Source organism: Calonectris borealis, chromosome 7, assembly GCF_964195595.1.
Source record: "Calonectris borealis chromosome 7, bCalBor7.hap1.2, whole genome shotgun sequence".
Taxonomy (NCBI): Eukaryota; Metazoa; Chordata; class Aves; order Procellariiformes; family Procellariidae; genus Calonectris; species Calonectris borealis.
Window position 1 is genome coordinate 38,329,569 of NC_134318.1, and position 288,358 is coordinate 38,617,926.

Here is a 288,358-nt window from a genome sequence, read left to right on the forward strand (position 1 = left end):
CCAGCCTTAGGCGGGGGCAAAAGGGGGCAAAGGGCCGCCTAGAAGGGCCGTCCCAGGCCGGCGGGACCCTGGCGAGTGGCGCGGGGGGGGGGCGGGCGGGCGGGACGGGGCTGCAGCGGCTCGCCAGCGCCGCGGGGGCGGGGAGGGGAGGGGAATTCCCCAGGATCCCCCGGCCCCCGCGCGGGGAGACACCGCGTTAGTCACCGGGACCCACCCCCCGCGCCGGCGGCTCGGCTCCGCCGCGGCAGCGGCCGCGTCAGCCTGGCGGCAGCGCCGCTCCTCGCTCCCCGCACCGCCCGGCCGCGCCGCCGACGGGACGCGGCGCCTCCGTGAGGCGCGGGCAGCCGCGCAGGCTGAGGGGGGATGGAGGGGCCCGGGCTGCACCTCGCGGGGCTCTGTGCCGCGGACGCGCTCCCTCAGGGCGGCGGGGCGGGCTGCCGGCGGGCGGCGTGAGGCGGCCGAGTCGCCCCGGGTGCCCCCGCCCCGCGCGGGGAATGAGAGGCGGCGCCGCGGGGCTGCCGGAGCCCGCCGGGACCCACCATGCGGGAGCTGGCGATCGAGATCGGCATACGGGTGCTGCTCTTCGGGGTCTTCGTGTAAGTACCCGCCGGACAGCGGGAGAGGGGGGGACGGCACCGGCGGGAACCTCCGAAACTGCCTCAACTTCGCGCCGTCGCCCGGGGCCGCTCTGGCGCCCGAGTCCTTCCCCGCACCCGAGCGCGGTGTCGGATCGGCGGGCGGGGTGCGGGGTTGGCCGCCCCTCAGCGCGGGCTGACGGCGGTGAATCGCCCCGCAGCCCCTGACGGAGAGCTACCCGCCGGGGAGCTCCGGCGGCGAGGCGGGCTCCGCGGCGGGGGAGCCCCCCGGGCTGCCGCCGGCCCTCTGGAGAGCCCGGGGCCAGGGGGAGCTGCCGCCGTTCCCCCGTCCGGGGTGCGGGGCGGGGAGGGGGACAACTTCTCCCCGGGGTGGGTCGTTGCAGGAGCCGCGGGGAGCCCTCTCTGCCCTGGGATTTTGCCGAAGATCTGCGGGAAATTTTTGTCGGAGAAACTACAGTTTGTGAGAGGAGTGTGCAAAAAGAAACCAACCAAAAAAAAAAAAAACCAAACCCAAAACCTGCTGCTGCTTTCCTTTGGACGATTACGGTTTTTGCTGTAAGGTCTCATCTGCCAAGGCTGTAAATGCACCTCAACAGCTGGCTCGCAGCAGTGGGAGCCGGCAGTGAGTGAGCTCCGGGGCAGGCACCCTTAGCGGGAGAGCTACAGCGCTGGTGCCTGCGGCCGGGGAGGACCTCGGGCTGAACGTGAGGAGATGTAATGTATTGTAGCTGGGTTTGAGATGCATGGTATGTAGGACGCACGCTGGTGCGTAGGAAGGAAAGTCATGAAAATCTGGTTGCTGAAAGATGTGCAGCTATCACTGCAGGAGCACTCTTTCTTTTTGCGTTCTTTAGGAGAAAACTGTTACATATTATATTGCGCTGTAGACCAGGCAGGCTTCCCCCTTTCTTCTCAGGGCTGTATGTGTTTCTTCTTTCTGGCAGTTTGTGTTCTCCATGCATTTGAACAATGAAAAGTTACAGTCTTCATATAAGTTTGCATTTCAGTTGCTTTAATGTTTAAAGATGAGTATTCTCAATCTCCGAAGTATCACAGAAACTAGATCAGATTCTGCTACTGTTTGCTTGTTTGTCTACTTAACGATGGAACCTGTTGGTCACGGGTGCAGGCAGTATAGGGCATCTATTAAGCTGTGATACTGACTTAGAGCTTGTGATACTGGAATGCTTTGATGCAATTCCTTTCTCTCATGTTTAATGAATAACTTGCCCAATTTACTGGTGTTTGAGTTTTTCCTCAGTGCTCATTTCTCTTGAATATTGATGCAAATCTTTTGATTTGCAACATGTTTGGTAAGTGTCATCCTCTTCATTTTAGGATAAGCTTTGATACCTTCAAAAACCTGTAAGGTACCTTTGATACCTTTCAGTTCAGTTGCATCTTACTTTGAAAGTAGACCTCTTCCTTTCAGCAGAACTCTTTTCTGGAATATATGGAATTACAGGGTAAGCAAAGACCTCAGAAACTGTTGCTACATCAGAACATTTCCGTTCATTACAATTGCATGTGTAATTCATCACTTACACCATCCAGTAAGAGATCTCTTCATATAGGTTATTTCCGTATGTAAATCATGCCCCATTATAAGTAGTAATCTCTAGGTTATGCTTGTCTTCCGTCCTCATTTCCTCTCTAAAACATTGTGTAATTTTCACTATTCTTTATGCTGTGGTTCTAAAATCAACTGAGGGGTGGCTAGAGGAAATGCTTTTGTTAGAGCCACCGTAATGCCAAATCACTACACAAGCACTTTTCACATTTTCACATAGCTTAGCTTCTTCTTTCTTGGAATTCTGGGGAATAATTCTGACATTGTAAGAGGTCATTTGGAGCATTCATTGATATCTAAAAGTACCAAACATGTAGTATTCTAAATTCACATCCAGGTTGGTTAGTTTCATGAAGAACTGCACTTTGTTTGTAATGGCTGCAAAAATATAATCTCTAGCTAGACCAGCAGAATGGCTTTTATATTCAGATAATCTTAACACCAAAGTAATCTTTTGCTATTGACATAGTATTCAGTATTTCTCTCAGTTTTTCCAAAGAGGCAGTTACTCATATTTTGGAACTTTTCTGTTATAAAGGTTTAAATACTGTGTTTTCTGTGGTTTTGTAGACAGCCAGGGCAAGGATGATTATAGAATGTTGAGTTCATTAAAATATCTCTTCAAGTATGAACAATTACTGGTGAATTTGGAAGCCCTGGGGCTGGAATCCAGGCAGTAGCAATGTAAGCTCTATTGCAGAAGCTATTTCTAGGAATGAAAAGGCAGTACGGTTCCCACCTCCCTTGGAAAGGAATGCCATTAACATCAATGAGTGGAGGCTAGGTCTGAGATCATCTCTGTGAACGCCAGCTGCGACATGGATATTTGTCCGCCAGGAACTGGACTGAAGAGAATTAGTTCATTCTGAAAAGGTGTTGATGACTTTGGGTCACTACCAACCTTTGTAGTGTTAGGAATCTGACCTTGAAGATAATGGTTCCATAGTTATTTGCCAATTGTGAACCATCTGTGCTTCCCAGATGTCTTTTTAGCTTCAACCTACTGATTAATGTAACTCAGAGTCATATACTGGTATATTTTGTACCATAAAATGCAAAAGAAAAAGGTGCATATTCCGTGTTGTAGTTTTGCTTGGTGATAAATGTCATTTCAGAAAAATGGAGGTGTGAAAACTTATGTTGATGATTGCTGAAATTGAGTGTTTTGCAAATTTGAATGTATCTTACAGCAACAACAGCCGTATTTTCTATACTTAAGACTGGCAACCTTTTTTCCCCCCACTTGCCATAATTATCAACTTTAGTCATTCCCCGAAAGGCAAAAATCTATACTTGTTATTTAAGTTCTGTTGTGTCATGCAAATGTACACCATTCCAAGTAATACACATTTTTGATGGTTGTGTATTGGTTTGGATGAATTCAACAGACAATCAGAGAGAATAATGATAACAACTGACTCAGTTCTAAACATTGTGTTGTTAGCAATTGCTAAGTGTTCACTTAGCAAATAAAGATGGGTTTAGGTATTGAAATTAAGCATTTACAAAGATCTGTGCTGACGGGCATTTTAGCCCTCAGGGTTTACTACTATTGAAGGAAGGATTAGTTAGGAGAGATTTATTAGAAGAACTACAGCTGCCTGAAATTCAGAAGCAGGAATCAAACAAACAAACAAACAAAAAAACAAAACAAAAAACAAAACCAAAAAAACCGCAGAGCGAAACCAAAACCCAAACACAACTGTTTGCAGTCAAAAACATGCGTGATGCACACTTTATTGGGAAGGTAAATAGATGTTCTTTGAGTACTTTCAGTAAAATAATAGCTCTCAAGCCACAAGTTACAAACTGTAAGGAGAATAGTGATATTTCTGTTCTGCCCTACAGTTTTTCCCAGTTCCTTTACATTACCAATTTAATTTTTAGTTTTCAAAATATTTAGCCGTACACCTTTTGACTGGGCTGAACTGATCCTAATGAGCATAGATGGTTTGCTACTTACTAGGCAAGGAGAATTCTCATGCTATAATTTGACCATTACGTTGTTACTACATTATGCAATTTCAAATACTTTTCAATTAAACCTTGACTTAATCAATTCTCACTTCATATTTTTGTTTGTTTAGTTTTTTATTTATTAAGAAATACCTTTGAGTGCAGAACTGGATTTTTTTAAAGTGAAATTTTTCAAGGTCTTCGAAGTAGAAATGGTCTATTGTTTAATATAACAACTGTGAGCATGTACTTTGTTTATAGAAAATACCAAACACTAATTTGAAGAATGATTGAATTAGGGTCTTGCATCTCTGTTTTCTTCATTTTGTACTTATTCCTATGACCTGGAGCATCTTAAGATGCCTGATTAATGCTAAAACATGTTAAATATGGCCAGTCTTTCATCTGCTCCATGTGGACAGTGGCATTTGTCACTGTTGTGGTTTAACTCCAGCCGGCAACTCAGCCCCACACAGCCGCTCGCTCACTCCCCCCCGGTGGGACGGGGGAGAGAATCAGAAGAGTAAAAGCGAGAAAACTCCTGGGTTGAGATAAAGACAGTTTAAAAGGTAAAGCAAAAGCCGCGCAGACAAGCAAAGCAAAGCAAGGAATTCATTCACTGCTTCCCATCGTCAGGCAGGTGTTCAGCCATCCCCAGGAAAGCAGGGCCCCATCATGCGTAACGGTTGCTTGGGAAGACAAGTGCCATCACTCTGAACGCTCCCCTGTTCCTCCTTCTGCCCCCAGCTTTATATGCTGAGCGTGATGCCATATGGTATGGAATACCCCTTCGGTCAGTTGGGGTCAGCTGTCCCGGCCGTGTCCCCTCCCAACTCCTTGTGCACCCCCAGCCTGCTCGCTGGTGGGGTGAGAAGCAGAAAAGGCCCTGACTGTGTGTAAGCCCTGCTCAGCAGTAACGAAAACATCCCTGTGTGATCAAGGCTGTTTTCAGCACAAATCCAAAACACAGCCCCATACAGGCTACTGTGAAGAAAATTAACTCTACCCCAGCCAAAACCAGCACTGTCACTGAATGCTTGATGAAAGCAAATTGTTTTGACTGACTTGGTTTTATTCAGTTAAGGCAATTGTAAAAAGATTTGTGAGCAAGTCTGATATTTTTACACAGGAGCGATGCCCTTAAAACAATGTTCTTCATCTGTCCTAAAAAGAATTCACTGAGAAGAATTCATTGTCCTAAAAAGAATTCAGCTCAAAGCGAGCCTGTAATTGCCGGTAGGGCGTCTTAGTTTCTTAGCAAAATACCTGTTGTTCTGTTTTAGGTATCTCCTTGTCGTGGTTTAACCTGGCAGGCAGCCAAATACCACGCAGCCGCTCACTCACTCCCCCCGCCCCCCCAATGGGACGGGGAGAGAATCGGAAGGGTAAGAGTGAGAAAAACTCGTGGGTTGAGATAAAGACAGTTTAATAGAACAGAAAAGGGAGAATAATGATAATAAATAATGATAGAATATACAAAATGAGTGATGCACAATGCAATTGCTCACCACCCGCGCTGACCGATAACCAAGTAGCGATCGGTACTTCCTGGATCACGCCTACCCTTCATATACTGAGCGTGACGTCACATGGTATGGAATACCCCATTGGCCAGCTGGGCTGGCTGTCCTGATTATGTTCCCTCCCATCTTGTGTACCTAGCTCAGTCAGTAGGCACGGGAGCTGTCCTTGGACTAGGAGGGCACTTAGCAACAACTGAAAACATCAGTGTGTTATCAACATTCTCCTTGTACTAAATCCAAAACACAGCACTAGGAAGAAATTTAACCCTATCCCAGCCGAAACCAGGACACTCCTACAAGGAAAATTTTTCATCTGTTTTAGAAGACCACATCATTGTCTTGGTAGGAAGATAGAAGAATTTACATGTGTTGTAGTATATTTAGCCCAATGACTTGTCAACAGCTTTATCGCTGATGTTTCTAGAGCTGTCTAATTGATTAAAAAGACAGTCTTTCAAGAATTGCTTCATCAAACCTTGAGCTCTTCAGTGAGTGTGATGTGATTAAAATATAAATGTCATTCAGAGTAATTGGATATCTTCCCTACAGCATAGTCTCATTAGCAGCCTCTCTTGGGAATAAATGTTTATCTGCAAGGCTAATATACATATATATTACACACATGTGAGTGTACAGTATTGACTAATGCTGACACCTTTCGTGTGTGTGTGCCATGTTCAGACTCTGGTTTAAGTCAATAAAAGCTGATTCTGTGAATGTTTGGTTTCTTATAAGTTTACAATATTAAGATTTTAATCAAGTTATGAATATGTATGAAATGATTTAGGCTGAAAAGCTCTTTCAAGCAGCTTGCTTTGTCATAGGTGGTGGTCTTCTAGATATTCTGCATGTATTGCCTTCATAAATGATACTATGTATTATCTTGTTAACACAGATAGAAAATCAATTAGCTGAGGCAATTCCACAATGCTGCAGTTCTGCTTTACTCTTTTCTCATAGTTTGTGCTTGCCTTTTCTCTGTCATATCTGCTGGATTTTTGGAGGATAGACTGAGCTGAGAATCATGAGCAGTCGGAGATCTGTAGGTAATATAAGCAAAATGGTATTGAGAAATCACCAGTCTGAGACATTAAGATTTATTTCCTCATGCTGACACAAACGCTGCCAAATTACACAAATCAGTAGGACCAAGATTTCAAAGCACCTTTTAAGCTTAGGCTTTATAGCTGAATGTTTCAAAGTGAAGTAGATACTTGGCCAGATGAGCTTCTTAGTCTTTTTGAGTCCTATGTTCTCAATTTGAGTATCCCATAATTCTGACTTTGTTTGGAACCTGATTTTTGGCTTGTGATCTTAAAAGTCTTGGACTTCATTTCTCTGTACCCTAATTTTTCATCAAGAAAGGGAGAGTAATACTTCGTTTTCTCACCCTTTGTTCATTTAGTTGATAATTCTTTGTCGCGAGGCATGTGGACAGTAGCCAAACCCATTGAACATTGAATATGCTTGGAACTTTTTCAGTGTTAGTTTGACAGATGTTAGTAATGATAATAAGAAGCAAGAACATCAGCATGTTTGATTACTAACCTGTTTAAAAATAGGTGCTGTATTGTAAACCATAATTTCGATGATACTGAAATGAGGGAAAGATTTAGTTTTGTGGCCCAGGTTGAAGTCTAGTTCACTGAATAGGGTTAATGAACAGTTAAGGGAAAGACCTGCGATAAAAAAGACCGTAGCCTCTCTGATGCTTAGGATCTGAGAACATATATCAAAGGTTGCATATTGAGCTCCAGTGGCAAGCAACAGACTTGTTCCTGTGCTCAGCAGAGTCTGTTATACCTTTGAAGCGATGGAAGAATTAGAATGCCATGAAGCTTCTGTAACTCGCTGAATGCACCTGATATATCACAAAGTAACCCGAATTTTAACTTTGCTCAACTCTGGGTCCTTGAGAGGTTACTGTAAAAACAAAAGGCCGTAAATACCTATTATACCTAGTGTAATATGAAGCACGCAACAAAATGACCGTGTGCCTGTCCTAATATCCATGAAATATCACCAAGCTAACAGAAACACTTGGTACTTGGCATTCCACTGAGCTGAAGCTTCTGTTTCCATTGTTTTTTAATTTATTTATTGAAACCAGGGTAGGATTTACTGACTTTGATAACCGCTATTCAGGAGAAAGTGTACCTGTCTTTTTTGCGCAGACTTTGGTCTGTGCAAAAGATAGACTGTTTTACAGACTTGTGTCAACACATTTAGATCGTAGAACTAAGTTTATTTCATTTGTCTTCTCTGAGTCCCAGGGTGGAAAAAAAAGGGGGATTTAATGGCAGGAATTCTAATTGTCCTGTTGATAGGATGGGATTTACAGTTGATGTCTATGGCTAAACTCGCAGCTAAATACATGCTAAAAAAGAATGTTATTGTAAATGCCAGAGCAACTGTTCCAGATTTTTGAGGAGTAAATGGTGACTTTGTGTCTCTTTTTGTTGAATCCTGTTTACTTTGACTTTGACTTTGGCACTTTGTATTTATTTGCTCCCAGCCCTGACTGAGGATGTATTATAGTGAGAATGTTACTAAGACTGACAGGGTTTCTGTAAAGGAAATTTTTCTTTAAAAAGTTGATTTTTATACTTTGATCTAAGCACAGTCAAGCTGTTGCACAACTGCGTTTCTGATGGCAAAGACTTTAATAAAAAGTAGTCTTATTGCTGAGAGTGCACTCGTACCTGGCACAGTAGACCAAGATCTTTATAGTCTCGCAATTTGTTGGTGATTTTGAAAAGTGAGTACTTGGAAATAGTTGGCGGAATTATTGACACTGTAAGTGGATTAAGGATTACGTTTAGTGTGTCTCGTAACTTTTTTTTCTGTAGTGAGCACTGCACTGATACTGAACAGGGGACATTCGAGTGCTGCATCTGTATTGGCGAGGATTGGTGGACAGAGAGAGAAAGCTAAAGCCAATGCATGTGTCCCTTGATGAAGTATTGGTCGTGATCCACTAATGAACATCAGGGGCTTACCCTTGAATGATTAAGGAAAGTTTCACTGGTTTCTGAATCAGAATAACTGCTTTACAGATGATCCAATTAGATTGTCTTCATAGAAGAGACAAAGTTGTCATCAGATGTGGTGCTTGAAATAAGCTTTTCATAACTGCATGGATTTTAAGGTATTTTCCCTTCATGTTTTTCCCTTGCCTTGTAAATGGTACATTTGTGATCATTGCACGACAAGTCATCGCTATGCAAGAAACTGTTACTGATCTATATGATTCTGCAGAAAACTAGATTAGGAATATTTCTTTATTGTGAATCAGACTGCTACGGTCACTGTGTATCATATTTGTTTATTTCTCTGCATTACAAAACATTTTTAGCTTTTACTATGCAAGTGGCTAAATATTTTCCTTGTTAAAATACCACTGAATTTCAATTAAAATTGCATATAGATGAAATGCAGTAAGTGTGAATTATTTTACCGTAGGCTAAAGTAACAGGGTTTACAACTGGTGTTTTCATAGTGGCTGTTTAAGATTACTTATGCAGGTGAATTTCAGAGAATTGAGGAGGATTGAGAAAGATGGTAAGAGGGGTATAGAAAACACCTTTTCTGAGAAAAGACAGAAATAATTGAGCTGTTTAATCTAGAAATCTGAGGAGACGTGGCAGTAATCTTCACATGTAAGCAGCTGCCTTAAAGGTGTATGAAGAAGGCAAACTGCTTTTCACATCCTTTGGGAATTGTACAGAAAGGGAAGATTTTTAAACTTGTAGCAAGGGGAACTTAGGCTGAGTGTGGGGAAATACAACCTAATTGTAAGGACTTTTGAGCGCTGAGGTAGATTGCCTGAGGCATATGTAGAATCTCCACCAATGGAAATTTTAAAAAGCAAGTTACAGTAAAGTATCTTGGGAGTATTTTACATAAAGTTTTGCTTTGCTGCATGGCTGCGAGGAGACAGACTATGTGGCCTTGTAAGCTGGAATAAATCAACTTAGTAGACTGAGGTTTATATTGCCTGAGAGTGTCTTAGTGTATGGGGGAAAGTTGAAAGACATTAAAGCAAAATTTCTTGTAAGAGATTTTAGGCTCATGTTGATGGGCAGAAAAGGAAATGGTATTGCCAATTCAAAGTTATTTGGAGAATATTTTAACAAAGGCTGAGCAGAAGCTGATGATGCCTTCTGGCTGGAGGGCATTGCCATGCCAGATACCATATTTAAATATTCTGCATTGACGAGATTGTGGGGAAAATGAAATCCTAAATTAGGTGAAATGTTTCACTCTGCAATCTTGCAGTTCAACGTTTTACTCTATTTTGAGTGAAAAGTTTTACTACTTCTTTAGAATTTATAATGGAGGTGTAAATATCAGCTCAGAAATATTTCAACTTTGAAGGATTTGTGGCACCCTGCCAAGTGTTGTGAAGCCTTGCAAATCGAAAACAACAGAGAAGAGTATCATTTGATATAAAGTGTTATATTTTCATTAGGTGCCAATTTTCACTAATGGGAGAACAGCTCTAATAGCCTGACTGTACTCTCATAGCCCGCAGAGAGGCCATCAATAATTTCATTCATCTAGTGTCCAAGGTGCTTTACAGGAGTGTAACTATTGCTATTGGACTTTAGTGAGTGCTACAAAATGCTAAAAGTGGTGTTCCTATTCCCCATTACTGTATCTTTACATCTTTTTTTTTTTTTTAAATCATTATTAATGCTCTGGAACATGTAGTTATTCACACAAGTGGTTTTGGATTGAGTGATTTTTAACATATTTGGATTTGATTGTGAATATCATTAGGCAGGTCTCTTTTTTTCCCCCCAAAGAATAATGAAGTCATTGCATACAGCAACTGTGAAGGAAAAACTGTAACAAAATAACTTGTAAATTTGTATTAGATTTAGTAAATAACTTGGCCAAAAAAGTGTCTCTTTTTTAATGCTGAAGTGTTTAATTTTAAAATTTGCATTTTAAAACACATTTTTATTAAAAGTTTAATGGATGCCGAAAGTATTTCATTTCAGTTTGGGTTAAAATGATATGTTCTTGCTTGACCTAAAATTAATGTTTTAATTTCACATAAAGAAACTCTTGATCGAGCCTTCTAGTTTGAGCCACAGTATTTCTCCTCTCTCTTGCTTCCTTACCAGCTCCTGAGTTTTTGGTCCGAAAAAGCGGTCTGAGAAAGTGTTTTGGCACTTAGCTCTATTTGTTTGATACTATTTAATCCTCACTTTTATTCAGCCTATACCCCTCAGGTGCAGCATTATGTGGGGGTAGGCTTCACTGCCGTACAGGTCGTCTTCCAAGGTTACGTCTCTGTCTATCCATCATATGTTTAAAGGGAACAGTGGCGCATAGCGAATGGGACACAAATCATAAATGTTCATATAATAAACATATTCTAGATTAAAAATAACTGGGCAGCAAATTATCAAGTCGTGTTCATATTATTAAGATTCAGGTTCTGGCAAAAAGCTGGGTGAGTGAGAAAAAAAATTGCTTGTGTCGAAGTGGTGGTAGGTTTTTGATGTGGGGCTTTTGAAGAGACTGGGTAGGGGGGCAGTGGCTGAGCGGAGACGAGATCCTGCAGCACAGAGGAACGTATTAGCGTGTTTCAGAGATTGCTCCTGAATAAGCTGCCAGGGCCAAGCTGTCACTTCCAACTGAGTAAACCTTGTTCCAAGGAAGATCTTAAAGAGCTATCGCAGGAGGGACAGGAGTGAGAAGCATCGAAGTAACAGTGACCTACAAAGGGAATTTTGGAAAAGGAGTGATGGAGGGACAGAAATGACTGAGAGGGAAATCTCTGGTCACTAAGAGAAACTCAGCATCTTTGTGAGTTTAAGTAGTCAATAGGAGTGTGGCACGCAGGTATGGAAGCAGACGAAACTTTATCAGGCTACTCAGCTCTATCAAATTGCTACGAAGCTAGGATAGTTGTCCAATATATAAATGTTTTGGCTGAAAACAGTTTAAGATGTAATAAAAACAAGCATAAAAAACATCAAAAGCAAGATTTTGACTGTCTGTAGTGTGTTTTGCTTCATTATTCAGATATGTGCTTAGGTGATTTAAGCCTGTAATATGAATTCTGTTTTTTACTTTAGAATAATGTACAATTGCCAGCTTTGAAACTTCTAATGGCTACATCAATGTTCATATACTGATGATTTCTTTTCTTTCTACTCCCTCCTCCCCAAACACATGCACATCAAAGTGGCTTTTGTGAAATAGCTTACATCATAGGGTATATTTAATAAAAATAGAGCATAGAGGCAACAATTAATACCATAAATCATGCTTTTTATTAACAAAAATGAGAGAGAATGCAATGAAAACTGTAGCCAATGGTTTTCACTTCATTGGTATCTGTTATTTCTGTAAGACTGCCACTGTTGATTGTCTCTGTTACAGTAGTGCAGCTGTACTGGATTGCCTTAAGTATTGTACATTGACATAATAAGTAGCAGCTCTGACCTGCTTACCTTGTGCTTGAAGTGCTATGCCACTGCTCCATGTGAGCAGGGATCACAACTGAACTGCTTTTTCACCTCAGGAGCAGCTAAATTCCAAAACAAATACATTTTTTTTCAGAATGTTTTTTTTTGTATTCTGCTGACCAGAAAGGAAAAGATGCAAAGATCACTTTCAGTATTAGGTCAAAGAAAGTTAAAAAATAGAAAACAAGCCGAAACAGGCCAATGAGTCAATTTGACTCATTTTGCAGTGTTTTTTTTCCTGTTTCAGTATAGCCACTCTTGTCTCCTGCTCTTCTCTTCAAAGCTGCAATGCAGCATGACCAACTGTTCCCTTTTTCTTCCTTTCACTTTGCTCATCTCCAAATATTCTGCTTCTCTAAGGAAGAAATGATGGTGAAAATGTTGTATCTAAGCTAGTTAGGTAGTTTAATGCCTGGATACCCATTTTTATTCCCATTGAATGGGAGTTTTCTAGATTCAGTCACTTCATACTGGCAGTAATGATACTCAGCAATATTTAGTGCTACTTGCATTCAAAGTCCGCAGTCCACAAGCAAGGAGAATGTATGTGAAGATTGGAAGTTCTTGGGTTCTTTCAGGCGCACAAGAACAACTGGCTGGCTGTGTTAATTGGTTGTTCTTGAGCTGTTTGTGCATGCTCGGATAATCCTTTCCCTTTCCTCTTAGGTTTAGGGTGACTGAAATAATATCACAGGAAGGAAATCGTTTATCCAGAGAGAGTTCAAATGCCAGGGATTGAGAAAGCAGTAGAGGTATAATTAAGGTACTAAGGGAATTAACATTAGGTTCTAAAACTCCAGGCTATTCTCTTTTTTTTTCAGCATTGTGAAAAGATTGCTGGGTCACTATTTCATGTTAGTTCTTATTCTAAGAACATTTACATATCATTTATATATTGTTTCATAAGCTGCAGGACTCCTGTTGTGAATCTGTATTGTTGTTAGTTCAAGATCTGAGCTGTTAACTGAACCCAGACTCCCCAGCTGTTGCCTCCTTGCTGATTCATTTAATTCATATTGTTTCTTGAATTTGGACCAAGCAAGGAAGAGAAAATTTGAGCAGAGGGGTTGGGTCTGGCTTTAACCTGTTTCTGTCTGTATATTCGGTATGGGTATGTGGCTCAAGTCACGTGCTGAAGCAGGCTTGAGCCTAATCTTAGGCACAGCCTTTATAAGTACAGCCCCAGAGGCTGTATCGGAGAAGGGTCCAGTGGCTTAATAATTATTCAGAGATACTGACTGGCACAGACTCCATCATCTAGTTAGGCACATTCTGGTTGAAGAACCTGTCTCGCATCATGGTTGGTTTTGTTGGCCCAGTAATAGTACAGCTCACCCTGACTGGGGTGCAATGCTAGCTGCGAGGAGGAGAGTGAAGAGGGTGGCCATTCCTCTTTGGAAGAAGTCACACCTAGATATGTATCTGTTCAATCAGTGGATATATGAAGCAACTCTAGGAAACCTGCTAGTAAGACTGAAGAAAAATACGGGAAACTCTCCTCTTTCAGCACATCTGGGAAATATGACAACCATGGTAATATGTGTATTTAAAACTGCATCAGGATTTATTTTCAATCCCTTCTTAATCAAAATGATTTCTCATATATCTGAAGGGCTAATGTGGGCATATGTGCTAATTAAATGTAAAACTGCAGTTGCTAGCTGATTTAAAATATTCAGAAATCTTTTACATCAAGTGATACTGACTCATCTGAAGCCAAACCTACCCTTGAGAACCAGTTCTCGACTTGCCAGTGACATTAAATTAAAAAAAATCCGAAAAGATTGCCCCTGCCCCTTGTCCTTATCAGTCCCAGGATTTAATTCCATTGACTTTTGGCTCCTCCTTACATAAAAGTGCACCCACAGAATTAAAAGTGGAAAAAGCTGTATACATTCAGATTAGAATATCAAATGTTATCAGGAAGTGGTATGAAGGCTTTGTTTCTAGCTTCTCAAAAATACAGAAATTGAAAAAATGCTATCAACTTGCACTATTCCCAGAGCTGGGCACTGAATAGGGACTGAAAGAAAGAAGCCTCTTGCAACATTTTTCTTACCATTTACTTTCTGCCAGTACTCCTCTCAGTCTTCGTAAATACTTGCCTACAAACGGGTTACTGCAAATTAAGAGAGGCATCAATAGCAATAAAACCAGATTCTAAATTATCTTTGTAGGGTGTTCCTGGTGAATATTAACTACCCTGTATCCTGCAGGACAATTAAACCCAATAAAGCTCCGTATTAGGATTATAGATTGTTAATCAGAAGTGGTAGGTGTATACACTGCATGGCATTGTATTGGGAAATAAAAGTTTTTAGCTGTTAAAAAGGTAGAGATAATTTATTGATACAGCTGCTTCTTTTAGTGTGAATGTAAATTAATTAATTAATTGGGTTTAGTGCGGTTACAAGATGATGGGTATAACACATTTCCATCAAAGCCTATGAAGAACCAATAAAACATTCATTTCTGTTCTCATGTACCTGCTTCTTATGCAATCAATATCTACTGCAATAAAAATTCTAATATATTTTGGAATTTAACTTTCTACTTTTGATTTGTATGGAGAAGTTGAAGCTGTTGCTTTCCTACTTGAATGCTTGTCAGCAGTGCATACTTGGCATATGTGAGTATAAAGAAACTTTATCAATCTCTTGATAAAAAGCCTTAACTATAGGGAAAGTTTCTTTTTCTATCAAAACTAGAGTTTATATTATTGAAGTTATATTTTTATATATGTCAGCTTCTTCCTTGGTGAAATTGCAGTTCATCATTAATCATAGAATCATAGAATCATACAGGTTGGAAAAGACCTCTAAGATCATCGTGTCCAACCGTCAACCCAACACCACCATGCCCACTACACCATGTCCCTAAGGGCCTCATCTACACGTCTTTTAAATACCTCCAGGGATGGTGACTCCACCACTTCCCTGGGCAGCCTGTTCCAAGGCCTGACCACTCTTTCAGTAAAGAAATTTTTCCTAATGTTCAATCTAAACCTCCCTTGGCGCAACTTGAGGCCATTTCGTCTTGTCCTATCGCTTGTTACTTGGGAGAAGAGACCAACACCCACCTCACTACAACCTCCTTTCGGGTAGTTGTAGAGCGCGATGAGGTCTCCCCTCAGCCTCCTCTTCTCCAGGCTAAACAACCCCAGTTCCCTCAGCCGCTCCTCATAAGACTTGTGCTCCAGGCCCTTCACCAGCTTCGTTGCCCTCCTCTGGACGCGCTCCAGCACCTCCATGTCCTTCTTGTAGTGAGGGGCCCAAAACTGAACACAGTATTCGAGGTGCGGCCTCACCAGTGCCGAGTACAGGGGCACGATCACCTCCCTGCTCCTGCTGGCCACACTAGTTCTGATACAGGCCAGGATGCCGTTGGCCTTCTTGGCCACCTGAGCACACTGCCGGCTCATGTTCAGCCGGCTGTCAACCAGCACCCCCGGGTCCTTTTCCTCTGGGCAGCTTTCCAGCCACTCTTCCCCAAGCCTGTAGCGTTGCCTGGGGTTGTTGTGGCCGAAGTGCAGGACCCGGCACTTGGCCTTGTTGAATCTCATACAGTTGGCCTTGGCCCATCGATCCAGCCTGTCCAGGTCCCTCTGCAGAGCCTTCCTACCCTCCAGCAGATCAACATTCCCACCCAGCTTGGTGTCGTCTGCACCAATAAAATAATGGTATAACTCACAAAATATGGTATAACTGGTATAACTTATGTAGTGCTGGAAAAAAATGGTATAACTCACAAAATAATTGGGCCTTGGTCATATTTTTTGTACCCCAATACATAATTCTCTTCTTGATGGCCGAGGAACTGTGGATTTCCTAAATTACTATAGAAATTAAATGGCTCAGATCTCTTCCTTTACGCTGGCCTCTGAGCTAACACAAAGCTATCTCATCACGATCATATGCATTTCAGAAACTGAACTCCTCCAACATTCATGTGGTCAGCAGAATGACGGTGATAAACTACAGGCATTGTTTCTTATCTCGCCTCATCACTATCCTCTCTGCTTCAGTTCTGCTAATTTTGCATTCCAGCCACAGACAATTTCAAGCTTTTCATATTTTGTCTGTTTTTGCAGGAGTTCCTAAAATAACCACTAACAAGTTATATTTTTTTCCTTAATATTACCTATAGGGAATAAACAAGACTAGCTTTTCTCATGACGTGACAATGAGTTATTCTCTCCAGATATATCAAATAACATGACTTGAATGCTTTTCCCACTATTAGTATGCTTCAGAATGGGTAAGTTGAAGTCTTGGATTCAAATGTGAGCAAAGGCGACGTGAATAAGCAGTGTTCAATGCAATGTACCCAGCCAACATAAACACCGGGCTTTTTCTGTTTAGCCTAGGTCACTTGCTGGAAACCCCTAAAGCAAATTTTGTCTTTCAGAATATAATTTTCTTATCTCCACAGCTGTTGTGCTCTTTCATATGTTCTACTTTATTGCTCTTCATTCAAAATGTTGGGGCTGCGAATCAGTTGTATGAGAATCTCCTACTGAGTTATGTCTTGTATTATTATGTATACCCCGTAATTAGGCCAACCTCAGCTTCGCTGGTGCTGCTCATGACTATGCAGTTTTAGCGTCAGGACAACTGATTGCACAATTTAACATGGCAGGTACACTATAAAAGCCTTTACTACTAGATTCGAGACCTGTTTTGGGGAATACTCAAGGAAATATCCATGTAAGAAAGTGCAGAATGGGGTTCCAATAGCACAGTCACAGCTAATCTGTTTCTGTGGGAGAGGCAGCGGTGAGTTCGCTCATGCAGTCTGGGAATGGTAGTCAGAGCCAAACTTTTTTTTTCTCAAGCCCTCAGAAGTGATTTATAAATGATTTATGAACACCTGTGGCTTTGCAGCGATCTCTTCATTACTTGCTCAAATGAGGAGTTGCATACAAAACCATTTTAGGATCGGATCTGCTTATCAACACATGATGCTTAGAAAAGAGGAGGGGTGGTCATTATGTATCTGGTATGAAAGACTGAGTATCACAATCACAAGTTCATGTTCATTCTCTTCTGATGCTTTGTCATGCCATATGTACTTCTCTGTCCTCTCCTTTTGTAGTTATTGTCACTTGTTACTTGGGACAACCCTTACCTGCATCTATGACGAAGAGAAATTCTTCAGAGACAAAGCAGAAGGCAAAAAACCCAACCTTCCCAAAAAAAAAAAAAAACAAACCCCTTGTACATCATTTCATTGATGCTCAAAACCAGGAATCAATCTCTAACCCTCCAGTGTGCTACGAACACTTCTCATGGGGCAGATATCTAGGGCCCCAAGATTGCCGGGACGAAAGCCCCTGTGTCTTCTCCTGTGTGATTTCATATTGGTCCTCTGCAAATGGAGCTGTTGGCCAGCAGCAGTCCTTGTAACGCTAGTAGGTGCTTCTAAGGTGAAGGCTAGTCATGATTTCCTTGCTGGTAGTTTGTATCTTACGCTCACAGGACACAACAATACAATCCTAATGTTGGGCCCATCTATCCTGTTCTTGTAGATTGGGAACATAACTTTTCTACTCTAACATTTAAAGGCCTCTACCTTACCAACTTTGCCAACGCAGTACTGCTTATTGCTCCTTCTCTGATCTTGGCAACTTCCAAATGTCATTGCTTCTTGATTTCATGCTGCTGAATGCCAGGGAATGGTGGATGCTGTAAGCAGCGTTTGAAACAAGAAGGTGAGGTGCTAAACAATACCCTGCTGTTAATTGTGGAAGATGAAGACCATGGTGGAAGCACAGTTCAAAGACTCCGTGAGAATATTTATGCAGTGTTTGATTCATTCACTACCAGTGAATGGTTTCATAAAAAACCATTATTAGTCCATATTATTGCAAAAGTACGGTGTACTTTTACCTTGATCAGTCTGTGATGTGGTGCTTGCATGGAAATGATCTTAAAGGGCTACATGCTGTTAAATGGTAATGAAGTTAATGTAACCTGGAAGTGCTTGTGTCCTCAGACAAGAACAACATTCTTATTCAGTGTAGTGTTGTAGGCAGTAATGTTGGGATGTCCAGAGCAACCTCAGACACTTGGGCACCTGTTCCTCGCTGACGTTTTTAATGGATTTAGGGCTCCTGTTTCCCTTAGGTTGCTTTGAAAGTCACAGTTAAAGGCTCTTGAAGTTAACGCAAGTCCTTTTATGCTATGTTATCAGGCTGAAGTGTTCAAAATCTTGCTTGTTAAACTGTTAAAAATGTTGGATGAATATGTAAATATGGAGAAAGTAAGGCCAAAAAGCTAATACTAAAATTTCATGTACTAATACGAAGTAAGCTTCCTAAGTTGCCCGCCTGCTACCAGGGGACGTTATATGATTGAGCTTGTATTTTCAGCCATAATAGAAAACCAGTTTTCTTTATCCAAGGACTACATTCATTTCTAATAACATCTAGTCATTTAAACAAGCTTGTGCTGGCTTATGAATAGTAATAGACTCTACTTTTGGTTAGGACAAAGGAACATAAATCACTGTCAGGCAGCTTAGAAACCAGTATGTCCTCATGGTTGTTTAATAGAGTACGAAGGGAATTGCCTTCAAGTGAGTGAAATCTCGTATCAGTCACCCATCGGTGATGCTTCAAAAAAAGAAGAGAATTGTTCTCTTATGAGTCTTGGCATAAAAATTTAATTAGCAGCTGAGCTTTTTCTGAAGATAAAAAAAAGTGATTTCTTTTTATATAGTCACTTTCCCTTAACTGTTTACTTTGTATTTCTGTATTGTTCACACAGACAAGATCTGACACCTTCTACATCTATTTTTTTTCCTCCTTCAGTAGTGATTTTGAAATTATTTTACCCAATTTCAGCAATTTTTTTTTTTTTTGCATTATGTTTCAGTATATTTGAACACTGTTCTTGGAAGACATTCAGAACACAAGTCAGAGAAAGAAATGGATACGTAATCAAATTTAATATGTAGTGGATACAAAACTGCTGTTATTAAATAAAATAATAATTATAATAATTATTGCTGTCATTGATAGATTTTTTTGAAATGAATCTTTCTTTAGAAGAGTTCAAAGATAGTGAGTATATACTAATCAGAAAGTCAGTCCTCAATTGGAATCAGATACTATTTGTTATTTATTATAGTTTCATCTCTTTAGCACATGTGTTATTTTGCTCTTAAAGGAATTAAATCTTATGACTTAGCATGTATTTGCAGTGTCATAGTATGATTCCTGTGAGAACTATGAATTTGATTTTTGTTTAATTTCTCAGATTTAAACAACTATGCTTTAATCTTAGTTTTCTTACATAACAAGGAGACAGGAAACAAAAGGAGAAGAAGAGCCCCAAACCTTTAACTCTGTTGGTATTTGCCTCATAATGTCAAATGTCTTAATGTCAAATTAATTAAATCTCTGGTCTAATGTGACACATTTTCCAAAAGTGCACTTGTGCATGGGTACACTGTGGTGACCTTGAAGCATAAATGTTTGTGTATTTGTTTTTTGCAGTTAGTAGAAATGCTTCAAGGCCTAGATATGTCGAAGAACGTGTCTGTGCTTCAAGGCATTCCCTGGCGTATCCATCAGTCCCAGCGCTTTGAGAACTGCCTCCAAACAGTCATCAGACCAGCAGATACCTGAGGCAGTATGGTATGAAAAGGCAGAAAAGATGCGACTGGCTGAAAGATGTAGTCATCGAAACTCAGCTGGCTGCTTTCATTTCTCGTATGCCCAGACATGCATGTGCTTACCTATTTATTTATGTTTGGATGAGAGCAGTGAAGTACCTCCTGGCCACGGATCCTCTATTACATCTTCATAACAAATATTAAGTCCTGGCTAGTATAGCTGGGAACTTTGCTATTCAGCTCTCCCGGGTGGCACGTGTTGGATGTCATACCCAGGCCTGGGACTTGACTTGGCAACAGAACCCTTTCAGCAGTTACTTGCTTCTAGCTGCTGTCAGTATCTTTAAAGACTGAAAGTAAAAATAATATACTTTAGGACTCTCAGTTGACATTTGGAAACAAAGTCGCTTGCATTGTCTAGAAATCAACCTTTATTTTTCTAGCTGAAGGGAAAAATTGTAAAATGAATTTTTCATATATGAGGTGTTTTATTTCCTGGAAATGGTTGTCTTTAGAAATGTTTCCCTCTTTCATGTCTTGCAACAAGCCATTGTTTTTTAACCTGAAAAAAGATTTAAGTTTTCATTTTAAAAACTGAAACAAAATGTTTTGACACTTCTGAAATTCACCTTGCACTTTCTTTGGAGAGCAGGGTCAGACTCTGGATTTGAAGAAGCTGAGTATAATAGTAAATATTCTTCTTGCAATACTAGACTCCCTAAGTTTCCAGAAGAATCTAGTTGTCCATGTAGGTCAGTAAGGGAAACACAACTGTAGGTACAAGTGACAAGACTGTTTGACTTGTTTGGTCCTCAGGTTTTGTTGTTTTCCTTTAGGAAGAAGAGAGTTTGGTACCTTCTATCTGGTGGGAATCTGAGTGTGCTCAGGTGAAGGGAGTCAGTAGTAGTGTGTGCTGGGGACATGGGAGGCTGTAGCTAATGCAGAGATCTTAGACTACAGTGAGAAAACAAAGAACAGCTGGTCAATCCTCAGAAGGGATGAAAAGAAGGATTTCCTAAGACCTGGAAGACTGGATAAGGCTTGCTGTTGTTTAGGAAATTGCTGACATGGCTAGGTTTGCGGACTCATCTTCACAGGGGGGAGTTGCATACGTACGGTTTAATTTTGCTCTGCTTTACAAATTGCTTTGAACTTTTTCTATTTACAAAGTCAATTGTTGTAGCTGTTACTTGTATAAAACCTGGTTTGGGAGGGGTTTAAAGCCCTTGGCTTTGGGAAATTTACAATAAAAAAAGCTTTGGGCCACTACACCTTTGTGTTCTGACTCCATGGGCTTATTGGGTAGGACCAATCTGCATAAAACTGGTCCCTGTGTCTTCTCGCAGCAGCCATTCTTTCAGTCCTGGTAAACTAGCCCTGAAATGAGTAACGTAAAGTAAAGGCAGAAGTTCCCAGATAGTCTGATATGACTTCAAAGCTAAGAAGAGTTAAAGAACAGTGAAGGACTTTGTGGAAAAAGGAGTATGGTTTAAATGAAGAGAGACAACTTATGTAGTGCTGGAAAGCTTTTGAAACTTCTGACTACAGTCAAAGATCCCAATTTCTGCTTCCTCTTTCAGTGCTGGACAAAAGATACCCGCACAAATAATTTACTTTCTGTATAACAATGTAACCTCAACAATTTATTTTGATGGTCTTCATTTCAAAATAACATAATTGCAAAACTGTGGGGTTTTTTTGGTTGGTTGGTTGGTTTTGTTTGGTTGGTTTTTTTAAGAGAGCTAAATGACATGAGAATGAAATTAAAACAGTCAGTTTTGGTGAATGAGACATTTCTGATAGAGCTAGATTCTTCTTAAGTTTGACAGCCAAATTGAAATACTGGGAATCTGAAAAAATTAAAAATGTGTTTCTATGAGCCCATCCTGTTTTAGCAGTAAGTCTCTTGGAGATATTCTCTAAAGTTACCTGTTCTTTCTATCAGTAGAAGGAACTTTCTGGGCTGCTTCTTTCTCCCTGCTTTGTGGTCCTGCAAATACAACTGTCATACTTCAAAGTCTGGATCTTGACATTTGAAAGACACATTTTATATTCGATATCTGGTATATTATTTCTTCAGCATAAAACATCTGCTACGTGTGATTTTTCTAATACCACAATATTCTTTGCACACTTTTCCCACAAAAAATAAAATGACAATTTATTCTCCACAGCACAGTTTATGGAACTTATATAAAGTTGTAGAATATAGACTTTTAAAAATCATTTTCCTAAGTGTATATTTATGAAGGTTGTATTACTAAAACGCAGTGAGGTAGGAAAGCAACGTATTATAAGGATAATTCATGCATGCTATATCATAATTAACTTTGGGGGAAGTTTTAAATCAGCAGGACTCTTCTGGGATTTTTGGTCATCATTTGAAATTGTGAAAAAAAAAAATCTTTAATTGTTATTTTCAGTTTTACAGAATTTTTGGATCCATTCCAGCGGGTTATCCAGCCAGAAGAGATCTGGCTGTATAAAAATCCTTTGGTGCAATCAGACAACATACCTACGCGTCTTATGTTTGTAAGTACTAAAGGTTTATTGGTCATTTGATGGCTGTAAACTAAGTACACTTTCATTTGATAAGCAGTAGGAAACCTTTCAGAAGTATAGGATGTTTCTTTTATTCTAACAACAATTGTTTTCCAAACCAGGAATGTCCAAAATGGGAAAATGTAGGTAATAGTGGGGAGTTTCTAAAAAGCAGCGTTACCAGGTGACTGAATTTAGGAATGTTGATATTACAGATTTAAGCAAGTGTTAAATTAGAGGGATGCTAGAGAAATGATTAGAGAAGCTTTTTGAATTAGCTGGTTGGATGACCTAACAAAACCTTTCCATGCTCTTACTAGGTTAAGTGCTTAAATTTTGAAATCCGATTAGTTTTAGGCATGTTAGGCACTGAGATATCTGCCTCCAAATACTTTTTGGTGTGGGTGTTTTTTTTTTTTCATGTAGACAAAACCTTTGTTTCAACTTCTGCCAAGAATCCTGAGGTCATCAGGAGCATACTTAATATATCATAGAGCTGCTCTGCTGTCACCGTTATTCTGGCTTTCCCCAGCACAGCTCATGTTGACATGCAGACTGGCTGTCTGTTTTTGATGGTTTGTCTGGTTGTCAAAATTCATCGTTTTTATAACCTTCACTAGCAATGATTAACAATCATAATAATCTACACATATAACTACAAGATTACCATAAGGTAGACCACTACAGAAATGCTAAGAAATTACAGGTGTAGTTCAGGCTATTAAAACAAGTAGGTCAGTCTTCGCAAAAGCTTCATCAGTCAAAGTGGAGATTTTGCAGGAATGGGCATGGCAGGTGAGGTCAAATCCTAGTACCCTTACATCAAAGCATCTTCTCCTGTGTCTTCAGTGAAGCCAGGGTTTTACTTTTCAGATTAAGAGCTTGAATTCAGAATAAGTGCAGATCAGTTATGTAAATTGTCTTCAATATTTTTTTTGAAGGCTCAGCTCTTCAGTTAGGGAAACTTTTTAATTGAGTAAGGAAAAACTTGAGGGTACTTCCTATTTACTTTCTATTTACAAGGTGACAATATATCCCCCCTTCTAAGACAGAGGCTGAGGACCTGGTTTTAAATTCACCAACATACTGTTTTTATTGCATTAAGAAGAAGCTCTATTAAGTACTTTTTCAGGCTGGATGGGTGAAAATGTGTGTTTTTCCTGCTATGGAAGACAGCTGTGTAAAAATGAAAAAAAACCCAAACCAAACATTACATTGTTGTGCTAGGAAAAACTCTGAGTTTAATTCTGCCATTTTTCCTTATGCTGAGCATTACCTTACTACACGGGTTGTCTGATCTGTGTTTACAACTGAAGAGTTCAAAGACCCATAGTGAATCATTGCACAGGGGTTTGCTGCAGTGGTGAAACTATTTTTGAAACCGGTTGGGACAATCTTTAGTCCTTCCTCTGTTCTCTAGGCAGTAGCCCCTGGGAAGCACAGTTCTGGGATATAAGTGTAGTACATTTCCCTGTTAACCACTTCCCACAGAGCCAGCTTTTGGTATACTTGATGGCAGGTGGAACTTCCAGGCAGCTCTGAGTCAGTAACGTTTCTATAGTTTGCGTTCTGTTTCTGTCTCAGACCACGACATCTCAGTAACTCAGTGAACAGCTTCTTAAATTAAGAAACGTGGATAATTTCTAAATGTTTTTTTTTATTTCTTTAATTAAAAAGAAGAAAAATTCAACTCAAGCATTGATCACAAGCTTTCATTATGTAAAGAATTTCTTGCGACTAGTGTTGTACTCTGATGTTGAGACGTATGGCTATGGCTTACCAGAAAGCAATCTCTAAGAGTTTATGAACTGCTGGATTATTTTATATGCTGAGAGCTTTGAATTCAAGAGAAATGTTGTGAATACTCCAAATCCAGATCCAAACCAGACAAAGCTGACCTCTGCATGGACAGCAAGCAAGCCACAAAGGATGGAAAGTCCTGAGCCTTGTTCTGTGTCTCTGCCAGTAGATATTCCTTGTCTTGGAAAGCGTAAGGTACTGTCAGCTTCTCTTGAATGCATTGGAAGTATGTGGGAGTCCCTGTAACTTTAGCATATCTCTGGCTTGCCAGGATGAATAATGAATGAGAGAGATTTTGTCCATGTTTCACAAAAGCAAAGCAATGTTGGATTATTTCACTGATGAAAAAGAAAACATTACTGAGATGCATCTGAGGGAGAGTATTGCTCATTAGACTGTTGCCAAATCTGTTATGGATATGAGCCATACAGAGTCTTTTTGCAAAATAAAGAAAAAGGTGTCTTTAGCAAGCCAAACTTTCTTCATATGTGCATTTTGCTGCAGAATAAAAAAAACACCTTCCAGCTAATGCTTTTGTGTAAGGAACAACAATGTACTGCAAACATGAATGGTTCTTCATCTCTCTCAAAAATCCATATGCTTGTGAAATATGAGGAAATCTGCAGTTTTACCAGATTTCTGAAGATTGATTGTGAAGTGGTTTGGAACAAGCTGCCACTTGAATTCTATTCTTTGTTGATATTTTCTGCTGCTCCTGCTTGTTCAAAAGATTTCTAACTCCATTAAACCACCACTATAAGCCTGTCAGCCTGGCTATATTTCTACATGTTCTTCAACAATGGAATGCAGATATCTATCTTCTTTTTTTTTTCCTGGTGGCATTCCTTACTTTTCAGAATGAAACTAATAATTCTAGGTTTTGCTTTAACCATTTTTATTTCACCTTTGTCTCTGAAAGCAGAAATTAAACTATTGCTGAGGATAGAGAGAAGTGAACATTTCTGGAGCAGTAACGTGGCACTGGCATCCTAACTTAAAACTCCCTTCTGTCTACAGTGTTTGTGAGATTCAAGTGGAAATGGTGCACTTTTTGCACAAGACCTGGTGCCTGCCTTTCTAAATGTAAAAAAGGGGAGTGCAGTCCAGGCTGTGTTTTAATCTGCATGGTTTACTGAGATAGTATTTTGCAGATGCAGGTGAGGGGAATCTGGTCCAAGATGCGCTACCACAATAAGAAAGTGCATTTTCATGTTGTTCCCTACTCAGATATTCTAAAAGCATAAAATGAGGACTGAGATTAATCTGTATTATAAAAAGAAGAGTCACATGTCTTTTGTTACACCATTTCTGTCCTGAATCAGTGTCTCTGTTTCTTATCTCAGTGTGGCTGTTTAAGAAGTAAGGCACTGTTCAGCCTCAGTAAAGATAGCATAATCTTACTTAAGCCCTGGTGCCCCTTGTGCCATATACAGCTTAATTTTTGCCTCGTTTAAAAAAACAGTCATTTTCACTTTTCTTCAAGAGAATAAATGCTTTTGAAAGAAAATGCTTTTAATTTGTTTTTGAACAAATGTGATTGTGAAGAGGTTTGTAGATTCCAGAAAGGAATTAACTTAGACTGGAACCAGCAAAAAGCATAAACGGACTACCTTGCCTACAAGTTGCCTTTTACCTCAGCAGTTGAAGGTCTGAGACAGAAGGGATGATGGAAGGACCAGTTGGGAACAAAAATCATAGTTTCCATGGCAAGCTACTAATGAAAAACTCCCTGGTATTGCACTTGGGGGAAACAAATATGTCTCTCTGGAGAAAGGCAATCAATACCTGCTCTTGGAGGACAGACTGCACGAAGTATGATGCTTTTTGGGTAACTGGCACGTTTACAGTGAATCATCAACCGTAGTCCAAATTGCTCTGTGATAATGGAGATGCTGTTCGTGGAAATGAGGTGTGTGCATTGATGTGCAGATGCCATTTCAGGTTCCTTGTAGGAGGAATCCTGTCCTATAGCACTGACAATAAAAGAATATGGTTCTGCTTAACCAACGAGTATACTTGTAGATGTTCAGGTGGTGGTTTTCTGTTTTTGAACAAAATCGAGCAGTTGGCTCCACATCCAAACACTTGTAAACGGAAGAATCATAAAGACCTTATCTTTTCAATGCATTCAAGAATGAGAGTTAAAAAGAAAACAAAAAGTAAAATAAAGAGCATTTTAAAATGTCAGGAAGTTGGTGCTGGAGCCTGTTATGTTGAATAGGGTTTTACTGAGAGCACAGCCTGGACTGCCTGCCTTCTGGAGCAATGCTTAGTGCGGAAAAAATGTACAAGATCTGTATGGATCAGTGTATGAATTTTGTGGACTTTATAGACTGCTGCTTTTTCATTCATGAAGCTGACATTTTAAATGCAGCTCCAGGCAATTACAAATCAATTATAACCCACAGTTATATTACAATTTTAATGTGTAGTTGCAAAGACAAATCATCCCACTTTGCTTAAGGTCAGGAGTTTGATAAAGATCATTCAGCCTTCCAGTTTAAATGGAGCTAACTGGAACTAATTATTAATCAGTTGGTCTGAAAAGGAATTGATGCTCTCACACATGATATTTGTTATCTCTTACAGGCAATTTCATTCCTTACGCCACTAGCAGTCATTTTTGTGGTGAAAATAATCCGGCGAACAGACAAGACTGAAATTAAAGAGGCTTTCTTAGGTAATGTATGTCATACTTCAAGATGGGAAATGTGTGATAGCTCTCAGAGATTGATTCCAGTTGTAGTCTAAGCCTTGAAGAAAACCTGTCTCCGCTACAGTCCATTACGGTAGTTTTCAGTGCAGTTATAGTTGCAAGCCATCTCACAAAAGCCTTTGTTTTTATGTATGTTTCTAAATGTACAAATTCTGTGCCTTAATTCCACAATCTAGCTAGCAAGGGCCAGAATTTGATCAGCAAAGTCAAGACCATCTGAGAGACTGTTCAGATGTATATTTTTCTGTCACAGCCAATCTATTACTTATCTCTTATTTACACTTGCAGCTATTCTAAATTAAGGATTTGACTGGAAAGTCCTGCGAGACTCAGCTGCTTAGTGTAGGAAATTACTTCTCTCATTATTTTCTCTGACCTTCTCCTGGAGTTTACTGTTCCCCATTGCAAAATCCGTGCTCATGGCTCAGCCTTTCTATTCACAAACTGATGTTTCATCTTAAACTGCCAGTGGAGTTGGATGTGCACTTAATCCTGGACTGTGAACGGCTATGGCTGTGTTACGGATGAGGTCTAATTACAGTTGTAGGCAGCAACTTTGAGCAGGGAGGCAGGTAGACTATGGGGATGGTAAGTCTTAAACTGTTCCAGCTAATTCTGTCTGCGCCTGTCTTTTGAAATCTTTTAGTGATATATGCCCGGATCCTTCTTACATAGATACTGCCAGAGACCAAAATTGACTAAAGCACTGCCGCTGGCAGAGGATACTTTGAAGCACTAAGAACTGCAAATGTTTTTGTTGGCACCATGTTTGAAATATGCCTAATTCTGGAATTCTGTTTACAGGCTAATTTACACTTTAATTTATTAGCCCTTAGATTGTAAGGCCAAACTGATACTCAGCCTTGCCTTAGCTAGATAGGATGTAAATGGCATTATGTATCTGCCTTTGAAAAAATTTTTTAGACAAGGCTGTGTTCCCATAGCTTGTTCTCTCTCCAGTTGCTCTAACACAAGTGTGAAGAGATCCTAGTTTTGTTTTGGCTGCTGCCAGTCAGTTGTAGTAAGTTCTGAAATGCCTTACAGTGATATTTTACTGACAAGTGCATTCAGCAGAAATAACTCGGATTCATAAAATGCATCCAGTCACAGTGCTGAGTTTCACTTTCCGTTAAGAAGGAAAGGAGCTTTGGATTAGTTTCTCCATCACTTATTCTCACCTTTTTGTTCTAAAGGACATTCATTTTTTTCTGCTGTTATTGCCTTCTGTTATGATTCCCTCTATAATGTCCAGGAAAAAACTTGCCAGCTTCCCCAGTGTTCTCCTTGCTACCCAGACTTTAAGGAAAATCCAGCCTTGATGTTCTGTTCTGTAGGGTATCCCTGTTCAGTATGTGCCATAAGCGTGGAACTTCTTGTGGCTTAATTATGTTCAAGTGTACTGTACATCAATATGATTCAGTATGTTAATGTATCTGGTGATGTGAAGCTGATGTGAAGATTCATTAACTGTGGTGGAGCTTTGTTGATTTGCTGAGATCTGGCACGTAATGTTCGTAACGAATCATCAGGAAGTCCCCCAAAAGGTGAATTTCTTTAGACATCGTACGTAGAAGAGATCACAGGTTAAAAGGATGTGAAACTGCTTTGTCCCTCCTAGAGCCATTAATATAAAGAAGGTGGTTCAGTGCATCTAGGGTAAGGAGTAGTTAGCTTCCTAATGTAGGTGCCCTGAATCCTTCTCCTGAAAGTGCCTACCTCTCTCTACTCACTGGATTATATGACTTTTGGTGGGCGGTATGAAACTTTCCTACAGGGAACAAAATGAGAGCAAATGCAATTTGTTTACCAGCCTACATTCACACTGTCATTTGATACTTGGATTGCCGTTGTAAGGAATATGCAACAGTTCAGTCAGGTATGCAATGAACAATCAAGACAAAGCTCAATGAAAAGCGTAAACTTTACCATATGTCTTAGAAAGCAGATATCTCTACATCTCCCATTTTTTAAAAAGGAGAATGTAGTGCTGTGACACTGCTGGTCACAAGCATTCGACTTAGTGGAAAATGTCAGTTCACCGTGCAACCACCATAAATAACTAAGAGAAAACAATTGAGAGGAAAAAGAGAGCATGGGATTGAGTGGTCACTGTGAACATAGGTGTTGAAAGTGGAAGGCTTTTTTGAACAATACCGGTGTCTCTAGGATTGACGTGTTCCTTTATTTTTGCTGGCAGCTATTGCTATAGTCTGAGAAAACCCTTGTTTTTGCTTTGATGGAGGACCTCCTTTTTTTTTTTTTTAACTTAAAGAAAAATAGATCCTATACACACACATTTTTATGATCTATAATATCCTCAGGCAAAGATTTTATGGAGACAGGATGAGTGCTGCTGAAGGACAGCATCTGGGGCAGCAGTTGAATGAGAAAATAGCTCGCGTAGCTGTCATAATCAAAAGTTATATTAATGTAACTGTTCTGCTGGAAATCACAGATTTGCCTGATAGGTTTTTTTTTTTGATGGAAAATAAAATTCAGTGGCTCTTGTGTTGTAACAGGGAGCTATGGTGTGGACTGCAACATTAAATCAATTTTGATCTACAAGGAGTATATGCACTGAAGTGCCACTGAAATCAAGACAGAGATCTCCACAGGCTTTAGATGAGGTTCTTCGGAAAGTCTAGGGACTCAGCATGCAAGTTCAAATAAAGAAGATGATTCTGTCATACCTAGTCTGACAGTTCCTGTTTATTACTCCAATTTTATTAGGAAAATTGGTTAATCCTGGGAGTAAATGTAAGGGAAAATGTCAAGATTTTTAGTCAAAACATCCACATCCTTTTGAAAGAAAAATTTAAAAATCATCCTATTCTAATTCTAGCCAAAAGGCAATTCTTTAGCCTGAAAGTGGACTGCTTAATTGGGTCACACATAAACATATATATACATACATAAACACACACACATATGTGTATATATCTCTTATGTATCGGTCTATACAGGAATTCTCCTTGACCCAAAGAGTGTAAGGTTTTCATCTAGTAATTTGCAAAACTGATAAACACAGGGCTTGATTCTCTAATAATTGTTTCCATCTGATGATTTATGCCTGTGCAAATGGCATGATACGAAAACTGGCTTTGCATAAGGAAATAAGATTTCTCAACAATAAAAGCAGAACAAAGTCAGTTATGTGATTATTATCATGGTCTGGGGTCTCTCCTTAGTCTGGGTAATAAGAAAAACAGTGGACTGCAAAGATCATTCAGTTTTCAGTCCAGTAAAGGATTCAGTCTGTAAATCAAAGGCTGTAATGCTGCAATTTATAGTTTGGTATTTAGGTTATTATTGTTCTGTTTGTTTATTCTGTTTTGTAGCTGTTTCCTTGGCTCTAGCTCTGAACGGCGTCTGCACAAATACTATTAAATTAATAGTGGGAAGGTAAGTCTTGTCATGTTATAAATGATGGCTTAAGAGAAATGAAGACGGAGCTGACAAATACAATACATCTTAATAAAAAGATAGCTGCTGCTCCAAAGCACGTTGAATTGGAAAGGACCCCTGTGAAGCTGTCCTTTCCCTGGTGCAGGTGGTGTACAACTTCATTATGTGACATCCAACTGTGGTAGGAATCTATGCCCTTGTGTTTTGTTATTTGTTTGACCTGCTGGCAGATCCAGACAAACGAGGAGTTTGAAAGGAAAGGTGTGAGCAGAAACCAGTTCATTAAATTGGCAACACAGAAGGGAAGAGTCTCAGCATGTGGGAGTTTAGATGCCAGTGCCACTAGTCTGATTAAATAGGAATCAATTGAGTCTCTATATAACCCAGTGCCTGCATTTTGTGTGAAGCATATTACTGAATGGTATTTCCAGGTAACATCAAGATCCATGGCAGAACAAACCTTGGAGCCATGCAATAGGTGGACTTAGGTCCACTACTAGGTAGGCCATTTTTTAGGGAAGCATAAATTTGAATGAAGGGCTCAGAAAAATACTAGCAAACAAAACTCTCTGGAAAATAATTTTTTTAAGATTTTTTTGGCTCTTTATCAAAAATTTGACTAATTTCAGCTGAAAAATATATGTTTGACTTGAATTCGTACAGCGTTTACAGTCCAATGCCACATTCGTTGCTCACCTGTTTTGCAGCATTGAGGAAGCAGTATTTGTGCTTGGTTTCTGATGAACCCTCTCTGCTACATGGTGCAGTACCTGGCAATAACGGTACTTGGCACTTTTATTTTAAGAGTGCTTTTGAAATATAATTAAGAATGTCTGCACCATCTTCTTCAGGCAGACACAAGCTCATTTTGCCTGCACTCCAAGCCAACTAGTTGCTCTGTCAGGTTGTCTCTGAATCTGTGGTCATTCGCCTTGCTTCTCTACCTGGCTTATTAGCTCAGGATCCCTGTGACACCAGTCAAACCTACGTGCCGTCGTTCAGCTCAGAGCAGCGTCAAAAGAAACTCGGAGGTTTGTTCAATGCAGTTAGAGACTCAGCCTCAAGGCTGGCATTAGAATTTGGTGGTGGTTTTGGTGCCAATCTTGTAGCCAAAGTTGTAGTGCTGTTCTCAGCTAGATGTATTGGCAAGATTTGTGCAACTTTTGGGTTGCTATGCCACTTTGTCACTGGAAGTGCTGTGCAAGATTGATTGCTGTAGGCAAGAGTAGCCCTGCGTGTTCGTTTCCAAAGACAGCTAACTCCCACTTCCATGCGGCACTGGAAGCTTCCCTGAGAGAGCCTGCCTGTAAAAAAAGTGACCTATTCAAGGAGAACGAAGCATTTCTGTTGCTGTGTTAAGGCAGGAGGGAATGAATTCTGTATGTAATAAGCAGTAAATGTAATAATCACTTTGAGGTTTATTTGTTACTACAGCTTTTATATTTTTAATATCCATGGTGTTTTTTGTAGACCGCGTCCCGATTTCTTTTACCGCTGCTTTCCAGATGGAGTAATGAACTCTGAAATGCACTGCACAGGTGATCCAGATCTGGTGTCTGAAGGCAGAAAAAGCTTCCCAAGTATCCACTCTTCCTGTAAGTTCATTTAAATGCAGTGCCTTTTTTGTAAAAAGCTGTCCTATCTATGTTTTGGAATTGCTCTTTTTTTGTTAGGTCATTAACTTGATTTTTGCTGGAGGGGCCTGCACTTCTGTCTTAGGTCACCATTGCCAGAAATTTCCTTCTGGAAATAAAGTTGTGAGCCTGTGACCCTTCCTTATTTTGAGAACCACCTGACTTCGCTGAGAGCTGTAGCAGGACTATCAGTAGAGTGAAGCACTACTCAAGATTAAAGAAAGCAGTGTGGTTCTGAGGGTGTATCTGTACCCTAATGCAGACCTCTGTATGCAACGTTTGTCTATATAATAAATAATTATTTTGTTATATTCCATTGAAAAATGAAATGTGACAGGGCATGTTTGGCCAGCATAGTTTTGACAAGATTTAGTTAATGTCTTTCGAATACTAGGTCTATTAAACCAAAGTTCAAGTCACAAAGACAGTTCAACTGCTTTTATCTTTAAGATTTCATTTAAAAAAAAAAAATCCATTACTAAGGTGCTTTTCTTCATGGGAAGTTGTATCCTTGAAGGTGGAAAGGATAGAAAGGAATGCACGGAGATCATGTTGCGTTATTTTGGTGCTATTCATCCTAATAAACTGGGTACAAAGTCAGGTTCAAGAAGTCCCTATAGCACTAGAAGCTATCATAATGTGCCAGTAGAAGGGTGATTATTTCATTCCCTGTTTTCTTACGCTTTTGACAGTATCCACTGCTGGCTGTGGCTAAAGAAGTGATCCTTGTCTGTGTGGACCTTTATTTTGAGGGGTTCCTATACTTCCATGTTCAGATGTCTACTGCCGCTGGACTGCTTTGCCCAGGCACGGACAGGAGTAGGTGGTAGCTCTGTTCCCAGCTCAAGCAAGCAGAGCAAAATAGGCAGAATGTCCTGACTTTTCTGTCAGCGTGACAGCACAGAGGTACCATGTTACAGGGTAACAAGGTTATCAATAGTATCTTATTTAGAGGAGCAGGGGGGCAGGAAACAGAAGTAAATTGGGCACAGTTTGGAGTTTCTGTGGTTTCTTGTCTGCTCCTTGGACAGCATAGTCACTTGTCGCTCCATTTGGCTTTGACGTGGTCCTCAATCTAGGTCTGATGGTTTGATCAGTTACTCCTAGCTAATGCTGTATCCTGACAGACGTTTAGGTGGCTTTATGAAAACTCATATGTCTGATTTAATTAGTTGTATTAACTCAGATGTTTACAAAGGTTCCTTTCTCTGTCTTGAGGAGCTGACTTCTAGAGTGTTTTATGTCAGGTGTTTAATAAAACTTCTTTTCATCTGCAAAATAACTTGATTACTATGAGCTTTTTTGGGTTTTTTGGCCAGTATTGTTTGTTGCCGTGTGTTGTTCTGTTTCCAAGAACTGCCAATTGAGTACCAGTAGGTCATATCTCTGGAATTTGTTTTTCTGATCTTTTTTTAAAGTAATAACTTCAAATTGTCTGATTGTGCAGAATTTGTATATTGCAAACAAGTTGGGTAATGAGATAAATGAAATTCTGAGCTGATCTTGCTCCCTTTTTCTTGTTTGAGTCCCAGAAACAGAAAAGGGAGTAGTAGATGGATATGTTGTAAACTTTATAGTCCTAAACAATAAACCACCTTAGCTGGTTTTTTGTTTATAAGCTTTGATTACATTAAAGAGACAATAGCAGAATATATCGTATGCCATTTAGAACACATGGTATTTATTGCTATTTGTAGTCTGGCATCAGTTGTGGTTGTCACACTTCGTTGCAATCCTCTTAAGTATTACGGTTAAGTATTTCGTCAATGTATATAACAACAAAGGCTTAAAACAAGTACATGTATACACTGATGTACTAGAATTTACAGTTTACAACACTAGCCCTCAGCAAGTGTTATTATATTGGTCATTTTCCTTTACTAAAATGCAACAGTTTACTCCAGGGCTGCAAAGTGTGGGTTGCAGAAGACATGCAATGTGCTTTTGTTTTTGCACAGACTAGAATCGCTTTATCTGTGGTATGCTCTGCTTAGCTCTGGCACACATCCTAGTTCTCTTACCAAGACCGCTTGTCACACAGCGAAGTGCTTTGTCCCTGTGCCAGTGGGGCAGCCATAGAATGCATACTGGGGTTTTACTTTTAACTGGTATTGGTTTTATAAGCACTGAGTTGCGTTACTGCAGCTCACACAAAATTCAATTGGAGCAGAATGATGGCCCCATGTATTTAGATCAAAATTATGAGAACAGCTTTCTCCCTCACTGACTAATATAATATTAGCATGGGGTTGAGTTGACTGTATTTCCCACCACAAAGCCTTTTATTATAATGTGATAAGAATGAAAAGATATTATATATGCAGTAATTTTTATCTGTTGGTAAGTGTATGCTAGAGTGAGGCAATTCTGCAGCTGCTTGAAGTACTTAGCTGTTTGAAGCCTGATGTTACAATATCTAAGTCTCTGACAAGACTCTGTGTTTTGAAGCCTTAAAATCCATGCACATTTTAGTCTCATAATGGAAAAGGCAACCATTTTAATTCTGTAATCTTACAATGCTAACCTCTGCTCCTTCTTTGTAGCAAAATTATTTACATAACCAGGATTGTCAGTATTATTTTATCAAGAATAATTTATAGTTGTGATAATAAATTTATTTTCTTGCTGTTACTTCATCCCCCACTAGATTGAAGAGTGAAAAGCAAAAAATTTTATGGGAAACACACCTTCCTGGACCTATGAAGCAATGAGGATGTTGAGGATATAATAATTCATGTTCAGAAATTTTGCTATAATTTTACATTTTCAGTATTTTGTTCTGTGTAATGTATGAACTATACCTCCTCTACCTCCCACTCCCTGTGAAAAATTATTCTCTTATCTCAGTTTTAAAAAGCTGTCTTTCCTGCCTTCTTAACATGTAGGTAGTCACAAACTTTCCTTCCATAAACTCAGTCCAAGATTTTTTCTTGGCTCCTTTCTCCCTTCCTTCAGCATAAGATTGCTACTAAGTAAAATGAAGGAGTTCCATTCTTCAGATTTCTGTCATCCTTTCTCTGTTTGTTTTGGAATTCGTGAAGCAGCACCAAAAAAGGTTTTTTGTTTCTGTTACTGTTTGTGGTTTTTTTTTCTGTTTTCATGGCTGCAGAAATGTAAGTGAGGAGGATGAGAGTTGACATAAACTATAGTACCTCTCTTGGAATGATAGTTACAAGTAGCCCACTACAGTTTGGTATTTTCTACTTCACTTGAACACATGAAGAAAATAAATCACAAGTAAAAGCTGCCAGGCAGCTCATAAAGAGAGGTTAGAAGCTTCAGTCAAGAGCCATTTTCAGCTTCAAAACAGTTTTTCTTAGAGCATTCCTTGGACAGGCTGTCAATCAAAAGCTTTGTTATACCAGGATCTAAAACCTCATCCATGCAAAATGAGGCCTTTAACAAGAAAGTCTGTGGTGCTGTGAATGTTGTGCTATAGGAATGTAGTGCAGGGATGTATAGCAAGAGTGACAGTACTGACACCCCCAGATGGCCTGACCTGACCTTGCGTACCCAATAAAAATGTTGTGAACTACCTGTCTTCCACTTTGAGAGTCAACTTGTGTCCTGAAGGAGATGGTGTTCTCCTTATAAGAGCACAGATTATTATCTTGGCTTAAATTACTGTGTCTTTCATCTCCCTGTGCCAAGGAGTGGATGTGATACAAATAATGTGTGGAGCACAAACTGTTTTGTAAAGCCAAAGAGTGGCTTGCAGATAGATGCAAGCTATAGTTGCCTGAAACAATTGAGGCATTTTGTACCAAATCAGAACAGGAGGTTGACCAACATGAAGACATGGTGGTGTTACTACCTTCTCTGAACGAGGAGCAGAACTGCTGTGGCTGCTGAAAATGTGCTTTAAGCTGGCATATCTCATTCAAGACTGCTGTCTCCTAGCTATGTCTGTTGCTGTCCTTTTCTGGAAAGACTATTGAAGTTAGGTGACTCCTTCTCTTGATAACTTTTTATAACAGCAACTTGAGTTTAGAATCTACACAAGCACACGCCAACATTCAATGACTCCATTGAAATTCACCCAGTAGTGCATGTTCTACTGGATCAAAGTCGTCCCTGGACCTTCTGGATTGTTTGGAGCATATTTTGCCTCTTTTCCAGTTGAACTGCCAGTATATCTTGTTTGAGGGAACCAACATTTGGGAGTAGGGAGCCAAGACTCCTGCCTGGGACCAGTAGCTCAGAGGTGTTCCTGAGTCCCAGGTTTATATGTAGCTATTCTGACTAAAATACTTCCAAAATGTAGGTTTGTTTTTCCATATTTAGTATTTCCATGGCTTTTTTATGCTATTTAAAGCTACTGCCTGTGAAGATACCATGCAGCTTGTCTATGTCCATACTTCATTGAAAGAATTATGTCTGTGAAGACCACAAACGCAGCATTTCTTCCTCCTGCCTGTGTCCTTCCTGTGTCTTCTATAGAGTTATCTTGCAGAGAGCCTTTAGGCAGCCTGCCTTGGAGATACCTCATGGCATCCTAACCTCTCAAGATACATGGAGTAAGCACACATACTCTTCAGGGTTTGTTCTGGCTGTATTTTGCAAACTTGTTATCCAAATAATAAGCAAATCTATCTCAAACATGGCCGCGAGAATAGCAGCATGTCTGAAACGTTACTGAATGTCTGAAAGCCAGTTACACCATCTGAAAGTGCTGACCATAGTAAGGAGTGGAGGAAGTCAGCCATCCCTGTGGTGAGCTTCTGAAGACACTTTTTCTTGTGTTTGGTGAAGTATGATGGGAACTGCCCTTTGTATTATTATTATTTTTTTTTGGCATAGTGTTTCCCCATTTCAACCTCCTGATGTGCAGCGGAAGTGAGAATATATTGTTTCCTCAGGTCACTCCTTGCAGTGCTGGAAAGTACGTAATCCAACTGCTGATGGACTGATACAAGACCCTTCACCATTTTTGTTTCCTTGCAGCAAGATTCAAACAGCAGCAGCAAGCACAGGTAGAAAATGAAAGGATGGGCATACAGGCAGAACGATTTGGTGTCTTTAATGAAACAAACAGAGCAAATTATGCCAAAATCAGTATAAAGCTTTTATTGTCTGGTATTAATAAGTGTAATGATTACCCAGCATACCAATTGGTGAAAAATGCAGTGTATGAATAAAGAGTATTTAACTGAATGCAACATATAGAAACTGATTGATAAGAGGAAAAATATGGTGAATGAGCACAGAATGGTTAATTGGATAAGCCACATGCATAGCTGGTAGCTGAAAAGATCACTGAATTTGCAGGCATACATTATAGCAATGGGATGGACAGAAAGCTTTTGGTAATTGATTTCTTCCTTTTTGTCTTAAGACTGATGTCTTTTTGACGTTTGCATCAGGCTGACAAGATCTTTCCAAAACAAAATGTGAACCTAGAGTCCTCTAGTGTTATTTATCTGAAAATCAATAATATCTAACTCTTAATATTTGTTGTTGAAAAGTTACCATCATGCAGAAGCCTCTTTTTAAGTTTAATTATTGCCCAATATGTTGTTATGTGCATGGGAAATAAATGCTTATAATACCAGGTTTAGATCCTGTGGAGCAATTCCAGGTAGACCAGATATTCAGTGATTAAAAACTGAAAAATAAATCAGAAGGGTTCTTTTCAATATCTATTGTTTGTTAGTTTAAGTGGCTTTATGCATTTACTAGTTCGAAGAAGATTTCACACTATGCCATTCTTTATATAGGCTACAAGCAGGAAGTATTTGATTGACTGGTATTTATGTGGACAGAGAGGTCTGAGTTTATTTTGCTGACAAAATTTGGAATTTTTATGATTACCATAGGATCCTGAGGAAGAAAGTCCTTGTTTTAGTCTTAAATTACCATTGCTATAATTGGGCAAATATCTTTGTTTAGAGAATATATCTAAATTTCTTCAGGGAAGGTGTTCAGCCTACAACCCATTGGGGTTTTTTCATATGCTAGGAAGACTGATTCTACTTGTGAATAAAAGACTATATGTTACGTACGTGTTTAATTAAGGTGACAGAAATACCGAGCATGTTTTTGATATGAGAGCTCACGTTTCTGTAAAGCCCAGAAGTAAAGTTCATGAGTTGCAGCTTACATTTGCTGCAAAGGACGAAGGGAGAAGAATGCCTTGGGAACTCTAAAGAGTTCTGGGAGAGGTGCAAACAGTGACAACAGATGTAGCCGTTCTCCCTAAATCAATGTCATACGTTATAACTTTAAGAGATGCTGACAAGTCCAGATTTCAGTTGCACACCGGTCAGAATTCGGTTCTTTTCCTAAGCACAGGGAAATGTTTTAAAATACATGAAGTCATTAACTGCCCATTCCTTCATTATATAGGAGATTAAATCTTTGTTTTCCAGGAGTGGGAGATATAAAAAGTTACGTTTTTTGTTGTCTATCTCTGGTTAGATAGTAAACTGCCTTCCAGATCCCTGGCAGGTGTCTATCACAAGGGTGCTGGGGTGGACAGAAGATGCACGGCAAGTCACCCATTGCAGTTGGTTAGAACTTCCATTCACAAAGAACGATGACTTGTTTGAACCACACTAGCGCTTTGTCAGCTGATGCCGACTTTGGTTTTAAACCCCTCGGTGTTCTTACTCTGTTAATTGAAGGAGCAAAAGATGGATGTTCAAATCCAGCAGTTTTGCAAGCGGAACAAATGAACTGCAGGAGATCTGTAGCTGATACACTACGATATGCTGCTAGAGCAAGTGCTGACAGAGAGGCAGAGGAGGAGAAAAGAGTATGACCAGTAAGGTACCTGTGATGTCGCCATATCACCAGTCAGGTGGCTGTAAGTAGGGGGAGAACTAAAGGGGCAAATTCTCTTTTCACTTTATGGTCCTGGTAATGTCACAAATATAAACTAGTTCTATCAAATATTGCGGGTTTGGGGTTTTTTTTTCCCCACTGTTTTGAACAGTAGAGCTCAGTTAAACTCATGAACACTTAATATGCAAAAAGTGTTCAGAGTTTGCATATGGAGTTTGGGAGTATCTGCTATCCTCTTATCTGTTTTTGGAAGATTTGGGCTGGAAGCCATGTACGCTGAAATCGTACAGAATTCAGTCTGGAAACAGACTTCGTCTTTCAGGTCCACACATAGATTCATAGACACTGAAGATGGAAGAACCTTCTTGTATCATCAGTTCGTTGCTATATACAGATGATTCCTGATGAATTAAAATATTCTTTTCTTATATTAATTTTAAGCATCTTACATAGTAGGATTTTCCTGCAGCTTAAAATCAGGCTGGTTATTATACGGTTTGTGAGTTCACTCTAGGATAAATACCTCTCTCTGATCTAATCTTGAGCCACCTAATTGGACATTTCTTTTCGGAGCTTGGTGCCTCATTTCAAATTGCTCTGAATTCATCATGTCGGTATGATTCTCCTCTATTAAGCTACTGTTTAATATTACAGTTTACTATGTGTTCCAATAATTTGCTGCATAATTTGGTTTTTTGCTGTCATGTTAACTTCATTTTCTGTACTTAGGTATATCATTGGTAGCACATTTCCTTGTTTTTCTCACTAAGTATGCTAATAAGGAGTTCAGGAGATACTTCTTTGGGCTCCTGCACTGTGGAACTCTCCAGGTATCGAAAACATTGGAAAACATCTGATCATGTCTGAAAGAATTACGTGGTAGAACTAGGTATGAGGAGGAGGAGGAGGGAGGGATGCACGGTGTGCTGGAATGAGCAGCAGTAGGTGAGAAGTTCCAGTTTCCCTTGGTTCTTACACTATTTGTGGAGACCGGTGCAAAGAGAGCTGACTGCCAGCTAATTCAAGGAGCTCTTTTAAAGCCTGTTTATGCGTTTCTTGGCAAGTGATACAAAGCGATCGTCAGCGCATGTTGTAATTGTACATGCTGTAAGATGCCTGTGTAAGGGTAACCTTGGATGTGGGGTTCCTGTCAGATAGTATCACTTGTGGAATGTGAGTAAGTGTTTGAAGACAAATAGATGCCCTGTAAAATAGATGCTATCACAATATATGCTCTGGTCTTCTGAAAATCCCATAAGGCCCTCTGTAATACAAAGCAAGGAAATTAATTTCCAGATGCATTTAAAATCTAGCAATTTTAGAAGCAGAGCAAGTGAACTGAAGAAGATTTCCATTCCCTAGCTCTGAAATCTTTGAAAGCTGACCTTAATATCCGGTAGAGTTTTACTTTTTCTGATTTATGTAACAAAAGAAACTGTCAGTTACACATAGTTTAATTACTACTGCCAGAAAATAATTTTATGTAGGAACCTTTGAAGGATCTTTATGGAAAAAGCTATAGTTTTGCAGTGAACGGATGGAATCTTTGACCAAGAATGAACACTTATCTACCTTACTGGGTATTGTTAGACTATTTGTATGCAGACTGGTAATTGGCTTAAAGCACCATTTACCAGGACTGCAGGTAGATTTCTGCAGGTGGAGGAGGAGTTGAGCATACTTTGTGTGTATGATAAAGGAAGACTGGTGGGCAGTTTAGGGAATGAAGAGGTGGAAACTGAGGGATACTACAAAAGATAGGAAAAACAGCTATCAAGGAAAGCATGTTTTAGAAGCACAAATTTATAGAATTCCAACTCTTGTTCCATTTGCTGTCTGAAAATAATTTCCCTAAGCTTTTAGCTGTGAAGATTTTGGCTTAAAATATGAATCCAGATCATCTTCCCAAGTTGGTGATACCAAGTTTTGGGTACAGGGCTCTAAATCAGAGGGAGAAAGACCTGACCCATGGCATTTTAACTGACTCTTTGACCCAGAATTCATCTGTATAAAGAGGATAGGCCGCCAACAGCAAGCAAAAAAGTGCTGCAAAAGTATTATGTGTTTATGTTAATATAGTTTAATGAGTGAGTCTTGACCCGCTGCCAAAACCAGGTTAACTTCCCGATTACATCTGACCTTAAATGTTTGCTTATGTTCATATGCTACTTACCAGAGCAGTAAGTAGATAAACAATGTAAAGGAACAGGACAGCACCGAGCTGGCGGTCAGAAATATCGCTGTACTGCGTCCAGCCCCAGAACAGTCTTGTGTTCCTCTGTCTGGTTATGAATGTTGTGAACGGTGATGCTAGAGAGGGTTGAGGGGAGCACACCATAGTGATCTCAGAGTGTGGGGCTCTTACTGTCATAACCTGCCTTCTCTTTCACATTTGTTGACTGTTTATTGGGTAGTGATAAGAAAATACTTTTTTTTTTTTAATTATTATTAAACTGCTAAAGGAATGTCCAAAACCATATCGTGTACAGAGAAGGGGTGTGCCCAGAGACCTATTTCATATCTCAGCTCAACAAGCAATAGACTGTTGTGATGTAAATACAGCTTTGCAACAGCAGCAAAACCCGTAGTATTGTATTCTGATCTGCTTTCCAGGTAAATGATTTCTGAATGGATTATCTCCTGAAGCTTTCTTAGAAAAAAGTAGCAACTCTGCAATATGGACTTGCTTCAAATGCTCAGGAAAATAGGTTAAGTTAAAAAAAAATCCTAGACAGTCAGATATCTTATATGCTGATGTGACACTAGTAATGAAGTCCTTGTATGAGCAAGTATGGGTAAACAATAGTAACACAACACATTTTATTTAGAAACACCAAAAATCCTGTGTGAATGAAATGCCAAATTCTTGACCCTGTTTGCTTTCTTAGAGGAAGTGATTAATTCGTCATGATATAGCTCCCTTTAGGCTCTTATTCTACTCAAAACATTTGCAAGCAGATTGCAATTCTGAGAGTTTTGGTCTCAGCTTTATTTAGTGACTGTTTTAAAATGTGTTAATTCTGAATTGGTTAGAACTATTTAAGCTGTATTTTTCAGGGATTGCTGTCATAGATTTGAAGATGTTGTATGAAACTGGTGTTGATACCTTTGTGCTGAAGAAACAAAGAATGGCTTGGTGAGAGTTTAATTTAACTTCCTTGTTAACCTCCTTGGAGCCTGTATCGGTAGTGAGTGGCAGATCGAGCCCATGATTGTCATGAATACCCATATATGCAGCTTGAAATTGATGTGTCTGCTATGAATAAATGAATAATCACTTGCTAGTCTGGTTTGTGTCAGCTTATAGTTTGATTCACAGAATTGTTTGGTTGAAGGTACCTCTGGAAATCATCAAAGCAGGGTCAGTGAGGGTAGGCTCCTCAGCACTGTGTCCCGTTGAGTTTTGCATGTCTCTGAATATGGAGATTCCACAACCTTTCTCATAGGGAAACCTAGTTTGTTCTGTCACAGTGAGAATGTTTTATCTTAGGTTTAAATGTTAAATGAAATTTCCTGTACTTCAGTTCATCCCCATTGTCTCGTCTCCTTTTACTGGTACCACTGAGAAGAGTCTGGCGTTACTTCCCCTAGAACAGGACTTTGCACTTCCCTGTGTTGAACTTCAGGAGATTCATGTTGGTCATTGATCTCAGAAAGGTCCAAATTGTTGCTAGTGGATTTCACATCAACTGACTGAGAGACAAACTTGATAAAAATTAAAATCAGCTGAATAACACAGTGGCTGCAGAGATAATTAAACTTAAAATTTCATGTTGGGTTGGATAGATTCATGGGAATAAAATCAATAAAAAAAAAATAATTTTCTGTATAAAAGTGCTGTACTAGCAGCAAAAGAAATAAAATACGTGATTTTATTTTTGTAGCTGCAACTTAAATTAGTTTGAAAAGTTGACTTTTGGCTAAATTGTGCCATTGATTTTTTTTTTTTTTAATAGAAATCTTTATTGATTCCAGAGGTTCCTTTTTGCAAGGAAAAATCAAGGTTTGAAGAAATTACTTTGTGGTAACATCTCAATTTGATTTGTACAGCTTCCAGAGTGAATGTTAACATAGTGCTGTACAAAAGCTCTTATTTCTTGTGTGCGGTTTGTTTTCTTTTTTTCTTCTTCTTTGTAGTATATTGGCTGAAAGAGAATTGTAGCGATTACTGTTGAATACAGCTGAAGAAATCAGAGAATTTATTCAGAAATCTGAAATGAAGCATGTAATCAGAGTATTTGGTTGTAGGGACAATAACAGCCACTGTTATGTCATATGTTGTTTATTTACCTTCTTGATGATTGAAGGGGTCTTGACATGTTTGAGAGAATAATGGCCTCTTAGAAATGGAGAACAAAATTATTTTCTCTGCCTTTAAAGTTATAGTTTACACTTACCTCACTGTCTTCGTAGACAAGGTGGCAAATTACATGTAAACACTCAACTTTTATGTATTGATTGACCCCATTTTTATAAGGAATTCATGTTCTTAAAAGAAACAGTTCTTTTCACTGTATATTTTTAGTAATTTGCACTTTTTATACAAATAAGACATAGGTAGTAGTATGTCAGTATTAATGTAACTAATGTTAGCAGTGGCCAGACTTGCAAGGTTGTAACCCGTTGTAACGTGATGGAGAATGATTTTTCACAGTCTCATTATTGAGGATGAGCCTTTGCAGGTATGAAAGGTAAGCTTCCATTTCCAACACAGGGCATAATCTTGCTCTGATCAAAATCAATTCCAGAACTGAATTGCCTGGAGAATTCTAATCTATTAATAGTCATCATTACTGCATCAAAGAAGTAATCAGCAAACAGGATTAATGGGAGCAGTGACCAAGGAATTAGGATCTTGATACCTACTGTGCACTTCAATACAGCTTTAAGAAAACATTGCCAGTGGAATATGTTACACGTTATAGGTTCTGTTTATATTAAAAGTAGGATATGCACATTACAAGAGTACTGGATATGAGGTCATCTGTGCTTATTTGTTGGGAGAAAGAACAGGATCTCCAAGAAAGGAAGTACAGACAGCAATAGGAAAAAAGTAATTGGTTACTCTTTTCTGCTGGCATAATAAATGAGATTACATCTTCAGACCAGTCCTGAATAGTAATTTCCTACTTTACGTAGCCAGATTCTATTATGAATGACAACAGTAATTGCTCAATTTGTTGTAACAAGCTTAAGAATATATAAGAAAAATTCTTCTGCAGAGGTTCCCAAGCCCTATCTTCGAATAAGAAAAGAGGAATCCCAGCTGACTTTTTTCACCGCATTACCATTTCTTCCTTTGTGAGCAAGGTCAACCCCCCCATCCTACAGATATTAGGAGTATGCATGTCTTTCCCTCCAGCATTGACATATTTCCCAGAAGTGGAGCTCTTGTGTTAGCTTCTTGAGACTGCTCTTTAGTAAGTCTCCTAAAGAGCAGAATGAAAGGGACTATACTGGAAAGTTAATATAATTTGCCTTTGATGATTGTCATTGAATGCAGGTGGCAGTAGGGGAGGTGACCATGTGCATCACCAACCTCGTGCCTTACAGAGCATCCATCTTGCCCAGCAATGGCAGTATACACAACTTCAGGGGCAGTGCTCAGGAGATAGTTCCCTTATCCAGAACAGAGAAGGTGAATGCTGAAGTTCTATGCTCCCGACTTTTTCTAGGAAGAATCAACAGTTAATTTCCACAAGCTATCAAGAGTTTGAGTATAAACTGGCTCAGGTGCCAGTTTATTAAACAGCTATAATGCGTATTATTGGGATAAACGAGGTGGCTATTTACCCGCCTATTTTCTTTATGAAAAGATATAGCCACGCATGTATGCTGTTCATCTTTGTCAATGCTTACCATTTATCTGTCTGAGAATATACCGAATCTTGAGGTGAAAGGACATATCCTTATCTTTCCAGCAGTTTCTCTGCAAACAGTAGGCTTGCTTCTAAGCTGTGTAAGAGCTCTTTGCTTCTCACCAGCACCCAGCCTTTTTCATTAAAATGACTAAAAGAAGCAAAGCATGAGGTGTTGTATCTCTCTGCTACCTAGCAAAATTCAGCAGATCTTCTTGAAGAAAAGCTGAAAGTAATGTGCTGCTTCACAGTAACATGTTATTTAGCAATACCAAGGACTGCATGAAAAATCAGAAATTGTACCAGGTGAGCCTGTTGCTTTCTTGATCTCAGGACTGTGATTTGCTAACTTGCAGTCCACTGTAATTTGTGATTCACATAGGATACCAAAGAGGTGTGTGTGTGTGTGGCTTTTTATTTGTTTTTGCTTTTCCTTATCTAAAGACCAGATCATGCAGGGAACTCAAGAGTAGAGTGAAACTTCAGAGGAGAATAAGAAAAACATGGAATCATCTTGAATCCTGGGTCATTAATGAGGAATAGAATGAATGATGCTGTGAGTCAACACGGTTCTTCCTCAAGTGCTGGAGAGCTGAAGTTAAAAAGTGAGCTGGAAGTATGAATAAATCTCTGAGCTTAACTCGATAAACCAGTTTTCCCAGCAGCTATTGCTGTTTCTTGGTTATTATAGTTGCTCAGTTTGCTTTCATCTGTGTAGGGAAGAAGCTTAATTACCTTTCAGTCTAATTCTCCCTTTTCTCTTGCCTAACTTTGACTTTTCAGGTAAAATTAGTAAGCTAAGGTTAAGGTATATGCTTGATTTAACAGCCTGCAGAAGACTTTGTTGTGATATTCTAGACTTTAGCTGTATGTAAAGCTAAGACCAGTTCTGACTGACCTTTTCAGTTAAAAGGACTTTGAGTTACACTAGAGATCTAAAGATCAATTTTCATCTGTGAACTGTAGTGACAGCTCTTCTCTGGAGCAAAACAGGTCAGAAAGCTCAAGACTAATTTGAAAATGGATGGCTATCAACTCAACTCAGACAGAGGAGGCTGGCACATCTTTAAGAAAGAAGTCTCATTACACCCCTGGCAAATATTGAGATTCCTTGAAATTGCAATTGCAGCATAGCACTGACATCACGCTCTGAAATCCATTCGGTATGGTTTTGTGTAGCATTTCTGTGTAAGAACAAATCAAATGTAGAGATGTTTCTAAAACAGGTGTGTTGTTAGCTCTTCCTTAGTAATATATCTTTCAGTGTGGAGTTTTCTTTAAGGTAGGTAAGCTCAACAGTGGGCTGTTTTAGGCAGCACTTGGGAGGTAAGAGAAGCTTGGCTACTGCACTGTACATGAGAAGCAAAACCATGGCTTGGTTGCATGTTCATTGTATTCACCGCATAAACATGTTTCTTTGCTCTCTTCTAACTTTAATTTCAGGTCAAACCCTGGCCTCGTGAAGGATATCCCTTCATCCTCCTCTGCAAAGAGGAAAATAGAGAATCATAGGTCTAGTCAGAATTCCTGTTTTGAGAACTAGAAGCTGATATTTGTGTGTGAATTTGCCCCAGACCCATCAGCTGTGAAACACTTTGATCAGGTTCGATCAGGAATGACTGCTAGAAGCAGTCCTTGCTCTTAATCTTGATAGGGTAATTTTCTATGTCTGTAGAGACTAAGGGTAAGACTTTGTGTGGCAGCATTTTCATGCTGATCAGGCGTACACTGTTGAAGACGGTGTAATGACAATCCCTCTTGTAGCACTGTGTTTCACATCACGATGTGGTCTTGGAGCCCATGATAAGAATAAACCAGAATATGTATGAGAGCGTTCTACCTAGATGAGAGCTACTTGCAAGTAAAACCAACCACTCCGTTTCCATGGGGACTTTAGGTGATCACCTTCATGAGTTGGGGTGTGTGTTTTCCAGTCTACAAGAGCTAGTTGTGATCAAATGCTACTGGTTGACTCAAAACCCTTTTGAGCAGCAAGAGTGATAGAGCTGACTCACATAAATACGTGTTCTTGTAATACAAATAACCCTGAGTCAATCCAGAATTACTTCAATAAAAACAAGAGTATCAACTACAATTCTGTTGTAAGCAAAAGAAAAATAAATCAATAAAAACCTTGAAATTGAATTATAAAGTTAAAATGCTAGGCACCTTTCTTCAGAGGTGGCTGGCTGATTTATCAAATTGCAGAAACCTCAGGCGTAAAGATTTCTGAAAACATTAATTTACGTCTTTTGAAAACAAGAGGATATTAAAAGTCTCTTGAGATAAAAGCTATGAGATAAATGCAGGAAATCAAGCATATTATTTATGCCAGAAAGAGAAAAGTACAGAACATCTTCAGAAAGCCTTGTTTGGATTTTGTTATTACTGTCCGTTCCACATAGAAAGCACCAGCTACTACAGATAAGGAAGTAGGTAATTTTTTTTTCTCTCCCTTCTGCAGGGGACTGAGCAAACAACGAAGTCAGTGTTTTAACTAACAAAACCTACACAAAAAAGTTTATGCAAAATGTTTTTAAAACTAATACTGCTTTGTTGCAATCAACTGATTTCTCTGGTGATTTTCTCTTGAGACTTTTAGTTTTTGCTTGTTTCAGTCTGAACTAAGACAATGGTTTTAGAAGTGTCTTTTTCTGGGATTCCTACATTCTGTTTAAAAAACCAGAAACTTTTGGAAAATGGTTATGTTGGAAGTTTCTGATCATGTTGGAAGGCAATGTAGGTTGGACTCATGGATGAAACTGCCAGTGGATAATAGCATAGGAGGTCGTTTTAAAAAAATTCTCTTGTAGGGGAGGAGGGAGGAAGGAAAAATTTTTGGATGATTTTACTGAGGGAATTAATCAGAGAATAGAAATCAGAATGGTTGACCAGCTGTTTTTGATATCATAGCATTTCCACAAACACTCAGGACTAAATATATAACTGGTGAGAGGTGCTCAGTGATGCAAGTTCTCTATCATATGATTAGCCATTTTATTCTTCATTGTATTTGGCCAGTCTTCTTTGCTGATCTCTTTTCCCTGGTATCCAGTGATAAGACCTGTGGGAATGGTTCAAAGCTGCACCAGGGGAGGTTTAGACTGGACATTAGGAAGCATTTATTTACTGAGAGGGTGGTCAAACACTGGAACAGGCTTCCTAGAGAGGCGGTCAATGCCCCATGCCTGTCAGTGTTTAAGAGGCATTTGGACAATGCCTGTAATAATTTGCTTTAACTTTTGGTCAGCCCTGAAGTGGACTAGATAATTGTAGGTCCCTTCCAACTGAAAATATTCCGTTCCATTCCGTTCCATTCCATTCCGTTCCATTCCATTCCATTCTCTGTCTTCTCTGCTGTGGCTGTCTTCCTTCGTTACTTCCTTGAAATCAGTAAGTTTGTGTGGGTGAACCCAGCAAGATCCTGTCTAGAAAAATGGAACTAGTAGTTGCTGTAAATAACAACAAAGTCTAAAGGCAAGGGTTAAAATATATTTATGTTATCAAGCCATAGAATAGTATATCACTTTCTGGTATTGTTTAGTATGGCAAGGAGGCTAGAGTCTGAATGAAAGAGAGTATCACTGTATCCAGAGAATGCCTCTTTCAGTAGGGTAGGTAATGGGTAGGAGTTAAATATGAAGAGCAGGATTATATTTTGGATGTGCCTATTCATGGGTCTGGCCTTGATTCCGTTACTAAAAAATATATGGCATACCTTGGAAATGCCTATTTATCTCTAGCAATTATAGTCTCAATAACTGGTTCACATACCAGTGTCTGCATTTGTTTGGATGTGTCCCATTCCTCCTAACTAAACTCTGCTTATTTGGGCAGAAAGCGTCCTCAAGATTACTCCTAAATTAGTTTTCTGTCCAGTCCACTCCTTGGTTTTGGGGGAAGGAGAGAGAAATCTCTTGGTTTTTTTCCTTCTCTAAAACAGTTATAATGTCTCTGACAGTCAGACTAGGAGTCTCCTTGGTGTGAGTTGTCATCTTAGACAGGTAAGGACTACTACAACAGTTCTTAAAAGAAATAACACCCTTGCTGTTGACTGGCTGATTGCTTAATATTTTATTTTCTCTTTATCTCCACAGTTAACTGTTCCACTCAGTGTTGTTTGTCACTGTATAGTGCATTACTGTTGTGTTAACCCGGAGGAGTTGCCTTCTCTGATGATATCAAAGCTGATTATGCAGTTCATGCTTGCACCAGATTTGCTTGATGAAGCACTAATTAAATGAATGTAGTATTTGTGGTGTGTCTTGCTGTGTCACTAAAAAGAAAAAAGGATAATATTATGTCTTTAGAGTGAAAGGACAGCTAGCTCCTCCTCCTCTTTTTCACTAAATAATTGAAATTAGTCAGTTGTAAAAATGAAAAGATTTTTACATTTTAAAAGCCATTCATTTGTTTGAAAAATTAAAATGATTTATGTGCTTCAGAGTGAAGAAATTATTGAATTTCAATAGAATTGTTTGCTATCCTGTGATAATTTATATAAAATATTACTGCAGTACATGTAATTATAGTTGGGTATCTAAATTTGAACTGTTAATTATCTTTAGCTAGCAATTTCATGGAGGATAGTCATATTTCCTTCAGTTGAAAGTGAACATTTTAAGTAACAGATGAGCTACAAGCCACAGGTTTTTGGCAGTAATTGCTGCTACTCCCCTATTTTCAAGATAAATCTCTTAATTAACAGCTGTATGGCAGTGTCTCACTGAAATATTTCATCCTCTTAAAGAAGAATCCAGGGAAATAAGGAATGGATTTCTTAGATATGCAAGGGGAAAAAAAAAAAACCTCCTGTGGGGTTTATTGGTTTCTTAATGCAAACTGTAAGTATACTCAGGAATGGTTATGTTTAACGCTTTTATGTCTTCTCTGACATATTTACCTCTCAGTACTCAATAACAGAGGCTGTTTGAATTAATGAGGGGCTTGTGAAATGAACTCTTTAAAGTTTAGTTTTCCAGCTCTAATAATAAATCAAATCCCGCTAGTCTGTTTGAGGTTCAGATTATGTATATGTCTCAAGCATACCTCCAAAAGATGTTCCATTTTTCCTGAATTTAAAAAAAATGTGGGTTTTTAATACATGATACCATAACAGTGTAAAACAGTGGTTCCTCATTGGTATTTATCCTACCTAGCAAACATGTTCTATGCATTGTCTTTTACACTGTAGCATTTAACACAATAACTTTTTTTTTTTTAACGGTAATATATTTTCTCCTTTTCTATGCATGATTAAAGAGATTAATCCCAGTTCTACTGCATGGACAGCAATTTTAGTTTTGCTATCTTCAGAGGATCTAGACTGAATTGGAAATGAAGATACCCACTTTCCAGTCCCTGTTTCTCTCAAGAGAGTTATTTAAAAGTTTCTCTAAAAGAGTTATTTACAAGCCTGGAGCCCAGCATTGGATTCAGTGATGGTATAATGTAGCTGTGCAGCCACTCTCCTCTGGGCATCCTCGTTCACTTTGCTACTTAAAGTGTGGTTGAAGAAGGCTTCAGATCGCTTGCCTTTTTTTCCCCCAAACTCCTCTTTTTTACATAAAACCCCCAATGATAAGTTCCTCTTGCAAATGGTGGATAGATCAGGCTTCATCACTCTGCAGTGTAGCAGGAATAAATAACATTTTCCTATTCCTGCTGGGTCTCACAGCAGGAAAAGAGAAGCAGAGATCTTCTCTATAACCCTTACTGCTGTAGCTGTGCATAGTCTTGGGGTTTCCCAAGTATTTAGGGGGATTATTTGCAGGCAGTACTAACACTGGTGTAATCCAGCAAACTCCTTGACACTGCCTACCATGCTGCATCTTGTGTTTGACAGAAGCAGTCCGATCCTCTGCTGTAAAAAGATTCTGTCCATCAAGGTACTCTTCAAAATGTCTTTTAACTGTATTTTACATGCTAATCTGTATGCTTGAACCAATTCGCTTCAAATTTTAAATTAAATGCACATCCCCAAAAGATTGATACAAATACTTGGCATGGTAAATGCGAGGACAAATAGTTGAGCAGGATGTGATCCGTTATCAAGGATACTGCCGATGGCACATGTATGGCAAAGCAGGAAGCAAGAAGTTCCCCTGATCCAATGTGTGGGACTTGGTATGTTCCAGTGTTGAACTGGAAAGAAAAAAATTGCTCTTGACAAGGATTATTTGTAGTTAGATACCTCATAAATCCCCCAGTGACAATAATTTGTATTAGAGTTGGAGAGCTGATGATCTAAAGCTTGTGGCTAGATACTTTATTTATGCTAAGAGAAATTTATTCTCTGGTTATTGATAATTCACAGGGTAGTAGCTGTTTAATTAGTACTGACTTGTTTGAATTAACCTGGCAACTCTTATCTCAGTTGTAACAATTTTTTCTCAAGAACCTAGAGATATAGTATCAGGACTTTATTTCATAAAGGGATGCACATGTGATCTTACAAAAAAAATTCAGTCAACACTTGATATTCTTGATGCCTGTAAGGAGAAGAGTGCGTTAGCCAGGGACCACGCTAGAGCAGCACCATCGTGGGTGTGTTCAAGGACCAGCTGCATCCTGATGTCATTCTGTCCTACGTTTAAATCTGATAGAAGTTCATTGGTTGGACCTAATTCCACCAAGTGTAATTGAGAAGCATGGCGGTCTTGGCAGTAAGTAAAGAATAAAAAACATACCTTGCAGAGAAAGATGTCTTTCTAGTCTGATACAGTTGTATGATTAGGGCTGAGTTTACAAGAAAGTCTCTTGTAGCTGATATTTATGCTAAGGCTGCTTTGATTAGTGCATGAGTGCTGATCCCTTCTCTTCAAATTAATTTCAGGATCTGAGCCCTTTTAGGCTTGTCTTTACTGTATTCTCAGAGAAAGGGGATTTGTTCAAGGTTTCTGTCAACAGAAATGGCAAAGCATGCTATGGAACAGGTTCACTTTTAGGACTTTTTGTAAATAGCATCATTAAATGAACAAATCAGAACTTAGTTCTCATCTTTTGGTAGCAGTGAGATGCACCCTGAGACCACTTTAGGTATTTCAGGTGTAATGAGGTATCTTGAAAGGTGCATGAAAATAAAATATGTCAGAAAAAATCAAAAAAAGTTCATGAGAATTCACTGTGACAGTCCTGCAAAAACAACCTAGTGATTAATACTCTAGTTACTTGCTTTTCAGATAATACAGGTCTATTTTTGTTCTAACATGCCTCTATCTCCAATATCTCCTTTTTGTTTCCCAAGTCCCTGCATACATTTGTATTTTATGATGTGCTTTTCATGTTGCTTCTGCTGAACTGTCTTTCTTTGTGAAAATAAATTAATAAAGCTAAGCCAAAGGGAAGGTGATTGACTGTCCCACTTGGAAAAAAAAAATATATTTTGCGTGTGATAATAAGCTCAAAACGTTCTCTGGGAATTGTACTTATATAAAATCCTCTTCGAATTGAATTTCAGCATTAAAATTTATGCAGCTATTTGGTATCATACTTTTTCCTTCAGGAAAGATAAATATTTCAGTCTTTGAACAGTGTGAAACTGAAAACATTCACCAGTAGCCCCAGCTAAAATTGCAGTAGGTTGCTGTGCAATTCTGGTGATGAATAGTATACAGTAATCACTGCAAGTATAAAGCATCACAGACAAAGAGATGGATCATTTTCTCTGATTGTTATATAGGCCATTTGAATGGTTGTTTTGCAGTTTCATAATTTGTTGCCACTTAAATAAATTGAGGATTTTTTCTTCAGCTCAAAAACTGCTCAGTGTAAGGAAGACATGTGTTGCGTGCTTAGCAAAGCATCCATTTAAACTTCAGAAGCTGAAGATCTTCACTGGGTAGTTTAATTTCCAGAAAACGCTCACAAAAGCAATGATGTTTTTAATCAATAATTTATTTGGGGTGCTTTAGATCAGATTCATGTTCACAGTTTCTCACTTTATGCATTTCAACTTGGTCATCGGTTTGGTTCATACAGATAGTTTTTTAAACCCAACTAGATCTCCTGTCTGGAGGAATCAGATGTCAGAATAGGATCTGCTGTGTCTCTAGATGCTATTGTTCTCTTTTTTTCTTCTGTGAACTTTTTTTTTTTTGAAGAAGGTGATAGAAACAAACTGAAAGATTCAGTCTAACGTAGTTTTATGTATTCCAATAATGATAATGCCCAAGAAGAAGATGTTTTTGACATGCTTCAAGTACCATTACGGTATAGTTTTAAAATGTGCCTTCCAATAGCAGTTCTAGATACCCCACCTACACAAAATAAGGTAAAAGGCACTCTCTTAAGTTGGTAATTCCTAAATCATTAGGATGTAAAGATCAAAACAATACTTTCTTGTCTTCACACAGAAGTCTACAGCTATCCAGTTAGTTCTAAAAACCTATCCAGCTGGGTTTGTTTTGACTCTTCCATTTTCTACCCTCTACTGGTTGCTCATTCATCAGATCTACAAGGCTTGGACCTGGTACTTTACAGAATGCCATTATCCCCTTCGAGGTTTTCCATGGTGGCAAGGTCCTGTGCCTTTGGAACCAATTGCAGGATGAGAACTTAGTACATGAACTCCTTGGGCAGAAGGCATGCCAGGTTTTCGGTTTTTTCTATGAAGTATTTTGGTCGTGTCATTGCTGTAACAGTAAATAAACACACTCAGCTACTTCCCTTCGCTTATACCTCAATAGGTGCTTGTAGCAGTGTTTGCACCAATTCTGCATGTACTTAATTATTATGAAGCGGGAGCAGCACTTCTTGTAGGAAGGCTGTTGGAGAGCCTTACTGTTTTTTTTGCCTATGTAGCAGTGTTTATATTTCTCTTCCTGTTTTAAGTGTTTTACTGAATCAGGTCCTCAGATGAAGATGGCCCATGATGATGGTGGTTTACAATTTGATCGTGGTTTTGTCAGTAAGAACTTCACCAAGTGGTTGGTGTTACAAGTCCTCTTGCATCCAAGATAATTCTCCTCCTCTATCTTCAGATTATTTCTCTGAAAATTATACTTTATCCAAACTCACGTTCTGGTGCTAACTAGATCACAGAATCATAGAATCACAGAATCATTAAGGTTGGAAAAGACCTGTAAGATCATCAAGTCCAACTGTCAACCCAACACCACCATGCCCACTAAACCATGTCCCGAAGCGCCTCATCCACACATCTTTTAAATACTTCCAGGGATGGTGACTCAACCACTTCCCTGGGCAGCCTGTTCCAAGGCTTATGGTATGATATACGGGAGGTCAGATGAAAGGATCAGCTGGTCCCTTCTTCTGGCTGCCAACTCTGTGAACTTTTGAACAGTCCTTATTCAGCAAGCAAAATAAGCAGAGAAAAACCTCAGTACGCTTTGTGCGCTGGACCGACTTAAAGTGGTGACTTCAAGTTGCCGGATCCCATGTATATCTGGTATTCAAAAGTCTCATTCTGAGAATGGGAATAGGGAATTCATTTTGATGAGCAGAGAGGGACAACGTGCTTGCTCTCTACTGCTCTGCTGGCTTGAATCGTATGACAGAACTTGCAGTACTGTCTCTGAATGGTTTATAGCCATGTTGCAAACAAAATCATAGACACCTTTGACTGGCAGGTCTACATAACCAGTAGGTCTGCATTATGAAGAAGCAAAACAGCTGGAACAGGTGTAAAAAGGAATGGAAATTGATTTAATTTTTCACAAACTGCTGTTTATTCATGAGTGAGGGACTATCTAGGTACCATGAATATTATCTGGAGAACGCATATGCATTATTAAAGATTCTTTGTAGATAATAGTTTGAAATAAAACCATATAAATACAGCAAAAACATAATACGTGTGAATTCCAGTGTTTCCAGTGATTACTTTAAAGAAAGCATGCATAACATGCACTGTGAATCTCAACTCCCTTCAGAATCTGTCCAGAAAGGTACAAAGACTTGCAAATCCATGATTTTTACTGGTGTTTAAATAGCCCCCACTAAACCGATTATCTGATGCTATCAGCAAATCCAGGAAATGGAAGTAAACAATAAGGGGACAAATCAAATATTGCTTAATGTGTTTTCCTCTCATTTCAAGTTAGCCCCTTTAAGTTAGCTCATAGCACCTATTCCTGTAAGACTTAAATTTTCCCTTTTCCTTCCAAAATTCCCTCCATCTCCGCTAATTTCTTAAGAAACCATAGCTGCCTTATTTCAAGAGAACAGTTCAATAACAACTTGCAGAAGGCAGAGGGAGAGCAATGAGGCAGCACAAGCCTCTAGCTAGGGCACAGACCCTGGCTCTCCAGGAGCCAGGTTTCATCCTTGACTGAGCAAATCCCTTCCTCTCTCTGCACTTCACCTTCCCTCCTTTGCCTTTGTGTCTTTAGTTGCTTTTGTGGGACAGTGTCCTCTCTGTGTGTTTGCATAACAGTTAGAATAAAGGTAACTTTGTCTCAGCTGAGACCTCTCAGAGCTGCTACAGTGCAAACATTCCATTTTCTGTCTTTCAATACGTTCACAAAATCTCCAGTGTTTTATCAAGCCTTGAGAGAACACATGGCTTCTGTCGAGAGAGGTTTTCCTGTGTTCAACAACTTGTAGCGTCAGACTTTGATTTGAGTTAAACCAATTGTTTAAAATATCTCATTTCTTTCTACTGTGTGTTTGATTCATTCCTTTTTCCTCTTCCAACACTTAAAATCTATTAAATATTTCCGTCTGGAATTTGCATCAACGTCTGTTTTGAGTTAACATTGTTTTAACCTAACAGACTGATTTTCTTATTTTCATTTTTGCCAATGTCTCCAAAGAGGGCTGATTGGTATTTTATGTTGCTCTTGCCTTTATATAAACAGAGTATTAATTTCTTATGATCTGGGAAGAAACCAACTTAGCAGGTGTATTTGTGTAGATGAGGAACATTGCTTTGCTGATTCTTTGGAATCTGTCTTATGCAGAATGATAGCTTTTATTACAATGTTAGGCAGTATGTAATATATTAGGGCATGTGACGTGTGTATGCATGTGTTTGCATTTTCTCTGTGATACAGTGAGGTATTGACTCTAGCTGGTGCAGAAAAAAATTTGCTCAAATACGTTTGTCCTGGTTTCTGCTGGGATAGAGTTAATTTTCTTCCTAGTAGCTAGTATAGTGCTGTGTTTTAGATTTAGTATGAGAATAATGTTGATAACACACTGATGTTTTAGTTGTTGCTAAGTAGTGCTTACACTAAATCAAGGACTTTTCAGCTTCTCATGCTCTACCAACTGAGAAGGCTGGAGATGCACAAGAAGCTGGGAGGAGGTACAGCCAGGGCAGCTGACCCAAACTGGCCCAAGGGATATTCCATACCATATGACGTCATGCTCAGTATATAAACTAGGGGAAAGCTGGGGTTGGGGCCGCTGCTTGGGGACTGGCTGGGCATCAGTCGGTGGGGGGTGAGCCATTGCATCATGCATCACTCGCTTTGTATATTCTTTTATCATCATTATTATTATTGTTGTTATTATTATTACTATTTAATTTTATTTCAATTATTAAACTGTTCTTATCTCAACCCATGAGTTTTCTCACTTTTACTCTTCCGATTCTCTCCCCCATGCCACCAGGGGGGGAGTGAGTGAGCAGCTTTGGGGTGCTTAGTTGCTGGCTGGGATTAAACCACGGCAGTCCTTTTTGGCGCCCAACGTGGGGCTCAACGGGTTGAGATAACAATAAATGTGACCAGAGCACGTTAGAACAAATTTGTTACAAATATTCATTATATTAGTTTGATAGTCACTGGTCACAGTGTTGATTAATTTGCTCTCAAAGTTGTCGTGCTTGTCCTCAGGGTTGTGTTATCTAATACCTTACTTGCAGTATATATTCCCTGTTGTGCTGTTTATCACCACTGGGAGCTGGGTCAAGGTTATCGTTTTGCTGTACTTTGTAACACTGGCTTATGATATGCTAAAATGGCTGGTTGTGAGACTAATCTGGTATTTGTACTCAGCATTGCCATTATCTCTGTACTTCGGGAGCCATCTCTCGGAAACTATTAATAATTATACTTTGTACCTTTTCTCCTTGGAGAGCCGATTTACGCGGGAGTCGCCTTCCCTGATACATCAGTGTGTTATCAACATTATTCTCGTACTAAATCGAAAACACAGCACTATACCAGCTACTAGGAAGAAAATTAACTCTATCCCAGCCAAAGCCAGGACAATGTTCTACTGATCGACTAATTCTTCTGTGTGAATATCACCTATAGTCCCCGGTTTCTTGAAGAGTGATTTGGTTTTCTTAATGTTATTGACTGACAACATCTTCAAAATATAGCCATCAAGCAAAGAAGTTGCCTACCTGGAGTGCACAGCAATCGAGTTTTCTTGGAATATATAGTTAGGTTTATAATGGATACTCCCACATCCCAGAGTGTTTAGCTGTTAATTCCATGTTCTTTACTGCTGACTCTGCACACACCAGGACTATTGGGTCAAGCAGCTCTTTCTGGATGTGCACGCTGAGGGTAAGGGAAGTTAATCTTACAATATTGCAATGTAAAGCTGCTCCGCAGAATATTAGTTTCATAGCCACAAGCTAGAGCATCTTTATATTACTTTTCCACCTTACATTAGGCATAAGTTCCCCTGGAGGAGTGTTTGTGAGTCTCCTTCCTTCCTGACCTTCAGTTTAGAGGAGCACATCAACCATCTAAGGCAAAATCTGCCTTTGTGTCTAGTGCAAGTATAGATCCTGCTGAACTTCCATATTCATTCATGAGCACCTCCTTCTGGAAATGTGGCAGATCCCGAAAAAAACAGGTTCTGGGGAAATAATTTTTCAAAAATATCACAAGGTTTGCTCTAAAGCCCATTTAGCTAAATCTGCTGCTGCTGTCCACCACACTGACAATTGCTAGTAAAATTGCCTGGCAAATGCTAGTAATCCTGAATATGAGTCGCTGTGAACTGAACACCTACGCTATAGTTTGGGCAGTATTTCTTTAAGCCCTCTAAATTGCTAGGCATTGTAGATTGCCTGAAAATGAAGCCACAAAACACTTTGATGCTTCTACCTGGGAATACTGTCTTCAGATTTCAGTTCATCTTCTTCTAAAGATCTAAAAAATAATAACCTGGGATGGAAAATGGAAATACGAAAATAAAACTAATTTTTGAGAGGAAGTATTTGAAAGTATTCATTCCAGGATTGCACTTGATATTGGATATCCAAGACAGATTTAGTTTTTCTCACTCCAGTTACTCAACTGGAAGATGCAATGGTGCAGATGAATCCTGTCCTTGCAGTCTCAGATAAGTTTATACATGTTTCTAGTTCCAAAGGTCTGCAGAATGGAAAACCCTATGTCTGCTCACACAGATGCGAATGTGTGTTGTTAGCCATCAGAAAAATCCCCTATAATGAGCTGCAGATCTTTGCTACAAAAGACAATGCCACAAAAATGATCTAGTGCAACAGGAGGAGCACAAAAGAGCAGCGTTGTCTTTTGTCATATTCCAGTGGCTAATCTAGCAAACGTGAGAGGCGCAAGAGAACGTCTACACTGGGAAGTCTACACTTTTTGGTTTAAGTGTGTCAGTCTAACACTGGGTACTAAGAGTTGGAGAGGACGTTTGAAAAGGAAGGGGGGCGTTCCAGTTTTCTGAGATATGTTGTCAGGATCAAACCGATTTTTCTCCATGGTGGCTATAGCCTGGTGCTCTGACTATGCATCCCACAGCCTGTTTCTGTGTAAGACATGCTACTCTTAGGAAAATACATTCATTTCAAGAATACCATGACATAGAAATGTCAGAAGAAAGGGTTTCTTCTTGTATGATAGATAGTCTGAAAGGCAAAGCAAGTTTATATGACTCTCAAAGGTCTGTACACAAGAAGGTAACCCAGTCTGCAAGAAATCTTTTATTTATTCAGGATTGTTTGTTATATTTTAAAGTTTGCCTCCCACTGTCTTCTGACAAGTATGGAATCAGCACTGCTTGAAAAAGCTTCTAGGAAACAATATATTTGATATACTGGTTTGATGACTAATCAGCATTCTGTCTTGCTCCGCCATATCCAGTCTAAAGAAGTGATTTATTTATGTGTTTGAAGATGAAATGCAAATCTTCGGTAATTGCATTCAGACAGCTGTGTAGTATAAACTTATGAAATCACTCCATTGTACTGTCAGCTAAAATTGACCATCCCATAGATTTATCAGCAGAACACAAAGTAATTACTTTGTCAAATCTAGTGTTTAGGAACATGAGGCGGAGGGCGTTTGAAAAGCCCTAGCAGGAGATTAGAAAAAAGATGCATGTCTGACCCAGCACTGATGGTGATTTTACCATTAAATTCACTGATAGCAGAATTAGAACAGAGTTTTGTATTTTGAATGTGACCTATTACCTCTTATACAGGTGCTTAGCTATCGCAAAGTTTAAAAAAAAAAAAGTTTAAAGGTAGTCAGAAAAAGGATTTCAAAGGTTTGGATAAATACTTATAGTTTTGCTATCTGTGCTTTATATGCTTATATTCTATTTTGATCTCTGCAGTCAGGAGCAAAATTGAGTATGACATTTGTGGAAAAAATAGAAGATATGTTTCACAGAGCTACCTGCTCAGCCGCAGCTCTAATTTTCCTACAGCAAAAAAAATGTTTAAATGTTGTTTTTTTTAAAATTTAAAAATGCATATTTAAAAAAAAAATCCATCCAGCATCTCTCAGGAAGGTGAACAGCTGCAAGAGGAAACAAGTTCAGTGGTGCCTGAGTTCTGCCGTCACTGCCAGTTGAGCATGTTCTATAGAAACAGGTTAATGGAACCTAAAAATCTCATTTAAATATAATTCAATTGCGGTACAAACCGACTGAATCCTTTTCTGCTTTGAACCTTAACTTTTTAGAATAAGTCTAAAATTAGGAAAGACGTGCTGAAGGTTAAGAATGAAAGAGCTTTTGTGACTCAAGTTAAAAATTTGCCTAAATGTTTAATTTAATGTGCAAATAAAATCAGAGATTCTTTCCACAGCCGATGGCTCCCCAAGAGGAAAAAGGTAAATTGCTAAAGGAAAAAAAATTCAATTGCTATTGGATAGATGAATGCCTGGAGGTACCACAGTATTTGCAGACATGTCAGATTTTGTGGAAGCTGAGTATCTCTGAGAAGGAAGTGGATTTGCTTTGCAGTGTTTGCTTGCCTGATTGCTTGCATTGCTACGTAGATAACAGCGCTGCTGTGGAGAACATATGTACATCATGGGAGACTACCTGTTCCCATTCAGCCCCCAAAGAACTGTGTTTTTTTAAAGTTTGTAAGGTCATGATTGCTTTATTAAAAAAAAAAAAGGGAAAACAAAAAACTCTCTACCTAGGCAATTTGCCTTTGAAATGCTAAGTTATAACAACATCATTTATATGATTACATAGGAATCACCATTCAAATTATGATTTTTGCAGATGGGTCTTCTCAACTTACCTTAGCTCCTAATATCATCCTAGAAAGTCCAAGACTTCTCTGCAGTAGAAGGATCTTGCTGTCAGATCCTAAAGGATCTTAAGGGATAGTATGGTACAGTGTTAATGACAAAATACTGTAATTCTGTGTTTTTCTTTATCAGTTGCATTTTCAGGCCTTGGCTTTACCACCTTCTACTTAGCTGGAAAGTTACACTGCTTCACGGAAAATGGCCGGGGGAAGAGCTGGCGGCTTTGTGCAGCAATTCTCCCGCTCTACTGTGCCATGATGATTGCCCTGTCACGTATGTGTGATTACAAACATCACTGGCAAGGTGAGCCATGGAAATACTGTTTTTCTACTTTTATTTTATTAGCCTTGTATTTCTTTGATTTTTTTTTTTTTTCCCCATTAAATCACATGAGTTACAACGTGGTAGTATGCTATAGATTTTCCTTGCTCCTGGATTGATGCCTAGGGTTTCAACGTCTAAAAATACTGCAGGGGCCCTTTACCGTTCTATATTTTATATACACAATGTACACCATCGTATTTATACATAAATCTACATCAGTGGTTTTTTTATATCATCATTTTTTACAAATGTACATCAGTGCCATAGCCACCTTGGATGGATCCAGCTGTAGGCTGGATCTGGCCCATCAGAGTAGCTCTGTCCTGTGGCCTCGTCCTTGCCTACCGCTTTTCCAGGTACCTGCTGGGTACCTGTTGGGTACATGGGTGGTTGCTAATATGTGGTTGCATATGCATTAGACTAGACTGAAGCATCTGCGTGTAGCTAGTCATTGCAAAGATGCACTCAGTCATTTGTCTACATTCTGGTCATTTGGTGCACATGATGTAATACGCTGTTTTTCATTCAAATCAAAGTATATTGGGCATAAGATGGGTTCATGGCCCCTCCTTGAGAAGTATAGAAACATTGCATACCGAACTACATAGCACAGGTTGTAACAGATTCTGCCCACACTGAAAACCTTGCTGCAAAGTTTGGTGTTTTCTGTTCTCTTAATTTTTTTGGCTAAGGTTGTAATTGCTCCCACAGTGTCAATTCCACACTTTCCAAAGTCAGGTCCTACTTAAGGAAGAGAAATGTTTCATCTTCTTCTTATATCCTGTTAAAAATGATTTTCCATAGCTTTGGGCCGCAAATATTTCAAGGTTGATATTTTGTTATACTGACTGGATGTTAGTGTGATGGATTCGGTATGTGGTACCTATGCATATTCATTAACTTATAACTGCAAATAAATGCTGAATGTATTCAGTATGGATGAGTGGGTCACTGAAGCAGCATGCTGTGTCTTTTTTGATTGTAAAGTATATCCACAAAGCTAAAGAAACCTGCCACACAATCTTAAACCTTACCTTTGTGAGGGAATGACAGTTATTGACAGAATGGGAGATGGCTCGTTAGGACTAACAGCAGCATTTGATATGTGGGTGAGTTGTATACAATGTCTGCTCTTGGATGAACCTGCATCCTTAAAAGTCTACATACAATGAACAACAAGGGATATTCTTAAGTGAAGCATCAGCAGTCTGAAGGATGCTTAATCCTAATCTCTTTGTCATTTACTTCTTATTGTTTCTAGCAGAAACTTTGGATCTTCATATGATGTGAGCATTCTCATGTAAATGAGGCATTGTTATAATACAATGTAACTAGAGCAGATACCTTTCAGGAGGTTTCTTAGTGAAGCTGAATTAACTAGCGCTGACCTTCGTAGCTTCAGGGCTATGCCGCAGCATCCTCTCTTCCATTACGGTAGGCACTGCTGGAGTGCGACACCAGTCAGACCAGCTGCGTCTGTCACAGGAAGACTGTTGTCTCAGAGTCCTTTAAAATTCAGGTGTGAGGTGTAACTGATATAGAAGGTTATGCTATTTATTAATTACACACTTACGTTACTAAGTTACAATTCTATGATTTCATTGTATTAAGTCAGAATTACACCATGCCTTACCCTCCCACACTGAGTCTTTCAGACATGGACCTGGTAGAGAGGCTGGCAGGTTGTCCACATGGCTTCCCTCCAGCGTCCACAGGTCAGATTACTACTGTCTGTCAGCATCTACACTTTCACCGTCAGAAAATCCTACCATCTATTATTTCTTTTACCATTTTTTGACCTCTTTTTCGCTGCCTTTGTACCTGCCTTTCTCGACTCATGTCTCCTCCTAAGTAAACCAGCCTGTAACTACTTTTTCCCTATTTATCCCCATATTCCTATCAGAAATAATCAGAAATAATGCTGTTATGTAGGTCATCTTGGCTTTATGTGTATTGCTGGTATGGTACTGCTGGCCTTGCAAATTATACTCTCCTCAAGGTCCTGCGTGCCCCTTTCAATTATCTGCTTCATACTGGTTGCATATTGTTTACCTGTTTTCTAAGACGTATCATTCTGTTGGTTCCTCTACATAGTTTCAATTAAGTCCAGCATATCTCTGTCCCACTGAGCATTTCTTATCTCACACCGCAGTCAGCATACTAGAGCAAGACTCATCCATGCTTTTTCTTGCTCCGTTTTTTGTGTTCGTACAGCATCCTGTTCTCCCATAGCTGCTTAATCACCAACCATTAGCCTTGACATGTTCTTTAAGGAGCCTCCTGGTTTCCTGCAGAGGCCTTGTCTTGTTACAGGGCTCATTACTCTTCTTTGCTCACCGACACTCGGAGTCGGAGCGAGCCTCCAGCACAAAGCTGCTGAACGCGAGGTGCCCGCCTCGCCAGGACGGAGGGCAGAGTTAGGATCTCATGCTTGATGTGTGACGCTTGGCAGGTTTGAACTCTCCGTTAGAGAGAGAGAGGAGTGTGAATGAATGTGAATGGGAGCGTGCAGGTTTACTCGCAAGTTTTGAACGCGTTTGCAGTTTGTACTATCTCTTGCCAAGAGTGAGAATTATTTATGTACTGAAACATGTACTATGAGGCAGATTATGATGGTGTATTTTATATATGATAGAAAAAAAACTACACCCAAGGGGTTGTGACTGTGTCCATTACAGCCGCTCATATTTTTGTCTTTGAAGCTTAAGGAGATGGAGCTGACAACTCAGCTCTTCCCAAGCTAAGAACAGGGCTGGCAGACATTATCCTGCAGGTGACCTATGCTTTTACCTGAAAGAACTGCTTTCTCAAGGGAGAGACTAGTTTACTCTCTAATGTACAGCACAGAAGCTCAGGCCTCATCTTTTACGCTCAGCAGAGTCAACCGATTGTGTAAAATTACTTCTGGTGGCTTTGTGATAGAGTCTTAACTATGCTGTGGGGAGTGAACAAGGACCATCAATATAATGTCCAAGACTTAGCATACTGTACGTGAAAGATGGAGTGGCGTATCCTTACATTAAAAAGCCATTGAGTGGTCCCAGAACGTTAATATTATAAGTACTTTATGAGCTCCCTTCAGTTTGGCTGGAAAATGTAGTACTCAAGATCTTAGTGTTGGTTTTGGTGAATATTAGGATGTTTCATTATGAATCGTGAATGTATGGACTGCTCTTAATCCCTAGATCTCTGTATAGGTTTATAACTCTGAAAATGTTAATTTACTTGTGAGATAAGTGGACATTTTGTATGAAAAAAAGTAAAGATAAATACTGAGCTTGAAAGAATATTCTTTTTCCTTTATGGGCAAAGGAAAAAAAAGGAAAAAAAAGGAAGCTAGGGCTACCATGAGCTCAAACAAAACACAAAATTGTTGTCTTCAAAAACAGGAGTCAAAATAGCTGCCTGTGTGTTTGCTCCGTACCCCCAGTCAAGGTCAGTAAGTGAGAAATCTTTGGCATAAGTCATGTAGTGAATTTGTATTACTGTGGTGCCCAAACTGAGGCCCAGAGTTGCATAATTTGCATGTAAGTATTTTGAAAGAAATTATCTAGGCAAATTTTCAGCAAGTCTTGAGATACCGAGGAACTTATAGAGGACTGGCAGAAATCTGGTGTTTCTCCATAATTAAAAAAAGTAAGCATAGGCTTGACCTCATTGTTAAGCAAAATAAAAAAGCAGCTGGAACAGGATTCAATCAACCACAGTTAAAGGAGGGTAATCTGAGAATTGCAACCAACGCAGGTTTATAGAAAATAAGTCTTGTCACAATAACTAAATATTTTACAAGTTGTTCGATACTGTAATAGTATACTATAGTGAAAATACTTGCCCTTGGTACCTTTTGTACCATGCCAGTTTGACAGGGACAGTCCAAATGGTGCAAAATCAGTCAGCTACCAGAATGGGTAGGATAAGCTTCCGTCTGCTTGCAAATGCTGTGTACACACAATCACCTTTTAAAATCTTACTTGAGTCTCTATCTTAGAAGAGATCTCCTAGGTCATTCAGTCTAGTCCTCTTCCTCAACAGACAAATGTGACTTATAACCACATTTCTTAAATTTATCCATCTCAATCTTAAATTTTTCAGGTTTTCTTGCCCTAGCTATTCCTGTTAAAAGGCTCTTCAGAATCTCGCTCCTCTGATGATTACACACCATTTACTACCCACTAAAAATTGAACAACATGCCCTTTGTCCTAATATATACTAGACTGACAAACTAGGGCATTTAATCCTTATTTGACTATTTTAGACAAAAATAATTTGTATTGATTAACCCTTCTTTGTCATTAAACTCAATGATTCGCTATTTTTATTACACTGTGGTTTCTTCGTAACTGAAAATAAAATACAGAAACACAGGTATACACAGATGATACGGTGCTTAGTAAGCCTTATTTAAATAAAACATGGTGTCAAGTCATATTCTAGCCGGTGCCTTTTGCCTCACTTTCATTATTGTTTGTGTTCAAATCTGAGGTTTTCAAAGTCAGTGTGTATTCTCAGTGAAGTTTTGCTCTGGTTGCTTGAAAATGAAACAGGCGAGTATATTAGCAAGAAGCAAGGAAAACCTGACAACAGAACAAATCCTCTTACCCTTTAGGTGCTATGCGGTTCCCATGGAAAACTTAAAATTGCCCCTATGTGAGAGCTGCAAATATCTCATTCGATGGCCTTATTTTATTTTAACTTATTTTATTTTCTGATAGGAGCATGGGATAGTAAATAGCATCAAAGAAAGATATTCAAAAGGTGTTAAATCAGTTAACAGGCATGCTTAGTCTTTGACCTTTCAGGTGCTGTTAGGAAGAATTCACCCAGCTTGAAATTGTTCTTGACAGCTGTCTTTTTCAGGGGCCTTTCAGGAGCTGCAAGTGAAAGGAATTGTTGTAGCTACAGTGACCCACTTCTTGAAGGAAGATAATTCTTCCTTCAATAATGCTCCCTGTCTGCATTGGAGAGAATGCCTTCTGGAATACAAACCAGTCAAAAGTAGATCTGGCATTTTCGCTGCCATCTTTCCTGGGGGCACTTAGGCAGAGACAAGGAGCAGACTGTAGTCAATGCAATAGTTTGAGGTGTACCTGTCAGCGGGAGAGCTCTGGGTGCTGTAAACAGCATCGTTCAGCTGTATCGTTCATAAATAGAAAACCTGGTGGTGGTCATTGTAAATCATGGCAAACTGAAAGAAGACACGTGGGTTGCCTACCCTTAGAGGCTGGTCAACGGTGAGCTGGAACATCGTGAATTTTTAATGCCCCACGGAAACCGTTCTATTTCCCTTGTTCATCTCCTGAAACATAGCCAACCATCTATATTTTGGGTATTCAAAATGTTGGAGATGTCCCCCCAAAAATACTGATGTCATGTGTTCTACGTGATTGTGGCATTCAGCTCCAAATTCTTTATCAAAATTTGTTCATATATATGAAAAGTCCATATTTTCTGGATTAAACACTTCCAGGTCAACCAAAGGTCTTTTATTTACAGTTATCACTACTGGCTGTCCTTTCCATGGTAACGTTACTTCTGGTTTTGTTGCTTTTCTTATCTAGATGCTTTCGTTGGAGGGATCATTGGCCTCATTTTTGCTTATATTTGCTACAGACAACACTACCCTCCTTTGGGTAATACAGCTTGTCATAAATCTTACGTCAGCCTGCTAGATCAGAACTCTGTGAAGAAAGAAGAGAGACCTACAGCAGATAATGCTACTGGCCTGCCTCTAGAGGGAATAACTGAAGGTCCTGTATGACTTTAAGAAATGTGCAGAATGAACTTTTAGCCTTCTCACATTTCCTCCAAACTAGTCTCTTAACATGGTGTTTCTTACTGTACATGTTTTTTCTTCTGTTTCTTTCCTTTTTATAATGAAAAATGAAATATTTTATTTTTAATGCCATAATATCATCATACTTTTAAAGTTCAATTTTCAGTTCATATTGACTTACTGAATTATCTGTTTTCAGTCTACTGCAAACAGATAGACTACTTGAGGGAAGGGGAAAGAACATTAATAAAAACAATCCCATGTGGAGAATGGTTAAGAGAGTAATTTTAAGAAGATGTGGTTGAGGATATAGTAGATCTGGAAACAGATTTTCTGAAGTACTGATTGTCTCCTAGAAAGTTCTGGTCATCCTCAGCACTCATTGATTTTGATGGGTGATGAGTACACACAGCACTTTTCATCAGATGTTCAGCATCTGTTGTGGCCAGCCATTTCTTTATATAATTTGATAAGTTGGGCATCGTCCTTATGTTTATCTTGTTACCTTCTAACATAAAAATCTCCACATGCTGGTAGAACTTCGTATTAATTGTCAAGTTTTGACAAGGTCATTCTGAGCTACTAATGATCAAGCAACCGAAAGGAATGAATGGTTAAGTGTTTGTAAGAGCCAAGCCTTGTGCATTAGTAGTTCCACAGGACGATGCTGACATTCAAGAAATCCCACACTGTTAAAATTGTCAGCTTGCAATAACATATATGTTCGTAGGATGGATTAGTAATTGGTATTACATCATTAGCAATTTTTTGAGAGCTCTTGCAGTAATTACCGTCAAAACAAAATGAAAGAAAAGAACACCCATGACATTCAACAAGCTGAAGTCTTTAAAACAAATTTTAAAAAGTCCTAAAACTGTGAGGATAAAGAAACACAATGTTTTCTGTGAATCTCGGTATGCCATGTTCATTCTTGTGTAGTGACTCACTGCAGCGTTGGTGATCTAAAGAAATGCAAAGATTTTCATTTGTGACTTTGGGCGCACAACCATGAATGCTTGTGGTGGTCTCCAGCACTGTAACATATCCAGAGGAATGCTGGAGACAGTTTTCCACTAGACCCATTCCACATTTTCAGCTCATCATGTTCTTGAGCATGGTGTTTGCGAAGGTTGGCTTGGTACCTGAATTGAAACTCACCTTGAATCAAACCACTGTTGGTATGGAGAAGATTACTAAGTGTATGACCTTAGTTAATTTATTATTGGTAGGATCCTGTTTTGTTATGTATGCACTATGCAGTGTACATCACATTCCTGTGAAATGATGGCAGAATGTCAGATTCCAGAATTTTTTTTCTTAGATATCCTGTGAAAATGCAGGCAAATGTTCCAGACCACATCTTGGCAGTTGAACATTTCTTAGCCGGAGCTGCTGATTAAAGCGATCAAGATAGCGTTGATCAACGACCATTATTACGGTGCTTTAGACTGGAGGAGACTGCTGCCATAATTATAATTTCTGTGTTCCTGTTGGAATATGTGTTGGCCTTGTAGGCATTTTGTGATTCAAACAGCTCAATGTCTTTATGTAAGGCTTGTCATTTACTTTTCTCAAAGGTAAGCTTTGTAGATTTTTTGAGATGAGCTACGTCCTGATTGGCAACACTTGAATTCTTATAGAAAGCAAGTAAATTAGAATCCCTTTAAAAATAAATGTAATAATTGTGTACAAGAGGATGCAACCATACTATATAAAAACTTATATGATATTTGGAAATAACTATAAATAGGAAACAACATTAAGAAACAGAATGTAGTAGGCATGAACCCAGGAGGGTTCTGTAGAAATTAGGTGTGATCTGCTTGTAAAACTGATACCTGTTTGACTGCGTCAGTTAGAGGTAGGATTTTTTACTGACAGTTACATTATTCTGAGCTCTCGAATAGAGACAGTTACCCAAACATAACTGTGTTTTTGCTGGTGTGTATATGCTAGTTCACAAAACTAGCATCAGCAAAGCAAAATTATTCTGGCATTGCATTTGCACGGGATTTGACAGAACACATCTCTAGTGTAACTGAAGTCTTACTCTAAAATCCACACAGTTTAGTGGAGGTTTAATCTTTCTATAAAGTTTTGAAACCATCCTACAGAATTCTGTAACAGGGATATCATTTTCTATTACTTCATATGGGAGGATTAATGAAAGCCCTAGAGTAAGGGTATCATGTCTTTACATTGTATAGGGCTTAGCCTTTAGCTTTTTCTTTCAGCAGGAACCCTAGTCTTCCAGGTTATATGCAAATATTAAAAAAAATCTTAAATCAAAATCAGAAGTTTAATACTGATGCATAGAGCATTTTGCATGTTTTTATATAGATCTGGCTTATTCTCAAAAATGAGTGGGGCCTCCTAACTGTGCTGTACACATTCCCAGTATTTTAATGGCTTTTGATACAAACAAGCTATCTTCTTTGGGATGGGGAAAGCTTATACAGCCCTCAAATGAGTAGTGGCTGTTAAAAGATTGGACTATGAAGTGTAATGCAGCATAAATACTTACATTGCAAGAGTAATTGGTGAACTTTGCAAAGCAGTAAAGAATAACATATTTTAATGGGAATAATTAAATTGAAAGTCATAAAATAGACAATGTAAAAGCTTTGATTAAAATGTAATTAAAATTATGAAAGACTTAATGAAGTGAAACTTGTGGAGGGATCTGTAGGCGCTGTAATTACCAGTGCAAAGTCACTGTAGGGAAGGCATTTTTGTGGATCGATGTATTTTAATCTCATGCTTTCTCAATGTGAAGGAAATGTAATGTTGTAATGCACCAATAAAACAACACATGAATGTGGGTTTGTACATCTGTGTGTTATCATTTTTTTAAGAAGAAAAGTTACCAGGTTAGTTTCATTAATAAACCACATGGAGCATTGCAAAAAAACAAGCCCTAACGTGACTGCATATTGATCAACAACAACAATTCCAAAAGTCGTTACTGATACCACTAAAATGGAACAGCCTTCCTCCTTTAACCAAAGTACGCTATCCAGCTTTCATCCAAGAAAATGTACAGTGTAAGTCTGCAAGGCTGAAATTTTGAAATATTCAACCAGGTAAACTGCAACAGGTCCCTTTCATCTGTCAAGTTCCGTATCTCAAATAATACTAGGAGTGCCACAATAACAAATGTGATTAGACTAGAAAAGAATTAAAAAATCTAATAGAACATAGCAGAAATATCCTGAAACCAATAGAAGTATGAGATTGCAAACCAGTCCGCAAAATGTCCCTGTCGTGAATGCATATCTCGGGCAATGTGTTAGGAATAGAGCGGGAGCATTTATGCTGATTCATTCTCAGATTTTGTTGTGTGCAATTTAGTCTGATTTGGCCCTCTATTCTTTCCCCGGGCATACAGCAAGTTCTTTATATTTAATGTGAAAAAAAAAGAACCTCATTTTCCTTCTTTTTTTCCATAACTAAAATATACTGTATTATGGATTAAAAAAAAAAAAAATTTAAAAAAGCTTTATTTTTGTTTTATGGTACTAAAATTCCATTGACTTCAGTGAAACGGCTCTGGATCACTAAGCACATCACAGAGTTTTTGCTCACACTCTTACATTTCTAGGAGTCTAATAAGCAAAATACTGCAACTAATTTGTCTGCAATTGTGTTTTCTTGTGATAACATATATCTCTCCCGAGTTAGAAAACTGTCGGGTTGCTCTGACCTAACGGAAAGGGAAAAGTCATGAACACAGCAGCATCAAGATGATGGAAGTGAAAAGGTTAGACCCGTGTTTCTGTTGCTTTTGATGTTCAGAATGTGTTCAGAATTGCCACAGGCAATAGGTAACAATGATTATAAAATTTCTGTATTACCTGCTCACCAGTGCTACTGCTTACAGCAATGCTGTGCCGGCTGGGACAAATACAGTACGGGTCCTGTATTGAAGAGTTACACTACGTTTACATTAATTCACGGGAAGAAAACAGAAATTCTGCTCTTCATTACACCAGTGTAAACACCGCTGTATTACATGCAGTCACTTCACAATAATACTCTTCTTATCAAAGCAGAATTGGAGATTTTGGTCTTCTGTCACTGTCATTTGCTTCCAGTAAACTCTCATCAACTTAAAACGTGAAAAGGAGAGCCTGTGGTTCCCCTCCAGACATATATGTTATATTGCCGCAGTCATCCTGGTGTGGGTGTGCTCTGAACAAAGTTTCAGGGCTCGTGTGCCTAAACGTTTGTCTTGGGAAGGACGGTCTGGAGAGTCACAGTTGCCATTTCAGTAGGGCAGGAGAAAATCGACCACACTGAAATATCATTGCTTCACCTTCAGGGTCCATCCGTGTAATGGAGAACAGAGAGGTTTAAAAGCTGCATGAATGTCCGTTCTTGAACCTATACACCCTCATAACAGATCATTTCTTTCTTGCAAGAGAAAATGCTAAACACTTGTTATTTTTCTCCAGAATTCTCATTGGCCAAAGAGTCTAAGCATCCTCTCCAGTGGTTTTCCCTGATTTTTTTCTCAATTCTCTTAGAAAGGCAATTGTACATATAGGCAGCTCCCTTTATTAAGAACACCTTGAAAAATTCAGAACAGTATAAATGAAATTAAAAAATTAAGCATATAAATCAAAATTAACAAAATTTGCAAAATTCAGTTTTACGCAGGGAGAGCAAAAGTATCGCATGTTGATCAAATGTTATTTGTAATTATGCATTCGGTGGGATTGTAATCTTTAGGTAATGCTGTGAAATAAAATTCAAGGCTGTGCTAATATGCTTTAAGTCCAAAAAGAACAAAATTATATAAATAAACAGGATAGCTAGTGGATTAGACACAATGTAAAGATCAGTTAGAAATAGTTCCAAATCAGTTAATTAAATTGACTCTATTTTAAATACAAAATTAAAGCATCTACCAGGGTTTTATTCCCACGATTCAAAGTGTATCTTAAAATTGCTAAGCAGGACCATATTGTTGAACAGTTAGGATTAACACCCACAGGCATAACCTGTAGGCTTTTTCCGTATTGCTCTTTTCCATCTTTACAAGATATATGATCTCATCTACTATCTTAGAGTACATTCCGTATTCATCTGGTAAGCAGAATTTCTATGTTGCTCTCCTAAGAGGCTAAAACTAAATTAGAAGTTTCCGGTAGAATACACCCAGTTTCATACAGTTTATTATATAGAGAGCTCTACAGGTGTGCAAATCATTCCCTGCTCAGGAACATGCTCTGAACAGAGAGAAAACATCATCATTTTGCCACTAAGGTGAAACTTGCTCAACATGTATAAAATGTATAAAATTAAAAGGACAAGACTGGGCAGATAATTCCTGGTACACTGAATTGAACTGAGGTTCCTTTTACAGATGCCTGGCACATTGGCTGAGATCTACAAGATTTTTGCTTAAACTTGCAGAGATAGCCAAGAAATCATAATTCAGACCATTCAGGCCAGACTTGGATCACGTTTAAAGCCAGGTAACTATACTAAAGGCAACTGAGCTGCAGTAGGTGGACGCTGAAGTTACAGAAGTAAAGATCTGCCTGTTACTATTTTGCTGCCAGCTTCTGAGAAAACTTTCCAAAGGGAAAACGAAGAGGCATTTGGGGGTAGCCTGCATTACACAATCTGTGTAACACGGTATGAATGGGGCATGAAATAGAAAATCCTCGCTCAGTGCTTTGACTTGATAAAAACAACACAGCGATGCATTCGACCAGTTCATGAGTAGTGCAGAATGTCAAGCATGAAACACAATTCATCCAGCTCTGTAAACCTTCAACCTTTGGACTGAGTTTCTCTGTTAGTTCGCCAAAAAAAGCTCTTAATTTCACTGGCAACTTCACAGCTGTCATCTGTTATTCTGTCGACTTACTAGAATTTAACACTTGATATGAAGTCTCAGTTCACACTGTCTGAAAGATGTTTATTTCCAGGAGTAGCTGGGGCTGGGCACAAGGAGGCTCTGATTTTTATTCCAGTGTTTATATACGGTTTGCTTTTATTGTATAACTGTGCTTTTTAATTATCCCCCATGTCCTCTGAGTTCCTTCAGGTCCCTTGTTGTTCTTTTCATCTCCAGAGCAGCTACTCTACTGATGAAGGGAATGGGAAGAGAAGTGTTTGCTGACATCTACAGATACCTTCTCCTGGATGGTGTCTGTCTCCCTCCTCTCCCTCTTCCATCCTCTCTAGGTTAGAGGACTTTAAAGTGGTCTTCTCTGTTGTTTTACTCTCTATTCTCTTGTTCCTGTTTGAAAACTGCCTTTTTCTGAAGTCACAGCTTTAGTCAGCTTGATATACACCACAGACACCCCTTCTTTGGGTCACTGATTTAATTCATAGGCTGGAATGGTTTGACCTACCATTTGCAATTCTGTTATTTCCACACTCAGGAAAAGCAGCCAGCAGGTACTTTAGGATCAACTGTTTGGCTTAACGTTCACTCTTGGATGTAAATGAAATAACTAGGCTGACACCAAGGGATCTGCACGTGTAGGTCCATGCCAGTGAAGGAGCTCACAGGATCACAAACACGGCAACTTGAAAGAGTCTGCCCTGCACTCCCTGCCCCTCCCGGGTTAAGCAATGCCATGCTGTTCTCCAGGCACCCAGCATGCAGAACAGAAATATCTGCCCAGGCTGCATGAAACCCGTTCCAGACCTGCTCTGTGAGTAGGAAAACAAAGTCCCTCTCCCGCACCAGCCCCTGCTGCCGCTGCCCTAAGCAAGCCCGTGTAGATCTGCACATTGGCAAATCTCAGGAATGGAAAAATCTGGAATGCTTGCACGTCATGTGAATAACAAATGGAGAAACTGAGGCCTCTGAGCCCCAGTAGTCATACTGGGGCTAAACATAAATTAATAACGGGAAACCACTGAAATAAAATAGCTTGGAATATTAAGAATTAAATATGTATGTATAATAACCTGTCCCAGCTTAAGCCCTTACACGGACATTTATCCCAGAGTGAGAGCTTTTGTATTTGGGGTTAACAGAAGCATCGATATCTATAAGCTTCCAAGTCTAATTAATGCACTTATATATTTTAAACAATATTTACCCACAGAATACAACTCTTAAGGGACTAGATATGATTACAGAATTGCCCAACTGAATCAGAACAAGTTCCAACAGGAGGACTCAGGTTGCCACAGAAAACCTCTCACCCTTAAGCCACAGGGCACTTCCAAGAAGTGGCTTTTACAGTTCTTAGTATTGCAGCGAGGAAGGGTAGTAAGTAAAGAGAAGTGTCCAAATGCACTTTTGCTCTCAAGTTCAAGGGAATCCTCATCCTGATCCGCAGCTGGAGCAGAAACAGATTCCTGCTCTTCACATTTTTGACACTATAAGTTGAGCAAACTCACATCTGGTCTGTGAGATGCCATGAGTGGCTGGCGAGTGCACTTTTACGAGTGTGGTTCAGAGACCGTGATTCAGGAAAATCCCCACTTCCTCCGTGATGCCTTCAGAAGGCAGCCTACCGACACGTTACACTCACAGCAGGCTAATGTTTCACTTTTAAGAACCTTCTGAGATACAAAAAGCTTAGTCTATCCTGCCATCAAACATCCTCACCCTGGCACAAGTATCACTTTATCACCCATTTAAGACAGCATGAATCCTGATGTGGCTACTTCAAGAGGAGACGGAGCATACCTAGTAAAGCTGCTCTTCTTCAGACCGCTGTCTAATGAAACTACGTTGTTAGCATTATTCTGTGAAATACAAAAGCTTTTTAAAAAAATTTGTTCCAATTCTCCTTACTCCACATTTCCAGCACTGTGACGTTACCGCCGTTAGAAGCCTATTTCTATCCTCCAGCTTTCTGACGTGTGGTCACTGCAGCAGAATGGAAAGAATCTGTGAAATAAAGACGACACTAATCTGCCGTCATGGGAACCATTGGTATGAGAACCATAGCTAAGGCCAATTTTGCCACTATTCTGTTTAGCATCGCTCCCTCAAGGTGACTTTCTGACACCAGGAGGCAGAAGATTAAGAGTGAAGAGATGCTAATTAAGATACATGCCCATTACATGATTCCTGGAAGAGATCTAAACAAGGGAATGTTTGATTTATTAGTCCCAACAGCCTTGCCCATTGCCCCTTGCTGGACACACAGGGTAGGTGACCCTCACTGAAGGCTCCCAGGAGTCATATTATTGTCAAAATTCGCCTTGAGCTTTGCATTCAATTCCTTGTATCAGGGTCATTAGGAGAAAGGAGTCCCCACTTTATTTAGGGCAATATTTACAAATGATTTATTGTTACTCAACAGACTGTTGAATAACTATCTCCTTTACCAGACAGGCTGAATATACAATACCATTGTATTAGTCTGTATTCTGTGCACATCATTTCTTATCAGCATCACAGAGCATTTCTGTACACAAAACTGCATTTCGTCTTCATTTCCAGTCCAATGAATTGAAGCCACAATAAAAGATTCAGATGCGAGTTCTTATTGAAACCGATATAACACTGTAAAAAAGGAAGGGGAAAAGAACATTACGGCAATGTCACAATGTCACTCTAATCTAAGAGGTGTAAGCCTGTCTGCGGAGTGAATGTGCTGTAATTCACATCTGCAGCGTTGTCTGACAAAGATAAAGCAACTTAAAACATCCTCTCTATCAGTGAGTGTGAAAAAGGCTGGAGCTGGCCTCTTCAAATAAATCATTTCATGAAACAAAAGGCTAGAAATCACATTTCCAAGGCTTGTTTGGAAAAGAGGGATTCCATTTCACAAGCATGTGAGGGGTTAGAAGAGAGTTTTAATTCCATATGTTAATAAAACTCAGGATTTTAGGAGTATTTTAATGGAAAAAGCTTACGATCTCTCCATACAGCTCAGTGTATAAAACCCTCTGCCAGCATATGGAGAGAATGATTTCCACCCTTGCTCTTTCGAGGCTTCCAACCCACTCATGTCAAGCAAATGCCCATAGTAACAGGGTTATTCTCAAGTAGGCGATTTGTTCATAATTTGACCATAAATTCTATCCTGGGCTGAGAAACCTCCTCCAAAATGTGCAACTATTCTGTTTCTGTGAATTGTTTTGATGGGAAATAGTTCCATTTTAATTTTTGACCAATTTATTTTTAGCATCAGCTAGGGTCCCCTCTTTTTTAATACTAAAAAAAAACCCCTGTGCTACTAACCCCCAGAGAGACGAGCACAGCTGATCTGAGTATTCAGTTCAGGCTAATGGAGAACAAGCACAATCACAGACAAACCCAGCCTCCTGCAGCAACATTTTAAGAGCTGGCAAGGATGGGGCACTGGCCTGTGGTGCAAGAAGAGGTGCTACAGGAACTTGTGACTAGTAAGTGGATTTATGTTTTTCTATGAAGAGATGAAAACAGCCTCTGTTCTATTTGGGAATTCCCAAGGTAAATAGAAATAAATTAGTTGTGAGTGCATTTCAGCTGGGAATTTGCAAAGTTTAAACACTGCATGGTTTAATGCAGTGGAATTGTAGAACAGCTTCTTGTTATGTGTAAAGGGGGGCAGAAGGATTGACCTTGTTTCTTGATGGCCCTTAGTTCTGGAAGGTTTCTGCAGCAGGGAGAGTTGGAGCCGATCCAATGAATGGAGTGAACTTTTCCAGATTCATATTGTTTTCCTAGCTCTTAATAAATGCAGAAGCACCAGGGTTTGTGTTCTTAAGTGTATTCCTGTCTGCCATTAAATAAAGCCTGGCTTCTAACTTGAAGTGGGCTGGTTTATAACCAGTTAAGACTATTAATCTCTTCCAGCTTTACTTTTATGGAATGATTATCCTGAAGAAGTCAACTAGTTTTCTGAACCTGTATCTATTTAATGCTTATAGTAGTTTCTAAGGAGTTACACAGACCTGTTAGGCAAGTAAGTACATGTTTTGCCATTATGTCCTCACTAAAAATAAGAGGGAAACTTATATTACTTCTACTACTATCTTCTGGTAAAACTATAGTCATGACAGGATGGTTTATTGAGTCTAATGGCACTGGTAATGGCTATACAATAAGAAGCATTTATAATGTGGTGAAGGCAGCTATGAAGTAAGGTGCTTGTAAGTTAAATCACAGAAAGACTGCCTCGTTGTGTTGTGATAATCCACTAAGTAACTAGAGTCACGGCCATAATTAGGACTAATGTTCAAAATCGTACGTGAGGTGCAACATCCTCGGAACCTGGTGAAGTAAATCGTACATTAAGGACTGTAAGCTTGCTTTTCCTCTGCTAAATCTTTGCTGGTAGCATTGCTGATGACATTCACCTAGATACATCGAGATTGTGAAGAATTTGTTTAAACACCAGAACTAACAGGCACAATACGATCTAAACCAATCCTGTGACCTGAATTTCAATGGCTTTGCTAGGAGAGACTGGGACAAAAATACATCTTGTTGTCAGCTGAACTCGACTAAAAGCTTTTCTGTCACTTCCCCATCACGCTGAATTTTCACTTGGTTTCAAAGGAGGGCAAGAGGTATAATTTACTCTTCTCAGTGTGTTAAAGGAATAAAGGTTAGGTTCAAAGGGGGACGCTAATCATACAATGTTCAGGTAAGTAGAGAAAGATTCTTTTATCTTATTCTTTGTCTTACAGATACTTTTCTCCCCCTGCCCTCGGTGTAGCACCGCAACTGATATTTTATGGTCCAGTAATGTGCTTTCATAAAACACACCACGTCTATCTTCAGGCTAAATTGCGTGTTTATGTTTTGGGTCATTTCTAAATGCTTACATTAGTGTTCCCACTAACTTTTGTAAGCTAATACTTCTATACAGGAAAAAAAGGTCTAGAAGCTGAGTTTTTAGGTGTGGGGTTTTTTAAATGGGCTCTTGGTATCTTTTGTGTGCTGCGATTGCTCACTATTATTAAACAGTGATTCCCAAAGGTGATTATTTAAGAAACTGAGATTCTTCTGCAAAACACTGGCTCTTAGTATTTTAGTTAAATGGCGGTTTCTTTTTTGCTTTCAGCAGTGCTGGATACAGCTGAGCAGTTCAGACTTTATTCAGAGAAGCTGGAACTGGCTCATACAAGTGGGCTCTGAGCCAGACTCCACTGAACAGTGGGTCCTTAAATGAGGCTTACTGGCTCTGGGCTTTCTCTGTAGTCAACAGACCATTCGGTACTTAGACTGCTCTAGAGGAGGTTTTAAACCTCCAACTGCACGTGAATCCCTGCCTCTGTTTAGGACGAATACAGACATCTGTCTGTGCACTTGATAAGGAAAAGTTTATACCAAGATTAATGTCATTACTGGTCATTAAGCAATAGAACTTCCTTTGATCACTGCTGAAATCAATGGAAGCCAAATATAGTTGGGGAATTCTAGCATTATACTGTACATTATTTCCTATAGATTTGTCCATGATAAGGTGAGCTGGCAGGCATGCTTATGCTCTTAAACAAGTCATCATAAACTCAAATTAGTTCTTTACATGAGTTCTTTACTTCCCTGAAAGTGGGTCAGTCAAACTGTTCCATTTCACCAAATCTTAATATCAGTTATTCACACTGATACTCGAGCTCTGATACAATATTTCACTCTTTCCTGCTACACAGCAAATGCAGACAGTGGGATGGATAGTTGTCTGGGGTAGACATGGGCTCAATCACTTCTGATCACCAATAAAGGTTGGGTTTTTTTATTCATGATAACATCCAGTGAAGGACATGAAAGGGCTTAAGGGATAAAAGTAGCTCTCATCTTGCCTTTTGCTCTTCTCCCTGTAAACTCCACTAGGCAGGAGCTGTTTTCCCCTTCTTCCTTTGTTCAGTGCTTGTCACAACGAAGGTCTTTGATGCTACAGAAGCAAGTTGCCCTCTTGCTACTCAGAGGTCCCCCATGGCTCTGTAGTATCTGAGCCTCAACTCTTCATCTGCAGCAGAAGCAACAGAATCTCAGCAGTTAACCCTTTCCAGATGTCAGAATGCTCACTAGAAATTTAATATTACAAGTTATTGACTTGCGGGTTTTGTTCAATGAAACATGAACCCGATTTGATATGAGAGGGTTCGTGGTTTTAGACAACAATTCTTTTTAGAGGCCACACTTACTATCAACAAACTAAAGTTTGTTCACTGCTTAAGTCTGGCAGAAATAATTTCTCTTGTTTAGGGCTGTTCATCCCCACAGAAGTGGTGTCCTAGGAGGAAGTGAATAGATGACACTTTTGTCCTATTTCTTTAGGGTTAAATGAGTCCAGTGAAAGTGCCATCTTCCTTCACATGGTGTGTTCCTAAGGAAAACGTGCATGTCATACTGGATGCACGGCAATATTTCAGGCAATATTTCGAGTTACATCAATACCATCAACTTAAAGAAGAGCCACTGAATCTTGGCACTGAGCATAATAGCACCCTATTATTCTACAGCAAAAGCCTGAAAGAGCAGCACTCTGACTTGCCTCCCTTCCAGAGGTACCACTTTGATGTCCAGTGTTTCTTGCCAGAGGGCCATTCACTGTGTTGTCTTATGCATATCCCTTCCCATACGCTGAATATAACACTTGGTATATGACCATCTTTTCTAAGAATACGTAGTTCTGCCACCCTTTTCCTGAAGCTTCGGCATGGATTTGATGCTGCTGGTACTGACAGCTGTTAACTCAAAAAACAAGAAAAACCACCCCACTTCTCAAGCCTGTAGCTGCTGTCCATGGTCAAACTTGCTTCCAGCATGGGAGAATGTGGTTGAAGTGTCCCTTCCACAACTTCCCCAGGATGGGTTTTGGTGCGTCTTCCTTGTAGCCAAGCTAGTAACCGCTTGAACAGGGCAAATGAATGTGAAGAATTAACTGAACTTAAAGACATTCTAACTCCACAACAACAATCAAAATTACACTGCAGCCTTTGAAAGCTGTGAAGCTTGTATGAGCCCTGTATTCATATAGGCTAGAAGTCCAGAATATTTCAAGTCATTAAATATTAATGCCTAGTTCTAGTTAGAATCATTCAAATTTTTATTAAGTGCTAGGTATTAAAATAAACCTTTATTCCACGTACTTAAAATCAAACAGGTTAATTATTGATCATTCATATTATTATGCTTTTCTCTTCCTTAGGTTTTGTGTAAGTGAAAATCCTGATTAGAATTTGGACATAAAAGATAGGGTTACTCCCTGTTTTGTTTGGTGGATTGTTTTATTCATGGGCTGTGGTTATTTCCCCTTTTCTTATTATTTTATTGGACAACTGAGAGCTTTTCATTGTTAGATGACTGTGTGCTGTCACCCTACTCTTACCCAAGTGTGCCTGGCTCCAGGGTCACTTCTTCTTTGATTGAAATGGGATGACAACAGAGGATTGAGCTAGAGGAACAAAGTCAGCAGCTGACTGAGATGCTTTGAGCTGAGCATTTTGCTTTTGTGCAGGCAGAAAGCAGTGGCTGCCTTCATTTTGACTGCCTTATTTTCATTGCTAAGCAGAAAAGGGAAATTCAGGCGATCTTTCAAGGCAAAGGCTTTATCTTTTTGAAAGTTTGAGCTGGGGAATGGCTGAGGTGAGCCCCAGAGGCTGCCTCAATGAAGGGCTGTTTCATCCCTTGTGCAAGGGCACACTCCAACAGCCTCTCCCTGAAGCAGATGGAGATTAACACCGTTCACCTGCCAGGGCATAGACAATTTATTCTGGATACAGCTAGGAACGTAGTAGAAATAGGTTGCCTCAACTCTTTTGTTCATTCCAATTCTTGTGACTCATGAGACTGTAATGTGGAAGGAGGTCTGGTCTTCCTTCTAAATCTCAGTGACCATATTTCACTTGCCAAGTCGTTATGTGTCAGAGACACTTTATGGTTATATGCAGTCCCTCACTTCTGCACCAGTCCCTCATTTCTATTTTAATGAGGGAAGCCACGGAGAATGGAAAAGAGCTATATGCTGTGCACTATAAACCTTGAGCCTGGGACTACAAAACAGATGTTCCCTCTCAGGAGAGAAAGAAACAAAGGCAACTTTCACTTCAGCAGGCATGCTATACTGGAAATAACTGGAAACATTTCTCTTTCCTCCACAGCAATCACTAATGACCTTCTGCATTTCTGTACGGTCCAAATTAATGTCAGCTAATTGTTTTACAACTTAGCAAGTTAGGAAATTCGTTACCTGTGAACGAAGGAGAAGATTGATTTGCCATGAGACCACAATGAACTCCAGAGGCGACTTGCTGGGATTTGTCAGTTCCATAGGCTGTGTTTTAAATGTAAGTCTAAATTAAATTGTTCCATCTAGCATTGCAAATTACCTGTGAAACCCACAGAAATGTGGCTTTGTGCACAAAGAAGAAATGTTGCAAGCATTAGCGACCCATATAAGAGATTACCAGTGCCTCCGCTGGGGTGGCATCCCCTGGGCAGGTATCCATGGAGTGCACGTTCATCGCATGGGTGAAGGACATCGCATGGGTGAAGGACAGCAGTGACAACATGATTAGCCACCAGCATTATTAAACAAAGTCCTGCTGTGAATGGAAGCCTGTGAGACAATGTGTTATCAACACGGTGTGTGAGACTGGGAAGCAGGCGTCTTCCCTAGGATACTAGCTGGGCATTCAGGAAGGTATCCCTCTTCCCACGGGAAAACTTCTATAATTTTCTTTACATGTAATAGTGATTAAAGACCCACTCTACCTTGATATAAGCAGGAAGGACTGCAGTGATATTTTTCCCTGCCTCTGGCCTTGATCCAAATTAATTCATTAATTTAAGTCACTTTTGGAGAACATCTTTAATTTTTCAGGCTTCGTGCCTCCTAGTAGGAAAATGTCTCAAAACTGTTTTATTGATATATTTGGGATCTTCTCTTTTGTGTATGTTCCAGGACAAGAACATCTGGAAAGTTGCAGGCAATGACATTAATAAATTATCCTGGAAACTTTTTCAAACCCTCAAACCATGCAGCCTGAATTTGGATCACTCATTTACAAATGAGCCTGTCCATCCTTGGTTAGATAGATGTACTGTAATGACTCCCTGGCACCTAGCTGCAGGCCATTTAGGATATGGTCAAGCTGGCTTCTTTTTGTGTCTCTAGCTGTTGGCCAAAATTAAAATCGGAGCAGCGTGTAAAGTGCAGTAGTGTTATACAATGTGACTGCAGCAAGAGATCAGACCGTGGACCTTGAAAATATTTGGCAAAGTCTGAAATGGAGATAAAATACAAAAGCAGGGCAGGGCAGTGGGGGCTACCTGTCAGAGTATATCTGCACTAGAAAAGTGGTGGTTTCCTTTGAAACCCCAGTCTAATTTTCTAGAAATAGCCTTAAATGTACATGTTCTACTCACGTCAAATTAAAAACATATACAGGGAAAAAAAAAGCAGTGGGGATTACTTCCATCATGCATGACACGAAAGACAATATTTCAGGGACTTCCACTAAATACAGTTGGTAATTTTCAGCAGAATGAAGATGAACATGTGGGATTAGTTATATTTATTCTGAGCAGAACTTTAAGATCATAAAGAATCACTGTAGAATATTTTATTTCTGAAACGGTAGGCCAAATTCATCACTATTGTATGACCTTTTGATTCCTAAACAAGATAGCTTTTTTACCCTCAAATAGTTGTCTATAGTATTGCTTTCTACCTGGGGACTCTTTCTATCTGTCCCATTCCTGGGAAACTGCACGCCCTTTCTAATGCTCTTTCTTGAAGTGAGCGTGGAGGGTAATGGTGATGTTCAGCTTAACCTTTCACTACAAAATCAAAACTCAGCTCCAGTTTACCCACACCCCAAAAGGGTTTTGGAGGATGACTTCGAGCAACCTACCACTTATGGTGGTAGAGATGGTTGCTTTTGAATAATCCATATTCTGAAGATGTGCTTAAGGCCAGGGTTTCAGGCAACAACAGTCCTCGAATCCAGAGCTTTGCTTCAGGTTAGTACAAGCTCTTAAACAACCAGGGACCAGAAGTTTTGCAAGGAGCCCAGCTCATTTTTTGTGCCTTGCTACAGCCAAGTAAATAAGTTCTTTTTAGTCCTGTATCCAAAGACTCAAAACAATGTTCGGGGCATTCAGAAGATGCCCTTGCACATCTTGAAGCCAAAAAGGGTCCACTGCTATTTAGCAGCGAATTCGCCGTCCTTAGGGGACCATCCAATTTGCTACTAATTTATTCCGGGAAGTCATCTATCACTCTGACCTTTCTATGATGGTTATCTATAATAATCCTATATATGTATTATTATCCTACATCTATATCCTATTATGTCCTGTTAAAAATTACATAAATCCATATTTCTGCATGATAGAAAACACTGCATAAATGATGTAATTTCTCCAACTTAAACCACTGTTTACCTTGTGTTTAAGGGGGCGAAGCTATTGCCAATACATAAGCAAATAACTATTTGCATAAGCAAATAACTATTAAAGGTGAGAACACTTATCAGCTAATATTAATCACAAAATAGGGATTGGATTTCCTGGAAAGAAGCTTCCAGCTCAGTCAGTTTTATGCCTTTGATATTCTACTCAGGAAACTTTTCTATTTTTTATTAGCATAGCTACTTTTATAAAGATCCACTGTTTGTAACTTATGCATCTCTAATTTATTTTTAGCTTGTATATTAAATTTCATAGAACATAGCATGTTCCATTTCTCTGGTTAACCCTCCCAGCTAACATCAACAGTACTGTGCACACGTCCATCAGAACAGCATATGTTAAAGAGAATGTTGCTTCGCACGAACAAAATTCGTTGTTCAACGACAGACATTCACGTGGCAGCAAATTTTGGAGCTTGCTTATGTAAGTTCTAATATTCAGTGAAAGCCTTCATGATGCTATTAAAATAGATCATTCCTATGTCTCTGGAGAAGGAAGACTTTGCAGAACTGAAGACCCCCCCAAGAGCAGCATCGCCTGCACCCCCAGCACTCCGCGGTGCAGACTGGCTGCAAAGTCCTCTGCTTGCAAGGATTCTGCCTCTCGATCAGCAAATAGCATCAGACAAGTTCTGGCACGAGCTCTAAATTTTGGCTTCCTGAATGGTACTCCATACCTCTTGAGGTTTTAACAACAGTTTATGTATGAACAGCTTTTATTTCCTCTACATTAATTTGTCATGAATTATCCATTATAAATGTTATATTTAATTTTAAATCCACCAAGGGATAAGTCTGGAAATACCCAAGAAAGGCTATGCATGAATTACATGGAAAGTTGGCTAAATAACCTACATTTATCTTTACTAATGAATTTTAATGACCGATGGCATACCAATCACTATAATGGTGCAGCTCTTACATTCCAGAGCAGGTGAAGCAACAGCTCAGCTGCAGTTACGTACCTGTGCAGAAAGCTGGCAGGAAAAGCTTTCCTACCAGGGATAGCACACTTTTGGCAGACCGCACATTGACACCCACCTCAGTGTTGTGATGGACTTAACGTGTTGTGATGTCCTCAGTGATGGACTTACGTGGCCAGAGGCTTTAAAAAAAAAAAAAAGAAAAAAAAGAGGTCAGGTCCAATATTTCACCCCCTGCTGAAGGTCCTACAACCCGTTATTGCACTGAAGGTACGATCTCTAAAGTGAAAATCAAAGCTTGGAACAAGAAAGTCTGAGACAGAAATAATGAAACTGGAAATAAGATACCACTTTCTTACGTGAAGAGATCTATTCCCAATGCGTTCTGATTGTTAATTATAAGTAGTAGTAATAACTACAATCACTATTTGAAGACCATACATCAGGTCTGTGTGTCTTTCTAAAAGATATTCTCTAATTAAATCTCAGGTTAATGGGAAGTCAGGCTAAAGAAAAATCATCATATCTTTTCTTGTTTAAAATCCATTAATCTATATAAGTGGATGATTAAACTTGCAACCAGGAAACAATCTCTGGCTTTAGAAGTTGGACTCTGGCTGTGACAGTTAAAAAGGTCCAAAGGAAAAATTTCAGAGAAGTTCCTTAGGTTGAAATTATTTCCTTTTCATCAGTTTGCAAGGGAAGGTAGGTTAGGTCTTCAGGATTTACTGGAAGAACAAGGATGCTAAATACATATAATTGATCTATTTTAGCAGTTTTTAACTTTTTTTCACCCCTTTCCTCCCCCTCACCCCACAATCTTTTTTGACTGACAAATACATATTTAATTTTCCAAACATCTATTGCCAAAGCTATCAGGAAGAATTTTTACTTTATTTTTTTTCCTACATATTTTTATCTGCTAGGACATAATGGGTTTTGGGGTCTTTTTCACTTTACAATTCAGCAGTATTAACCTGGTAACGCACAGAAGGAAATAGGCATATATTTTACGCAATAATTTTGCCAGCAAAAAGAAATGAAGTGGGTTTTGGCTCTGGATGCATGAGCTCCTGATGGAGATCTGCCCACTGCACTGAAGACTTAACATGCTGAGTGTAACTTTTCTCCATAACTTATCTCTGAGCCTATCTCCAAATTGTGGAGCAAGAATGAACCAAATTTTTAGATTTATATTCATTTAGACTTGATACTAATAAAAATACCTCACCACCTGGCATCGTTAAGGTTCTCATTACAATTTTCTGATTAAACAAAGTCTGTAAATTTTTAACCTCCCAAAAAGCAGGGATTTGCAGTAGTGAGGCGTCTGTTTGGGTAAGGATATTCATGTATCCTAAGCTTCTGCTGGATTGCAGCTAGATAAGGTATTCTCAGTCATGCGCCGTCCCGGTAGCTCGCTGTGTTCTTGGAAAGGATGATACATCTCCCACCGGGGACGGTGGTTATCAGCAATTCCTGTGCTGATATGGATGCTTTTGCAGGAGGCAACGCATACCAAATACCTAAAGACTTGCATATTCTGCCATATATTTATACTCCTACTTATACTTTCAATCATATTTACACCTTGGGTTGGTGGAGAATTAGGCAAATCCTCCACATAAATAGGAGAACGTGAGGGCTAACAATGATGGACATGGGTGGATTTAGGCTTAGATCTTCAGCCTGGTTACCTGGGTAATACCCTACACAGCATTATTCTGTGCGGTTTTCTTTGTGAGAGTATACTGTTAGGAACATAACAAGTCTTAATGTTCTGGGTAAATAATGAATAATATATTTAAAACGTCAGTTCAAACTATACATGGGAAATCTGGAGGAAGCCTTGTTTCAGGTATAGTTCAGCTATGGTTTCTAGGGCAAGAAAACCCATTCCAATGTGGGATGTGTCCTTGTCCTGTCAGTTCTCTGGCACTGAAGACTTTCTAAAGTTTTGGGTAGCTCTTAAGCTGATCAGCAGCCACTTGGTAAATGCAGCGTGCAAGTTGTCACTGATCGGTTTCCCAGCAAGAATCCCTCTAGGAGATGTCAGCCATCCTTCATCTGGCTCAGGGCGCAATTCTTTAAGAAGGTACGGTCCCCTTTATCTTCCTTTTCAGGCAAAATACAGCAGTAACCTTCACCAAACCCAACACTCATGAAATATAGAAAGTTGATGCTTATCAGTATTTGCTGATATTACCTTATTTTGTACTGAGCTGTGGTTTTTGTTAGCAACACTGTAGTTGGGTAACAAACTCCATTAGTTTGACTGCAGTGCAGCTGTCCCCTGCTTCTTGAAGTTCGTGTTTCTCAGACTTAGTAGAAAAACCCAATTTAGCATCTTCTACATCCACCTCGGAGACTGCAGGTGACCTCGCTTACTATACTATACATTTGTTTGGAGAAACAACTTCATATAGCCATCAGACAACTTCGAATCACCTATCCTACTGCCACTCATGAGCACAGACACTGATTTTTGATGCATCCAGTGTTGCAGTGGTGGAGTTGTGATCCCCAAACCAAGCTGGGCTTTGCATCCTCCCTCTGCCAGCTCTCATTGCTCCCAGCATTGGTTTTGTAACAGCCCTTCCAGGTCCCAGGACCTCTCCCAGCCCAGCCAGTGCCTGAAGGACAGTGCTGGTGGCTCAGCCCATGTCTCCTGCAGGGCTCACCCTCCCCAGAGCTGCGGGGAGAGCTCTGCTGCTGGGGGACTCCCCAGACAACTGGCTGAATTAGGTGGATGTGACAGTTGCATCTACTGTTGCTGTTTCTGTGTATTTAGGTCGGTGAGAGCGAGCTATTCGCACAAATACCCAGCTTATCATCAAAGCATTGAGACTGGTATCAGCTATGATAAGATGCTGCAGTGCTGTTTTAAAAGCATTTTGACAACTGTCAAGAAAGTTTTCCATTGCTGCTTTAGCTTAACAGCTCAGGCTTTTCCCAAGGCTGCTCTTCCCAACCTTAACGTTACTGGCATATTTGTCTCCTCCCTACGGTTACACTACTTGCCATGCTTCTTTCTGGAGTGTCTGGGGTGCCAAGCGTAGCTCAAATAGCTACTACAAATCTGATATTTTTAAAAAATTATTTTTAGGGATACCATTCGTAACCCCAGTGATATTTTAATTCTCAGTCAGAATTTTTGCCTTTGTAGGCAGCAGGATGGGTTCCTCTGTATCTGTTTATCAGGAACTGCTGGGTCTATAAGTAAAGGATTAGGTCCTCTTTCCTTATGACCAGCTAACACATCACAGCAGGAGAGCTGAGGGATATATGGTTCATGGACCACATAGGTCCTTTCAGCTCTGATCTCTGCCTGCTCTAGGAATCCATCCTTACTCTCTGTATGGGATGTTTTATTCCCCTGCTTTTCTAATGAACTCGCTCTTTTCATCCACATAGCAGCCAACATATTTTACTAAACATCCCCCCCATATGCATTTAGGTCCCAAGTTTTAGTGAGAGCTCGCTCTCCATGCTCCGGCTCTTTGCTTTATTGCCTGAGGCATCTGGCACATGTACCAGCATCCAACACCATCACACAGACAGGACACGGCAATTCTCCAACTGATAATCACTTGTATGAACAGTTTGCCTGCTTTTCACCAAAAATATCACACTCATTATAGAGCAGTATCTGTTTTACTGGTTTCCTCTAAAATAGGTGCCCCCAATCTCACTTTCTACAATTTAGCTGACTATTGCTCTATCTGCTGCTTTACAACATACTACAGCAGATGCTTTTTGCCTTACAGCTTTGCAAAAGCTGGTGGAAGAAGTTAGTATTTTCATTAACCCTTTTGAAAGTCAGCTGTGCAGCATTTTTTCTCTTTTGGGGATTTGTGCTTTGTTTGACTCTCGTCGAGTTCTTGGATTTCTACACTTCTAGTGCTGTCACTTGCTGTGTTGTTTGTTGTTGTTCCTTCTGCTGTTATTAATGAGCTCTTTCCCCTGTGTGCCTGTTCCGTTTAGACCACTGAGTAATTTTGATTTTTCTACTGCATTTATAGTCCCCAATCTGCTGAGACTGCCTGGGTCCCTTTGCCTTGCAGGTGCTAATTGCCTTGTCAGGGGCTAATTCTGGGCTGACTGCGTTGCTGTGTGGCTTTTCTCATTTCTCGTACCAGTCGTGGTAAGGTCCCAGAAAGGCCTCGCTTAGCCAAAGTTGTAAGATTTTTTTTTTTCCATTCGGTCTAATTGGTAAAACTGAAGAAAATATCAGTGCTTTTTTGGCTCCTTTTAAAGCACATATTTTGTATGCTTCATGTGAGTGCATGGCTCCTCAAACTCCTGGAACAGAATTGCATTATTTAAACTCATCTTCCTGAGTTAACTAAATACCATTAAAACAGCAAGTGCCTTAAAAACAGATATCATCAGAAACAAGTTGTCTTCTGACTAGATTTATTAGTATCTGTAGCTCACAGGTGCGGGGTACTTACATCTTCTGCTATTTACATCCTCTTTCCTTCCATTCTTCTGAGGCTTTAACTACCATCCTGCTACTTCTACTATCTTCTACTCAAGGTGTTTTTGTTAATTTGCTTTGCTTCTGCTAGCTGTTATTTGGGAATCACCAAAGGGCACTGACAGAGGTTTCCATGTTAAAAACCTGAATTCCAGCTGCTGGGCTGGGTTGAGGCGAATAAGGTGCTTTGCATAAGGCACTTGTGCTTTGCATAAGGCAGGCAGCCAAACACCACACAGCTGCTCATTCACTTCCCCCCTCCCCCCCAGTGGGATGGGGGAGAGAATTGGGAAGAAGAAGTAAAATTTGTGGATTGAGATAAAGACAGTTCAATAGAACAGAAAAGGAAGGGAAAACAATAATAATAATAACAACGGTAGGATATACAAAATGAGTGATGCACAATGCAATTGCTCACCACCTGCTGAATGATGCCCATCCCATCCCCAAGCAGTGATTGCTGCTTCTGGGACCACGCCTCCTAGTTTATATACTGAGCATGACATCATATGGTATGGAATACCCCATTGGCCAGTTTGGGTCAGCTGTCCTGGCTGTGCCCCCTCCCAGCTTCTTGTGCACCTGGCAGAGCATGGGAAGCTGAAAAGTCCTTGACAAGCGTAAACACGACTTAGCAACAACTAAAACATCAGTGTGTTATCAACATTCTTCTTGTACTAAACCCAAAACACAGCACTATACCAGCTGCTGGGAAGAAAAATAATTGTATCCCAGCCAAAACCAGGACAGGCACTTGCCATTTCTAACTCTTGCTTGTCAAGGTGGTTCTTCAGAGCAACCAGGATTTTTACCCTGAGGATTGACTGACTTATCTCATTATCAATAGAAAGATAAAGGGTTAGATGAATCCCTACAAAACAATCCTTATGTGGGCATCATACCTCAGAGAACTCTGCTCCAGCAAGGGATAATTTGGTCCTTTGTTGGAGTCCTATTTCGTTCTGATTAACACCAACTAGAGGTTCCTAATTGTCTCAGAAAATATATGTACTGCAGCGACAGTGTGCCTGGCCTTTCAGACTGCATCCGACTGCAAGAATATGTTTGTATTACCTGCCGGTTGAGTGAAGTTTAATAGATATCATTACTGCGACAGTCAATAAAGAAATGAGCAGAAACGCTTACTGTGAATCGTGTGTTTGAGGAGAGTCAACTCATTAATTATCTACAAGCTCTCTAAAAATGTCTTATTGACTGTGGCTGTCGAAGCATTAACTCAAATATAAGGAATTGCTCAGCACTGAGCTGACGAACCCCCCCCCCCCCCCCTCCAGGCAGTGCAGCCCTGTTGCAAATTCTCATTGCTAACCAGCGTTGAGCAAAGGGGACGTGCTGCCCCTTGCTGCTCTGTGCGTGAACAGAGCAGCAGCTCACAGTAATGTGTTTCTGAGGCAGATGATGAAGGATATAACTGAGGAAAGAAAGCATCCACCCCAAAGGAAAGTTATCTTGGTTTAACAGTCTGTATGCAAAATGTTTGCTGATATTGCTGGCCTAATACAGTCAATTGTGAAGCCCACGCTGACTATCAAGCATTGTGTGTGTGGCTTTATCTCACAAAAATATAAAATACTAGGTAAGAAAGAAAATATATGGGATTTATTCTGCTTCATAGTGATAAAACTTGAATGGGGCAATTTTAAGCCCATAAAACTACAAAGTTGTCCGTGTACCAGGCTCCCCCCCCAGTTTGTGTTGTCCTTTTTGGAGGAGTAACAGTGTCTCTCAGGGCAGGGAAGTGACCTTGACTCTAAGGATGAAGCCTGGAGAAGCTCCTCAGCCAAAGCAGACACCAGCCAAGATTTTATTTCAATCAGCCTAAGCCCTGGGGCTGCTTTGAGCATGATAAAAATGCACGACAATTTTGGCTCTAGGTCCATGCATAGCTGAGGAAGAGTGAGCACAAACCCCAGTGGGAGGTGTGTCGGGTTTACTGGCAGACGGTCTGATTGCTCAGCACTCGGGAGGTTCCTTTAAAGCAAGTTTTGCTGATGTTTTCAGTGCCAGTAGGGCTCAATAAAGAGTTACCACAGAACAGACCAACAAAGCAGTAGCCCATGTGAAAATATGGACTTTCAGTATTGGGATTTAAAAGTAACCCCAAGAAGGATGGATGTTTCTTTCTTCTAGAGAAGAAAGAACACACAAAAGGTTATTAGCTTACTGGGAACTTTATAAAAGGAACTAAACACAGATGAACATGAAATTAAAATTTTATATAAATGCACTGGATAATTAGTTTTATACTGGCTTAATTAGAACAAATCCTTTCCCCTTGCCAAGAATGGTAATTATAAAGATCTTGATGCTTTAATAAATACACTTGATAAGGAGAAGTTGGACTTAAGGAATATTGAACTATTACCATAAAATGAGGAAACAGTTGTGTGGGGAAAATGGTCTTAGGAAGAGCCCTAAACCATCATAACGTAGATCATAGAAGTGGTATCAAGTGAGCTATGATGATTTGCTCAGCAAGTCCAAGAGTATCGCAAGCTAATACGCTTAGCCCAAAATAAACACAGACATCTTTAATATTCTACAAGAACATATTTAAAATCAGAAAAGGGAAATGACAAGGTGCTGAAAGCCAGTTTCTTAATGGAGCTTTAAAAATGCACCTGAAGTTCTTGTGAGTGCATTATTTAGGCCCTTGTAACCCTCTGCTTGCGTGTTCTAAATGAATAATTTTGCTTCTAAGGACATGCTTATACTCAAACAGACAGTTAAATCTTCCTCAGCTCTTTTGGACTTGCAGATAGGGACTCCAGTACAAAACAAACAGATGAACCTTCAATTTTCAGGCTATTGAAAATTTGAATTTAAAGTAATACTTTTTAACCTCTTATTTCTTACAGTTTGTAAAAGGTCTGCATTAAATAGTTAACTTTGTCCATCCTGCTAACAAAACAACGACTCTACTATTTTCCTTGGGAAAGTTTTCCAATCTGAGAGATATCAGAATTAGGAATATTTTCTAATATTTTATTTGAAATTTACTTTTTTTTTTTAACTTCTCCAGGTTTTATGTAGTAACTTGTTTATTTCAGATCTCAGTTCTCATTTTCTTGCTGTCTTGGATATATAGAAATTTAAAAATGTTCTGTTCTCTCTTTCATCATTATCTAAGACAGGTGTGGCTCTTGTATAGTTAAATCTAACATTTTTTTTATTTTAAATCCATCATTTAGGAAGGCAAAACCATTTCATGTCATCAGTTGTGTGATGTGAATTACTGTAGTTGGATGTAAACAGTTTTAACAGCTTCCACAGTTTATCTCCTATGGCCTTATCCTAAAAACCTGTGTAGTACAGGGCTATGCACATTAAACTTTTTACTACCTTTTTAATAAGGATCTGACTAATGTGGCTCAAAGCTTTGCACCTACAAGTTTCTTTTGAAAGAAATGATGAGGAACAGCCAAATCCTGAAACTTCCATTGATGTTGATAGGAAATTTGGAGTGGCTCAGAATATCTGGGTGGGCTTTGGATTTGTGTTGCAAATGCAGATTTGGTCCTCATTTGTGTTGAAAGACTGAACCAGTTTTACCTTCTGTTATCTCAAAATAAGCTGTAGCTTTGTATCAGGTAATTTGATTAAAAATTTAAAACCCATGAGATGGACAAAAGGTTACTTGCAAAACCAAGTGTGGTGGTATGAATAGTATATCCATCAGCACATTTGAAATGAAATGAGATCTCAGGAATTTACTCAAATACTTCAGTAAGTCCACAAATGGGAGTATCAGTCTGATTTTTCCAACCTGCAGAGGCTGTGCTATTTCTGTGCAAGGGAGACAAGGGGAACTCGCAGAGCATTAATCCAGACACCAATGCTGTCCCCAGAATCAAATCAGACTTTGTCTTTTTTCCATATTTTTGCACCTTCTTGAAGTATAAAAGGTTGTGGGCATGAGCAGCTGCAGTGGAGTCGGAGCGTAGCTCTTCAAGTGATTTTCAAGGACACGCGTGCCGTGGTCCAAACACTGCAATTAGATCTCCGTGTGCTGCCAGATCCATTGCTAAAGGCCGTGAGGCTTGATGCCTACTGGAGTTTTTAATTTGCAAGATCTGGACTGTCCTAAAAGACAGACCATAACGAGAAGTCTGAGATCAGAACCTAATCTTCTATTGGGCTTATCCCCAAACTACCCTAAGCTTTTCAAAGATATTTGGGCTTGTCGTGTTTCCATCCAGCCCATGGCAGTTGCTACAGGTCTAGCAACAGCATTCTTCACCAGCTCCAACATGGACTCGCTTGGTAAACATGTTACGTGTAACTAGGAAAAAAGGAGTTGTCGGTAGTTAACACACCAAATTCAAGCAGGAGACTGAGGACGGTCATAGCTGGCTACCACAGCATTGACCACAGGTTCAGTTTTGGCATCCCAGCAAGGTTGATGGGAACATCCCGGTCCTGGTCCTTCTGCCAGGGTTAAATTTCTGCAGCAAATGTCCCCGCACAAACACTTCCTAACACTGAAAGACACTCGGGCACATAGCATGCTTGTCTGGATACTAGTACGTCTTTCCGAAAGAAGTAATCTGGGTATAATCTCTTTCCAAGCGATTGGAAAAGGGTGCATTTCTGTCTCACCAGTAAATCACACAGAGTGACTTAGCAATAGTTTTGTATCACAGAAGGTTAATGAAAGGGAAAATGGAAAGCATTCAGATAATAGCACCACATCTTTTTGCTCTGAAAGCGCTTCTGTTTATAGTGTCATTATCTTGGTCTTTAAACAGACTAAGAAAAAAACCCAATATTAAAACAAGTTTATGGAGTAGGAAGCTAACTAGTGAATGGGAAACAGTTATTATGAATATTTAATGAAGACCACATGCCAGAAAGGGCTTCATTGATTTAGAATGGGGAGGGGAGAGAAGGGCCTTTTGTTAATAATTTACTAATCTGACAAGATGAAGGCTGAAATTTAGGTATAGAAAAGTGGACAGACTCACCTGAGGCCAAGTATATCACTGTATCCTTAAAATCTGTGTATCAGTGAATTTCAGGCGTTATTTAAATATACGACTAGTAGCAGCAGTTCTGTAATTACAGTCTAGCTTCGAGTGACCTGACAGAAGTAGGTAGACATCTCAGGTAAGTAAGAACTAAATTTTGTTCTCTTTACAGGTAGGGAGAGGTGGCCATGGTCTCAGCGTGCTTTGCTGAGAGCCCTTCTTCATATGGTCTCTCCAGGTGGTGAGCAATGTAGTCTCCGAGAGCACAAAGTTGGAATTTAGTTAATGAATCCCAAGTCCTGTCTGGTTGCCAGCTGTACTGATTTTATTTGCCCACAGAACAGGGGCTACCTCAGTGGGCTGTCTGTCAATGCACCCTTCTGATTCAGTCTTGCATGGCAATCTATCTATGCCAATGGCTTTTCACAAGTTACGTTGGTTTTGCACAGTGTTTTACTTTGCTTGGCTTCAGCAATTAATTAAATTGGTTGATTTCATTTTGATATTAGCAAAGTACTCCTGGGTTTTGAGAGTTTCCGTCTCTAGGGGGATTATCTCAAACTTCTCTGCTATGCATGCCAGTCAAAAAAAGCCTGCAAATAAATTTCCATCAGAATGGCTTTTGAACAAAAAGATTTTTCAACCAAAATATTTCAATTTTCATTAAAATATTCACAAGGGTTTATAGATAAAAAGCTATAAATTTAAAAAATTAACATATTTTTGGTCTTGGTTATATTGTTCATAGGAGAAACACAATTCTCAGCAATGATGCACAGATCAAAAATACTCTTTCACTTGAATTTAAAAGCCTCAAAGCACCAAAATATTACATGACCAAAACTCCGGGTCTAATTTGTCTTACCAAGTCTCTTTTCAGTGAAATCTTGGGACTATTTATAACTTACATAATTAACAGAACAGTTCTAATACCTTTGGATTTACCACCTGCTCAGCACATCTTATGACAATGGAGACTTACACCGTGTCTATTCTTCCTTCCCGTTGAATGTCGTTGCTCTCTCTGATGGCTAATTAATGAACTTTTTGGTAAATGGCAATATAGGAGAGTGTCCTTTTCTATATTTTTTTTTTTTTAAAACATGTAGTGATATATACTGTGTTGTTCTGTGCTTTTGTTGTTGAATGCTCCATGCATTTTTTAAAAAGTTTCTCAGCATATTCTGTCCTCGTATGGCAAACATTCCTGAACTTTTATTAAATATAGGTGGTTCTTCTGATATGCACAGTTAAATGCTGAAAGTGAAGGCTTACATGAGCTGATGAGAAGGGAATTGCTGCTTTGATTTAACAGATGCTGATTAGTCTAAAAATATTCACTTAGGATAAAACTAAAAGTAAATGGGAGGAAAATTGGGTAATCATGATCTCATAATACTGCAGGATGTGAATAGATTAAATAACAAGCCTGGCAGTCTCTGCAAGTACGTAGAAAAATTGACGCTGGGGTTACTCAGTGAATGGTTGTTAATTAATAATTAGGTTTGATAATATGTTTATGCTGTACAGTACAGAAAATGGAGACACAATATATTTCCAGAGGTTATGGCGAAAATACATAATTTTTATTAAATCATTATTTGTGAAGAGTCTGATTTCCCTTGTGTGTTTCTATGTTTTTTAAAAAAAAATTTCTTTAGCTATTTCCTATCTCAAACAGTAACTCCCAGAATAGTTGGACACAAACACTTCGAATAGGCTATTTGAAAAGATAAAAAGTATTTTACAAGTGAAAAGAGGGACATAAGTGAAAGGGAGGGAGAAAGTTGTTTTACAGTCCAATAACATAATCATGATACCAAAGATGTGTAGATCAGAGAGAGGCATCAAAAGCAAAAGTATTTCTATAGTGATCTGTATTCTATAATAAAAACAGTACACTTCTACCTATTTTGTTAAAGTTTAATTTTCTTTCCTTCCTTGGAAGATACCCATGTTTGCTAAGAATGAAAATTCATCTTATTCTCAACAGCTTTTATATTAAGCAAGGTGTGTATGGGTACAATTCCTGATTTTTCACGTGGATTTGAACTTGACATTCTGCTAACAAGCAGGATTCTGGGGTGATTAGCTAGGCAGTGCTGCATGCTAAGCTGCCTCATGTCTTACAATGAAGACTAGCTTACTTTTAAATACTGAAAATAAGAGGCTTTCTTGTTGGAAAAGCTGTTCAAGATCCATAATCTTGGCATTTAACCTTATATAACTCCTTCTGTTATTCCCAATTTCTGATAGATCTATTCTGAACACTCCTCTCCTTTACTCCTTTCTAGAAAAAAGCACAACTAAAGCAAAAGGAGGATTCTTCCTCAGTTCATCCTTACAGTCTCTCACCCTGCACTTTAAAAGCACGTATAACCAACTGCTGGACCCACACTGTTTCCTTCAGGCTGGGTGGAATCCCTTCAGTTTGTGGGTAGGGCTGTGAGGGTCTGCAAGGGTGTAATGAAGCCCAGGTAGGAACTGGAGAGTATCATATATGTATTAATTAATGTATGCAAAATCCTGAGAGTGGCAAATTAATGATGTAGAGAGACCTTCATTGCACAGAGGGAGCTGGTAACTAGTATTCCTATTTGCTTTTTGTTTCTGAAGAAGAGAAAGGAGTGGGGAAACTGCTGACAAATGTTAAAAGCAGAACAAGATGGAGAGGACGTGCTAGCAAGATTTGGGTGTGCTTATTTTACTATCGCTTTCATAGCTGTCTCTCCTACATCCCGCGGCCTCCTGGTATGCCACTAGATAGGGGAGGGCTGTGACTTACTGAAACAGAGGAGACCTGGGGTACGCTCTGTCCCTTGACCTTACCCCAAGCCTGAATGCCATTTTCACAATGACATGCTTTCATTTCATCTTTGTCCTTCTTGTTTTTCTCCCTGAAGGCTGCTCTGCAATCTCCACCCCTTCCCCTGAATCAGATCACAATTGCGTTGAGCTCCCAGAGTTCAAGTGATTACTTTTAGAGGTTGCTTCTCTAGGCTGCCATAGCTGTCCATCAATTCTTCTTTTTCTTCCATTCTGGTCCTATCATCCTGTTCATCAGCTCATCAGTGTTTTTCCTTTCATCTGCCTTTATCTTCTCTTTAAAAGTTAAAGCTAAAAGCTTTGATAAATCCCCGATTACTCTTGCAAAGACTCCCCATAGCACAGTTAGCTCTTTAAGACATCCTTTTTACTTAGAAAAGCAGAAGTTAGTCTCTTTATATTGCTGCTGTTTCTTTTCTATTTTTATTTTTTTTTTAACAAGTTAATTCTGGGCCTATCAGTCTTCGTGCTAATTACAGTCCCTTTCTGGCAAAGTATTCATGGTAGTTTCTTCCTCCCAGTCAGGATCTGGTTGCCACAGAGGAAAAGTATGTATGCTTTTGTGCCTTAAATTTAAAGACAGTATATGTAAAGTACGTATAAGCTAGTGACGTGTAAATATGAGACAAATCCATGGCTGACTTGAGCATCCACATATGTGAAATGACTTGTGGAATCCATGGGCACTTTCAAAGGTGGAACCATTTCTTGTCAGAACTTAGATGCAAAGCTTTCACCCTAACTGAACTGAAGGGTGTGTAGACATCTGCATGGACTGTCGTGCCAAAAAGGTACAGCGAAGGGGGCTATCCAAATAGGTCACTGTGGAGTGGCAATCCTCAAGGTGCGCAGGAAGCCCATTGTGTAAGGGTCAACGATGCAGGGTTTAAGATTAAAAATGACAAATTTCAAATTAGTCTTACATACCCTCCCTCTTTGCAGAAGACACTTAGTTGGCACACATAGTTGACACGCGTATGGCAAAAGAACATTTTCTGCATGATAGTTAACTAATATGAAACAAAACTCCATTAATCTCCCTAGACACACAGATAACTGTATTAACTCTGCTTTTCTTTTAAGTACAATAAAACTTGCTTTCTCTTATCCCTGAATTATAGCCTGGTCTCTGGGTTAAATCTACTTTGATTAAGTGGTTTTGTGGTTGTTGAAGTCAAAAAAGTAAATTTGATGCATGAGAAAATAGATCACTACCATTACATGAGCCATACGTTCAAGAAAAGATACTGCAAAAGAAGCAATTTACTTCCCGGGGCTCACTTATTAATCTTTGGTGATTGAATAAAAAGTGTAACCACCAGGTGCATTGAGCCATCTCACATATGCTCATGAAGCCTTTTCAGGAGTTAGCTCCCATAAGATAAGTCCATGAAATCAAGCGCTGTTTTGACTGAAGCTGTCGAGGAAGTGCAGTGCTTTGAAGGTACACCCATTTTTTTGATTGCAGTGTAGTACATTAGGTGTACTTGCACCCTGAAGTTTAAAAGCATTCCATTGAGGGTGAAGGTGTTTATTGCTGTTGGGGGAGAGGGTGAAATATCTTTTGGTTATGAAAAGTCACTGCAATGGATTATCACGAAAACATAGAATGAATTGACTTTGGTGTATAAACACTGAATTGTACTTGGGAATTATAGGTTAGGTCATGCCCGGAACACAAGAAGGAAGTGACAGTGGGATCCCAAAATAGAGTAGGAAGCACTCTATAAGAAATGCCACGAAATCGAATCTTTGTAAAACCCTACCTGAACATCCTCGATTACCCTCATAGCTGTTCATTATCTCTTCAGTATGTGTCTTCTGCAGCGATCAACACACATATTTTCAATACGAAGGTCTTAACCTGCAGGTGATGGCTGTAACGGTGGCGGTGTTGTGGCATCACTTCTGCCCTCTATTAATAGACTGAAAAGCCAGACTTGCTCTGGGTTAGAGCAGATCTGTCACATCCTCAGCATAGAGGATGCTAAAAGTATTGGTCCAACTTGGCCACCCGGTTGTTCTGGCAGTCTTTGAAACGCTGGATAGGAAATACTGCGTTGCTCAATTTGATCTGTTTGATTTGTATCTGAAAAACATTAGGCCTTTGTACTTGTCAGTTTTAATCATTTCTGCTTTATAGCACCTGATTCCATGACAGGGTTTTAATTCATGCAAAGACAGCTGAGAAACGGGGTAGCCTTGAGTGATTTCAGGCCATACTTGGCAAGTGAGCTGGTGTTATACTTCTGTTTGGATAACCGAATGATGAGCCAAAGACCACGGGAAAACCTATCGGATCCTACTTCAATTTCAAAAAGAAGATACTTAGCAGTCTAGTTGAGTTTCTCTGCACCTTGGATACGTTGATACGTTGATGTCTGTTGATTTATGCATGACAATTACTCCTTCAAGGAAGGTTTGTGTCACTGTGTGCAGATTTGTTTTATATAAAGCCTTTCATGCATACTTCAACTCAGAACACGTGATAGAATTCAACAATATAGTTGAAGAGCAATAACAATTGCTTTTTTCTTTCTGGTATTTTTGTGCATATACAAGAAAGAGATGGCAATTTACATCTGTGGGTTAAAAAAAAAAACAAACAAACAAAAAAAGGGAAAACAAGTGAGTTGAAGAGATTCTAGAGGGATTCCCTGGAGTCCAACCTTACTAAAACTTTTCTTCCAACTGCAGGGGCTGCTGGCTACGGAAGGCAATGGTAAATGAGCAGGCTGGGTGCTGCCCTGGGCTAGAGGGAGAAGAAATTTCAAAGATGGAGGGGTAAATTCCAGAAATGGCTTGTAAGAAGTGCACTTGCAAATGGTTTTCCTTGCTAGCAGTGCCCTTTCTAGCCACAGAAAGCTGGCTTCTGGTGCTTTCATAAAATCCTAATCACATTGATATGTAACTTCCAGGAGCCTAGAAAAGTGTGAAAATTCAGTGGCAAAATTCTAATTTATATCTTACTATTATATTTTAAGATAAACTTCTTTCCTTTAAGCAAACTAACCGAGTTAGCCTCATTTTTTTTATAAATCACTTTGAACTCTACTGGTGCAAAACATTGCATAAAAACTAGGTATTATCATTATTCATGAAAGCAAAATTCTGTATTAAGGACTCAGGCACAATATATTACAGAGTAGTGATACGGTTTAGAGGTAGCACTGTTTATTTCTGAACTACCAGTTATTGGCCTTCTCGCATCCTGCTTAAAGATGGAGAAAATGAAGCATTGAAGGATTAAAGCCAAAGGAGCCAAACCGTTCTTAGTGCAGACTCCATGGAGCTGGATTTATGGTAACAATAGCAGAATATTTGCTTTCTATGCTAGTTATCCTTTACTAATAACAGCTGTATTCTTTAGAAAGATGGTGCTGAAACTTCAGAAGACGGATGCAGAGTTAAGAGTAGACCTTCTGCTTAGGAAACAGGGGCAATGCTTCACAACAAATTAAACACAGAGGATGGAGGGAATGCAGAGAAACATCTGAAACCAGGCAGTTCTGCATTTTGAGACAGATAAGGCATAGGAATAAAGAAAACTCAACTCTGTGTCACCAGGTGCATTGGAGACAGGTTTCCATTTATATAGCAGGGAAACCCAGGACTACAAACACCACTGTTAAAAATGATCCATGACAATATAATGCTAAGGATCTGGATAGATTCTAGAGGGAAAAGGGACACAACGGAGACAGAAGATGCAAAGTATTAAGCTGCTTATTAGAGGTCTGTAAGGAATACAACTATAGGTAGTCTGGGAGGGAGTTATGCTCAATGCACAGTTCATTTAGGTGGCTGGCCAAAGGACTTCCTCTGGAATATTTTTTTAGTGAAATTTTTCTTTTACTACAGTAGTATTTGGATTAATTATTTCTGAGGGAGAAAAAAAAATCTGCTCTTCATGGAAATTTAGACTTTTCATTCCACAAATGGTGAGATCCTGTCCAAAACTGGAGAGACAGGTGCTTTTAATGGTTGCTACAGGGTCTCTAAGAATTGTTTAGTTGACTTATGTCTCCCTTTTTTTCTGTTCTGTGCTCTATTATGGATATATTCTTGTAGTTCACTCATCACCATAGTGTCTATAGGTCAGATGTATCCAGTGAGGACTTCCAGTAATAGCCCCCTGGTCCCTAACACACTGCAGCTCATTCTGGGAAAGGGACTCTGGTGTGGAAGGTCCTGGGCAATCCGTGGAGGTAGAAAGCATGGGAGTCTTGGAGTGTGCCACACTGAAGGTTATTTTAGACCTCTGTTTAACCTTGAAGTGCTTCTGCGTTCCACTTCTCTGTCTGTAAATGCGTTCAGCTATTTGTCTGTTTGGATTGTAAGATCTTCAAAGTGTTACTTGCTTTTACCTAAGGCAAAAGGGCTGAACTTTCCTGTGTTTTAATCCAATAATAAATAATCTTTCATTGGCTGTCCTTGAGTGACACAAAAAAGACCCAATTTTGCTGTCTTCTCTTAATTGATTTTGAGAAAGAAAGATATGTGAAACCTCGTTGGGCTCACAGAGGACACTATTATTTTTATTTATTATCTTAACGTCTGAGGAATGGAGGAGGAAAAAGATAAAATTATGCAAACTAAGTGGGAAAATGTATGAATTATTACAAAAGAATGTCAGCAAATTTGATTTGTTTTTCCATTGTATTATCTCTAGGTAACAGCGTATTTCTTACAGCCCCCCTCCCCAGTGTTGACTAATAAAATACCTAATGATTTGCTATGTCTAAACAAAGTTCAAATATTCTTGGTAAACATTACATGAAAAGGGATTAATCTAAGCAGAAGTATTTTCTGATACAGAATTAATTTGCTGTTTCATACTGTGACCCAATATATCAACCAAGGATGCATTAATGCCTCCTTCAAATACCTTCAAAAGTGTCTGGGAAATAGATTTTATTTTTCCTATTCCTCTGGAAATGTCTGCAGGCTTCTTTTCTATGAAACCGTAACATAATTTTAATGTCTGGATGCTTCGACTGCTTGTGGAAAATGATGGAACTGGTACAAACTACAGAATAGAGGAGTTTGTTAGGACTAAACCATTTTCTAATGCTGGTCTGGGAGACAGAATTTGAGATTTCCAGTCCATAATGTGTCAAGGGAAGTCATGGAACAGTTTTCCTCTTCCTTTCCCTGTCATCTGAGGAGAGATGTAATTTGCTTCTCCTTCATCCCAGCTGTTTGGCAAGGGAAAGGAATGAGTCAGTGAAGAGCATCTGCTCCTTTGCTTCAGGACCCAAAATGAGCTGGGGGTGGAGGAACAAGGACAGAGGTGTCATTTTTCCAGCCTTTCCTTCCCTTTGTGATATGTAATCCATTGCCCGAGTCGTTCTATAAGTCCCTGATCCTCCCTGTGTACAAATCAGGAGGCAGAAATACAGTAACGTAGGTTGGAAAAAAGTGATTATAAAGTCTGACGTGTGTAGGAGAGAAAGTGCAATCTGTGCCTTTGTAACGCTGTGGATGAAGCATCATTCTTAGGACAACCTGGAGAAGGGAAATCTAATGTTGATGAAGCTGAGAAGGGTTGTTTGGGGTTTTTAACCTCAAGCTTTGGAAAGCCATTCTTGTAAGAGTGTCTATGTATTATGGATTTATAATCCAACTGATCCAAGGTTACAAGTGACTGTTCTCCAGATCAGACAAAAGTAAATTCCTGAAGCTTCCTATCTGAAAGTTTTAACCTTTTGTTCATGGGGTGCTGGGGGAAAAAGTGAGGTCGGTAATGCTTTCCTCTGGTCATAATATCCCCTGGGAGGAGGGGTACTCCAGAGTTTACTATTTCAGGGGCAGCTTAGACCTCAGCTTGGTTGACTTGGACGAATCCCTGCTCAAAGTGTTGGCTCTGCAATCCCTAGCAGCTAAATTTTGTCAGGGCACTGTAAACCGAGGTCAAAGTGTCTAATTTAGAACTACAGATTGCTCTGTAGCAGGTACTAAAAATTAGGGTTTGCAGTACTTGATGAGGTAAAGCCTGCATGTCCCTTGAGAGTTTAGGATTTAAAGTGTTTCTATACGTTACAGTGGAAGTAAACTTGAGCTTTGATCTACCTGTGCTACCAGCAGACATGAGTAAGCTGTGATACGAAGCTGTGTTTCTGCTTTAGCAGTGCTAAGCCTGGCCTTAGTGCCTGACTAACTCATACCAGATTTAGCGGGCTTTGAGTGCAGGTGGAGCAAGTTCATATCTTTCCGCGAATAAACCACGTAGATGTATCCTGTATCTCAGTTCTCTATTAACAAGTTGTTTATTATCATGAGCCTGATCGTAGGGGGAATGTGAAGAACCATGCAATGAAATATTGAGGAAAGGCTGATATACCACATTAATGAGGTCAGACACACAGTCTACTTCACAGGAGAGAAATAACCAGATATATGGTATTTTGGGTAAGCTTTTTTAGTTTACTTGGTGCTTCAGAACAACAGACTGTTGGAAAAGTAGCTAAGGTTCATCCTTAGAATGCACAGGTAACTTGTTATTTATTCTTCATTAAAAATAAGGAGAAATACTTATTTCCTCTGCAATGGCTCAGAATGCCTGATAATTGATAGCAACTGATAAGAGGTACAATTTGTCTAACTGGTAATTAAATAAATAATTAATAAATTAACAGCACAAAGGAGCATTATATAGCCTTAATTATTGATAGAACCTCACATGGGCTCAGCCACTGAGCTTAGCCAGAGACAAGTGTGAAAGGCCTAGATCTGTCTGTCCGTATTTGGGAAAATAGCTCTTATCCCTGTTCCTGTACTGTATTAGTACTAACCCCCCCCGGTGATGACTATCCTGCAGAAAGAATTGCAGGACAGGCCCTAATGCAAAAACCCTACACTTACAGATGGGATTCAGATAAATGGTCAAGCTACTGAAGCTTAAATTCTCTCTCATCATTTGAGATACGTTAACTGTGTAGGTGTGAAGTTTTGTAGCCTGTGATAAGTGACTCAGCTGAGCTTTCATCTGCTTCTGGACAATTATCACAGCTCACATGATATATATATATAACTTGCTAAACTTCGGCTGGTTGCATGTGCCCAAGACCTCCAAACAATTTTGGTACTAGGTGAGTTAAATTCTCTTGTGGGTGTCTGAGTGTCAAGAATCTAAAAAACCATATTTTACACAATAATACAACTAGCTTGAAATCAGAATAAAAAGTTTCTGACTGTACTGGCAGTGCCGATACAGATACTTCTAAGCAAGTTTCTTGCTTACACTCCTTTTGAAATAATGAATTCTGCTTCCTTTTACAGGGAGTCATGAACTATTACAGGATGGGGATACTAGTTTATGAACACTTTCCAAATCATTAAAAATACATATATTGGGCTACCCAGTGCTATAAAACATAGATCAATGAGTCACCGTGCAGCTCATGAAAATACTTCTGAAGGCTATAAAAAGTACCACTTTTTACAGTTTAATTTGTTTCTTTTGTGCTTAAGTGGCTATTACAATGAGAAGGTGGCAAGTACATTTTTTTGCATGCAGGCAGAATGTAACATAGAGCATTAATAAGATAGAGGCTATTCCCTAACTGAAGAGACTTTATTCTGTGTTACAGAAGTCTCTTTAAGCTATCTGTATGCTTATTGTGGTGGTGCATTTTCCCCGCCTTCCTCTGGGCTACGATATAATCTCAGGAACTTCTGTTAAGCTTTAGCCATTGTGTACGAGTTGGGCGGTTGAGCGTCCCTGGACCGTACCGGGCACTCTTGCATGGCTAAGGTGGGGAGCGACACTGATCGTACCAGGGACACTAGCTTACATGATCAAGGTAGGGAACAAAAACAAGAGATAATTCGTCATCTCTGACAGCCCTGAAGCATTCCCTACCTGGATCATAGCTCAAGTGGAATGATACCATTGTTACCGTGAAACAGTACCATAATTACTACACTGAACCACCTTGGATAGTAGCCAAAATGGAAATTAACTAATGACTAAAGCCAATCATCTTGCAAACCTATAAACAGCGGTCCCGAGCGAGACCCTTTTGAGCTCTCCTGGACCGCAGCGGGCTGCATCCAGAATCTCGCTCTGAGCGGGACGCCTCTCAGAGTCCGCAAACTCTCGAATTTGCGATACTCGGAGGATCACCGAGATTCGGGCTGGAACACTCCTCAGGGCTCAACCCTTCGCTCATTGAAAAATGCCAAAACATTTAATGTGAGTATTTCATGAGACTTGAGGGGAATTTTTAACAGGTATACCTTTATAAATTTAGCTAGCTTTAGGCTTTTATAAACTCATTTAGCTTTGGTACCATATTCATATGCATACATATATACGTACTGATTGATCTAGATCTTTTTGCGCATTTATCTGTACAATTACCAACAAGTATAATCTGTAGTTAAGTTGCTTCAGTATTTGTAGTAACTTGACTAACTCCTTGTATAGCTGTCCAATTGATTAATGTTTAGGCACTGCTGAACCCGCTTGCTGCTAAACACCCTTAACCCTTTAGTCATAAACCGTTGCCCAGGTCTGAGACTAAGGGTAGATCCAGCCGCACCTAGGCTCCTCTCTGAGAAGGAGTTTAGAAAGCAAGGGGGTCTACTCATGAACCTCATGACTCAACGGGAGGGTCTTCTTATCCCTTTTGTATTAGACACAAGCCGTTGTCCAAGTCTGAGACTAAGATTGGATCCAGTAGGATCTTCTCTGAACCTCGTGACTCAATGGGAGGGTCCTCCCTTACCCTTTTATCCTCAATCTCTGTATAAATCACTCCAACACAATTCCAATACGATTTTTCCCTGTGTATACTTAATCCATGTAATGAGTAATAGAGTGAACCTTGCCATCGAATTCTAAGTCATGTTTCTATAAATTTCTATTAAAATCACCCTTTGCCAATACCTTTGCCAGTGATTCTTTATGCAGCCTTAAAACCACTCATTCGTGACACTTATACAAAACAAACTCACTCGTAAGCCTCCATTGTTAAAGGTGAAATGTAAATTAAAACATAAAGACAACTTTAACTGGTTGTTAGAGGCCCAAGTAAAATTGTTTTCTGAAGAAAAATTGTAAGACTCTCTTCTCTTCCTCATCGTGTCACAAAAGAAGGAAAGATAAATTACTGCAATTCTCACAGCAGAATATCTCAGTTGCAGATCCACAAACACAGACATAATCATGAGAAGAATACAGAATTAACATCCAAGGTAAAAGAAACTAATAAAAATAGTGATGGCAAAATGCTGTCGTGTATCACTTGTTTTGATATATTTGAGTACAATCTATTATTTTAAAGCTCAGATGGATATTATATCCACTCCTACACTTAAGTAGTTTATTGAAAAAGTGTTTCTAAGACAAGTAAAAAAATTAAACACTGCTTAAGAGTTTAATGGCTCTTTTAATTACAAACGAACTGTCTATATCTGGCCAGCCAGGCTAACCAAATTATCTGGTGTGCATCTGATAAATATTCTTTCTGAATAAATGTAATGTAAACAGAAATAAGAATAATCCATCTCAGTATTTGGTAGATGATAACATTCCTCTAGGATGTCAGAGGACTTGGGACCTAGCGCGTTAATTTTGCAAACAATTTTGGTTGACCTGAACATGCAGTATTGTAAGAAAATAAAAACTTGTCCCAGAATACTTGGGCCAAGTCCGATCATAAGCAGTGAGGTGTGACTCTACAGAGTGCTTAACAACTCCTGTGCCTGCTGCCTCTACCTCGCTGCCTGGATTTTGGAAGCAAGGACTTAGTGATTCTGGTGTTATTTTCTAGTTCTAACTTCCTCCACACTGTTTATGCCACCTTTTGTCTCTCCCTTAGAATATAATGTTTGGTTTAGTTTTTGCAGGAAATGTTCTTGTTAGAATGTCAAAGATTAAGAGCTGATGGGGTTTCCTGAGGACTTCTGCATGCACCAGTAAATATTAAGCATCTATTGGTAAATATTATCTCCCTAGTAAATGTTTGCCTGGACATTTCTGAGCACTACAAAATTGTATTGCCAAATTATTTAGAGAGGCCAATTAACTTTGCTTCAAGCATTTACTGAGGAAAATAACTAGATTATAACCCTCCAGGTTATTTTAAATTTAATGTACTCACAAGGATTTCCTTTTCACAACATATCCCATATGGTGATTTTTATATCTCCACTCAAGCTTTCCATTCAACAGATTCAGCATGGGTCAGATGCTCTGGGTTACAGCCCCGCTGGTGACAGAATGGAGGGCAGCAGATTTGGTCCATTATCAAAAGTTCACTACATTGAAAGTGTATGATGAAGAGGAGGTAAATTAGGTTCTTTCTGGTATTAGTCAGTAAAGGCAAAAAATATGCAGTGAAAGGAAGTGGGTGCAGTATTACCTGTTACAAGCCTTGGGATACTGGGAATTATTGGTATATTGTTCAGGCACATCTCCCTTTCTCAAGGGTTGTGTGGTTACCCCAGATGAGATGGCCCGGACTGTGGAGAGATCTGTATCCTTGCCCAGTGACAACAAATCAGCTTCTAGCAAAGCTGGGCTCTGTACTTTAGCAGAAGATGCAGTTGAGCTCAGACTTGGCACTTGGCATCCTTTGCAATTATTGGCCAACAGATGCAACGTGCTAATGCCTTGGTCCTGAGCAGTTTATTAAAAAGCATTGGGAAATAAATGACAATCAATCAGAGTAGCTGGCAGGGGAACCTGTTCAAAGAGTGGCTAAACAGGCATCCAGTTACTCCTGCATAGCTCCAAGTATGTGGCAAATAGAAGGTATAGCTAGGAGCTTTGTTAACATGTGGATAGCATACATGGCTACATACATTTCTAAAGCATCTGCATTTCTTCCTAATACTACACACCTAGTCATTCTGTTCTTGAGAGGAGGGGAGCTGGAATATAGGATGTTTGACCTTGAATTTTGGTAAATTTAAGGAAAGTCTCTCACTTAATTGTTTTTGAAATTTTTCCTTTCCAATACTCAGTGGCAAGCAAAAAGTTATGCGTATGCATGGACTGAAATTCAAGCTCCCTATATGCACAAACGCATTCATGATGGGGTCTGAAGACCCCATGTTTCATGCTTTGATCACTGTATGTGAGCTCCTGTGCCTTTGTAATGGCCTTGCATCAAATTTCCACATTCAAACGCTGTAACCTCTGCTAGGTTGATGTGCCTCAGGAACCCCACTGAACACTCACAAAACCCCATTTATTTTAAATAATCAACTACAGATGAATCAGTATGAGACCTATGAGCCCTCTGTATGTAGCTATGATACTATGCTATCTTTCACATTATATGCATTTTAAAGAATCATGTCTTTGGATTATGATAAGCAATGTCTGAAGACATACCCTGCTCGCTCTTTGCTGAAGACTGCGTTTCCTCAGCCTTATCTCCATGCACACCATGGCCAGTTCTTACGTGCTTGCGTAATATTAATACTATAATTAGGTGATACATTCGTTCCATCTGTTAATTTCCTGGTATATTCACTGAAAGCTGGAAAAAAGATGTAGGGAGCAAGTATTTTCCATGGAGACAACCCCTTGAGAAGCGTGTGTGACAGTTGACAGGTGTCAACTTGCTTCTAGATTGTGGTGAGGTCCCCTGCCTTGGTAAAAAGCCAGGAGAGCAGTTGGCCCCGTCTCCAGCCTCGGCTGAAGCATCAGGAGCAGCAGAGACACATCTGAAGAGGAATCGCATAATAAGAGACCCTGTAAGACAGAAAAGTTTCATGCCAGTTGAGAATATCAGAATATCAGTCCGATGGAAATTCCACAGTGTTGCTTTTCTTTCCTAAATGCTTATTATAGAAGCACGGCTAAGAGGAGCTCTTTAAGAAAGAAAAACATCTACACAAACATATTTGGAAAAAAAATTTAAAATTGTTGGATTGTTTTTCTAAAAAATGAAAAAAATACGGGCTGACATCCTTACTTATCCCTCTGCAAACTTCATTTAACTTAATACTGACACAGGCAAATGGCTAAAATGTTTAAAATCAGAGAAAGAAATTGATTTGGGGAGAAATTCCTTCCATTTTGCTTGTTTTACTCTTACTGATGCTAGTGAGAAGATCTGGGCAAGATGTTGGCATCAGTGGAGCTGCTTTTTGTTATACTTTTTTCCAGAAAGTCACTCTTATGCAATGGTGAGGGAGGATGTACCAGTAAATAAAATCTGGTCCTTGAAATCAGTGCCTAAGAGAGGTGTACACACCCTCCTAACTTTTTTTAACTCTGCCTGGCCTTTTAGTCTCAATATGAACATTTTATTCAGCTCTAACTTTAACTTCTTTCCTTTTTAATGTTTCTGAGAGAAGCTCTTTAAAATACATCTCTGGAGGTTCTTTCCCCCGTGACATAATTCCATTTTGTTCTTCACAGAAATCAGGTTATATCCTTCCTAATTAGATTTTGGTTACTTTTTTTTTTTTCTTTTTTCTTTTTTCTTTTCATGAATATAAAATTTTGAAAGGTTAGACTTTTACTAAAAGCCTATTTTGAGAAACAGTCCCTCTGAAGCCTTGTACAACTTAATCTCTCAGTTTGTTGTCTTTCTGGCTCCGTTGTCCTCCTTTTCCTCACCATGTTATCAATCCATCTGGGTACCATATAAAAAACGTAAAAATTTTCTACATATCCCACTGTTTAAAGAAATCAACTGAAAAAACAGAATTCTAGGATTGTTTTCTTGACTCTTTTGTAATTCTTGAGCATTTTAGAAAGGCATGCATGGGAAATTTAGGTCTAAGTACTTTGCTTGATAGAAGTGAAGTAAATTTTGGGTATACTGATATACAGAACTAACTCTAATGTCCAGAAAACCTACTGCGATCTTGCCGTTCATTAGAAAGAAGAGAAAACCACTTTTTTTTTCTGGTTTCTCTTTATATTTCTCTTAGGATGGTTTTTAGTAACTAAGTACATCATTGAGTTGCAATAGTAATATAACCATAGAAAAATTACAATGAGTGGAAATGTAAGTGTAAAAGAATCATCTGTATCATGAAGAATGAAATTGTTAGCCAATTCCATGTTAGGAAGTGCTAGAAGTTGTCTTGTAAATAGATAAAATTAATATATCATTCTTCTGAGCTTTCCTAGAGCTGATGTTTCTTGTCCTAGTTTTGTCAGATGTTGTTGAAAGTACACGGAGTCATAGGCAGAAACTTGGATGGGTGATAAATGTTTCTGCTTTAGCAGTAAAAGGTTCTATAACCCCATGGTTGAGGCTCTGGTGAAGACCATCGCTTTTATATTAATGAATGACTTGACAGAAATGAACTTTTGGGAAAAGTTCAGTTAGGTCCTATCTATTCTTGATCTAATCTGAAGGTTGAAGGGAGGTAGCCCTTCAGGCACAAGTGGCATTGCTTTAGTACAGGCAGACTTGCCACACGAGCAGACATGTCCCCAGCCTGTGTTTCCATTTGGAAATGTGATGCCTGTGACTGATGACTGTTCTGAATCTCCTTTTCTTTAATGAATCCTCACTTGACTTGTACCAATCTTACACTAACCTGGAAGAGACTCAATGGTAGGGAAAATAAAGATATATTGCATATCTGGAACTCTCAAAGAAGCTCAAAGCCTGGTGATAAATAATTTCAAATAATTCTTTCTAAAAAGATCAGAAATTTAAAAATCTGAAAGGATTGAAATGTAGCAATATGAAAGCTTAAGCTAGCTGCTGGACTGCTGAAATGCACTTCAAAGCATTGAGACCTTGTATAGGTCAATATGTTTAAGAATTTTATTGACTCTGCCAGCATCTCAAGCCATCAGAGTCACTGAGGTACATCTGGATATTGGCTTCTGGGCACAGCCCTTCCTTTTAAAGTCTTTGATCAGAAAGGTGGTGGTTCTGGTTATTTCCAGCCTTCTTGTTATATAAATCAGGAAATTAATATGGGAGCAGGTTCTTAATTACACTTATTTGTCTGTGGCATCCATGTGAACTCAATGTTCTTTCTAACTGCTGGGTAAGTGCCTGGCAGATGACCACAAAATTGCAACTCAGCTCCATGTTGAGTTGTATCTGAAAACATCATCTTTACTTGAAAGCATTTCCTTTATATTATTGTTTAATTCTGGAATTGTCAAAAGACAAATACATTGAAGTCGTCTGAGATTTAATGAGATTTAGGCTCCTGTTTGAAAATCTCAGCTTAAGCGTTACGTTACTCACTTCTGCACAGAAATTTTATCTTTTGGTGGGATGAAAAAGCATTAGATAAGTGAAACAGTAAAGTCGTACATGGATTTAACGTTTCCTCTGAGGTGAGAAATTGAACTGGTTTGTATTGTCTCCTCTCAGCAACAAATACAAAGCTAAGAACCCACCAAAAGTCATTCTGATTCAACATTTGAATACAAGTGAATACATGCAGACATCTTAACAAACAACAAAAAAAAACCCCATACCTCCAGCTTTCCAAAATTCTCTCCAAGATGAATGCAGTGACCACAGCTCGGGGAAGCCACTAGGCTGAGAGCCTAGTTAATGAAAAAGTCTTTGGACATTATAATCACTTATAGCAAGAATGGGAAATAGAATTTATAAAACGAGCAGCAGTGGGGAAGTATACGGTTCTAACAGAACTATAATCACCTTCCGTTTTATGTAGTTTTTTGTTTAGCTGGTGCACAAATAGCAAATAAAATGGCATATATGAGCACTATCAGGAATTGTAGATGCTTTGAGTTTAAATGACATGGGCTGTAATTTTCCACAATATCATTAATCCAGATGTTATAAAGAAAGTAACAAAACAAAAAAAGTAAAACCAGCTTATATCAATGGCACTTACAATTATACAAATTTGATTACTCTTTATGGGAGCTGGGCTTTCCCAATGCTCAGACTAGAAGACATATTACTTATGTTAATTGCATTTGCTGAAATTACATGACTGACCAAACAAATTATTCCATCTTGGATAGGAAAGTTGTTTTAGCCATGGGCAAGGATAGTATTCGGTGTATTTACCAAAGGGGTGTATTTACTCTGATGAATAACCCAGAGCTAGCAATATAGAGAAAGAAAGAATATGAACCCTTCAAAATTCTTTTCATTTTTGTCAGATTTATCTATCACCTGCCACAGAGGAACTGTACTTGCTGCCTTCATCGTTGTGTGATTCATGGGGTCATTTTACTACTTGACTAACTCTGAACTGGCCAGCTTGTGTACAGCAGATTTCAAGGGAAAAGTCTAGATTTTCTGGTGGGGAACTTTTCTGGGAGAAAGCAATATTACTTATTTCAAAGGCATTCTGCAAGCCTGGCCTGCCTAGTGCAGTATTTATTCATAAAATTGAAGAAGGTAAGAGACAGTCCACATAAGAAATATACTGCCGTAATGTAAAATAATGTCAAAAATATCTGAATATTTTTATTCCATAATATTAGTCACTTTTTGAACCTTTTTGGTATAGTATTTCTGCAAACACTGTACTGCATGACTTTTACTTATAAAAATGCACTGGACAAAATCTTAAAAATATTAAAGTTGCCCAAAAGAACAAGATTAAATGACCACTTTCTTCATAAGATTCAGAAGCCTTAATACAGTATGATGCAAATTAAGAAAAAGCTATTGTCAAGGTGTGCTTGACAATATTTATTAGATGTACTACCTTTATTACATGTCTTATGATCTCCCCTACTCCTTCATCTTTCTACCCCTCATCTTAAGGTGGGTTTTTAAAAAGTGATATGCATTTGAGCTCAGCTACCCTGTTTATGTCCCTGCCACTGGAATGAGCAGAAGTAGAGGTAAGTCAATAAAAATGCTTTCAAAAATTCTTTCCATTTCTATTTAGAGAAAGATCTTGGGTCTCATCCGGTGGAGATGAGTTCCAACTATACAGCCCAAACCATGGGCAAGGTCCAGATTATGGCTGTATTGTCTGCACCTCTGCTCAGTCTTTCTCTCAGCTGTCCTTCCTTCTCAGCTGCTTCATTAATTCTTGGAGAGAACAGATATTTCTGTCATGGACAGAAATGATTTTGATACAAGTTTTCTCTTAAAATAACTTGTAACTTTAAAGTAAATAATGTGCAAATTTAGAGATGTACAACATGTTTTGTTTAACACATATGGCACTTTTTTTTTTTAAGAGTGTTAGTGTGAACGCTTATGAGGATTTTATTCCACTGTTCTGATTATCTTCATTTATCCCACCATTGTGAAACGCTGTGTGAGCTTTCCATCATCAGTGAAGCCAATTGGATTTTAGGGATATTAATGCAGCATGTCTGGTGCTTAAAGTATAGATTCTCACTAAAAAGTTGTCATGTTACAGCCAATACCATATCTCAGCCTAGCTTTGAGTTGCTTCCTTCCTCTTCAGCTTTCATGTCTGTACAGTTCAAGCAGCAACTGGCTTTGTCGTTAGACAGCCCTTGTACTCAGTTCTTCAAAACATCTAGACGCATCCCCCAGTTTCCATGCAGCAATTTCAGATGTGTATCACAGAATCATAGAAAAATTTAAGTTGGAATGAACATCCAGAGGACATCTGCTCCAGACCCCCCAACCCAGGGCAGAGCCAACTCTGAAGTTAGATCCATTTTCAAGCTTGATCTGGTAACTCAGGTCCTTGCCCAGCCAAGTTTTCAGTATTTCAAAGGCTGGAGATTTCACAGCCTCTCTGGGCTCTGTTCCAATGCTAAACCACTCACGTTGTGCAGAATTTTATCCCAATGTCTGAAGCAATTTCCCTTGCTTCAACACGTGCCCGTTGACTCCAGCCATTTTACTGTAACCTCTGAGAACAGTGTGGCTCTGTTTCCCCACACAAATTTCCTCTTGGCCTCCTCTCTTTTCAGGCTTTGGTCTCCTTCCCCCACAGACCTTGTTTAAGGCACTCCTTATTACTTTAGCAGCCATGTTGGCAAAGATGGTTTTGCCCCACTTTGTCAGATCTTTTGTTCTTTATCTAGTTATTTACAATTAAATACAATTAAAATGTCTCCCTCCTCTTCCTAGGAAATACCTGAACACCATTTTCCAATTTTGCTTCCATTAGGGAGGAGAGGAACAGATTGATTCCTCCTCCTCTCACGCAATGGGGTCTGCAGGGGAACAAAAACTGTTCTCCAGTTGCACTGGTGAAACCTGGAATGAGCCTAGGACCTAATTTCTCAGTTCAGTGTAGGCTGACTCCTCTTTCTACATCCTACCACGTTGTGCCTACCATCACCTGTATACAGGCACAGAGCAGTCAGGCATTCTTATTACGCAGACTTTGCACAGGCAGAAGAGAATTTTAAAGAGTAGCAGAATTTTTTTCTAGAGCACAGTTATTCCTTGTGTATTGGTAGAGTAATAAAACATAATTAATCATGGGTCCTTATTAACAAAATATTTGTTGTTAACGTTCAGAGACACCACACATCTATTTTAGTCGGTTGTTTTCCCTCATGTCTCTTCTGTGTTTTAATAATCTGTACTGTTTTTATTTGTCCTGAACAACTAGTCTCAGACTAAATTAAACAAACGACTAGGACCTTAATTTGCCAAGCATTACCTAGGGTTTTTTGTTTAATTAAAAATACTTGCAAGATTCTAACTAAAAAGGCCAGAGAATATTAATCAAAGAAAATGCTATCTAAAAAAGTAATTGCTCATTTGATATGGGCAGCTCAGGTTAAATACCTTAAAGAAACAGCCACGTTTTGAAATTTTGAAATTTCAGTTAAAGGAAGAAGGATTTTTCGGTAATTGGATTCAGTAAGATCTAAATGTATTATGCATGTGGCTTTACCTGAGGTGCCATTACCACACTACCTTTTTTTCTTCACACAAGCTGTTACCTAAGTATGCTTTAAGCCAAAGACTGCATACAAATGTTTCCAGATTTATTTTTTTCGGTTATGAATTTAGTCTGCTGATAATTAAAAATTATATTTAAGGGCTAGTCAGAAAATATTCTGAATGTGTAGTTTATAGAGTGGCAATCAAGCAAAATGGTTTATATCTACATCTATATATCAAATCTTCTCTCAGAAGTTTCCAAAATACTTAAGAAAATATTTAAGTGTGTGTATAAGGACTTTGTGTATGTGCATATTGTATAACATTTACTACAGCTCTTAATAAAATATGACCATCTTTGGTATTGAATAAGTTGTCTCTTTAACAAGGCATATAGCACCTTGCTGCAGTTTAGGATGGAAAGGAGACTGTCAGTTCATCTGAAACTTCAGGGAAATGTAGGAAGAAGAGATGTCATTATCTGAACAGAAATCAAAAGCAAGATGAGTCCATTGCCATGGATATTTTTGCAAAGAAAGTTCTGTGATTCCAAAGGGTCTGCCTTCTTCCATTATTCTTAACCTCTTTCAAAACAAGATCATCTTGCTAACTTAAAGGCTTTAAGTTATGGTGACATCAGAGCTATTTAGCAGGGAATCAAAGGGATGAACTGTCAACAACCGAAGTTAAAAGTCTGTATGTCTTGTGAACAGTATGTCATATATATCCTCAAAAAAGCAAACTTTTACTAAGTGCTCCAGATCTGTTACCTAATACTCAGTCTTTTATCTCTTTTATCGTCTCTCATGTTCACAGACTTAATTACAACCTATTACTTTTTAAAATGCCACTCGTGATAGTTAACAGGGAATAGTATTCCCTGCATAAACTGGCATTCCCATGGCCTTATGGTTTTGCCTATATGGACCTTTTATAGTAAGAAACGTGAGCATACAGTTGGACTCATTGATCTTAAAGGTCTTTTCCAACCTAAATGATTCTGTGATTCTGTAACAAATAGCATAAAAACATTCAGGTCATCACCCCATGCCCTGACCCTACTGACCCAGATCAAATACAGAGACTACTGGCGAAGGTAGCGCTTGCTCCTAATCCAGAGGATGACAGGATAGCCATTCCAAGAGTGCACAGACTCAAATGCAGACTTTATTTGTATTTTGAAGTAGGCAGCGATTATTTCAGAACCAGCAGATAAATCGCGTGACATCCATTCTGTGAAGGTTTGCCTGTAGGATCAGCAAACACACAGATACCGTTACAAGGAAGAAATGAAGTCCATGTAGGTGATAAGATCAGTTTTCAATAGGGAATGTTTCTGCTTTATTTACTTCCAAAACGCTTACCTCTTAACTGAGCTATTAACAATTGTGCGAGAAGCAACACTACAGTGGTGAAAAGTCAAGGATCCACAGCAAATGACGTGAACAATTTCCAAAGCAGAGAGTTTAGCTGTAACACGGCCTGCTCAAAAATGATGCTTTTAGAAACAAAAGATACTTTCAGAGTAGCTAAATACCTTAATTATATAATTGGTTATCCATTCACCATGGTATATATTACTGTGCCTGACTAGAGGCCCTAGCTTGCATAAATTATCCTGGTAACCAAATTGTAAGCTATGTAGAACTGGGCAAAAGTTGTCCTTTATATAAGTAACTTTTGCAATTGTAACGTTATTCAAAAGTACAGTTTTAATGAAGTTATTACAGTTACAAATGTGGGATGATTTGGGTGAATTAATTGTGGACAAGAATGGAAAATTCAGAATGTTTTATCGTTCAATTTTATTTTAGTGTCTGTTTACGTTCAGCCATCTCTGTTTTTCCTGTATATGAAAAAATTAACAATCCCCTTGGTGCTGTTTCCCTTTTCACCTGATCTATCTTCAGACTGTTTTGAAACAGAAGAAAGTTTGCTGATCGTGAGCAATTGATCTGGAGAAATTCTATTCTGTAATTTGATCAGAGGTATCAATATGTACCAATACATATTAATTTCTAAAGCAATAGTAAGTTTTACCGGATAGTAGGTTTAACTGGATTTATATGGGATCATTCCTTGAAAATGAGATATGGATTTGCAGATCAGTTGTGCTTGCTCACCCGAGGTTTGTGGGTCATGACACAATTCCTAAGTAACTGGTATTTGTATACGTCTCACTTTTAAATACCCAACCTTAGACATGAAGAAGCAGCATGATATTCATAAAATGCTAGGCATGATTTCCCTAATGAGGTGCTCGGAGTCTGTAATCACTTCTGAAAATGCTGGTCCATGTTTAATCAATTTTACCAAATATTGTAAGATGTCAGGACTTACTACTACCAGTTTTATTTCCTTAGAATGGGACTTTAAATCATTATCTCTTGATTTATAACCCGTCAGATATAACTTCATTTTTAATGACAAACAAATTTAATAAAAATCAATTTTAGCTGCAGACATGAAAACTGATACAAATAAGTACAAAGAAATATGATGTGATGTATAATTAGTTACCATTTGCTTTCTCAATTTTATGGAAAACCCACAGGAGGATTATAGTTTCTTATAACTTCTTAAGAGATTCTGACCTTATTATTTGCACTCGTATTTAGGATTGGAAAATTTTTCCAGCTGATGGTGATTGCAGTATGAGATAAATTGTGAAATTCCACATGCTACTGCTCCTATGTGGTGCAGACCGTAGCTGCCTTCAGCAATTACTCATTGTGCTCACAGGATTGGTAGCATTTTTGCAAACATCATGTCAGCCACCCCAGATAAGACCACGCCAGATTAGGACACGGTACAGAACCGTGGCTCCATGGATGTCAGGGAATCCAGGAGGTGGCCTGGGTGAGTAGCTCAGTGATGCTGCGGTAATGATGGGAGCTACCAGGGGTTTCAGTGCTGGTCCACGTGGCAACACTGAATCTCCTCTGAAGTATCTTGTCTTCAGTCCTTAAAATGGGAGCCACGTTAACTTTACTACAGTCACAGCAGATGTTCATCTAAAAGGTGCTGGCCCAGATCTTCCATCGCGAGACAGAATTGACTCTTATGTAAACCTTTCCTGACAGACCACCATCTTCTTGGAAACCCTCAGTGACAAAGACAGCATAGCCACTTCTGGTGATCTCTTCCCATGCTTCACCATTATTAGTCTTTTCCTTTTACCCTACCTTGAACTTCCTCATCACAATTTAAAGCTACTGCTTCTTGTCTTGTAGGGTGCTTAGAGAGAATCACCTCTTCTTCTTTCAATAATGTTTTATAGTATATATAAAAATCTATCATGTTTACCCTCACTGAACTAAAAAAATGAAAAGTAATTCCAGTTTGACAGCCAGAGAGTAAGAACATATGATGCAATCAGTTAATGGAGACTTCAGAGGAAAATGACCCATAACTGAGAATGTGAACACCTCTGACTTTTATAGACAATTATGCCAGGTTCAAATTCCCATATGGAACTCTTGAATTACTTTCTGCAGAAACCTTAAGCACATCCAAATCTGATATCAATTCAACAGTCTAGAGTATAGTTTAGAAATAATGCAAGCTTTCTGTGATATTTCTAGAGCTTTTCCTTCAGTTTCACAAGCACAGTGCCATGATATCTCAGTCCATAGTCCTGATACTAAGGGAAACTAGAGAATACTTGACCAAACCTCAGGAAGTGTAGGGTTTACATTTGGGAACAAGTGGAGCCCTTTCATCCATTGCTTGGCCACACTAGTTTGGTCTTACTTATTACTGGATCTGACATAATCACATGTTGCTATGAGAAGGGATCTTTTTTTGCACTTTCCTACTTCCACGTGTCCATTAAAGCCAAAGTTTTTGACAGCTTCCTGGCGGGTCAATATAACACACTGCAATGTAACACACTCCACATAAGGTTAAAGTAAGGATCTCAAAACAGGACTATCAGCTCTGTGTGTTAGTCTTCACAATAGTCATACCTCCATCTGACAGACTTTAAAAGTCAAAGATAAACAATTATCGAGTGGGAACAGAAAACAGCTCAAATGTGATATTACCTTAGCTGTGCACAGCGCTAAGCTCTATCGAAAACTGCCACGCAATTGCATCTGTTGAACAAACTGGGACCGAGGAACATTTTGTTTGGCAAAGTAAATGAGAAAAAGATAAACTACAGAGAAGATTATTCCCCCTGTAGATTCGGTTTGATAAGTAATAGTGTATTTAAGTAGGATAAAAGAAACAAAACTTCAATTGTAGGAAGTGAATGGAGGAATCCAGCTTTGCCATCTCTATCTCCTCTGATCCATTTCTACCCCAGCCCCCTCGGCGAGCAGGTGATCTCTCCGCAAACAGTGCAGGATTGCTTCTCAGCGATGGTAGGGGACTGACTCGGGGGCCTCGTTGCTTCTGATTGTGCCTTCTCACACTACCAGACTTACAATACCATATACATTTAATGAAAAAGAATAACAGCAGAGAAAGGAGACTGCACAACCCCAGGTGAGTCAGGGTGACCGTGAACACTTTTTTATCAGCGTGTCCTAGCTGTTAACCTGGAATAACAGGTTAACGCTACCATTCTGGCAGTGATGAAAGGTGCAGGCTTATTTATTAGACACTGAGAGCAGTGATTCATTTTACCTAGTCTTCAAACAGATGTCAAAGAGTTTAGGTCGGTAAAGGTATATCTAGCAGTGATGTATGATGCTGTGTATAAATACCAATTACTTGAGCTGTCAGGTTCACAGAGAGGGAGAAAGATCAGGAAAAGGGCCTGCAGGGAAAGCTGAGGAGTAGGGGTAAAAGAGGAAAAAGGAGGAAATTATACTAAAACACAACCAGCCCCAGGCTGGTGACACCCTGGAAGAGCAGTTCTGCCCCTCGGTGGGGACAGAGATCAAGGTCCCTGAACTCCCCTTCCCCACAGGCGCTTCTGCACCGCTACCTCCGTGCTTCCTTCTGCAGCCTCTGCTCACTCAGCTCCCTTAAAAGTCTGGCAATTCCCCATATCGATAGACCTAGATAAGAAGAACTAGTCTGTGACTCTGTAAGTATTTACCGTGTTAAAAAATAATTAGACTGTGTGATTAATGCTCCTTGATTTTTCTTGTTCCTTGTCAGTGCCTTTTAAACAATTATCATATTAATAAAGAATCAATGATATGTCAGTGACTAAAATAGTGTTTGAAGAAATGAGGGCAACGTACTAATCAGAACTCCATTACATTGACACGGAAAAATTATGACCAGATATAGGCCTTGAACACTTGACTTTTTCTTCTTCTGGTTTGCTTTAATTGGAAATTTAAAAAAATGGTTTTGCCGTTAGATAACATTGCTTAGATTCTTTTCAGCATTGCTTGGCGTGCCAGATTATTATTTTTTTTAATTCCTAAGAGTCAAAAGCTACAGATGGGAAACAGTATAAAAATCTGGGACAACAGACAGAATACATATAAACCAGAAAAAAACCCCTCACGCTTCTCGGAGCTACTAACTTTTCTCAAAGAAGCATCTCCTAAAGACTTATTCTCTTCTGTTAATACTGTGTTATCCCAAAATCATCGACAAAGGTCATGCACTATTATTCAAAGGATTAGATATTTTTTCTAATTTATAGTTAAAGTTGTCTGCAAATAGTCACTTTTTAAAAATACCCTTGAACAGCATCATCTTGAACATGGCAGAGGCTGATGGTTTACAAGGCAGTTGAGTAGCAGTGATAGGTGTTCCATGAAATGCTTCTGGCTAGGAAACTAGACGCGGTATCATGGTGAGCCTGATTTTCTATTATTTGGGTCCCTCTCATTTTTTTTTATTGTGTAATGGATCACCAGGCAATTATGCTTGTTACCTCTGCTACTTATTTCTCAGGAATGTTGTTTAGGAAAGTTGATCTTATTTCTTGACATGTAGCAACTACCACTCCTTATGAAAATACTCATATGCCATGACATACATGGAGAGAAAAGGCCACCAGCATCTTTAAGAAGTACTCCTTTAACCAATATATACAAGAATTTGGTACTTGTGAGTGTGACTGTTGTGCAAAGAGGAGCACACAGAGGGAAGCAGAGACTCCTATTGCCTTCTGAAATGTGGTTGGTGTGCTGTCTGACACATCATTTAAAAATAGATAGAAGGGATCCGAAGGGGTCATCCAATTTATCTTCCTGTCTTCTTCTATCTAAACTACCCAACCATTTTTTGATTCATCTTCTCTGAGCAACTTTCAACAACCCAGATCCTGCCTTCATTTATTTTGCCCTTTTTATTTCCACCACCCTCCCCACCCCGCCGTCCCAGGCAATGCATTTTATAACCTCACCTTTGGCATCCCAGGGAATTGAAGGCTGAAAGAGGACCTTAAGGTCACCTCGGCTGATCTCCTTGCACATCATACATTGCACATTACAGCATCGGTTTACTCTGCATCTGTGCAAAAAATCTGGGCCTGAAAAGACCAAACCATACCTGATCCCATTACAAACCTGAGGGGAAAGATAACGTTCTTTTTGGCAGCTGGACACTAACTTTCACAAAATGCATTAAAATGTAGCGCAGTCATTGCTTTTATTTCTCTGTAGAGCATTTAACCTTTTAAATATGCTAAAGTGCTGTTGTAAAGAAAACATTCAGAACCTATATTCTTTAAGCACTAGCAATATAGCTTTCAAGTATGGTCTGTGAGTTGGCATATTGCCCAGGAGAACAGATTATAGCTGCTCTCACAATGAGTTTTGTTCACAAAGTAAATTAGTCTTTATGCATGTTTTCAGGAGATGTCCAGGGTGAGTATAGGCAGCCCAAGTAAATAATTTCTGATTAATCACAGTTCCCTCACTCCATTCCTTGCCTCTCTCCCTGAACTCTTTCCTTGGCATTTCAGTGTTTACTTCATCAGTGGAGTTGATAGGATGCAGTCTGTATTTCTAACTTGAACCTATTAAGCAGAAGTGCTTAACAGTAGCAATAACTTACAAGACAGACAGGAAGGCAGAGAGTGGTGACAAGACTTTCTGAGCAAGTGCAATATTAAACCAAGCAAAGGTTTCGCCTAGAGAAAAATGTACCACAGCTCCAAGCTGACGCAGACATGTGCGTCGTTTCAGGTCAACATCATTTTTTTTTCAGCAGAGTCATATGCAGTATGTAATTTATCTTGGACAACTTGGGCTTGTTCTTGGTGATGATTTTCTTTTTAGACCATATAGCGTTATTCCCATTGCAAGCATATGGTTGCTTTTTGTATACGGGGAAAATACCACACACCTCGTCTATATCCAATGAGGTCAAACAAGGCTCATTTAAATTGTGAATTAATACTATGCAAAGGTGAAATTTATTTGCGTGTTTAAATTAATAGTCCAATAGCCAAATGTGCAACTCAGAGTGTTATCAAACACATGTTAATGACTCAGTCACTCAACTGCCTATTTTAGATCACATGGTAAAGGTTCCTGTTGAACTTTATCCTTGCAAAACCTAAATGTTTATGCAAAGATAAGCTTGCTTTTTTCCTCGTCCTGTATAGCTTTGAAATAAGTTCTTATTACAGCATGTTTGATGAACAATAGGTAAAATGGTAGCACCATCTACGATACTGTCTGCAAAGATGGCAATTAGGAAAAAAAGCCACCAAAAACAAACCCAAGAATTTTTGCATCAAAAGCTGAAGAAATCCAACTTACAAACAAATGCATTAAAAAAAAAAAAATCTCTGCTTTTTTACACTTACTCATTAGAATGTAACTTCCAATATCTTTATATGGTGGCTATTATGTATGCTTTTAAAATTTCAGCAACTTTTATACAATATCATTTTTACAGCCGAGGTGCTCCTCTTGATATTTGATTTGACAGAAATGTGTCAGGCAGACTGGAACGATTGACAGGTGCCACTTCAGAGCTCTAGTTTGCCAAAAACTTGATGGGGAGTACTTGTTTGGAAGGAAATGAGCACTTCGTTTTTAGCCACTTGGTACTCAAAACCACTTGTTAATTGCTGATTTTGTAACGTCCCCTGTTATTCCATATAACTGAGGATCCAGGAATTTGCTGAAAATCATGCATTTATAAGAGCTGAGCATCACTTTTCTTCATATTTGGTAAATTGCTTGTGCAATTCTCAGGTTTACTTTTTATTAGTGATATCTGGAGGCTGTTTTTTAGCAAGATGTGAAACTACTAGGTTGAGGTTTGTTAACAAGTAAATCAGATACGCTGGTTGAATTCATTCAACAGAATTAACTTTCAAATCTACTGCAATGCACCCACCAAAATAAGGATTGTCACCAGAGCTGCTGCGTTCTTCCATCCTACGTGTTTTCCTTCTTGCTCAGTCCTTGTCTATGTCTGATGGTAACAGTGGGTTGGAAGCCGCTTCTCTAGGACAAGATGTGTGCGAAAGGGATTTTGAGAACGTCTTACCTGACCTCTGATATGGCCTGGGAGCAAAGGACTCCCTGGTTTTTTGGAAGCAAGGAAGAATCTTTCTCACTCTCAAATTGAATTCTTTAAGAATGACTCTTGTTCTTTCTCAGTATAAGGAATGAATTCTTTCTCTAGGTCTTTGCATGGCTGGTATGGCACTAATTGAAGAGTAAATCAGCCACTGATCTGTAGCCACCCTCCCTCCCCTCATCTTTGTGGTCCAACGTTTTGATATGCCTCCCGCATCGGTGCGGTACAGCTGCGTCACTGCGTACTTAGCAATGCCAGTGCCTCAGCCAGGCTGGTAAGACTGTGAGAGATGCCTCATCCTGCTTCCAAAATTTTGACAAGCAAGAAATGGTTATGAGGAATCTGGAACTTCTCTTCATCACAGATGAAAGCAGGTCCTGGATTTGCTACTCCCACAGCTACAAAAATGATGGGTTTAGTGAGGGGTTTTTGCTTAGTCCACAACTAAGGAGTAGAGAACAATTTTGCAGCTGGGTTGGCTGAGTTAGAATAGATTTGTTAAAGATCCCTGAGCACTCAGAGAATTTGATAGACTTCCCTGCGGCTATTGCTTATGTGGAATAAAGGCATGTCCTTTCTCCAACATCTAAAACTGGAATAAGTAAAGTAAAACTCAAACTCATTTGCATACAGAGATTCGTTCATTTGTGAATCCCCTAAACTCCATCTCTCATAAAACCCAGTCATGTGTCTGTGTGCAGATACCAGCAAAAAAACCCGAAGTTGCAAGAGGGGGTCAGACCAGGATTTGAAATTTTGCAACACAATCATGCATAATTTTTCCTCAATTGATTGAAGCAGCTGATTAGCATTGAATAAAACCATTTCCCCGTTTGAACTTATACTCTGCTTATATTATTGTCTATTTGTGCTGTTGGCCATGCCATATTGTAATTGTTCACCCCAATTAGATGTGGCTTTGTTTTCTCCTTTATGCTATCGCCTCACTGCAGCCTTACAATGAGGTAGTCCGGGGTGCTCTCAGAGTTCTTGTTTCTGCTTCACATCTTGGAAAAGTAAACAGATGAAATCTGTCCCTGTAAACCCCTCAAGGCTGACAAGCAAGCTGAGTATGAAATTTGTTGCATCCTAGCCGTTGTGCTGTCTAGTGATGAGGAATGCTCTCTGTCAGCTTTTCTTTGCAGCTGGTTTCTTAAAAATCATCCCCGTGCTGCCAGGAGGAGGTATGGAAGCTTTAATGAATAAAAAGCAAAAAGTCTATGTCGTCTGGAAAATATGCTGCCATTCCTGCTTTTGTTCTCTTTCACCTGTGAAAAAATAAAAGCACCCCAACTCTGAAAGAAGTGGGGGAAAAACATGAGCGGGCATCAAATCTGCCCCATGCTACTAAGATCATCGCATTTCTTCTCTTTGTGTGCTTTATTGAAGCACTTAAAAACCATAGCATCTCCTGAAACTACAAAGAAGTTTCACTGACAAGTGTAATAAAGCAATTTTCAGCAGACTCTGGCTTCTCTTTATCTGTTTCTGCTTAGGACAAGAACAGAGCAGCATAATCTGACCCTTCTTCAGCCTTTTCCATACCCTTAGTTATCTTTGGGTAAGTTTGCGGTACAGCATTGATTTAAAAATTAACTTTAATCACAGTATTTGCAACCCATGGGAACAGTTATTGAGAAGCTAAAAATGGGGATGAGCTTCCAAGCGTGCATCTCTTCTTGGCAGACATCAGTGAAACGTCCCAGTGACCTATGGGCAGCCCATTACTGGAATGGCCCATAGCCGGGGGCAGAAGGCAAGTCCTGATCACACGGAGGCACGTGGATCCTGGCCTTACAGCAAACTCTTGCTCCCAGATTTACGGTAACTGTCTCTGGCTTCTTCACAAAATGCAGCATTTTTTCTACCAGAAAATTTAGTGCACAATGCTTTTGCTTGCCGAGGTAGATTTCACAGTGAATATAAAGCCTCCAGCAAGGTAGAAAAAAAATTATGTATAAGATAATGGGAATAGGTTAGTAAAGTCCAGGAATTGTAACACAAAAAATTCCTTTTGCATGAGAAATAAAAAGCAAACAGAAAATGGTAATATGCATTTTGACCTTAGGAAACCCCTGCATAAATTTCTAAAATAGAAGAGCTCCTCACTATATTCATAGTTTTCTTACTCAAAGTGGTTCTTTGGGCAAGGAGTGCTTTTCAATAATTAGATGAGGGTACGGAGGACACAGGGGCTCCAGAGAATTTTGTCTCTTCACCCTTATGCAAGATGTTTTTCCGTTATGGGTGTTTGCTGTTATCATGGGATACCTGGTTTAAACGCAGATTAGTGAGGCTGTACTGCGCTCGGCTAAAGCACCTCATGGAACACTGTTTTCCAGATCAAAGCGACCCGCCAGGTCATTCTCATCACTTCCCCATCTCTTCACCTCGTCCCATCATTTATGCTACCCCCTGCATGCTACCTTTTCTTCCCGTGTTGAAAACAAATGGGATGTGATAGGCACCCCTCCTTTAGTCCCCATCCACCTTTGTATGTGCATTATTTTTGGACCTCACTGGAGAGTCTTGAATTTATTCAGTTAGGCTGCCACTTACCCTTTTCCCTCGTTGACTGATGAGCTTCCATTATATGTGCAATCTCTGTTTTCATTACCAAACTGTGGTATTTTACATGGTCACATTTGGAGTGATCATACGTCTTGACTATGCGCTTTCCTGATAACAAGCTTCTCTAGTGAAGAGCTCCATCAGCACCTTGATTTTCTTTCTGATTTTTAGTAACCGTCTCAAAATCTTAGCACTTTACTGGGTTTTTGTTAGCAGTGAACTTGATCTTGAGATGGTATTCAGATAGAAGCTTAGAGTTTCTTTTCGGTATACATCAATCGCTCAGTAGTCTACATTTTCCACTAGTAGAAAATAAAATACCTCAGCTGAAGTCAAAGGAAGAAACTACAATGCAGACAGAATTTTTAAAACCTGAATTCAAAAGTGTTTTTCACTGTTAATTCAGTCTTTCCTGATTTCAGCCCCTGGAGGAAGACTGCTGCTAATTAGAGTCTGACTCCAGAACTGCACATCTTATTTTTAATCTGTTCCCAATGCAGGTCGTGTAGATACAGCCTGCCTTACGGGGTGCCAGTTTGGAACAGTCTGGACTCAAGCAAGTCCATACCAGCTGGCCGATAAATCCAAATACATTAATGTTGCAGAAAAGATCCAGGTTGAGGAGGGGAGACTCTGCATCTTAAGAAGACACCGAGATCCCAGGGATTGTGATATATTTCTCATTGGGCTGTGAGAGCCTGTTTAGGTCTTAGTGTCCTCATGGAGTCATTTCCCAGCACTCCCTTGACAAGGGGCAGCCTAAATCCAGGGAATAAAACACACAGAGCAAAGTCATTTTACTAAATAGATTATTGTTGGAGAATATGATTTCAGAGTGACAGGTATTTGTTGCAAATTCAGGTCTAGTGCAGATAATAGCTTCAGCAAAAGATGAAAATGGAAATATCCTTTACAAGTTAAGATACTTCCACTTTTAATCTTAAAGCCAGAAATTTAACAAAAAAAGTTAAGAGGGTTAAAACAGTTGCTTTAAACCAAAGCAACATGTTTTTGCTCAGCTTTTGTACCATGTAATGGTCTTTCAGACCATCTTTCAGACGCAGGACAAGGAACAGTTGGCATTTTTCATTTCTTGGGTAATTGAAGTAGGTGTGCTTATAGATTTTTGCATTGACTTCTGGCAGTCCCAGCATAGAAATTCTCTAATCCATTTCAAGCACGGAATTATTCTGAGGAACCTACTGAGGCTAGAAATGGAAAAACCTAAGGTATGGAGGACCTGCTGGGCTGACATTACACGCCCAGCACGGGACCAGCGTCAGGGAGACCGCAGCATTGTGGCCAGCAAGAGAGCCCCGTGGCTGCTGGCTGGAGCCCACACATGTACATCGGGAAAGGAACAGCTGCTGCTCAGAGAAGAAAATGATTTTGAGGGCTGCCTTACACGGTGTCAGCTTATAAAGTTCATGTTTTTTCAGCCCTGCTTGTAAAGTCCGTGCTGGTTGTACTGGCTGTGATGGGAAATGAATGAGTACTGGCAAGGAAAGCCTTGATCGCGGGATATGACAGTGTTAAATTAAGCGATAAGTATTAATTTTATTCTTGGTAAATGTCCTGCTCTTCTCCGAGCATTGGGAATGACTTTGGGAGGTGGGCTTTCTAAAACTTTCTTCTCAAAAACTTGTAATACAATCAGTTAAAAAAAACAACAGTAGTGAAAATAACTTTAAAAATCCTTCCTCTTTTTTGTAATGATATTTGCACTTCCTTGTATTATCGCTCACAAACAGCTTCTATTCTGTTTCCCATGGATTTATAAATGCATATGTTATCCATAGGCAAAGGCAAAGATCCGATGTTTACTTATGGAAGAAACTGGATCATCAATTTATATCGCTATATCCTCCTATATCCTCCCAGTCCCTCCTAGCATTAGAGGGACTTCCTTGGAGGTCAGATGGTGTTTCCCTGTGGCATTATGCACTGCCCCAATAGATACACTCCACCATCCACAGCCGCCCTCCTTCCCCACTCAGCTGAACCACTTTAAACTAGATCTCATAATGCATGGTAGCAGCTGGGGATAACTGGAAGAGGACTTATAAGCCCACCTTTCAAATGGTCTCGTCCCAATGAGGCAAAGGCCATGCTATGTGAACGCTGAAGGAAAAACATGAGGCTGTGGGATTCCTTCTTCCCATGTCTGCAGTTGTCCAAGATCTCAACATCTTGAATTTTAATTATCAGATTACCAAGGACACTTCAAGATGTGTTTTCTCCTTGTTGTTCAACTGATGAAGAAACCTGCATGTATCCAGCCATGTAAAGTGTAAAGGTGAGGAGATCCTCATGTCTTATGGCAGGCAGCGGTGAGGCCTCGTTTGGAGTTCTCTGAGCAAATCTGGGCACACAAATGGGCAAAGGACGATGAATGTGGGTTGGAACAGGAGCAGGAATAAGGAGCTTGGTTTATGTGGGAAGCCTAAAAGAGTTTTCCCTTTTGAGCATAACAAAATTATTTTTGCGAGGGAAACCAGCTCCTCACTCTAAGCATCCCTAGGTAGGATGAAACCAGTACAGAAAGCACGGGACCAGCACATTAACACCAGGGCACAAGAACAGGTAGAAGCCACCGTGCCTGAAGCTGAAGGACTGCAAGACCACTGATGTTTTCATCCAGCCTTTCCAGCAGGGACCATGACTTGTGCAGGTAAAGGGGGAACCTGGCACAGAGGCAGCTGGTGTTGGAACCTGCTTCTCCAGGGATGGGACTTGGCAGCTCCATCTTATCATAGCCCGCGCTGCTGAGAGGCACTGGCTGTAGCCTTGAGCAGGGATCTGGAGGGTTAGTCAGGATTTTTTCATTCATAAGCCATGGCTCCAGAGAACTGAAATTTAGAAGCGCTGGTGATAAACGTGTTGAACCTCCCAGCTGCAGATTTTTGTTAGACAAGAGCCAAGAAAAAGGGGATGAGAGAGATCATAAGCCAGGGAATCCTGTTGTGAGAAGAAAGATGCTGTCATATCCCATTTACTGTAACATGCCTATTCCTGTTAATGTGTTTCCATTGCCTTCAGAGATCAAAGAATCGTTACAGGGACTGGAGCAGAAAAACACTTAGCAAGACCTCATCTATATGCTACCGTTACGGCCGTGCTTGTGTGGCAAAGTCATGTCTGCACACAAATGCCTTTTTAGCTATGTATTTTGGGAAAATCTAGGTAGCTTTCCTATATTGCTTCAGTGAGAAAGTGAGAAAGAAAATTGTGTGTATCCAGAGAACGAGCGAACGGAGCAGCAGCACCCAGGGGGTCCCTGCGACGGGCTCCCAGCCAGTTTTGTGGAAGCGTTATGGGCTATTTGAAAGTGAAAAGTCTCAGCCAACCATGTTACATTTCAGAGACCCCTGCTAGGCTACAGAGAAGCACGTTACCACTTAGCTCAGCAGAGAGCATCCAAGCTAGGCAGGATGATTTGTGATGAGCTGCCGTATCTACTCGTATAAACCATGTTGTGCATGAGCTTAAACTGTCTAGGTGCTACTCTCTCAATCAGGCAAACCAGGGGCCTTATTGTTTGTGGATAAGCAGACGGACATCTGTCAGTCAACTTCAGCTTTTACAATTCACAGCCCTGTCCTAATATTTGAGTCTTCTTCAGTGAACAAAAGCTCTTCTTCTGGAGGGAGAGGGCCAGCAGACATTTTGTCAGGTTAATTAAATCTAACAGTGCTGCCAATGTTGCAGCTGTCAGAAATTACAAAAGAACCAGACTTGTGCAAGCCTAGGGAATCAGTGAAGTATTTTATGGCTTATACAAACCCTTGTAAGTTTTAAAAAAAAAAAAAAAAATCAAAGCAGGGGGCCAAAAAGTTTAAATCTGGCTGAATCTTTCTAACATCTTGGATGTGAACCTGATGGATATTCTCGCCGGCAAAGTCGTACTGAATGTAATGAAATAACTTACACTACTTAGGAGCAGACTGAGGAAACTTCACAGAAAACCATTTGAAAATCCACAGTCTCTTTGATGAGATGATGCTTAATATACTTAATGATGCTAGTGTTAAGTAGCAAAATCCTTTACTGTCCTGATGCCAAAGTTGCTTTAATAAAGGAAAGAGAAGAGGCAAAAGACGTTGAGCCATGCCTCTCCTGTCAGCCTATTTAATTAACATTGAATATTAACTAAAATGTTAAGTAATCATCTCCAGTAAGGGATATGGAAATGACTATGCTTCAGCTAGACAAAACTCATTGACATACATTAATATATTCATATTACATGGTAATGCTCTAGTGGGTCCATGTTTTCAGGCTTCTTTCCTTTCTTTTTTCTATTCATACTGACAAAACCCTATTCCTGAACATTAAGTCTGGCTTCATCGTTATAATAGCTCTAAGCCCAGTAAGTGTCACCCTATGTTAGAGATAGGGGTTTTTTTTATAAATTCTTTTTCTTTTATTGAGCTTTCCCTTTGTCAGATATATTACTTATTTTGTATTAAAAAAATCATCTTGAGCAATATTTTGAAAATATATCTTTGTTGGTTTCAACCTAAAATCTCAGATCACAGGTGTTCTATATTTCGAGTTGTATCTAAACGTTCCAATCATGAATAATATTTATACACTTTTGTAAGGCATGGAGACAAACGCCTACAAAACGTTTCTTAGACTTTTGGCATACATGAAAAAGTGTCAATATTTTATTTGTGGTTAAATACATTTGTACTTAATTTTCCTGCTCTCTTAGAAACAAATGAATTTAATTCACAAAATTTCATTTCTTGGCTAAACACTCAGAAGTAATCTGTAATGACTTATTGTTTAGAGTTGTGGAGCTGAAGCTGGACCTTCCTCAATTTATCCAGTGCCTGTTTCTATATCTTAACTGCCAAATCCTATTAAACTTTGTCCATTCAATGATATTGGGCCATTTTGGAGGGAGAGTGGTGTGATTTTCTTTTAGTTTGCATTAAAAAACAGTGGGCATATTAACCCGAGATGAATTGCTAATGTCTATATTCATCCGTGCTTTAATGTCCATGACCAGAGACAAGGAATTTGCAAGTCTGCTTGGTGTTGATGTGACTTGCATCTTCTCAGAAGTGCTTGAGAGGAGGAGACTGTTCCAGAGAATATTCGTGTTATCCCTTTTCTCTGATTTTTTGTGTTTGTAGAAGAAACACGAATACCATTTTTGTAGGCTAGACATAGGGATTCAAAAAGTCTTAATGTCTATATTTATTATCAATGGCATTTCTGTCCAATTATTCCTGGCGACTTCAGGGAGGATGTTACAAGGGGAAGCACTGGAAATCCCTCAGAATGACAAAATGATGAAAGCTAGATGTAGTATGGGGCTACCTTTATGTTTTCTATTGTGGAATTTCACAGCAAAAGGCAAAGAGAGAAGTGACTGCAGTTACAACAGCGAAGAGAGAGATGCTGAGCATGGAAAATCCAAGCTCTTTTTCAGCTGAATATAGGAAAATAATAGAAAAGATAAGTGAAACCTTTAAAGATCATAGGCATAACAATGTGTTCTTCAAATAGGAATGATTTAACCAGAATCTTCTGGAAGATTCCTAGCCAAATGGGGAGAAAATTTTTACAGCTATTCCATACAAGGTGCAGGTGTGGTAATGTTTTATTGTCCTGCCTTATACCTACCCTTTCTCCATTCAGAACCCTGTGGTAACGGACTCACCATATAGGCGAAAAAGAGATATTTAAACATACATAGATATTTGAAATCCAGATGGCTGGAAATCACTTGCATCCATGGTCATAGCATCTACAGTCCTGTATTACATTTTCAGCATAAATACAGTAGTTCCAGTGGAGAAGTTAACTCACTGTATGTATGTGTCTTTCAGAACGATCAGCAATAAATGCCCAGCTAATAGGTCAAAAAAAGCATTTGACACTGCAGTGGTACAGCCATGCCTTTGACCAAATTGAGCTCTCTTCAGTTGGGTGTGTATGTTGCCAGCAGGCTCCTGAAGAAGTTTCAAGTGCCTTTATCTCTCTGTCAGTTCAGCAAGAAATAAAAAAGTGCTCAGACCTTTGCAAGATCAACCCTTCACAGACCAATTAAATTAACTCTCTGCCTGGATGCAAGTATTACAGGATATTGAAAATGTTTGCTGCAATTTCTTTTTATTGCATAAAAATTGATGAATTTTCAAAAGTCATTATCTTCACCAAAAACAACCTGTTCTAATTAGACATACTTCACTTCAAGAATAGTTGATGTTCATTTGTTTCTGGTGCCATCTGCTTTTACTGCTACAATAGACATTTCTGGGAAATTGAATATGGTAATGCCCTTTTTTTACCTCTTGGGTAACACGAACTTATTTTAACATGTCTGTATCTGAAAAGCAGACCAAAATAAAGGAGAAAACAAACATGCAGAAAAATTTACCTAGCTTTCACTGATAACCGGCTACTCTAAGAAGTTTGAACTTGTTTTGTACTTTATTTCCCAAATATCTTGTAGCAGTCAAAGGTCTATGAAAAATGTCAAGTTATCAATTTTTACTACTTCTAGAGGGTAAAGGCTCTACTGCCTGTGTACACTGTCAGGTTTCCTCTTTAGACTGATGAGGATCAAATGATTCTTTATAAGAATGCATTTAAGAGTGAAACTCTTCTCGTCTGCTTCCACTTGAATGCATATTCAAGCTGTTTCAACTGAACACCACAAATTTTATTGTAAACTTTCATTTGGGTTATTAAATGGGGAATCTGTATTCATCCTTTTTATTTAAGGGTATCATAACGAAGTGGCACAGCCTATTCAGTACAGCTGAACTGTACTGACTTCCTGTAGCCAAGTTCGTCAGAAGAATAATCTAACCCTTAAATGTTATCATTTTTCTTTTGCTCTCTGCGTAGATTTTGTGCTGTCTTCTCAAATGAGAGTGAGCTGTTTTGAATCTTCACAGCCAGACTATTTTCCATGTTTTTATCATCATTCTCTTTCTTGTGCCAAAAAGAAAACTGAACAAGGGCAAAATGTCATTGGCTTAATACACTGTAGTGTCAAAAGTTATGATCAGCAATAGAAAAGAGGGAAGACTGATTATTTTGGAAACAGTTTCCTCTATTCTAATGGGCAAGGTGAATAATGCAAACTAAATAACTGCCTATGAAAGCCCTGTCTCGCTTTCTGTCTGTGGCATGGCAAAATGATTATATCTGAAAAGTAGCTTAGTTTTAAGATAGGACTCAGTTGGCAGACACTATGTCAAGCTAGACTACAGCTTAGTTCAGCCAAGGCTCAAGGACTTGGAAAAATAGCTTCTCAATCCTTCAGGTCAATGGGTGCAGAAGATATCTCCACATGGTGATTGTTGACTAACAGCCCAGTCTGACGTCCTCTCAAGTCAAAGATAGCCCACATAGCCAGTCAGGGTACATATGTACCTGTTTGGAAATTACCTTACTGCAGTTCATAGGAGCTGCGTGCTTCTATTACAATAGTCACATTTACTTTTAGAGCTAGCATTAGGTGCCAAAAGACTGAAAGTCACAGACAAATAAACTAGTCCTTCATTCTCTCATGAATGGTCTACATCAAGATGATCTAATCAATGGGGTTGATGACTTGGTGTCTATTTTACCCTGCTGAAGATAGATGGAGGATACCACTACACAGAGTCACTGAACTCCCAGCTAGCATCAGGTATTCGTCAGCAATTCCATAAACTTCTAAAAATATTATACTTCTGTTAACCTTATGTCTGATAATGAACATTTAAATATACATAGCTCAAAACCTGATGACTACAGAATGAAAATAACATGAAAGGACCATCTTTTTTTCCCCTTTGTAACAGAAAAAAAAAAAAATTTTGAAAAGGTGAAAATATACACAGCAGTGCCAAACATCGGGTTCTTTCTTTGCTCTAAGACCCATTAAAGTTCAGGGTATGATAGTAACTTTACTACATTAATGAATTCCTTTGAGGAATGTACTTTTATCTCTCATAATAAATGCAGTCATTTAAGTCTTTGAGTTTAGGGGGTTTTTTATTCATCATGGTATATTTATAAAAAAGATCTTGGGATCTTCTGTAGAATTAGAGTTTTAGCTTTATTAGGTTCTTAAAAATGGAAGCCAAAATTGCCCACCAGTTTTTTTCAAATACCACATAGACTTTGAAATCCACGCTCAGACACATAAATGGCTTGGTTTCAAAGACGATTCCAGTAGACATCTGTGGCACCATGTTTTAGTATTTAATCACTTTTTATTAGATTACCAAAAATGCAATTAGCAGTCTTGCCTACAGATTAATTTTGGAAACATTACCCAAGCTGGTTAAAGAGCTTTGCCTGCAGTATGCATACGACTATGACTGATTTCTTCAGATCACTTTCTTTATTTTGTCTTATTTTTCCCTAAGCCACCCCATGATTTAAAATAATCAGAGCCAGACTCTCACTTCTCAATTTTACATTTAGAACCTGAAATTGTATAGGTTTTGAAATCTCTGCGACTTCTGCCTCTAATTTTTGAGAGCCAGAACCAAGGTTCAGAGCAGCTGTGTTCTGTTCTGAAGGATTCACTGTGATTTGTACTTCTGCTTTATTTTGCAAAGAAATAAATTTTCTATGGTTTTGGTGCAAACTTTCCTTCTGTCTATAAGGAAGTGACGTGCAGAGTCTTTGATGTTCAGGTAAATTCTGGTTTTAGCTTGAATTCATCTAACTTTAAATCTAGCCATAGAGCATTTCAATTTAGACAGATTTTTCAAGCCAATTTAGACTGCCCCACCTAGAAGTCAGTCCCCAATCCTGTACTGATACCTCCATGAGTACTGGAGACTAACTTTAAACCAAATCCGTTCTTTGAAAGTTTTAGGCAAATCTTTAAAGTATTTTTTTCCACAAGTCCTACACAATTTTGTCTTCTTTATGCCCTCTACGGGATGTCAGTGCTCTTGTCCAGATGGCTGGTCCTGGGGCTGAATCCAATGACAGGTACTCAGCTGCTCTCTGCTCCAGGGTTAGGATCCTCTCCTCCCTCATTCCCCCGTGCCGTTGCATCTTCTTTTGAGAAAGCACAACCTTTCCATCTCTCACTCCTCCTCACCACGGGAGCAGAGTTGGGTTTTTTTAAGCAAATAGTGACAAGACAATTTTGTTCTTCTGGTTGGTAGAACAAGGTTTAGCAAGCTCAGGTTGCAAATGAATTCCTCTTGCTGTCAACTGCTGCCAAATCTTTTTATCTTTCAAACACTATGTAGCAACTCGGGATGTACAGTCAGTTATATCCCATTTCTGACTCGCTCTATACTTCATCTTTTCTCTCTGGTAGTCAAGTTTGGCAGTGACAGGATTTACTAAAGCAGAGGAACACGCTTTGCACTCTTTTCCTAGAGTGTCTGACGTTTTAGTGCAAATATTAACAACATCCTGAAATCCTCCCTGTCTCTTCCATCAATTTCAACTTCTGACACAGATATCTATTAAAAGTAATTACGTTAGTGCATAGAGAAGAAGGGTGTATTAAATATATGCACGTGATCAAGAATTACATGTCTTCATCCAAGGAAGATCTTGTTACCGAGGGATTTAATTGTTTTAGAGGAATTTAAATTAATTTTTCCATACCTCAGTTTCACAGCTGCAAAATGGGAATGCAATATCAAATCCTTGCTTTGTCTAAGCCGCTGTGTGTCTGGTATTATATGTTTGTATATCTAGATGCCATCTTCATACCAATTATTTTCCTGAACCTAGAACAATATATCAGCATTTCCATGTTCTTTTGATGTTGAGCTTTATAAACGGAAAACCAAATATATGATTGGATATTCTGGAGTCATTCAAAATAGAATCTCTGCCACTGAAAGAAAAAATATAAGTCCATAAAGCCAGAGTCTTTCAGCTGAATTACAATCATTAATAAAATGCCAAAGTGCATCCTTTTATTTCAGGAAATAGAGGTTCTCGATAGTCATCCTTTTAGCCGCTCATACTTTTCATGAAATTCAGAGCTAATTATTACAAATCATAAGGTTTTGTCCAGGTTCTGGGCTGCCTCAGGAGGAGAAGAAGCTGAATGGGTAGCTAAAGGACATCTTGTGTTAGTATTAATACGGATGATGTACTGTGCTAAAACCTAAGAATCCCAGTCACGGATCAGGTCACATTTGCACTCAGTAATCTCAAAAAATTGAAAGGTAACAAGTTAGATGAGTACCACAGCTGCAAAATGCACAGGCAATATCCATTGCTTGCTTTGTCTAAGCTGCCGTGACTCTGTTATTATGTATCTGTATAATTAGATGCTGCTTTCATACAACACAAAACCAACAGGAAAGGCAACAAGGTAGATCTTCCGCAAGTTAGACTCCGTTTCCTGCAAGCAGCTCTTGAACTCAGGGCACAGATTTGTCTGTAACAGTTTATGAGGGCAGTAGAATAGATGAAGTATATTAAACACGGTATTAAAGTCACTACATCATACTACCTCCTCCAGTAAAAGTCCTTTTTGCTTTACTAGCTGCATTACAATGTTTTCTTCACTCGATTTTGTTTATTTGAGAAAACCAGTTCAGTCAGGGCAGTTCTGCAGCAACTGATAATCTTGCACCTTTATAGTTAATGAAATGTTCTGGGCTTTGCTTCAGCATCAGTTTTCACCAACAGTGAGGAAGAAAGCCAACTCCATTACACCACCACCTCCCCCAAAGGAAAACAACCCAACAACCATCTCCTGTGGATTGAACCTGTTACGTGGATGCGTTTGTGTTTCTGAGCTGTTTTACGAAAGGCCACCCCGAACACCTCGAGGGTGCTGGAGTTTGTCAAGGTGCAATGAAGCTTCAGCATGAGCTCCCAGAGCCGTGCTGAACCTCTCGGGAAGCGCTCGGTGATTCAGGGCACGCAGGAGCCTGTGATGATGATATTTGGGCAGAGTACAACCAGCATTGTTAATTACTGCCTGGCAAGGCAGCGCTGCTAGAACAAGCCAAGGGAGGTTTCTGGCCTGGACTACTGATTTGAATTTGGCATTGGATGATATTAACCTGCTGAAGTTTGCAAGTAGGGTTTTTTTGTTCGGTTTTGGGTTTTTTTTCTTTTTTTTTCTTTCTCCCCTCTGCCCCCTTTCATACCTAAAACTTTACTTTCGTCTCCATGTTAATTTAACTGCTAGCAGTTTCCTGCATCAGGAGTGTTTTTAATCTTCTCAAAAGTGATGCATAATTTGTGAGACTTTGCAAAAGACCATGTTATTTTTAATAGCTTCTGTTGAACACAGAGGGCAACACTACCATAATTTTGCTCACCTTAAAGTAAAACATTACAATAAAAATTCATTGGCATAAATTTGTTATTACCTAGTGAGGAATCCACCAGTCAGATTGACTGTCTGTAACACACGTTGGTGGTAGTTTTACTTTCAGGTTAGGTTTTTTATTCAAAGGTGAGTGGATGCTTCTAATATCTGTAGGCACCTGAGGAAATCATGATTCAAATTAAGAATAAACACAGTCTGATTTCCTAGCAAAAAAAAAAATCAAAGAGGTTTTGGGATCAGACCACGAAGGAGACAGGCGTTCATTTAACTGTTTACTGTTCAGCTCCACTGCCATCTCTCCGCATCGATTTTCTTTCACAATAACATACTCCTCGTCATTGACGAGTCCGTTCCAAATAGCAAATCCTCCTTTCCAAGTGCAGCCCATGTTTCTCTTGGGCTTCAGAAATGCCTGGTCTGGTTTAATATGTGGAACTCACAGTTTCTCCCTGACAGACCGGTCTGATTTGCTGATTATCTGGGATGCTTTCTCAATCACCCAGAGAAAAATTAACTCCCCATTTTGACCTAATACCTGATGAAATAAATGTGGGCTAAAATTGAACGAATTAGCTCTAAGCTTTCCCATTTCAAGGGCAATCATGAAAATACTGTTTTTCCTGCACTGCCAATAACAGTGTAAGTCCTTCCAACTTTTTTAGGCTAGGTTTTTCAATTCCATATCCAAACAAAATGACAAAAATACAAAAAAAAAAAAATGTGCAGTTTATGTCAGGTGGGAAATTTTAAAATACTTTTTTCTGAAAATCTCTCCCGAACCTGGAATATTAAAATCATAATATCCAAATTTTGGAATTGGAGGAGGTTTTGCTTTTAAACTTATTTCTATTTAAATAGGATTGTTGGCAAACAAACTATGTGTTTCTGGGGATCATTTTTACTCCCGAGTTTTTCATATAAATGTGGCTCCAGTTCAGGAAATCTCTAAAGCATGGCTTTACCGGATCCGAGTTCGATACAATAGCTGCAATGGATTTTAAGACAACTATTTAACTTCAGCATCTGCTTAGATGTGGAATCGTTTCATTTTCTTGACCTGCAGCTCCTGTTTGCCATCTCAAGGCTAGCTCAGTGTAGAGCCACATCTGAGCCACCAGTGTCTGAAACAGATGTGGATTTCTGAATAACTCACTCCCACCCTAGCACACCTGTTTTTAGGACATAAAGCTTCCAAATTTGAAGCATAAAGATGGTGTTTTGTTTAAATAAGGACTCCAGATTGGGTCCTTAAGGTGTATTTTGTGACTAGTGAGTCATATTTCCCCCGGTGTATTCAGGACTATCCCCAGATTAAATCACCATGTGGCTTCGGATGGGCATACAGCAGAAGGATGGGTAGGGAACAAGAGCGTAAGACTGCCCAGATACCCCTTTTTTAATCAAAAGTTGTGGTTTCTCATAGTATGAAAAAGCAGTGTGGTGCTTCTCTCGGCAAATCTGTAGGAGAGAGCCTTCTCATGAACACACTCTTTCCTTTTTTAATACAGTGAGAGCTTCTCTTCCCATTCCCTTCTGTTTTACCCTTTAAACTCAGAGAGGCTGTTCTTAGCATTATGGGGGAAAACCAGTAAGAAACAGTTGGGGGCTGGGAGCAGAGCCATCCACTTCCCACACCATTCAACTGGGGTGCTGTCAGGGGCTTTCAGAAGTGCAACGCTAACCCTGGTAGGGTGGTCACTGACCGTAACAGGCATTTTCTTTCCACTCGACAAACTGCGGTCTTCAGTGGCTAGGACAATTTGGGTAATTGTTTCCACATCCCGCATATTTAAGTTGGATTTTCCTTGTTAGAAAGTGACTGTCACACTGAAAGCCCTTGATGACTGTCATTAGGGGATTGTTGAATGAAAAGACCATCTCAGACCTAAGCCTTGTTAAAGGCTGGAAATGCCAAGCACTCTTTCCAGTTCAGGAGAAAGAGCAATCAAGGCCCATTCTGTAGGAAAAACAGCTGTGGATTGCAAGCATGGGTCAGAGTTAAACGCTGGATCTTCACAAACCAAACTTGCGTTGTTCAAAATGGGCAAGAAGCAATCATGCAGGGCCTGACCAACTAAACTGCATAGCGACTAGTGTCAGAGTGTCATGGCTGCTATTTTCCTTCCCCAACATAGTTGCAATCATAAGATGTGTGAGAACGCCCTGTGGCGTTCATCCGAGAGATCAAGCGGTGAGCGTGGTGGGCTGGAAGCTGGTAGAGCACTTGGTGATGCAGCCGGGAGCATGGACGGCAAGTGGGAGGATGGGTCCCCTGGTACCAAACATACCGGAGCGCCTCAGGGTTTTTAAGATAGGATTTTTGTTCCTACCGTGTTCGAGGTCAGAGGTCTTTGTGAAAGGGAGAGAATTCCTTAAACTTACATGGCATTGACTCTCAATTTAGATAGAAAAATGCCACAATACTATATGTGTTTTGAGAACTTAAAAATTATTAGTACAACTGTACAATGGGAAAGAATCTTAATTTTCCTGAAGACGACAGTGCCTTAAAAGCAGGAATTAATTTTTAAATACATTTAGGTTTAAGGAACTTCACCCCAAGCAAACAAGCAGGACTAAGATATTCTGGCAATGATTTATGGCCACCGAACACTTGTCTTTGGTTAAAATCAGGAAAAAGGTAGAGTTTCTCAATTCTCTATAGCAGTTACAGGAAGATGTGACTTGCTCATTTGTCATGATTTGGCCCTGACTAATGGAGAAAACCATGGCACTGCAGAGATTTACACGAGAAATGTTAAAATTGGTCTGGACAAAAAGTATGCGTTCGTGTACGAGAGCTCCAGAAGAAACAATAGGGTGGGTTTCAAAGATTGGTCTGTATTGATAAACCCTGCTGTCTGTGTCACATACCAGTGACCCTGGCCAGACAATTTTGATGCACACGTTTCGGTGCTTGTGAATACATGCATCCAAGAGGAGTGTGACAACTGTGTTTGAATTAAACTAAATATTACCTTCACTTTTGTAAGGTTTTGCAGCGAATTTTGTTACATCAGTTTCCTACAGCACATAATGCATTAGTAAGTTGTGGTTTAAAACAAAGTAGGTGTTTTGCTCCTATTTATTAGGGGGGGTTTGTGTGTTAACAGTTAAATTCCTGTTTGACCAGGAATCAATAATATTGACTTTTCTGAGGTCAGATTGTTTTAGCTTTTTCTTTCACCTTCCTATAAACTCCATCCTGGATCTGGAAAATCTTAATGACAAAAGTTTTATCAAAATTGGTTTAATCTCCAGAAAACTGTTCTGGCCGGCTCTACTGCAAAATGTGACAAAATCAAAAACTACTTCTCGCTGCTTAGCTTTTCCAAATAGAAATCATTCATCTGTGCCAGTGAAAAAGATTTCTGATGGCAATCTGGAGCTGTCTGAAGCAGCAAAACAGAAGACACGATGTTCAAAACCGTCGTGGCTGGAGACGTCCGAGAAGCCAACTTTCACCTCAGGTAGCCCCGTGGAGCCAGCGGCAATGTGACTCCCCTGGGAGCATCTGCCAAAGGTTTATCATCGCTAAAAGCAAAGGCGATAGCCCTGAGTATATTCCCCATGCATCCGTATTTATTTCAGAAGAAATGGGGATTCGCTGCCTTAAGCTCTGAAAGATTGAAAGGGAGTTGCACTGGAGCAAGCAGCGTTAATTTGTCACTGCTGTAGGAGTAAAGAAATTTGGTGAGACCAGGTTGTTTAATTCCCTGCCTCCTGCAACTCGGAGGAAAACGTGGCACAATATTTTCTTGAATATGCTACAGGAGCTTAGGAGAATCAGTTAACATAAATGAAACACAATAGTACAACTTTGGAAGTGTCTGCTGTGGGCATAAGCAGGAACAAATAGATATTAAAGAATTGCTGGCATGACTTAAGATCTGCTAGTGAGCTGGCTGATGGGGATCAGGCTGCACCAGCGGGGGAAAAAACCTGAATATTCTCGAAGCGTTGACGGAGTCAGTAATGAAATAAGCATTAACAACCAAATAGTATTGCCAGCAGGTGACTTTCATTTCAAAGAGAAAGACTGGAAGCAAACAAATATGATGGGAACACAATCCTTTCAGAAGCCATTTTTCCCTCCCAATTAATCTTTTTCAAACTACCACTGATATGAAAATATCTGTGTGTATGGTGGAAGTGGGAGGAAGCACTTTTAGCCTAGAACGGCAGCTCGCAGCAATATTTGACTCTAACAGAGCAGGGGAATGGCAGGAAAAGCTGAGAAAGCTGTTGCAAACTCTTCTTACCTGGCAGAGCACTGAGGAAAGCGGATCTGTCAAAGCACATATTCCTTCTGCTGGGTTATGAGGGAATCACAGACCCTAAATGAGCGGAAGGACTCTATGAATATGAGCGAAGTACTCTGGATATTTAAAGATCTGGCAGAGCTGATGAAACGAAATGTCACAAGCGAAAGCTGAATGCCTTTCCTCTTCGGCCCTAAAGGTTTATGGCACACAAAGGTATGGGCTGTAGCTCTCCGTGATGAGCGGTCGTGTGCTGAAAGACAAAAACCACATCCTGGAAAATTAAAAAGTGCCAAAGGCAGACAGTCAAAAGAATATTGAATCAGATAGCAGTGGCTGAGAGGGGATATTTGTTAAATACAAAAACCTTCCAGAGATACTGACTGTGCCCTGGAGGAGTAGCCATACGTGTGTTAAGCACATGAGCTATACACATGACAACTGGCCAGTGACTTTTTTTTTATGGTGATGAAAATTTTACTGCGTTCAGTGGAAGGTCCTCCGGACAATTAGCTTCAAAATCAATTTTAATTAATCATAGACTTGGTTCTTTCTAGAGAAACTTGTGAACTAACCCACATATTTCCATCAGTAAACACCAGCCAATGTTGGCGTGTCATTAAATAAATAGCCACAAAAATTGCGGTAAGAGCACTACACCTTTACGCTAGCCTTGATAGCAAATATTTACTAAACCAAATCGAGTCTAAGTAAAAAGTGAACTCCCTGTGACCCAGACGCATGTCGGAGAACTCCAGAAGACCTACTAATCCACATCTAAAGCTATCTGGCTTTGCCAGATTTCTTTTTTAAAAAATTGTAATACTGTCTCTCGTTCTCCTAACACATCCAAACTGAGCGCTTCCGGTTCCTTCGGAAAAGCAGGAAGCACAGAGATAACTTATACCCATATTTATGCAAGCTGGAAAGTTTACTGTACTAGGGCCAGGGCTTCTGGGTTCTGGCTACGCAGCGCAGCGAGGGCATAGAAAGCGACATTTAGGATTTCATCTTTTTTCCCCTCGTAATTTCTTACCAATACCTCTGTATTTACTGTAAACAAATATTTTCTCGCTAGAGTACCTAATCCTGAAATAGGAGGACCTTTGGCAGGGGTCTTCATGCCACTGTTTTGAGGACCAGATCAAAAGGAACTTGCTCCCTGCTGCAGCAAAAGCAGAATTTCAGCCTCAGAACCGCTGCGGACCATAGACTCTGCAACGCTTAAGGTCAATGTCTGATTTAAACCCCACCTGCAGCGAGTTACTGTTAATGCTTTGCCACAGAGTGTTTCTGTAGGGTGTCTGGTCCCCTCCCCTCTTCCCACCCAGACCCCTTAGCATGGATATTTGCCTTACACTGCTCTCCACGGCTGATCTCATAAGCTCATAAACTCTGGGGAAGGAGGGATAAACCCCCCCGAAGCAGAGGCACCCATGCAACGCAGAGTGCAGGAAACAGCTGCTGTAAAAAGGGGCAGCTGAAGTCAATAGGAACCCACCTGTGCCAAAGAGCACGGAGAACAGGGCTATAAAGAGCTCTTCAGCAGGTATTGCTCTCCCTTTGAAGACATGGTTTACACAGAACAAGTTCTTAGCTGTATTTATTTGTCTATTTGGTTTTTTTTGGTTTGGTTTTATTTTGCGTTTTTGTGTGTGTGGTTTTTTTCTTCTAATTAGTACACTTTAGGGTTGGTTTGTGTTTTGGTTTTTTTTTTTTTTTAAATATGTTCTTTTGAATAGCTCTAGCACTATTGCTTATTATGAAACCAGCACAATAGTACACCCTCCTGCTTCCTTTAAGACTGTGTCTAACACCACAACTGCAACAGTAGTACAAAAAATTTTGTAAGTCCATTTTAATTCCATATATACATAATCTGAAAGCAACAGGGATGGTATTTGTTTTTCTACAGAGCTTTGCATGTGTTAAAAAAATCACTTTTTTCCTATATTAAAAAAGAAAAAAAAATCTCAGCGGTTTTAATATTGTGTATGTTGATGCTAGCTTAAAAAAATACTGTTCTGCAACTCCTTTTACAGAATCCTGTGAAGAAGAAGTAGTTCTGTCAGGAGCAAAGGGAATTAAATTTTATAAGCTAGTTATTAATTTTTAAATGTTATACTCGTGACTTGTGTAAGAACTGAACAGAAAAAAGGAAATTTTTCTTTTTTTCTTTATATTAATTCTATGGACTTGTAAAGAAATAAGCTCATGCTGTTTTTCCCCATACTCTTCACCTCAACACTTCTATCCCCCACACCCACTGTGTTTCTGTTTTCTTCAAATCAAGAAATTCTGACTTACCCTGTAACTTTTGGTTTGCTCATTGTGCGTACTGGTGTCAGGAGATACTGAGCAGGATTTAAGTCAGCAGCACTTGCAACTGATAAGATCGGAAGCTGTGGAGCAAAACGGGAAAAAGCTAAAATGAAAACCCGAGCTTGCTCAATGATGAATGAAGCTTTTCTAAGTATCTTAAGGAATGGAAAACCGTGGAAAATTTAATTTTCTACTTGGAAAACTAGCCCTAGTTAAGTTTTTTTTTTTTTAATTGTTTTTGTTTCTCTGCATATATTTTCCTTGGAGTAAAGTTAATATGTGGTTGCAGATGCTTCACATTTCCAGGGTTTCAAGGGTTTGAAACTGTTAACTGTTTCTGTGTGTATGTGGATGTTTAAAGTTCTTGAGATGTAACATCTGTGGAACTGTTACTATTTAATGTGTTCTTAAAATCTTAGTTTCCACCGAGTATGATGAGAATATTGGAAATTTGTGAGCTCAGTTGGTGACAGATTTGTCTGAGATTTAATATAACCAGGAAATATTGTGCTGGGTTGCACATCTTTTCATGAGTGGGCTTGGCAATCTCTTTTAGAAATAGGCAAAGATGTGTATGATTTGGTTGGAGAATATTTGTTCTGGTTATAAAATGGAAAAAAAAAAAAAACAACCTTCTTAGAAAAGAAACCATTGGCAATCCCAAATCTTTGGTCATATTGGTACGTGTACCTATGAAGAGATTCTTTCTGAAATACATGCTGTGTCGAGCAATTTATCATTGTTTAGGTATGGATTGCCTGTGTGCACCCACCCTTGAAAGTGTGCCTTAGCCACAGGAATGTTCTTAGTGTCAGGGGTGACTGGACTGGACATCTCTTCTCATAAGATATTGTGAAATTCCCTCCACCGACATACAGACAGGAGATTTATGCTTTATTCTGTGGCCTCTGCGTTGGGCGTGTGAGTGAGATCCCACCAGTGTTGTGTCCTGAGCCACCTCCTCTGTACGTCTCGCTAGCCTGCTCTCGCCCACAAACTCTGGGAGGTTGGGAGACTATACCTGCTTGCTTCTGTATTCGCTGAACGCTCCGGAGGAGTTGGATGCTTCCCAATGCTTGTTCTGGGTTGCTGCATCCTCTTTCTGAAAAATAATCTGGTCCTTCCCCTCTATGGCAGAGCACCCCTGAGCAGAGTGCGTAGTGACATCTGCACACAGCTGAGACCAGGGCTTGGAGCTTCTTGTTTCTGAGTGATAAACCACATTCGTTTAATCAATGTTTGCTGGCAATGGGTAGCGAGACTATTGAATACGGCTGAGGTCTGCTGTGGCGTGTTAAATAAGAGATTGGAAAGCAAAGTAAATATTTTTAATTAGTAGTTGATGACTGAGAGCTGCAGCAGCCCGAGCGAGTTTGTGTACAATGAAAGAGCTGGTGAGTGCCTGGTGAAAACAGTGTCACCGATGCTATGAGCTGCCTCAAATCTCTTATTTCTAATGTCAGGGGATTATTCTGAACAGTAAAATGCTGTGTTTATTGGTCCTAGATGTCTTCGTAATGCCTCAGAGCTCAGAGAGACTATTGGGGACTTAGAGTCAAAGTTCTACCCCATGGTTGTTGTTGTTTTGGTTTTTGTTGTTGCGTTTGTGTGGGTTTGGGGGTGGGGTTTTTGGCTTCTGTTTTTGTGGGTTTTTTATTCCTGAACATATGCTTTCTGCGATTTCTTTGCCACTGCACTTTTTACTGTATTGGGATGGGGAGAAACAGTCATAGCTAATTCATTCATCAGCCTTCACTCACCCTGGGCTTTCTGTAGCTTAAAAACTGTTCAGGGAAAAAACCAAACCACTACAAGACTCATGATGGACATACCCGTGGCTGGACGCAGCGTGGGCAGAGCTTCATCGCTTTTTCTTACATGGAGGTAGAGGGAGACTGCTGCCTGTCCCTGTGGGAGGACTCTGCTCCTGTCCCTTTGGATCCCTCCCCGTTAGGAGGGGGACCAGTGTCCGGGAGGATATCTGGGGATATCCACGCTGTCCTTGACAGAGGCCGCTCAGCCTCAGCGAGGCAAATAAATACCTGGTCTTCAGCTGCTACGCTCAGTGGTATGTGCCCAAGAGCGTGTGTGTTTCCTTTGGATGTATCAGTTGGTGTAATAAAAGTTATTGCATTTTCCTACAAACTGCTTTGCTTCAGTATTCTAAGGACATCTGAAGAGGAAAATAATAATAAAAAAAAGTTGGCTTCTTATGTCTTTAATTAACACACATCTTCAGACACTATACCAAGAAATCCAGCTTCCTCTTGCTTTATTCTTGATACGCCTGTTTGAATAGAAGTTAGTGTAATTAACTCCAGATTTCAAAATATCAACATGTGGAAGTGTTTGTGTACCCTCTAAATGAGCATTGCTGGAAGAACACAGGCGTCACAGGATGCTGAGATAATTCCCATTCACTAGGCAAAAGAAAATATTAAGGAACTGAAAATAAATGGAAAACTAGATCTGCAACATTATCTTAAATGGGGGAAATCTTAAAGTAAAATGAAAGCATTATACTGAAATAGAAACAATTCAGCTTCATGGAGACAGCCTTATCTGATTAAAAAAACAAGCCAAGCCCTATTATTCATTATTGCATATGCTATTGTGGTAGCAGTGAGTGTATTTACCTTGAGTGCAGGCAAAGGAATGGAGCTGAGAAACCGTCCAGGTCTAAAGGATTGCTGTGTTCACCTCGATAGAAATATGTGATTTTATAGCTGCTGTAGATTTGGATATGAAGAATCAGTATGTAGCTGAACAGTGCTCTGGCAGTGGGAATAGGCAGAGATCCCAACCTCTTGCAAAGCCATCAGCCAGCTCAGGCTGGTCAGAAAGAGGTTCATGGTTAATGGCTTCAATTTGCTTTGTCTCTTCTTTCTCTTTTCTTCACGCTTTCTGCAATTTTCTTCTAGGACCCTTAACAGTGACCCTGTGATTTCACGCCCTATTAGCTGGGCCCAGCTCTTCAGTGTCTCTTACCTTATATAAAACTGTAGGCTTAGGGGCTTATACAGAAATTAAACCATCTGATTAAACCATCTTGAACACCAAAATCCTGAATCCTGGCTGTGGCAGTCAGGAATAATTAGAGTAGAAATGTAATAATAGCTATTACATAGTTGTTCTGATTCTAATCAAAATATTAGCACGGATAACAGATGAAATGAAAAAAAAAAAAAGAAGGAGAAATAGTGGGCTGAGAGAACACAGAGTTGGCTTCCATCATTGGACTTAAAGACTAACATATTTTGTTAGAAACAAAATAAAGTTAAAGCTGTCTGATATTATGTGTGCTACTCATGATTGGGCATAAGGATTCCTCTGGTGTAAGTCCAAGTATCAGCTAGAGGAGCATGCAGTCAGCTCTGCTGTTAATGGTCTGGCTAGAGTCACTGGCACGGAGAGAGCTGGGGAGCTCCGTACCTGAAAGGCAACAGATGATGGCTGGATTAGCCATTACTTGGAAGGAAAATAAAATAACACAACTGAGCTACAAAAAGGATCCAGTCTCTTTTCACTTTGCATTCCCATTTGGAAGGGTAAAACTCACTGCGTTGATGTCCTGGGTTTGACTTTAGAAAATTTTTAAAAATAACTTTTTAGAAGGGAGTTTACAAATGTAAAAGTAACACTGGCTATCGCACCAAGCTTTTTATTGTGACTTACAGAGCTGTTTTATCAACAGAAGTATCTGAAATCTTTGTAATGGCAAGTAGACCAGTTTAGATAAAATACTGGAATGAAGGATGGGAAACAAACACTCCATGCCCTCATGGATCTGCTTCCCATGGTCTACTTTTGAGCCTGCCTACTGATTCAGCAGACATTCTCACCAGTTTCCTTCTCGTGCTGATTTTCAGTACTATCCTACCAGACATTTCCGTTTCCTTTCTCATTGGAAAGTTTCTCTCCTTCCTGTGCATGCTGACTATTTAATCCAGCAATCTGCCAGGTTAATTAAGAGGAGTGCAATGCCAGGCTGAGGCCACCTGATCTCATGGTGTAGTGCCTCAGATGGGAACCAGTTTATCAACTGAGCCACCGCTGGCAGCTACCTAATTCTCATCAGTCACCTCTGAGATGAGTATACAGGACATCAACACTTAAAGAGGAGATTTGGGATGCCATATAAGGGAATTACACAATTTATCTTGCTTCAGTTGTAGTGGACAGCACGTGGCTGCAATGCCTGCACTGCCTTGCACGGAAAGTTCAACCTGTGTGCCTTTTCTGTTGAGAATTGTCTAACGTAACGATGGTGGAACCCAAGGGCCACCTGGGTCCAAGGAGCAGGAAAACTGCATGTCTGTGTGATGTGGGATGGAGTCACCCGATTGTCCGGCCAGCGTCTTTCGGGCACATCAGAGAGACCTGGGAATGCAATACAGGAATTGCTCTGCCACTGGAATGCCATGGCACCTGAACCACTTGCTGCTTCTGCTGGACACAGAAAATAGAGCCACCTTCATAATACTGTAATGGGTTAAAAGTGTAAGTGATATGGAGGACTTTGCTATATCACTTCAGCCTCTAAGCTGAATAAACTGAAAACCTGTGAGAACCTAGGTTGCACTTTGACATCTTCATAAATAATGGGCTCAGTTGCTTTTTCTTAACAAAAAACAAACATAAGGGCAAAGCAAAGTGGCTTATGTTTTATGTTAGGGAGAAAGATCTGACAGATAGGCCGCAGTGTTTCAGTCCTCCTGTGAAAATGGTGAGAAAGAATTTGCTAAAGAAATCCTCAGCCACACTGAAGGATCACAGAAATGTGATGTTACAGCTCAGTGTCGCTGTCTGAAGCACACATGAGAAAGAATAACCAAGATATTTCTTTAATTGATAGTATTAAGCACACAAGAGAATAAGTACATTTACTGCATGAGAAACTTTATATCTTTACAAGAAATAAACAGAAAAGCTTTACTGTTCCATATTCCTTTTGCAGCAGCTATTGCTTGTCACTAGGGCGGGTTGAAGCAGCACTGGCTGTGACTCGTGTCAGATTCCCACAAATTCTCCAGGAACCTTTGCACAGAGCGAGTCATGGCACCTCTGCAAACCTTGCTCCCAAGCTGAGAACCAACACAATGAGGAGCGGACAGTGAAAATGTGTGTATGATGTGCCTAGCTTAACCTGGGAGCTCTGTAGCAGAAGTGCTTGGTGGAATATGAAAATGGAACATGTAAGGGGGGGGGGCGGGGGGGAACCAAAACAGTTCTTCGTGACTTATTTAAACCTTTTGGGCAGTGTTTGTTATGTAAAGTGACTCTGAATGCAGAGGGGAAAATATTGTTCTTCTAGCCATGTCAGAGATTAAGTTTTAGGGCATGAAAATGCAGACCAAACACTTCTAGTCTCTTAAATGAAGCTGTGCTAACACGATTTTTTGGAGACTAAGGGTTTGTGTACCATCTGCCAAGCCATTATCAACAGCAAGTGTTCTACATGTATCAAGAAAGAACTGAGTATTAAAGAATGAGATTTAGGCTGGGTAATCCTTTTTGAACTTCTTTTGAAGTTTTATTGCTCAATTCACATGCATAAGTTTAGGAAAACTTCAGGGTTTTAACATCCACACAAACTAAAACAATCCTGAAAAAGAAAAATGCCGAGTTTGTTTGTTTATGGCTCTACATCTAATCTTCTTAATTAACAGGTAGCTCAGAAAAGTAGATTTCTTCAGTGGTTTTCTGGGTCTAATGAGTTTCCTTTTCCTTGCTACAAGTGTCTCTATTGCTGTAGACGTTGCGGCTGCTCAATAGAGCATCTAAAAGTCATCGTCTAATTAGGACAATTGCATTTGAAGATGTTGGCACAAGAGGCTGGCTCAAGGGCACATAAAAAGCTCGCGGCAGAAGAGGGAAATGAGCACAGATTTCCAAGCCCTTTGCTTCCTGCTTTTGGGATAGATAATCCTTCCCTTCTTGAAATAAAAATGAATGGTTTGTACCCAAACTATTCATATCCATTCTGTTGCCAGCCAAGTTTTGCTCAATGTTTTTCACCAGCTATTTTTTATCTAAACCATTTTACCCTACCTTATTCTTCTCCATTTTAATGTCAAATCTTTCTTCCATCCTTTTTCACCATGCCAAAAAACCTTCTTTAGCTTTCAGCCAAGCACTTTGTCTGCTTTTGTCTCATACCCATCTCTATAGTTTAAACACTGGACTCTTCTGTTATCCAAGTTCTCCAATTGCTGTTCCGATCTTTTCTTCTTCCACACCAGCTCTTCTCTAATTTTCTAAATATCTGGTATTTGTCACTAGAGCTCTAAAAGGACAACCTTTCATTCCAACTGCTGCTGCGTTCCTCAATTAAATTTCATTTTGAGTGATGAAGAGGAAAGATGCCAAGTTTTATGGTAATTCATGTCAACTACTCATTTGAACCTGTCAGTATAGCACCATGTGTTGACATAGATGTACTCCTGGGAAAATCTTTGTCTGCTTATGTACAGAAGACAAAAGATGACAAACAATAACGAAATATATACTGTTGTCAAGAGCAGTCATGGAAGATCATCTGTTAATTGTTTCCTTCCAGTACCTTCTGGAGAGCATTTTATTTTTCACCAGACAAACCAACTAATTCTAATTGGCTGCTGGATGGAAACAACATCTTGATATCTGTACAGAAAGACCCTGATTAGAAAATTTAATATTTAGATATCCATATATTAAGGACAACCATGTGAATGGAAAGTGCAATGAAGTATTAAAAAAAAAAAAGCAAGATTGTTTTCTATTCTGTTTTTTGACATCTTCAACTGGCTGAAAATGTTATTTTCCAATAACGTTGCCTAAGATAGCCATGAGCTGTGGCGGGAGACATAGGCAGGTGAGACAAAAGAAGGGAATGTCTTTTCTTCACTGCTAAAGTGCTTCTCCTGCACTATAATGGCAATCGGGAGCTGTGGGAGTCAGTCCAGCAAACATGAATGTTCAGAGCAGCTATAGAGAAAAAGCTATAAAATACCTGACTGTACCAAGGGCTGCAACAAAGGTTTCCTTTTCAATCAAAATAATTAATAGCAAAAGAAAAGCCCCAAACCGTTGCAGCACGAAGTTTTTCATCCGCCTTAATTACTTTCCATAGGGAAGACATTAAAAATCCAAATGGTCCTTGTCAGAGGGTTACAAAGCGATGGCACAAGAGCCCCAGGCAGCGATATGTGAATGGTTATTCAAACAAACACAGACTGAGACAATGAGATGGGGCTTTTTGCCTCAAGCATTTTTCTTTTGCTGTAGATAGGTGTGTGCTGTTGGATTTCATCCATGCACAGCCTCAGCAATTGCTTTCTGTGACAGGCAGGTTGTAATGGATTGCGTTGGTACCTAAGAACTGAAACTCTCACTTTGTTTAAGGTGAAAGCCCATCATCGTTAACAAAAGCTAGATCTCGGAGAAAATGAACCATAGAAATACATATTCTGATGAGGAGCAATCAAACAATATTCTGAAAATCTCCAAGGTGGTTATGAGCGCTGTGTATGAAATGTTGAATTTGGCTTGTTCGGTGCTGTTCAAAAAGGGAAAAGCTCTTTGTCAGTGATTCCCAGTAATCCAGATGAATGTGCCTTTTTCTGAAAAGCATATTTCACTGCATAATGACAAGGAGCATGTAGATGCATTAATTAGCCATTGGAATGGTTTCACTGCCACAGTCAGAGTGCATTGGAAGGGAAATATTCCAAATGCAATTAAAATATCAAAGTTACTTAGAGTGAGTTTATAGTTTTCCAGACCCAAATAACTCGGGGACAGCAGGGATGGGATATGATTAAACTTTGCTGTGTTGCATTTAAATTGGGGAACTGCAGCTGTTTGAAGCAGCGGAGGGTAGCGGAGAGTGCAGGCTAGTAAGACACTGGTAGCTAAATCAGAGAAAATAGTTTTACACGAACTTTGAAAAATGTCTGTCACGGCTTTCTTCTCACGGCGCTACCTTAGAGTGAAGCAAAGGCCAGAGGCAACCCTTGTGCTCCCACCCCCAATATTTCAATGGGGCACTGATACCCAAAAGTCAGGGAAGGGATATTTACTAAGCCGTTCTGTCTCCCTGGAAGAGTGGGGTTGTAGTACAGAGGAAACGCCGCTTCTTATCTATTTTAAATTGTAGAAGTAGTTAAGGTTACAGAACCATGCACTGCTAAAATCACTTTACCATTGAACTCCTTCTCATGTCCCCCGTCATGAGCTATGAACATTGGGTTGGAATCTCTGAAGTCCAGAAGAGAATTCTCCCAAAGTAAATGAGCCATCACAGGAAAATCTGTGATATCTAGAGAATAAATAAATCAGAGCCCGAATCACACATCTTAAAAGATGATTTTAAAAAAACGGATGCCTGCAGGAGATTCAGGAGAGACTGAAAGCTTTAACTCTGCCATTAAACCCTACTATGACCGCCCTTCTTCTATTTATTTTTTCTTGATGAAGAATCAAGTAAATCATATTTCCTGTGAACAATGCGTTAGACACATCCATCAGTTTATTGGCTTTGATGGATTTAAACCAAGTTTAAAACAAAACAAACAACAAAAACCAACCAACCAACCAAAAAACCAGAAACCCTATTCATAATGAGCCTATAACCATCTGTGGGTTATTTTTGTGTCTGTTGCTAATGATTCTATTTATCTAGTAGTCCAAAATATCTCCTTGCAGAGGTGTGGGTATGTGTCTGAAGACTGTGAAGATGGCAAACAACTTCGTTGAGACAGGATGTTATGCAAGCTTGAACATAAAATACGGCTGTGGTTTATGTCACTTGTCGGATCCATTGTGTGTTGCAGCTATAAAGTAGCTCATGCATTCTTTTGCTATCAATTTTAACAAGTAAATGAGTTATGAAATAATTAGTTCTGAATCTACGTACACCAGATTATAAAATCCCTCATCAGAGCACTCCTATACCTGCTTGTGTCAATTTTGGCTTCCAGCAGACTTTAGCATGTTTAAATTCAAGATATGCTGAAAATCTTCTCTAGTTCAGGAATACAATTGTTAAACCGATAATGACCAATGATTGCTAATTAAAACACAGCTTCTTCCTTGTCTTGGTACTTTTATGACTCTCCTACTATTTGATCACCTCATGTTTAACATCTCTGCACATTGTTGCTCTGTTTTTTTTTTTTTAAAAAAACCAGATTGCTGGTTTTATTTTCTTGAAGAATAGAAGTAAATAGTAAAAAGAATATTTGAAATAAGCAAAGGTATTCCTTTAAAAAATAAATAAAGTACCTTTTTAAACCTGAAGGCAAATTATTTTCCTATGTCCTTGGCACTGTGTGTGGTAGTCAAGAACAAATTGTATGTGATTTTTGCTTTCATTTACTATCTGATATTGGAATAAAACCACTGCAGCTACACCTGATTTTTATTAGCACCAGTGAAGGCTGAAACTTGGGGGGGGGGTATTTTATTTATTGCTTAATTACAGTGACTCCACACATTAATTTGAAAAATAAAATCATGCATACACTTTAATGCTTAAAGGGCAGAAACCTAATTGAAGGTAGTAAAGTGAGATTTGCAGCAAGTGGTGCTGGGCGTCAGGGAAGAGATGGATGTTTTGCTAACAACGCTATTTGGGTCAACGCTATTTTATCTTCGCTGTTGCCCACAAAGGCAGACGCTGTGAGCAGGAGCTGGTGTTAGGAGGTCAGCTGCTTCGGGATTCAGTGAGCCGGTTTTACGGTAATGGAGAGGGGCAACAGCTGATAACAGTAAAACGAATAGGAGAAATTACATGCTTGTAAAACAGGAGTCCACGATCAGGCTCCAGGAAACTGTATTGAGTTTAGTTTAAATCTTTTCAGACTAAGAAAGTGGTAAACCTTGAAAGTAAAGTATGCTCCATCCTGTCATAAAATATAGTACAACACAGTCGGTTGTCCCCGTCCGTGTTTTTGATCTTTTTTTCTCTGCTTGAACACTTTCTGTTGTTTTACTTCCCAATTCTCCTTTTCAGTCTAATTTCCCCCTCAGGCTATTTTTGGTCTTATGTACATTCTGTTATTTCATCATCTTTTTTCACCTTTCAAGTACATATGATTTCTCTTGTGATTTTCATCTCCTTTCAGCGGCTATTTTTCCTTTCAAGTATTTCCTTTTCCTTCTTTAATGAGATTTTTTTAGTAGTTATTTTTAGTCTTCCAGTCTAGATCCCCTCCCTTTTCCTCTCTGCGCTCTACTAAGCATGCTTTTGTCCTTGTAACTTATATTTCTCTCACCCCCTAATTCTAGCATCTCCCATTTGTCCTTTTCTTCTCCCCCCCCCACCATGTGATTATTTTTGTTTTGTCTACACCTAATTTATCTCCTTTCGCTGCCCTCAGGCAACTCCCATGTTCTTTCATTACGCATCATGGTCATCTCAGATAGAAATTGCATTCAACAACCTAAAAATTATGTTGAATTCCACCTCCTTTTTCTACCCTCTGTCCTTATGTTTATCCTATGCTATGATTAACAAGGAAGATAACTATTTTCTAGCTAAAGGAAACTTCGGTATCCTTATCATCTAAAGCAAGCTTCATCTCTGTCTCTCTCAGCCTCAAAGCCAACTATGGAGAGGAACTTGTGTGGCACCTAGTTCAAGCCATTCATGAGATTAAGGTTTTTGAGACTCTAAATTATCCTGGAGGGAGGGACAAAAAAGGGAAAAACAAATTGTGGAAACTGTAGACAAATGCCAGTTGTCTTGTCTTTTGTAAAGCAGTAAGAATTGGTTAGCCAACAGCCTGAAGCGTAATGTTGCAGGAGCAGAGTGTGGGAGAAGAAATCTATTGCATTCAGTACGTTAGCCTTAATTGTAAAAAGAACAGCGTGTCTTACTTAGAGCTGGATCCAGGTTTCTCCTGGCTGCTGTAAAACAGGGCTGATGAATGAGGGTGGTTTGATATGTGACAAAGGATCCAGATGCAGACTCGATACCCTAAAATCAAAGAAACAGTTTTGGTCTGATCTCTAAGAAGCGATGACATGATTATTTTGGTTTTCGTTCACTGTATCAAAATCTGACCAAAGTTCTGATCTTGGCTTTACTGAAAACAATGGAAAAGTGTCTCCGAGCGAGTTTCCAAGATGGAGCATCTCAGGATTGGTTCCTTGTGATACGGCATGAGTCAGTGATGTGAATACATGGCATCTAGTAGATGCCAGGGCTCATATCAAACCAAGAAATTTTGTGGTGTGTGGTGGTTTTTTTGTTTGGGTTTTTTTTGTTCGTTTTTGTTTTGGTTTTTTTTTCTCTGAAAATGTCGTGATCAGGCTCTTCCTTTAGAGCACTCTACCTGCTTTATAAATGTCGCCTTAGGCTTTGAGATCAATTTACCTTGTGTGAATATTCCTATGTGATGAGAAAAGCCATTCCACCTTGTTCTTTCTTTTTAATAGATGTAATTTGGGCATCAGCCTGTCCTTCACCGTGTTATTTGAAATGTGACATGGTTGTGTCTTTACTGATGTGGCCAGACTGTGGTCTTTGACAAGCTGCCACAGATATTCCCTGCTTTGCCCACAGGTGAACCCAGGTCTTAAACCTACAGAGATTGATGCGACCCTAAGCTTATGGCTATCTGCATGACAATCTTTATCCTTGAGCATCTTGACACCTTCGGCACTGGAAGTTCAAATTAAGCCACGCTATCACAAGCATCATCAGGTTGTGTTTTCTGTGGGGACCTCTCGTGACAAAAAAAATACCTCTTTCAAGTGTATTCCTCAGGAACGTTTTCATGATCAAAGGAAAAATGATGGTAAATTGGCTATGCTGCTCCCTACTCAATGACCATCCATAGGCTGTCCATATGGAAAGTACCACCCTTTCTGAAAGGTTTGAGGCCGGGGGAGTGCTGTAACAGAACCAGCTCCAACTTTTTTTACATGGGAAGGGCAACACCCACACTTTTGACTTTAATTATCAGTAAAGGAAGAAGGATTCTTATCTGCTGGCAGACAGGCAATCTGTGTTGGTTTGTTGTGCACTGCACAGGACCAGGATATTTGTCAAGGAGGGCAAATACAGCAGTTCTCATCACCACATAGTCGGAGTACAAGATTCTTGATTTTAGTCAGAGCTGAACAATGCAGTGTGGTACTTCCCACTAGGAGGTTCCATCAATGTCAGATTGAATGTAATGGGGCTGAAATGAGGATTGAGAATATTTTTTGCATAAAAGTCCATTTACAATCAAGTAAACATGAAGATGCTCTATTGTGCCTTTTTTTTTTTTTTTTTTTTACTACTTCAGTGAAAATTACTGGAAACATCTTCAAACACAACATTTACAACATTTGGGGATTTAACTTGCAGGAACTTTAAAATTGCCTGGTTCTGTCAATGAAATGTACTGGGATCGGGATGTCCTCCATCCTAATCAGCTCTGTGAAGATCTTCTGAACAGCAATTTCTTCTTTGATTATTCTTTGCTATATAGCAAGCATTTCAGCACTTTTGGTACTTACTCTTCTGTGTCAATGGTGGAAATGTAGCTTTTACATTATCTCGTGATTCTTCTTTAATATTCATATCCCAACGATATCTGCTTGTCAAGGCTTTTAGCAGAAAGCTAAGGCTGTAGCTGGATAAGTATTATTACCACGTTCTTAAAAGGAGAGAAAATAAAGATACAGTCAGTGCTGCTTTCTCCAAGGTCAGGGAGAAAGTGAGCATATGGGGTGTGGGGAAGTACTTCAGAAATTTAAATTAAGAAAAAAAAAAAATCACTACAGCTGGAGTTAGATTGTCCTGTTAAAACTATGAGCATTGCTCATGTCATTCAGATGCTATGAAAAAGGCCACCAACGGTATCACTCACTGAAAGCTGACAGTTACCCTTTGAGGATGACCTTTTGTTAAACCATTTCTCCCTGACTCAGATTGTAATGCATCAACATTTCCCATTTCAGAGAGTTTGATGTAGAGTAAATAGTCCAGAAAATTAGTAACAGTGGAAGAATCTCCGCCAGCAAAAGGGAAACTTCCTATAGTTGCTGCTCATTTTTTTTCTATAGGCAGGTCAACATTATCATTTTAGTCCAGGTCAGGAGTGAGTTTTTGGAGCGACTCAGACTTATCCCCGCTCACCACTTCTGTGTTTGTGTTGTGCAGTGGTCTTGGAGAAAACAGTCAAATCCTTTTTGAAGAAACTAAATCAGAAGATGCATTCCCACCACTAATGGGCATCCAGTCTATCGAACCGGTCCAAAACACAGAGCAAAGTACGTAGAGTGAGTACATCAGATCTTCAGACCAAATGTTCTGCTCTGGTGATTGTCTCCCACTTTGCGATACTACTCGCTAATGAAAATACAGGCTCTGTGCAAAAAGAAAGCACCCGACATGAATCAGGTATTGAGTTTACAAATGAATGGTGTTCTTCAGGCTTCCTGGTTTGGTCTGATCTGAATTTGAACATGACCAATGTCTTACAGAGCTTCTTGGGCTGCATGGACACTCATGTAAAGAGCAGCTTCCAGCAGAAGCTATTTTCTGTACAAAATGGTGGCTGAAAACATTTATAGGTTGGGCTTGAAGTCTCCATACTGTGTTAAGAAGAAGTCAGCTCAGGTTATCTGTTAGGCACAAGGCTTCATGCCTGTTCTTCATCTGGCCTGTCCGGTTGCGTGAAAGAGTGTGGAGCTGCCCCAAGAGACTTCAGACACTTCCCTTCTAGAAAGCTCGCGGGCTCAAGCAGTCTGTCCTGTGCACTTGCTATATCTGATGTGGGTAATAAGTAGTATTTGGCTCAGGAAAGGGCTCAAACTTCCATTCCAATGATTGCAGGCATTCTCTTATCAAAGACTCTCCAGTGAAGCCATTAACTAAAGTTGGAATGCAAGAAATATTTCGATCCAAAGAATACAAAAATAGAGGAGCCTGCAAGTATGATTTTGACACTTCTATAAATCAGTATTTGTCCCTTGGGCTGTATCTTTGAAAAACTAATCTGACGTATCTCCAGGAGTTAGGCGAGAAGGACTGGTGGGGCCATCTGCTTGCCCTTCCACAGCAAACTACGACAAACCTCCCCACTGGGCCTCTTCTGTCCCCGAACCCTGCTGCCAGGAAGGTCGGCTGGCCCTTGGGCATCAGCCAGAGCTCTGACTGAAATGACAACACGTACAGGACACTGATGTTGTGGATGGGTTGGTACCTTTAACTTCTCATCACAGCAGTTCTGGAGTTTTAAGAGTTGTTATCTGAAAACGCCATTCTACCTGGAAATTGCTTTAGAGCCACATGATCCCTGTAATTCAGGGAATCGTATTATAAAAATACTAGATTTCACAATGGTATGATGAAATAGGAAGCTCAAGTAATAAACTCCTGTGGGTAACCTGTTTTACATTCAGTACTTCAAAGCACAGCATGTTAACAAATATGCTGTGTGCTATTGGGAACTGCATAAATAATAACAATAATAGGGATTAAAGGAAACTACAGTAGTAAAGGTCACGTGTGTCTGAAATCACAAGGTAATACATCAGCCTGTAGAGCAAGACAATGTTTTAAGGTTTAAAGAATACATTGTTTTAAGCAAATTTCCCTGGAGGAAATGACAAAAATACATAATTTATGAATAACTGGTGGTATTTATAATAAATCTTATATGTAAGAGAGCTGTAGCATTTTAAAATACTGTAACAATCACAGTGTTTGGATCTGGCTTGAGACTGATGGAGTAAGGATGCTTGTAGCCAGCGTTCTGTTGTGTGGGTCCTGATTTCTGGATGCAGATGCTTATTTTTAATTTTTTTCCTTTTTACTAAATAAGGATTTCTCAGCTCTTCTATGTATAATTACAAGCTGATCTAAAGCGCTCTAGAGTCAATGGAAGCATTCAGTAGGCATCAGATGAGAGTCACTTGAGATGGGTCCTCAGCTGGTATCTTTTGGGGATGAAAGTCTAATACTTTGGGGTGTTTGATTCTTAGTGGGGCTTACTCTGCAAGCCAGATTCGGGAAACCAGCCTCATTTAAAACGCTAGCTGCTAAACTCTCAACTGAGACTTGGAAGTCCAACACTGTATGCTTGCATTGCTCGCGGAGGGCAGCCACAAGGCCAGCTTTGCTGTCCGACTCCAGGCACGGCCGCTGGCTGCTCTCACAGATATTATGGGCTCCCAAGTGCTCACACATCAGCAGCTTAAGAGGCTTTTAGAAATTGGGCACAACTGTAGCTACTGCTAGTTTGCCGGTGTTGTCAAAGCCGTGTAAAAAACCAGCTCTGCAGTCGGGAAGCAGATGAACTGCAGAGCACCCTGTGCTTTATGAGCACTTTTAAGCCCACTCATGAGCGTAGTATTAGTTACATCCACAACCCGGCAGACGTGAAAGCACTTTTGTGAAAAGGTATAGCTGCAAGGACAAGGTTAATTGTCTCAGTTAAGCATCATGCTAACAGATATTACATTAGACTGAGGAGGGGTGGAAGTGTATGTGTTTTCTCCCTTTCTGCTACATAATTCCATATTCAATTTCTGCCACTTCTCAGATGTCGTTTGTTCAGTCCTTGCTGTCTGTAGCAATCCTGAATGCAAACTTTTTTAATGGGGATGTCTTCAAAGTTCGATTCTGTTGCAAGCGTCAGAGAGCCTTCCCTCTCTGGGGGAAAAGAAATGTGTTGGTCAGTGTTTACCTCTGCAGTGAATATATATTCAATATTTCTGTTAAGCAGAATTCCACTAAAGATATTATTGGCATGAGCTTTGTTAATTAGAAAATGCATTGAATGTTGACCTGGCTGACAAATGATATCGACTTCTAATGTGGTTGGAAGCAAGAAATTTCATTAAGTACTAACAGTTAATGATTTGAATAATTGGCCTGAGAGAGGAAAAGAGACCAGTGTTGAAACACAGAGAATTGTGCCGGTGCTAATCCTGTAAAAATGACAGCAAATAAAGCAAGTCTTGGAGAAAAAGTCTGATCTAGGAAGGCTATGGGGAAGGTTCTTAGGTAACGGAAGATGTCCCTGTCTGCTTGTAACATGAAAATATTTTGGAATATTCTGAACACTTTACTTTTAAATTTCAAATTTTGTCCAAACAGACAGGTCTGGGAATAATGTCAGGAAATCCCAGCACTGTCATGGATGTTCTCTTCCTTTTCTTTAAGTAGCTGTGGCTGTAACTCATATCACAAAGTCTTTAAATTTGAACTAAAACTATGTGAAAAAATAAATGAGTAGAAGCGAAGGTTCCCATAAACTACCATAAAAATAGTTCTGCCCCAGTATCATGGTTTTATCCCTGCAGGTTTTGTCCTGCTGTAAAATTGAAGTTGTGCAGATCCATCCGGCTCACACGTAGGTTTGTCCATGGCATGACCTGCACTCGCTTGGTCTTCATTCTCCTGCAGAATTTCCCAAAGATGCCTCGTGCCACAGTGTGGTCCTCACGCCAGAAAGGCCACCACACCGCAGGCCATCCTTGGCCTCCAAGCTCTAAAGAGAAACTGAGGGGTGAGCATGGAAGTATCCAGTCCAGAGCAAGATGCTGTGCAAGGGGACAGCTTCAGGGTCAGTGAGCTTCCAGAGAGATTCCTGCTTGTTTGTGGAGCGTCACATCTGGTTATGAACTGGGAAATGTTACTGGTGGGAAAGCACAGATCGCTAGCTGAGGTTATACCTACCATTTCATCAAAACCTGCCACAGACCACGTCTAACCTTCACCAAGTTCAACGTAGCAAAATTAATGATACCACTGTTATATGGATAAAGCAAGGCAGACCTTTCGTGGGCTTGAGCGGTGCTAGCTAACGAGTGCTTAGCTTCCGACCCTTCATTATTACGCACATGCACAGACACAGATAAAATAGATCAGCAGCACTCTGGAGCGATCACCACAGAGAACCCAGGACTGGAAGCAGAATTACTTGCTCATTTTACATAGTCCCTTTACATGACAGCTGAGGTGTATCAGGGGAAAAATGGGATGGATTTCATTATTATAGTAGCTGTTTTGTCTTGTCTTATGGCTAGCAAACTCTTACTTCCAAAACTCACAGTCCAGTGCCTTTTTTTAGTGATACCTCTGTGTAGTTACTTGTTGATACAAGAGACGTTCTGGAGAACTGAGATCCGTAACTCTGAGATCCGAATCTCTGAGTAATTTCCTGCGTGAATGACTTTGTGTAATTTATTATAGTCGCATGGATATTGCTAAGAACTGGTTAGGATATTCACAAGCTTTACTTCTCCATATTAAACACTTGCATACTGAGCATTAAGGATTGATTTTGCTCTAACATCTTATTTTAGGGTGTTCATCATATTACAAAATGTAATACTATGCTTATCAGAATCCCTTAACCTATATTTTTCACTGTCTTTGTCTAGTTTATCATTCTTTTTGATGTTTTTATATTACTGTTTCGCAGTCCATGCATATTCAGAAATATACATCTGAAGAACACTTATATTCTTTTAATCTGCCAAGCATAAAAAGTTGATTAAAAATATATTGTTTATTACAGCCCAAAAAGTCTTATCAATTATTAAATCTTTCCAAATCTCTCTGCTTTACAATGAGATCAACAGAGTTCAAGTTATGCTTTTATTACTGTATTCAATTGGAGGCTATAATTCTTGTGAAAAAAGTTATTAACTAAGGCAATTTATTATGGAGTCTAAGACGTAACCAACTTCTCTGTGAGTAGCTATAAATATAGATTTTCAGACTGTATAAAAAGACAGCCAGTTTGGAAACATTCAGAAAACCGGGGAGCGAAGGGCTCAGATCAAGAGGTGCCCAGGCGCTCATGTAGGCACCAGTTCAGCTTCGCCGTGCTGTTCCGCAGTGGGTTTCTCTCTGTGCATGGCTTTCCTTCTGCACAGAGGAAGGAAAAAGGACACCCAGCCTGGTGTTTCTGAAAAAGGTGAGAGGACAGACTAACAAGGCATGCAGATATGCATAGGGATTTTCCACTAAAATAGGGAACAAAGCTCATTAGCTTCCTCTTTTCCAAAAGCCGTCTCAATTTTTCTTCATGCTCTTCACTGTCCTTCTCAGATCATACTGCAGGAAAGCTTCCACCTTCTTCCCACATCTCCAAACACCTCTCCCTGCTCCCTGACATCCCCAGTTCCCTCCCTTCTCTGAGACCAGCTTGCTTGGCTGGTTTAGAGCTGCATCTTTGCCCAAGTGCCTCCCTGCCTCTTGGGACAGATGAGGGCTGAGCTCCACCTTCCTCATCCCCGCGGGGCTCTAGTAAGGTCTCTGTTCTCCCCAGCTGCTGGATTTTCTGACATTTGTCCTGTCACCTATTTAGAATTCCCTGCCCCTCTGTCGCAAGCAACAGGAAAGACAACTGAGCAAGAGTATATCAGCCGGTCTGGATGCCTCAGCTTTTTGTGCACAGAGAGATATTAGAAGGGCCTGAAGATGCAGAAAATTTATCCTCTGAAAATCAGGCCTTTTTAAGTGACTTCAGGCTGGATAATCAGAAATGTCGTTAGCAATTTGGAAAGCTTGGGTATAGCCCATGCCCTGGGTCCTCACAATAATAAATGAACAGATCTGGCTTTTTCTGGGCTGGAAAAGGAAAAGCAGTACTGCCTCTACGCCTCACAGACGTGTCAGTCTTCTGCGCTTTACCGGCCCTCCAACTCTTCTCCTGTAGCTGCTGTTGCTCCAGGGGGATCTCCAAGTCTTTCTGCAACTCTTCTGTATGTCTTTTACTTGTAGTACTTCACTTCCTCCATTCCTCTTCTCTTGACTTTGTTATTTGTCATCTGTAGAAACGAAGAGGAAAACCATTGATGAAGAGCGATTGATTGTCTCCTGATCAATAACAAGGAGCACATAACTTTCCATTAACTGGATCGCACTTCCAACAGCATTTACGTTTCCAATGTCAAAGTCACCAGCTCCCAGGGCAGACTTTGAATCATATGACAAACTGCAATTAACTTAAAAAACCTCCTCGTCAAGCAAAGTTCTTTCTTAGCACCTTTTATTGCCTATACAGATATTGATCTTTAAGATGCATTTTTGTTGAGAGAGATTTAAGGACTCAGCTTCCTCTCATAGCTGGATACCATTGCAGAGGGGCTATCTAGAAAAAAACATCCAGGCAGCGAGGGCTCATGTTTAGTGTGGCTGACAGCAGAGAAAACCCAGTGTTGAGAATAATGTGTGATTTCAGCCACTTAGGTTATTTTCTGTTGTCCTGTTCTGCAGTGTATTTTTGTTTGGTTGAGATATTTTATTTTATATTCCAGCATGATCACAGCTAACAATACACACCTTTTATTCCATGCTGTCCTTTGCAGTTTCAGCTTTAATTCTGAAAATTTGGCTTATAAGCTTCAAGACAGCTAAAGAAAAGGGTCCCCAAGATCAAAGAGGTGGTAGCAGATGAAAGAAAACTGGAGAATGCCTTTAGGGATTAACAAGGAGTCTTGAGGAAAAGGCACCAAAGATCCAGTCAGTCACCACCAAACTGTGGAGAAAAATCTTCTCTGTGAAAAAAGCAGAATTGTGTAAGGAAGGATGATTGCTGTTATTTAGGCAAAATTTGAATTTCTGATGCTGGAGTGTGAGAGAGAGAATACATAGGAAGAAAGATGGTTTTTCCCATCATCCTAGAGTGAAAAACAGAAACAGCAGTGACCCTATGTTAGAGGATTCATTATTTATAACTCTCTTGAGACAAAATGTAAAATAGTTCATGTTCTTCATTCACCCCTGTGATTTGAAGCATAGGGAATGAGCTTCCTCTTCTGATATGTTCAGGCTCTGCTAAGAAAAGTTAACGTTTCTGTAAGATATCAGAGGAGTTGCATGATCATATGTTTCACTTAAGTATGGCAAGTCACAAATCATGCTGCAAATACATAAGAATAAGCAAATGCTGACCTGCAATAAGTCATCTTTCCAAGCAGTACATTTAGATAACGAGCATATGAAAATCCTAATATGGAGCCTATTACTTAAAGGATATTCTTCCTGCTGAATTTAGTTAGCTTTAGAACACGCTATGGAAGAGGAATAAATATCTGCTACTAAATTCTAGGTCATTATTGCGTCTTTCTCTGACATATAATTAGAGAAACTACCCACAGGAGTCAATGGCAATAACCTGTTCTGCTTTGCTGGAAATGTGGAGACTAACAACTTTGCCATGCGGCAGCTGAGAGCATCCTTTGGCTCACTGAACACGCGGAGTCAATTAAAGCTGAGTAAGAGCTACAGTTGGCTTATATTGCATGAGTGACTTTGACTGTCTTAAACCGTTTATGTTTATGTTTGTTCTCTCCTTGAACCATCCCAGAATTTTCACGCCTGGATTACTCAGTTATTTTTTAAAATATAAGTTAGTTCATGCAATTAAGGTCTCTTTTCAAACAGTGAATGCATTCAAAGTACTCAGCCTACCTAAAAAAATGCAGCTACTATTTTTAAGTGTTCTTAATTATTTGCCATGTTCAGTGTCCTGTGGCCCTTGTGAAGGGTATATGAACAATTCATATGCCTTGAATCATGGAAAATATTTTACTTGTTTTATTCTATCTAGCTCTGATAATTAGCTCTGTTATCTACAGCTCGCAGTCAGGACATCCAAGGCAGGGAGCTTTACCTAAGTCCGTAAGTGAAGTGTTTTATAGAAAACTGCCGACACAAGCCGAGCCTGCAGCTCAAGTCAAACTTGGGTATGCAAAAAGCTTCAGCCTGGGCCAGACTGTTCTGCTAAGTGGGCAGCTAGTGGGATGGGAAAATGACGGGAGGGAGCTATAGGGACACTGTCTGTCTAACATTTTATTTATTTTGATAAGGAAGAGACAGGCGGAGGACTGTTGGATTAGGAAGATCAGAAAAGCTTAAAGAAAGCATTGGCAGAGAGTATGAAGAGGTTGGTAGTTGGGAGACTCGCAGACACTGAAGATGAGGTCGGTTACTCCTTGACCATCTATAGGCTTGGTGGAGACCTGGGGAAGTTGCCCTGTCTCAGTCCCTGCGGCTCAGGTCGCTTCGCTCCTTGGCTCTCCTCTATTTCAGAGGGAGTCAGGAAAGACTGAGGCTCAGCATCAGTGGGGCACGTACAGACTCTGGAAGGGCTGAGGAAAGCTAAGGATTATGGTGGAGTGAATTTCTCATGTTTCTGGAGTGCACTAGGATTTTTCCATACTTACCCATGGTCTCAGGATGCTGTAAAAGCCTCGTGTCACCCTGTATGTGTCTCTAAACACTCAGGAAACTGCTGACACTCAGCATCTCACAGGGTCCAGTTCTACTGCAGCTTGTAAAGTCCACACGTAACTGGCGTGGGAAGGTCCCTTCAAGCCTCAGGCTTTGGAAAAATGGACGAGGTTTACTACCATAAATGCCATCACAACCAGCTATTTATCAAAGCACAGTACCTTGCACACTGAAAAAGCAACATGCTATGGTATTTGCTTTCACTGGACATTCTGGGGGAAGAAAATGGCCTAGCAAAAATCAAAGAGTTTTAGAAATTATTTAAAGGAAATAAAAAGTGATCCAAAATATACTCTTCTTAGGTTATTAAATTACAGTAAAAACATTAGTCCTGCACAGGCCATTATTTTATCATTAGCTTAATGCCGTCAGTTAATGAAGACTTTCAACAAACATTCATGCAGCTATCATGTATGGTTTGTTAGGCTACACACACCCACAGATAATGGACACAATTAAAATGCTGCCAAAATAATAATCTTTGAAACAAAGCTTTGCCAGTGTCTGTCAGTGCTCCAACAGCATATGTTTTTATGGTGGTGGAAAATAGTTTTAATTTTACCCATACAGATGTTTGTTTCCCACTAACCCTAACTTTGCCCATAGCATGAAGCTAGGAAATTTTCTGTCATAAATGATTTACTGTTGCAGTTCCACCCCCCACCCGACCCCAACCTCCTTCCACATTTCAGGAAGGTGTATGTTTGACATAGGTCACCGATAAGGAGGAAACAAAGTGGTTAGAAAAGGAATAAGCATCTAAATGACGATAGCCCTCTAGCAAAATTATCATGCTAATGTTTCTGGGGGTTTTTTTCCACTTTGTAACCCCTTGGGACTACAATTCATTTCAATAGCAGCTGTATCACTTCTGCAAAATAAAGATTTAGCATCTTTCTACCAATACTATATGTTTTAGCAAAGAATTAAGGCATAGTTTAATCTTATTACATTTTATTATAGGGAGGTTAAGACTCAGTGGAAAAGATACGAATTAATTAAGTAGAGCTGTCTGTATTCACTCCTTGGGACTGCTTCAGTAGATATAAAAGAGCTCCTTTCATTATTTAAAGAAAGGCTAATCCCAATGAACTAGTTAGCATTTTCTCTACTTGTTAATAGCACAGTATGGCACTGCTACAGCGTACCTGGAAAATACTGTACATTAGCTGCAGCTTCTGCACGTCTGATACCATTTCAGGCACCGTGAAGTCCCCCGAGGCAGACATAAAGAAATGCTAGCTGTAGTAAATCCCCCTTGCCACCCCTGCTTCCCGCCCACCCCAGCAATTCCTGCCTAGCAAGTAGAATAAAAAAATGCTTAAGCATGAAAAAGTCGCAACTCAGTTTGAATCTGAATTGTTTCAGAAATCTAAATCTGCTGTTTGGTTTTCCAAATGGACTTTCTCTTGAACATTCAGATTGAGATGCAATTACATTGGATACAAATTCAAGATAGCTGTACACCCATGGCTTTTAGCCAGTATTTTGAATGATATTTTCACCTGTTAATCTTTTTCCTGATATTGTCCCTTCTGCAAAAAAGTTCATGATTTTGCATTCATGTTTATGGATGATGTCCTACAAATAGGTCATTCTGCCTTTTAAAAGCATTTGCAAATGTTTTCAGAAAATACAATTCCTTGAGACCACTTAAGACTTGCTGGACATCATGGAATGAAATTAGAAGTTTTAAATTCATACTCTTTGTATGTAAATTATTCTGAGTCACCTTTTCAAAACTGAATCCTTGATGATTGTTTAGCAAAAAAATAGCACTACACACTCTGAGTACGTGTTGTCTTCTGCTTGTTGAGATGAAAAACAAGACTCTTCTCCCCTCTCTACCAGTGCTTCCAGCACTAAGCTGGACAGAACAGAGCAGAGAAGCTCACAAGGTCACTGGCCGGATTGTCAATGCGGTATCCTTCAGAAGGAATAGATTGATTTTTCAAAACTTCAACCAAGCAATTTAATAAAGAAGCCTGTGCGGCTCGGGGATGGGCAACTGTTCTTCTGCTGAAAGGTTATGAAGCATTTCTAGAGAACTTAAAGATTTATTTGCACATTGTTGCTGATGTGTTATAAAACAAAATGCTGGGTGTTTGGAGTTGTCAGTTTAGAGAGCTGTTCCTTGAACAACTATTGAACAACTTGAACAACTGTTCCTTGAGCTGCCATCTATTTGCAGGAGAGGAAACAGAGAGAGATGGGGGCTTCATACGCCCACCCCGACGTAGGGTGCGCGTTACTGTTCACAGAGAACTTATCACCATCATCTTGTCCTCCTACGTCCCCTCTTGGCACAGACCTCGAGTAAGAGAAACAGTAGGCTATCACCGTTAGCTGTGCCGTTGCCTTCTCGGTATTTCCTGCCCTCGGCGCAGGAGTGGGGTCCTGGAGAGTGAGGCCGCTGATTGCTTCGATCATCCGAAACGGCAGAAGACAAACTGCGGAGGCAGCCAGCCTAGAGGGGTCGTCGTTCATCCCACCTCCTGGCTGGGAATCTGCGGTCTGCTGGGGACAGAGAGAGGAAATCTTAGCCAGCTCACCTGAATTACACCCTGTGTCTCGCAAATGATGTCCTGAGACCTTCAGCAGCTCATCTCAGAAAGAAAAAGAGAGGATTTTTCTTGAAATCCTTGTTATAATCAAATAACTCTTTTTCTAATGTTCTTCCTAATTTAAATTGTTGGATTTTGTCTTTAATGCCACGTGCGCCACATGGCCAGGAGTACAGAATTGTGCTCTCAAGATTGGCAGATGCTTCTCATAATTAACCCAGTTTTCAGCCGAAGAAGGAAGCCAACATTTTTCAGACTTGTGCACTGAAGACCTATAAATACACACCGTCTCAGGATGGTCTGTTTTCCAAAGGCGCTAAGCAACCTCAGTATCTTTTAATGTGTGGGAAAATCAGGTCGTTTGAACTCAGGAATCAGGTGTGGATTCTTAACTAGGTAAACCTGCCTGAACAGCCGCTGTTTCAGTTGGTAGCAAAGGACAGAGGAAAAGATAAAAGAGGAACAAAAGCACCTGGGTGCACGCTGCAGCAGCACGGGGGTCAGCGGGAACGTGGTCATCCTGACTTGCAAGGTTTGTTCGTGCTGTCATCAGTGGCAGGGCTGACAGTTCCTGAGCTGCGCAAAATTACGAAGGGCTTACAGGAGGCCTTTGTTGAAATGAAAAGCGACAGTTCTGAAGACAGTTTCTTCACCCAAATTTTAAGTTCAGCAAATTACATGGACTAGAAACTAATATGCTATTATAAAATTTATGCTTGATTTTGTTTGAAAATCACAACAAAAATTCATGAATTTCTATTAGCATATTAAAACAAAGACAATGAGCTATAGCAATATATTCTGATTTAGGTCAACTTATTTTCTTAACCAAAATTCTATATTCTACCAACAATGTCTCCAAGTGGATTTTTATTGGTGGATTGCAACTGGGGAGCAACTACTCCTCAGGAATAGTAATAAATGCAAACGCAGTGCAAAACATCTCCAAAAATCTTGGAATTATTTAGTTTTCCGAGATGATGAAAATCTGCAGTAGGAATTCTGTTTTTATTTATTGTTCTGGAGGAATTTCAGATCTTCATCTGTAAGAGAAGGAGCTTGCAAGGTTTTGGTGCTGGCTCTTGGCAGGTCTTAGCGCTTTCTATAATTTATTCCCCACTGCAATACAGTTTCAGCAGTCTGAGAGAACTGGGTTCTTGGAAGGAAACTGGGATGTTTCAACTGAATTTGCCAGACAGACATGTTCAGTTATTTTTCAGCTCTGTGGTGAAAGTTAAAATATTTTGCACAACATAAATGAAGGTAACGGCAGTGTTTGCACTGGTGAACATACTTGTACACCTTAAGAGAGCCAGTAAGGAACAACGTTTTAATGAACTATTCTGTAACTGCATACAGATGTATACATATCCATATGTAATCCAGTTGATGTCTATCCTCATTGCAGGTGTTTAAGGACTGACAAATACAAACATGAGTGTACAGACTGCCATTTCACAGGGGATTCTTTAAGGCAAATAAGGAACACTTGGAAAGCAAAAGGAAAATTTACTTCTGTTCCAGTCAAGGGGTGAATGGTACAACACACAGTGGGAAAATCTCACAACAGTGGGAAATTCAGGTTTTTCCCTAAAGGGGGTTAGAGGCTGTAGTCCCCATTAGCACTGTGAGCTCTGCCTGCAGAGGAGAAGAGGATGCAGGCAGAGAGGATGTCTCACTGAGCAAATGTCCTTGAAAGGGATTTGCTTTCTAGGCAAAAAAAAAAAAAACAAAAACAGTGGTTTTAAAGATATCCTGAGCTTCCTAAGCTTCTATTTCTTACAGCTCTCCAGTAGTGCCTAGTGGTCCCTAACCGAGAAGGCTATAAACACTCCTACTTAAAGACGGTCTCAACCCCAAAAGTCCTATTTGCCTGGCAGAGTGAGGCGTTTGCAGCCACTTTCTGAAGTGAGAATGTGATGGGTGACTTCTGGGGAAATATACTGTAATTAATACGGGGTCAGGTCTGGGGCAGCACCCTTCACTCTCCTTCCCACTCCGAGAGAATGATTTAACATGCTTTAGCGAGTGTCTTCATTTGTGCGAGGCATCAGTCAAGTTCAGGAGGGGCTGTGGTTAAGAAAGATTGGTTTTCGCTTTTTGCACATGCTGGAATGTTAAACTTAGCATCCCTCAAATCTGAGCAATTTCTGTCTGCCCAAAATGCCACTGTTGTTCCTCTTTTCCCACTTTTTCAATAATCAGCTAATTTATACAACACGTGTGACTCAGCATAGCTGCATTCATTTCAGTAGACGAGCATCATTTTACACTATGTAAGCATCAGTTCATCAAATTCTCTCTGGCTGAAAAGACTTATTATAGACATTATTATTACAACAGTAATATTAATAAAGAAATCGCAGGGTACCGTTACAGTGAGCTGCAGGTTGTTTCCCCTGCCTGATCATTTTGGTGAGAAGACAGTCATTTCTTCCTACAATTTAATTTCTTGCACCCTTCAGGGTCTGTAGAATTAAGGTACTTTCTTTTACTGACAGTAAGAATAAGTATGTTCTGTATTTTTTTCATAATAGATAGTATTATACTAAGTAATATATTTTCCTCACTCTCCTTAAAAAATGATAGGTTTTATTAGTCCAAACTGACAGAGAACCAAACTACCCAGAAAACCTCCGGAATTACAATACATTACTATATAACCTGTCTACGATCTGAAAGACTGATTGCCCTTTGATTGCTTAATCCTATCGATTGTAGCTTTATACTGTTGATCGGTTTAGATGCATGTGTCATCCCCGCAGCAGTATTGATTCATTCCTTCTCACAAGCTGCTTATGGAAATACTATCCCAGTATTAGGCAATAGCAGGATATATATGAATGGGTCAACAAATGAATGCACATTTGCTGCACTATGGATCGGGAGCCTGAGCTCCTCTGTCCCTGAAGTCCATACAGACACTTGAGAACTGCCAGAGACCCACCACTACCTAATGGTAATGATTACATTCCACTAGAAAGAGTAGGTCACGTTTTGGTTATTATCTTTCATGCATCCCAGTAAATATATGAAATCACGCTAAGCCAAAAAGAACATAAAGTCATGCTTCATGCTGATTGCATCCTTCTTTTACAGCTAGACTAGAATTTGTTATTAAACCTAGTGCTTTTACATATATCTCAAATACAAAGTTAATTGTCCGAAGTTTGAAATTACTGGCATAATTTCTGACTTTTGGGGAACTTATGATAATGATAGGTGTTAATCTAAATGTTCTATTTTTCAGTGTAATGAAATAGAGAAATTGGTTAAAATTAATCAAAGATGCCCTTTAATCCAGAGGGGAGCCTTTACCATTAGTGCTTTGGGCAATATTAGAATGAGACTTTCTTTCATGCCCTGAAGGCTATCCTGGCTACTTTTCCATCATTTCAAAGAAAACTCTCTTCTGAGATGCTAAGAAGAGAGATGTTTAGTTTGCATTCAAAACAAAAGTCTAGCGTCTCCATCGTTCTGACTTGTGACTTTATCCAGTCTCTAGCCTTAGGACTAAGAAGTCTCGTGGCTTGAGAGTGTGACGAAGCAGATCCCCTCGTCCCTCATGGGCCTCAAACACGGCTAGAAACAGAAGAAATTCAGGGAATCTGCTACTTGCACTTTAAAAAAGCAACTCTTTCAAAGAGTGAGTTAAAAGGGACATTACTAAAAAAGTTATCTATGGAACACAGAAAATGAATTAAAAATCATGAATACAAAATTAACAATGCAATATGCGTTACAAAATATATATGCAGAATATATCTTTAAACTCAAAAAAGAAGGGACTTCTACTATCCAAACTTTTTAATTCTAAGGTATTAAGAAAAAGTAACAGATGGCTAGTCCACAAAACAGGACTGTTACCCAAATGATTTACACTGATTACACAGAAAAATAGCCAGCCACTTGCTGACTGTATGGGTAAAATATAGCAGGGGAAAACAACAGACATATTTGACCTAGCTTTTTGGAAACCTTTGATTTATCGCTACTAGATGTGACTGAACTCCCATTCTCCCATCCTTTCTCTGTTCTTTTTCTTTCCATTTCTACTTTGCACTCCATTTCTGGTCCTTTTTTTTCCCTATTCTTTGACTTTTGGAAAAGACTTACTACATAAAAACACAAGAGCAATAAAGCATAACAAAAACCAAGTCAAACTCATTTCTAAATCTTTTTTTTCTCATCCATGAACTTGTGGGGATACGTTTTTAATATACTCAGAGCCATTTGTTAATTAGAAGATGTCATTGCCTTTGAGGACTCCAGGTGGTACAATCAAAATTCCAAAAGTCTTTACATACTTCTAGACAGCTTTGAAAACATATCCCTACAGTGACCAATTGCATCAAAATCTGTAAGAACAGAAAAGCTACAAGGGGGTTTAATTGTTTAATCAAAGAGATGGATAGGAATTGCAAATGTATGTGCAATTGCCTTTGGGAAAGGCTACAGTAAATTTGGCAGAGTATTGCATGAAAATACACTGACAAAATCCACTTTCCTGTAAGTGAGTTGAAGAGACAGGGCATCTCACCGGGGCAATCCGTTACCTTTACAAAGGCTGTAGGCTTGGGTTTTTTTATATTGTTCTTTTCCAAAATTAAATCTACATTTTAAATCTTAACTCATGCCATCTTAGTAATTAGTTCCAGCAGTAATTAGTGCCAGTCACTGCCACCGTAATTTTTGTTAATTAAAACCAGTCACGGCAAGGGAAAATTAAAAATGTAAATGCCTCAAGTTTCATACCAGTTGCTGTTGTGGAAATTTGGAAGCTTTGTTGAAAACGCAAAATTTTTCACTGAAACAATTAATTTGCTACTGTTGTACTTTTTCAGCAGAATACCAAGGCTGAGGTTACTTAATATGATAAATATTAACACGTAGGCTGCATTTCGATAGGCCATGAGCAAATGAATCAAATGCTGGTTCCAGGCAGCATCCCTTTCGTCGAGAGAGCGATTGGCCAAACGTGCATGGCAAGAGCGTTCACATCCCAGTCTGCGCCCAGCATCGGCTCCACTTCCACGGTATGTGCAAAAAACCAGAAGAGCTAGAACAGCTTGTTTGCTTTCACGTGTCTTTTGCAACTATTTCTTCTCATTGCACCTGCTTTCTTCGTTGCTGGTAAGGGAGAAAAGAACGGATCAAATTCATCCTTGCAGTACATCCACTGACGTGAGCTCACATTAGAAAACTTCATTCTTTTCAAAGGCAAAATTATCACAAGCAGTGAGAAGGGGTTTTGTGTCACATTAAGGCTTTGTAAAAGAGCCAGACTTCACATACTTTATTAATGAGGATTTTCTTTTGACAGATGTGCTTTGTATCCCAGTAGCGGCAAGTGGTTTCAGTGTTACAAAGACTTTTATGGGAAACGCCTGGGTTGGTTACAGCTAAACAGTGATTTTCAAAGAAGAGTTGATACGAAATCCACAATGCATCAGTTAATGAGGAGTTTTTGCTATGCAGCCTCCTGCTGTTCGTGAATCTTTTTATTTGAGGGAACACGGATAGGGCATCAGACTGGGGTGTGAGAGTCTCACATTTTTCCTAGCTGTGCCACCGGTTTGTTGGCTGACCTGGATGAGCCTCTTCATCTTCCTGCGAGACAGTTTTTCCTACAGCAAAATAAGCATCATGGTAATTTTTTCCTTTAGAAGGTGTGCCGTGAGGAATGTTAAGTGCGCTACAACACATAAGTATGCTTATTTCAATTACCAGAAGATAACCTTTTCTTTTGAAAGCAGATGTCCATTGTTGATCCCTTCCTGTGAATGCCTTTGCCAGGCCACCAACGCCGATGGACACCAGCAGCAAGCACTTAACAGGACTAATTGCCACTGCGGTTACCACTTCGTATCGTGTGAGGAATCACAATTAACCAAAGGCAAACTTTTTGGTATCTAGGGTACTGCTGAGTTTTAACCAGTAAAGGCTTCCTTTACTGGAAAACAGGGTGTTTGGGTAGCACAGTTTTTCTATTCCTGCTTCCGAGCTACTTACAAACAAACCCATCATTTCCCCACCCCCCCCATATTTACCAGTATTTTATGACCTATCTGCAATCTGACGGTGTTGCCTATTCCTAAATCTTGTTGTACACTACGGTTTCTCAGACAGTGACTCACTCAAGTGAACAGAAGAGATATTGAAAAATTGCAAATCAGATTGCTTTCAACCTAATCAAAGATGCAAGAACTCATTTTGCCCAGTAGCCCTTCTGAGGACTGAGGAGATCAACATGCAAATTGGAAAAAGAAGGTGGCTGACTGTTAAGAATAATGCAATTGTTCTTTTCATTGAACTTTGTAATGAAATGAGGAATGCACTTAATTATATGATCCCAACGGTATTATCTGAAATAATCAGGTTTCTATTTGATTGTCTTCTTATTCCTCCCCGCCACCATTCTTGTATAATTTCTAATCTTGCTAAAATAATTGTTAAATTACTGTCCGATGTTTAATGTATAAATAAGGATATGAAGAGGGATAGAACAGTGTAAATATTCACAGTGCCAGCATAATTAGTCTCATCTGTTGCAAAAATACTTTCTTGAGTCGCATAACTAGTCCTTCCAAGTTTTAAAAACATGGAAAATAAAGCAAAAATTGAAGAAATGTGATATCATTTAGAGGGAAAAAATGGCTAAGGTTTTTTGTGGTTTTTTTTTTTTTTCTCTGTAAATGAGCAATTATCCCTTAGTAAATTGTAGCACAATGGATTAGACATGCTTGTCGATACCATATAAGAATCCAGCCTTGGAGATTACTTGTGTTCAAATTACTTTACAAAGATTATGTTTCAAAACTGGCTTTCTTCCTTAAAATTGTGCAAGAAATCATGACTGTTGGCCATGCAAATCATCTGCATCTTTCCAATTTCTTGACTTTTACATGCCAATCGGCATTTCTACACCCTGGAAAGTCAGTGGACTTAAAATCTTCCAGAATTTAAGACTTCATACTTAAAACAATTTACAAAACCTTACGGATCTATGTCTGCCTAATTTCTAAAGCACGCTTTGTGTGCTCAACAATACTGCCTGTACAGCATACACGAAAAGTTGTTATATTCAGGCCAAATAAGAGGAGGATTAACTTGTGGTGGTACGTTCTCTCTGTCTGGAAGGTTTCTCCTCCTTTCCTGGAGATGAAAGGCAACGCACCTTGGCTGCCTTTCCTCTTGCAGAGAGAAAGCAACTCTTGTTCTGCTGAAGAGGTAACGGAGCGAACGGTCTTCGCACCTGAGCCCTCCGAAGCAGAAACCTCAGCACCCGCGGGTGGGCAAGTAAGCATTGAGAGGTTGATTGCCAGGGACAGGAGGATTGTGGCTCCCACCAGGCTGAAAATGACCCTGCAAGGACTATCAGTATTCTATCTGATAAAACAAAAAAGGCTTATTATTAGAAAGCCTTAAAAAGTCAGAGTACTAATATTTATGAAGCAAAAAGGAACTTAAATGTAACATGTGCTTTTAAGCTGTCCAAATGCAAGTCAGAAGTTTTGAGCGGTACGTATTAAAATTTCAGACATACATTCTACAAAAAGTTAGAAAGTTAGATATAAGAACTTGTGGTTTTATTTGAGAAATTACTTGTTAACAAGTTAAACAATTTTTGGTACGAAAATCAAGAATGCTTTGTAAAAATCACCACTCTGACTTCAAATCTCCTTTGGTTTCAATATTGTGTAACTCATGCTAAATAATTAATTTTTTTTTATATTTTCTTCTCTGAAGCTTGCATGTGTGGGATGTGATTCAGATGGATCATTCTGTCTTCAATCAGGGATATTTTGTTTAAACTTCTGTGGAGAATAGGGAGCTAGAGAACTGTTTTATCATGGAAAACTCTTCTACAATAATCCACTATATGAAAAACATCTGTATTCCCCAGTACGTGCAAAATGTAGCAGAGAGACAAAATGAAGGAACATGAAAACACGAGGATGAAGATGGACAGAATTAAGCAGGGAAAAGGTGCTTTGGGCTTACAGTTTTAGATCTGTTGACCTTGTCAGTGAAAAAGTGGCTGTATAATTTGTATTAAAACTCAGTATCAGATCTTTTCTCCTCATAGCAGAATTTCCAAAATTGCTGGAAGAAACAGTTTTCAGGCAAATAAAATGAAGAAAGCCTTTCCAGAGTAGCTGAAGACTTAGCCTGTGAAAATTGTTTACCACAGACTCATGTTTCCCCTGGTTTGGTAGCAGCCGAGCTCCTAGTCATGTTGATCAGCATCGCTTCGTTGCCTTCTTGCAGTCCTTCATCTTTTGAATTTCCCTGCTGCCTCTTGTCTGATACTTCAGTAACTTCTTAGGAGCTTGGGTTGTGGAGCTTAGCTTCTCAAGCTCCAAGTGCAAAGTTCTAACCATGGACCACGACATCAGTCTCTTTTGGTGATGAAATGATGATCGAAGGGAAATGCTAGGCTATTGGGAACTAGCTCCCTATTGAAACGAGAACGATAGCTTTCTCGGCAGAGAGAGCATGAGCATTTCTCCAGACTAGGGAATCATATCCTTACTCTGATACTGCAATAATCTGCTTTTTACTTTGTCAAAAAATTCATACAACTGATCTTTGCTTAAAACAGGGTTGACGCCATTTGTTTGGCCAGGAGTACATTCAGAGAGAAATGCAGACCATTGACTTTGAAGAGTTGAATCCATGAATCCCAAACGACATCATGTGAAGAAACATCATCCCAGGAGTGAAGAGAACTCATCATCTTCCCACAGTATGCAGGAGGCTCTAGCATTCTGATATGCATGTCATTTATTTTAATTTATCAAATACTTTTTAGATAGTTGATAATAGATAACAGAATGTGTGATAAAATATGAACATTTTTTTTTTTCGTTTAAAATGCTCTGCAGATTGGTGCTTCGCAAATCCATGGAGCTCCCTTTCTTTCATGCTTTGTACACATTGTCAAAGAGGAGAAGGATTGAAGTAGTCTCTGCTTCTTAAAAGTATGTGAGAAATGCTTTGTGTGCTAAGCCTTGCATCACAGGCAGCACGCAGAAACGTAATTCTCTCCATTGCTACCACCAGCAGCCACCTGTTATTTACATCTGCTGCACATTAAAGTTTTGAAGATGGGAGCTTTGATGACATCAGGTACTGTGCTTTTAGTACAGACAAGTAAGCCTTGAAACTCGCTGGCTTTTCCCAAAGTGCGTTCAAGAAATATTCTTCTTCCAACAACTGTTGAGCACAACAGTCTTAGAAAAGTCATTTCTCCCATATTGAAACCCTCAAGTATACTGATGCCACATGGTCATCAATACATCTACTTATCAAATGATATCCATTAAGAATTAAGGAATAGATAGTCCTTAAACTATACTAATTTTGGCAGTAGTTATTTTCAATTACTTCCTTCTGAAGGGAAGATGAATATATGTCATAACCCTAGTACAAGAATATTCTTGCTTCCTATATTGCAGATACTGTGAAAATCCCATTATAAAGGATCTGGGGAGTTTTGGCATAATGAAGTATCAAAATATTTTATCTAAATTTGCCAGGTCTGGTAAAGTTTGCAGACAAATGCATCACAAAGTGAGATGAAAACTGACATAAGTGAACTGTGTATTTGTTGAACTAGGGAATTCAACTTACTCCATAGAGGAAGATAAACAGTTTTGCTTTGTCTTCAACTTACTGTCAGCACTTTCATAATTTAGAAAAACCAACTGGAAGCTGGATGGGCAGGCTCCAGTGGTAGGGATCTCGGGAGTGGGATGCTGCTTTGTGCCAGCCCAAGCATGCAGCACAAAAAGTACTTTCTCTAAGATGTAGATGCAGAAATTATCGATACAGAAGCAAAAGTTCAGCTGTAATTTTAATGGAAAGAAGTACATCCATTATCACTCAGCACTGACAGAATTGAAGATTTGGCTTAGAGCGAAATTTTTTTTATTGTTGTATAGGGAAAAAAAAAAGAAATAGTTACATATAACAATATTTGGCAATACAGGTTTCTTACTCTCACAATTCATGTCCCATTAAGAATGCCAGTTATCAAGTATATCCTTGTAAATATGGCCTGAAAGAACTGGCTTCAAACTGAACATATGCCTGCCTTCCTGATCTCACAGGAGTCCTACTCTGGAGAGGAGAAACAACAGAAAACTGAAATCATCCCCAGTATTTGCAGTACAAGAATACAGCAACTCCTTTATTGCCTATGTTTCAAGGCAACAGTCTGAAAATGTTTTGCAATAAAGAGCTAGAGGTACATTTTCACAAGTAACAAAATCCCACTTAATGCCATAGATTTTAAATTCCCCAGCGACATTCCACTCTGGAAAAATCTGACTTCTTAAATTACCTTATGCAGTGTTGCTTTTAAAGGTTGTTTCCACATAAGTTTGTCTTGAAAAAGCAGTTGTCAGATGCTTCCAAATATTACTTGTGTCAAAAAATCACTACATATTTGTGCATTTCTGTATAAATTGCCCTGTAAATTTAAGTTCCCACATGCATTTCTTATAGCTCTGCTCTATTACTGTACAACGAATGAAGTTAAAAAAAAAAAAAAGTAAATTCTCAAGTAGTTTATCTTCTCTGAACTTTTTCAACACTGATTGGGTCATTTCAGGCAAGCTTAATGAGGCGTGGAAGAACACTGTGTATCCTTGTGGAAGCCCTAGATTTCAGACATTTCTTAGTCCTGCATTTCATCATAATTCCCACTTGAACAGAGATCATACTTCTGAGGGATGAGATGTCTTTAACTGATAAAACTCCTAAAAAGAATTTCTCTGAAGGCCTGGGGTTTTTTTGTTCTTTTTTTTTTTGTGTGTGTGTGTGTGTGGTTTTTTGTGGGTTTGTTTTTTTTTTTTTTAATCTGCCTTTGTTTTTCTTTTGTGCTGAAGAGAGAAAATTCAAAAATGGGAAGGTAAATAAAATCAAGTATGGGAATATTGCCACAGTATGGAGGGCCTTAAAGTCAATTTATCACATGGCTGAAGCCAGTCAAACTGTCTCTTGCATATATGAGAATGAACTAAACCAACAGCTATTATTATTTCTCTGGCATCGACTGCATGTTGGGAGAACGATTTTACATTTCAAAGAATCTTCTTTAAAGAAGAGGATGTGAACATTTTAGAAAATCACCAATAAAGCAAAGACACAACTTTCTCTCCTAATTTCACCGAAGGGGAAAAATAGATGAATACTGCTGATGCCGCAGAATATAAACCAACACATAGAGCTCAAACAGGACTGTGAAGGAATACATTTTATTCATAGCTGGTGAGGCAGGGGTCTGATCTCTACTACAATGTCAGTATTTTTTTTTAAATGGACTCTTCAGAGAATGATTTTCATATATACGAATTCATGGTATTTGTCGATTAATAGAGACGATATTTCAGCCATTTCCTACCTTGCAGACATTTCTAAGAACAGGAGACTTTATATGTCAAATGTGATGGGTCTTGTGAGGATTTTTACCTCTACATTACCTTTATCAGTGATCATAAAACTTGCTTTTTCAGCACTATTTCAAAGTCAGATCAAATAATTACTGTACTTCTGGGAAACATTTACATCAGCTTCTTAAAATCTGAAATCTGAACATAACACACCACATAGGAAAAGTACTAAGAATCACTTGATTTCTTTCAGTAACTTGATGCCACATGAGAAAGCAGTTTAAAGCGTGAGAAACAGCCACCGCAGGAGTCAGCCTTGTTGAAGGAAAAGCCCTTGTGACCTGCCTTCACCCCACTGACCACATAGTTCTCCCTTTCCCATGGTTCCCAGAGTCTAATCTAAACTAATTGCTACTCTAATCTAAACTAATTGCTATCGACTTCCACTTCTTTCCACTTCTCACACCTGTGATGCTTCTGCAGAGCTACCTTCTACCTGCTCTGGCCGCTCTGCCCCCAGACGGACGCGTTCCCCTCTGATGAGGAGAAGGCCACCCACACCGCACAGCTTCTGTCCTGTTCTCCATGCTGGTTTGGTTTCAGAGCCTTTCCCAGAGTATTCTTTCAGCCTTTAAGCAAACCTCAAAGCTATTCCTTCCTCCAGGATGCACCAGTGTCCTTCCCCCGCATGCCCAAGAGCCACAACCCGTGAAGTAGCCTGTAAAGCATCACCAGTGAGCCAACTTCAGAAGCTGATTTTTTAAACGTGTTTGTTTAATATTTGGATTCCAGCAGCTGTGTAGAATTACTGTCTCTCTGACTGTCACAAATCTGGATATTTTGTTCTGCTACCAATACACAAATTGCACAGTTTATCATTTTGTTCTGCCAGACTGCTGCATGATTTTCTGATTCTTACAGACTGGTTCCTAGGTGATCATTCTTTGCTTTATTTAAACTGGAAAAGTGACAAATCCCAAATCAAGTTGACCAGGAACTCTGGTGCACTTACAGCTTGTGTTCCAAAACCTGCATGTTTTTTTCCTGCCTGTGATCAATTTATAATTACTCCAGAGGAAAACGAAATCATGGCACAGCTAGAGACAAGTCACAGGTCATCACTGTGCCGAGTAGAAGCAAAGCAAGCTTTGGGCACTGTATTTCCAGAATTTTCCTGGACCTTCTATTTTTTGCTTCTGTTTACCTGCAAGGCTTTTGTCCTCCACCTAGTATTTTCAGTATATCAAAGAGATCAGAGCATTCTCCAGGACGCTTTTCAAAAAAGAGCAGTAAGGTTCACCAAAGAACCCTGCTCCCATCGCAAAACATTGTGTAACACTCTTAAAAGTTATTTTATTAGAAAAATATGAGCAATTACAAAGCTGCTACTGAGATTGAGTATGTAATGCCTTATCAGAAACTACTGCCTAAAGCCGCTGGTACCTCTCAGAAGAACTGGTGGGAATACATCCACAGCCTGTGATAGTGGTGGTCATTCATAGTATCAACCCATAGCTGAGTAACTGCCCTGAGGACTGGAGGCCCATCATATGTGGTGAACAAAATCTTACTTTAAATAATGTCACTCTCCGCTTGCTAGTGCTGTTTGTGTTTAAACAGGGACTTTATCTTTCACAGGCCATCTTAGCCTTTTATTTGATTCTTTATACTGTGTTATCTTACCAAGCTTTAACATCCTTAGCCTCCCTTGAGTTTACAGGAGGTTCAGAGGCTCAAAGCTCCACACTATCGCTTCGTCATAAACCAGTCCAGACCACGGAATTCGCACCCCATTTTGTGGAGGAGAGACACGGGTGAAGGAATCGTCATGGTTCCAGTGGCTGATATGCTAGGCTGTTTGTTTCCCCACCACGTGCAGATTGCACTGCCACAGATATTGAATTATAGACAGTTATTTTGCACCATATCGAGATTTTCCATGGATGTCTTCCATCTAAACCCTTGAAGCAGGGCCATACTTCGACATCAACTGCCAAACTTCACTGGACATTGGAATCAGACAAGTCCTAATATATAGTTTTCCGAAGAATGTGAAAAACATTTAATGAAAATGTTATACATTGTGAAATAACTGAAGGTTAATGCTCTCATAAGAATAATTCATGGGCTGTATCCAACCTAAATATTGGTGTGTAGGATATATTACGTGCAGCAATTAATAACACTTTACTGGATATACATGGTTACCTTGGTTTCTGGACATCTGAATTTTTGAATTGAGTTTAAAAAAACCGCACAACCCAAAACATTAATAACATGGATTAAAACTTTTTCCATCCATTTAATATGCAGTATACACGAGGACACTTTTATTTCTCAATAACAATTGAGAATATCAAATTTAATAAATTACTATGTTCACATTTTCATTAGCTGTAGTCATGGAATTGCAGATGGCTCTTAAAATCAGCCTTTACTTCATTTTCATGATTTTTTCATGAAGCATGTCTTCTTAGAGATTTCTTCTTCTAACACATTTATGTCATGGAACATCGGATTGTCAGGAACACTGATTGATTTATCAGTCTTGAGTATACTGCATTGTTTCACAACTTCACATCATTGTTACTCTTACCCTATATCTGAGAGTAAAATGCACTGATGCTGACAAATTGCTTATTAGCTAGAAAAAATATTACTTTATGTACATACCTAATAAAATAGTAAACAAATGCTTTCTCAGATTGCTAGGACATTTCCAAAGTTCTGAAATACTCCGAGCTTCTGTCCTTTTACCCATTCGCTGGATCATTTAGTGGCATGGATATTGTACAGTGCCTGGCATCCCAGGCACAAAACTCCCACGCTTACCTAGAGCAGATATGTGTCCACAAGAGCCATGCGTGCACAAGACTATTGCAAGAGTCTAAACTTTAGCAATAGGCACGACTAAAAAAGCTCAGGGTTATGTTAGTGGAAATTTTGATTTCCCTTCTTAGGAAAAAAACTGATTTTTGAAGTCCAAATCAATCAAATGGGCATTGGATGTGGCTATCCTGGGATTAGCATTCTCATTCCCTCTTTGTGTCTGTGAGTGATTACACCCATATTTCAGATCTATGTCTGTTTATCTGATGTATTTCTCATGAGATTTTTCACATTGTCAGTGTAGAGGATATGACAGGATTGATGGGTACACTGTTATTCTTTTGCCTTACTGTTTTCCTGTAGGGCCTCTAGGTTGCAATTTAACTCAGAACTTCCATGAGTTCTGAGCACGAGACGCTGTACAAATGCCGAGTAACAGACAAACCCTCTCTCAAGACCTCATAAACTGAACAGAAAAGAGAAAAGTGGGAGAAAAAAAGTGCTTCCTTATCTTGCACTGGGTGGGAAATGAGACAAAGAGATGGAGATTCTGATAAACTCGCTCTCCCTGGGTACTGTTTAATGCACAGGACTGCATCAGTCAGCATCAGATGAGGTGGCATGATTTAAAGATTGGCAAGTTTGTGGAAGAACTAGACTGAGCTCTCTGTCCTATTCAATAGCCCTCTCTTTGTTTTATTTCTGACTTCTCTGATGTTGTGTTTCAAAGTATTTAACAAACTATTATGACAGTCAAGTTGATGCAGCAGTCATTTACCTGACCAAGATTATTCCAGTTAATTATTTCATGGCACCAATACTTGGAAGAGATGTTGCCTGGGTAACAGAATAATCCTCTCTTCTTTTTACAAAAGCCTTAAATCTTTTATGATTCATTTCATCCCTCATTCAGAGGATTAAGCCACCCCAACATTGTGGTCCAGCATCATTACACTGTATGGTTCCAACTCCTAAATAGCTTTTAAGTCTCCCTTCACAAAAGTCTACCAAAGCCAGACAGAAGAGGAAAATACACATGTCCACATTTAAAAGAGATAGAGGACACAATTTGTTGCTCTTACGCACAGGATCTCCAGCAACCACAGGCAGCGTGAGTCCCACTAAACCACCAGCAATACAGCAGTAGGAAGCTCACCCTGTCCTCTGCTCTTCTCATGTTGACCAGATGCCTGCTCTCGTTCCAGGTCTCCTCAGACACATACTGAGCTGCACACTAAGAACGGACACCAGTGGGGTGCGATTTCTGCCCCCAAAAAGGGCTAAAAGAAGCCTTGACAGAGGCTGCCAGCATCACCCTTGCCAGACACAAGAGGAGCACCGCTGGTCAGAGGACTGTTCTCTTAACAGCTGTCCCTGAATGAGATTTCCTGAAATCACACCTGAAACCCAAGCAGTTAAATTTAATAAAAATTCTCTTTAACAATGGCAGATTGCAAATCTACCCCAGCTGTGAACTCAGTTATAGCAATATATTTCAGGGAGGTGGATGAATGTTCATCAGCCAAAGTATTCAAAGAAAGGACACACAAGGGCCGGAGCCCCTGTGATGGGGTTAGAGCAGTCACAGATACTTGAGGCTTGGATGAAATCAGAAAGAAATGGAACAAAACTGGCACCATAGAAATTAAGTTTCATTTGTGAATAAAAGAATCATTTGTTCTACATTTCATCATCTTTGTGGACCCTTAGAAAAAGAGAAATGCTTAAGGCTAAGGAAAATATTTTTGGGGAAAAAGAGCTGATCGCTTGATAAGTTTTTCCTTTGATGACATTTAGTCAAAACAGAGTGAGACTGCAGGCAGTCATTAGAGCTCTCTTCATAGTTTGCTCCACTACCTTTGAAAGTTTACATTTATATGTCCAGCAAGTTCAGTGGAACTTGGTTAGATCACACGTGCTCACTTGGAGGAGAATTTCTGGATAATTTTTGAGCTTTTGAGCTGAAAGCATTTGCGAAGGGAGACAAGTGTTTGAGCCTTTGTCAAAAACATCTGGTCTTGCATAAAGCTGATAGGGTTCTCGGTGCCAAATATTTCAACTCTGAAATTCATGTATTGGTTTTATTTTTATGTTAATTTTAGCAGAATTCTGAAGTCCCAGAAATAGAATCTCTTTCAGCAATACTTTTTATTTCACCTTTTTTCTGAAAATACAAAGTGAAATACAAAGATCCCTGTTAGGGTTACAGATGCATTCCCTTTGCAAAAACAAAAAAAAATTTGCTTGATTTTAAATAACAAAGTTATCCACACTAACACTCAAAGCAAGGGAGGGCATATTGAATTCCATCAATATTCAGGGATGCCTTGAGATGTTTCCATCCCCTTTCTTTAGAGCAGCTTTAGAAATACCTGAAGTGTTTTGTTGCACAGCATGCTTTGCTCAATAAGGATGCGATTGCTCACGCTTCTTTGTTGGAGAGGAGCGCGTTGCTGAAAGAGGACCTAATTCTCTGCTGATTCTGAACGCAGACCTCTCAGCTGTATTCTTGAGAAAAGACAGGGTCATGTCAGGCCAAGTGATGGGGAACATGCCTTCTCAAGGGAACTACCTTCCTGTATCGCTTCCTTGAACACAGCCTGTGATGCGACATGGCTGTACCATATCTGCCTTTACATTCGGTGATCTCAAGCTGCAGGTGACAGCAGGACAGCTTGTTTCAGATGAGCTGTCTGCCATTTGAGGAGGTTCCAGTCGTGGGGGCAGAGGACACGGCACGGAGCTGGGGCTGTGTAAGGTATACACATAGCTGTGAGGCTGTACAAGGCAAAGGACAACTGCGCAAGTCTCATGCTCTGTGCACGAACCCCGACAGACAGAATGGCATCAGTTCTGGACATAGTTTTCACTGTCGGCCCCTGTTCAACAAGGGACACTTAACTAGGAGAGAACTTAAGAAGCCTTAAATGCATGGAGTAGAACTGGTAACATTAAGGCAATAACAACATAATTTGTAAGGTAAATATAACTCTGCCCAATAGCATATATGAATTAGTTACATAACCTGATTTCAAACTGGGTTTTCTATAATGGAATGCAACAGCACACATTCTTGAATTGTGGTGTTCACTGGTGGATCCCAGGAGCTCCTGGAGCTCTACCTTAAGGCCATGGAAATTAAAGAAGTCCCAGAAGCTTTCACAGGATTATTCCTGCGGTAATTATTATATAAAAGAGAAACCTAAAAGAGGGAGATTGTGCACATATCTCTACCTTGGTCCCACTTTTTCTTGTTCAAACTCACAGAAAACTTATTTAGAACCATGAGCTATGTAAAACCATGGTTCTCATTATTTATTTAATCTGAAGTTTTTTGCTGTATTGTTTTTTATGATCACCTACAACCTCATTCTCCATATGTACTTTGTGAGGACAATTGGAGCTCCAGCTGTTCGGAATGAAGTCTCTTCCACTGAGTATCATATCTTGGACATTTGCTAGTCCCAGATGTTTTAGTGGGTCTAACAGAATTACTGACTATGCAATTGAACAGTTTAAAGTTTGATATTTATTGTTTGTGTAGCAATCAAAAGTGTATCTTGTATTTACAGATGAATGAGAAGACTAAATGTCTTGATGCAAGTATTTTGCATTCTTGTTTAGGAATGATTTAAATAAAAAATAAGATATAAAAGAGTGCACACTGTTAACCACCTCAAAGGCAAAGTTAGCATCTCTGGTTTTAGTTCACATCCATTTGCTGTGTGTCAGCCTCTGTGTTGGTGAGTAGCTACGGACGGACCCCAGCAATCACACGTAGTTCATCCGGTGCACAGCTCTTCTTCCCCTCTGACATCTCACAACATTCCTATTCCTTTCAGCTCTTCCAGTGATCCTTATCATTGCTCACAAACCTCTTCCTCGTCTCCTCTCCATCCCTGTGACAAATCTTCAGTACGTATTCGTTCCGCTGATGCACCCTGATTTTTCACCCCACTATCTGACCCTGAAAACCACTCTTAGATTCTTAATTTTTCAACCTATCATTTGGTGACACAGCCCTCATTTCCTCCCTTTTTTCCCTTCTTCTGGTACCTTTGTCCTTATCTTCAACTACCTTGAAGTATCTATTTCTTTTAAGCATTTCATTTATCCCTTGGTTTTCTGATGTCAAGAAAATGGATGGAAAATTGTCAAGAAAAGCCTCCATCTCTGCTGTGCAAAAAAAGTTCCAAAGCACCCTTTCCACAAAACCCCAATCCAACTGCACAACCAACCAAAGCCCTCTGAAAACATGAGTAGCAGCACGGTGTCCAAGAACACAGAGGAAAAAAAAAAGAATTAGCAAAAAATAACTAAAATTAATGAGGTTAGTGGCTGCTCAGGCTCCTGTAAAATTGATGTCTGGAGGTGTAGATCATGTTGTCCTCAAAAGGTAGCAAAGAAAAAGGAACAAAAAATTCCTCTACTTCTCAAAAAAATTGTTTTTTCAGCTTTTAAGGCTAAAGAGAGAGATTTTGAGAGAAGGAGGTTTTGAGAAATACGTTCCAATATTAAAGTGACCTGAAAATGGTATTGAGCAATGTACTATGTTTCAAGAGCAGATTTCTTTACAAGAGAGTTGGAAAAGACATCAGCTGCAGGTTGTTTCTTGAGTTCCCACTTGCACAAATTCAACCGTGATTAAAAAGAAAAGAAAAGAAAAAGAAAAAGAAGCGGAACAGCACTTATTGCATCTTCTGTGACAAAGTGACACTGCGGCAATGCAAAAACGTGTGGCTGCCATTACGATCTTGCCAACTCTGGCCATCTAGTGGCATCTTTTTCACTACGAAATATAACAAACAATCGCTAGCCATCTCTATGTTGAAGAGAAGGAACGCCCCAAACAGCGCATGTATGTCAAGTAACGTGCCTGGAGCTACGTGATTCTGGCCATCTTATTAATGCTGTGGCACATTAAAAAAAAAACTTTGGATGTTTCAAAGCTCTGCAGCCTGGTGTGCCCCAGTGCAAACGCACAGCGTTCTTGCACGCGGACGTGTCAGGCCGGGTGGCTTTGCCGAGCACGAGTGACAGCTTGGGGGCAGGCTGGAGGACAGGTTGCATTAGGTAGGACTTGGTGCCCGATGGCGCAAGCTAAGTGCTTTATGCTGGTGTCGAGGGATGGAGCAGCAACGCGGTGGTTACCCCAAGAGGGCCGTCGCTGTTGCATTTTGCCATTGAAGAGGTAACTTTGGAGCAGAAATAACGACGGTGAAATAAATGAGGTGGATCTAGTAGCGGCTCCTGCAGCACCCACGCACCCGGAGATCTGACAGGGAGCCCTTTGCGTGCTGAGGTGACTTCAGGTGTCAACAAGCACAAGTCTCCCGGAGCTGTTCAGCCGAGGCGGACGGGCCTCCGGCACCCCCACGGCGTGTTCTCCGGCCAGGCCGTGGGAGCCAAAGCCAGCCAAGGCAGAACTCGTGTCCCCAGGCCCGGGTGGCTCTTCTGGGGCTGCCCGGAGGCACCACGGTGCGGGCTGGAAACCAGACACCCCGGACGGTGCCTGAGATGGCGGGAGGCGGGCAGCGGCCGCGCTGAGGGGCCCGGCCCGGGGCGGGGCAGCCGCCGCGGCCCAGCGCCGGCCCTCCGAGCGGCGGCGGGCGTGGCCGATCCCGGAACTGCCGTTCCCGAGCCGCGGGGCCCCGGCGGACCCCGGCGGCACGGACCGGCGGCACCGCCGAGGCGGCGCTTCCTGCGCGGCGGCGGCGGCGCTGGGCAGGGCCGCGGCACGCTCGGCCAGCGGCTGCCCGGGGTCGGGCCGCCCCGCCGGGCCCGGCGCTCCCCGGCCTCGCCATGCAGCGCTTCACGGTGAACATCAAGCTGCCGGCGCGGACCCTGACGGGCGCCCTCAGCGCGCCGAACAGGGGGGCGGCGGACTGGTGAGGGGCCGGGCCGCGGGAGAGCGGGGACGGTCAGCCGGGCTCGGGGAGGGGAGAGGGGCGGCTGAGGTATCCCGGGCCTCTCCCCGCGGCGTCCCCCGGGCCGCCCCGTGGCTCCTTCGCCTCTCCCCAGCCGCGGGTTGAGCTTCGCGGCTCGGTGCCTGGTGAAGGCGGCGGCCCCTGCGCCCCGCTGCCGGCCCCGAGTCTGCCTCCTCCCGCTCTCCCCGAGCCAGGGGGGCCCGCGCTGTTGATACAGCCACACGTCCAGGGGCCGAGGCTCAACCAGCGCCGGCAGCTGCCGGGCGTGCAGCAGAGCGGTGGTGGCGATCCCTCTGGAGAGCTGGCTGTGCCCGCCTGCGAGGGAATCGTTACCAGCCGTCTTGGTCAAGGTGGTCACCGCAAATACTCGGGTCCGTTTTTGTTACTGGAAATGGGCGTGCTGTGCTGTTGTGTCCAAGGCAAGCCTCCTTCTGCAAGCTCCTGACATGCCCATCCTCTCCCTTTTCCTAGCTGGAGGGGCTGGCAGGGCGCAGGCAGGGAGTCCTGGGGAGTTGCTGCTGTCCAGCTCTCAAGCAAGAGCAAAGCCATGGTCATAGAAGAGCATGGGCCACCCCTTCTGGCAATGACATTTGCTTTTCTGGGCAGAGGTCTTGTTGGTGCAACAAACTGTAGAGATCAGAGCAGCTTCTCCTGGTTTCTATTTCTGTTATTCTTTGAGAGTTGATGTACAAAGCCAGTACACATATTGGGTTTTCTACTCATTTTTCTGAGCAGTGACTTCACCTAGCTATGCTGAAAAGCATCAACCTAATACTGCTGAATCTTAGGGAGAGAAAATAAAACAAAGTAGCTGAACCAAGTAATTTTTGAAAACTGTGGCCTTTACGTTTGTCAGCTTGCAAAGCAGTGAACAGTGAAGTTCTCTGAAATTCTTAGTTTGAAACTTTGTTTTTTCTCTTTGATGTTCCCACTTGCTTTGCGTTCACCATAGCTTTATAGTTGTCATCGGTGTCTGCATTAACCTCTCCTGAAGTCAGACCGCCTCAGCAGATTTTCACTATTACTGTAATCATTGTTCACATGCTCCTTTTTTGGTCTCAAAAGAAAAAAAAAAAAAGATGCAATTAATTATATAATTGCAAATATATTGCTTACCTGTGTGCTTATATATAAAATTTGGGAATGCTCTTAATGAATTCCTATGTGATATCTTAAATTTACAGGATTTTTATAGATGGACACAAAGAGGTGCTTTCTAGTGGCTTAGGGTTCCATCAGCAAATGGTTCAGCAGATGGTGCAGCAATGGCTTCTGAGTTTTATGTTATTAAATAATTTTTTGCTGTTTGATGTTTGTGTCTAGTAGCATGCATTCAACTTACAAAAAAAAAGCCTTATTCTTGATGTGAAGTGCTTTTTGTTCTTTTTTGCTTGTTTGATGATGATATATATTTTTCTAGGGGCTGGCAAGGTTTGATTGCATATGGATGTCATTCCCTTGTGCTGATAGTTGACGCCAATACTGCTCAGACTTTACAGGTTTTGGAAAGACACAAAGCTAGTGTTGTCAAGGTGAGATGCCCATGTTTTAAGGTATATTACTTGATTCTGGTGTATATATTATTTTTCTAAATCACTGTAAATACTTGACATATTGCACTTGATTTTCACATAAAATCTGTTGTAAAATACTCATATTTTACATGATCTCTTTTACAGCTAAATCAAACCATACGTGCTGAAATTTGAACTGAGATTGATGGTATAGCATATATAGAAGGTATAGAATATATAGAAGGTATAGAATATATAGAAACATTTGGTAGTGTTATAGAACACAGACAGAAATGTTTCTAAGAAAGGTCTTAACATGACAGAATTTCAAATGAACATTACAAAATATCAGATGAATCTCTTTGTTGATGCCCTGCTGATCTTTCCTATTGTGGGGGTAACCAGTGCACTATTCGACTAGAAAGTTACTTTTGCATTTTTACTTCTGTTCTTACCCATAGAAAAGGAACAATAGCAGACAAAACTGAACATTTATTTTAGCGATAAAAAATGGCTAAAATTTAATCTTAAGTGTAGGGTACCTGTACTTTCCTTTGAAGGTCCTTGACTTGAAATTGCAGAGAGTTGGACTTTGGGTCGAATGTGGGACAGGATGTATTTCTTTGATACATCATTTCTTTGACTGTGGAGAATGACAGATTCAGTCAGGGTTTAGAGGAATGTTTGGCTGGCAGATGTGATGTTTGATAGTCCTTAGCTCAAATGCTATATTAGAAGGCAGTCAGTAATTTATGAAGAAAAACAGACGTTTAGATAGGGAGATCTTGGTGGGTTTTGCACTAAAAGAAAATGTTTGAATGTGCCTTCTGGAAATTGCACGCTGTTTTTTTTCCATGTGTAATTTTCTTTAAATAGACCATCTTCATATAGATATACTAATAGTATATCAGATATGGCCACTCTGGTATTTTAAAATTAAATACAATTATTTTGTCTTTGGGTTTGATAATTTACTGACTTCTGAGCCATCATGTTCTGATGACGTCTTTCTGCACACTGAAGAGCTTCAATTTTTTAGTGAGTGGTTTTGAAATTCCAGTATATTCAGTGGTTACACAGGTGGCGGTGTTTATGTATCTTTCTATAGCATAATGTATTTCTCTGCTACAGAGTCCAATTAAGTGCGCTTTTTCTATAATAATAAACTGTTCAAATTCTGGGTGAAAATTGGGTAGGGCAAAACTGATACAGATCCATACAAGATCTCGGCCAGGAGTCATACAGATAATGACATTGTGGCTTTTAAAAATGGTTATAAAGTTTAGGAATTAGTTTTGCTTGATTAGAGAGAATTTTGAAACTGACTGGAAAAAAGGAAGGTGGAAGGGTTAGGTTTCAAGATAGATACTTTACGTCGTTTTTTGAGACTTGTGTGCTGTGACATGTTTAAAAATAATGCTAAAAGGTCACAAAGGACCAAAAACTGCTTTCTTCCAGCATGTTTGTATACTCGCCCAAATGTTTCAGTGAATTCTGAGGATTCTCAGGGTTGCCCAAACATTGCTGTTAACTTAGAGCTTGTGCCGCTGTTACGAATAGTCTCTCTGGTGACAAATGTGAGGCAAATTACCTGACTCAGTAAGGAGAGGTTATTTCTCAGTTATCTCAGAGCAAAGGTGTGTACACGACAGCAACCACAGAGTAAGCAGCACTCTGTGAATACCTTTGCTTGCCGTTTGGCAACTTGTTTGGGTAAGCATACGCTTAGCCTCAGTTGTCTTCAAGCTATCCTTTAAAGCGAACAAATCAATTCCAATGTCTGTAATTGTGCAAAAAATAGAAAATGTCAGTGGTATGGAGGTAGCAGCTATAATGATGACTCTGCTTTAAAATTTCCACTTAGCTTAGATAATAAGTTGTAACAAAATTAGTTTTTGATCCATGTGATGATGGCATTTTAATGTGCTTCAGTTACATTCGCTAGCTTTGAGAAGTAACGTTATTTCATTAGGAAACCAAATGCTGAAGTCCAAATAGTTTTTATATAATTTATAAGATAATTTTTCAAAACCACTATCTGGTGCTTTATTAACAGAAATAGATTGTAAGAAAATTACTAATTTATGAGGAGGAAGAATGAAGAGAAATTCTGTTCTGCTTTAAGAAGTAGACATTATATGAGAAATTATTATGAGGCCATGATCATTGCAGATACCTTTATGTGCATTTGTAAGAAATTTTCTTCAATTTCTAACTGACTTTTTTTTTGTTTGTAAATGCTAAGAGCGTAAATAGCTGGAGAGGATCTGTAAGAAGTCTGCTCTGTATGTCTGACTTAAACTCTTTGTACTAAAGATTCAGACCAGCAAACTCAACCTACAGGGGATCTTCTCCCCCAAAACCCATGCTTCAGATTTGAAAAATTTCAAAACACACCGCTATCTGCAATAAAAAAGCAAAAAGAAAAGGGATTGCTTCATAATCCTTCTGCAGTCTGTTTAACTATTTTTCTTCAAATACTTCCTGGCCTTTGGCTGTCATAACTGTGTCTGGAATAGGTAATGGTTTCAGTGAAAATGGATCCATGTTAGTTGTCCGTATGTGCATATGGTGTTTGTGGGATACTGATAACTTTGTAAGGAGTGGATTACATCTGATTTTTTCTTTTTTTGTACCTGTACAAAGAGTACTTGAAAGAGTACTTTTACAAAAGAAAATGTAATTACAGGAACAATTCTTTTGATTGAGGATTGAAATTTCATTTGTGTCTGTTCTGATATGTTAATGAAGAGTGATAGTAAGATTCTTTAAATCAGGTGAGATAGATTGTGAAAATTAAAAAAAACTTCACTTCTGGTTCCTGTTTCTGACCAATGCTGCTGTATTTTGAAGTCAGGGTAAAGAGCCAGTGACCAGCACAGTAAGAAAATAATTTCTTTCAGCAGAGGGATCAGGTCATGTGTGGAGACTTTGTTGGAGCAGTGCGACTACAGTGAGAAAAGAGGGCTTACGATGTTAAAGAGCAGCATGAGTTCTGGTTGAGACTGATTGCATTAAAGGTCTCCTTTTTGTTGTTCATAACTTGGTGACAGCTCCTCCCTTGGGAAATGATGTTTTCCAGACTTGGAATTTGCTTCAAAGCAGTATATATTTAACTGAGGAAGAAACAGCTTTGCAGGTTTCTATAATTAGTTTTTTTAATAGCTACATAGCTACATGCAGGTATCCTCATGGCTAATTTTTTTTGAACAGCAGGGAATCAGGAATTGCAAAACTGGAATTTGCAGGTAGAGGAGACTCTCCTAAGAATTCTTTGTTATTCTGGTAGAAACCCACTTTGGGTTTATAGCTAGAGCTCTTTGAAGATTGCTTGCTGTGCATGTGTAATGTTTGTTTAATTTATTCAGCTAGGCTTTTGAGATACATCCTGGTTACATCTCTGAGAGGGGTAGCATAAAGGTGGCTACAGTGCTCTGAATGCCATTACAACTCTAATTCATGTTGCAAAGTTAGTGGTGCCTAATGATAATTTTATTTTTATTTTTTTAATGTCATGCTTTCAATATCTGCAAAAAGTGTTGTGTTTGCCCTCGCCCTTTCTCTGTCAGGTACTGTGACAGCACAAGCTAGCTAGCTGGAGCGTCATTTTCCTAGTAGGTAAACTCCCATTAGCTTAGCACTAAGATTTCTTTATTCTGTTAGTGTCTTCAGTCTCTCTTAGGGGCAGAAGTGCGCATTTAAAGCAGGTAGCAAAACAAGTCCATATTGAATAGATAAGGAAGGAGTCAGTGTTATCTCCTTATAACCTTGGGAGACTTGTAGACAGAATGTTTCAGATTTCAAGACACATAGTTTTCATAAGTATTGCCAACTTGCAAGCCCGTGCAGCTTGAAATCCCAAACCGGAAAGTGGTATGTGGAAATCGGTGGTGGCAGCGTGCTGAAAAGGACCAAAAAGATAGCAAATGTCAGCAATAGCTTGACATGAGATGACACATAGATGAAAAACTAACCTTCCTTCCTCCCCAATACCATAATATACCTATATTTGACAGATTAGGAAAATGACATGTTTTAGGGTGTGTATAAAAGTTGGATGGTAAATTTTCAACTTTCATTTGTTTGGAAATCAGCGCGTATAAAACCTTAAACATTGCCGTTTAGTTTCTTCTAAATATTTGAGTAAACTTCTTATATATATAGCATATATTTATGGATTGTTGTAGTTACCTTCAGGAACAAGGATTGTTGATTTATGTAATTTGAAAATACCAACCATGCAGTCATGCAGCACAGTTGCAACATACCTTAAATTTGCACAACTGCTGGTAGCTTAAAGGTACGCTTACACAGATGCTATTAACGTTAACTATTACTATGCTTTTTTGTTGAGTTGTTTAGTATTTGTTTATCCATCTGAAAAATATGAAGTATGGTGTCTCTGTTATATATGCTTGCCTCTTCTGACCAATTTTCATCTGTATCTTCAGGTTAAGTGGGCTAAAGAAAATTACCATCACAATATCGGCTCTCCATATTCTTTACGTTTAGCTTCTGCTGATGTTACTGGAAAAATAATTGTATGGGATGTGGCAACAGGAACAGCTCGTTGTGAAATACAAGAACATGCGAAACCAATTCAAGGTAATGATAGTGCATGATGTTTCTATGGAAGTTATTTCAAGGAGCATTGTGTACAAATCCATCACCTAGGTTTTGCAAACTATGCTCAGTTCTGCCATTGAATTTTACTGTTGGGATTACTAGCCTTCTCTATGTTTGTCTACTCATTTTCTGTGTAAATGTAAGACTTACTGTGTCCCAGAGGGATGCTGTGAGATTTAATTCATTATGGTAATATTTTCCAAGATCTTCTGCAAAAAAAGTTACAATCTATTAATGTTATTGATTGAAATAATAATATTTACGCTGTCAAGTACATCTTCCTGCTTTTGAATTGGGGATGTAGTGCAGTTTGCATTGCACCTGAATGTTAATGTCATCTAAAGTGGTGTGGTACTTTAACATTGCTGTAAGTTAAGAGTTTTGATTGTGCACATATACTTTGACAATTATTTGGATAGTTCATTATATAGCTACTTCTGATCAAATATACTAGCACGATAACACACATTTGCAATGTAACTAGAGAGAGAAGGTTTTTTTGAGCATCTATGCAGTTGTCTGATTCATAGGAGCAGGGAGGCTTTTCTATGCATAGATAGCAATACTAAGATGTGAAAAGTGAAATGGAGAAAGGACAAGGTGTTATGTAGATTTTAGCATAGAAGACAGTTGAAAATAAGGTAGGTTTCGCATATAGTTGAAGTTAGCGGTAGGAAGTCTTGAAACCGAGCATGCCACATTTGAATTAGATTTCAGGTGTAATTAAGTGGACATAAGTGGTAAGGATTAACACAAACAATCAAGAGAAAGAGGAAATTTCAAGATGGTAAAAAACCCCTGGTTTGGGATTTCATTTGAGAAGACAGTTTAGCGGTGGTATTTGCTGCTTTTGATTCAGTTGTGTAGGTGATAGCCCAGTGCAGCTGGGAAGGTCTGAAAAATACCCAGTAAACTCTACCCAAACAGTTCTGGGCAGCTGGATGTTTGAAGATTCTTTATCTTATTACCAAAAAAAAATCATGACCTTGTTCAGGGATTTCACAAGTCTCTGGGGGACGTAAAAAACAGAAGCAAAAACCAACCAACCAAACAAAATCCCACCAAAAAACCCAAACAAACAAACAAAAGCCTGGAGAAAGGAGATATGCATTTATGATGTTGTAAGCTATAGAAGATTCATGTTTGCTTGTGCTAGAGGCAGAAATGCCTAGAAGCCTGGCATAGAGGCCAGTACTATCTTAATTGGTCTGATGAAGGCTAGAGAACAGAAAGTGTAGCCACTGGCCAGGTATAACACAATTAAGAGAATATATTGGAAAGGAATAATTAAGTGTCTTTTTCCTTGCTTCTTTTTGTGCTCATCTATTAGTAAGGTGTCATCCATCAAACTCTCCCTTTCATTAGTTAGCATCTTGTACTTCATCAATTAAAAAGTTAAGGTAGTGTTTAGAACTCAGAAAAGGGAATCAAAAGATCTAGACTTCATTCCTTGTTGCATCACACACTCGATATCATTTTTACTATTGCTTTAATTGGTGCAGTTTGTAATTGATAGTATTACTCTCCTACTATTGTAAAACTTGGTTTTTTGGTTCTAATTACTTGTGGAATTTCTGTCTATTGGAACCGCTCCTGACAGAGCTGACCAGGAGCTGGCTGGAGCACTGGAATCCAGTTAGCTTTGTGGCTGCGCTACTGTGGCTGGTCTGCTTCCAGTACCTGAGCTGATGCTGCGAGTGGACTGCTTCCAGCACCAGGCTGGCTCTTTCAGAATTAGCAAGTACAGCTGCATCTACATGCTCTGCTGCATGTTCTGGATTTCTGTTCATTGCTATTGCTGTCCACACTAGCAATATGTCTACAAATTATTTCTGAAATAAAATTTAGAACACTTCCCCCCCCGCCCCACCCCAAGAAACTACCATACTGAGTTTCTAAGAATAATTTATAGTTTATTTGGACTATTTTAAAAACTTATGATGAGGCTTGTGAGGCTGGTTTTTATTTTGAATTCTATTATACGAAAGCCCACTTACGAAATTAGGTTGTTTAGTTTTTGTTGTTATTCTGTTTTTATAAATCCTGTGAAAGTAGACACAATATCGTTAAGTCTGTAAGTCTGGGAGTGGGACACTGAAAATTTATTCTATTGACTGCAGTTAATTTCATTAGTGTTATTTCTTTTTTTTGTGTGTGTTATAAATTGCGTTTTATTTACTGCTGACACCGATTTGCTGAATGTTTGGTGGAGTTTTGACTATGCCATTTGAAGATTTCTCCAGGTTTTCAGACCCAATGAAGGCTTTCCAATGTGGTGGGCAAGAAAAAACATTAATAAGCAACGGAATTAAAATTTTGTTCCATCCTCAGTCCCTGATTTGATTCAGCAATAACCTCTAACAGAAGGAGCTTCTTTTCCTTTCGATCTGTTTCTGAGACCTCTGGCTGTTTTTTACAAGCCTGTAGAAAATGGTGCAAATACAGAGATCGAGCCCCAGAGTGATCTGCTGGTTCTCTGTGTGTTATCTGTAAGAGCTTTGTAGGATAACAGCTGGAGCCTTACTGTTTCAGTGAGGAGGAAAGTGGCGCTTCAGTGTAAGGCACTCTTCTTTGTTTGATCCAAACTCTGCGTTCACCTGGGAAGGAGTTAACCATTTGTTAACTTACAGCGTAACTCATTAGGACACACATGGCTGCATTTTTTTTCTCTGAAACCCAGTGGAAAGCACTTATCAGCTCTGAAAAAACTGAATTGATAAAACAGAAGAATGGCAGAGGAAGGAAGTTTTTCCAACATCTTAATATATAAGAACATATTGTAGAGAAGCTGTGACGTGGTGAGGTCATGCAGTGAGCGGTAGGAGCTGGACTGAGGGGACTTCATTGCCTGCCTGACCCATTCTGTGGTCTAAAACACTGCCCCATGGAGCGTGTAGGTAGTTCTAATGTAGCTCCTTTCTAGTAACTGAGGTGGCACTCTGTTCTTATTGACAGAAAACATAGTCTTTTGTGTCCATTTCTCTTGAATGTTTAAATGATGCCCAGCTGTGATGATTGGCAACCGTACCTCTTCACACTGACCTTAGCATTTAAGTACTGTACTGTATTCTTGATTGTGTGTTACAGTCAGTTTCATTTTACTCTTAAACTTAAGACTCCCTGTTAAAAAGCATTTGAAGCGAGAAGACATTTGTTTCCAGGTCCAATACTGATACCATCTCAAATATTAATTTGGGATGGTGTATGGTTCATGGTGTCATCCCAAATATTAATTGGGATGTTGTATGGTTCTTTTGATTTTGGCCCTGCACTGGTTCTGTACAATACAGTATGTTGTTTCAGGTAGGAATTCACTGGATGAAAAGATCTGACTTTTTCAGATCGGATGTGGGTTGTGTGCATGTGTAACCCAGTGTATTGCTGCTTGTTAAAAACATAAATTCAGGCTGTAAAAGGAACTTATTTTTTGCAATTGTGAAACAGAGGCATCTTGTTACTAACAAGTCACTATTCTTTTCTTTAAAGACGTGGTATTACAGAAGAAAAATAGTTTTAAAATAGAACAAAGTTTTTTTAAAAAATTAACTTCACTGTTTGTTCCTTCTTTCTTTTGACAGACATGCAGTGGTTGTGGAATCAAGATGCTTCTAGAGATTTACTGCTTGCTGTTCATCCACCTAACTATATTGTGCTGTGGAATGCAGACACAGGCACCAAACTTTGGAAGAAAAGTTATGCTGAAAATATTCTGTCTTTTTCATTTGACCCCTTTGATCCATCACACTTAGCTTGTAAGTTTGCATGTATAAAATAGTGTGATGTGAATATGGGTGACCAGAAAAAATGTTAAACCAAAATGTTAATATTAAGGTTAAAGTAATGGATTGGAGAGAATAATGTCATTAATGCCAAGAAGTCTCAAAACAAAGACTGGGAGGTCTTTGGTCAGTGTGGAATCTTCTAAAATAAGATGCCATTGTGTGATGGGAGGGGAAAACGAGGCATGAGTAGAGAAGTTAAAGATCTGAAAATAAATGTTTGAGACTATAAAGAAGGCGGAAAGCATGTAAATAGGGAGCTGGAGGAAGCCAAGTATAGAGAGCCCTGTTAAACTGACATTAAAAGCTATAAAAGGATGGATGCTGAAGGAGAATCCAGTGAGATGAGTAGACCAAGAATAAAAGGTATTTTCAACTGAAAGGATTTTTTTTTTAAAAGCAGTAGAGTGTGAGCATCAGTTTTGGAAGCAATTCAAAGGTGAAGGGGAAATCAGTGCAGATTTATTGACGTTTTAGCAGAAAGAAACTAAGAGAAATAAGAGAGTCACCATTTTATTCTTTAATTTGGTTTGATTACTCCTGATCTGTAATGAGACAGTGCAGGCTTTCCAGGCTTTGTGGTTGTCTTTTTTTTTTTATCTGCCATACCATTCAACCTAAGAAAAGAACTTTTTTTTGTATAAACACATAGTAAAATCTTAGCTACATCTTTACAGCTTAGCTGAATCTTTATGCTGCCACATAAATAATATGAGTTAATGATTCTTTGAGCCATACTCTGCATGAGAACAAAAAATGTGGACAAGCCTGGCTTCTATTCGCATTGTGAAGCTTAAAGAAAAATAGTTGATGAGAGAGAATGACTGTGCTGAAGAAACAAGAGGTTTCTGCTAGTAATCCCCACCGTATAATTTTGAAGAATCAAGTTTTGTGGATATAATTAATTGTAATGGACCATCTGCAGCTCTTTCAGTAGAAGATGCCTGTTGTCTAGAATTATGAGTTTTCTACTTAATACAGTATTATTAAAGTTATTAGCATTTCTCCCCACCAAAATGTCATTAAATGGAACACCACAATCAAATTGCAGATTGTATTTTACTATAATAACGATTGTTTTTCTTGGTACAGTGCTCACCAGTGAAGGAATAGTGTTCATCTCCGACTTCTCTCATTCCAAAGCTCCTGCCAGCTCAGGGAAGAAAGTTTACATCTCTAGTCCCCATTCCAGTCCTTCTCACAACAAGCTGGCTGCTGCTACGGGAGCCAAAAAGGCCCTTGATAAAGTAAAGATATTAATCAGTAATGAAAAACCAAGGTAGGTTGCAAATATTTCTTCTCAGATAATGTTTTATATACCTATATATTTTATAGATACAATTAGATTAAAGTCTAAAAGATAATTAGTTTTAAAAAAGAAAATTCTTTGGGGTAGGCAGGTGGCTGGATGTCCTATACGAGGACATTATGTAAGGATATAATATGGACAGTCAGTCATCCAGTTCTGTTCATAAAAACAGCCATTTCATCCCAGCATGTTTTACATAAGTTAATGACATAATATTCTCCCTTCAGTAGCAGATTTTCATGCAGGTGTAAATTCAGAAACATCTTTCTTGGGCGGGGGGGAGATGAAAATGGGCTAATGTAATTCATTTCAATAGTGGAATGAGAAGGGATATAATAAGAGAATAAAAATTCTGCAAGTACTGATACCTGAGAAGATTTGTCATTCTGATGTTACGCATGATACTGCAGTAGGAGGCATTTTTTAAGTTAATAGGTAGAAATAAAATTAGAATTTATACATTTGTCTATTTTCTGACCTTTTAAAACTAAAGTTGTTGCATTTTGAGATTTTTTTTTTGTTAGAAATTCTCTAGACCACTTTCTGTTGTGTGGTGTAATTCTTTTTTTCCTTTTGTACTTTCTATTTGAGTAATAGAGGTATTTCTCCAGCGCCTAGCGAATTTGAGAACAAACTAATCAGACTGTATTATCAGTTAGCACTTGACACCAAAATTTAGTGCAGGTACGAAATTTATAGAATCATAGAATCATAGAATCATACAGGTTGGAAAAGACCTCTAAGATCATCGTGTCCAACCGTCAACCCAACACCACCATGCCCACTACACCATGTCCCTAAGGGCCTCATCTACACGTCTTTTAAATACGTCCAGGGATGGTGACTCCACCACTTCCCTGGGCAGCCTGTTCCAAGGCCTAACCACTCTTTCAGTAAAGAAATTTTTCCTAATGTCCAATCTAAACCTCCCTTGGCGCAACTTGAAGCCATTTCCTCTTGTCCTATCGCTAGTTAATTGGGAGAAGAGACCAACACCCACCTCGCTACAACCTCCTTTCAGGTAGTTGTAGAGCGCGATGAGGTCTCCCCTCAGCCTCCTCTTCTCCAGACTAAACAACCCCAGTTCCCTCAGCCGCTCCCCATCAGACTTGTGCTCCAGGCCCTTCACCAGCTTCGTTGCCCTCCTCTGGACGCGCTCCAGCACCTCCATGTCTTTCTTGTAGTGAGGGGCCCAAAACTGAACACAGTATTCGAGGTGCGGCCTCACCAGTGCCGAGTACAGGGGGACGATCACCTCCCTGCTCCTGCTGGCCACACTATTTCTGATACAGGCCAGGATGCCGTTGGCCTTCTTGGCCACCTGGGCACACTGCCGGCTCATGTTCAGCCGGCTGTCAACCAGTACCCCCAGGTCCTTTTCCTCTGGGCAGCTTTCCAGCCACTCTTCCCCAAGCCTGTAGCGGTGCCTGGGGTTGTTGCGGCCGAAGTGCAGGACCCGGCACTTGGCCTTGTTGAATCTCATACAGTTGGCCTCGGCCCATCGATCCAGCCTGTCCAGGTCCCTCTGCAGAGCCTTCCTACCCTCCAGCAGATCAACACTCCCACCCAACTTGGTGTCGTCTGCAAACTTACTGAGGGAGCACTCGATCCCCTCGTCCAGATCATTGATGAAGATATTGAACAGGACCGGCCCCAGTACTGAGCCCTGGGGAACACCGCTCGTGACCGGCCGCCAACTGGATTTAACTCCGTTGACCACAACTCTCTGGGCTCGGCCGTCCAGCCAGTTTTTTACCCAGCGAAGAGTGCACCTGTCTAGGCCGTGAGCCGCCAGCTTCTCTAGGAGAATGCTGTGGGAGACAGTGTCAAAGGCCTTACTGAAGTCCAAGTAGACCACATCCACTGCCTTTCCCTCATCCACGAGGCGGGTCACCTGGTCATAGAAGGAGATCAGGTTGGTCAAGCAGGACCTGCCTTCCATGAACCCGTGCTGGCTGGGCCTGATCCCCTGGTTGTCCCGGACATGACTCGTGAGCGCCCTCAAAACCAACCGCTCCATGATCTTCCCCGGCACCGAGGTCAGGCTGACCGGCCTGTAGTTCCCCGGATCCTCCTTCCGGCCCTTCTTGTAGATGGGAGTCACATTGGCGAGCCTCCAGTCGTCCGGGACCTCCCCAGTTAACCAGGACTGCTGGTAAATGATGGAGAGCGGCTCGGCAAGCTCCTCCGCCAGCTCCCTCAGAACCCTCGGGTGGATCCCATCCGGCCCCATAGACTTGTGAACGTCCAGGTGGCATAGCAGGTCATGAACTTCATCCTCTTGAATTATGGGGGGTTTATCCTGCTCGTCGTCCCTGTCTTCCAGCTCAGGGGGCTGAGTACCCTGAGGATAACCATTCTGACTACTAAAGACTGAGGCAAAGAAGGCGTTGAGTACCTCAGCCTTTTCCTCGTCCTCGGTGGCAACGTTCCCCCCCGCATCCAATAGAGGATGGAGATTCTCCTTGGCTCTCCTTTTGTCATTAACATACTTATAAAAGCATTTTTTGTTGTCTCTCACGACAGTGGCCAGGTTGAGTTCTAGCCGGGCTTTTGCCTTTCTAATTTCCTCTCTGCAATACTCTGTTTTAATATGGTGTTTAAATTGCAAACTGGAGAGAGGACTTGATGATACTTCCTCTGGTAATCATTTAAGAAATTGTGACTTTTTTTGTATGAAGTTAAAGGGCATGATCTTGTCATTCTGTGTTCTGTAATGCCTAATTTGTGCTGCACCGGACAGAACACTGATTTGCAAATACCGAGACAGTACATATGCTGCTGCAGCCTTATGTACGCTCTGTAATAACAGTAAATCAGCAAAGATACCATTTTCCTGCATTCTCCTGATTGCATTTTGTGTATGAATATTCCTAAGGGTATGATAGTCTTCTCTTTTCTCCCTCCTTTTCCATCCAGAACACCCGAAAAGACTAGAATGGGAAAACGGGAAGAAAAAATTGTAGCAGCAATGGTTTGTCTGGATTTATATTAAGTTTAGGGAAACTTTGAGGAAAGAGGAGCAGGAGATTGTCAGGAAAGTGATTGCAGAGAAAAGTTGAATAATACTCCTGAAGCAAGGAATGGGGTGCAAGAAGAGTGTAAGGGGATTTAGCGTGTGGTAGAACGAAGAGATTAAAATCAAACAAAACCCCTCAAGGAGGTGATACATGAAATCAGTTAAGCAACCTTCAAACCTGAGCACAGTACGAGAATGATTTTCTTCAATGCGACTTAAATACAGGTCACTGGATTACATGTACCTAATGAACCTCTTTACTTTGCAGCTTATCTCCATCAACAAAATGACGAACATTCCTGCTCTTTGCTACTTTCTCTGAGTTTGAAGAGTAGTATTCTAGATAGGCTAGTTCTGTTCATTTCAAAATAAAGTAATATGCATAATCATATAAAAATCGAAGGAAGCAGTATGTTTAAGGGTAATTTCCCATGAATATCAGAAAATGTCATGGCAGCTAGCACTGTTCATAATTGAATTGCTTTGTGTTTGAGATGTGCAAGAATTACACTTGTTCTGTTTGAATTACCTATTGTTTTAAAAATTGCTCTATAATCTTATTTAGACAAAAGTCAACAGAGTGTGTGTCTTTTGAAGGTCAGTGATGCTTTGCACTGCTGTGCCAATTAAATGGAAATCTGCAGTTCCCTAGTGATCAAAATAGGGAGTACTTGAAAAAATGCAGCTGCAGGAAAATTTATACTGTTCATTTTAGTTTGAACTTGAAGTATTTGTTGATACTGAACTTGATTAAAGTTTATATCTGATGTTTTACAGTGCTGAATCTGTAACACTCAACGACTGTCTTCAGTTGTCATATTTGCCTTCCAAAAGAAATTACATGCTGTTATTGTATCCCAGAGAAATTTTAATTCTTGACTTGGAAGTGAATCAGACGGTGAGTGTGATTGCAATTGAAAGAACAGGAGTGCCTTTCCTACAGGTAATGAAAATTTGATTGGTTTCTATCATTCTAATAGTTTATTAAGATCATATGTAAGTTCATGACTCAGTGATAGCTGCGTTTTGATTAGTTCTCGAGGATAAAAAGAAGTTAGCTCACCACAGGGAAGAATGTCCTCTGAACCAAGCATTGTTTAATTTTCTGAGGTCTGCGGCAAACCCACTTCATTTTGTGGTGTTACAAAAGTTACCAGTGTGGAAACAGTGCTGTGGAAAAAGGACATTTCATTCTCTGGTGGTTAAGCTATTTATAGAGAAGTTAGTACTAGTTCTCAGCATCTGCCTTTGCTTAACTAGACAGCTAAGTCTAGTCCGAGGTCTTACTGAAGCATCTTTTTTCTCCTGGAATCATGAATTCTGATACCAAAAAAGGAAGGGGTTTTTGTTTGTTTGTTTTTAAAAAAGTGATAGCTAAAAAGAATCTTTATGAGTATGTCAGTGTTTAAAAAAAAACCCTAAAGTAGCAACCAGTTCAAACAGAAACATTCAATGAATTTCTCAAATCAATTGACTTCCTTACTTACAAGGACTGTAGCTAAAGAAATTCATTGAAGTGTTGCATTATTGGTAATATTTTTAGTGACTTGGTTATACATGAGAAATTGTATGTTCATTTGCAAGTGTACTTTGCAAAGGATAAAATTTTGATAACCCAGTATAATGTGGTATCTCTTTACCTAGGTAATTCCTTGTTTTCAGCGTGATGGGTTATTTTGCCTGCATGAAAATGGTTGTATAACTTTAAGAGTTCGCAGATCTAACTGTGGTATAACTGGAACTCCAAATGAAGAGCCAGGTAAGCTTTGCATCAAAAATGTCCAGAATTGAACTTTGAGGCATTTTAATTAATACTTTAACACCAGTATTAACCATCATGTCTCATATGGGATGGTGAATTACAGCCCTTTTAGTGTTTTTCCTATCTTATACATTAAATTTAAATTAAAATTCATGCTGCATTCTCCCCAAATTTGACTTCCTGATATTTAGTGCAAAATAAGATACTAATATCCTGAAAATCCTTTTATCACTAAATAATATTTTAATTATGAAATGGCGTAACAGTCACATATACAAGAAAGTTTTAGATAAAAGATGACTAGTTTGTTCTTTTTATCTTTAAGAAAAAACATATTTTTCAGGCAAACATAAGGTTTTGTAAGTCATCTGGTCAATTGGAAGAATTGATTTTGGAACTAAGACATGGGCTTAAATTTACATTAAAATCTAAATTATTAAACCTTTGATTCTTGTGAAACGTTACTAAGAATGGCTTTTTAAATACAATGGAGGAGACCGGAACAAAAGAAGGGAAAACATGGTTCTGTAAATGTAAATAAGTGATTTTTTTGTTTTTTGTTAGATTTTCTTGTTTGTTTGTTTTGGTTTTGGCAGTTTGGTAATTTCTAGTGAGCCTACAACATTACTTGCTTCCAGGTTTACCAATAAACAAAATGAGTTTTGGATTGTGGAGAGCAGATGTACTTTTTCCCCAGATATGAGACAGTAATTCTTTAGATTTCGCAAGATTCAAGTGTAATAAGATATTTTAAAGACAAAGTTACATTTTGGAGAGCTTTTCAGAGCTGTGTTGTATACAGCAAGATCAATGGTATATAGTTTTTGATTATTTTTCCTAATTGTTGCACAGGAAGCATGTGGATTTCAACCAAAGAGCTCAGTCATTCTGCAAATTTACCTCTGTTGATTGATCACATCGTATGTTTTCCGTTCTAATTGTTTGTCCGCTGTGGGACATTGATTTTACAGATCCAGAACCAGTTCAGGAGCTGATCTATGATTTAAGAAGTCAGTGTGACGCAATCAGGGTAACAAAAACAGTTCGACCCTTCAGTATGGTGTGTTGCCCAGTGAATGAGAATTCTGCAGCTCTCATAGTCAGTGATGGCAGGGTAATGATCTGGGAATTAAAATCCAGTATTTCTGGCAGAAATGTGCGTAACAGGTAATGGGATTTATTTTTCTTATCAAAGCTTCCATCTCTTACATTTACAAGTGGCATGTAGTGTTTAATTATATTCTATTCTAAAAGCAACAGCGATGACCTTGTATGTATGGTAGTGTGACGTGCTATACATGTGTATGAATGAAAGAAAGAGGAACAAAATATATCATCCGCATAGATTAGTTCCCTTGCTTTGGGAAAGTGAAGAAACTGTATTTACTCTCCTTTCTTTAAAAAATAATTGCATACTAAGTAGTTGGAATAAGGAAACAAAAGATAGGAATGAATATTCACATTATTTTGGGGGAACATTTTCTTCTCGTTTGGCTTTCTGCAGACTATATAATTTTCTTCAGGAATGAAACCCTCACTTTCAATCACATGAAAGGACTGCAAAATGAGTCTGGAAAGGAATACATTTTTAGTAGGGGAAAGGTTTTCTGCTAGATTTGTGTGAATTTGACACAGAGCAATATAAGTCTTCACAGCAGGTGGCTGGAATACGATGGTATAAACAATATTTTTATAAACAAAGCCTTTAGAGTTTTAGATTTTGAGCAGTCTCTAAAAATACGATATGAAGTAGTATAGTTCTTTGAACATTCAGTGTATTAAGGTCATTCTGCTGCAATAAACCTTTGAAGTACTATTGAATAAAATAAATAACGTACCACCGTAAAAGAAATACAGAATTCTTAGTACAAGTTTAAATGTCGGAAGTACCAGATTTTCAACATAGATCCTTTTGTTGCGCATCTGTGATTTAATGTTTTTATTCTTGGTGTTCTCAAAAATACTGTTAGATGGATTCTTTGTGATACATATCCAAGAGAACTGTTTAGGATCCATATGTTGCTGGGTTTTACTTCTTGGATTCTTAGGCTCATTTCTACAACATTGATTTTTGTCATGATTGTATAACCAGGAAAAATGTAATAATAATATAAGAACCACTGAGCCTAGAGGATTCTGGATGTGGTTGGATTGTACTGAAAAGTGAAGCATATTTCTAGTTGGCATAGAGTCTTTAATGGATTTTGAAGGACTCTTCCTCCATTAGTTCTTGATCTTGCTGGATTTGATGGACTTAATTAAAATTTGAACTCAAAGTATGTTAAAGTGAGATTTTAAAGAAAAAGACTTTGTACATGCCTTAAACTGCATTTTTGCGTACAGCTCGGTGCAGTCAGTAGTCTTTGGTCTTTGCTTATGACATAGACCGGTCCTCAGCCCAGCAAGATATGATTGCCAAGGCTGCAAGGGCTGTTTGAGTGCCTTTTAGATGGAGATTGCGCTGGAACCCAGTCACAGTTGTTGAGGAAAAAAAAACCCACAAAAACCTGATGCGTAGATACTCACAAGACTGTAAACATAGGTATTACTGTAAGTTTCTGTTGTAGCTTTGCATATGCAGAGGCAATCCTGATTCATATGTTGAGGTGAAAGGCATTGCTTCAGTTACGGGTTTTGTCATCTGGAACCTATATAAGAAGTTTATATGGGTTAACAAAAACTGTTCCCGAAGTTTGGGAATCTGTTCTTAAATGTCGAAATCTTTATGATTGTTCCTTAAGTGTATTCATTAACATAGCTCTACATATTAATACACAATATATTTAAAAGCTTCCATTCAATGCTCAGGTACACTTCAGAACAAGGGATACATATGTCTGTTTTTCTGTTACTTATAAATATCTCTGTAAGGAAGGTGAAAGTTATTTTAAATTTTGTACATTTTTGTGTGCATTATCTCCTGGTACAGTTGTTCATGGAAGTTGATGTTGGGAATAATCTTCTCAAAATATTCTGCAAGTGATAAGTAGTAGGAATACTGAAAGAACAACCTGGGGAAAAAGCAAAATTGAGGACCTAAGTCAACAGGCGATCCAGTTTGTATTAGGAACTTGTTTTCATTTCTTTTACAGCAGTTCAAGTGCATCACCTTTGTATTCCCCAGTCTCATTCTGTGGAATTCCTGTAGGAACATTCCAAAATAAACTTCCAGACCTCTCATTAGACAACATGATTGGTAAGAATTTCTTTCACTAATATTTCTGCTACTCATTTCTAGAATTTTTTGAATCATTGTACATCTTAGCTTAATTGAGAACTATGTATGTTAGAATTATTTTCTATGCCATTTAAATAGTAATTCTGAAAGAAGACAATTCCTGTTTGCTAAGAAATTATCAAATTAATCTTTTTGAGGATTTTATGTTGAGGACCAATGTTCAAAGTTCATTGTCACTGAGAAAAAAAAAATTAAAATGGAATTTGGCCAAAACTCCTTCATTTTTTAGAAGTAATCTTAAACAGATGTAGACAATTTAAACTACCTTTGAATGCTGGAAGAAGACTGAAATGGTTGCACGCACTTTTTTTCCCTCTCTTCCTTCCTTTACTACCCCCCCCGCCCCCTCCTTGTTAGTGTTAGGAAAGAAAGCTAGTATTGGAGAAATTACCTGGTGTGCAGTCTTCTAAAAAGTTTTATCATACAGAGTTCAACAGGAAGGAATGCCTCTTTAAATAAACTAACATATATATTAGCAATGTTTATTTGTGATTTTTATTTTATAAGCTCGTGTGTCTGATAACTTTCCATAACATCTCAGGTTAAAATGTAATACTAACAAGAGCTTTAATTTTTAAGCAGGGCAAGGCACAGTTGCTGGAGAAGAACAATTAAAAAGTTCTTTTCTGCAAGAAGTGCATCTCAAATTTCTGCTGACTGGACTTCTTTCAGGACTTCCTTTGCCTCCGTTTGCTATCCGCATGTGCCCACCTCTTACGACAAAAAATATTAAACAGTATGAGCCAATGCTTGCGGTTGGTAAGTATCTTGAATAGTTTATTGGTTGCTCAGAAAATAACATATTCTAGAAAAAATTTAATTTTTTGATCCTGTGTAACTAATCACAAATAGCGACCCTTGTATTAGTTTGCATCCATGATAGTCTTCGGATTCTTTTTTTCATGCCTTGCATTTAAGTAATGCTACCTGAAAAATTGCAATATATTAGCATGTTTGTATTTATCCTTTCATTTACTATGGTATTGGTCCATTGATACACCCAGCGTTTTACACGCTGCTCTCACTTCATTCTAAATAAATATGGACTTCTGCAGCACTGTGTTCCTAGAATAAGTAAATGAACTTAACAGAGACTGTACTTCTGTTCTGATGATACCTAAAAATACACTTAAAGCATGTTATTTTTTCTGAATGAGTCTATTCTGTCTTATTACAAATGTAAACTCATCTAGATATTAGAATAGTTGCCAGTGAGCACCTGATTTATTAACTCTGAGTTCTCCCTATTTAAATCTGATTTTTCTGGCATGCTCTTTCAGACCACATCAGGGATTTCACAGTATCCATACAGGCTGCTGTCTTTCTCTGCAGTCAGCAGACTGGAACGGTAGACACAGAGATGCTGTAATTTAAAGATTGTAGTAATTTGTAAAATTAGACCTCTGGATTTGGCCTGTTCAAATGTGCTCTTGATATACCTAAGATATCAGTTGATTCTGGGCTGCCCTGTCAAGGCTGTGCCTGTTGCAAGTCAGACTTGGGAGATTTTTTATATTCTTAAGGTTGCCTGTGCTTTGGAGCCTTCTTAGGTTTTCAGACGGGGCTGCGGGGTATTGCGAAGGTGAATGTTACAGAGGAGCTTACAAAGAGGATCTCACTCTAGTAATGAAAACACCATGATAATGCATGTATGTATGTGTGCAGTTCTCGTAATACTTCTGTTATTACTGAGCTAAAAGTACCATCAATAGTTGTGCTCTAAAATGTAGGCAAGCTGCCATTACATGATGGGATGCTACTAAAACGTAACTTTTGATTTTGTGTAAGCTGTAGCTGTTAAAACAGGTGAAATACAAAGATTAGGAAACTAATAGGTAGGTATAAAGTGCATTTACAGCAAGGTCTACAGCATTCTAGACTTAAGTACCTGAATGGCTCTTTAGGTATTCATTGTTGTATTTAATAAAGTTGATATGAGTATAAAGAAAAAAGAGAACAACAAGTCAGTCTTCCCAGTGTCTTAATAGAAAATTGTAACTTTCAGTGTTTCAGAAGGTTTTTGATCTAATTGAAGCTAATAGCTACTAAGTTATTGATTTGTAATTTGAAAGAGGTTCAGGGATGAGAAAGCAAAATTGCTTTAATGATTTGGTAAAATCTACCCGTGATTCTTCCCTGGGATTATTAGTGGATAACAGTTAATACTCTGAGGCATTTACTCGTTTGAGTAATCAAAACAAAAAGAAACATTCCTTTCTCCTGCAACTGGGTATGTTGTGGAAACACAAGAAGAATGAACAGATTTTCTGCAGGCTCAACAAATAGTTTCAGGAAAATGTCTTGATCCAAATGGATTTCGCTGGCTGCAGAGAACCTTGGAGGGTTTAATATTTGGGATTTAAGCACTAGAAATCAAAATACCTTTTCTAAAATTGTAAAATATAATAGTTACAGGTGGGAAAAAAAAAAAAGAAAGAGAGAAATAGCTGTAAATCCTGCATTTTCACTAAAGTATGGAAGAGAAGAATAAAACTGGTCTATATATTTTTTTAAATCACTTTTTATAGGTACAAGTAATGGCTCCGTCCTGGTGTTTCATCTTACAAGTGGACTCTTACACAAAGAGTTAAGCATCCATTCCTGTGAAGTCAAGTAAGATTTTAATTTTAGTTCCTACTATAATTCTTCTGGGAGACAAATACTAAAACACCTAACTAACATTGTACCAGCAATGTGGGTATCTTGATTCATTGTTAATGATGCTCAAGAAAATTGCCTGTTGAGTAATCTACCCTAACGGTATCTTTGCTATGTATAAGCAGTAACACACTGACAAAATTAGAGTGAACATTACATTGAACTAAATATTTGAATTGTATCTGTGCCTGCTGATCTAGGATGCCTATTAGCTACTTCCAGTTTCTTTAGTATATTGTAGCAAAAAGAAGTCTTTTTAGCACAAGAAACTATTACAGTGTCTTATTTATATAACTGTCATGACTCACAGATTGTGTCCTTTGAAATAATTCTGTTTTGTATGCCAAGGTTTATTTCCTCTGCTCCCTTGGAGCTGAAATTGCTATTGAGACAGTTCTAGCCCTAACTGAAGTAAAAATTTTTAATTTTATCTTTAAAATATTTTAAAGACCGAATACAGGTCCCGGTATTTATCCATCCTAAGTAAGGAACAGAGTAAGTTTTAAAGCTGTTACTGTGTGTTTGTGTGTACACAGTGGCATATCTTTTTGGATAACTAATGGCAAAGATATTCAAGATGGTGCTTGCTGGATACGTAGTTCCAGACAAATGGAAAATAAAGCATGGAAAATAAAACATTTATTTTTAGCAGTAATAGTAGTGAAAATTTGTATCAGAGTTGTGGCGTGAAGGCTTCATCAGGCTAAGGTCTTCATTTTACTGATCATTCTACAGAAAGGTAAGAAAAGTACAGGTGTTTGAGAATAGATAGCTCTAAGAATTCATTATGTAAACCTGCTTTGAATCTACCACCAAAATCACGTAAGTATATTTATGTTTGTGGTGTGATTAGTATGCACTGTAAGAATAGTATTTCCCTTTCTGTTTTAACCATTTGCGTTTTTTGTTTCATGCCATTAACTACTTACAAAATTATTTTCATTTTATGTTCTGTTATGCAGCACAAGAGAATACTGCTTTTCTTCTCATTAAGGTGATTATAGAATTCATAATTAAAACCACTACTAACATTTCACAGATTAAAGAAACAAAAAAAAAAGATGATGGGAACACAGGAGGAAATATGCTTTTGAAAAAATATTTCTCTATCTTTTATTTAGGCTTCATGTATATTGTTAGTTTGGGCTTTTCACTTTGCAAAGGTTTTACAACTTTTTAAAAACTTTGAGAATACGTTGTCTTTCTAGGAACTGTCCTTGCACAAATGGTATTTTTAGAACAAAACTAAAATGATTGTGAATTTTGTTTAGTCATAAGCAGTTATGTAGGTAAGTCTTCTAAGTATTTGTTTTAATTTCGTCAATCCCACTCTTAATGGTCTAAGTGACTGATAATTTTTACAAGTTCAAGGGAATGCTTTAAGCAATGTAAAATAAGGCACAGGGATTTTTTTTTTTTTTTAATAAATATTCATGGAGTGCAACAATTTTTCTTTCAGTGGGAATTCTTACTTTACCTCTAACATGCAGGTAGATTGGATAATGCCTCTATTTCAGTTTTATCTGAAAATACACCTTCAGGGAACACCATTATTTATGTATGTAATTGAGAATACCCTGAAATTGTAATTCAAGGCCAGCAGAGTTTTCAGTGCCTTGTAGTTTAAGAAGAGAATGTAATAAAACTAAGGTCTTTGGAATGGCAACTGTCTTTTACATATCAACTGTGCTAAAATAATGGCCACTGAGGTGTCTAGGTGTCTAGCATTTTTTTTTGAGATTAAAGTGGTGTTTTTTAGAAGCTACGTATGTAGTCACATGCTGATTTGTTTTTTTAAATTGTTTTTAATTTGCAATTCTGTATTGTGATTAGGAGTAGGGTGAATTGTTTTACTGTGCTCCATTTAAGATAGTTCATACTCGTGAGTAACCTTGAATATTCATTTTGTCTGTGATTATTACTTAGCTATTTCACTATTTGTTTAGAATTATGTGAGGAAATACTTTTCCTTTGAGTTTAATTTGGTTTTTATTAGGAGACTGAGACAAGAAGCAGTAGAAGTGCTTCCGAGCACACAGAGAGGAAAAGTCAATCAGGCTACTGCTAGGAGCATAAGTGAGGGACAAAACAGAGGGAGACTATAGCATGTGTGCTGGCTGAAAGGAGCTGTAAGCAGGAGGTCAGTCTTTCTTCCTTCAGTATACAGAGAAATGCAATTAATTCTTATTACTAAGAGGAATTAGAAGAACCATGAAATAACTAAGTCTGATACCTGTTCTGTCTTCTAAGTGGAGCAATCTAAGCTATTGTGGTAAGGTAGGAGATGATAATACATCTTCAATGCAGAGGAGAATATATTCGAGACATTAAATAAAATGCCTGCGATGTAGCTTCTAGTTCAGTGAAAGTGGTGCTTTTGCAATGCCTCTCCCTGCTACTTTTACTTATTCTGATAGATAGATAACTATGACTAGAGCAGCGCTTCTCGTTCTTTTTCGCTAAAGTTTAGCAAGTTCAAGGTTGCAACAGCTTTAATTTTTAAAATTAAAATCTCACTGACTGTAACAACAGTGTGTATGGCCTGCAGGCAAAACTTGGAAATTACTGCATGACATCCAAGTTTTAGTGGTTGAATTTAAGCTGGCTTCCCTTTGGGAGACTGCTTTGCAAACATTCATCACATCCTTAAAAAAACTTCCCTCGCGTAGAGAAAGATGAATGAAAAATACCTACCACTTCTGTCATATAGGTGTTGGTGTGCTAGATATTATTTCTGTGGATTAGTAAATATGCGTTGCCTGACAAGTATAAGCAGTGTTGCAATGAAATCCTGTGTATTCAGAAGTGAATTCTGAAGTCTCCATTACAGGATGTACAATTATCTCGGATGTACCACGTTCAGCACTTAATTGTAATTTCTTTTTCTTAACCTTCCTCTTCTTAAAAAGGAAAAACTGGTTGCATTGCTGGCGTTCACTTTTGGACATGTAGACCATAGAAATACTTTTGAAGTACAAGGAAAATTCTTGTTAAATAATAAAATTTGAGGCTGAGAGTATTTTCTGATAATATGATTGAGATTTTAATACAGTTTTCTTTAAGATACGGTTTTATTTCCAATTTTACCTTTCTCCTTTTCTTATAATTCTTATAATTAATTTGAGTAGCAGCTGCCTTGTCATAAAGTCACAACAATCCATTCCCAACTAGAAAAGCCATTTGTGTTTTTATCCGCTTCAGTACACTCTCTAATTTGTTTGCATTGGAAACATTAATCAAAACGACTGAATCTTACCCGTGAAGTAACTGAGACAAGTTGAATGTATAGAATCTCTGAATTTCATATTTTAAAAGAGTGGATCTAGTCTGAGTAATAGTTTACAGCTGAATGTAACCCTTAATTCTAGTAGACAAAGATGTCTTTTATTAGGAAATTTTGCAAATGGAGATATTTCAATAGGGAAGGCATTACTTGTTTCCTTCATTAAAACTTGAACCACTGTCTTCAGATTCTCAATTTACATGTATGACAATAACAAAAATTATACTGTTTCAGGTGCAAGCAGTAAGCTAAGCTAAGGTTTCCTTTTGATTATGAGTGTCTTGGGTTTCTGTAGATTTTTATTGGTATTGACAGATAGCCAGCTGGCAGCAAAGAGAAAGGACTTTGTTAAATCTGAACTGTGAAAGAAGTATAGAAAATGCTTCAGGGCTTTGAACGAGAATGGTGAATAACTACTGGCAATAACAACGCCTTACGTGTATTCTGTGCTTTTTCCAAAAAACATAGTAGAATAATAGATAAAAATTAGAAAGGTGTCAGAATTCATATTTCTTCCATTTCAGAAAGCTCCCTCTATTTACGACCCTTCGGAGACTTGCAATGTCACATGTTATTGCAATTGTAGACTCCTATTCAATCATTCCTGTAATGTTTCCATTAATAATTGAATACTATTCATTTTGATTTGAAATTATTGGTTGAACTTTCATAGGTCCTAGTGGGAAAAGGACTGGGTCCTAAATTTTTAACTTTAGTTGAGGACTTAGGAATAAAGCTTCCCATTTTTTTAAAGCTTGAACTAAAAAAATAGCTAAATATGGCTGTAGCGTGTATGTGCAAAATATTATGGGGGTGCTTTTTGCTTTCACCCAAATAAGGAACTTCCACTTAATACAAAGTGAGTTGGATTTACTGACAGTGGATCATAAATGCTGATATTTATCTTTCTCATATTTCACATATATCCTTGCAAAACAGACCGTGATTTTATAATTGATGTAACAGAAGACTTAGTTGTCCTGGAAATAGTTGTTAAGTAATCTGTGTTTGAAGGATTTGAGGAAAACCTGAATCCTTTTATCTGTGTTAAAATGTAGTTGGGCATATGTATGTATTAGAACAGTCTCAATTTTCTTTTAGATTAGTTCCTTGATCTATTTCACAGATAAAGCACTCAACTATTTATGCTGGCACAAAGTGTGTGTGGGGACTGGGGATGGGAGGACTACCTCGTTTTGAACATTACCACCTAGTGCCGCTTTCTATCCTTTTGTGGCCTGTGGTATATCTCAAGAATTTGCCTAGAATCGGTACGTGCTGACAATATGTGTTACAATATATACAGTGTAACTTTACATCCTTGCAAGACTTCAAGGTAATTTGGTTTGTGGCTGTCTTGGCACGATATAAAAGAGCAAAAAAAAAAAAAAAATTCAGGTTTTCAGTTCTTTTGTGATAGCCTTTGAAATCTCTACAGGGCCTCTCTTATTCTATGATCTTTGTTTCTCCTCTCTCTGGACTGAAGGAATCACGTCTCCCCACCCTGCTGTCCATATGAATATTTTTCTCTTTCTGAGTGCTGGCAAATTTGAGTTGCTTGATAGTTCCTCCCATCTGGTAAATCGCTGATGTAATGAGAGCAGTGATTTTAGTCCACTCTAGTGCATACATATCTGTGAGGGATTTTCGCAAAAGTTACGAGTGTTTCTAACTGAAATTTTTGTTTTAACCAAACAAAAACCAGTGTAGTCTGAAAAAAAGCTCTTCTTTAATTTAATTTGGTAACTTTATATTTACATCATAGTTGTAAATGTGTAGCTTCTTTTTATGCTTAAATATAGTGTTTCCATAAAATGTAGAAAATGATTTCTGTGCTGTTCTCAAATTGAAGAATATGCATGAAAAAAAACTATTGTACTTCAGTCCAGGCTATTTTCTAGCCGTTTGAATATTTTGGCTAATATGCTCCATGTACTCTCTTCTGATGACAGGGGAATTGAGTGGATAAGCTTGACTGGGTTTATTTCCTTTGCCACATCAACACCTAACAATCTGGGGCTAGTAAGGAATGAGCTGCAGCTGGTGGACCTACCAACAGGTTAGTATTTCCTGAGAAATCCATACAAGAGGCTAACGGATTTGCTGGGGAGTGACAAACAGAAGTTCTTACTGCTTTTCCCCTCCCACCCCCTTCTGTTGTCACAACAAAATAAAATAATAAAGAAGATTTTTAACTGGTTCTGCTCTTTTGTCCTTGTGAAGCCACGTAATGTGTTCCATATGATGCTCTACAGACAGACTTGAAACAACACCTTTGCAAAGATGTCTGTGGCTTGGACTTATTAAAAGAATGAGGATGTGTCAGCAGGAGGTTTAGAAGCCTTCACACAGCATGGGTATTAGAGGTGTATTTTGTTCACAAAAAGCGTGTATTTCCAAATGTGTTTTGTCACAGTCTATTTTTCAAGGTAGGCCAGACACGTGGCCGGAATTTGAGTGTGTGTATGAACATAAAATGGATATTTTAATAATGAAATTGGATACTTCTATAAAGAATTGGAAGGGTTAAAAAGTAAAAAAAACTTTTTAAAAGATACAGTTGATAGCAAAGCTAACAGTCAGACTATGTGTATTTTTCAACTACTCCGGCCTTATAACAGATATTTGCACAATACTAGGAGGTATAATTTGGAAGATTAGACAGCCCAAAATGGGAAGCGCGTCAATAATTTTAAATTATTTTTGAATGGGAAAACCTGGAGCCATTTAATTTCTAATTGAAGAACCTGAATCTTGTAACACATGGCTAACTCTGAATTGCTTTATGTAGCATGAAATGATTTTTTAAATTTTTTTTAAGCTTATGGAAGAGACTCAATTTTTGTATTTAGAGGGTGCTGCACAAAGAGGCTATTCTTTTAACCTAATAATATTGTAATTTTTTTCCTGATAATGTCTTATGTTCATTTGTTTAAAATGAAAACAGAAAAGATACGTACTTTGTAAAATTCATTTCATGTAAAATGGGATTTTGATTTTTCACTCAGCCTGTAAATCAGTATTGAAACGTTTATAAATATAAGGGATAAAAGGCTCAGTATTTCTGCAGGCAACCAAGTTCCAAGTAAATGTGAATACCTGACACCTTAGCATATGTTTTGCTTAAAAAATGTTACTTTTCCTCTTTTAAAACTTATAAGAAAGGCATAGCTACTTAACTGCTTGATCGTTGGGTCTTCCATCACTTATTAGCCCAACTTTCTATTTTAGTTCTAGGAAAGCTGTACTGATTTGTATTTACTTCATGAACACTTTGACAAAATTCGCATTTAAGTTTCTGAACAACAATAAGGAAGAAAGTTCCTAGGGTGTTTGATCACTAATGAAGAAAGTAGAGCTGTAAGGTTTCCTGTAGCTGGCTTTTGACATGAGAGCTCTAACTAGCATTCTTGATAACTAGATTTATTCACATAATTGGCATAAGATAACTAATTTAGCTACGAGCAGCCACAAGAGTGGCTAAAATTTGAAAACTTCAATTTTCCTTGAAAGCCAAGGAGAATGAAACTTGGATAGGAGGTGCTGTGATACCCTGGTGTTTATAGGTGATTATTTATTTTAGTGATACATATAACACACTTAATTCTGCAACACTTTGTACAGGTGTGTGAAAATTTTGTTGGGGATGAGATTATAAATTCTTTGGGTTTATTCTTATAGCTGGAAAGAAAGAGAGAATGGTTCTGCTAAGTGTAGAATGAGTTACTTCACCAAGGAAGTACTTTCAGACTTAGTTTATGGCAGAGTTAATTTCTCTTATAAAACTTGAAATCTACTCATGGATTTCCTCCTTGGGGAATTGAGAGTATATCTCATTGGCTTTAAGTGGAAAATAATAACTCTTTGAACTTTCTCTCTATATTTATGTAATGCTGATGATGCATCAATTTCAGTAGTTGTGCTGTGGAAGCAAGTCAGGTATTATATTAGACAGTAGAGTTTACGTTATATTTAGTCCTTTGAAACACAGTAAAACTTCGACAATGACAAGATTAATGTAAGATAGGGCAGGTTACTTGGAGATGTGCTAGTTTAGTTTGTAAACTATTTCTGTTTACAAACAGAACAGTTTATAAACTGTTTCATTAGTTTAGTAGCTATTTCTGTTTTTCCCCATGTCGATTTTGTGTTCCAGGCAGGAGCACTGCATTTCGTGGGGAGCGAGGCAATGACGAGCCAGCTATTGAAATGATAAAGGTGTCGCATTTGAAGTAAGTAGATTAGCCTTGTGAAGTTTATGAATTTTACTGTACCGCATGAAGATCCTCATGACTTAATAGAAATAATAGAAATTCCAGGAAAAAACACTCCAGAGAGTATAGAAAAATGTGCAACAGCATCAAGAGAAAAATACTTTAGAATATTAGTTCAAAGTGCAAAAGCCGTGAATGTTTCTGTGGTTGACTTTGTCACTTCAGGATCCAATCATATTGCAAGATCAGTCATTAATATTTTAGTTCTTTTAAGAATTGTGTTCACTGAACGGGCACTTTGATAATATTAGGGAGAATAAAAGTGCTGAACAATTTTTGTCAACTTGGATTATGTTATGAGTTAATTCCCTTTTCTATAACTTAAGCCTTACTTAAATCTAGAAGATTGGCATTAAAGGTGGGATGATTTTTCACGTGTTTATTAATTTTTCTAAGTATGTATTTCACACCTTTATAATAATTGTCTACTGGAAAACCAGATGTGAGGTATAGCTATCTGAGAAGTCAGCTGACAAACGACCACATTGTTTACCATCAAATCCTGCTTATTTTGAGATCAGGCCTGTGACAGGAGGCCCTGGTCTTCATAGTATCAGAAATAGTAACGGTGGTACTCTGTGCAATTACTTTCCTTTCCTGTAATGAAATTAAAGTAGTGTTGAATTTAATAAGGCATTGTTTTTTTCTTTACAGTGGAGGAAAAAAATTAATATCCTCTAGCTTGCATAGGAATATTTTTGGAAGTATATATGTGTTCCAGAGAATTTGGAAGAGTTCAACCGTATAAGGGTCTTATTAATACATTAAAAATTAAGAACAGCCATGGGCTTAGATGAAGAGACTAGAATGTTAAGTGAGAACAAGAAAGAATAGTTCATTTGAATAGAGATTAATGCAGTTGAGAAGAGTACATATAGCTGCAGAGCCTCTCTGTATTTTCAAATTACATGTGAAAAGTGGTAGATTGAAGGTGTTTTACTCATGTGGCTCCACAGATGAAAGGTCTGAAGACATGACTGACAAGTGGTTTAGTGTAAGAGGATTTTGTGTTCATTTATCACTGGATTAGGGAAGTGGCATGTGTCTAGACTAGAGAAAAAAATCTGTCCAACCTACAGTCTTGGTATGTCTTTCTGGTATCTTGTGCAGTCATCAACTCGGGCTGAATATGTCTAAATTAGAGATGATGCTGCTTTCTCTGAATTACTTCCCTTGTCTCCTTTACAGTAATTGAGCAGTACCACCTGACAGAAATTTTTAATTCTTTTAGCTTTGAAGGAGGCTCTTTTTGAATCACTCTTTTGCACCTCAGTAACTCCAGGAAATCACAAGCTTCAGAGTGGGACTTGAGCCAAATCAATTTACTCTGCTTCCTCTTAGTTTTTGAGGGCTTCCAGAGTGCTGATATGAACAACATGTGTGAAGTAAAATGCTGAAATTAAAATGGCATGATTGCTTTTGATGCAGTAAATTCTTATTTGTTTTAGGCAGTATCTAGCTGTAGTATTTAAAGACAAACCACTGGAGATCTGGGATGTCAGAACATGCACTCTGCTCAGAGAAATGTCTAAAAACTTCCCTACAGCGACCGCTTTGGTAAGGAATAAAAACTATTACTTACTGTTTGTTAAATGTAATATGTTGAGATAGTATAAAAATCTACGAACAATTTTGCAGCAATATGTTACTGTATCTGTAACGTACAGTAAGTGCTTTCACTGTTCTGTTTTCATCAAATAGAGGCAAGAAGAAAGGAGGTAGTGGTGGAAAAATCTGGTTTTCTCCTTGGGTAGTGGGGGGAGGTATCATAGAGAGCAATCTTCATTGAAATCATTACAATTAACAGAAAAATCCCCAGTAAATTCAGGGAGTGAACATTTGTCTTTTCCATTTTTCCTGGACAATTTTTCACAGGAGTGGTCACCTTCTCATAACTTAAAAAGCCTGAGGAAGAAGCAGTTAGCAGCCCGTGAGGCCATGGCCCGACAGACAGTTGCATCAGATACTGAAGTTAGTAGCGTAGAATCTTCTGTTATCAGGTATTTCTGATTCTGATTTAATGCTACTCGGCATCAGTTGTTTTTCCACCAAGTACCATTGTTCTATAGAACAGAATATTTTGGAACTGATTCTTGATACATACCAGGCAAACAACTTTATGGACCTCCCTTTAGCTTTTAGATGTCAAAGTTTGCTGCTGAATGCTCTCAGATGTGTGTGTAGCAGTCCATTAGTTACCTCGTTCTTGAAGTAAAACTCTTACTTGCCCTCTGAACATTGCTGCGAGTGTGTAAATGAGTTAACTGTTGCTTCTGGTAAATTGTTTTGAAGGAAACATGTATTTTTGAGCTGCTTCTGTGTATTAGTTAGGGAGAAATTGCCTTGCAATTCTAATTTCAAGAAAGAAATACTTGTGTCTCATTGTGTTCTCTTTAAAGCTTGTTACAGGAAGCGGAAAGTAAATCGGAGCTGAGCCAGAACATTTCTGCCAGAGAGCACTTTGTGTTCACAGGTGCCGATGGGCAGGTTTATCATCTGACAGTAGAAGGAAACTCAGTAAAAGACAGTGCAAGAATTCCTCCAGATGTGAGTTCCAACTTTTATATCACTAATGCTTTAATTTTTTTCTTAGCTATGATTGCCAGAAAAAAAATCAGGGATATGCATTGTAGTGTCAAGTGGTCATTAATGCAGTAGTTTGAAATATGAAATAAAAGTTCCAACTTCAAAAATGGTAGCAATTATCTTTTACATTCTTATAGTTTTTCTACTGAAAACAATGTTGAAATAAATGATTTTTTTTTTTACAAGTTAGAATCTTCATGGGCCCTGACTTGCTTTCTGAATAAATCACATGACATGTTTTTAAGAATTTTAGTAAAACATATACAAAAAGCTTGACTAACAAAGAGTGGTTATTGAAACATGTTTATGTGCTGTTAATGGATTTTATCGTACATCATAAGGAGGACTTGAGTGTGCCAGAGCACTCTCTTGTGAATTTTAAGTTTGTTTTTTTTCCAGTTACTCTGAAGAACAATCTTTCTTGTTTTGAGTTTTCTTGAAGGGTTTGATAAATTAAACTTACAAATAGGAATTCTTTTATTTTTGTTTCATACTTTAGTATGTGCTAGTATTGTGTTTACTGATGTCTGTCGTGTTGGTGTTTGCTTGCAACAAGAGACAGAGAAGTGATTTCCATTGCTTTAAACCTGAAATTTCTTACAAGGAAATATCTTTTGAAGCATATTGAGGCGAATATGACTGACTTGATAAATGCTTATATTCAGTAGAATTGTTTCTGTTTTAACTGAGTGGAATTTCGACTATCATGTCATATAATATTTAAAAAAAAAAGAAATTCTAATGTTGAAATGTTTGTTCTTATGTTTGGCTCATTAATCACAAGATTTTATTCTGCTTCTTAAATATTTCCAGGGAAGTATGGGTAGCATTACATGTATTGCCTGGAAAGGGGATATCCTTGTTCTTGGAGATGTTGATGGAAACTTAAACTTCTGGGATTTGAAAGCTAGAGTATCCAGGTATGAATGCGAATTAAGTCTGATAAACATGAGATAATGACTGTTACAATGTTTTTTTCCCCCTTCATTTTTGTTCTTCACTGTAGCAGATCATCTGTGGTGTTTGAGGGGTAAAATGCAAGTATTTTGAAATAAAATTTCAGAAATTGCCTACTATGTTACAGTTCTCTACATTTCATCTTTTATGTTTTCAAATGGAGTAACATTTTATCCAAGTTTTTAAAACAGCTAGATATCTTTCTTATGTTAAATCTGCAGTTTTAGATTTAACATAAGAATAATGTTAAAACGTTAAGTATTGTAGTATTTATTTCAAGCATTTAATCTTTTTAGTTTTCATGATAATTTGGATAGCCGTTGTGTGTGTATATATATGTGTGTGTGTGTATATATGTGTAGTTCTCCTTCTCAATTTGTACGATATGATCTGCAATGTTCATGGAAAAGATTTAATTACCCACAATATTAGGTATAGAATGATGATACTAATCTTGTCCTTTTCTTTTCTTAGAGGGATTCCTACACACCGAAGCTGGGTGAAAAAGATACGTTTTGCCCCAGGGAAAGGAAATCAGAAACTTCTTGCAATGTACAACGATGGAGCAGAAATTTGGGATTCAAAAGAGGTAAGTGTCTGTTGTTTGATATGTGCTTCTTTGCAAAATACACATATTACTTCTGCAGATCAGGATGAGTCAGGCAATTAGTCATGATTTCTTGTTGACAGTTGTATAATAAAGCTGTATGGCTTTTCTCAGAAGACTTTTAATTCCTATAAAGCATTTTTAAGCTGTCATCAATGAAAAGTGTCTTTCACTCGTAAAGCTGACAATGTCTCTGAGATACTCTTTGTCATTCTCTTGTAATGTTTTTGAGGCAGACGTTGAAAGTTTAGGGGGGAGTCCTCAATCTTAGAATTTAGTCTGTGAACAAGGGAGTATTTCTGCTACAGGTTTCACAACTTTTGAGCATAGTCAAGAGTATGTGTTTTTCAGTGCATGGATTTAATTTGTTAGGGAATACCAGAAAGCTAGACACTTGTTAATTAACATTGTCTAGCTTCTCATCTTATTCAAAAGTTTTGTAGTAATGTTCAGAAATCTTCTGGGGTTTGCTTCATAGGTCTTTCAGGGGATTATGGGGACCATGGGGAAGGAAAGATAATTGTACTGTTTTAACTCAGCCCCCCAGAGCAAGTTCGTTATGAGGGTATGAAACAGGAATTTTAATTTTTTTCTGTTCACTTTGTAGTGAGCACCAGGTCAGACACTTAATTTGAGCAATATGAAACTCTCCGCTGATGATAGCAGTTGGACAGCAAATATGACCAACTGTGAATTGTGTAGGCAGAGTAGAATATTATCCCATGAGTCTCTCCTTGAAGAACATTTGAATATTTTTGATGCCGTGGGATACTCCTCCTGTAGCTGTTCCCTCTCTTTTTCTGGGACAAGGGAAAGAGTTTCCTGCATGAAAGCATTTAAAATTAATTCACATTTTCAGCTGAAAATCTTTCTGAATATCTTTTATAGCCTCAGTCCTATTATTCATATAATCCTCTCCTTAGAACTTCACCTTTGCCTACAACCATTTATTTGATATTTCCACATTTTTCTCTAATTCTTTCAGTGCTAAGAGTAATCATGCTCTAGAGCTGTTGTAGCTTGCATCTAACTCCATGTTTTGCTCTAGAACAAGTGAAAGGAGACAGTAGAATGTTGATTTGAGTGGAGGCTTTGTTAATATTTCCTTATATTAACAATTGTAATATTCTGTGATGCTACAGAAGGGTTACAAAATGTCTAACTACTGACCTGTGGTTAAAAGTGCAGTTCAGAAGGTTTTGTTTATCTGTGTTTTGTTTGTGGATGATAAATCATCCTATTCCCATAATGTTATGTTAATAGTATGTCTAAATGTATTTCTAGACAAGTTCAGTATTTATCAAGAAAGTATATGTTTATGAAGAGCAAGAGTTAATGAGAACTTCACTTCTGCCTTGCTGCACCTATGCTACATCAGGGATTGGAATTAAAGAGGGGATGTAAATTGCCACCAGTTTACCATGGAAATTTTATGTCAGAAAAGATAACAAAAAGGCAGCTGTGCTCAAAAGGATGTTTTCTCACCTCTCAGTTGGGAAAAAGTATTGTTTCAGGGCAACCATGTGCCATACTCTAAGGTTTCTAAATTCCCTAATCTCCCAAAGAGACCATCATTAAAATGATTTATGACTAACTTCACCTTTCATTGCAAATTTTCTGGTATGCCTCTTGGGCGTGTGACAGAGTCTTACACTGTGTGATGGAGAGCCTACTAAAAATGAAAAATAACTCAACTTTTCAAGGTACAAATGGTGAGCAGTTTAAGAAGTGGAAGAAATGTTAATTTCCGAATTCTGGATGTGGACTGGTGCACGTCAGACAAAGTGGTCTTGGCGTCAGATGATGGGTGCATTAGAGTTCTAGACTTGTCCATGAAACCATCGTGTTTTAGAATGGATGAACAGGACTTAATAGGTATGTTGATTTCTTTTTTGCTATTGGCTGCTAGATATTCCTTTTTGAAAGTGGACCATAAAAATGTTCAGCACTTCTGTTAGAACAGAGAATTGTCATATGTAGAGGATTAGGTGTCCCTATAGTGGTTTTCATAGATGCAGATAAATTTTTTAGGCTTAGGGCATATGGATGTTGTTTTCGTACAAGTTTAATCTCTGTTGTGGTTTAACCTGGCAGGCAGCCAAATACCACGCAGCCGCTCGCTCATTCCCCCCCCACACAGGGGACGGGGAGAGAATTGGAAGGGTAAGAGTGAGAAAAACTTGTGGGTTGAGATAAAGACAGTTTAATAGAACAGAAAAGGGAAAATAATAATAATGATGATAGAATATACAAAATGAGTGATGCACAATGCAATTGCTCACCACCCGCGCTGACCGATAACCAAGTAGCGATCGCTACTTCCTGCATCACGCCTACCATTTATATACTGAACATGACGTCACATGGTATGGAATACCCCGTTGGTCAGCTGGGCCAGCTGTCCTGGCTGTGTTCCCTCCCATCTTGTGCACCTGGCAGGGCATGGGAGCTGTCCTTGACTAGGAGGGTACTTAGCAACAACTGAAAACATCAGTGAGTTATCAACATTCTTCTTATACTAACTCCAAAACACAGCACTAGGAAGAAGTTTAACCCTATCCCAGCAGAAACCAGGACAATCTCCTAAATAAACTATAGTTTTTAATATCTTAATTGGAATATAAATTAACAAAGTAAGAGCTTTTTGTACAGATGTCTAGCAAGTTGACCTAAAAACCATCGGTACATCAATTGGGTATCAGTACCTACATCACTGCTATTCATTACATAATTTTGAAACATTTGGTAATGTGTCAAAATGTCTTTTCTGATATTTCCGGATATAAAAGGCAGTTTGTAGACTGAGTCATTGCTTTTCAAAGTAGATTTTCCCACTGAACTCTAAAATAGCAATATTAGTGCCGTTTGACTTTTTTTGCTATATGTTTAAGAAGGGAATTTAAATATTTAATTATTTAAATAGTTAAATAAGCTACATTTTCCTATTTTTTATGACTGGTGTTCCAGATAACTGCTTTTGTTTTGGTCTTTTTGGTCAATCCTGCCTTTACTCATATGCTTTCCTTAAAACATGTGAATTCTGACTAACACATATGTAATAAACAAAACTGTAATGTGGGGAGATGTGTGGGATGTTTGAGGAAACACATAATTTATCACAGCTATTTTTACTATCAAATGAACATTCTGTAATATTAAGCTGTAAAAATGAATGTTCTAAAACCAAGTGCACTGAAATTGGGATACGCCAGGGTTAAGGTTGCCTGTGATTTAGCTATCCTCCTGCCTCTACACTGTGATAATCTTGTCATTACAAAATCACATTTATAAGATTCCTACATCATTCAGTGCATATGAAGTATAGGGAATTGCTGAATATTTAATAATGTGGCTGGTTGGTACTTGTTTTACTCCTGAGTCACTGGGTGGCATTTACTGCGTATCATCCAAACCTTGTACGGAATACAGACTTATTGACTTCCAAATTTGTATGACAACAGATAGTACTGTAATTTTCATCTTATTTCTTTGCTAATGTAGACATGCATTAAACTTCACAATATCCTTTTGAGATGATGGGTATTAATCCTTGTATTACACTGTAGAAACTACGATTGCAAAGTAAAACTAAAACATGCATTATGGTACATTTTGGTATACTGTACTTATTTTCCAGCATGTCCTTGTAGTAGCAATAATCATCATGTACAGCTCTACTTAATGCCGGTATAACGTATTCCAGGAGTCTATGGCTAAATTCAAAATGAATGTCCCGAAATTCTCATTTGAGCATGGTTGATAACTCTGTACCTTCCAGGAAATGTTTCTGCTTGAGTGTAAAGATAAGCTTTCCTGTCTAGTAACCCATGCTGTGTATATGAAAAGCCTGTGATTTACAATTTTCTTCTGGTGCTTGCAAACAAGGTGGTACATTGTATGGTTACCAAACACAATGTTACTGTATATTCAACAATGAATCTTTTCCTTTTGTTTCAGAACCTGCATGGTGTCCCTATCTGCTTGTTCCAAGGGCTTCATTAGCTTTAAAAGCATTCTTGTTGCATCAGCCGTGGAATGAGAAATATTCTCTAGATATTATAAACATGTAAGGAGAAATATATATCTATATATAATTTTTTTTTTAATTATGTATCTTTTATTAGTCTTTCTGTGCAAATAATTGTTAGACATGTAAGTTTCCTCACTCTTTGGGACAGTCAAAAAGAGAATAGCTTTACTATTTATTACTAAAAGTAATAAACAGGAAAGGCTTTAAGGTCAAGTATTTTGTTTCTTTTGACTTTCAGTAGCCCTTGGCTATTGAAAACTGCTGTCTACTTCAAGATACTGGCAATACTTTGATGTCATTTACAGGTTATATTTACAGGTTGTATTACTTCAGAGGACAACTGTGTGCTCTCTTTGTTCAAGAAGTTAATGTAAGAATAGTCAGAGTTGGTTCCTAAAGTGTAATTGAAAGTGATATTCTAACTGACAGTCTAACAGGCATGTCTATTTTTAGTGAGCCATCCTTCACATCATAATAGGAGCACCTTTCTTTATCCTTTATTGTGTTTGTGAACTATTGGTGGTCACATAATAATGGGCTAGGCATTGTCATTTTTGTTAATTTCAAGGTTAATAAATAAAGAAAATAAATAAGGAAAAGAAAGATTGGTGGCACTGACTCTGAGGTTGACAGAAGGCAAAACAATCTTTCATTACTATTTTGGAACTAGTAACTAGACAAAGAATCTTGCATGAATCGCTTACCATAAGAATATGAAAGATTGTTTCCACATATATTCTTGTGTTTTTCAACCACCAGTAACACTCTTCCATTTCAGATAATTCTGTTGTTTTGGTAATATAGGAAACATTTTGCCTGTTTTTTTTTTTCTTCTTTTTTTTTTATCCAGTGATTATCCAGAGAACGAAAATATTAAAAACCTTCTTCAAGAGCAGTTGAATTCATTGTCCAAGTAAGAATTTTTCTATTAATATTTGAGTAAGCTAGTGAATTCAGAGAAGGCAAAAAAAAAAGACATTTGTGGCAATTCACAACTCAATGAAGAAAGAATGTTTTTTGCCTCTCTAAAGATAAGCTTGAGTAATGACAGATTTATTTTAAACACAGTTAATTTTTTTTAATGTAACTCCTAAAGGTGGTGCTTTATTCATTTTATTGAAGATTCTAATTTTTTATTTCTATTTTTTCTAAATAAAAATAAACCATAATACAATCTCAAAAATATTTTTTTTTAAATAAGCAAACTGTCTCAAAGTAGTTAGTTAAATACTGACTCAACATTCAAAATGTACTGTTCTGAATACATAAAGTGTGATGGAAGTCAGTAGTGAATTTTTAACATTGACTTATCATAGTAGTGGCTGACAACAAAAGTTTTGAAGATACTGATTGGGGTTAGTATATAATGTGTAATAGACCAATTAATAGACCAATTAGCATTTGTGATTTTTTAGGCAATACTTCTCGGTGATGTATAGTTCTTTGATGTCGGTCCAGACTGTATTGGACACTGCTACTTAAATACTCCAATATTTGTTAAGATATTTAAGCTCTGAGGAAGAAAAGACAAACAACTCTTAAAAATTTTTTATCGAAGATAGGCCTCCAGAGTAATGTTCATGCACATTGCTCTGCTTACACAGAAAACAGGTTTTGGCATTCGATTTAAACTACGAAAATAGTATTTGAAGCTAGTAAACAGAAGTTTTTCTCTTTTCCTTTCGTCCTTTCACTTAGTAGGATGGAAGAGATAACTTAGCATATTTTTATCCAGTCTGAAACATATGTAGAAAACCTAAATTCATGCATGTGAATCCCTTATGCTATGGCACTGCATAGTTGTGAAATTATTTGTAATTAAATTAATCTTGTAATTTGTAGAAGCACTGCAGCTTATTTATAGCTTTTGTATACACCCTTGTGGTTGTTCCCTTTATTACAAGAATAAGGGGTTCCTGACAGACTCTACGTGTATTTAAACTGGTAGAGTGACTTGCACCTTGAGATCAATTATATTTCAAATTATGTATGTAATTGTTTTGATAGATGCATTTTTTCAGTTCAGAAAAGAAATTGTGTATTTTTTGTTTTGATTTTTTTTTCCAATTTGTAGGTGATAATTTGTGTTCAAAAACAAACAAACAAACAAACTTGCACAGCATTTTACACATTATTTATGGCTTTCTCTTTTTGCAGTGACATAAAGAAACTTTTGCTTGATCCGGATTTTACTCTCTTGCAAAGGTGTCTCCTAGTTGCCAGGTAGTAGAGATTCAGATAACTATATCAAATGTTTCCTAATAAAATCGTGATCCTATTACTGCATATGAATGTGCTGAAGTTTAAGTACACAACTAATTCTCCTTTAACTCAGTGCAATTCCTAAAGACTTTGTTACCCACATATTAGAGTGTTTTCAGGACTGAGAAGGGAAATGATACTTTACTGAAACACTTAGTTGTATTTGCTTGCTGGATGTAGAGAACTTCCTTCAGTCTTGCTGGTACTTTCATAAATGCAGTTCTGCTAACTACATTGCATTTAGTTGTACAATGCCCAAAAATGTAATTCAGAATTTCACAACACACAATAGATGATATGCAAACAGGGGAAGGCCTGGTTTTTATTTCACATGTATTTGTTCTGTGGTGGTGTTCTATCTAAACTGTAGCTAATTTTAGTCTGTCTATATTCAGAGATGTTTTTCAAACTTGTAACTTTCTTATAGTTGAAAGAGGATATTGGTGATTAAATGTAAAATAATAATAAAATATCGATTTCCACATATTTATATGCTGGACCCTCACTGAGTTTAATTGCTATTGTAACAGTCTTCTGGCCAACCTCTTGCTTATCTAGCTTGCTGAATGTCATTCCTTAATCTTTTCTTGTAGTTTGTTCCATTGATAATGCAAAGTACTTGTGGTGCCCACAATAATGCATGGTCTTTGTAAAAGGATATTTTAAATATGTAATATTTTTATGTGACATATGAAAAAATACAAATGTATTTCACATCCTGATTTGTGTCTTCTCAGACTGTATGGGGATGAATCTGAACTGCATTTCTGGACTATTGCTGCCCACTATTTGCACAGCTTATCCCAGGAGAAGCCTGCAAAACCAACAGACACAGCTATCCTTCGAGAACAGTTGGTTAATCCATTGGATATATGCTATGACATACTGTGTGAAAATCATTACTTCCAGGTATTTCAAGGAGTTCAAAAATACGTTTAGTAAGAATGTGATCAGAACATTAAAAGCTCAGCACTGTAACCTTATTATTATCTTAGAGCTTTTCACCATACATATTTCACTTTACTAATAACATGCAACTCTGGATTAAATGACTCCCTATTACTTAAAAATAGGGAGATTTTTGGAACTCCCAAAATACTTCCATATTTTTTTAAATGCTTATTTTTATTTCTCATTGTAGTCTTACGTTTACAATATTTTTCCTTCTTCCTGCAGAAATTCCAGCTTGAAAGGGTAAATCTCCAGGAGGTGAAGAGATCGACCTATGATCATACCAGGAAATGTGCTGATCAGCTTCTTCTCTTGGGCCAGGTTTGTGGGTAATATTTTAATTTTTTGTTCTTCTTCCTTGTCCACTTTATGTACTTATCCTATTCAATTAAAGGTTTGTCTAACTCATATATGTTGTTTCATACGTTTATTCACCTAGTGGATAGTTTTTGCTGTCTTAATATGTTATTACACTGCAGACTCAGTGTAATGACATGGTATATGGTAATGTTTGGTATTACTTGCTTCAGAATGTATAATTTTTCTGGGAACGCTATAAAAATCTTTCTTTCCATACGGTGACTAGAAAAGAAAAACTACATTTTGAGTTTCCCAGAAAGAACTTAAAAACATCATCTTTGGAATAACTCAGTCTGCACGTAGTACTCTCGTTTTAGGCAACAAAAGGCATGTCTAAGCTTTTGGCAGATCTGTACTGAGCAGTGTAACACTGTACAGAGCTGCCCACTGACACCCTGATAAGAGTATTGTTGCATTTGTACAGTATATATCATAACCTGTTCCCCACTGACGCAGTTGTGCTGCATCTGTTTCTAAAAATAGCTTTGGTGTTACTAGCTTGAACTTAAATGATTTCTATGCCACTGTCCATTTGAGCATGTCAACAAATATTACCAGTAAAAGATGCGAGAAATATTTAGTCCGTAGGCAGTCTGTTTAAAATGCCAGTTTATGTAAGTTTAAAAATACCGGTTTATTGAGTCACTGTATTTTAATATGTATTTAATGTGGCTTTTCATTATTTCTGTAATTATCTAAGCTATCAGCTTGACTGACCTCACTGAATTGACCTCTCTAAAAGTTAGGCATCTCATTTTAATAACAGATAGAGATGACGTCTGCAGTAATTAATCTGATTCAGAGACAGGTGTCTGCAGCCAGTGTAATGAGCCTCACTGGTTAGGTGCTCAGCTGTAGCTAACGTTTTAAAGGGATGAATTCTATGTTTGTTTTAAAATATCAGTCCTTGAGATCCTGGCCAGTTTCTGCATCTTTACAGTTTTATTTCTTCTCTGCTTATTTTAAATGCTTCTCTTCCTTTTATAACTCTGCAAAACAAGGAAATAAATGTTCTGAATTAAACTTTTCTTTGGCTTCTAGAAATTTTAGGCTGTAATTAAACATTATATTCATGATGGATGCTTAAACGCTATCCTTACTAAGGATAGTTTACTGAAATAGAACCTTAATTATTACTATGCTGGTAGATATTTTTGTAGTCCGTTTTAGAATAACTTTCATTGTTACTTGTTCCATGTTTAAAAAGGGTAAAAATATCAAGACTTTTGTTTAAAAGTAAATATGTTGTGGTCAAATTTGTATTTTTTTTCTCTTGCCAGACTGACAGAGCAGTACAACTGTTGTTAGAAACAAGTTCAGAGAATGCACATTATTACTGCGATTCACTCAAAGCTTGCTTGGTCACGACTGTCACCTCCTCAGGTCCATCTCAAAGTACCATTAAACTGGTAGCAACCAACATGATAGCCAATGGAAAGCTCTCAGGTAAAATGTGACTTTAGTTTTACGTTTGCTTATAAACTAGTAATTCTGATCTTACTAAGGCTGCTGATGGAGATGGGAGAGCAGAAAATTGTAATAGATCTTATATGTTGCATATGTTATAGTATGCACTATCTACAGTAGTTAACAAAAATGATCAGTAACTCAATTATAAAGCTCAACTTGTTTTGATTCATTTTCATTGGAAAATGTATTTCTGGACTACTTCTCTTAGCAGTTGTTTGCACTAAAAGAGGCTGAGCACATATAGCTACATATTTTCCACTTTCCTAATTAAAGAATTAATTTTAAAGTGGTTTCTTATTACTGAAGTTGAAATATGGACTTAGTTTCCTTTCCAGTTCAGAACTTGTTTCAAAAAGTGTGCTTTCTTACCATGTACAGGTTAATTTTGCTTAATGCAAGAGATGTTCACAATATGATGATTGACTGAAATATTCAGACACTTGCAGAGAAAGTACAAATGTCTGTACTTGCCTGGAAAAAATACTTTCCACTCTGTGGACAACTAACATGTCACTGTTAATAATTACACTACAGACAACATTAAATTAAAATAAAGGATTATTTATGAAATCTATTTAGTTGACTTAGACAGATCATTATCTCTTTATGATGAGAAGTCCAGCAAACTCCTTGTCATTTGTATTTAGGCCAAAGTTAAACGAGAGCTTTGTGAGGTCCTTTTGAGCTCTGTAGCCCAGGAAAAAGTTATGGTAACTGACACCCAGGTTATATGGAGAGCCAGGTGGTAGAAATCAGGGTTTTTCAACATCTTCGTATGCTAAGAAAGATATAAGAGAGATCCTTTTTCTGGGGATGCATGATCTGCTCACACTTATATAGCAACTGTTTTTTCCCTTAACTTTTTATTTTCCAGAGGGTGTACAGTTACTGTGTCTGATCAATAAGGCTGCTGATGCCTGTCGCTACTTGCAAACTTATGGCGAATGGAATCGTGCAGCATGGCTTGCAAAGGTAGGAAATTTCTCAATTTTCGGTTAGCTAACATAAATGACCTACTTAGTGTATATAGGTATGAAGGCTGATGAGGGTGCTAAAGTTGTCCAAAGTTAAAAAACTGAAACATGAATTTGAAATATCATCATCAGTTCTTTCCATGTGTTAAGCTATAACAAGCCAGTCCATTCAATCAGTGTTGACAGGTGGTTCTTCAGCCTTTTGACTATAAAGATCTGTCCTGGTCGTCCAAATGACAGGATTGGGGCCTAGAAGTGGTTAGAATACTCAATTGCCTAGTTTTTGAGCAGTGATGTGTGAAGTTGCATATAGCTGCAGCAGTACGCAGTTCATAATAAACTACAAAAGAACACACCTGGAAGTGGATAAGTAATTAGGCGATTAAGTGACTTTGTGCTGAGCTCCATGTAGCTTGTGTGCTGGTTTTAAAGTTAGCACCAACCACATAAATTTGCACCGACTTCTGTTTTGGTATGCAGACGTTACAGTAAAAGTACCTAGACACAGCATTAATTCTCCATATTATAACGGGCAGTAGTCAGTAAGGATGATCTTTCAGTGTCTCCGAGTAAAGCTTCTGTTATGTTTCCTGCAGAAAGTATAGAAATATACTCGGATTTTTTAAATGGATGAATCCCACTCTTCAGAAAAATAAAGATGTTTTGTCCTTAAGTTTTCAGCAAAGGATAAAGATTTCTAACTTCTTGATACTTGGGGTTTTACTAAAGCCTTGTGGTAAAAGTAATGTTAATCGCATGTAACTGTGGAGTGACCAGAGTGGAGGTTTTTTATTTCTATGTATTACTTCTTTTTCTTTATATTGTATTTGTTCAAGGGATTAGTGTACTTTTTATAGAAAAATTGGTCATTTCAGATGCTTTTACTTCTGCCCAAAGTTTCTCATTAAAAAAAAAGAAGCAGAAGCAGAATGCTCTCTTTAGTTAGCAGCTGAGAATCCATAACTGGCTTTCCCATCTCTTAAAGGTTCGTTTGAACTCAGAGGAGTGTGCTGATGTGTTAAAGCGTTGGGTAGATCACCTTTGCTCTCCGCAAGTCAACCAGAAGTCCAAAGCCATTCTTGTCCTCTTGTCACTTGGATGCTTTACAAAAGTTGCGGAGATGTTGCACAGGTAAAGCTGAAACAGCACAATCTGTATTTTGTCTTGTCCAAAATTGTTATTTAAACATTTGTGACTCAGAAGACAAGGGGGAGGGAGGAGGTCTGCAGTTTGATTTCTGACATTTGTTTCTATTTTAGCATGTTTTTCTTTAATTAACTTTAGCCTCAGTAGTGCATCATTTCTGTGTGCTGGAACTGATGTTTTTGTTGCAATTTCAAGAAATATACTGGTGTTTAAATTTACTGCAGGCTTTAAGATTGCTAGCACCCATTGACCAAGCAGTAACAATTTATAGTAGCTACGATTATTTCCGAGTAAGTTGAGCCTTGATCTTGCAAAAATTTTGCATCAAATGTCAGTTCCTTGAGTGCAGGGAGGAAGGGGGGATGTAGGAAGCTTGGGGAGAGGGCAGTGCCAGACCGACGGTGCAAGAGGAGCACGAGGCGGTACGTGGGAACAGCATGACCTGTTCCTACACACTGCCTGGGAGCAGGGCAGCAGCATTCACTGCCGCGAGGAGGGCACTCAGCGCTGTCGTGATGAAGTGAACGCGCTAGGCCTGCAAAGCATGAAGGCACAGAGAGCAAGGTAGAGCAACACTGGAAACCGAGAGCAGTGTGTGATGTGAGAGTGTGAATACATGCCATAGTGGCAGCTAAAGGGTGATACTGTTTAACCCTCGCGATGTTCGGAAACCTTGTTCAGCCCTCAGTGCAGAAGAGATTTGCCACTCCAGACCTAGGTACAAAATTTTAGGAAGCCTGTGTGTAAGCGTTTTGCTGCAATGTCCTGGAATACTTTTCTGTTTTCCTGTCCTAACAAATTATTCTCTTTTTTTTTTTTTTTTTTCATTTAACAGTATGAGGTATTTCGATAGAGCGGCTTTATTTGTTGAAGCTTGTCTGAAGTATGGGGCATTTGAAGTTAATGATGATACAAATATCCTTTTTCTGAAATCCTGTTTTTGCATCTCTGTACTCATACACAGTGAGTATGCATGAGCCAATGTTAGATGAACTTGTCTGCACAGGAATAGGAATTCCTATTTTTATTTTCCAGGTTGTGTAGTTTGAAGGAAGTATGAGGAAACAAGTGAAAAGGAGTCATTTGCATAAATCCATAACATTACCTCCTCCTGATGCTCTGTGAGGCCAGTGGAACTGGAAAACAAACTAAAAGTGAAAAAAATAAGCATAGTAGAGAAAAGAACAGATGATAAAATGTTCTTTGCAGAACTTGGAAATTATTACTGCAGACTGTGTAGTGAAATCGGTGGTTCAGTTATCTTTTAAACACTGTATCTCAGGGAAAAAAAATCCTGCATTGAGCCCCTCTATACAAAAGCATACTGCTTTAGCGATTGAAGTCCTTTATGAAGGAGTCAGTTTTGAGACAGTGAAAACAAAGAAAATTAAAGGTCAAGATCAGATGAGCTGAAAATGTAGTATGTATTTTAAAAGGTATCTAAAGTATTGCTCAGTACAGTCTGCACATCCAGCCTGGTGTTCTGGAAACTCTGAACAGTTGCTCTAACTTTTGTATTAGATGCAATAAATAATAATGCATATGTAAATAATACCTGATTGTGTTTTATGGAGTCATCACTGATGTCAGCTTGTAAATAAAAAAAGCCACCAATAAGTCATGTAGGTAACTTCAGATCTAATTAACGAACAAATCTTGTAGTATGACCTTACAATTTCTTAATTTCTTTTCCAAGTTATGACATGGTATTATGGTAGGTATTTATGTGTATCTGAAATGTATCTGTTTTAGTTTATAGCACTCTGCATATTGCCTGATAAATGCTAATAAGCATTCCATAGTAGAATTTAAAACAAATTTTTTGTCTTTATTTGTGCTGAAAAATATTGGATTAGCACAATTGGCAGCAATGTATAGCATTTTCAGCTTGGGAGAGCTAAGGAATGAGGAGAAAGAAAAAAAGATTCTGAGTTTTTTTCATTTTGCTATTCACTTGTGTTTTCCTTAATGCTTCATTTACATAAATTGATCCATGCTGTATATGCAGATTATGCCAGAAACTTGAAGCTCCTGGGCTTTAAACAGGGAGCTATTCTCTTTGCCTCAAAAGCAGGGGAAACTGGTAAAGAATTACTGATGGAGCTCAAACAGCCTAAAGAGGAAGTGACACAAGAGTAAGAACTTCATGAGGAGATTTGGGTTGTCTACCAGACTGAGATTCCACTGTGTGAAAATACATTTTGCTCTTGAATAACTGTAATAGCTGATCTGTGTGATTTGAGCAAATATTGTTAAATGTGTGTGGAGGCAAGATTAAGAACTGTTTTGTGTTTATGTTAAAATTGTCTTCACTTTCACAAGAGGCGAAATTATAGAGGAATATTTCCAACTTTTTCAACTGCAGCAGAAATCAAATTTAAAAACGTGCTGCAAGAGTTCTACACCTGTGTAAAAGTCTACTCCATTTACTTCTAAAAATCAAATCTTTATAGTTCTTCACTGCTGTTGTATTTATATGTATAAATGATTCAATCTGTACTATAAAAATATAAATATATTTAAAGAATAAATATAGATCATGAAACACACAGTTCTTTCCTGGAACATTGTGTTTTCTCAATCCAATTTTTCTGTTTAAAATTACTGTTACTTTAAATCAGTTCACTGTTTTGTCATTTTCATAACTGTCAGGAATGGAATCTTTGACAGGTTTACTTATGAAAGTCTCCTAACATTCCAAAAATCCATGAAACGTCCTTTTTTTCAATTAAGATATTGTTATATTCCATGTTATTCTTAAGTGTGCACTCCCTGCACGCCTTAGGGACTAAATTCTGCCTTGTGTTGACTGGTTCATGGAATCAAAGGATGGGAGAAGATCCTACCTCAAAAGCAGCAAGGTAGGCTCCTGCAGAATATTCAGGAGGCTGCTAACGCTGTCTCCCCAGTTATTGTTTTGTTTGTTATTTGAATGTGTGATTAACGATAGGTAGAAAAAGCATTGTGCAAAACCAAAATGTTGGCTTTTTAATTAGATACTTTTTATGCTAACACATCTTATGGTCCAGATACTTAAGGATGCCACCAATAAAATCTTTTCTCATTTTTGTGCCAGTATTTCAGTATTTAAGTAATTGTTTTCATTATTGTTTCTTATGTCAGATATATCTTTTCTATTTATTACTGATTGACTGAGAAATTTTACAGCTGAGGAGTGGATGCTGATGTTAAATTGCCCTTGCAAATTGAAGACTGTGGCATGTGAAAATTAGTCTTGGCTAAAAAATAAAATTATTCTTTTTACCAAGTTGTTGGAGCTACTGAAGTTTAGTACACGGTAGTGAAAAGAATCGTATCATGTAAAAGGTCTCTCATTTGAATGTAATTCATGGCTTGTGTACTTAAAGTAGTAGTGCATTGGATTCTTCTTATATTTGAGTACTTGTGGGTATGTATTCTACACTCCTTCCTAGAGGAGCACCAGCTTCGGGACATTTCGTTAGCTCCATAAACCTTCACATTCAAATCTAAAATAGTGTTTCTGATAAAATTTGAAAGGTTAGGCTTTTCAATAATGATGGTTTTCTACAAATTGAAAATGTGAGTTTTGTTGCTCTAAATAGAAAAGTAAATGTTTTAACTGCAAGGTATCTTATTTCTTCTCGTCGCATCTTACATACACCATAAAATACTTTGTTTGATGTATTACGAACAACGCTTATATAGTTACTTTAGCGTGGGAAAATAATATGCCTTAAGCTTTAACCGGTGGGAACAGAGTTGAGCAAAATTAACTGTCGTTAACAATGGGCTAAATTCTGGCCCACATTGACTACTACAACACTCCTCAATTCCTACTCTTGTTTTTAGTAGCAGTACTCATGGACAAGGTTACTACAGAGTTAATGTAAGCACACAAAAACTTGTTCTTTGACAGATCCGTAGATTTGGACCCGTTTGTCAATGGGTTTCTAGACAAAAAATCTGCTTTAATATACACTTGGATTTATAAATCTAATGTTTTTGAAAGAAACACCTTGCAAAGGCCTTTTAATACTGAATATTTCTATATACTTTTAAGTGTGAAGGTTGCAGAATACTGTGTGGCATTCCCTATTGAAACCTTTATGATGAAGATAGAGTGTAGAAGTGATTGAAGAGTTTATTTAGATAATAATGTAGTCATATTACAATAATAAAAACAAACTTTTAAAATCTCTGTGTGTCTTTATTTAATGCAAAAGTGTCATCTATTGCATGGGGATTGAACACTGATTGTGTAATTGTTGTCTTTTTTATTATTTTCCAGGACTGGCAAAATGCTCAAAGCTGCTTTTAGTAGAGGAAGTGATTATCCTTTGTACATATTAGCCACATTTTCCATATTAGTACTAATTGAAATGTTGGGTTTGAGTAGTATTAATTCCCAGCCTTTACTAGCAAACATAAAATTTGTACAGGTTAAATTAGAGCAGGGCATTGCCTGCGCTTTCTGATTTTTAAAAGCACAGAAATAAGTGATGAAAGAAAAACACATCCTTTCTGTTTTCATGCTACCCCGCAGACAATAATACAAGACTTTTCCTTGCTTCTCAGCTGATGCCAGCGAGCATTGCGCATCTTGGTTTTATCGAGGAGACAGGTACACTTACATCAATGTAGATAATCCCCACCTCAAAAATAAGAAATACATTCAGCAATGCTGAGATCTGTGTCAGTGAATCTTGTTTTTCTCCTTCCTAATTCACATTAGGAATCCTCTTGGCTCTTAGGATGCTTTTGTCACTTTGGCTTAGAAGTTGTTTAAAAAAAAAAAAACAGATAAACATCTGATGTGTAATTGGCTTGTACAGAATGAAATGTGAGAAGCTTCTCATTTGTGTGTTTGAAGGACAAGCCTGAGAGCTCGGAACATACAAAGAAAGTGAACTGAATGAATTTTGAAAAGTTTCCAATAAATATGATTTTAACTCCTTTAAATCCCTTTGAGAATTCCTTCCTCAAACCACTGTGAATAGTTCAAGTAGCAGCTGAAGTTTATAATCTGTATTTGCCAGGTTTTGCATTTTGAAGCCTCTGTCAACAGCGAAGTCTGTAACGCAGCCATAATTCTGGAACCTGTGTTTGACAATTCTTGGCAACGAAGTAGCGGTAGAAGGAATTGGGTTTGCAAGGCAATGTATAGCGATTCTTTACTCATCTGTCTTTGAACATGAGTCTTATATTAATTATGCATGACGTTTGATTATCAGAGCAGATTATTCGGTAGCTATTTTAAGATTCAGTTGCAAAAGGCCGGGACCTTTGTCCATGAGTAAGGAGGTTTTTGGACATTTGGGTTGTCTAGATGGAGAACTTCTAGATGGAGAACATCTTCGAGCAGCTATAATTAGTGATGGTTACCCCTTTCATTATATTATATGAATCATTTTGGACTTGTATGAACAACAAAAAACCATGCATACGATTGAGCCTACAGGGATGTGTAAGTTGTCTTCATTTCAGTGAAGCGTTCTGAAATTTGTTCGTCTGCTGTGTGAAGCTCATTCAGTCCTGCAGACATTTTCTTTCTAGATCTGTGTGCTCACACTCAACTAGTGGTTTTACAACCCGAGAGAAGCTTATGGTAAATATTATCATGGGACCGTTGTGGTAGTACTTAATTATAAAAGTGGGGTTATTTTTTTCAATTCCTGATGTGATTCTTAAAGTAAGTCCAGATTATTTCAGTTTTATGATAATGGATGTGCTTTTTCTAGCTATAAATAAAAAGTCTAGAAAGTAGTCTAGCAGCTTAGTTCCAGTATAAGCAAGCCCTAATTAGAGTTTTAATTTGAGCATGGTGTGCCTCACAATAAAGGCAGTCTCTGTAAGTTAATCATATTGATTAACAGTGTCTAAATTGCCTAGCTTGGATCACTTTCTGAAGTACTTCTCCAAAAATTTAGTTATATATTGTGTGTGTATATATATACACATACATATAGGTATATTTGATTCAGGGGGAATAATCTATGGAAAATGACAAAATGAATTATTTTATTGCAGTGTAAAAATGATTAGTACTATATTGCAAATTATTTATAATTTACTTTCATTAAAATGCAAACAGTCTGCCAATTTAGAGACTTTGCAGCCAGATAGAGGCATATATTATGCATCAAGGAAACCTGGTCCAGAATGTTGATGAGTTCAGTGTTTGAGTAAATAATCCAAGAGATGATGTTTTGCAGCAGTTGACCCTAGAGACAGAAAACAAGGATGATCACAGATTCTTTAATGGGAAATGGGTTTGGTTTGGGTGATCAGTAGCTGCCCAAAATTGTATTCTAAAAGCTCAACTAAAATTTTAATTGCTGGTGAGCAGTAAAATAGTAACAGTTTGGCAAAGAGTAAGGGCTTTTTTTTTTTTTTAATAATTATTTTATTTATTACTTTCTGAGAAGAATTTCATACAGCATTATTCATAAAGAGATTCAGTGGAACTGTGTGCTCACCTCTCCAAAGGTTGTGGTACTAAAAAATGAAATAGCAAAGTCAGTACGTGTTCATTTCCCAAAAAGAAGCTACAACAATAATGCAGAGTCTTTTCCAACTTCGTACCTACTTGCATGAGTTGCTGGCATGTCGTATGTTGCTTTGTGTAGGCGGGAACTCGAAGAAATAGGAAGTTACTCCGCAGGCAAAATGTATTTTGTCCACACCTGTTGATTCAAAGGGAGAAGGGGGACCTTAAATAAGATCTGAAATTAATTTTCTTTAAAGCAGACTGGTGGATTTGGACACACTGAAGTTATTTTCCGTGGAATCTGTGTACGCGCTTTTTTTGCAGCTCTGAAACCTAGCTCCCCTAAAGATGTTGGCGGATGTTGGCAATACGTACAGTTAAACTTTGCTGTCCATGTGCAAAGTATTGTATTTTTCTCCTTTCATCAAAAGACAAGGTCTACCTTTTTAAAAATGCCTTGCTCTGACAAGTATCTGTAACGTGTAGTGAATTATGAGATCCTACGAAAGTACGTGCTGACAGTTTAAATGGAAGATACTAATTTACTTCCTGCAAATTTTAACAATAACAAACAATTAAGAGAGACTGGAAATGCATAGATACAGCCTGTTTTAAAGAATCAACTACCGGAAGGCTTCCAACCTCCTGTAGTAGAGAACATTGACCTTTTCAGAGCTCTCTGTTATTTTGCTGTCTCCTCAGTCCATCTGAACAAATTAGGTTGTAATGAGTTGGGAATGGAATGACCAGACAGCTAAAATGTGAAATGCTGAAAAGGGGAAAATGTCGCATATTGGCGTAGGTTGTAGGTACACCTTACGAGGGATTATCTGATTCCATCTGCTCTGGCAGAATAACGATAGAAAACATGTAAATATACCTGAATTAGAGCATCTAGATTCTTTTTTTTTTTTAATTCTTTGAACATTCTAGATTTATTTATGTTTAACTTGCTATCAGTTTTTTTGTTTGTGTTAGATGGCTTGCCAGCTTGGACACAGTAATTCTGGAAGAAAAGGAAAAACATATTTACCCAGAGAAGGGCCCCAATTAACATACTCAAAATGCAATTAGAGCAGGTGAGCGGTGCCCCCCGATGCCTGCTGGAGGGAAGGAAGTTGGAGTTTGATTTCAGGCTTGAAAACCTGAGGTAATCAGACGATACTAGATTTCCATGGCATTCACTGAAACTGTTGGTCCCCTTTCAGAGGTTAAACTTCCCCCTTCACTTTCCTATTTTCTCCTCCTTGCCTACTATGCAGCAGCAGAAGGGGGAACCGTGGGCGATAGGAGGGGATCGCAGTCCCCCGCGCTGCGGAACGGCGCGTGAGCAGCGCGGCAGATGCTGGAGGTGAAGCGAGGGTTGTCTGTTAGACTCCAAACTCGGCAGGTGGTAAAGGCACGAGCATGTAAATCCTTCTTCAGAGTGACTTCACTGGCCCAGCTTAATGGTTTTCTTTCGATTTATGGACCTGAATCCCAGAAAATACTTTTTTTTCCACGTCATTGTCACCACTACTTCATTTGGCAAATAATGAGTGTAGTTCAGTGTGGTTCCCACTGACAAACTCCATTTCAGTGACTGCTTTCCACAGGGCTATTGACTGATAGCATTATATATTGTTCAAGCCAGACACCAACAGGTGCTTTAAAAAAAAAAAGGCAGTGTTTTCATTACTTTTCACCTTACAGTAGCAGGAGATAACAGAGTTATATTAGACTTGTCTGGCTCCTATTGCTGTAACTAATAAAAAGCTACAGGCGACATATTTCAGTTGCAAAAAGAAGTTGTCTTTGTGCTTTTTTTTTTTTTTTGAGTGGTCTTTTTTTTCCAACACTTGTTTCATAGTTATGGCCCTAGTGAGTCAATCGTTCATCACCGAGAGGCCTGCTTTTTGAATCCAACCATAGTCTCACGAATAATATTATTTTGATGTCCCTCTGAAAATATTTTTTCCAGCGTTGTTTGTGAATGAAATTTTACAGTAGCCCATGACAAGCAGTCACAGGTCTTGATTCAAAGAATTGTGCACGGTGTATGTCTTCACGGATCACTGTTCCTTGGTAGTATAATGTATAACGTTCATAACCCCCTCTTGGTGAAACTGCTAGCCTTTTCGCAGCGATGCTCCCTCGTCGCTGATGATTGCAGGATCGAGAGGTCACGGAGATAAAGGCGAAGGTTACCGTGTTTCTACGTACCTGTCCCTTCTGAGTATGTTTTTCAGTTGTTGTCTTCAAGGTTGTTCCAGTACACCGGGCTACTAAGACTTTCGGATTCTCTTCTTCCTGCTGCTATGGCATCCCAAATAGCAGTCTGGACCGAAGGCGTGAGCGCTCTCTCCAGCACGTCGACTGGATCTCTTGGAGAATCTGTGTAACGTGGTTGCTGCATCATCTGGGATGTTTCAAACATACATTCGCTGCAAAGTGCAGTACAACACGTGCAGGTTTGGAGGCATAATACTTAAATAGAAATAAAATATTAACTTATTTCAGCACATTTCCAAATACTCAGGGTATTCTACTGCTGAGACAGATTGATTTTTTTTTTTTTTTAATATGCCAGATAACAGTGATTGTCAAGTACCTGTGTTCTCTTTCTGAGTTTCTACATCTGCCACTTATTTAGACACATCTCGTTTTACCCCTTTTGCTTTCTGTCTCTTTATATAAGCAGGAAATTAATCTGGCAATTTATATTACTTGCAGGACTAGCATCTAGTCTTTATATCTAAGCTATGTCAGAAAGTTTTGTTGATGGTTTCCATATAATGCATCTTCTCCAGGCTCTGTGTCTCTTGTCTGGATTTACTGTGTAATTCTTTTCTCTTGCTTCAGTCCTAGCATTATCTTGTGTTATGGAAAACCAGCAAGATTGCTGCTGCAGGTGTCATCTTCCAAGACCACAGCTTTGATCACATCACTGTGCTCTTGTACTCCACCATGTCAAAAAGTTGGTCTTACCTTCCAGTCTCAGGTCCCAGTCTCAGTTCCCTAAACACTTGTTTTGATTTTTGTGGGTTTTGATGTTGCGTTGTTTTGTTTTGGAGAAAGTATTTTTTTCTTTTTTATTTCTTTTTTTTTTTTTCCTTTTATTTACAAAGAAGCTGTTTTTCAGATGAAGAGCAAAGTACGAAGTTATGGACAGATGAATGGCAGCAAAAAGACCCTGGGAACAGGCTGTTCTGTCTTAGCTCTGCCTCTGAGCTACCCTCCCGTTTTTGCTTTCTTTCGTACTACTAAGCCGTGATACAGAAGCACAGAAATGTCAGCAGTAAATGAAACAAAGCAACCACCTCCTAAGCCAAGTTGGAGCTATGGCATGGTGCTATGACAATAAAAGCTCCAGTCTTATGCTGCAGAAATGAAGGGGGAGAGGAGGAGGAGGAGGAGGAGATGCAAACCTGGCTCTGCCCAGGAGCACCACCGGCTTCTTTGTCTTCCTCCCCACCTCGCATGCTCTGTTTCTGCTGAGGAAGCTGCTCTGCCATTATCGCAGTGTTTCATTTTGTACATGCAAGAGAGGGTGGTTCAGGACTTGTAACCTCCAGCTATAAGATACAAGACTTCTTAAAGCACGTTGACTTACTCCATCAGTCAAGTTCCACACTGTCCATTGCACTGTAGATCTGCAAGTTTTCATAAAACTCATCATCTGGGCTAAAAGCACTCTTTTCATCCTTTTTTTTGTCAGAACAGATTTTATGCAATCTTGATCAATTTTTTTCTCCTGTTGTCCCTGGATGAACTTTTTCCTTGTGTACCTCTTGGTGGTTTGGTAACCAGCCACCTTTCTGTTGCAGAAGAAAATGGCCCTGGGAACAAGAGGACATGTATTAAAGCAATGGACCTAATGTTTGGAGAACAACTGGGGATCTTTAGGGGTGGAAAATACGGTTTATTAAATAATAAGTTATTTGTCCACTTTAACAGAATTCCATCTGCCTGAGAAAATACTTGCAAAGAAGCTGTTTCAAATTAATTTCTGGGTGATGAAGGCATCCTGGGCGCTGGTACGCAGCTATGAATACAGCAGCTTTATACTCCTTTTTGCACAGGATTTCCACTCCTTGTCCTGCCAGAGGAAGTATCTTTGAAAGAGATACAGAGAATTCTGCGTGTCGAGAGTCATATGAATGTACATTCATATTTTAAGAATAACTTGATCTTTCCTCATAATTAGAAGCACCCTTACAACTTCTGAATTATTTTTGGCCTTTGCCGACTGAAAACAAAATCAGAAAGTCTTCTCTTGGCCTCTCAGGATGACAAAACAGGGTTTTTCTAATTAAAGAGGTCAGTGGCTTTTGATGCTTTTCTTGCTACGTATCTGTTGCTCTGCTCCCTATTTTGGGGCTGAAGACAAAGAGGGCTGAGCTGTGAGCTGTGCTGTTAGCACATGCTTTTTGGCTGGAGAGAGGAGACTTGGCAGAACCGCCCCGGTTGGAAGGGTTTCAACGTAAAGCCAAAGCCACGTGCTGAAGAAAGGTTTCTCTGAACATCCACATCTCCGCTGAGCCAAGAACACCCCGTCATTACTCTGCAGTTTCTCCTGAACAAGTTGAGATAAGCCGGTTCGCTTGAATATAAATAGTATTAATTAGTCTTTTTCCCTTGACTGATAAGAGAATTCCCCCAAATGCCTTTTCTGTTCCCTTCTTAATTCTTTGAATAATCTGGCATACCTTTACAGCACTTTGGCTATATCCAGTGTCTTTTTCAGGAATAAAGGAGCGTGCACGGCCCATCCTCTCGGCTAGGAGCTGCGTAGTCCCACAAGCAGAGGGCTGAGTCAGACCCGGTGAGCTGGCTCAGTACTCGTGTGCTCTCGTGCCCACGTTCACGTCCCTCGCACCCACACTCCTCCGCGTGTTCTCGCTCACTTTGTGCTGGTGCTTATGTGGCAGAGTCACGAGAGAAGTCTGGAAGCTGAACCGGCTGGAAAATAATGGGGTTTGTTTGTTTTAAGGTCTTTGTGGGTTTTTTAGATTAATATTTTGCTGGATCAGCTCCCTGGCCTGGATCACCCTCTGCTTACAAAGGCACAGAGAGGCCAAGGTGGACGTGAGGGTTCGGAGTTGGGGTAGTCTGGCTTCAGGTTGCCTGTGCAGACGTGAAACCGCACTCTTGATTTGAAACCTCTGGGGAGAGAGAAATATGTGAGGGGTTTCTTTTTTATTTTTTGACTTGCGACATCTGTATTTGAAGTTACCAACGCAATCATTTGCACTGGAGGTAGCACACATCAGATGTTCATGGTGTGTACCATCAGGAGCTGGAAATCATTAACAGGGGAAAAAACCAAAACACAAACAAACAAAAGGTAGAAAGTTGCAAATATCTGAGTCTTTTCTACCTTGCCGTGTTCTTATTTCAGTAATTTCTTGCATGTGAAATTTTAACTGGTATCTACAATAACTGAAGTATTGTATCTTGACTTCTGGTTGCTTGCATACAATCCCTCTCCAGCACATAGAACACCTGATTAATTTAGAGTACTTGTTTGCTTGGTTTTTAATGCCTGACAACCCAAAAGTTCTATTTCCACAATCCTAGCTGAGTGTTTTGCAAATTATCAACATGGTTTTATTTGCTTTTTGTATGTTACACAACTACAGAGGAGCAGCCGCATGCAAAACACTGTACGAACCAGCTCGTCCTTCCTAGATTCGGGAAAAGAAGGCAGGCATAGCCATTTTTCCAAACTGGAACAAAATGGAGTATTTTCTTTCTCCCTTCCCTCTAGAAAAATAGTTCTTAAATACTTATCAAGCCAAAGAGACTTTTCTTTCTGACTGTTTCTTCCAATTCTATTCTGTGGTTTACCTCAGCATCTGCTTTCTTTTCCCACTCTGCAAAGTTAAGCCTGGTTTTGATTAAAAGCAAGCCGAAAGGCGGATTAATGCATTGCAAGAAAAAGCAGCCTTGCTAATATGAAAAGAGGGCAGGAAGGTAATTTGTCAGTGATCGCCTGGCCCTGGATGAGATGTTTTCTGGTAGCAGCTTTTTCTCCCAGTAGGACTAAGCCAATGTGTAGGGGGGTTTATTATTATTTTACGCCACAACCATCTCATCAAAAAGCCAAGACACATTCTTTGAACTGAACTGAAATAATCCGTTTGTCCTTTCTGACTGCTTTGCAGGCAAATTCCTCAGCCACAAAATTATTTGTGAAGTACATTTTTCTCTTTCCCGTTCCACCACATTTTCATTTTTTGATGAACTTTTAAAATGTTTGTGTTTCTGTGAAATTCCAGTGCTTCGTGATAATATCTTATGTGACTTCAGCTTTCAAACTCAAGAGGTAGCGTGAAATCGGAGGCTTACAAATTATTATCCCAAGCAGATCCCATAGGCAATCTGGTTTTAAGTATTCCTCAGTAAATTTCTTTTATTCAGAGAAATGCTGAATTAGTTAAATAATAACAGAAAAGGTAGACAGAATGAAAAACAAAACCCCCGTATGTAGAGTGCAAGTCAGTGAATGATGAAATGCTGAGGCGGGAGGGGAGAAATAAAGGAGAAGATCAGACTCTGCAGGAGAGGAGAGAGATGTGCACATCCAGAGGTTCTGTATGCAGAATAAGATGGAGGTTTTTTCTATAAACTGAAGGAGCCACAGAATTCATCTTTTACCACCTGAAGGCAGCGTGAAGCCTGGGCTGCTTCATTTCGGAGCCGTAGCTGGACAACCTCTGAGGCCGTGGCTGGCGGAGGGGGAATCATAGAATCATTAAGGTCGGAAAAGACCTCTAAGATCATCGAGTCCAACGTCAACCCAACACCACCATGCCCACTACACCATGTCCCTAAGCACCACACCTAAACGTCTTTTAAATACCTCCAGGGATGGTGACTCCACCACTTCCCTGGGCAGCCTGTTCCAAGGCCTGACCACTCTTTCAGTAAAGAAATTTCTCCTAATGGGAGCAGGGCCCAGGGCAGCATCCCGCTCCCGGAGCACCAGGCTGCCCCGGCAGGCCAGGGACCGGCACCGGGCTCTGCTTCAGCCTGACTGTGGCTGCGGTAGAAAGTCGAAGCAGAAGAACAGCTACTCTGCTTCCCATGTGAGCGACAGGGCATTTAGCTCCTTATATACCCATAACAGATGAGTTTACCACTTTATCTTGCTGGATATCTCCCTAGCAGAGCCTTCAAATGCGCATCAATATCTGGATATATTTCTTATTATTATTTCATTTATTATTATTATTTTATTATTATTTTGTCCCTTACTCCATTCAGCAAGCATCATGAGCACTTTCCCTTTTCAGCTTCAGTTTTCCCTAATCTGAAAACTCCTGCCCCATCCCCTCTGGGTTTAAACAAGTCACCATGAACAGCCTTAATAAGGTGTTATTTCATTAAAAGGCGAGTTTCCAGCTCCTGCAGGAGAGGGCAGCAGAGCTCAGCAAATGCAGGGGCGGAGGGGCCAGTCGCTCGCACAGTGAAATAACGTGAACCAAAGGGTTGGGGTTTTTCTTTCCTTATATTCGGTTTTAAAGAGCGACAGCTCCAAAGCAGGAGCAATCTCAGTTATGGATTTTAGTGTCATTTATAAATAGCTGCAGGCTGTTTGGAAAGGAAAGAAGGACATCGAGAGTAGCCAGTTTTCTTATAAGGCAATAAGAAGTAGGAGCTAGGGTTGTTATTAAACACGAGGCCACACCTCACTTGAAATCTGTTTTGATTTGGCAAGTAAGAAATGCTTGAAAATGCATTAGTAAGTACGATTTAAAACATTATTTTGCATCTGATGCGGGAAGGGTGAGGTTTGCTTTAAAACTTGGAGGCTGGTTGTGGTCGAGTCTAGCTCAGTTTATTTCTGTGTTGAAGAATTGCCTCTTAATGATTCACAATAAAGAGGAGATTGGCTTTCTAGAAAATACTGCGAGCAGATCTGATGCACGCAGAACTTGCAGCAAGTGTATCCTATGTTCAAGTGACAAAAGTAAACTGCCTGCTCTTACCTGGAGGATCAGAGCATGCTTGTGCCAATAACCCACAGGACGGGGCTGGCAGCATTCCTGCGCGCCAGCAGAGATCACAGTAGCTTATTTTTTGTGTGTATGTGTAGGAAGAAGAAAGGAGCAAAGAAAATTTACGACAGGAAAAGTTGTCTCTGATGGTTTTCAAAGATATATACCTCAGCACTTGCTGGCATGTGTGTTTCTGGAGAGCAGAGAATTGTTGTCTGTGGATCTTAGCATGAGTTTAGCATATTTAAGTAAACTAAAAAGTACTGGGAGCACAACTGACCAGAGGCAGTGGTGTGTTTTGGACAACAGATACACTGAAATCATTTTTTATTGCTGCTTTTAAAGCTTATTAATTCTTGCATCATGCACTGAACGCTCCTATCGGCTTCACGGCATCCCCTTTGAAGGGGAACCAAGCTGAACTATTTCTCTTTCAACGTGCAGACTTGTCATGGTGCTTAAAGCCCTGCATGAGATAATTCTGAGCCCAGGGCAGTCTGAATTCAGCAAGAAGCAATGCCTGCATTTTCAGCTGGAAAACCAACACAGAATCGAATTTATTATTTGGTAGAAGCATCTAATATTCATAACTAGAGATGAGAGTCCATAGTGGTGCTGATTCTTTGCTCCGCAAAGGACATGGTCTTGTTTGAACCGTGTGCGTATCCCTGTGGAGCTTTAGGTGGATGACAGGTACGGGGAGGTTTGCTCCTGTGCTTAAAGCAAAGCATCTCACTTGCTAGATATAGTTCTTCAGCTAACGTGGTCAAAAGTGGTAGGAAAAGAATGAATCTGATATGGAAAGGACTTTCACCTTTACCCTGACAGCATCTCCGAGGAGCTTTGCCATCCTCTGACCTCTCCAGAACCTCTTCATTTCCTTAGCCTTTCGTATTGCAGGTTCATGAATTATATGGGTTGGGGACAAAGGAAGGTGTATTTGTACCTTGCGTGTCATTCACACCATTTCTCAGAACAGAACATGACTTACCAGGAAGAAAATGCACCAAAAAGCCTGAAGACACGCACTGTGCAATGTCTTTACACAAGAAGGGTTTGTGACGAACGTGAAGGTAAGTATTGGCTAATGCTTTCTTTGAATACAGATGATTTATTTTATGAAGCAAGTAATTCTATTTTAAAGCGCGGACCTGCTCATGCTCACACCCTGAATCTAGGGATTTAAGAAATGATTATATATACGGAGCTCGTAGTCCTTATTGAATTGGCCTCCTCCCAGCTTTTAATTCACTCTGAGGTCCTGTTTGGTGCCTGCCCAAGGGACCAGGGGATGGCGGGGTGTAAGAGCATCCCTCGTCTGGGGGAGGCTGGTTTCTGCGGCTGGTGGCTGGCGCAGCGCGGGGAGGGAGGAAAGGTGCCCCCTTGCCCCTCGGGTTCAGGGGCTGCTTGTTCTTGGGAGCTCTGCTCGCTTTGGACTTGTTCACCCCAGGAGTTTGAGGAGGTGGTGAGATGCTCTGAGTAACGAGCATCACGGAATCTTTCGCTTGCAGGCCTAGTTGGAAGCCAGCTCAGATTGACAGCAGTTGCACCCCAGGAGAGTGATAAATTGCTTACATAAATAAAGATGATGTAAACACTGGCCATGTCAGGGGAACTGGCTCCCGAAAGTAATTCTGGGTTCGCTGATGCAGTCTGTGCTTAACTCTTCTGTTATAAGAGATCTGAGGACTGAATTTCCCTCTCTCAGCCCAGCAGCAAAGTTGGGGCACTGCTGGTGGGGCGACATCGGTTCCCCTCATCTGTGCTTCTAGGCCTGGCTGTTTCTGGGTCTTTGTCGTTTATCCTCATGAATGAGGAATATCTGCTCCGAGAGAGGCCGTTTCATTTTCTTTTTAAAATGTATATTTCTGATGGCTTCTTGCTCTGTTGGTAAGAACTTCCAAAGAGACCTTTCAGCAGATTTATTCGTAAGTCAGTATAAAAAACACGATTCATCCTTGACTGCTGGAAAGGCCACCAAGACAAGCAACCTGATTAAAAAACAGTTTACTGAGACTTCCACAAAACTAATTAGAATCATAGAATCATAGAACCATAGAATCATTAAGGTTGGAAAAGACCTCTAAGATCATCGAGTCCAACCATCAACCCAACACCACCATGCCCACTAAACCATGTCCCTAAGCGCCTCATCTACACGTCTTTTAAATACTTCCAGGGATGGTGACTCCACCACTTCCCTGGGCAGTCTGTTCCAAGGCCTGACCACTCTTTCAGTAAAGAAATTTCTCCTAATGTCCAATCTAAACCTCCCCTGGCGCAACTTGAGGCCATTTCCTCTCGTCCTATCTCTAGTTACTTGGGAGAAGAGACCAACCCCCACCTCGCTACAACCTCCTTTCAGGTAGTTGTAGAGCGCGATGAGGTCTCCCCTCAGCCTCCTCTTCTCCAGGCTAAACCACCCCAGTTCCCTCAGCCGCTCCTCATCAGACTTGTGCTCCAGGCCCTTCACCAGCTTCGTTGCCCTTCTCTGGACACCCAGTCTCCAACACCTCAATGTTTTTCTTGTAGTGAGGGGCCAAGCTTGAACACCGCATCTAGTGCTTGATGCACGGACACTTGAGCACTGCTTGAACGCTGTGTCTGATACATGCACACGTTGAATCTGCAGCTTGTGTCTCTGCAGAACAGCCCGGACAGTGAAACGCTGTGGTTAGCAGAAGCAGGACCGTCTGCAGACAGGGAATCGGGGCAGTTCCAGCATCAGCAGTAGTAAGAAATGAAAGCTGGGGAACGGTTTTGCCTCCTGATTTTGCCTGCTCAGTCTCGGCGTCTCTAAGCCTGTGGCAGAGGAAGCTGAAGCCATTTTCTCTAGGGCTTAAAGTAACTTTTGTCTTTGTTCTCCAACCCTCATGGTGATGGATATTCAGAGCAATGCTGGTAGTTGAAATATCTTGTCTCTTTAGGTGGGTTTCTGAAAGGGTCTATATGTGTAAGATGTATGCAATTTTTTGTTATAATGTGCAGTGCATCTGTGTGGTGCTTTGCATTAAATTCATGGGAATGACTACCGAATTCTGGAGCCACCCATATACTTTGGCATAATATTCAGAATACTGAATACTGTCTTCCAAAGTATAAAATTAGACTTGATGAGAAAAAAGGGAAAACAGCCCAAACTGTTTTGTTTTGAAATTTTAACAATTATTGCATTTGTTTGTAGAGATGTTTGACTACTATGCAACTGTTAAAAACATTTAAAAATATATCAACATAATTATCCATGACGAGTATATCCCTTTGCCATATAGAATTTTCAGTAAAAATGCATGTCAAAGCCACCTTTACCTGAACATATATAGGAGTAAGTAATCGGTAGGAAAGAACCGTAGTGCATGGACTGGAGCGTTTTCCTGGGACAACTGTTGGCACAGCGTACGGTACCGACGGACACCGCTCTTCGGGGGCTTGTAGCAATGTTGCTATTGGGGAAAAGAGCACTTTGGAGATTTTTGCAAGTGTATTTATTTGTCAGTCTAAAGCTTCTTAGCTAGTACATAGAGAGTGAGAAAGTGATTTAAGATATTGGCCAATCTTGTTTATATTAAAAAGCACGTGTCATTTCCCCACTAATACAAACCAAACCCAACATTTATGAAGCACGGCTATGGCAGGGACTGAACATCGCTCTGCTCCAGGAGTTGCTGTCATCCTTGGGTAAGTGCCAAAATAAGCATGACTGGAGCAAAGGACAGTGACAGTTTTAATGTTGTGCATCTCAGAAACTATTGTAGCTGGAAAGAAGGAAAGAATGGAGGAATCCCAATAGCAGACGACCTTTCTTTTTCTTTTTTTTTTTTAGATTATAGCACTTCATGCGCCATGAGTAGGAAATTGTATAATTTCAGTTTTTATCACCTGTATTGCTGACAGTTGACTCAACTGTTTTTCAAGATCCAGTTTGTTGCTGTTCATTTTTTTTTACTGGCTTCTTATTTATGAGAGGAACTGGCTTTCTGCTAGCCCATCCTTTTCCTGTTTCAGAGCCTTCTAAATGATAACATGTTTTCACAGAGGAGTGACTTATGCTGAAAGGCTCAGTTCCCTCCAAAATCTTTCCTTCTTTTCACATCTCTGTAGGGTTTCATCCCTGGCAACTCTTTTCTCAAGTTCCATGCTGCTTACGTATGGAACTTTCGAAGATGGTTTTCTTGTCAGTGTCTCTGTGGCAGAGGATTTTATGGCAGTAATTATCTCAGAAAGAATACTTTGTTGGGATTAAAGGTTTCAATTAATGTCCCTTTAGTTTTGTATTTTTTTAAAAAATGTTCTATGAGCAACTCATGGACTGCTGTTTAATTTTGTCTTCCAAACTTTTAAGTATTCAAAATTTTGTTCTGTTTTCTTTGACTAACAGTGTTGCAGGTTCTCTGTGGGAGTCCAGTTCAGGATTCAGTAATAAAACTGAGTGAAGAGTTAATTGCTTGGGCTCAATCCCATACTATTGTCTGTCCTCTGCCTCAATAGCTAAAATCCTTAACATGAGATAGCTGATGGGAACAGTTGCATTCACATGAGGTGAATAATCTCCAAGAGAGCTTTTCAAATTCACTGTGATGCATCTTCAGGATGTAACTGAGCTTTTCTGAAGCCAATTGTATACCAGCTGAGGGCCTGCCCAAAGATCTCTTACGTACCACGCCTTCACTAAATTCATTCATGTGAAGTTATTCAAAGACAACCAAATGACAGTGCATGTAAAAAACAAAACAAACAAACCCACCAGCAAAGCAAATTCACATTGGCTTTGAAAGTTTGTAGAAAAGAGTTGGATTCTTTTCTGCAGCTTTGGCAGGTTCTGATTCAGCTCTGGCAGTAATTATTCAGAGCAAAGATGGATTCTGTAAGAGAGAGAGAGAGAGAAAATACACATAATTCCCAGGGAGTCTTGACAGTCTACGCAATTAAACTGATTTCTGACATCTCTGGACAGTGGGAAAGGATAAAAATGAAGTTTGTATTTGATATACATGAATTCTTACGGTAGAAAAGCCAGCTTGTCTTCCAAGATGCCACGTGATTGTGCATCCGCCCCACGGTTGCTGGTGAGGCAGGAGGTCACCTCTCAGATGCCCTCTCCAGATTTAGAGTCTCATTTAAAATTAGAGCTTCTGCTTAAAAAAAAAAAAAAACAAAAACAACATGAGCTCTATTTCCAGATTGAATTAGTCCAGCTTCAACTTCTAGCCATTCATCATGAAGTCAAGCTGAGGGCGTTTCTGTATGTCAAAGCCGGAGAGCTGCTGGATGCCAGCCAGGTCCGACCCCTGATGGAGGCTGGTGTTGCTGCAGACGTAGCGTTGCGCTACCAGGGTCACCCGGCTCCCCACTCGGAGCCGACTCGCTTTCTGCTGGCGTATCGTGTGGGCACAGCGGGCTGTCTATACGCCCCAAGGTTTTCACTGCTATCTCCCCCTGGTTACACAATTTAATCATTGTCCACTACGGTTCTTTTCGAAGTGCGACGGGCTGCTTTCTAAGACAACGCGACGCAGTGAAATTCAGCATTTCTGGTGCCTTTGTATAACAGAGTTATTCTATTTCTTTCGAAGACCCCTGCTGAAACACTGCATGTGAGTTTTGCCAAATGGCTTGCTGATCTCCTTCCCGCTTAGAAGCACTTTCACGAAGGCATCATTTTACCGCTGGCTGTCTGAGAGCTGAACGCAGATTTATTGTGATCAGATTTCAGTTTCTGAAAATAATTTCTGAACTTCGCAGCCGTAGTGATTCCTTCAGTAAAGACTTTCCTCAAGCATCTTTTGTAATATCAGGCAAGTTACCTACCCACAGCAGAAACATCCAGGCGTGGATACACTAAAAATATTTCCCATGCTGCTAATTGGTAGAAAGTCATTGCTCTAATGTGTCCTCACACATTCTGGTGACATTTCTAAACAGAAATAATAGCGTGATCTGTTATTTTTTAATGGGTATCAGTGGTTATAAAGACAGCTAAATTCATGTCTATAACATGGCTCTCCATTTCTGCGTGGTCTCCTATATATCTATAAGGAATATGGTTCACGTTAAATATTGTTTACAGACTGCTTAATGGAGAGTCTAAAGCGCGTTTGGCATGATGCTGCAAGGACTCACTTTGTCCCATGCTATAAAGTGAAATCCAGAGCATGAAGTCAAATTGAGTGGAAACTTTGTAGAATAATGAGTGTTTGTTGATGGATTTGTTTGCTTGTTTTGTTTGGGGTTTTTTTTTAAAGCAGAAGCTGTCATCTCTTCTTGCCGGTAAATCAGCATGTTTTATTAGCTATCATATTTTCACATTATGTACCCAGCAGAATCTTTTTACCGTGAGCATCTTCCAAATTAAACTTTAAGATTCCAGGAAAGTTGTAACAAATGTTTTAAGTCACTCAGACGTGAAGCTAACGAACGAGGCTGGAGGAGCGCTCCTGGTGCGGTGCTTCGTTGCTGCCTCCAGCACAGCGCAATTTCACCTGAAAGGCTGGACTACCTTATCTAGGTTACGTATAACAGGATAGGGGTTTGAGTAAGGTAAAATTGAGCAAATATCGATAAACGATTTACCATAGGAAGGTTTCTCCTTAGGACTACTGACTGCATAATCTCAAAAGCAATGCCCCAGCCTTTCCTGGCAGGAGCCGGAGGAGGCAGGAGGTTTGGATGCTGCACCTTGCTCAGCCTCTGAGCTGCCGTGTGGGCAAGTCACTTGCTTTTTTCTCCCGCGCTTACCTGTCTGTAAAGTGAGGGTGATTTCTGTTTTCCTATAGCAAATTCTCCAAAATCTGTAGGTTAAAAAATGCTACATAACAGACTAAGAGTTTACAGGATCCTAGTGGCAGACTCAGCACTGAAAAGACAAACAAAATAGATGGAAAACCATATAATGTGATTCATTGTATACTCGATTGTTACAATTGCAAAATCACGAGATGAGAAAATACTGCAGTGGCCGTATTTACTGAACCTTTACTGTACCCTGCAGTGGGCATCTCTCGTGAACATGACCTGTTTGCCACCGCTGATTCACATGCAGGTTGCAACGCAGAAACCTAAATGCTGCCTAAAACATCCCAAGGTGAAGAAATTAAGGTTTCATAACAAGAAAGCAATGTCAACAGCCTCCAAATATACGAGCTGTTTCTGACCCGTTAGTGGCAGAGAAGCATTCTTGTGACTGAACCGCCCAAAGCTGCTCGGATGAGCTTTCCAGTGCAGGACAAATCTTCTGAGAAGACTCTCAGGCTCTTCCAAACAGACATAAAGTAAGTTGGCTTCCTGAAAAACAGGACAATTTCACTAAAAATAAGCAACAGGGATCATCTTAGGGCAAGGCAAATTAAGTAGTTGGAAGAACTTGTACCCATAAAACTGTCCTTGTCCTGACTCTTCCAGTGTTGTCTGGCTCAACTTTGATGAAAAAATACACAAAATTCACCAAAACTGATTGTGCAGTAAAAGCAGCAAGACAATTTTCCAGTAAAAACTTTCAGGTAGGTGGACCAGTGGGGCCTGGTGAGTTTTTTGGTGCATATGATTTTGAATCGTGGTGAATTGGTCCTGCTTGACCAACCTGATCTCTTTCTATGACCAGGTGACCCGCCTAGTGGATGAGGGAAAGGCTGTGGATGTGGTCTACTTGGACTTCAGTAAGGCCTTTGACACTGTCTCCCACAGGATTCTCCTAGAGAAGCTGGCGGCTCACGGCCTAGACAGGTACACTCTTCGCTGGGTAAAAAACTGGCTGGACGGCCGAGCCCAGAGAGTTGTGGTGAACGGAGTTAAATCCAGTTGGCGGCCGGTCACGAGCGGTGTTCCCCAGGGCTCAGTACTGGGGCCGGTCCTGTTCAATATCTTTATCAATGATCTGGACGAGGGGATCGAGTGCTCCCTCAGTAAGTTTGCAGACGACACCAAGTTGGGCGGGAGTGTTGATCTGCTGGAGGGTAGGAAGGCTCTGCAGAGGGACCTGGACAGGCTGGATCGATGGGCTGAGGCCAATGTATGAGATTCAACAAGGCCAAGTGCCGGGTCCTGCACTTCAGCCACAACAACCCCAGGCAACGCTACAGGCTTGGGGAAGAGTGGCTGGAAAGCTGCCCAGAGGAAAAGGACCTGGGGGTGCTGGTCAACAGCCAGCTGAACATGAGCCGGCAGTGTGCCCAGGTGGCCAAGAAGGCCAACAGCATCCTGGCCTGTATCAGAACTAGTGTGGCCAGCAGGAGCAGGGAGGTGATCGTGCCCCTGTACTGGGCACTGGTGAGGCCGCACCTCGAATCCTGTGTTCAGTTTTGGGCCCCTCACTACAAGAAGGACATGGAGGTGCTGGAGCGCGTCCAGAGGAGGGCAACGAAGCTGGTGAAGGGCCTGGAGCACAAGTCTTATGAGGAGCGGCTGGGGGAACTGGGGTTGTTTAGCCTGGAGAAGAGGAGGCTGAGGGGAGACCTCATCGTGCTCTACAACTACCTGGAAGGAGGTTGTAGCGAGGTGGGGGTTGGTCTCTTCTCCCAAGTAACTAGCGATAGGACAAGAGGAAATGGCCTCAAGTTGCGCCAAGGGAGGTTTAGATTGAACATTAGGAAAAATTTCTTTACTGAAAGAGTGGTCAGGCCTTGGAACAGGCTGCCCAGGGAAGTGGTTGAGTCACCATCCCTGGAGGTATTTAAAAGACGTGTAGATGAGGCGCTTAGGGACATGGTGTAGTGGGCATGGTGGTGTTGGGTTGACGGTTGGACACGATGATCTTAGAGGTCTTTTCCAACCTGTATGATTCTATGATTCTATGAATACTGTCGGAATGTTCTGTTCAGATATTAACTACCCCTCTCAAGCCTTTGAGGCTTTTGTTTAAATGCAGGCAGTTAAACTGTGTTCATCATCACTAACTCAGGTGTACACAAATGCACAGGTTAGTGATACTTATTTTAATATTGACGAAACACAAATATTGCGTTTAGTAAAACACCTTATCCAGTAAAACACCTTATCCAGTAAAACACCTTATCCTAAACCAGGTCTGGTTTCCTCTGTTAACTTCCCTTTTTTTTCCACTGTATGTGAAACTGCATTCATACAAAAAAAATTGTGAGTGGAGTATATTACAATTGTCCTGGATGATCTTTATAGATCTGATTTATTGGGGGTTGCTGCTTATACTTTTTCTCTGGTAGCATTTTGAGCACAAATTTACAAAACCAAACCAAATAAACAAAACCAAACCATGAACTACTTAAAGTGACGACTGCTTTATATTCCCTTTGATCTCTCTGCAGACCCAGGCCTAATTTAGAGAATCTGTTCATATGTTTTGATTTTTTCTCTAAAAAGGTAACAAAGCAGAATCTCAATTAAAAAAAAATTTTAAAGGAAAAAAAAAAGCCATGCTGCTATTTTTTTCCTTATAAATCCATTCAGCAGTATCACAAAATTAACAGGCACAAAAAGATGAATTAGTCCTTATTGAGGTATTTAGTAATCTCATTTCTGGTCAACTGAAGTCAATGAAACTTTGTTGTACGCCAGCAGGGAAAGAAATCGTAAGAGCTGCTCTTTGCTAAACCTTCACTCCAGAATTTTACCCTGTCACATGAGGAAACAGAAATAATCTCTCCTGTCAGGGATGTCTATAATGTACTGTGAGGTTTCCCATTAATTATGGTAGCTGCAATATTGAGGAACGATGTTTGATTTACAGTATTGTTTTATACTTCTTCTTCTAAGTTTAGGTAGGACAGAAGTTGCATGACCTTCAGACAGCTTCTGGCCCACAGCACACTAAGAGTTTTCTGGAGGTCTATTGGATCAAAAAGTGACTCTTCCATTTCAGTTTGCTAAAGTCCCACATATTTCTTTACCATCTTCTAAAAGCAAGTTATTACCTCATACGTTGTGTCCTGGAAAGTAGTCATAACTTCTGATCAGTCCATGAGCCTGCACTTCTGTTGACAGATGTTCGTTTGATCCTGTGACCAGGATAAAGAAGTCATCTTTCCTGTAACCAAACTCCACCTGGAGCTGGTCAGAAGGTGAGAGCTGAATAAAAGGTTTCATTTTCACTAGAAAATGCAATTTGTTTGGACTGAAATTTTCATAGCAATGCATCTGATTCCAAAACCAGATCTTACGGCTAAGATTGTCATGGCTAGGATGGAACTTGGTCAAATGAGGACATCGGAGTCAAGTCAGCAGCCCAGAGGTCACATGTACCTGTGAGCACCTGACCACCAAGTGAGTATCTGGCCACCAAGCTATTAAATCTCCAGAAGTATTTGCACTTTGGGGGGCAAATATCCACAGATAACCTTTTGTTTTCCCAAATTATTGCAGAATGAATTGCTGTTGTCTTGTCACTCCGAATGAAAAATCCCCTCCCTGACCTCTCTCCCCTCCCTCCCATTTCCTCCAACAGCCTCTCTGTAGCTGGGATGGAGACTCAGCCTTAAACCCTGTTACATCTTCGCTGACTCAGTATCTCACAAAAGACCTTTGCCATGTCTGCTTATGATCACGCAGTAAGGTTACCAGATCAACAGACTTTGAGCCAGCGTTGGGACATGAAGTTAAGGTAGGGAGTACAAGGCATTAGCCAACACTATTCTCACCATCTCCAGAAAAATTTTCTCTGAAGTGGTTTATTCATACTCCAAATTGGATGAAGCCAAAAAGGGAGCGCTAGCTTTAAGGCATACACGGTGTATACTTAATAAAAGGAAGCTTTCAAGAGAGGAATGTGTGAGTTAATGCAATCCTAGAGCAAGAGTAACTCATGCTTCGACAAGTTATATGCATTTTTGTGTCTGTGGCTGATAACTTGCCCCTACTTGTCAATGCTAATTATCTCCCGCTAAATGAATGTTCAGCTTTTAGTGGTCAAGAAATTCAGCGCTTAAATGAACAACTCCCAAGTTGTCAGAGAATGTGTTTCCTCACATGTATGGGTTAGTGAGGTAGCATGTAAACACGTCTATTAGCACAAGGTCAGCTGGTGTACAAGCTCTAGTCGGATGGTATATACACGACAGAAAAAAAATCAGACTGAAAACAAGACACATTTCAAATAAAAATGAAAGCCAAAAGCATCAGAGCATGTGATAATATCCTTGTCATTCAGCATCTTGAAGTAAAAATTGCTAAGGGAGATTTTGGAATCTATATCAGAGAAGGTTTGTTTTTAAGGAAACCAAGGTACACATATGGTAGGAACAGCACAGGTTGATTGTCCAAGGGCTGAAGATTAAGTGACTGTCTTCTCATGGTCTCTTACACTCTAGTTTTCTGTCTGCATAAAATATTTTCACTCTCTGTATAACTTACATTCTCTGGTTTAGCTTAAAAGACATTGCCTTTTGAGTTTCAGTTGGCATCCAGGTATTTCAATGTGTTCAGCCATAAACTCCTCCACACAGAGTATACATCTGAATTATTAAAAGCTTTTGTTAAGAGGGAAAAAATATGCTCCTGAGCGATGGGAAAGTTCAGGAGGTGAAAAACATTTCCTGCTTCTATAAAAGCCGTGTTTGAAAATAAAGCGTTTCATTACAATGGTCATTTGGAAGCTGCAGCTGGCAGCCCTCACTTTGGGGGGAGAAATGGTTGTGGCTTTGACAGTAGCAAAATAACAGTGTATGTGTGAGATAGCTAACAGTATTCATAAAGATGTAATTCTGTCCTACACTGAGCTTTCCTTTGGTGTCAGCAGGCTTTCTGACGAAAATGTTAAGGCACAGATGAAAATATTCCTAGAGAAAGCTTAATTTTGGGGGCAGAGGGAGGACGAGGGAGGGAGGCAGAGTGACTTCTTAGCAGGGTAATTCAGGCTGGAAGGGTCCTCAGGAGAGCTCTAGTCCAACCTTCTGCTCTGAGCAGGGTCAGCCCTGGGATCACAGCAGGTTGTGAGGGCTTGCTGCAGTCTGATCTTGGAAACCTGTAAGGATGGAGACCTCACAGCCTCTTGGGGCAACCAGCTCCACCGGCCTTAGGAGGAAAAGCTTTTCTATCAGCATGTTAAGCCACTTGACTCTAGATGTTTGAAATCATGAGACAAATGTGACCGCTAGTGGCCTTTGAGACACGTCTCTTCCTGTGAAAAGACAGGAACGTACACCATTGGTCTTTGGAGGCAGAGCTTTGTCACTAGACCACTCTGTTTTGGGAGAGTATTTGTCCAATCCGTCCTGCTGGAGCTATTCCAACTAATATTAGATATTTCTGGGAGGTAAAGCGAGTAGGACTCTGTTGGTTGGACCCTTGTTGAAGAGAGCAGGCAGGAATTCTTGCTGGTGTTTTGCTCTGCAATATTTCCCGTGCAGTCTTACCTGGCGGGGTGCTCTGCTGCTGCCTGTTAGATGGAGCCCATCAGGTGGGGAGGACAAAGAGAGCAGCTGATTCATAGTGCCAGATGGAGCTTTTGCAGTCTAGTCCCTGTCTAGGCTCAAGGAGCTTTCCTAGGGGCTTCAGGTGCCTTCCCCATCGCAGAACAGCTGATCAGGCTTTCAGAGGCTTTAAGCCTGTGCTTTCCATGAGCTACCAGATGTGAGTTTTCAGGCTAGGTCCTGGACCTCACTGTCTGGTCCGCACGGGGGATAGCAGAGGAGAGTTTTGCTATTGGTTTCACCCCCCATGCTGCGAAGGTGCACCAAAGGACAGAAGCTGCTCTCAAGTTTTAACTTTAAACACTGAGAATAGCTGAAGAGCAGCAAAAGCATGCTCCGGAGTAGCAATCTGTAGAGCTTAAGTGTTTGGCACGCAGTTATGTGATGTTTCAGTACGACTCCTCACACACTCCAGTTTAAGCATCTGTTTAACTATTTGGCTGACTAAAGCCAAGAACTCTGAATATTGTATAATCACATTTCATGTTGGTACCTGTTAAAGTATGTGTATATCATCGATACTGGATGTCTGGAAGTAATTTGAGCTCTGTTGATGAGTCCCCAGGGTTTTCTTTTTTCTTTATTTATTGATTCTTCTTTTAGAATTTGGCTTAATAGATTGTATACAAATATCAGTGTCTATTTGTCAGTGGGAACGTAGGAGGTAGGAATTTTGAGTTTATTTGCTTGTTGATACTGACCTCTTTTGTGGCTTTAGAAATGGCATGTATGTATCCAAAATATGATTTGCTCTTTAACACCTACCAGTCATTAGGCTTTGTGGCTATTGATTAATAAATTCTTTGAGGAGGAGGTATTTTTAATATAAAGTGTCACATCACATCACATATAATGTGATGGTATATTTTGATGCTCTTTTCTGCGCATAGTAGGTACGGATTTTTATTATTGCTTACGTGTAAAATTAAATTAATTGCTTTGTTTTCTGACATTTGAAGAAAGACTATTGAAAAATCTAAATGTTTACCAAGGGTAATAGCTATGTTTATGACTGATTTTGGCTGTAAAGTTTGACCAGCTTGGAATGGAGACTGATGTTTTAAAAAAATATTTTTCATACCAAATGCAATTGTAAATGGAAAATTTTAATTTTAAAGCGTTTAAGGGAATATCAGAAGGCTCTAAAAATGTGTACTCAAGTGAGTGTTCTTTACCTTCGCAGTCCTGTTACTGTGGATGAGACTACTCACATGACTGAAGCTTGCAAGACTGGATCCAGAGTAAATACTTGATTTAGTGGGATCATATTCTGAATGCCTTGAAATGTTATTCAGGATACTCTAAAGCATATTTATAATTTACTGGAAATGCTTGCCATTCCCAACTTATTTTTCTTTCTCTATTAGTAGTATTTGATGTATACTTACTCTAGCTTGTAATAGCCCAGTGTATAACAGGTATTTTCCACTCGTTTTGAACACTTTCAGGTGAAGTAACCATAGCTTAGAACATACTCTTTTTTAAAAAAAAATCAAAACAAAGCCCAAAGCTTTTAAATTTCTTTCATCATAAGGAAAAGGCTAAGATCTCAAGATAAAAAGTAAAATAAAAACACTGTAGTTTATTCTGAGGCATGAAATGGATTCTGATATGTTTATGTCTGTATTTCCAGAAAGACATTTTGAAGACCCTCATGGCAAAATCTAGGGGAAAATTTACATACTTAAAATGGCATTTTGCTGGAATTTAGACACCTATACCATGAAAGTGATCTGGATAGTTTGTTTTTGTATCTTGTGTCTTGCCCAGGTTTTGAAACTTAAGTGCCCAGCACCTGGCTGGGCTGCCTTCATGGAGCTCTTGCCTCCTCCACGGACAGCACCGCATCTGCTATAGCTGTGGACAGTGTCACTAATGCTCACCTTTTCCTTGGCTGATTCATGACCACTGCATCAGCTGAGAGGTAGGTGAACTGGTCTTTCTTGCCTCCATAGCTCCTAGTTCCCCCAAAATTGTGCAGATCATTCCAGGCTCTTGACTATTCTGTGCTGAGGTATTGTCCATCTCTCACGTTGAAGCTGAATTATTGTGCAGCCGAGAACACAAGCCTCATGGAGCTAAAGGGAAAGGGGGAGGCAGTTAGGCTTGTGCCAAGGAGACTTCAGGGATACTCAAAGTATTTGGTCCCCCCACTGTCAGGTGGAGTCAACACTCATAGGACTCTTCCAAAAGGTGCAACCATTGTGACTTAGGTGATTTTGGCAGCAATGGTTTAGACATGATAGGGAGATCTCTGTGCTATGCAATCCATCATTAACTAAAGACCTAATTTCTGCAGATATGTCTCCTAAATGTTGTGCTTGCTGTCAGGAGTAGTCCCACTGAAAGACTTTACTAGTGAGTATAGCATATATATTTAGATTTTCTAATAGCGTATTAGCACGACCTACTTGCTGCTTGGTTTCCTAAAAAAATGGTTAAGAAACTCATTCTCTACAAATCCATTTTAGGACACTTCATTTAACTATTTACTTCCCCACTAATATTTAAATTTCTATCTCAACATCAGTTCTTGAGAGAGCTGCCTAACAACCGGTATTGCATTGCTGTGTCCACGCGTGGATGCCAACGCGTGTGCTCAGCCAGCATTTATTTTTGTATGTATGCATGTGATTAACGTACATGGGATATTTCTGCTCACAACTGGACTGATCCTGAGCTGACATATATTTCAAGCATACTTCTCAAAAAAAAGAGGAGCCTGGTGTTGGGGAGAAAGCACAGAATCAGGCCCTTTACCTTCATCTAACTTGCAGAAGCCTCCAGAGGTTTATTTTATTTTGACTATGATGGTGAAAACAAATTCACTGCTCATGCAGGTTGAGATCTTATCAGACAAACTCTAGTACAAAGCACATTTTACATTCAAGCTGTGAACCCTTGAAAACAGAGGCTTATAAGGACATTACTGACAACGTTTAGCATTGCAGCAGAGTTGTTACCAGCATAGTTGGTTAAAATGATCTTGTTTTTAAGGTAAAGGGTTGGATCTGTTTTTACACAGTAATGTCTTCAAAAAAGAGGGAAAACATTACTTAGGATGACTCATAAAAGCACTTTAAAAATGCTATTAAGATTTAAGGCATAATGTAGATCCTATAAATCTACTCTGCATTCTTTCACTGGGAATGACTGACTTTTATGAAAACTAGTGATTGTAAATCAAGACCCTAAATAAGGGGTTTTTTTGACATGTAAATATAGATTATACATTAGCTGAGCCCTGACTTGACTGCCTCCTGGTTCCACGGGGGGCACAGAACGTAGGCGTTTTTTCTCCTGAGCAACAGTTTTGCCTTGTAAAAGCTGGTAAGCAAAAATATAGTTTATCATTCCTCTGGGGAGAAAGTTTTTTCCTAGTGATTCGGGAAGGGGATTTGCTTGCTGCTTTTCTTGTTCGTTCACCTCTTGTTTAGGATTGCGCGTGTGTGTGTTTTTGAGGAGATGGCGTTACTTCTGAAAGCACTGCTGAAGCTCTCTAAACACGAATGTTAACTAGAAGGATAACCCCCCCCCACATGCAAGCAAGCACACACGTACACACACGCACACCCCCTTTTCAGCGTTCGTGGGGAGAGTTTGCTCTGTTTCTGAAGCTGTTTTAAGAAGCAGCTTCCACGCCAAACTATCTTTCAAAATCCATTAAAAGTCCTTAGGAAATGCCAGCAGCCTTCCGTCGTGTTATCACAAATATATTTGACCATTTGCATCTTTGGCCTCAGCTGAATTTGTTTTCGCCTGGTCCCCTTGTCTCCGCGCGGTAACGCAGGCGGTGCAATCCTGCCCAGCCAGCACTCCCCTGCCCCTCCAGCTCCTTATCGGAGAGAGAGCAGACCTGGCGCTCTCGCAGCAGCCAGCTTTCTTAACCTTATCTGCTTTACGCTTCTATATTTAAACAAGGAGGGCTCTTTGTCGCTGAACTAATATAAAACATAACTTGACTAGATGCCTGACTTTTAAAAGAAAGGGCATCTATCACTTTTATGTGGCGTTTCAAAGAAGAAGGCATTTAATAACGCTGAAAGGCAAAGAAGGGAGTCTGTCTTAATGTACAACTAGCCATCTAATGATTAACTTCTCTTAATACTTAATCGGTTTATGGTAGGAAAAAAATAAAAACCAGTGCCATGGCATGGTTCAGCGTTGTGTTGAGGAGTTTGCTGCACTGTCTAAAGTAATTCAAAAACTGTATACAGCTGGTGTACAAGAGCATACGATACACTTCAAAAAAATTCATGCAAGCAATACTCAAAAGCATTTCAAACAGGAGGGTGAGGAGGGCAGCAGCGAGCCTCCCCCCTGCAGTGGGTGCAGACCGTGACGTCCTTCGGCACCCGAGATGTTTGCGTCAGGCTGTGCCACCTCCCCGGCCCCCCGCTCCCTCTCTCTCAAGGCCAGTGTCCCGCTTGTCCCAGCACCGCTGCAGAGCCGCAGGAGAGCTCCTGCTCGGCAGAGCAGGGACAGTCGGGCAGCTGCCAGCGGCTTGCGAAAGGCAAAGGTCTGCTTTAACCCCCGCCCCGGTGGCATGGGGCACTACCTGCCCGGGGAGCTTCTAACTTGAGAATACACTGGGAATGTCAGACTTTTTCGATATGACTCTCTAAGCCAGCCTTGTCGCAGCTACTTCCTTGCATATACGTTGATTTGTATAGGGGAATAGTCTCTTTCCTTTCCATGCCTACTTCCTGGAGAACTGAGATGTTTATTAATCTTCTCGCTGACTGCTACAGAAGTTGCAGATAAATTCACCTTCAGCCATCTAAGGTTGGTTTGGGTAATTCCTATCTCATAAGAGGAAAAAAATCCTGTCCAAGGTTTTTACATAATAAAAACACATTTTGCAGTTGTAGTCTTAAAGTACATCAGACAAAACCATAGAAAAAAACCTAGGAAATTGTTACAGTGGGTGTGACTTTTTCATTTATGGTGATTTTATCCTTTTCTTCTCCTAAGAATAAAAATTTACACAAGGCAACTCTCCCATTGCCTCTATTTACATAAAATAGAAATAGAAATCACCTTTTCCTTTCTTTTGGCAAAAATTCTTTCGAGGTGTGGTTGTTTTTTTTTTTTGTGAGTTTCGCAGCTTGATTGCTATGCTATAACAGTCCGTCCAGTGTAATAGTGTGGAATACGGTGCCCATTTCATTACTGTCCCACTGGACTAGAGCACTGCATTTGCCTGTATGTGTGAGAAGAACCTGCTGAATCTGTTCCACCCTCAGCTTCAAAAAGAGAGAGAGAGAGAGGCAAAGTCATCCTCACTTCTCCTCCTCCAGAGGAAAAATGCCTTCATACGTCCAGTTTCTTTGTATGAGAGCATACTGCAAATGAGGAAGAGCAAGGTGTTTTGACTTGGCAATGCATTTCCAACTAGTTGAAAGACCCTATGCTGATTTCTCGTGAGGGTGGTCATTATATGTATTTTCAGCTGAAATTATTTACAAGTGAGGTAGTTGTGATAAAAAGTATTTTTTGTCAACTGTAAGCAACTGCACACTGTGCCTGCAGTTTATAATAGCAGCAATACTCAGCATACACCTTACGACGTAGTCATGATCCTGGAAATTCAGCATGCACTCTCCTTTCAAAACAAAACGAAAGCCTCGAGCTGAGTGACAGAGATCACTTTGTGGTGATTTGAATGGGTGCTTCTCTGGGTAGAAGGCGTTCTGCGCCTTCTGAGATCTGTTCACCTCTCAAGTGCGTTGCATGGGTCACCCCAAAGGGCAGTAGGACATACTGGCCATGGTTTTCCTGGGAGGGAGTCCCAGCAACGTGCAGTCCCTGCTGCCATCTGAAATTGCAGTTTGGCTCTGGCCTGCTTACATTTTGGCCCAAACCTCTTAAGAGGTGTGTGAACTTTCGTGAACCCAGCCTGCACTCAGGACATGGGGCTCTGATTATTAAACACTTTTTCAATGTCTGTAACAGCTTTCACCCAAAGACGTTAGGACACTTGAATGCACTCATGATTAACTGCACACTCTGCACTCTGTCCCAGTAGAAAACACCTGGGAAAGCCATGTCAGCTCTGAATATACTTTCCCAACACGAAGACATGGTGGAGAGGGACCGAAATCTCGTTTGAAATACCTCAGACGGCTCAGCAGGTCTGCTTTCCAGCTCTACATTTTGAGTGGCCCTTTTCTATAGCATGATTTAAACCATGCTATAGAACAACCACTTCCAAATTCTGGAAAAATACAGATGCATATATACAATATACAACATATATACAATATACAATATATACATATGTACAATATACATATATACAATATACAACCAAATCTGTTTGATGATTGTACAGTGAGATGAAGGACAGTCCCAGGTTTAGAGTACTGCTGTATGATTTGAAGATGTGGTTTCCAGCATTTTCTTTCGCCATTACAGAATTTTTGAGGGGGAAAAGAAAACAGTTCTGCCTCTCTGTTTCAGCCATATTTTTATTGCTTTATTAAACTGTTATTGTGCTTGAAACAAAAACTTTCCTACCGCAGCATATTATGCAGAAAAATACATTAAAGAGTGAGACGTGGTAGCGGTGGCCAGGTAGGTGTCACGGATAACCCATGTTCAATCACTTCCATTGACTCACGTGGCCACCTCTCAGCAGAGAGCCAACAGTGGGTGCAGTGTCTGCGTCAGCTCCCTTGCCTTGCTCTAGGGACTTCCTGCAACACAGAGAAGTCCTTGCCAACCTTTTGAACACCAAAGCCGTATCAGTCCCTCCTCCGTGCAGGTGGTGTTTAGAGGGAGTTTGCTTTATTTTTCTTTTTCCTTTCTTGTTTTTTCAAAGTTGCGTCTGTCCTACAACCCAAACTGCAGGTGAGTTTGCTGTCTGTGTAACTGGGTTTGGTGTCTTTGAATATATCTGAAGGCAACTGTCAACACTGATCCTTAAAAGCCTTCTACCTCCTTTCAGTCTTTCGGACACAGCTAAGCATAAACCCACAGAGTTGCACAGCCAAAGACTTCTGCCAGCTTTCTTACGTGGCTGGGATTTTACAGCGATATCACACTTAGGTGTGACTGACAATTCATAAAACCCCAGAAGTTAGAGGTGGAAAAGACTGTTAGGTCACCAGCTCCGTTTCCCTGCCAGGGTGGGATATGCCGCAGGTGTTTCTGCTCTAAGACTTACAGAAGTGCTGTGCCGGCGGTGGTTGTCATTAATTGCTGTATTTGTGAGCCTAGGACTAAATCCTGGTGGTTCTGAGCACCACCTTCTTACAGCAGTGGGAGTCCCAATAGCTCAGTTCTTCCCCAGCTTGGGACATCATGGTTTGAAACATCATCTCCTGTGATCTTTTGTCCAGAGGGGTAGAGGACAATAAAGCACACGGGTGAACTGGGTTATTCACACAGGGTATAGTTTCTATAGCTGGTGAGATTTAGGCAGCTAGGTGTACCCACTCAGTATGACAACTTAGTCTGGCCTTGCCTATTTTTAAGTCAGGGAGGAATTCCCTTTTGCTACAGGGTAGTTCATTCACAGTTAAATGTGCTCTTTCCCTCCGTAATAGTTCAGTACGGCGCAAATCACTGGGGTCTTTTATTATGGTATTTTCTGCAAAGGATGTTTCAAGCTATTCATTACTAGCTAGGTATTACAACATTTTGCTTGAACTTGTAGAAGTAGGTACTTTTTTTTTCTTTTTTATTTTTTCAAGTAAGAATGAAATTCTTTTACTATTTTATGAGACTCTTAATGTATCTGACACAAAGAAAATAGAATTAAAGCAAATAATAACTCAGTTTTTACCACAATATGAAATCCTGTTTGCTCTCTGATTGCACATCAAATGTTGACATTAACTAGCAGATATGCCACTTCCATGCCAGGGTTTCATTCTTGGAACATGAGATCAGGCTGATTCTGTGAAAATAAATATTGAAGAAAACATGTTCAGTAAAGTGCTCAGCTCATAAAGGCCCAGCGCTAAGAAATCTGGGCAGCTGCTGGTACCCCCACTGAGGCTTGCTCAGCTCGCAGCTCTCACTTTCTGAGATTTGCATTACAGTTGTATTTTTTACAGGTAGCCACCATGATCGCATTTCTATTTAGAGTTATATGACTTCAGTTTCCAGTTGTCCCCCCAGCACTCTATTCTGAACGAGCCCTTTTCTCAATACTGCAAGTATCAGTTCTTTGACTATTTTTCAGCTGCTTCCGTTTCACGATAACCTGGCACTTCCTCGGCTTGTTTTGTTACAAAGCAGGAGACTGGTTTTTTTAGTGTTGTTTCCGTCTCTTTTTGAGCTTCCGCAGCTTCCAGAAATGACCCTACAATTGACCCAGCATGCTGCGTGCTTACTCTTCCTTCGCAGCTGTACAGAAGTTAAACGTGGCACATGCTCTCCTTGCCTGATCCTCATAAGATGTCAGGACCTAAGAAACTAATGTACCAATCGGACACTGTCAGTGTTTCCCCTGAGCTGACACTCTTGGCCATAGAGCAAAGACTGGTTCTAAGTGAGGAGAGTAGTAACCAAATGCAGCCGTTGGGTTTAGGTGGGGACAGTTACAGCCAAGTTCATTCAGCCCTTGGTTATCACCTTTGAATACGTCTGGTCTGATGGACCCACTTTCTATTGCCCCCTTCTCTTGTCTCCAACCCCTCCCCAAAGAGGTAGAAAAAGCCACAAAGTTATAGAGAACTGAGAAGGTTGGGGGAGCCTGAGGACTTCTGCCCCGCAGCCATGTAGTAAACACCATATAACAAGCTTTAAATTTTATATTCCTATAGCAGCAAGAGGTCCTGGACAGGTATAATGCCAATGTGCTATATGTGTGTGTATCCACTCCATCCTTTCTTTGAAGATTTCCCAAATGTAGACTACCCTTCAAGGAGCTTCCCTGCAGGTAGATCCTCCTCGCTTTCAGTGATGCTCCGTAACTATCCTGTGAACCAGCTCCTTTCAGGATCAGGAAAGTCTAGATGAAAACAGGTAAGTGAGTAAATATCTAATATGAAGAAAAAGGAGAGGGAAATCCTCTTCCCTAGGGTTACATTTGAAGCTGAATAGGGAGTTCTGGGTTGAAAGGTTAGGGAGAGAAATTATTTTTGTTTCAGGTGGAGCTCTTGTTGGAGGGGAGTGTTGAAATGAGAGAGCTTTGGGGTTAAGAAAGTTTCTATGCTCAAGTAAGTGGCAGCTTTAAATAATTTCAGTAAAACTAGTGAGCAGGGAAATTAATTTCCTTTCAAAACGACATGGTGGAATGGCAAAGCCTTGGGTTACAGTTCAGATAAAAGAAAAAGGTAAATGCTTTGCATTAAATTCCTTGTGCATTTCATACTTTTACAGACATCTTTGAAATTTATAGTGTAGATGCACTGGTTTGAAGTACAAGCTCACCTTGCCTGACCTCCCCCATAAGACAGGCCTTTGAATCTGACCCTGTAATTTCTGCATCAGGCACCTCTCTCTCTGTTTGAGCTATAACATGTCTCGTAGATATCCATCTAGTCTTGACTGGAAGACTGCAAATAAAGGAAATCCATCACATCCTTAGGTAGCTGTGTTTAAATCACTAAGATAAGCCTGTACATCTAAGGCTTTCCCTGAAGACAAGACAGCAACAAGAATTTGCTGAAGAGGCCAGCACTCGTGGGAGGGTAAGAGTCTGCCGATCCAGCCATTATTTTCATGAAGCTTAGAAATGGGGAAAAAGCAAAGTGTTGCTCTAGTTCCAGTACAACATAGGTGTAACGTCATTGCGCAGAGGGCTTAATGTGAAATGTATTCTTCGCAAAGTTAAAAGGCTTTGAAAGAGCAATGGACTTCAGTTTATTAATTATTTGGTTTTCAAGGCTGATGGTTGGGTGACCAGACAATAATGCTACAGTGAGAACACATAAAAAACTCTTTGAGAAAAGGGGGGTGATGTTACCTGTGAAAACAATTCTATTTGGTTTTGTACTATCTGATTACAGACCATCTTCTGTCCCAACTGTTTCAAAAATTCTTTTGAAAATATTTCACTTACGTTTTTGGCATTTGGGGAGCCAAATTTGGTGTCTATACCAAAGACTTAGGTGAAATTTAAGCCCAATTATAAATGAACTCTGTTGTCTGAGGTAACACTGCATGGACTATTTTTATTTCATGCTGATGACCTCCAAGTGATGTTACTTTCTAGTAATGATAAACATCAACCCAGATTGCAGTTTTGTTTTTCTTTCTATCAGTATTTGTCAAAAACTATATTCATACTTTCTCAACCCTGAGCATGACGTTTCAGCTGGACTGATTTCAATAGCATAAGACAATATACTTTCTATATTATTTAAGTGATATAGTTCTTACCAAAGTTTGAACAAACGTGCCGACTTGAACCATCTGGTGCTCTATATCTTTTTTTAAATAGATCTTTTGATACATTTTAACATATTGAGGAGTTTTCTTGTCTTTCTGGGTTTTTTTCCCCTCTTATCTACTAAATCTTTACTGTAAACCTCTAATGTTCTTACATTTTTGCTTCATTCCTTTTCTGTCTCCCACTTTCCTTAATACAGACCTCCTGTTTCTAGCACCCATCAATCAAAAATCCCAAACAAAAATAATCAGCGTGGGTGGCTCCTGGGTGCAGATGGAGGTGGGTGGCAGCAGCCTGGAGCTGAAGCTGCCTTGTGAGGGGTGGACTTCAGGTAGTGTCCATCGGCGCTCCTTTGGTGGAGCATTTTGCTCTATTTTCATTGTGTTTCACTGGGAAGGGTTTCTGTAAGGTACGTGCTCATTCTGTGAAACAAGTCCTCACTCAGAAATAGCAATAGGATGTCCTCTGCGGTGACACGTGTGTAAAAATGCCCTTTTCAATGACACCGCCGCCTTTGGACGCCTGATTTCACTTTGTATTCAAACAGCATTAACTTGTATATTTCCCATTCGATTTCCCAATCTCAACCAGTGAGATGTGTGGAGTTTAAAGCATAAGATTTAAATCATCTGGCTTTACAGTGAAGTCAGTTCCGTCATTTCCTATTAAATTTGTTTTTACCCGGGTTAGCCTCCCCAGTGATAGTTCTTTAGTTTCTTTGTCTTCTGCTCTTTTTCCAATTACAGTCATCCAAGAGACTTTGCAGTATTTAAGACAACTGAGGTAACCCCTGGGTTATATTTTTCCACATTTCTCTGTTCATCTAGACCACTTCAGCATTACGTTTGCTTTCATGGTATAGAAAGAGCCATTCCACATTTTTAGTGCATCTTAGGACAGAATGGCCAGTATTGTTCGTAAATGACTGCACAGGCATCTGAAAGCTATTCTGGTTAATTTAACTAGAGCAGCATAATGAATCTGAAAAATACGAAGGAGCCTTTCTCAGATTCAGGAAAATCTCTTTCAAGGTTAACGAGATTCCCTCTGCCTCTCCTCAGAAAACTAACCAAACAAGCACTCTAGTGTTTTTTTTCCCTCATAGAAGTCTCTTAAGGAAGGGAGCAAATGGGTCATCATCAGGTCAAGAGCCTTTGGTTATGAACGCTACCTTTCATTTGCTTGAATAGGTAATCACATGGCCCTGCATGACGTTTGGTGCAGCCTTGTGTCACCGGTTGTTAGAAATGAGGTAACATATTTATGGATGGAGGCGTCAAGTGTGTGGTTCTGTAGCTCAAAATTTTAGGCAGTGCATTATTTTTCCTTGCGCATCCAAAATTTCATTAACAATGACGCAGAACAACTTTGTTAAGCAAGTAAAAAGTGCTGGATTTGCTTAAGGGCAATTATTTCAAAAGCAGTTGACCTGTACTTTGTGGGTAAAAGTATATTTAAATAAGCTTCTAAATAAGTGACTAGGACAGCATATCTTATCATAAAAACACTTACTATGCCTGAGGTAAGAAAATAGAAGAAAGATGAAAACTGCTTGGGTACCTATGGCATGAAGACCGAAGTATCTAGGGGGAAAAGATGAATAAGAGAGATTGGAAAGTAGACTGTCATTCATTAGTCTATCACCATACATCAAGTGTTTTGAGCTTTCTTAAGAGAAATTATATAGGTTGTTACCTGAGGATACAAAAAATACTAAAATACATAAGAAAATTTACGTTTCAGGCACATAATGTAATTGAGTAAATACATTTCATTAGTAGCCTAGTTTCAGGAATATGAACTAGACCCACTAGTCTGTGGTAGCTGCCTACACCAATTTAGCACAACTGGAAGAATTTTGTCTGCTTAGAATTGCTCATATGCAATTCTTCTGAAACTTCTATTATTACCACTACAATACTGGAAATCATAAAAGACTTAGGGAATTTAGGACTCCTATGCACAACGTACCATAATGTCTTTTCATGACATTAAAAGTCATCATTGTTAGGTCTTACTGCTGCTTAGAATTAACTGACCTGGAAGCAAACGAAATATAATTTTTGCACAGAATAGCAGGAATGTGCTTTACAGAGCATTTGGTTACAAAGATGTACACTTCAAGGAATCTCTTGTACCAAAAATATAAAGAGTTTCCTTTTTTTAGCAGGCAATGAGGGGAAAAAAATGTGTAGATTACTGTGCTATGGAAACTTTAGAGAATTGCTCTTCAAGGTCAGGAGCACGCTGGTTGACTTCTACGGTTACCAGTGCTGTTTTCTGTGCAAAACTTTTCTGTGAAAAAACTTTTTGAACTTCACAGTAGAGATGGGATTTATTGCACTAGCCATTAACTGTTTAAAAGTTAGGATCCTATACCAAACTGTCTGGTTTAGGCAACGGAAACAGCTAGACACCAGGTAACAACTCCTCCCACCATTTGTAGATGGCTGTCTGATGTGGGGGGTGGGTACTAAAGTCCTCATTAATCTCTCTTCATGCATGAGAAGCAGAGGACCTACCGTGTTGTTAGGCAGAGCATTGGAAATATGAGGTAAAATGTTTATTTTCCAAAAGCAATTAGGTGCTACTGAGGTCCTGCCTGTTTTGGGCACTGCTTCTAAAGGAACTGGCTAGAATTGGGCAAGTGCTGGCCTATCCAGTGAATGACGATATTAAAAAATAAAAGCATCGCGTTTGGAAGGCAGCATCCAAATAACTCCCAGTGGTTTCTAAACCATATCTTGAAAAAAACCCCTTATGCTGCTCCTATAATAAAATTAACAGAGCAAAGTAGATTAGTACTGTCCAACATAACCCTCTGACTTCCAGGTCCCTTCCAGACCACTTTGCAAGTCCAACTTAGTTGTTAGCTCATGTTAAGAATTCAGAAGGAAATTGTGTACATTAGGCTAGCTGTATCTTGGGTCTGTTTTCCTATGCCCTACTTTGATCGCTTGTTTTATTTTGATTGCTTCACAGGATATCAGTAATTATTATTATGGAAGCAAAATGAAATAAAATCAAAGTTTTTCCAAAAGGTTATGGGAAGTATGGACTCATAGCCCAGGAACCTTACCAGATTCAAGTCAATCGTCCAGTCTGTGACCACAGAAGTGTTTTAGGAAATTTTCTTTCATTTGTCTTAATTTTATGTATCGTGAGGCGCTTAATAAGATGCCATGTGTAATGCTGAAGTGACCCGCTTCTACTTTACAAGTGCAATTACCTAAAGACAAGCTGGGTTTTGTGCAGATTTCTGCTGGGACGTTGAGGAGACGGCAGGTGGTAAAGCAGTCGGTGCCAACTATTACAGCGCTGCCCTTCTGGAAAGTGAAGTCGAGGTGAAAAATGTTACCACATCTCTGGGTCACCTTTCCCCTCCGAGCCTCCCACTCTGGAGGGAAGCTTCGCTGTTCAAAGGCTCGCATTGTACCCGTGGCCTTTCTAAATAACATAAAACACGCTCTGGTTCAGTGTGGGTGGGCAGTTAAAGCTAAGGTAAACAACCCGCATTGCCAAGCAATATTTTTTTTAAGCAGTAGGCAAGATGCATTTCAACAGATGCGTTTCAAAAGGAATAACCGCAAAGATATGGGAAACACCTGCACGCCTTTGTTGTACGGAACTCTCTACAGTGGGACCCAACGGGAGTGCAAAGCCCACCTGTAACTCCTCTGCAAAGCTGTTGCAACAACATCTGCAAGGCAGGAAAAAAAACGCATCTATTGATCGGGCATGTTTTGTTTGTGAAAATGAGCATGGGTACACACAATAGTCACCGTAAACGTGAATGCAGATTGCCTTCCCGTTATTAGTGAGGGAGGGTGGGGTAGTGAAAGGGCCAAAGGGGGTGGTTGTCCCCTCCACAACAGGATGGCACACCTGCACCCAGCTGTGTGACCCAGCACCGGCTGTTTATTTAGCGTGTTTTAAGATCTTAAGATTTACTTACTAACATCCCCGCAGGTACAGCTGCGATTCACAAATGTCAAGCTAACAGCACGTTTTTGTCAAACACACCGTGTCTTGGCTAGTTTCATTTGTTGTCTTGAAAATATCATCACCTTGAATAGGGAGGAGACAAGCGCCTCTATAGGAACAAGTAACTTTATATAACAAGTTTACAATCATTCCTAGATTAAGGCCAGAAGGGAATATTTGATGTCCTACATAGTACAGGGCAGACTGCATTATTCCACAAAAGGATATATTTTAGAGAGACATCCACTTTTGTTTTAAAAATTTAAGTGGTAGGGAAACCATGCATGGGACGTTCTTGCAGTGATTGACTGCTATCAAGTAAAAGTCGTCACCTCTTTTACAGTTTGAATTTATGTAGTTTCAGCTTCCAGTCTCTCAATCTTAGTATGGCTTTGTCTGACATGTTTTTAAAAAACCCCCCTTTTTTATCCATTTCACTCTAGATTAGGCTCTAGATAGTGGCAAGTCATCTTTGGAAGTTTAAATAGAGCTAGGTTCTAAAATTATTCCCAATTTTCCAGAGGTCGTATTATTCTTTCATCCTTTGGCCTGTCTCCAGTGTTTCAATAACAGAAACAGTCACACAATTCTTCCAGATTAGGTCTTTTAATTTCTTATTCCCTCTACATTTCTTTATAAACTTGCCCCTTGGTTATAACATGGTTGACACCTTCCCAGCTGATGAGCTGCCGTGAGGAGCAGCACGCGTGGCGAGGCAGGGCAGCTCCTGCTGCAGCCCCCGGTTCGAGGAGAAAAAGGAAAGGGGCAGCCCCTTCTCCCTGGGCATCCCAATTCTCATGAACACAGCCAAAAGTACAGTAAATTAGAATAAATGGATCACACTGAAGAAGCCCCGTGCCCACAAAGAGGGTCCAGTGCTACAAGAAAGTTTGACTTAACTCATCTACATCTGTAACAATTTAGGAAAATACCACAGTTGTGTACAATCCTAGTTAATGTCATTGCATCCCCATAAAATCCACCACAGCAGTGGTCTGAAGTCGTGGCAGTAATACAGGTTGGAGCTGTAGAGGGCTTGGACCACGTAGTATGTTTGTTTTGTCAAAAGCCTTTTCCTGGACTCTAGCTGCAGGCTCCAGCATGTATTTGCATCACATTTTACTAGCATACATGGCCTCTGTCTCCCCCGATCCAAGCAAACTGGAGGTCATGTAGTCATGATTGGTATGGGAGTAACTCTATGGGAGGAAAAAACTACAGAGAGACAGGGATAGGGGTGGAATTGGCTTATATTTGCCTACAAAACCACTATGTAGTCATGCCCCCCCCCCCAACAATAAAAGATTCTGGGATAAACAAAAATACATCACTGCCTTGTGTTGGCTAAAGCTAATCTGTATCTTTATAGGCTTAAATGAACACCCGGTGGAAAGACTCTTGTTGGATGAGACCCAGCTCGGGGCTCTTGTCAAAAACTTACTGTGCACGTTTCACCATCACGAGACACTGATCTCTTTCCTGCGTCTACTTAGACTCAGATCTATTTACTTTGGTCTTTAAATAACATATTGCTACTCTTTAGGGGGTTTTCTCAGTCCTGTAGAAGTGGAAGGTAACTGGGGTTCTGGCTCACATTCTCTTTATAAGATCTTTTCAGAAATATGACCCAGAAAATATCAGGTTTTACCTTTGTTGGACTCTCAATGACCAGGTGACCAGGCAATAGCAAATCCGTCCTTTCAGTGCTAAAGTGAATAGGTTTGACTGAGAAATAATTGCAAAGTAATAAATAGGGAATCCCCGGATGCAATTTTTACAAGTTTGCTTGTCTCAGAAGCACGCTGTAATACACAGCATTGAGCTTCCACTGCTTTACGTTTGTTTTCTCAGCAAAAGAAAGATGTCCTCACATTATTGGAATAATATGAAAAATACAGAATTGAAAAGCCCAAAGAGATCATCCAAGGCTGAGGGGACACTTACAAACCCTGGGATTTTGATAGATCTAAAAAAAAAAGAAGATCAAATGTCTAACCATTTGAAGTTTTCTTCCGTGGGTTGTTTTTATAGTGAAAAGTCACATACATTGATATTTCATTGTAAGAAAGAAGAGAGAAGAAAGGGTATATGTCTGTCTCCCATTCTAGGACATGGTCCAAGTCATATATTGTGATTTGTTCAAGTATTTCCACTGTCCTACAGGAGTCAGAGAATTTTTCTTCTCAAAGCTTCCTCTCTCAGGTAGCTTTCCACTTTTGTTAAACTGCAGAAAGAAGAGGTGTGCAGTGCCATGCACCCGTGTTCCGTAAAACATTACCGAATTTGCAGTCCAGAGGCTAATCTCTCAGACGGCAGAGGTGAATTAAATAATGTCCCAGCAGCAATGGGACTTTATTTTCTTCTTGCTCTTGCTCCTGGGATGATGTGACTACAGGCAATGTTACAGTCGGTGCTATATGCCACATCAAAGGCAAATCAGAAAAGAATAATAATTCTAAAAGCATGATGAAAAGGAAATAAGAGGATTAAACAATTTCTTTGTCTCCTTACATTCACCAGGTTGTTCTCAAATTGTAGTCAGTGACACGATAAAGATCCACTCTGTCAGGGAGAAGAAAGAGTTACAGGGGACAGTGCTCTGGGGAAACGTTGCTTTGCTTAAGGCGCACTAATGTTGAATTAACACAATCCCAAAAGTTTAATGGCAGTTCTCCTGCTTTAAGTGCAGCGGACTTAGTTTGGTTTAGAAGACTGCAGAAAATGGCAGATTTGTGCTCATTACGCTATTGATAAGCAGAGAAGCGACTTAAAATGTTTTCTAAATTCTTTTTGTCTGACAGGTAACTGATTACTCTTTTTGGATTACGGGATCATTAATACAGGCTGTCCCTGCAGGCTCCGGTTCTGCTCCTTTCCTACCGGCAAGTTATAGCATGATACAAGTATGCAAGTGCCAAAAGCGTCTTTTCCATTTTGCTTGGTGTCACACCAAGTACTGGATGCCAAACAAAAAAAACATGTCCCATTGCTGTCAAAAGCCTGTCATGCTGGTACTGAAAACTGGAAGTGTAAAAGGAAAGGTCATTTCTATCCCTTTGCACAGAAACTGATGTTTTTGTTATGTTTATGAAATACACAAAAGGATCCTGATCCATAACTGGAGCTGAAATACAAAAAATATACTGAAGATGACAGCGGCACTGATGGAAAATAGCCAACTAACTTCACACTGGATTTTGAATCCTGTTTGGTGGAGGTCTAGTTTTCTAATAACCTGCGTCTGGGTCTCATTGGAAGTCACGCATGGAGACCACTTGCCTTTTTCCCTACCAGCAATAGTTCTCCTCTTTCAAAGAGGACAGGCCAATAGCATCCCAGGGCGTGCTGAGCTAATGCCAGCAGTATTTCTCCTTTGTGGATCAAATAGCAGGAATTGGAATGAACCTTCCTCAAATTCTCTTTCAGGATCTCCTCCAGGCAAAACTTTGAGGTTTGCATAACTCTGAAAAGTAATCTGACTTTACTTTGGCAATGAAAAAGAAGCCTCTTATTTGTGCCAAGCAAAAATGTATTTCTTCTTAGTAGCATTTTTCATTGCTAATATGTCATTTCTAACTTCCTTTTTTTTTTTTCCCTCTTGCTGTGATTTTCCCGTCTTTTAAGGACATTTTTACATATACAGTTTCAGGCATGCTGAGACAAGAGTAAGATATTTGCAGTAGTTTATAAGAATGCATGAATTTGATGTGGTCAAACAAAACATTTCAGTTAGTGGTCTGAATGTGTTTTTGAAAACTGAAGGATGATATGAATAAATGGAAAAAGCTTTTCCTTTGTTTCTTGAAAAACTCCCAGAAGCCTCAATAAGGACAACCCAAAGAAGAAAAAAGAAAATATGAGTGTCACTTTGCAATTAATAGATAGAAATGTGGTTTTAAGACAATGTAATACATCGCCAGGATAAAAGTAAAACAGCTATCATCTTCATTTTTGATCAAGGCAAAGAATTTTTGTGATGTTTTTCATTTTATCATATGAAATATTATTTTTAGTTTGGAGCCAACTACAGCCACAGAGATGTCAAGACATGGTACCGTCTGCCATTAGAGGTTTGCGCTAGCAGTTACAGGAAAGCTTAGTTCAGGACTTACAAGATCCTTCGGGCAGTTTCAGGAGACAGCTTGTGTCTCAAAGGTGGATGTTTATTTACTCAAAAAAAAAAAAAGAAAAAAGAAAACAAAAAGAGATGCATGTATGTGTTCTCAGTGATACAGCTGTGGCGGCTTCTTGCAACAGCTCTTTAGTGGGTTCTTTGGAAATTCCTGAATGTAGCAAGCTCTATAATAATAATCTCAGATTCCTGGTGATTTTCTAATGTTCTGGTGTGTTTCAAAATATCACAGATATGCCCTACATTTAAACGATCATGCTCCCCTCATTCACGCTTTAATCTTTTTGGAAGAGGAAAGAGAAAACAGTCTAGCTGTACATTATGTATTTAAATCAAGAAATGTCAGAGGGGCCATACAAAGAGGGGAGCTGCTAAGACAGGTTGGAAAGAGGTCAGGCTGGATCACATCGATCACTGGTTACAGCTTTAACCGTATAGAGGAAAGTCTATAGGCACAACATCGGCAATGCACAGCTTTCATCGCACCTTTGTCAACTCTGTGGGTGATGGAGTACAGGTTGTAAGTCCTTGATGTTAAATATGGTAATGCCCCGTGGAGTTGAAGTTAATAATAAAGAGAGGAACAAGAGAACACAATGTTGAACAAAAGGGGCAGGTTGGAGTGATTTATTGGGAGGGCTGAATTTCTCATTACTATGTAATGGAGAAAAAGTTTTTAAAACACCAGAAGTTTTTAGGCTTTCTATGGCTAGAGATGAGTGCTTTGCAGTAAGGTGATGTCCTAAGCAGAGGATGTCCTTGTCTTACATTGCGTAATTATTCTGTAGTGAAAAACACTTATTCTATTCTGTGTGCTCTCTTCAAGCATTCACTCTCTAATCCTTCTCATAAATTAAGAGACAACAATCACCTACTGCTTTTCAAAGTTTCCTGTTCCTGTTTGGTGTCATTGTGCTTAATTCATCCTTTACACCAGGGTTAAGCCTGGCTTGCTTTTTTTAGTGCTGCCCTATTTAATCTTCTTAATTTATGTGATGTGCTGATATTTGTTCAGAACTCTAAAATCGACATAAATAGTAAAATGGAGACATCACTGAAACAAAGAGAACTTCTGTTAATAAGAACTGGAAAGTAATCTTCCTTCTCTCTTCTCTAAAGAGATCACATTTATGAAGAGATACTGTGTAAAGAGGAAAGGGTTCATTTTGTGATAGATCATTTTTTAAAGAGAAAATAGAACCCAGGAACAGAGTTTTGGTTTTTTTTTTTGGTATTACATCACAAATACAGAGCATAAGACTCCATACAAAGAGATTACATGATCTAGAACATCTCTGTACTATTAGATTTCATTAATTATTTTTTTAATGAAAAATACTATGTTTTCAGAAGCAAAAGATGCATCATTTATTGACCACGCAAGACAAAGTCATCTATCAGTTTTAACTCTCCAGCCCATAACAACATTAACTGAATTAAAGATATCACTTAAAAATAACTTTTCTTTATTTTCCTGCAACCTGTCAAACCTTAGGATGGGCAGCTGTATCCATTTTTGAGAAGATGGTGGCAGAAGATACATTGACAACCCATTCAAAGGTCAAACCTGTCAACTCTCATTGCTGATTGGACTAAAACGCTCATCTGCGTAGCAGGTAGTGTAATCCAAGTTTATGACAGACCCAACAGGACTTCTCAGAATCTAAGTATAACATTACAGAATGGTGACAGTGGAAGAAAATGCTATAACAGGGTTGACCTTGACCATGAAATGGATTTCTGCCGGTGTGTCGGAACTTCCAGCTTAGTCTTCTGATTTAGATGATCCTCCTCTCTACCATACAGAAGTTGCTGGTTACACCAGTGGCTGTTGGTCTTGCTGTCCCTATGCGGTCATTATATAGCAACATGCCTGCATTCCTGAAATTAATTTCTTTTTGCTTACTCAGTGTCTGTTTATATACCTTTGGTCATTTAATAAGGCCAGAGGAGCCATTTTGTCACCTACCTAAGCATCACCACAGCTGAGTTTACAGTCGGTCTGGTGGAGAAGCTATGGGTAAGATTTATCATTTGCCATTTTTCAGCTGGGCTTCCTCATTTGAATGGCTAAAAATCCTTAGGCTAAACAAGGTCATTTTATGGGACTTATAAAATTCTATCCCAGTAAAGCAGGCTAATTGTTCCATCTCTTCTAGACCATGATTATAAACTAAATTTATTGTAACTGTTCAGCTTAAGGAGATGTTATTTAGATTAACAGTATACGAGGTTTTTTTGGTGGGAAGGATTGTTCACTGTTGTGCCTTCACATAACAATAAGTAAGAAAGGATATATCAATTAAGTTTATCAGCAGCATTGCTGGGAGAGATGGAACCTAAAATGGCAAAGTAATATCCCTCTATACAGGATCCTCAAAGGAAATAAATTAAACTGCCAAAAGTGGGGGGTTTGCTGCAATGATTACACTGATTTTAGGTTGTTAGCTGAGCTTTGCTGGTTAGGCAGGGATTTCTTTTCTGTCTTCCTAACCAATAAAATTATGCCAGCAAAACTTTCAGGTTTTAGACAGGATGTACATGACATATTTCAGTTGAATTATCTCAAAATTTTTTGTGTGTCTCAATCTCACAAATGTCTTTTTCAGCACCAGTTTACCAAAACTGATTTTGTAAGTGCATTAGATGTTCAGTTGCTTTTATATATAATTTTGTAAAACAATAGCAGCATAACATACAAGGGGAACCTTATTCCTCTAAGTCCTTGTGCCTTTCAAATATTCAGTGTTTCTTAAATAATCCTCTAGTGTTCTGTATTTCTCAAACAACCATTCTTAATTGTAATAATTAGTTCCGGAAAACACCAAGAATTACAGACTTCTAGGTTCAAGTCCTGTGCAGCAGAAATGGAATTCTTAAACATCAGCAAAAAGGCAGAATGATGGGATCTTCAGAAAATAATTAGGGGGTTGGTTGATGATGATTGACTGAGATGATTTAATTTTGTCAAATAGAGGAGAAATAAGTTTCAAGCAGTAATTAGAAAAAGAGATGCCCATCATTCATCTCAGTGGATCCAGTTTAGTTGGCTGGCACTCTCAGTTTTCTGTATTCCGCTGGTCCAAACTTTGCATGTGTTTTCGTGTGACTATTACACACGAAAGCAGACGCTGAAGTTTCTTTGGATGCTTAGTTACCTTGAATTTCCCTAGGAAAAAAATTAAAATTTTCTGATGTTCTAAGTCACATTTAAATAATCCAGGGCTGTGATTCAGGTCTATTGCATACTCCAAGTGGAAAAGCCTCTCACAGCCTTCTGTCAAAAACATATGGAGATAATATGGTGGGAAGTGGAACAATTAGCAGTAATCAGTCCGTTTCAGCTCCTCTGAGCATGGTACCAGATTCCTGCCCCACTGGAGCTACTCAGATCACGATAGACAGAGCGCCTGACTCTCAAAGTGCTGAGCATCTGAGGTCCCATTGACTCATTTGGAAATGTAAGCCCTCAGCTGTCCTGAAATCCGCTGTTTTGCAGTTATTTGGATGGCAAATTCCTCATGCATAGGTTACGTGCCTGGCTCTGATTTCCAAAGAGGCCACTTTTTTGGAAGTCAAAGGCTCAGGTTTGTACTCGTGTAGCATAAGCCATCCTGCCCATTAACTCAGCTTCATTTGTTTGGAAGAGTCTTCCTTTTCCTATGATCCCGGTAGGTTCTCTCTTGCCTTCTCATTATCAGCTTTCTCACATTCAATAACCAGAGCACAGTAGGACCTTCTTTCCTCTCCTAACACTAAAAATGAGCTGTCATTCCCAAACCTTTCCCACTTCATTTGTGTTTTCCCAAAGCCATGTCTCCATCTGTAAACTTCCCTTTGCATTTGCATTTGCTCAAAGCTTGGGACCTCTTACCTGGGCACTGCATTGCTGGCCCTTACATGAGGAACCAGTCCCTGTGCTTCCGAGCAGAAATTTATGCTAGGGATGGAAAAACACATCAGGGCCTGAAAGGCAAGCCTCTTCTGCTGGTTGGCTCCAGAAACCCCCGCTGAGCTGGTGTCCCCAGGTCTGTCATCTTGGTACAATGATATTTCTAGGCAGACCATGACCTTGTGTCTACTCCTCCCCTGTTTTACATACAGTAAGTGACCACAGTTAATAAACATGCTGTAATTTAAATTTACCTTTGACATCACCTCCCAACTGACTAATTGGATTGTGTCTAGTTATTCTCTCTCTTTTTTTTTTTCTGGCTATTCTGATCAGCCTGAGAGGTAACTTCCCAGCAGTATTAAACTAAAACTGAATTGTCCCGTCTCAGAAACCAAGGCACGAGTTCATTTTTTTACACTAGAGACCTTTCTGAACAAGTTAAGCGAATGAGGTGAAAGTTTGTGCTTTGGTGCATAGTGGAGCTCAGTGACTTCTTGTGTCACCCAGGACTTTGGAAGTCAGTTTTGCTGCTGCTTTGCTTTCATCATAATTCTTTCCATCAGGACAATATGGGGTTTAGATGCTTCCAAATCTGACTGTTAACATTATATTCTCTCACCATGTGTAAATGAACATATGAATTGTGGAACATTAAAATTATGTTCTTGGGGTAGTTTAGAGCATATAACACACCCTTCATAATGCTATTTATAAACATGGAGAGAGAAGTGAATGTCTCAGTTAAAACAGCCAGCTGACTATGTGGCTTACAACATATAAAGCACTTCCCTCATAATGTTTGCATTTGTGGGAATATTTTTTTTTCCTACACTTTGTCATGCACTGATTTTAAATGACTGATCTCTTGCACGATAGCCTGTGTGGCTGTGATACAGCTGGCAGGCAACATAAGGCATTCTTTAATTTTTAAATAAATAAGTTAAAATAACAGGGATTGAAACTGTGGCTATATTAAACTTGATATAAATAACCTGACTTACATAAAGACAGCTATAACTTTATAACTTGAATTCACCTACAGATTCTGTATCACTTCATCTGTTATTCCAAAAACATTTCTAGGGAAAACATACTAGCTGACTACCCGTGATTTTTCTTGGAGGGACAGAAGGGACTTTTTGTCCTTGAAGTCACCTGTTAATTTCTTAAAACTATAAAGAGCAACAGGACATCATGTTACTCTATATACACACAGACTACCTGAATAATACAGAGATCAATGTCAATGCTGAGTTTATTTTTTCCACTACAAGAAGCATGTGATATTTCCACTAAATGCCTGCATGAATTCACAGCTGGTGTAAATCAGCAAATTTCCATTGACTCCTTTCTTGCTGCGGTGTAACTTTCGGAAGTGCCTGGCATCGTTATCAAAAGGGTGAACAACAAGAGATCAGCCAGGATCCTCAGACACAACTCACTGCCTGTAACTTCAGTGGGGAAGCATCATACACACTATGCAGAAATTTTGTGTGAATTTATCTTAAACAACTTAAAGCATGGGTTTTTTCCTTACTCCAGAAATGGTATAGCCATGTCACATATGTTAGAGGAAAAAAAAAAATTGTAATTTAAGTAATATATATTACTTAACACAAGTGCTATTCCAAACATGCTGCATAAATCCACGCTCCTCGTCCTAGCAGCTGAAGCAATCCCAGTCCTCTTGGGAGAAATGGAAGTCTTGGCTAACCCTACTGTGTCCTGTGCCTCCCACTCCCACCCTTGGAGTGGGGTGAAAGGATTTAGGAGAGATTTACTGTGGCAACAAGCCTAAACCCATCTATTTAATTCCAGAGCTATTTTCCTTTTTTGCAAAAGGAAAGCGCACAGCCTTTCTTTGTGCACCACTTTGTGGTGTAAAACTTCTCTTGGTTGAAGCACTATATAGATGCAAGGCTTCTGTACCCATGTCATTGACTGGTTATGCTGTTGGTCCATCTGCTTCATCTGCTACTGTTCATGCTGTGATTTTAAAGGCTTTGCATCATGTGATATATTTGGGTGCTGCTAGATTTATATCTGAGTTCGCTTCAGGTTGAGATTTTTCATATTGTTTAAGGGAGTAGGATGCCAAATTCCCACCACACTGGTGAGAAAATAACCTTTCCCATTCAAAAAGGGTTCTTCTGTCTCAGCTGAAGGATTTCACTCACACTAGCTAAAATCTTTCCCGTACAGAGACTGTTAACATATTTACAGGAGATGGTTACTGATCAGATGCCGCTTTCACAGGTGAACAGGATGAAAGTAGGTGATAAAATTCCTTTAATTAAAATCAATATGCGAGGAATGGCTTGACTTTGCAACTTTTGAGAAGGAATGATAGATTCCTTTGAGTCCTGTAGTGCCCTTCCCAGCACGAGCTGCCCTTCTATATGTAAGAATATACAATAAAGATCCATGGGCTCTATCTTGTAAATCCCGTTGATTTCTGTCTCCTAAAACAAGCTTAATATTTGGCTGAAAAATCACCTCTGGTAATAATATTCTTTGTAAAAAAACAACTGGGCTTACATGTGTGCTCTCTTGTTTGAGTAGAAAACTATAAAGATGGTCTGACTGATTTTCTTTCCGTAAAAGTTATTTATTTCCTCTCTCCTCCATGTTTTCATGCAGTTTTTGGAATCCCTAAAGACTCTGTATCTAACTGCAGCAGGCAAATACAATTTCTTCCCTTAATCCCTGAAGCTCAGCAACAATGTTGTTTCAAGCACCTGGAAGGCAAAAACAGGTGTTGCCATTTTACTTCAACACAATTTAATTTTTTTCAGAGTTATTAATAACTAGAATGGTAGATTTCCATCCTTGTGTTCTGGTTTGTTTCAGAGCTTCCAAAAGGTCCCAAATTATGTCAAGTTTCAGGAGAGACTCTTGTCTCTTCCACGAAGGCAGCGCTGGAGACATATAAAAGCAACTCCAGAAACTGTAAGATTGAACTTGTAGCCAGATGGGATGCCAGATGGCTATTTTTTTTAAAGTTGTCATGGGTAAAAGAGAGGAAAGGAAGAGAACTAAAGCTCAGCTTCAAATGCATCTTCAACCTGCTGCGTACGAGGCTTTGAAAAGTATGATTTACTGATCTCATTGTAAGAACCTGCACTAACTTTTGCTCCTGCATAACAGATCTAATATGTGCATAAACAGTGCAGCTACTTTCATCATCTAACAACAGTAATTTATAGAGTAGGACCTGTAGATGGCTTTATTATACAGTCACCAGCTTCATGAAGTAGAACCTGCTTTGAATAACCACGATCATTCCATGGAGACATCTCACAGAGTGATCATTAAAACTCCTGGTCGTTTGCCAGTTGCTATAAAAGTTCTTTGTCACACAGTAGGACGATGGTGCTGTGTAACTAAGCAGACGAGGGTTTGTTTTCTATATTATTTTCCCTGTTTTGTTGCCATTGGCAAGCACATTGCTGTTGACTGCACACCTACAATCTTTAGTAGAACTTGATATGCTAAATCTGTTTCATGTTCATCTAATCCATGCCATGATTAGTATTTGCAAGAACAGTACATGCCAGGAGTGAGTTAATGTTTGCATAAAACATATAAGTTAATCAGAACTAGGCAAGCGCAAGGCTACCAAACTGACTTGGCTTATTGACAGCCTGTTGATGTAAAATGCAGGCCATGTTAATTGTTAAATATGCTGATCATTCTTTCCAATTCTCATCAAACTAAATCCAACTTTAGACTAAAGGAATTAATTCAACTTTGTCTTAAATGGCAATACTTCTATTTTAATGTCTGGGTATTCCTAATCTTCCTCTCTCCCTTCTTATTATTTGTATATAGTCTTCCATTCTTCTTGAGACAGTAAATGCTGTATGAGGCATCATAACAGAACACACTGGCTACTGCTCCTGCTTTGCTCCGGACTGGTTGTGTGATCTTAGCATGTTTCCCTACAACTGCACAGAGATATCCCTTTTCTGCAATACTTCTGAGAAGTCATTCTCTAATTCTTATTGTTGTTTGGGAATTAATACTTAAAGGATCACAAAGTTCATTGCACTGAACGTGGCAGCCTAAACAGTTTTAAATTTTTTGAACTTCACAATAACATTGGACCCAGTTGAATGTTTGGATGCCTTACAACTTGCTACATCCAAGTTTAGGACATGTTCTTTGGTGCAAATCCATTAATATAATGGTAGGAACTTATTTAGTTTTAGGTACCTAGAGCTATTTCCTTTTTGGACTACAGATGTTAACAGTGATTACAAAAAACTAAGTCATGTCTTTAATTTGTTGTAAAAATACAACGCTCCTCCCTACCTTCTAATAACATGATACCCTGTGCTCTTTCCAAATTTCTATAAATGGTCTTAAAAAGAAAACCCTGAATCCGTGAAATGTGGCGGGTTCATTTAACATCTGGAAGTACTCTCATGGCTGTCTTCACTTGCTTTCAAGACAGTGAAAAACTAGGCTGTATGATTTCTTGATGTTCATGCAAGGAGTACCTAGTAGCATCATTGCTAGTAAATAAAAGATTAAATTTTCTACACTGGAGATTGATGTTTTAGAGTTTGGGTTTGGGCATTTCCTGAGGGCCTGTTACTAATGCATAATGTTAGGAGCTATTTGTTTTTACTTTGTAACTAGAGGAGGCAATCTAATGCTCATTAGGCAATCTTTATTGGACCATCTCTGCTGTATTTATACTGAATAGTACCCTTATTACATGCTTAGTTCCATTTATTTCATCTGTTAAAATTAGATATTTCCACTGTATTCAAAAAGCATCCATGTTCTTGGCTAGCAGGCTCCAAATTTGAAGCTAACCATTAGAACCTGTTTCTAAAGCAACTTTTTATACAGTTTACTATTTCCATCTCTTCTGTTCAGGAGCAAGTGTTCACAATGCCTGTGGTACCAGTCCCCCACATGGAAAATCAAGGGAAAGAACGCAATGACAACTGTGATTTTAAATAAAGTAAGAAGAAAAAAAAACCGAACAGGTAAGAAAGTAAACATTCAAACATTTCATTTTATATAATAAAATATGAAAATTTAAAAAGCTCTGTGTTAAAGGCCCTTGGCATGTTCCCTTTAATCGTGTTGGGGTCTTTTTGCTGCTGGCTCTGGCCACTTTTTGGATCTTCCTTAGTTGACTTAAAAAAAAAAAAAAAAGGAGATAAAGAAAAAGAAAGGAAGCCATTCTGGGTATTTTTAACAGTTTAATCCCCTCTTCTGACATTTGCGGTGTACTCCCTGGGTTTACAGCCTGCTGTTTCAGAGTGCTGTATTGAAATCCCAGCTATACAGAAGAAATAGGACATTAGCATGGTCACAGCTATGTGAATTGAAGAAATGGCTAGAAAAAGCAAAGCACTTTCAATTAAATATGTGAAGAAAACAAATAATTGCTTAAATAATATTTGTACAGGAAACGTCCAGAGGTTTACACAGAATACACTGAAAGACGCTGATTTTGTCCTTTTAAAGTCAGGTTTTAAATATCTTTTTTGCATTTTTCAGCTAAACCAATAAATACAGAATAAAAGTGAAGACATTCTTTCTCTGCAGGTATTTCAGGGGAAAAAATTCCTCTGCATTTTAATAGGTGTGCTGCTGCATTCATGCAGCATGCAGCCTGCAATGCTGGCACAGGCACTGCAGCAGTGACTGGCATCTTCTAGGAGTTCCTTTTCACATACATCATTCATATAGGTATCAACCCTACTTGTCACAGAAAAGGTTGATAGAAAACTCTAGGTTTTTGCTAGATCCTGCTAGGACAAATTCAAGAGTACGATGTTTAATAATTATGTACCCTTGGAAAAAGTACCAAGATTAAATCAGTGAACAAGAGGATATTGAAGCATAGGAAAAAATACCATGGGCATAATGCAAGCTTCCAGTTGGACTTGACCTTCACAGCTGTGTGCTGAACCTCCTGCTGAGGCAGGCTGCTGGACACGTTAGAAACGGGGCGATGACCCTCTGTTGGTTTCACAATGGCCATCAGATCCAGCTGATGTTCTTGTGTTACAGTTTAACTAGTGACCTGAAGATGGCAGTCTCCAGGACCAATTGGTTGCATGACCAATATCTAAAATAACAAAGACTTCCTATTTATCTGTGAAGAGTTACAGCTTTCTATCCCGAGCTTGTTTGCTCCTGAAGAAACTACGATAAGCAGATACAGTGGTGGTGTGTGTTAATCCTATAGTCAGCTGGAGACCTTGCCATACTGTCAAATACACCAGGGTTATGAGGAATTTCTTCCAGTAATTCCTCCTGAAATGGAAGTAATGGTTCAGGATCTCATGACCTACGTTGTGAACTTAACTCGTATCATTACTGAAGGAAGTTTGTTTGCAGAGATTTTCTTTGTATTTACTATTCCAAACAGAGGAAATTCTTTGTCATTTTCTTTCATTGCAACATTTTCTTGGAAGATTCATTTGTATATTTTTACTTTCTTTTTGTTTGTATGTTCTCTATGAGGCACGGAAGAAATTTCAAAACAGTGTATGAACCAGGCTTTTCCTTCTCAATGTGACATGTTAGCCTTCAAAGGACTCTCATGTATGTGCACTGGGGACTGTACTGCTAAGCTGGAATTGTTTGGAAGCGGTCACAGCTTCAGGGTTCCTGAGTTTTGGGGTTTCTCATGTGATACAAATGGGTTGAGTTATCAGATGATACAGCAACTATTCACGTCCTTAGCATTTTCTTTGCTAAAACCTTCTGCAGGTAACTATTTTAAATTGAAAAATCTTAATAAAAGCATCACTTGGAAATACAGACTTACCAGTATAGTTTTGTGCTTTCCAGCTGCACTATGCTATATTGTCTCAAAAGTGAGTGGCTGATTTATTAGTTATTTTGACATATTCTCATGGCAGTTCTGTATTTTTATATTCCGGTGAGGGCTTACAGTGTGAAACTAACAGAAGCTTTCCTAAACATTCAGAAAAAAGTCTGGCAAGGGAGTTCCTAGTGATTGCTCTGTTCATTCTTGAATGTGATGATACAAATTCAGCATTCCATAGCAGTGCATGGGATATGTATGTGATAAGAAAGTTTTTCGCAAGGCTCCCAGCTCATCTATGTGTCACACAGTGGTATGGAAGGGATTTGGATCCTTTATCACAGGCAGCCACTGCAGGGTTTTGTAAAGCAGTTCAACTTTGACTATGGATGTAAATGTTCCCCTAAATTCTTTTTTAAATGAAGATTTTGGACAGAAATTAGATGAGCTAATCCTTGTAAGCTATAACATATGCCATACCAAGTAGAATGTAACATATTAAAACTTTGGAAGCCCATTAAGATCCATGACATTTAACCCAGTTTAATTTTTTGAAACAGGATTCCTCTTTTATGAAATAACAGTCAATTCAGCTTTTCCAGCATTATGCCTGTGTGTAATGGAATCATCCATCAGCGTGACTGATGAGTGCCCAGGGCTTAACGAAGGGGGTTCCAGAAATTATAAATCCTGATTTGTGAGCGAACAGGCATACTTCAGGAGAGCCCTGCTCTAGCTTTGTACCGCATCAGGTATCTCTACACAGAGAGATATAATTTAACAACCCAGAGCCAGAGACTTTGGTGCACAGATACCTGAGCTGACACTAGGCAGATGATAGCTCCTTTCGTCTGGCGTCCAAGGCTTCATGTCTCATCTGAGCATTACTTTAGGACTTGCTGCACACTTCTCAAATGCATAGCGTGGATGGGCCTCATTAATTCCTGGAAATATCAGCTGGAGAGCAGAGCTTAAAGAAAACCTTTTTCTAGGTTTCAGAGACTGAATTCAGTCTGGATTTGTGGCAGAAGTAGCAGCAGAATAGCAAGATTTTTATTCAGTTTAGAAAAATGGTTGTTCTTAATCAGTGGCTTAGTGCTGTATTTAGGAGCTACGTCATTAAGACAGTGTAACAGGGATTTCTGTTCCATTTTATTCCATACTGACCCACTAATTAAAGGTGTTCAGCTGATGAAGGAAATTAGAAGTTATTTGTGAAAAAAGGGGGTGACTATCTCTTAATGTTTTCTTTTTAAAAAAAACCTCTTAGGTGGTAACATGGAAGGGTAGTGTACACTGGAAAGGTGATGAAGAAAAAGGATCCTGGAAGGACACAAAGTGAAAAGAGAAATTTGGGTAGAAGGAACTTGATTGTGTCCTGTTTTGCTAT

At 39.4% G+C, this 288,358-nt stretch overlaps 2 protein-coding genes and 1 long non-coding RNA gene across 10 annotated transcripts; all 3 read left to right on the forward strand.

The window, feature by feature from the left end:
- Positions 1-442: 442 nt before the first annotated feature.
- On the forward strand, positions 443-68,857 carry PLPP4 (phospholipid phosphatase 4). Its single transcript, XM_075155187.1, has 7 exons — positions 443-596; positions 22,171-22,279; positions 26,678-26,768; positions 30,143-30,206; positions 31,680-31,804; positions 60,063-60,233; positions 65,814-68,857. Exons 1-7 carry the CDS (start codon positions 541-543, stop codon positions 66,011-66,013), a joined length of 816 nt encoding a protein of 271 aa, XP_075011288.1. The 5' UTR covers positions 443-540; the 3' UTR covers positions 66,014-68,857.
- Positions 68,858-76,379: 7,522 nt separating this feature from the next.
- LOC142084451 (uncharacterized) lies at positions 76,380-176,572 on the forward strand. Its single transcript, XR_012674373.1, has 3 exons — positions 76,380-76,587; positions 174,634-174,777; positions 174,917-176,572. It is a non-coding gene; the product is annotated as an uncharacterized LOC142084451 (long non-coding RNA).
- A 9,394-nt stretch (positions 176,573-185,966) lies between these two features.
- WDR11 (WD repeat domain 11) lies at positions 185,967-235,164 on the forward strand. Of its 8 annotated transcripts, none has more exons than XM_075155191.1 (29): positions 185,968-186,144; positions 187,604-187,715; positions 192,149-192,302; positions 195,902-196,075; positions 197,195-197,381; positions 201,208-201,373; positions 202,075-202,189; positions 203,164-203,359; positions 205,288-205,388; positions 206,010-206,189; positions 207,959-208,043; positions 213,324-213,430; positions 215,528-215,603; positions 217,094-217,202; positions 217,521-217,645; positions 218,045-218,192; positions 219,045-219,151; positions 219,663-219,777; positions 221,499-221,670; positions 223,753-223,861; positions 224,676-224,738; positions 225,983-226,048; positions 226,825-226,996; positions 227,264-227,359; positions 228,679-228,844; positions 229,743-229,840; positions 230,828-230,973; positions 231,824-231,903; positions 232,970-235,164. In XM_075155191.1, the coding sequence occupies exons 1-29, from the start codon at positions 186,059-186,061 to the stop codon at positions 233,125-233,127; spliced, it is 3,669 nt and encodes a 1,222-aa protein (XP_075011292.1). In that variant the 5' UTR covers positions 185,968-186,058; the 3' UTR covers positions 233,128-235,164. The 8 variants fall into 8 exon arrangements, 7 of the variants coding, with proteins under 7 accessions (XP_075011292.1, XP_075011293.1, XP_075011294.1 ...); XM_075155192.1 differs by having other exon boundaries at positions 206,013-206,189; XM_075155193.1 differs by having other exon boundaries at positions 195,902-196,015; positions 205,285-205,388.
- Positions 235,165-288,358: the final 53,194 nt, after the last annotated feature.

Coding starts and splice junctions, on each gene's coding strand:
- WDR11 (XM_075155189.1), top strand. CDS start 186,059: ATGCAGCGCTTCACGGTGAACATCAAGCTGCCGGCGCGGACCCTGACG. Junction 223,862..224,675: donor TCTCTAGATATTATAAACAT/GTAAGGAGAAAT, acceptor TTTTTTATCCAG/TGATTATCCAGAGAACGAAA. Junction 226,997..227,263: donor GTGAAAATCATTACTTCCAG/GTATTTCAAGGA, acceptor TTCTTCCTGCAG/AAATTCCAGCTTGAAAGGGT.
- PLPP4 (XM_075155187.1), top strand. CDS start 541: ATGCGGGAGCTGGCGATCGAGATCGGCATACGGGTGCTGCTCTTCGGG. Junction 597..22,170: donor CTGCTCTTCGGGGTCTTCGT/GTAAGTACCCGC, acceptor TGTTATTTTCAG/TTTTACAGAATTTTTGGATC. Junction 31,805..60,062: donor CCCAAGTATCCACTCTTCCT/GTAAGTTCATTT, acceptor TTTCTTTATCAG/TTGCATTTTCAGGCCTTGGC.